A 288,358-nucleotide genomic window follows, 5' to 3' on the forward strand; every position below is an offset into this window, starting at 1 on the left:
AAGATAACTCCCCAATAACCTGGTCAGCCACCTAGATAACCTAGGACTCTGATTTTTAAAAATGGCCTTTCTGTGATATATAAATATAGTAAAAATAATAACAATGACAATAACAGCCCAAGGAACATTCCTTAATGAGACCAAGGAGACATCCCAGCTCTCTCCTCAGACTCCTCTGCCACCGAAAGTGGATGTCTGTGCCCTGGATCCAGCTCCCTAAAACAAGTTCTCCTAGTCTGGTCAGGGGGACAGAGTTACTCAAACACCTAAATATTCAGCAACACAAAACCCACCCTTCTTATCTAACATCTACAAATAGTTACTCTAAAGATCAAAACCAACACTCACATAGGCAACAAAAGGAAAAATAGATAATTTTGGACTTCATTAAAATTAAAAACTTTATGCATCAAAGGATACTATCAAGGGAGTGAAAAGGCTACATACAGAATGGGAGAAAATATTTGTAAATTATATATCTGATAAGACGTTAATATCCTGAATAAACAAAAAAAAAACTACAACTGAATTAAAAAAGGACAAACATTCCAGTTTAAAAATCGGCAAAGGACTCGAATAGACGTTTCTACAAAGGAGATATACAAGTGGCCAATAAGCATTTGAAAAGATGCTCAGCATCATTAGTCATTAGGGGAATGCAAATCCCAATCACAGTGAAATACCACTTCACACACACTAGGCGAAGTTTATAATTTTTTTAAAAAGGAAAAAGAAAATAACAAGCATTTGTGAGGGTGTGGAGAGATTGGAACCCTGTGCATTGCTGGTAGGAATGTAAGATGGTGCCACCACTCCAGAAAACAGTTTGGTGATTCATTGAAAAAAATTAAACACACAATTGCCATATTGATCCAGCAATTCCACTCACAGCTAAATACCCCAAAAGCATTGAAAACAGGGACTCAAACAGATACTTGCTTGCCAACGTCCATAGTAGCATTATTCACAATAGTTAAAAGGTAAAAACAACCCAAGTGTCTATCAACAGATAAATGGATAAACAGATGTAGTTTATACTCACAATGGAATATTTTTCAACCATAAGACAGAATGAAGTTCTGATACCTGCTACAACATGGATGAACCCTGAAAACATTATGCTAAGTGAAATTAGCCAGACACAAAAGGACAACTATTATATGATTACACTTATATGAAATATCTAGAATAGGCAAATTCATAGAGACAGAAAGTAGATTAAAGTTTACCAGAGCCTGGGGTAGTTATTGCTTAATGGATACAGTTTCTGTTTGGGGTAAATGAAAAAATTTAGGAAATAAACAGTGGTGATGGTTGCAACATTGTGAATGTAATTAATCCCACTGAGTTGTACATCTAAAGTGTTTTAAATGGTAAATTTTATGTGTTTTATATATATATTCCAAATTTTTTTTTAAAAAGCCAACATACAGTATACCAGATAGCACCATAGCATTACTGCTGCTCAAGTACCCAGCATACTTGTAAATTCTGTAGGTGACACAAAAGAAAGACAGACATCGGGCATTTGGGAAACAAGGTCATATAGTAAGGCTCCAGAAGAAAGCACTGCAGATAACTTATGCATTTGCAGTGATGAATGGTAGCTCTCAAATCTGATCCCATCCGTGTGACCTCAACGTAGGTCAGACTTGACCACCTCTCACCTGGCCACCACCATATTAGTAGCCACACAAACCATCTTTCTGTCTCTTGCCTATGTCTCTCTCAATTCATCCTCCCCAATGTGAGTCAGATCATCCAAAACACACTCAAACCCCACTCAGAAGCCTTCAGTATCAGCAACTACTGCAGGTCTGGCTCCTGGCCCTGCCCACCTCCACCTGCTCTCCCAACACTGGACTGAGGACACTGACCGCTACCTCTAGGGAAGCCTTTCTTTAAAGGCAGTGGGGAGAAACTGCAGAGCAGGGGCCAGCAAACTGCAGCCATGGGCCAAATCCAGCCCACTGCCTGTTGTTATATGGCCCAAGAGTTAAGAATGGTTTTCAGGCCGGGCGCGGTGGCTCACGCCTGTAATCCTAGCACTCTGGGAGGCCGAGGTGGGTGGATCGCTCAAGGTCAGGAGTTCGAGACCAGCCTGAGCAAGAGCAAGACCCCGTCTCTACTAAAAGTAGAAAGAAATTATCTGGCCAACTAAAATATATATAGAAAAAATTAGCTGGGCATGGTGGCACATGCCTGTAGTCCCAGCTACTCGGGAGGCTGAGGCAGTAGGATTGCTTGAGCCCAGGAGTTTGAGGTTGCTGTGAACAAGGCTGATGCCACAGCACTCATTCTAGCCTGAGCAACACAGCGAGACTCTGTCTCAAAAAAAAAAAAAAAAAAAAGAGTGGTTTTCACATTTTTTAATATTTGGGGGAAAAAATCAAAAGAATAACATTTTGTGACACATAAAAATTACATGATATTCAAAATTCAATGTCCATAAACAAATTTTTATTGAAATGCAGCCATGCTCATTTGATTACATGTTGTCTGTGGCTGCTTTTTTACTCCAGTGGCAGAGTTGAGTAATTGCGATGCAAAACCAAAAATATTTGCTGTCTAGCCCTTGAGAGAAAAAGTGTGCTGACTTTTGTGAGGAGTATCAGAATTTTGGATGGCCTGGTGTGGACCCCCAGCCTCTTCCGTAAAGACATCTTGCCTGGTGGGGGAGTATAGAACCCTTGAAGTACCCCTCAGACTCCTCCTTACCAGTGCAGCCCCTCTTCTGCTTGCACCAAAAGGCGGCCAGCCCAGTGACCCGGAAGAGGAATCCTGTTTCCTGCTTTAGGGAAGGCATTGCTTTATTTCCCCTCCAGTCTCCTGGCCTTGGCAGCTGTGTGGTTTGATGCAGTTCTGAGTCCTGAGCAGCTCTCTTGTGAAACCCTAACTTACCGTCACCCAGTCGGCGCCTTCCTTCCTAGGAAAGATCCTCGGCAGATGCTGTCCCTCTATAAAGGACTGTCAGGCTCTCATTTGTTTGATATTTATATTTCCTCTCTTTCCTTCCTGGCATGAGAGGACTCCAGTTGAAACAGCTCACACTCTTCTTCCAAGTTCTCACTCTACTTTCTTTCCTCAATAAATAAAGGTAATTATAAAAAGGCAAACAAACCTTGGAATTTCATTGTTGGGAAAAATGCAAAAATAGTTGAGAAGTGGCCTGAGGATCCCTAAGGAATGCTTAGTCTAGAGGGAAAACAAAAAACACGATTAGATGTAGTCTGGAAAATACTGTAATTGATATACGACCATGAGGCTGTGGGAGCCCAGAGAAGGGGGAGACTACCTAGGCAGGTGGCAGGGGAGCTAGGGACACCTGCACAGAGCAGGTAGTGCTTAACCTCATAACTAAATAACACCTTCAGGTGAGAAACATTTGCTTGTTTCAATGGTGCAACAAGTTCAATGGATGGTTTTATTTGCCATTGTATGAATGACTTCATATGCCAGTATTACTTTTAACATTCACTGCTTTAACGGAAAATCAAAATTTGGAATTATTAGCCACATAATTCAAGAGGTAAACTATAATTGAAAAAACAAAGTTTTTGTTGTTGTTTTGGCCCAAATTATGCTCTACTTTCTATATTTTTTCAGTCTGTTGATTTTTACCCTGGAATAAACCTCATCCAACTCCAAATAAAGATCTAACCCTACCTACATCTGTTCTTGCCTTCATGTTATCATATTTGTACACAGTAATTGTTGCCAAGTTATTTCATTTCACAACAGCTGGGGCAAAGTAGGACGATTACCTAATGCGCCCCCTCAAATGGCATGAAAATCATGTAGGCACCTGCCTTGATGTTATCGCTGCTATAATCATCTGTTTTTATCACTCTCCAGCTAATCCTCCCTAACCACTCCCTGCCCTTTCCCTTTAAATGCCCACAACAATTCTACCATACTTAGCATAAGGTTTTGCTTTGTTTTGTTTTCATAGGACATTTATGTGTTCCAAATAAGTTTTTTCTTTTTTAACTAAGACAAGCAGCAAATCTCCCAAAGGCTCATTGGTTTGGGATATTCTCTACTCAGAGATTTAGGGTGTAATAATCCAAGATCTTGGGGATTATGATCAACTGTATATTGTGCTATTAAAAACAGAGCTCAAACCAGACAGACAGACTCTAGATAGAGCCTGCCTCCTCTAACACTTCATACAAAGCTCTCTTGGGTGGCCGTGACCACCACAATACAAACAAAGCCCTCTAGAGTGTAGGGGAGGAAGAAATGACTATAGTCTAAGGTGATATGGGAAAACTGGAAGGAAAGGAGATAGCGCTGGATAGGATTTCAAAAAGTATAGAAGAAAAAGAAAGACCCTCCAAGGAGATCAACACCTCAAGCAAGATACCATGGTAGAAAAGATTGGGGCCTATTTTTTAAAATAATGAATCAATCAATGTTGCTAGAAATCAAGGTTCTGGGGTGGGGAAGAGCATAGAAGGAAACAAAGCCAGGTGGATGGGTCACAGCCAGACTGTGCATGAGGATGGCAAGCTGAGGGTGGAATTTACTCTGTAAGAAAGAGGAGCCATCAGAGACTTCAGAAAATACTCTAGAGCTATGGTTCCCAACCCCCAGGTGGTGGACCTATATGGTCTGTGGCCTGTTAGGAACTGGGGTGCACGGCAGGAGGTGAGCAACAGGAGGGTAAGCAAGCAAAGCTTCATCTGTATTTACAGCCACCCCCCTCACTTGCATCACCGCATAAGCTTCACTTCCTGTCAGATCAGCGGTAGCATTAGATTTTCATAGGAGCATGAACCCTACTATAAACTGAGCATGTGAGGGATCTAGGTTGCATGTTCCTTATGAGAATCTAATGCCTGATGATCTGAGGTGGAGCTGAGGCGGTGATGCTAGCACTGGGGAGCAGCTGCAAATACAGATTATCGTTGGCAGAGAAGTTTGACTGCACAATAAATGTAATGCCCTTGAATCATCCCAAAACCATCCCCGTCTGCCCCCACTCTAATCCTTGGAAAAATTGTTTTCCATGAAACTGGTCCCTGGTGCCAAAATGGTTGGAGACCACTGCTGTAGAGGCATAGAGGACAGGAAGATACCCCAGTGGTAAAAGGAAGACATTGAAAACTTTAATCTAGACACTGGCTGTGGAGAAGAGGGGATGGGGAGAAATTTTGTAGGAATCACACAAATCAAATTCAAGTCAGGTTGGACATGGAGAAGTGGGGGTGAAGGACTGGTATAAAGAAGAAGAAAAAGCCAAAGAGCAAAAACGTAGATCAAAATATTCTCCAAGTGCAAAGTCCAAGAGAGGCACTCAACAAATATTTATTACAGTTGATGGTTCCAGGATTTGGAGTATAGGTGATGATGATGACATTTACTGGGCTAAAGAAAATAAAATTGAGTATTCGGAGGAAAATAATGGGGTAAGCCATGGGCATATTGCATTTGAGGTGTCTGAGACATATCTAGGGAGAGATGACTAATTGGCATTGGATATACAAATCTAGGGTTCAGGTGAGAGATCTGGGGCATAGATAAAATGATCAGTGTTTAGAAAGCATAGGTGAAACCAAAAAATTTAGTAAGATCTTCCAGGAAGAATGTATAGAAGAGAACAGAGGCAAGAGGGAATCCTTGGGAAACGTCAGTGTTTGCAGCTGGACAGGAGCTTTGCAAAGGCAACTCATTGTGTCCACCATTATTGCCATTGTATCTCTAGAGTGTAGGCTTGGCAAACAGCAGATACCAAATAAACATTTGTTGAGTAATGGAATGAATAAGTGTAAGGAGAATGTAGATTACACATCATCGGAGGAATGCACAGAGGTGGGAACTTACCTTTGCTGAGCAACAGCTACCTGCCAGGTACTCCCCTCACTTGTGGTTTCTCCTTTAGGAGAATAAAATGATGTCTTCCAAAGCTTTACAAAGCTTAAAAGTCCAGATTTATAGTGACCTCAGTTTTTGCAATGTCTGCAACCCCTCTGCCTTCCCATTGACTCTTCCCTACCCCAACATTTTTGTGTTTAATCTCAACTTTAGGAGTCAGGGGGCAAAATAAAACTTCTTTGAACTGAGGACACTCTTAACATTCTCTTCCATAAAGAGAACTCTCAGATAACCAGGAACCTTGTGGTTCTTCTGGGACTGTTGCATGTGTTCATTTAATTTATTAATTTATCATTTTCTAAGAGCTAGTACTATACAACATGGGAGGAAAATATGGCTCAGCCTATAAAAAGGTGAAAATATAGTTTAAATGTGTGCACACATCCATGTGTGTCATAATCACCATGTAATCTGCAAGTAAGCACTGTGTTCTATGGACACATACAGAACGGTGAGCTAATTCTGTCTTAGAAGTAGAGGTAAGGTAGAAAATCATGGAAGTCTTCACAGAAGAAAAGATAAGAAAACAGGCTTGAAGTCTCAGTAGGTTTGTTTCTTTGTTTGTCCAGGTAGAAGGGGCCACATAAGCAGAGATGTAGAAACATAAGAGGTCCTCAATGTGCACGATTTGAAAGGTGGGAGACAAAGCTGAGCAGCATATTAGAATTTTAAATGAGTGCAACACAATTGGATTTGTGTTTTGGGAAGGCTGTCTGGCAGCTAGTGTGGACGTTGGAATACAACCTGGAAAGATGCCTAACCAGGGAGCTTTATGCCAAGGTGCCTCCTTTCCATCCTGGTCTGCCTCACAACAGCCTCAGGAGGGCTAGATCTTGAAGACTGGCGTGTATATGGATTGAACCATTAGAAAAGGCATAGACCTAAGTGTGTATGTACATGAATTCCTTTGCAACCAGAGGAATTCAGGGAGGGTATAGATGGGGTTTAAGGGGTGTTTATAAAGGCCGTGTTGCTCAAGATAGTAGCTAGAAGATTGGGCTAACTTGTACTTACAGTCTTGAGTTGTCATAAATAGAATTTCTTCCAGGCTGGGCATGGTGGCTCACACCTGTAATCCTAGCACTCTGGGAGGCCGAGGTGGGTGGATCGTTTGAGCTCAGGAGTTCGAGACCAGCCTAAGCAAGAGCGAGACCCTGTCTCTACTAAAAATAGAAAGAAATTATATGGACATCTAAAAATATATATAGAAAAAATTAGGCGGGCCTGGTGGCACATGCCTGTAGTCCCAGCTACTCGGGAGGCTGAGGCAATAGGATTGCTTGAGCCCAGGAGTTTGAGGTTGCTGTGAGCTAGACTGACGCCACGGCACTCTAGCCCAGGCAACAGAGTGAGACTCTGTCTCAAAAAAAAAAAAAAAGAATTTCTTCCAATCATGATTAGGTTTATACTTAACTTCCTAAAGCCCCTCTGTGTTCTAAGAAGTTTGCTTTATGAGTCAACATTGGCCTTGGCCCTAGCCGCAGCCCCAGCCCCAGGGAAAATGCAAAGCTCTCTTAACCTTGAGGAACCAGAAGGAAGAGTGCCTTCCCTTGGCATAGCTTCTCTCACCAGGCTTTATTCCTAGTAACTTGCTTTCTTTTTTTTTTTTTCTTTTTTTTTTTTAACAGAGTCTTTAAAATGTAAGTTAGCTCTCTCTGGACAAAGAGGTAACTTACATTTTAACGACTTTGTTAACACAGATAGACCAGCACATTATGAAATTCAAGTGGATTTTACAAAGAACTCATATGGCCTGATGCAGGCCCTAAATTGTATCTTGGAATATGGGTTAATCACCCCATGAAGATTCAAGAGTCTTAACTATCCAAAACAATTTTTTATTAAAGTAAGTACTTTGCACATACAGATCCTAAGTGAACTAGAAACTGACTGACTGAATTTCTAGAGTAATTTCTTAAGAGCCAAGTAGTAAGAATGAAAGATTTTATCCTACAGTTCAAGATGCACAGCCCGAGCATGTTGGTGACAGACAGAAGCACAGCCATGAAAAGGACTGTCATTTGCAGCCCTGGGAAAATTCTTCTACTTGTTAATTTTCTCTAAGGCTCGAAGAATAAAAACACATTGCTCGACCTGGGCCTTGGAAGGTAACTTCTAGCCCACAGTGGATGATGGTGTTGGGCCAGGCTCTGCATCAGGAATTTCCTAAGTACTGATGACAGCCAAGTGTGTGCCTTCCCATCCCATCTGTGCCTGCCTTTATTCTGAGCATCTCCTCTCCCCTGGTCTACAACTAAAGCACAGGGGGAGATTTCTGAAATTTCCCAGTAAGCAGCGTCAACATACATAACAAGCCGGGAGAGGCTGTCCGAAGACAATGAGTTTATTCAGGAATGAGAAGAGTGCAATCTGGAAAACACATACCTTGGCAATCACAGCACATTCAAGCAGGTTGAGGCAAGGAGAAGCTTTCAAAGGCAAAAGGAGGAGCACACTCAAGTTGTTTTAAGACAAAGAGAATGCTGGTTCCAAGGACATATTACAGGAGTCAGTTCATTAGTGGAGACAGCGTATATATCAGGAAAGAGTTTTGTACATTGATCTCGCTGTTCTTATGACTCAAGTGGCAAGCTGCAGTTTGGAAAGCTCTTGGCAAAGTTCTGCTTACAGACATACTGTGTAAGAACCCTTCAGAGAGTGTAACAGTTCCTACCATAGACACGTGCATGAGGGCCCTCTTTCAGAAGCTCCTGGCTTTTTTTGTTAGGAGTTGACACAGTGACTCCATTTGGATTCTGACAACTGTCACAGCACAAACCCACATTGGTTAACCAGAGGACTACCATCAGTCTAGCTGGTGCAGAAGGAGGAAGAGAGGTACCTCCCCTAGGAAAACTGCTCTCAGACTTTGAAAGGATTGTTGATTTCACCAAAGGATTGGTGATTTCACCGCATATGGGAGCATATGCTAAGTTTCTTTCTAGAAAGAGGTGCAAATCAACCTGTTAACCAGCAGAGTCAGTGTTACCATTTACTTCCACAAAGGGCTTTATTATTCCACAAAGCTTATTTTCACCTCATATCTGAACTTTTTAAAAACATCAAGCCATTTCCCCCCCAGGAAGCCTATTCTAATGTTCACTAAATTTACTACATGCTTATCATTTGTAACAATCTATGAAATTGAACTCTTTTTCCCTTTTTCTTTCTTCTTATCCTTTAAGTTTTCTTTTCTCCAGATGTCATAATGGGAAAGAGTACTCACTGAAGGGTTCAGAAGTCTATGTTTCAGTCTAAGACCTGCCAATAATGCTGGAAAACCTTAGAAGATGAATTAACCCTTCCAAGGTTCAGATTCCTCACCCCTCAAAAGGACAGGAACTTTCTGAGCTGCCCCATAAGACTATTGTGAGTTTCAGACAGAAACCACATCCGTGAATGCAATCTAAAACCCACCGTGAGCCAGAGCAAAGGAAGGGCATTTCAAATTCTCCATAGATATTTCATATCAGACATCATGTAGTTTCGATATACTTAGTTTCCTTTGATATTATCCATAGCTTTGGCCCTCAAACATTTCACATTCTTAGAATTAATTTAATAACAATCTGGCACTGCTGCCTATGCATCCTACAATATTTATAGCCAACTATGAAGACAATAACTTTTTCACCTGAGAACTAAAGATTTAAATGGTTATTGCTTCATATTAAAGTCTATTTAAATTACAGATTATATGGTATCAGACCATAGTCTAAGCCAGTGGTCCCCAACCTTTTCGGCACCAGGGACCAGTTTCGTGGAAGACAATTTTTCCACGGACAGAGGGATGGGGGAGGCAATGGTGAGCAATGGGGAGTAGCTGTAAATACAAATAAAACTTCGCTGGCTCTCCTGCCCCTCACCTTCTGCTGTGTAGCTGGTTCCTAACAGGCCGTGCATAGACTGGTACCAGTCCTCGGCCTGGGGGTTGGGGACCACAGGTCTAAACCATTTCAGATCTAAGAGATTTGCCAACACGTTCTCATATGCTGTCTGCTATAGTTTGATTAGTCTCAGTGCACAAATATTTATTAAGCAAACACTCTGCAGAGTGCCAGCTACAAAGACCCACGTAAGCAGCTAGAAACTAGGAAGTGAGTTAAAAAGGAAATTAAGGAGGAATACACTTTATAGATTGTGAATTTTAGGAGGATTTTGTGGGAAGTTTTTTTTTTTCTTTTTTCTTTTTAAGCAAAGCTATGTTTTCAGGCTTCCACACTTAATCATTAAAAATTACAATGATTTTTCAAAATGTGTCTTTGGCAGCAGAGATTGTGTTTTATCTGGTAAATGTCCTATCAGCTTTCTCATTTAATCAACAGCTCATCTAAAACCATTTACCAAATCCAGAAGATAAGAGAATTTACAGTGAAGTTTGGATAGTAAGAGACCAAAAATTACCTGATAGAAAACTAATCCCTTCTTGGACAGAGCCTGCATGAAATCTTTGCACTTATGTGTAGACCTACTCAGAGCAATGTCTGTGGAATTGACTTCAAAAGTTCCAAGTGCCAGAAATAACAACTGCACTGGATCAAATCCAGGAACATATACTGGAAGTAGAAAGATGGCTTTTCCAAATATCTGAGTTTTGTTTCCATCTATAATATTGCTGATAAATAGAAATGTTACTATGTGAAATCCTGGCACTGTTGTGGCTATAAAAGAGCCATGTGTGTGATGAGCATGGACTATGTGTACACCTGGTCAACTCTAGAAAACAGAGAAAGCATTGCGGGCACCCTTTAGTAGTGTATAACCTCCTGATAGATAAAGTAGACTTGTGCATTGGTAAGGACTATTTAAATGTTCTAATTAACTATTACGATCATTTGAATTTCATGTGTCTGTTAAACAAATATCTCTAATCCTGAATAGTATTCTGTTTGGATTTATATCTTGAGGAATATTTGAATTGTCTTAATATTTGCTAATCACATAAAGAATCCAAGTACCATACTTTCAAATTAAACCTGCTTTCTCAATTTTGCAAATTACAACTCCAGGGGGTGCAACATTCATTTAGATGACAGAACAGAGTTGAAAACTCACTTTCATGCCATACAGAAATGAGCCCAAGTGGCGGGTATCTCCATCAGAACTTCGTGAACTATGGGAGGAGGGCAAGTTATAGCCTTGATAAAAATGTGCTTTAATGATTGGATTCTAATGACCAAAGTGTTTAGAGATGAACGTTGATGGTAGGTTTGATTAGTACTTCCATTTCCCTCGGTACCTGACCTACAGAGAATGGGGAGAAGAAAACATGCAGTGCTGCTCAGTATTCTGAAAGGTAGCAAACAAGGGACGGCCATGACAAGAGCATCTCTGAATCAGATGGAGGGCGGAGGAGAGTCCTGCTTCCAAAGAGGTCTTCCCACAGCTCTCTCGCCTCCCTACTTTTATGCCCTAGGCTGGGCTCCAGACCTCTTCTTGTTTAAACAAATGACTTTCTTCTCTTTAAAGAGAAAGGAGAGCTCCTGACACTATACACCAGAAAACACCCCCAAATAGGTAAATAGTAGAGAGTGACAAAGACATTACATTATACAATATGTCTATTTTTACTAGGAAGGACCCTACTTTCAATTTGTATTAACACTAGAGAGTCAAGTTCCAGATACCTGGACACCTAATGTATAATTATTTCATCCCCATGGAACCCATATCTCACATGCAGAAGAGTATTGACCATATCCACAGATCCTTCCTCTTCTTAATCACCTTCTGTGTAGAACCCTCTCACCTCTTTCCCTAATGAGTACTTGCCCACTATCCTGAATTCCTATGATGCTTGTACATTATTTTGATAATGTATACTTCTTTGATAAACACACACACACACGCACACACACACAATGTAAGTTGGACCACCTACCTGAAGTTCAAATAAATCATTTCATCACTGGACCATCCCTGAGCTTCAGTTTTTTATTCTGTAAGAGTGACAGTTGTGAGATGACAGCTGCCATGCCTGCCTCACTGATTGTTGTGACTGCCAAATGAGACAAATTCGGAGAAATGCTTTGAAAATTAAAGAGAGAGAGAGAGAGAGAGAGAGAGAGAAATACAATATAAAAGAGTATCTTGTCAGATCTGCCTTATATTGAAAAGGCTTAGAAAACAGAAATTTCATCTGTCCTCCCTTTCAGTGACATCACCCATCCGCTGTTCCAAACTCCTAACGTTAAAACTTTTAAAGTCATCTTTAATAGCACACTCTTTTTTTTTTTTTCTTTGAGACAGAGTCTCACTCTGTCGCCCTGGGTAGAGGGCAGTGGCATCAGCCTAGCTCACAGCAACCTTAAACTCCTGGGCTCAAGTGATCCTCCCGCTTCAGCCTCCCAAGTAGCTGGGACTACAGGCGAGCACCACCACATCTGGCTAAGGGTCTCGCTCTTGCTCAGGCTGGTCTAGAACTCCTGAGCTCAAGCCATCCTCCCACCTCAGCCTCCCAGAGTGCTAAGATTACAGGTGTGAGCCACCGCGCCTGGCTGATATCACACTCATTTTCATTTTCCACTCCAAAGGTCACTAAACCTTTGAAAAATCTCCTACATCCTTTCCTTACTTTCCATTCAGAATGTTCTCAAGGCTGTCTTTAGTTTGTGCCCCTGCCCCAGCCACCCACCTCTCAATCCAATCCTTCCAGACACATCACATCATACCGCTCCTCCTAAACCATTTATGTTTGGAATGCCACTCCCCTACTCCAGGATTACCATTGTCGCCTCACTTTCCTGTAGGTACATTTCAAAGGCCCATTTGACTTATCCAGCCTTACCTTCCACTGCTCCACTTCAGAATTTTCTGCCCAAGCAGTAAAATGTTTTCTCACTTTAGATCATTTCCAATGCTCATAACCTCCAATACTTTCCTTATACTATTTTTCTATCCTGGGTAGCCCTTGCTTTATCCCATTCTAATAAAAAGTCTAATTTGGTTTATAGGGCTCAGCTCGGGCATAATCATTAGAAGAAGGAAGTGATGTTTTTGTCTGATCTCATAATAAAACTAATTCCATCAACATTTGCTAATGTCCAGTGTTTCTGTACACATGAATCTGGGCAAATTGCTTGGTGGATTTATAAGTACATCTTGTCCTACAGTACTAAGCCCAAACCAGTAAAAGCCATTTTATTGAAAAAAGTGTCCCATATTTAAAAAATTAGTACTTGCAGCAATCAGCCAAATTCTATTTTCTCTGATTCCTATTTGCAACTCCCTAACAACTTCCCAGCACAGTCATACATTGAGGGGTGCTTTGCCACAGTGTGTGCTGTGATGGAGATTCTGAGCTGATTCTGTTCAGTTCAACCTAAACCTAAGGTCTTAAGACTTTTGCTCTCACTCACCACCAGTCTTCCAGACCAGGATGCTGCCTTCCACCTCACAGGGATTATGAATGTCCTAGGACTGCGAGTGAGAGTCCCACACTGAGCAGGCAGGGCAGAAGCCAATCAAAAGCTCTGAAGAAAGTCCTCACTACTGCTGAGCTGTATGGGAGGCATGCTGAACCCTGCCCAAGAAACTTCTCATTAAGAAGCTAAACCCAAGAACAAGTAGCACAGCTCTTTAACCTAGGTAATACTTAAAAGGAGCTAGACAGCCAGGGGCACTGTCATAACTCCTTTATGACCTGTGGGTCATGACTATCTCAGCTTCTTGCTCAAGAGGGGCACTGGATGCTCTCCAATGCCATCTCTTTTCCCTTCCCCATGGTCCCTCCTGGTTCTGCCAAGCTCTCCCCTGGCCAGTCAGATTTTCTCCCATTCTCTGTCAGCCTCCCCAACCTAAGAAACTTCTCCAAGTTTTCTCTTACCATACAGTCTTCCAGATCTATAGAGTAGTCATTTGATTTCCTCCCCTTTCACTGAAGCTTAGAGTTTCAAACACAAAAGCAAGGATTGTCTTCTTTCTGTTTTCTGCTGTGTCTTTCCTATCCTGCTGTAGGGCATGGGGAATGCCCACTTCACCAGGTGGAGAAGGGCCAGGACACACCAGGAACAAAACTGGATTTGCTGTTATTTCAAAGGCATTGCACCTCAAACATTTCAAAATCCTGGGGAAGATTTGAGACATCAATGGTGCAGTCAGCATGAGTGGTACCTTAGCGGACTCCAGTTGCTGCTGCACTTGGAAAGCAAATGCTTCCCAGATTGAGACAAGATGGCGGACCAGAGATACCAGCTGCCAGATCGTCTCAGAAAGAAGGAAAATTTCAGAAGAAAAAGAGAAAACAAACAAACATAGATTGGGTGTAATTCTGAGGGAAAAGTGCCAGAAATTCCATGGGAAGAAGTCATGGAGCAGGACAAGAAGGAGCCAGATATCAGCAGAGATCAACCTTCAAGAGGCCTGGAGTGACTCTGGGAGGCCAAGGCAGGCAGATCGTTTGAGCTCAGGAGTTTGAGACCAGCCTGAGCAAGAGTGAGACCCCCTCTCTACTAAAAAAAATAGAAAGAAATTAGCTGGACAACTAAAAATGTATAGAAAAAAATTAGCCGGGCATGGTGGTGCATGCCCATAGTCCCAGCTACTCAGGAGGTTGAGGCAGTAGGATCACTTGAGCCCAGGAGTTTGAGGTTGCTGTGAGCTAGGCTGATGCCACGGCACTCTAGTCCAGGCCACAGAGGGAGACTCTGTCTCAAAAAAAAAAAAAAATGCCTGGAGTGCACCGAGAAGGGCAGGTGGAGCAGTCTATTTCTCCCTGCCCCACATCTCTGGCCATCAGTGGGCTCCCAAGCTGCTGGAGAATCCTTCTACCCCCACCAGCCCCAAAGCTGCTGCTGCCAGTGAACCGGAAGCTTCTTGAGGACAATGCGTCAGGCTGCCAGCACTGTTGGGGTCACTTCTCATCACTGCAGACCCAAGCCAAGATAGCAGGTGCCATATTGCTTCTCCACCCACTGTGCGCCTTTGTCCCCCCCCAGGGGACTTCAGCCCCTCAAGTGTTTGTCTTGCTTGTTCCCACACAAACATTTCGCAACTCTGGCCCAGAGTGTGGCAGCCACAGGGGGCTGGTGGGTCCAGGGGGATAGGCATGATCCCAGAGCCTGGATATTCTGGGCAGGCTGCCTTCTAGAGAGAAGGGCAGAGACTACCAGAGTGCTCGCTTTCTTCCATTCAGACTCTTTTCCTCTGCTTCCATTCCTCTGCCCATGGCTGCAAAGAGAGACTATTGAGCCAGGGCTCCCAGGAACTGCGCTTCCCCTCTGTTGGTACATCCACCACACTGGAGCTTCCACAGAGAGTGGGGTTCAAACCTTTCCTCTTAAAGACCTACAGTGGACTAAGCAGTGCTTGGACTGTGAGCTCCAGGCTCACTGGCCCTCCCCAGGGCTGCTGTCTTGGCTGCTGCATCAGAGAAGGGCACAAGCCAAAGAAAAGGGATATCAAACCTGCCTGAGAACCCCACAGGCACCTCGGGACCAGCAGGCTTCTCTCTGACGTAGTCAGTGATTGATCTTCAGGAACCTGGGGACAGGCCCACGGGCCAGATCCCCTACCCCCAGGACTTGATCCTGTTGCTTGAGGGAATGGAGGAGAGATTTGTGAATGACATCAGGAGGCGATGGAGCCTGCATGGGCAGAAATGAAAAGAGAGTGCAGCGTGGTCCCAGCCGCAGCACACTTATGGGGGAGCTCAGCTAGTTGGAGCTCCTGCCTGATGGCAGATGCTGGAGGGAGACTGCAGAGCAGGGAAGTGGGGAGAAGAGTGAAACCCGCTCCTGACAGCCAGACTATGACTTTCAGATGGCTCCTCCCCAACAAGCAGACTTTCTGGCTGGTGGGGCCACTTCAGCCCCTTCCTGGTGGCCTGGGAGTGGACCTTTGACCCCTGCTGAGACAGCTACCTTACCAGCTTTTGTGGAGCCTGAAGGCAGGCTCATCTGACCCAGCCCCACCCAGCCTCACTCTCCTACCCGCCTCCACTGTGGCAGCGATTAAGGACTCACCTGGAAGTTCCAGGGCCCCAGCCACCAGCTGGGGTATCCAAGTGCTTCTGCTAAGGGCTAAGAACCAGTCACAGGTCCCAAAAGCAACACAGGTGCCTGTTCCTCTGATAAGCACCACCTACTGACAGGGAGGTCAATTTGCACAGCCCCTTACAGCATTTACTGACTCAATCGTATAGGCTAGGGTTGATTCTCACCCACAAGCACCACCTACCATTTCAGATGTATTTCCCAAAAGGTCATTCTTGGTGTCGATCATCTTGAGAAAAAGCAATGTCTTCAGATGAAACCAGAACAACCATAAGATGGACTTAAGTTGATAAAACAAATAATTAGGCCTTTCCCACCCTCTCTGAGCCTGAGTTTTGAGAAGTCTAGATTTCCATAAGGAAACTTTCAGATAAGAACTGTTCAAGGATACCTTTTTGTCCCTAGAGGCAGATGGGTCCTAGACTGAGTGGGCCTCTCTAGCAAATCACAAAGTGTGAATGAGTCATAGTTTATAAGTCAATTTATTCTAGATTCATGCTGCTCTCTCCATGTATTTCCATTTTAAGTATTTCAGCTTTGTCTAAGCATTATTCAGAAGAACCAAGGCAAGGGCCTGTGTCCATCCTGGGCCTGAGGGTATGCAAAGGCCTTCTGAAGTCATCATGATGGGAGCAGCAAGAATCAACCAGGGATCATAAGAGTAAGGGAGGACTCAAGAGGGAAGGCTGGGTCAAGGGTCCAGTGACTCCCAACCTCATCAATTTAAAAGTCATGCCCTGGCAGGACACAGCATAACAGTTATATTATATTAGAACAAAACATAGTAACCCCAGCACTCCTACAAGGAAATAATACAGTGAAAAAGATGTATGAGAAAATAAACCAATATTGTACATTTTGATAATTGCTATAATTCAGATGTATTTGTCAAGATTAGAGTTGGTGAATGAGACCCAGTCTCTATAAAGAAGACAGAAATTAGCTAAGCGTGGTGGCAAGTGCCTGTAGTCCCAGCTACTCAGGAGGCTGAGGCAGGAGGATCACTTGAGACTAGGAGTTTGAGGTTGCAGTGAGCTATGATGACACCAGAGTGACAGAGTGAAACCCTATCTCAAAAAAAAAAAAAAAAAAAAAAAAAAAAAAAAGATTAGAGTTGGTGCATGTAAGAGAAAACTGGAAGTTTAGGTTAAACAAAATAAGTAAATGTCTATCCCTCAAGTAAAAAAAGTTTAGAAGTACATAGTCCAAAGCTGGTATGGCAGCTTCACAGTGTCAGTCCCAGGATTTCTCCATCATTCTGCCCCACCGTGTCTAATATATGGTGTTCATCCTCAAGGGAGCCTCATGGTCCAAGACAGATGCTGGAGCTCCAGCCAATACATCCATATTCCAGGCAGCATGAAGGAAAAAACGGGATAAAGACAAAAAGGGGCAGTGCCAGGTGTCCTGTTCTCTTTTTGAGAAGATTTCTTGGAAATCCCATTCAGCATCTGCTTGTGTTTCATGAGCCAGAGTTTGAGCACTTGGCCACAAGGTTGGGAATTGGGCAGGCTGGCACTCCAAATAAATTTAGGAATCTTTTATGGGAAAAGAAGGAGAAAGCAGATGTTTGATGTTGCCTCAGCAGGTATATACAAAATACAGTGTGAGCACTGGAAGGTGCCTGGGGCAGGCAGGAAAGACTTCACTAAAAAGGGAACATTTGAGCTAAAATAAAACAAAACAAAACATAAAGCAAAAGAAATTAATTAGTCTTTCTGATTGGCAAAGAACATCCCAGGCCACATTTACAAATAGGCTGTGTAAAAACAGAGGAGTCAGAATTTATCTTGTAGGGAAACTAGGAAGTTTAGACTCCTGGAGCAGGGAGATGAGAGCAGAATGGGAGATTAGGGCCAGATCATGCAGTCCTCATAAACTGGATGGAGGAGTGTGCCTTTCATCTTCTAGATAAGAGGAAGCCAATTAGCAATTTTAAACATGAGAGTGACCCAGCCTGATTTTCACAATTGAAAGATCTTTCGACACTTACCCTAGGATATGTCTATCAGTGAGTGGTGCAAGAGGAATTCTGTCTCATCCCTAATGGTCCACCCCAGTAGAGTCACTAACAGATGCTAAGAATATCTCTGACGATGGGAGAAGAGGACAGAGGAGCAAGACAAATAACTGGGGCTTCCTTGCAAAGACAACACACACACACACACACACACACACACACACACACAGGGTCAACTGAAGAATGACAAGTTTGTATTGGAAAGGGGAGCTTTATTTCTTATAAGGGGTTGCAGCCTGCAGGCAGCCAGCAAGAACAGGAACTTATGCTGATCAGGGTGGCTGAATATATATATTTAACAAGCTGTAGGAGGAATCATGAATTTTTATGAAAGGAGGAACATGTTCATGCACAATTAAGCTTCATGCCCCTTCGTGGGACCCATGTTCACTAAATGGCAGCGTTAGCATGATCCCAGGGTGGAGTTTTCAGCCTTCTGGTGTCAAAAGGTGAGGCAGAGTACACGAAGCCTCTCTGTGCACAGCATCCTCCATAGATTGGTCAAAACAACTCCATGGTCTCTTATCAGGAAGGAGTGCTGGTCAGTTGTTGGGCCAAAACTGCAGAAACGGAGGGGCAGTCACGAGGTTGATTGAAATCAGAGGTGGAGAAAGTCCTTCCAAAGGGGTGGTTTCTGTTTATCCCTCAGGGAAGAAAGCCTAATGGTGGAATCCTGACATCCAGGAACTCAGTTTTGAGATTTTTCTGGGATCCCCTTGGCCAAGAGGGGGTCCATTCAATCAGCTGGGGGGCTTAGGATTTTATTTTTATATCTCAACACACACACAATAAACAAACCCAGTATAGACACACTCCAGATCTGCAGAAATCTCACAGTAAATACTGGAGATCGGTGTTAAATTAAGCGTAACCTAAAGCTGCCTCCTTACATATTTTAAGTTCAGCCTAAAAGTTTGTCCACACATAGTAACCTACCTGGATGTGTAGACAGACTGTAACCTACTTGTACCAATCACTGAGTTTTGACCAAGTAAAGGCAGCTCAAACTGTGTTCAAACAAGGCGAATGTGGACCTATACCCAACCCAGCTGCTTCTGTGCCTTACTTCCATTTTGTATGTGTCACTTTCCTTTTTCTGTCCTTAAACCCTCTCTGACCACGCAGCAGTGTGCAGCCTCTCTGAACCTATTCTGGTTGGGGGCGGGGAGGGGGAGACTGCCCTATTTGTGAGTCATTCTTTGCTTAATTAAGCTCTGTTAAACACAATTTGTCTAAAGTTTTTCTTTTAACATTGGTTAAACAGAAAGGAGGGAAAAATTGAGAGATGGATAAAAAAAACACAACAAATTTAACTCTGATCTATTCTTTTGTTCTGTCTTTTTCAGATCAGTTTCCCCCCACACTTAAATCCTATTTCACCCTTAACATAATAGAGAGCCAATTTTTTAATCAAAAGCTATTTCTAGGATCAAAGAGAAACATATTTCTAGGCGGATAGTATGTTAGTTATAACTTATAACATCATATGGTAAGGAGTATTCAACTAAAATTAGAGACAATATTTGCTGAAATTCTCAAAAAATCAACTGCGTCCAAATCTGGGGGTGGGGGGGGTGTTGGAGATTGAATCTTTTTTCTTCCAGGATATTTTTCTCAAGTACTAGCGGAAGTGCTAATGAGAGACAGGCTTTCTTGCCATCCAGTGACAAATGTAATAGGTCACATGAAACCACAGAAAATGAGTCTATTTAAAAATGTCAGATATAACACTAAAGGAAAATTCAGTCTTGTATGTTTTCCTCTTGATCATGGTCTAATAGAGACAACTCAGAAATGATTTCTTCTGAACTTGGTGAAATTCATGATTGAAATAGTGTTGCTAATGATAACAATGTGTAGAATTATTACATGGAAAGTACCAATAATGCAAATCATATGGTCCATAGCTGCAGTTTCCCTACGGATTATTTCTTCCTAGGCATATCTGATTCCTCAGAGATTAACATACTAAGTCTCAAATTTGTACTAACAAATAAAGAATTGGGGTTTATAAGAACAAAATTAGACAACTCACTGAATTTTTACTTATGCCAGTTTTGCCACGTAAAATAATGACAATGTAATGCAGGGGATATTAAACCAAAAAACATTCTTCAAATATTTTTGGCATTTGATACACTTTTGCTTAAATCTACCTATGAGATATAAATGCTAAAACATTTGTAAAACTGTATGAGTAACTTGCTAAACCAAAGGTATAATGTTTTTATCTCTGGTGTCAAAATATAATGCTCACTTTGGAATCTTTAAATATTACCTGACTTCTTGACTATACTTTCAAGAAAAAGTTGGAATATTTTCTTTTCCCTATTTAGAATAATTTTTTAAGAATTATATTCATATCTCATACTGTTTGTGTATCTGATAGTTAACAGAAACTATTTTTCTCCTCTGTAAAAAACAAGATTTATAAAGATACATTATGTCACTCTGATTATAGGTTATTTCCACTGGTTTTATAGAGTAAAAAATCAGAATTTAAAAAATTGCAAACGAGACGAGGGAATGTCTTTTTTCATATTAGTGAATTCTAGAACCATGTCCCAAAGCTGATGGGCATAGAACAATGGGATTTCCTCAAAGGAATAGGGGAACTTTTTTGAGCAAAAACTTGGCATCAAACAAATCATGACTCTGTCTGCAAACGTATCATAAAAGCAAAGACACAACTATAAATTTTATTATAATAATTTAAATAGCAAAAATTATGTTTCAAGTCCCATAAAATGTACCTATACATTATTTATTCAAAAGATATTACTATCTTAGATTTAGGACATTACATATTTTATGTTATATGTTATATACAATATAGTATGTAAAGATACATAAAAAGGATCTATATATTTAATATGTGCTGTATCAGACAGTTTTGCTTACTTTTTCTACAATAAAAAACAATCCCCAAAATTTCAGCAGTTTATGACAACACAGATTTCTTTCTTGCTCCAACTACGTGTCCTTAATTGGTTTGCTATAACTCAATTCCACCTCTTCTTCATTCTGGGACCCAGGACAAAGGAACACTCCAATCTGAAACATGCTGATCCTGGGGCAGAGAGAAACGACTAATGGCAGAATCTCCCACTGAGCCATCTGTTAACATTCCATTGTCCAAAACAAGCCAGGAGGCCAAGCTTGATGTCAATGGTGCCCAAAATACAATCTCTAACTGGAAAGGGCAGGAAAATATTGGGAATAACCTCATTGTCTAAGAGACTTCCTGAAAACATATTTATCCAAAGGATAGGCCACTCGGTGATCTTCACAGAACAATTGCTCAACTGAGCAAATCTGCTAGCTTATCAAATGACTAAAAGAAAAACTTGTAGAACTAATAAGTTAATACAAGAACTGCTTCTACCAAAAAAAAAAAACCTTAAAAATATGTAAATATAAACCATTAGCTTATCTGATCCAGTGGGAAACAGGGAATAGCACAAAAACAAAAAAAAAAAATTGTAAATGATAATGAAATAAACACAAATATAGAGAAAATTTAAGGAGTCATAAGTGACTACTTTGTTCAGCTCTAAACAAATAAATCTGATAACCTGAATTAAAAGAGTGATTTTTACCATAATATAAATTACCAATAGTTCCAATATAATTTAAATTTTTCCAAAGCACAGAAAATTTTAAAAAGGGAAAACTTCTGAATTCTTTTTATGAAGCTAGTATAATATTGGTAACAAAAACTCTAAAAGAAAGACAAAAATTAATCTCACTGAAGAATATCAGTACAAAATCCTATGTGAAATATTAACAAATAGAATATAACAGCATATTAAAATAACATTTTATGATTTTTTAAAATATTTTTGAGAGGACTCCCAAAGTAGTACACTTCATCTCCATTTGGGTTCTGAAAAAAACAGAGAAATGAGACTAGGAATAAAGCATCTGGAGACCAAAATGTCATCTTTATTCTGATGAAGTCAATATTAGAGCCCATAACCAGAATCAGAGCCAAAAGGGCTTGCAAAGTGAACCCCAAAATTGATAGACTTAAACACCCAGTGGCAGGAAATGTTCTATGGGATGGAGACTTTCCCAGGTTATTCTTACATCACGGAAGAGCAAAGACTTCTACTTTCCACGGGAAGCTAACTCCAAGAAGAAAACAGATGATTTAAGCATTCATAATTTATTCTTTCAAACTTTACAAGTCACTCCACTTTCCCTGGGGCACAGTGAGGAAGGGATTGGGAGAGGCCAGGAATGTTACACTAATTGAGATCCTTAGCCATGGAAAGAAACATTGGGAGTGGAAAATATATTCCAGGTTGTTGATTTTGTTTTTCATTTTTATTAGCCTATGGTCTATATCCCTCAAGAGATAGACCCTTTAGGAGAGTCCTGCAGGCTACTACACCAATAACTGTCCTTTGGATGTCCTTCAAGAACCTCTGATGGGCAAGGGGGGCATCGCCCCAGAGGCTATTTACTGGCTCAGAAGAATACTTTTATTTGATAAAACCAAGGCCATGCTGTGCTCAAGGCTAAAATTTTATTACCCATTCTGTCTTCTACTTTCAATTTTTGTCTTTGCTATGCTATCTAAAACAGCCCATCAGAGATTCTACAATGAAATTAAATGATAATATTAAGGTACTCCAATAGTAAAATGTAAAGACTTACTGTTGCCTTAGAAGCCCAGATTAGAGTCATGAGAATGCAGTTAGCCAAATCCATTTTTGATGAATTGAATATGTATTTAATATTAGAAGATATTAAGGAGTTATTGTTACTTTTGTAAGGTGTGATAATGGTATTATTATTCTTTTCTAAAAAGTCCTTATCTTTTTAGAGATTCATGCTGAAGTATTTAAGGTTAAAATAATATGATTATTAGGGAGGGGGGCTCATAGCTCAGGATGAGAATGAATTCTCAGCACAATGATTAGGACAGGTTTTGAAGCAAGGAATTTATTTTACTTTCCAAGGGAAGAAAGAGCACAACATGAAAGAAGGAAGGAATACCAGCCCTAAGGATGAGGGGTTTGGGCTTTTTTCGGGATAAAGGATACAGCGGTCATTGTTGCAAAATAATAACAGGAGGCGGTTTGTGCTTTTTTTTGTTTTTTCCTTCTCTGCGAGGCTGGCTGTATTGGACTTCTCAGAATGTGGTCTGGTAGATGTGGAGGAGGACTACCCACTCTTTTCCGTCTGCTCAGTACTATTCATTTCTGTATAACAAACTCTTAAAGAAAACAAGTTAAGCCACAGGTGGTTAAGCAAACAAAGGGCAGTTGTGTGCAGTGATACAGAAAGTTGGGTTATTATTAGGGTTCCCAGCATAGGCCAAAAGGGGCAGGCCTGATATGTAAGCTGGGTTGTGGCAACATTCATGGAAGTATAAGGAGGACAAGGACAACAAGAAGCCATATATACCACAGCTTATTGTTAAAGCTCATGGTTTGGGGGCTTCTATCAAGTGAATCGAAGCCTGGTCTTGTTGATGGACTGGCAGGTGTAGGCCGGTGGATTCTCAGGGATTTTGAAGTGGGGGTAGTAGGTTCCTCTGGAGGATCAGTGGGCCTGAGTTGGGAAAGACGAATCTGGAAGGGAATTCCCAGAAGTTTAGTAGCAGTGAGTGTAGTGAGAATTATTTCAAAAGGACCTTTCCACAAAGGTTGGAGGGGCCCAGTTTGTCCTGGGAGATCCTAAGTAAAACCCAATCTCCAAGGTGTGAATGTTGAGGTCCCTTTAAATTAAGGGGTTGAGGAAGGTGGGTATCAGCATATTCCTGAAGGAGTTGGTCCCACGGAGTCTTGTTTGCTGGGGCATTCCTTACTCCAGTAACTCAGTTGATTACAGTTAAAACAGGGCTTAGTTCTCAGAGAAGAGCGTGGTCCTGGTGACTTCTTGCCTGAGACCCTTGGGTAACTGTAGTCTCTGAAAACCTCCTCCTATAGTGGTAGCCACCATTTGGAAAACCTCCTTCTGCTCTTAGGCCTGTTGCTGGTCCCGTTCTCACTTTTCCTCTCTCAGTTATTAAAGACCTTGAAGGTCAGGTCTAAAAGTTATGCTTGTGGAGTTTGAGGCCGCTTTTCAAGTTTTTGGAGTTTAAGCCAAATATCAGGGGTCGACTGGAAGATGAAGTGGATTGCTAAGATGGATTGTCCCTCCCTTGTGTCAGAATCTAAGTTAATAAAGGGGTGAATGGCCTCAGTCATGAAAGGTAAAGGGCTGGATTTTCATACTGGATCTGAGTAATTTATAATGTCTTCTAACCCAGCAACCTCCCAAAGGTAGAACTGGTATACAGGCGGGGAGGAATTTTGGAACAGCTGGCCGGAACAAGTACAGCCGGAACAAGAGTAGTGGAGAAGGAGATTAAGAAGAAGAAGAGGGGAAAGTAGGGGAAAGTGAAGACTGTAAGGTTAAAGGATTAGACAATAGCACCAAAAGATGGAGGCAATATGGAGGAGGAACAGGGGGAGCTGGAAGGGATACATCGTCCAGACCAGAGGAAGACGGTGGGAGAGATGTAGTGGTAAAAAGTAACATGCAGCAAGCAGAGAGAAGGTCTGGATGTCAAGCAAGCTCAAAGAAAGCCTGAACATAGGGAACTTCAGACCACTTGCCAAGCTGGCAGCAATGAAGGTCTAGATGAAGAATGGTATTATGATTAAGAGATCCATTCTTGGGCCAAACCTCCTGGCCATCTAATTTATATTGTGGCCAGGCTGTATTGCAATAGAAGACTAAACGTTTGGGTGGGAGGTTGGTAAGTCCCAAAATTTTCAAATTCTTAAGGAGACATCCCAGTGGGGAGTCTTTAGGTGGGGCCAATTGGACGTTGTCCATGACAATAACCAGGAGAAAGAAAAGGAAAGGACTTTTCAGGGATGGTCACATATCAAAAGAAGAGATTCCAAGAGGGGCATCCTGACTCAGACTACTAGATCTGACTAGACTGAGTCAGACTAAGATCTGGTCAGACATTGGGCATCCCCATGATCTGAGTCAGATCAAAACCTAGAAACCTAATGATCTGGCCAGAAAGTGGGCATCCCCAGGTTGTGACCCGGACCACACTCCAGAGATCTTCCCCAAAGCCATGTGTCCCTGGGTCTGGGTGAAGACCGAAAGAGGTGGTTAGAAAGTGTCCTTCCAAGGCCCCTCCTGAGAGTGGTAGGCCTGGTAATGGGTTTTTCCATCCTAGGCCAAACACAAGCTCCCCTTGCACTGTCATTATGTATTAATTACTTTAATTTCTTTATTGTGTATCCGTGAGAGCAAGGGCATTTCCCTTTGGATTGCCTTTGTGTCCTCAGCTTAGAAGAATGTTTGGAATGTAATAGGTAGTCACTATAAAATGAATGAGTAATAAAGTCTAGAATTTTTATGTAAAAGGTAAAAATGTTTTATTTGCTGTCTTAAAACAGTCTATAAAAGGTCTAATTTTATTGTTTGTACTTATGGTAGACATCTTTGTGGAATGTCTGCCCGTTCACTACCATCCCCTTACTCATGGCAGAGTGTCAATGTGACCACAATCATTTGCCATTGATGACTGGACAATTGCTGGACACCAGACCCGAGCTGAGCCTATCAGAAATTCTCCCCTGGGTATCCGGAATTAAAATCAAAGGGTCTCTGTGTGGCTGTCTCTCTGTATCAATATAGAACGGCTACATTGTACTGCAGTACCAATAGCAAGAATCTCAGAAGCTTTAAAAAACAAAGATTTATTTCTTTTTCATTATATGTGTTACTGTGGTTTATATATGGTTTGTTCCCACAAAAATTCACATTGAAATTTGATACTCAATGTGGTGGTATTGGGAGGTGTTTGGGTCATAGGCAGATCCCGAATGAGTAAGTTGGTGCCATTTTGTGATAATGAGTGAATTCTTGCTCTCAGAGCCTGGACTAGTTCCCAAAAGAGCAGATTATTATACAGAGACATTCTTCCTTCTGTTTGGTCCCTCTCTGCATGTGTCTGCTTCTCATTTGACCTTCTCCACCATACTATGATGCAGCACAAAAGCCCTCACCAGAAGCTGAGCAGATGCCCGCACCATGCCGCTTGATTTTCCCAGCCTGCAGATGATGTAAATAAACTTCTTTTCTTTACAAGTTACCCAGTCTCAGGTATTCTGTAATAGCAACACAAACATACCAAGACGTGTTTACCACAGGGTAGAGATTAGACTCTGCAGTGACAGCTACTCAAGGATATCTATAGCCTGTTGGGACTGATACTACCTTAAATGTTGACATCATCTTGCTAAAAGAAAAAAGTGAAGCTTTGGAGGATCTCACACAAGTAATCATCTGCTCATCCTGGAAGTGACATACCATTTTTCCTCACAATTTTTTGGCCAGAACTGCTCACATCCCCTCCTCCTCAACCCCTTCACCTAACTGTAGGGAAAGTCCCTCCTACCATGTGACTAGGAGGTTGAAAGTGGAAACTATTTAAACAGCACTAATGACTCCTCAATCTACAGAATAACTTGCATGAGCCATAAACAGTCATATTCTGTTGTGTAGCCTATGGATAAATGAATGATGAAACAGACGCCAAGACAGAAGTGAAGTCAAGGGATGGAGAGAGAATTCTGCCTGGGTTCCCAACTGTTTTACAGATCCCATTTCTACTTTGTACTGAGGTCAGGATGAATTCCTGCCATTGGAGTGGGAAATCAATAGTTCTGTGTGGGCTATGTGAACTTTGTGATGCCTATTTGACTTTCAAGTGGAGATGTTGGGTAGGTTGTTTGATCTACAAGTCTGGAACTCATGGGAGAGGTCTGGGCCAAACATGTGGATTTGAGAGTAGTCTGTCTACAAACAGTATTTAAAGCTGTGTGACTGGATGCAAACACCTAGGGAGAAAGTTTAGGTAGAAAAGAGTGTCTTCTGTGCCAGTTATGAGTCTGAAAAAAAGAAAAAAAAAGAAAAGATAGAAAAGAGTGTCAAGGATAGTGCTCTAGAATACCAGGCAGCTAGGGTTAGAGGAGACAACGAATGAGAAGGAATGACACAATTCTCTTTTACTAGATCTTCTGGCTGACTCCTTGTCATTCAAGACTCAGCTCGGTTGCCTCCCTGTCAACCCAACTTGATTGAGCCACTTTCTTTCACATTGACATTTAATTTTATTATTTACTCTTTTTATTTCTTACTTACTCCTTTTATTTCTTATTTACTGTATATATTCATTATCTGCTTGCCTTCCAAGAAAGCAAAGATCTTTCCTTCTGTTTTGTCCTTAGCACTCAAAACAATACCCAGCACATAGTAAGCATTTGATATGCGTTTTTTGGAATAAAAGAATGAATGAATGCTCTGGTGAATACATGAAAGGATTTTAACAGTCCTTATTTAAAGATTGGTATTGAACACAATTTTTAGGGCAATTCCTGTCTTATTGGGAACTGGAAACCAATGTAGAAAGGAAGATACACAAGGTCCACAAGGCAATTTTACCTGGAACATGTGCCAAATGGATTCTGTGGGCTGCACAGGGTACTCCACTCCACTACTTCAGTGGAGTCATTGATACATAGATTTACAGCATGTTTACCATGTATTAGACCGTACGTATTCTAGATCTAGGGAATACAAAGATGAGAGAAGGAAGTGGTATTTGTCCTCCAGGATTTCAGAGTCTGGTACTGGAAAAAGACAAATGAGCCTCCTAATAGAAGTATGCAAATGATGATACAGGAGTATAAAGGAGATCACCTCACTGCACCTGAGGCATCAGAAAAAGCCATTTGAAAATAAATCTTGCATTATGTGTTAGAGTTAGTCCATGGAGGAAGGGGGAAGTGGGGTAGAGCCTGACTCTGCCAAGTGACCCTGGGCAAGTTACTTAATTTCTCTGTGCCTCATTTTACACTATGCATAAAATGAAGATAATAATACTGAGTGATCGTAAGGTCTGGAAAGATAGATTTATTAAAAAAAAAAAATTGAACTCCCTTGGCTAATTTTTCTGGTACAGGCTCAATAAAATCTGACATATAAATCACTTGAAGCAATGCACCACAGATGATATATGCAAGGATTGAAAGAAATGCTGCATAGTGAACCACACTCATTGGAATTTTGCACACATAAATTGAACTGTACATTAGTAATGAGGGACAACACCAAGGATGTATCTTGTAACATCACTGTAATGTAATCAATCATTTACTTCATTGGATTTCTGTGGGGATTAAAAACAAACGCACTCATGAAAGCTGTTAGCACAGCCAGTGGCTTTTTTAAAACTCATTAAACATTACCTGTTATATTTAGGAAGTAGAACTAACCAAAGAGAGGAGGTGAAGAGGTACCAGTCTACTTCCAACAACTGGTCAGATAGTGGTGCCTATCACTGAGATGTTGCATACAAAAGGACCAAGGCTTCTTTTCTACCTGAAATGAGTCATTGATGACTTGCCGGTCTTCTTGTCTGTTTTCCCTGACAATAAGACTGTCATATTCACTACAGTGCATCAGTGCATCTTTGGACAGATATATACCACTTTTATATTATATATAGATACAAACACACCAGTTTGGGTGTGTTAAGTTCAAAATATACCTCTGTAATAGACACTTTTAGCATTTTCCTAAAGTATCAGAGGTTGGTCATATTAATGCTAATAAACAAGGTGAACTGAGAATCCACTTCCTGCGTACGTGGGGAAGGAAAGAGGCACAACCAATAATGGAGGAAGAGGAAAAGTCTGCAGAGGAAAAAAAGAGGGAGAAACAGAGAATAAATGAAAGATGCGCATATCAAGAATGACAGTAAGAGGCAAATAAAATTCAAATGAACGAGAAGGGAGAACCCCTCTATCCTCTGGACGGTCCCACTGGATCCACACCACAGGTCTCAAGCCTGGGTCAGAAATCTCCTAGTCTCTAGAGCGCCGCGCACCCTAAACGCGTCAGCTTCCCAGAGCAGCGTGCGACTCAGTGTGGTGACATCACCAGGAGGCGGAACTTCCGGTCCCCGCGGCGCCTTCCCAGGATCCACAAGGAAGGCCGGCCGCTAAGTAAGCGGACAGGTGAGGCGCTGATTAACCCGCCCTGGGTGACTGCCGGAGAAGGACAGGCGGGCAGGCACGCGGCATCTGGAGCCCGTTCCTTTCTATGGCTCTCCGTAGAGCCCCCGCTGCCCTTGGCTAGATGGCCCTTAGCCGTAGAAACAACCGTGCTGCGACAGCTCGGGAGTTCAGAGCCTCTGGGCACTCGCTCCCCTGAGCGCGGAGTCGCACCGTTTGTCCCGCTAATGCTGCTCTCACCTTTGGGGAGTCTTATGGCGGTCCCCTTGGGGAAGAGGGTCCAGAACGTTGGGCAAACGTCTGGGAGGAAATGACTAAGATGGGTCAAAGTCCGGGTTTGGAATGTACTTTACAGCAAGCGTCTAGTGCACTCCACTTTTCATTCACCTTTAAGGTGGGACTCTTATTTATAAATGTCTTACCTCGCAAGTTGTTACTAGACACCTGCTTCGTGTTCTGTGTGCCAAACACTGGGAGACTTTATGGTTCACCATCTGAACCCATATTTGTTAGTCATTTTAATTCTAAGAGCAAATCCCTGTAGAGAAAGAGATATATGACTAAAAGAAACCCAGAAAAATCTCCAACATGTTTATTCACAAATTTTTCTCTTTTAAAACTTCTTTCTGTAAGTAGGAGTGAGGTCTCCATTGGGTGTTTCCCCATTTTTCCACCTAAACGTGAAAAGCCTGCACACCTAAAGCTTCTCTTGACAGCATGTAGGATTTTAGAGGACAATCAAAATGCCCCCCTAAAATTTTATATTTTAAATTTTGCATTTTGATAACTTAAAGTCGTCAGACTGGGTGACTGACTTTGATAAAAGATTGGTCCCCTTTCAGCATTTTCTCACTTGCAGTATTACCATAAAATATTTAGAATTAAGCACTTAATTCCAAGGTCTACTTTAAGTATACTTTAATCAAAGGGAAGTTAGTATGTTATTTTTAATGATGTTTAACATATGTAAGTAGGGTAGTCTGTGCAAATTTGTGAAATTCCTGGCTTTAATTGATGTCCAGAAGCAGAAAGCTGCATTTTGGCACATTTAAAACTCTATGTGTGTGTGTGTGGGTGTGTGGGTGTGTGTAATTACAGTAAAGTTTTATGTAACAGTTGGTAACTTAGAGGCAGCAAAGAAGTGGTCAAAAAAAATTTTGCCTTTTTCAAGTAAACATAAGTCAGGAAGTTCATCATGGATGTAGTGTGTGCTTTAGTTTTTATATTTTCTCTGCAGTAGTGATGGATTTTCTGTTCATCATATAAGCTCTATTTTCTAGCCCAGTTGCACAGGTTTGAGAAGAATCTCACTGGGATTAGTAATGTAGTCATTCAAGTAGCAAATACCCAAATAGCAAAACTAGAGGAATTGCAAAAATTGCAAAAAATTTGTGAAATTGCTGGTCTTGTGACCACTTAACAAACTGAAACAAAGATAACTGCAGAGAGTCTTCATGTAACACATCATACTCATTTCTGTGTGAACTTGCTCCTACACTATTTTGCAATTCGTTCTTTGGATTTTTTAGTATTCCATGCGATTTCAAAGTAATATGTGACTGGAAGAATAATGGAACAGGAGTCAGAAGACTATAGAGCTGATTTTGTGATTTAAATTCTTTTTACCTTGAACAAAGAATGTAAAAATCTTTGACCTTCAATTTCTCATTCTATTAATTGCACTGCCTACTTTGAAGAACTTGTCATAGTCAGAGGAGAAAGGATGAGAATGTACTTTGCAAATGAAAAGAACTACAGAAAAGGGTGGTTTTGTTGTGAGTGGCAATAGGATCATCAAGTCAAGATACAGAAAACAATTGCTTGTTCCGACATGTTATTCTGGAGAAAGATAGGATGGATATAAATTTAATAGTTACAGCAGACTAAAAGAGATTTTGTTTATGAATCTGTATTATATATTGACTGTAAAACATGAAGTGTGTGATTTTTAATTCTTTTAAATTTGAGTTTGTTTTATAACTGAGAATATGGCGTAATGTTGACAAATGTTCCATGGATGCTTGAAAAGAATGTGTCTTCTGCTGTTGTTGGGTACAGTATTCTATACTTGTTGATTATGTCCTATTAGTTGATGGTGGTGTTCTGTTCTTCTGTATCTTGTTGATTGTCTGTTTAGTAGTTCTTTTTGTTGCTGAGAGTCCCAACTATAATTAGGGATTTTTCCGTTTCTCCTTTTAGCTTTCTTGGTTTTGACTTCTTGTATTTTGAATATCTATTTGGTGCATATATGTTTAGGATGTTTTCTTAATGAATTGATCCTTTTATCTTTGTCCAGTAATTTTCTTTGCTCTGCAGTCTACTTTATCTGATGGTATTATAGCCATCTCTACTTTTAAAAAAAAGTTTGCATGATATATCATTTCTATCCTTTTATTTTCAACCTACCAATGTCATGTTTGAGGTGAATTTCCTGTATACAGTATGTATATTTGAATCTTAACAAACACTATTCTGCCAATCTCCGTATTTTAACTGGTATATTTAGATCATTTACATTTAAAGTAATTACTGATATGTTAGGGCTTAAGTCAGCCATTTTATTATTGGTTTTCTTTTTATTTCCTCTGTTTTTCATTTCTATTTCTCTTTTCTTGCCTTCCTGTAAGTTACTTGAATATTTTTAGAATTCTGTTTGACTTAATTATAGTGTTTTTGAGTATATAATGCTTAGTATATTTTTTTAGTAGTTGCTCTAGATATAACAGTATGTATAATAACGTATCCCACAGCTTACTTGTATTGACTTTTACCACTTCAGGTGAAGTGTAGAAACCTTACTTCCATGTAGGTCCTTTTACCCTTTCTGCCTCTTCCATATAATTGTCTTATTTCCTCTATATACATTGAACACCGTATCAGATGTTGTTATAACTTTCATTTCAGTCAATGAATGTCATTTTAAAAACTTATGAGATAAAGAATAGTTCCTTATATTTACCACTACTTTTATCCATTACGTTGTTCCTTTACTGAAGTTAAACCTCATTCGATCATCATTTCTTTTCTGTTTGGAGAACTTCCTTTAGGATAACTTCCTAAAGATGTGTCTGTTAGCGACAAATTATTTTAGTTTTCCTTTATCTGAGGATGTCTTTTTTTCCCCTTCATTCCTGAAGAATGTTTTTGTCTGATATGAAATTTAGCCTTGACAGTTCTTTTCTTCAACCTTTGAAAAATGATGTGCCATTTCTGTCTGGCCTCAATGATTTCCGATTAGAAATACACTGACATTTAAATTACTGTTCTCCTTATAGATAATATGATTTCTCTCTGGCTGCTTTTAAGAATTTTTTCTTTGTTTTTAGTTTTCTGAAGTTTGATTATGTTTCTTGTATTTCTTTGGATTTCCTACTTGAGGTTTTCTCAGCTTCTTGACTATGTAGATTTGTGTCTTTTGAAAATTTCAGAAGTTTTCAGCTATTATTTCTTTAAATATTTTTTTCTGCTCCACACTTTCTCTTCTTCCTCTGGAACTCTGACTGTATAATTGCTAGATCATTTGTTATTGTCCTATAAGTCCCTGAGGCCTTGTTCATTTTTTTCACCTGTTTTCCTCTGTTGTTCAGATTGAGTAATTTCTGTTGATCTATTCTTCAAGTTCGTTGATCCTGTTCTCTGTCAATTCTATTCTACTGTTAAGCCCACATGGCAAGTTTTTGGTTCAATTATCATTTTTTCACCTTTATAACTATATTTGGTTCTTTTTAAAGCATTTTATTCTTCAAGGAGAGCTACTATAAATATCTATGCAATTTGGGGGGTAAAATTAATGACAGTTTTAGATGATTTATATATGTAAACTAATCATGTTACTCAAGATTTTAAACCTCTGCAAAGTTATCTTTGTAATTAGCAGATACAGAATAAACAGATGGAAATTTTCTCTCCTTTCTTGTTCCAGGTAATTCCTTGTTAGAGACCCTAATAAAAGGGAAATGGGCAAGGAAATTAAGAAGAGTATTTAGACCTTGGTAAATTAAAAATTGTCTGCAGTGTCTCACTAGTAGGTACAGTGAGAATTTTGAGACTCTAGGAAAAAAGGAACCAGGAATCAAAAATGAAATTACAAATTTATATTTGTTCATTAAAACTTTTAAAGGAGTTTTGTGAAATAGTTTCAGATTTAAAAAGCTCCTTTCCATTCCCCTTTTTTCCCTTGAATCATTCTGATGATTTTAAATAGGACAGGTAACTTTCAGTGACCATACTTGAGATTTAGGTAATATTGACTTCTAGAGTTTATCCATTTCATTCCTCCTCTTCCATATAATTAAAAATGAACCATAGACCCAATTGCCAGGTTCATTGACAGTGTAGCATTGTGATTAATAAGCTTTTTCCCAGTAAATTTGAAAAGTTAATATGAGAAAAAGAATGTATTTTAATTCAGTGGGAGAAAAGATGGTTTCTAGCACAAGTAGCTCTCCTTTATACTGTTAATGTCATAAGTTAAATTGATTAAATTTTGAATATTTAAACAACCTTTCATTTCTGGTATACACATAGTTTCGTTGTCATGTATTACCATTTTCTATATCACTTGGTCTGCTAATATTTTGAATAGATTTTTGCATCTATGTTCATGAGAGAGATTGGCCTGCAATTTTCCTTTCTTATGATATCTTTGTCAGTTATTGATATCAAGGTTTGCTGGCTACATAAAGTTGGGAAGTGGTCCCCTATTTTTCTATTCTCTGGACAACTCTCTTATAAAATTGGTATTGTTTCTTCTTTAAATGTTGACTCCTTCATCTGGACAGAAATTATGACTTCAGTGTCTTTAACAGGTATAGTTCTGTTACGATTCTTCTACTCTTTTTGTATCTGTTTTTCTTAGAATTTGCCCATGTCAAATTTCTTCACATAAATTACTTTATATTATTCTTTTATCATTTTTTGATGTCTGTAGAATGTGGAGTGATGTCCTTTTTTGACTTCTGATATTAGTTATTTGTGCCCTCTCTTTCCTTCATGAGTCTTTTCAGGGGGTTAATTATTTATAGGTCTTTTCAAAGAGCAAACTTTTGGCAGTCTTCTCTAATATAAATTTTTCATCCTATACCATTAATTTCTACTCTTTGTTATTATCTTTTTTCTATTTTCTTTATATATCTTCATGTTTTTCTAATTTCTTAAGCTAAATGATTAAATCCTTTATTCCCAGTCTTTTTTCCTAATATATACATTTCAGAACTTTAAATTTTGCTGCATTTATGTCTATCTATATTCCATACATTTTGATATGTCATATTTTCTATTCTCTATTCTTTCTATGCTTTCTGCTCATTTTTATATTAATTATGTTTTTATTTCCTCTTTTATTAACTTCTTGTTAACCATTCTTGTACAATTATTTTAGTAGTTACTGACTTTTTAAACAGATTTTTTAAAAAAATTTCTCTGGCTTTTCTAGTTGTTCTTTATGGAAGGTTATTTGGAAACCAGCTAATCTGACGTTGCTAAAGCAAATTGAAACTTCATTCTAGTGTACATTTCAAACCACCCATTTAATGTATACAGATCACCATCATGTTAATGTTTGTTGCTAGAACAATGTAATAAAAAAAGACTTGAAATAAATCTAATGTTGACATTTTTGTTTATGTTTATTTTTCTTATGTTTTGATATCAATTACTCATTGTGTACTCTTCCCTAGGCCTTTAAAAATTAAATCTGCACTTGGCCAGTCACCAGATATTTTAGAAGTGGTGTAATACCAGGAATAGCACTAATTAATTGCCAGTCAAGGATCAGACACATGCAAAGTATATGCTCTGCTATGTCATAGGGACACAGTGCACAAAGTTGTCCACATTTGATAATATTATGTATAAAGTTTTTGGCATGTGGGGAAGTTTTAGACTCTTCTTATTCACCTTATGTGTGTGATAAATAATACAAGTTATTATTAGATAGTGTTAGTGCTTTAATTTTGAAAGAATAGTGCTTTAACTTTGAAAGAAACTGTCTTACTACCTTTTTTCAAGTTTAATGTAGTTTAATTGAAGACTCTCCAGACATTGCGATATAAGCTTTTAAAAAACTTTTATTATTTGCAGTTCTTACATGAATAAAGCAAAATTCTAAGTAGACAAAATAAAATGCAGACATTATTTGGATGCCGAAGCTGAATAAGATGCATTTATAACTCCATTTATAAACACATAAGATGTATTTATAAAAATATATCCAAAAACATATTTTTACTCATCAGTATAGCCTCATTGTTCTTATTGGCTGACTTTATAATAAATAGATATTATAAATATTTAAATATATATATATAATTATTTAATATAAAGTATATGAATTTAAATATGTAAATATATAGTAAATAAATCAGCCAATGTCTAGCATATAAATATTTATATTATAAATACTATAATAAATAATTTATAATAAATAAATATTATAAATTTGAACCTCCAAAATGGTCAAATGCTCCTTTCTGTTTTAAATATGGTCTAGGTTTAGATTTAAATGGAAAAAATCTCTTACTTAGTAAAATTTACCCATTAATGTAAGCAATGAACACCTATATTTAGGAAAACAGATTTGCCTAAGTTGTACAAATTATATCCACACTTGGTTTCTATCCAGTCTAAGTCTTGCTGCTTGTCAAAAATGATTTCACTGAAGATTGCTCATAGGCTGGGGCTGAAGTTGTGTCATCACCTTTTCATAATATATAGTTACAGCACATTGTCTTTTATTAATCTGGCACTTGTTTGCAGAACTTGAATTACCTTGGATTCTTAGGTAAGAAAGAGTTTGAATTCTTGTACCCCAAGTTTTCTTTTGCTTCTTTTACATGGCTATGTGAGATTCAGAAATACAAGAATGAAGTAAAATAAAAGATGCTTTTTAAATACGTGTGTTAACTCCATGTTTCTCAGTTGTATTTTGTCTGAGGTGTTAGAGTTGCAGTTACTTTTTGTTTGTTTTCCAGTTTTTATAGACCATGCTTGAGTTTCGTATCTATTTGAGTTCTCATTAATTTTGTTGCTAATCAAACTCCCGAAATGTCATTTACTTGAAGTTAAGTATTTATGAGTTGAAAGTATTTAATAATTTTATAGTTAATAGCTTTGAATTCTCTTCTGGTGAAAGTATTAAGTTTAACCAATGTCTTCTCGGTCAGTGCTCTAATATTGTGTTTAACAGCTAAATCTAATATTGTTTCTAACACGTTATAAATGTCAGAACCTTTATAAATATATTGTGTTTTGTGATAGTTTTGGAGACTGTGCTACAGTGACATTTATTAGTGAACTAAAAATACATAAGAAGTGATACTTTATTTAGTCAATATGTTTTGAAAGGAGAGGGGTCCCCACTTTTTAAGTGAGGATTTTTCATTTTTCTAAGTTTTCTTATTTAAGAAAATCAGTTTTGGACTTTGGTTAAACATGGAGGTTACAATATATATGTTTATTTCTCCTTCCTCCCTAAATTCACTAAGTTGACAGTATAAGTAATAAAGGCATAAATGAATGGAAGAGGCAGCATAACATCAGACTAGTGAAGTGAAATGTTAGAAATGTTAGAAAGCAAATGGATCAATTATAACCAGCTTAGCAGAGCAGAGCAGTTTTATTGGAACATAATATTTGATCATTATACTGAACTACAATTTATTTAATCATTCCCTACTGTTGAGTCATATATAAAATCTTTAGTGTCTGTATAATGGTTTGGTATAAATAACCATTCATCCATTAATAACCATTTAAGTTCCTCAGCTTTTCACTGTTGTAAATAGCATTCTATGTATCAGCCTTAAAAGAAGAATTTTGGATTTTTTCTTAGAATTGATTCCCTAAAATGTCTAAATCAAAGTTTATGCCTTTTGTGGATAGTTGACCCATGCTGCCAGATTGCTTTCCAAAGACCATTTTCATTATCACCGTCAATGTGTGGAATTTGTCATTTTAGTACATCCTAGCGAGCATTGCATTTGCCTTGAGATGTTCAATCTGGGGAGGAACAGGTTGTGCTTGCAGTGAATTTCTTGGCTGTGGTGCTGTGGGAGAATGTGGTATGACACGAATATTGAGTTTCACCTGGTAAAGCTTAGCTGGCTACCTTTACCACTGCCACCTTATGATAAAGACAGGTACGATGAGTTTAGAAGAAGAGATAATTTCCTTTATTTACTTGGGGTGCTGAAGGAAGGCTTCATGAAGGAAGTACAATTTGAGCTGAGTTCTAAAGGTGGGAAAGATTTATAGACAAAAACTTGCATAGATAAGATACATGAGAGCTATATCAGTTTGCATCAAATTAGGAGACAGAAACGACACTGTAACTTAAATGATTATTTTAACATAAAGAATTATCAGGGCCGGGCGCGGTGGCTCACGCCTGTAATCCTAGCACTCTGGGAGGCCGAGGCGGGTGGATCGCTCAAGGTCAGGAGTTCGAGACCAGCCTGAGCAAGAGTGAGACCCCGTCTCTACTAAAAATAGAAAGAAATTATCTGGCCAACTAAAATATATATAGAAAAAATTAGCCGGGCATGGTGGTGCATGCCTGTAGTCCCAGCTACTCGGGAGGCTGAGGCAGTAGGATCGCTTAAGCCCAGGAGTTTGAGGTTGCTGTGAGCTAGGCTGAAGCCACGGCACTCACTGTAGCCCGGGCAACAAAGCGAGACTCTGTCTCAAAAAAAAAAAAAAAAAAAAAAAAAAATTATCAGGTTATGATAGGAGAGAAACTATAAAGTTATTATATAAAGAGAACTCTAAAAGGTACCCTAGAGCTGAGGTAAAGTATCCAGGGAAGGATAAAATCAATATGAGAGTCCAGACCTCATTGAAGGTGTGGTTGCAGCCCATTGAATGGTAGAGAAATTTGCCAAGTTGTCTGGGCCAAAGCTGGTACACTCAGTGTGTCAGCAGGTGAACCAAGACTGGTGGGAGAGCTTGCAGAGGGAATCAGGGCACTGCTACAGGTACAGGGGAGTCCTGGATGGAGCACATAGTGTCTGTGTTGGGAGGGCCCCAGTAACAACCCTTGGGGTGCAGGTGAGTTGAGGCTGGTAGGTGAGTACAGAGGGAGTTGGAGCACCACTTTAGGTACTTGCTGGAATTGGAAGTTGGAGAGGCCTCAGTCTGCAGCGATCTAGAGCACTGCTGTGAACAGCCTGGGGCAAGGGAGTTCCAGGCTGCTGCGTGGGACAAAGGCCAGTTGGCTGGCTAGCCTGGCATGTGCGTGTAGGCTGAGGAGAGGGTACAGGGTGTAGCCATTTGGTCTGGGGCTCCTGGCTGCAATGTTGCTGCCGCCTGAACAGAAAACTGGAGAAAGAAAGCATGCAGCAGCTAGCCAAATGCTGGAGACAGCTATACCCTGTAGGCACTTAGCACTAGAGAAGTGTTTCTCTGTCTTGGCATTATTGACCTTTGGGGATGGATAATTATTTGTTATGGGGGCCTGTCCTGGGCATTGTAGGATGTTTAGCTGCATCCTCGGCCTCTAGTCACTCTATGCCAGTGGTTCTCTCAAGTTGTGACAATGAAAAATAGCTCCAGATATTACTATATGTCCTTTTGCAGGGAAATCATTGCCAGTTGTAAATCACTACAATAAAGAAATCTCACAGCAGCAGAGCAGTGGGCAGGGGACTGGTGGGGGGCGGGTGGAATATAAGCTCCAGAAACCTGCTGAGAAAACTCTCTCCTGCAAAGTCTCTTCAGTGTGCTCTACTGACAGAGCTTAACATTACATCTGCTGGTAAAGGCAAAGTATTTTATAGGCCCAGATCCATTTTCCCAGAGAAGCAAATGGAGGATGAGTTTGGAATGGAGAGGCAATAAATTGATAACTGCACAAAGGGGGAAAGCATTCTGAAAGTCATTGGGGGATAAAATATGAGCAAAATTGTAGGAGCAAAAAAGCATAGGGACACTAAGGAAATGCGAGGGCAAGACAGACTAGAGTGCAAGGTCAGTGTAAAGTGATAAGAGGAGAAAAACTAGAAGGGCACTTCGAGTCTTCACCCTAGGCTTTGAGTGAGTGGAGGATAATAAAAGAGGAAGATAGAAAGACCAGTGAAGGTTTGAGATTTGGTGCTGTCCATAGACAGGAAGACTGAGGCAAAGAGGGAGGAGTGATAGAAATAGTTTGAGCCAACATTTTTGCACATACTTAGATTATTCTGAAAATTGTTCATGATGTTATCTCATATCCTGGTTTTTTTCCATCTATCCCTTTCATAATTTAATAATGTAGTACTTTAATAATATTAGGTTAAGTATGAAATGTCCGATTTCCTTAAGTATTGTTCGACCCTTGATATCTCTGACATTTCATTTTAACACTACTTCTTTTATTTTTATTGTGAAGGTACATCCTCAGTCTTTCAGACACAGTTTGGCTTGTGATTATCTTTGAAATTTTTTTTTAGAGTAATTTTTGTGAAACCATGGTTAAGTCAAAAATTCATGTTATTTTCGAATATGAATTCTGTCGTGGAATGAATACAGCAGAGACAGCTCCAAGTATTAACAAAGTGTTTGGGAAGAATGTGGCTGATGAATGCATAGTACATCAATGGTTTGAGAAGTTCCATTCTGGTGATTTTAATCTTGCAAATGAGCCACTTGAGTGACCTGAGACCAACGTGGATAATGATGAGCTGAAAGCGTAGTGGAAGTGAATCCATCTCAACCAATGTGTGAATTAGCAGCAAGGTTTGACATTACTAGTCCAACAATATTGGACCATTTGAAACAAATCGACAAGGTAAAGAAGCTGGATAGATGGGTTCCGCGTGAATTAAATGAGCATCAGAAGAGAAATTGTCTGGAAGCTTGCCTTTTTTTGCTGTCACAACAGAAAAAAATGAACCATTTCTATACCATATTGTTACATGTGATGAAAATGGATTCTTTTTGACAGTCGCAAGCACTGGGCACAATGATTGGATAAAGATGAAGTGCTGAAACACCATCCGAAACCAAATATTCATCACAAAAATCTATTGGTATCTGTTTGGTAATCTAGTGCTGGTATTATCCACTACAGCTTCATGAAACCTGATCAATCAATTACAGTGGAGGTCTTCTGCAACCAATTGGACAAAATGATGAGGATGCTTGCAATTAAGTAGCCGAGATTGATCAACAGAGACAGGCCAATCCTCTTGCAAAACGATGCTCAACCACATGTCGCACAAACAGCACTGCTCAAAACTACAGAGGCTGGACTTGGAAACTCTCTGTCATCCACCAATTTCACCAGACCTTGCACCAAGTCTCTACCACTTCTTCGAGGCTTTGGACCACTTACTGCAAGGAAAAATATTAAATTCTCAACAAACTGTGGAAAACGCCTTTCATGATTTCATTGACACTTGCTCTCCAGGCTTCTTTGCTGCTGGCATAAACAGGCTACCATTAAAAATGACAAAACTGTATTGATAGTTCAGGCACATACTTTGATCAGTCGTACTGCTTCTTCTTTGAGATATTGATAACTTATATAAATTAAACCTTTGATTCAAAATCAGACATTTCATATTTAATGACCTAATACATGAAAATACGCTTATAGAATTTAGGACAGGAGAGGAGTAATAAAAGAAGGACATAAAAGACCATATGGAGCTCACTGTCCCCCTTACTGTTCTGCTGGGGAGAATGCAGGGGCAGACCATAACCTCTGTACTTTTCCACCAGTCTTCACCAGGTGAAGGTAGGGAGAACTGTCTCAGTAACACACAGAGCTGAAAGAGAATTTCAGCAGAAGAAAAGTAAAAGTTATCCATGGCCATTGTTGATTTAAACAGGAGAGGAGAACTATAGAGAAGGCTAATCTGATTTGATTCAAACCCCTCTATAGTCTTTTATTTTGCCAAAGATGTGTCTCCCTGTTTCTAACTACTATTACAGTTTGTTTTAATTTGTCTTTCAATCTTTTAGTCCAGAATAGCCAAATAGTATCATATCTCCCGTATGTCTTTGTGGCATTTCCTTCAAGGTATATTGAAATTTGCCCTTTTTTATTGTCTTTGGCTCAAGTTTTACATTTTACTGACTCTTCATACTGCTTTTCTCCCCTTATTTAGAAATGGACTCACAACTCAAGGAAGACATTCCGGTGCATGAGGAATTCATTTTGTGTGGTGGAAGCGAAACCCAGGTGCTAAAATGTGGGCCTTGGACTAACCTCTTTGATGATCAAAGTGCCAACAGGCCTAAATTGCTTATTTTTATTCTTCCTGGTAAGTATGAAAGTCTGGATGAGGAGACTTTACACAGATTCTTATAACTATGTCTGATTTTAAAAATACTATTATGGGTTAATTATAGAGAATTTGGTAAATATAGAAAACCTTATAAAAGGGGGGGAAAATCACGTGACCCATTGGTAACAACCACCTTTGATATTTTGATGGCTGGGCTTTTTTTTCCTTCTATGCATTTATATTATGTTTATTTTGTTGGCTATTATATATATGTATATGTTACAATTGGAAGTATACCATATATACAGTTTTGTAATGTGCTTTTTATAAAATTTCTTAATATTTAGAACTTTAGCAAGGTTTTTGACAGTTTCCTAAACTTTTTTCTGCCTCATTTCAAGATGACTATATGTTTATTTTAGAACATTTATTTATTCTGAGATTTGGCAACTGGGTCACTTGTGACTTTTGCTAGATCACTGTCAGTAGAATGTTGGGGTAGATGCTTGTTTGCAGATTCGAAGTTACTTTTTAAGTTGTGAGGTTGGACGTATATGTTTATAATCCATTTGGGGTTCTTCTGTGAACTCCCAGTTTGAAACTCTTGCCCATTTTTCAATTGTTATCCATGTTTTTCTTAACGATTTGTAAAAGCTTTTTATTTTAAAGTAAAATTGTTTTGTCTCTCGTACATAGCAAGAATTGTTCCTGGTTTGTCTTTTAACATCATTTACAATGTTCACTTGGTTATACATTTCACTGTATTTCTACTCTACAGATGTATTAGATTGAATCTTTTTGAAAAGATAATCTATTTTTTGTTTCTCTGAAGCAAACCCATGTCAAAAATACCTTCTGTATACACACAAGATAAATCTGCCTGTATTTTTTGGTGGTCTTCTCCTCCAAAGGATCAAACTGTACATCTGTTTACTACATAAGTACTTGTGATAAGTGACAAGAAAACAGTAGACTCCTTAAAGTTCTCTTTGTGTGTACCTCTTACTCTGTTTTGGCTGCCTGTTTTAGTTTTCATGCAGTGTGATAACTGAGCATGATCAAATCTTGAGGTCCCTTCTAGGCAGTGTTAATGATTTTAGGCTTTATCTGGATAACAATGGGAAGCCACTGAAGAGTATTTAAATGGGGTACTTCAGTGACTTTATTTGAAGTTTGAAGCTGTCTCTCTCTGGATACTCTGAAGAATTCAGAGGAGAGTGTGAGGAGAAATAGACCCTTCTTTTCCAATCTGCACATCATCTTATGTGGGTTTATTGCTTTGATTAAGGCCTGTGTTTCTTTTCTTAGGTAACCCAGGTTTTCCCACCTTCTATGTGCCATTTGCAAAGGCTTTATATTCTTTGACAAACAGACGCTTTCCAGTTTGGATTATCAGTCATGCTGGGCATGCCATGGCCCCCAAAGACAAGAAGATTCTTACAACATTGGAGGGTATGTCCTTGTTAACATCTGCTTTCTTTTACAGTGAGTGGATGTTCATTGTTCTAGAAAGCCTGCTAAGGTTAACAGTTACATCAGTGGAAACCTCTGCTTGTGGCATTAGGTACATGGTGCCATATTTTGGTAATTTTAAGGTTTTTAGAAATATTTTAACTCTTCTGCAGGTGATTGTCTATAGAATTTGGGTAGATCAAACAATCTATGACTTACCTTCTTAGTTTACCAATTAGTGATCAACTTTTTGTTTTTTGATCACATGTTATTTTTCCAGAGTTGTAATAGGAGGAATGGTGGAGAAAAAGTGTTGTAAGACATGCTCTTTACTCTAAAGAAGTTTTCTTTTTCATGTTTAGGGAATAATTAAGTGACAGACTCTGGCCTGCTGATCATGTAGATACCTAAGAAATAAACAAAGGAGAAAACACAGTGTGGGTTAGAAAAGACTGTGTGGAGTAGGGTTTCTTAGTTTGGGCCACTATAGCAGAATACCATAGACTAGTAGCTCATAAACAATAGAAATGTCTTTCTCATGGTTTCTTGAGACTGGGAAGTCCAATATCAAGGGACTGGCAAATTTAGTGTCTGATAAGGACCTAATTCATACATGGCATTCTTCTTTCTGTGTCCTGTCATGGTGGAGAGACGAAGTAAGCTCTCTTGGGACTCTTATAAGGGCATTAGTACCATTCATGAGGGCTGCACCCTCATGACCCCATCCAATTCTAATTACCTCCCAAAGACCCTGCCTCTTAATACCATCACATTTGGAGGTGGGATTTCAGCATAAGAATTTTAGGGGGTTACAGACATTTAGACCATAACAGGGAGATTTGACAGTTGAGTAGGATTTGGATTTGTAGGGTGGAGGAGAGTACAGAGGTATAACAGGCAGAAGAAGTAGCATAGAAGGGTGTGAGATTTGGTGGGCATGTTACTGCTATGCAGGGCCAGTTTGAGAGGACTTTGAAAGCCGGGAAGAAAGCCAGGACTCCATGTGGTACACTGCTGCATAGCTTTTAAATGGCAGATATAATACATATTTTAACTTATGGGAATTCTAGCATGTTCACATTTCTAAAATATAAAAAATGAGAGAGAAAAAGAAAAACATAATTTAAATTCTATTCAAGGGCATTCTGTCCTAAGAGGTCCCCCTTAGTTAATCTGAGGTGAGAGAGGGTGGCTGTGGCTTCATTGCGTAGTTTGCTCCTGGTTCTTGAATGTTTCTCCTGTGGCATAAGCATCTTTTTATACTTACCGAGCTTCTAAGTTTTAAAGATATAGTATTATAAAGTTACATTTGTATGCTTTGTTATTATATATTCATGATTCTTTTAGACATTGATGTACAAGTTTGAATATACAAAAGCCTGTACTCTATGAATGATCTAAGTAAATGATATTCAAGGCTAGTTTTGATTATGTTTATTTTTAACTGTGTATTCTGACTTCAGCCTCTGGCCACCATATCAGATATAATGTTTTTGTTTCTATTTTAAAATTTGAATATAGTGACAATAAATATGATTTCATATGTGAACTCTTCTGAACACCCTCTAAAGAAGATTAATTTATTAATCTATTATTAATGTGGATAAATGTTCCATGTCAGATAAACAATATCAATTTATCTAGTTTTATATACTTTTTAACCTTATATTTTAGCACCAGGGAGTAATGTACAATTAGCACCCTTTTAGCACCAGGGAGTAATGTACAATTTATTTATTTTCAAAATGGATTAGCTTTCTTTATTGTATTTTTATATTAAAAAGTTATATGTGCTTAGTATTTAAAAATTAAGACAATATGGAAAACTGTGAATAAAAAAGTAAAAAAATTCATTGTTCTATAATTTAAAAGTTGAAAAGGAATGCTAAAACTTCATAATGTTTTGTTTTAATTATGCTTAAACATTTTCAACCCCAAGTCAAACAAACATTAACACCTTGGCACTGACAGATGAGAGTTTCCAATGCCTTTAACACTTTGTGCAATAGCTCAGGGGTTTTCTCCAGGCTGAAGTAAGCATCTGGGAACTAGAGCATGAAGGAGTATATTTTTGTGCTTTTTTTCCCCCCTATGACAATGTAATGATGAAGTGTGTACCTTAAACCATAGTAAAACAGTTACATTTGAATGTTTAGGTTTTTTTCCCCACAACATTTATTTTCTTCTTATTACCTATTCAGAAATTTTAGTTGGCATATGTTATGCACCAAGAAAATATTTAGTATAGAATGATTTTAAAAACAAATGTGGACTTCCAGTTTTAGCTCTGACGTGTAAAGTTTGGAATTCATCCCTTCTGTCCACACAACATGAAAAAACTGAACAAACTGAAAATCATGGTTTTTCTTAGACCTATCAGAGAATTGAGGTCACAGGACAAACTGCCACCTAACATCTGGAGAGAAAGGGGAATACAGTGAGGATCAGCTAACCTGAAGCAGAAGATACTAGAGCCATAGCCGGTAGCATACGTAAATGGTCATTTTGATGAACTGCTGGAGGTACAGTGCAGACTATTTTGAGAGTGAGAAACTTCTGTAAGCTTTGTTTTCGGGACTATCCCATTTTCATCGGTATTACCTCCAGGAACCCCATCAGGTTCTTTTGTGAAAATCTGTGAAAAATCCCCTAGAGTTTTTGTCAGGGGTGGAAGAAAAGTAACTATTTTGTAGTATGCCCAAAGCATTCTTAATAACAAAGGTCTACTTTTCAAGGGAAAAAGACCACCAGAGCCTTATCTAACCTGGGGGAAGGGCAGTTAGCCAACTCCAGCCTCCTTCTAACCTTCCTGTCTCACATACTTGAGGAAGAAAAAAAGGTGACAAACATTTTAGAACAGCGGTCTCCAACCTTTTTGGCACCAGGGACTGGTTTCATGTAAGATAATTTTTCCATGGGACAGGTGTGGGGGTGAGATGGGGGGAAGGGATGCGAGTGGTGGGAGTGGCTGTAAATACAGATGAAGCTTAGCTAGCTCACCTGCTGCTCACTTCCTGCTGTGTGGCCTGGTTCCTAACAGGCCACAGACCAGTGCTGGTCTGCGGCCCAGGGGTTGGGGACCGCAGCTTTAGAAGATCACAGCACAGAGACTCAGGCCCACTGAAAGACTGAGATTTAATCAAAAAGTTATAAGAAGCTTTCCTCCCCCATAATTTACTACCATATCAACAGGTCTCCAGTATAGTAAAAGTGGATCACAACTGTAAGAGCCGCAAGACACAAACTCTGCTTAAATACTTTGTAGGGAAAACCAAAGATAATAGGGAAGAAAAACACAAGGACACTACAGGAAACTGAAGCATCTGGCACCTATAGGTACAGCAAACATTAAACACAGCCCAGCTTCTAGCCACATTAACATAAAGCCTCACACTAAGGGTCTGTTTACCTCAGTTCCTATTACCCAATAACATCACATCCAGCTTTAAACAAAAAAATCATAAGACATTGTTAAAGGCAAGAAAAACCAGTCTGAAGAGACAAAGCAAGCATTAGAGCCAGATTCAGATATATACTTATTGCTGATTTTGGAATCATTAGATAGCAATTTAAAATAACTGTAATTATTATGTGGAGGACTCTAATGGAAAAAGTAGCATGCAAGAACAGATGGGTAATGCAAGCAGAGAACTGGAAACTCTTAAGAAACAAGCAAAAGGAAATAGTAGAAAATACTGTAACAAAAATGAAAAATGCCTTCAAGAGGCTCACCAGTAGTCTGGACACAGCTGAGAAAAGAATCATTGAGTTTAAAAATAGGTCAATAGACATTTTCCAAACTGAAATGCAAAGAGGAAAAAATAATAATAGTAGAAAAGAGTAGAATATCCAAGAACTGGGACAATTTAAAAAGATGTAACATATGCATAATTAGAATACCAGATGGAGAAGAAAGAGAGAATGGAGGAGAAATAGTTGAAGTACTTACTGAATTACTTAATGCCAGACACAAAACACAGCTCCTGGAAGCTCAGAGAACACTAGGGTAAGAAAATACTAAAAGTCTATACCTAGGTGTGTCATACTTACATTGCAGGAAACCAAAGACAGAGAAAATCTTGAAAGAGGGCAGGAAAAAGAACACCTTATCTAGAGAAGAACAAAGATGAAAATTACAGGGAACTTTTTGTCAGAAACCATTCAAGCAAGAAGAGAATGGAGTGAAATATTTAGTGTTGAAAGAAAAATACCACCAACCTAAATTTCTGTATCTAGTAAAATTATCATTCGAAAGTAGTGGCAAAATAAGTTTAGTTTTCTTATTCTAAATTAATCTGATAGCTGTTCAAAGTAATAAAAGTAACAATGTACTGGGTGATTATAATATTTGGATAAGTGAAATGAATGCCAGCAATGTTACAAGAAATGAAAGAGGAGAATTGTGAATATTCAGTATAATGTACCTGGACTAAGGTGAAGTGATGTAACATTACTTAAAATGGATTTAATTAAGTATATGTGGCAAATTTTAGGAAAATACTAAAAAAAAAAAAAAAAAATTTAAGAACTATAATTAAGAAGAGAGAAAATAGGATCATATAAAATATTTAATTAAAGCTAAAGAAAGTAGAAGAGAGGAAGATAAAAAAGAAACAAAGAATAAGTGTAACAAATAGAAAACATTTATAAACATGATAGATATTAATTCAACTGTATCAGTAATCCCTTTAAATGTGAATAGTGTAAATACACCAATTAAGAGACATAGACTATTAGAGTGGATTAAAAGAAGATCTAACTGTACATTGTCTACAAGAAACCCACTTTAAATGTAAAGATGTGGATAGATTACAAGTACAGGTTTGTCCAAAGATATATCACAGTAGCACTAATCAAAAGAAAGCTAGAATAGCTATTTTAATTTTAGACCAAGTGGACTTCAAAACCAGGAAAATGTCAGGGATAAAGAGGGACGTTACATAATGTTAACAGGATCAGTTCTACAAGGAAATACAAGAGTCCCACGTACCTAACAACAGAGGTCAAAATGCCTGAGGTAAAACTGATGGACTGTAAGGTGAAATAGACAAATGTATTATAACTGGAAATTTCAGCACTCATTTTTTTGTAATTGATAGATCCAGCAAACAGAAAGCCAATAATGATATAGTTGAACTGAACAGTACCATCAATCAGCTTGATCAAATTGACATTTATAGAGGACTTAATCCAACAACAGCAGAATACATATTCTTCTCAAGCTTACATGGAACATTCACCAAGACAGACCACATTCTGGGCCATAAAACACACCTGAACAAACTTAAAAGAGTATAAATCATACAAAGTATGCTCTTAGACCACAATGGAATTAAACTAGAAATCAACAACAAAAACATACCTAAGAAATCTTAGATATTTAGAAATTAAACAACACACTTCTAAATAACACATGGGTCAATGAAGGTTCAAGAGTAATTTAAAAATATTTTGAACTAAAGAGTGTAAAAACAACTTATAAAAATTTATGAGATATAGCAAAAGTAGTGCTTAGAAGGAAATTGATAGCATTGACTGCATATATTATAAAAGAAGGAAGATCCAAAATCAGTAATCTAATCTTCCACTTTAGGAAGCTAAAGAAGGACCGTTTAGGCCTAAATCAAACAGAAGAAAAGAAATGATAAAAATGAAAACACAAATCTATGAAATTGAGAACAAGGAATCAGTAGAAACACAAATCTATGAAGTTGAGAACAAGGAATCAGTAGAAAAAAATCAACAAAACCAAAAGCTATTTCTTTGAAAAGACAAATAAAGTTAATAAACTTATAGCCAGGGTAACACAGGGGGATAAAAGAAAAGACACAAATTACCAATATCAGAAATGAAAGAAGAGTCAGCACTACTGATTTTATAGATATTAAAAGGACAATAAACTTAGATGAAATCGACCAATTTCTTGAAAGACACAAACTCCCAAAAGTCATACAGGAAAAATAATCTGTATAGGCCTATATATATATGAAAGAAATTGAACCACAAAAGCTGGATAAGGATCATTCAAGAAAAGAAATTACAGGCTAATATTCCTAATGAACACAGATGCAGAAGTTCTCAATAGATTGCTAGCAGACTGAGTTCAACATCATGTTAAAAAGATCATAATCAAGTGGGATTTATCCCTGTGATGCAAGAATGATCAGCGTATGCAAATCACTAAATGTCATACCACATTAAACAGAATAAATGAAAAAAAATCATGTAATCTTTTCAATAGATGCAAAAAAACAGTTGACAAGATTTAACATTTTTTCATTATTAAAAACTTTCAACGAGTTTGGCATGGAAGAAATGTATTTCAACATAAGAAAGGCCATATATGACAAGCTCACAACTAACATCATATTCAACAGTGACAATTTGAAAGCTTTTCCTCTAAGATCAGGGTGCCCATGCTCACGACTTTTATTCAACATAGTACTGGAAGTCCTAGCCAGAGTAATTAGGCAAGAGAAAGAAATCAAAGGCATCTAAACTAGAAAGGAACAAGTTAAAATGTCTGTGTTTGCAGATGATATGATCTTGTATTAAATGTGTAGAAAAGACTTAATGACTCCACCAAAAATCTGTGAGAACTAATAAATGAATTCAGTAAACTTGCAGGATACAAAATCAACATATAAAAATCAGTTGCATTTCTATACACTAACAATAAAGCACATTTACAGCAGCATCAAAAATTTAAAAAGACAAATACCATGTCCTATCAATTATATGTAGAGTCTTATAAAGTTGAACTCATAGAAACAGAGTAGAATGATGATTGCCAGAGGCTGGGGAATAGGGGAAAGAGAGAAAAACTATAGAACAAAACCTCTTCTGAATATAGATGTAAAAATCCTCACAAAATATTGGCAAATTGAATCCAACAATGTATAAAATGAAATAAAAGCCACAACCAAGTGGAATGTATTCCAGGTATATGAAGTTGGTTTAGCATTTGAAAATCGTTTAATATAATCCATCACATCAACAGGCCAAAGAAGAAAACCATGTTGCATCAATTGAGGCAGAAAATACATTTGACAAAATATAATTCAGAGGGGAACTTCCTCAATTTGATATAGAATGTCTGCAAAAAACCTACAACTGACACAGTACTTAATAGTGACAAATTGGATGCTTTCCTCCTAAGATAGGGAACAGGCAAGAATGCCCCCTCTCACCACTCCTTTTCAACATCATACTGGAATTCATAGCTAGTGCAATAAGACAAGAAAAGGAATTGAAAGGCATACAGATTGGGAAGGAAGAAATAAAACTATCTTTGTTCACAGATGACAGTATTGTCTATGTAGGAAATCCCAAAGAATCAACAAATAAAACCTTTTGGAATTAATAAGCAATTACAGCAATATCACAGGATACAAGGTTAATATACAAAAGTCAATTGCTTTCCTATTTAGCAGCAATGAAAATTGGAATTTAAAATTAAGAACACTTTACATTAGAGCGAGGGTGTATTTTGAAAGGTACGCGAATATTGATTACTTAACAATGAAAGATTTTAAGAGCATTAATGAAATGAAACTGAACATACAAATTGTGTTGCCTTGATTAAAAACATCTATTTCTTGGTTGGATTTTACTCAAAACAACCACCACCACCAAAAAAAAATCTATTTCAACAACCGTCATATTGAATGAAATGTGACTGAAAGTGAATAAAATGTATAACAGATACTTGCTGTGCTGTGAAATATTATTAAAGAGACCTTTTTATTGTGTTATTTCTTTATATATGCCACAAATTAGCAGTTTAATACAATAGAGTTTCCTTCATCAGGAAGTTTATATGTCTGTTTAGAATGTGCTTTTGCTATCTTATGTTTGGAAAACGGAGCTGCTGAAAGAATTCTTCCTAGAAAACAAGCTCGTTTAATATGCTCAACTTCCAAAAGTTGCTGGCTGTCCTGGCCTGTTAATCTGAACTCTGGCAAGAGAAGAGGCAGCCAAAGACAAGGAGCTAGGAAGTGGTGCAAACACCGTCAAATACTAGTGAAGGATGATCCCTCTTCTTCTGTTGTGTTCAAACTTCTTAATAATGAGTAGCTAGTATGTCTTATTCTTATATTCCTACCTTGATGAGAAAAGCCATCCACAGTAGACAGAAGCTATACATTGAATTACTTAATCAGAACAAGATTGAGCAATCACAGTGAGCTATCTGAAGTCATGCTAAAGATGGAAACAGAACATGCTTAGTGAACAGAACATGAATAGCAACTTTGAAGGTTGAAAATGGTCTCGAAGGATCACCCTAGGTCAGGGGTTCTCAAACTTTGGCATGTATCAGAATCACCTGGAGGATTTATTAAAACATAGATGTCCTGGGACCACATTTTTGGAACCACTGCCCTAGATCTTCATCCATAAATGCTGATGAGGAAAACCAGTAGAAAGTATCTATTATGTGTCTGACTTTCTAGGAAATGTCTTTAATTCTTGTTTTACATTAACACCTTATTATGTATAACTTTACTTTGAGTATGCTTATTGCTGTTTGGGCTGCCTGTATACTATTGAGTTAATAACTTAGTAATTAGAGCCTGGGTTCTTTGCTATCTAATGAAAACAGTGCCATCTAGAGGCACTGGCCCAAAGGGTCACCACAAGGCCAAAGCAAGCTGTGGTTTCTGGAGGGGGTGTAAGGGCAACTTGTCATCATCAAGAATTTATTGACATCTTAGTAGGTTATTATGTGTGGTGCTTCAGGGGTATCAAAGAGACATGCCAGTCTTCACCTTGTAAGTTAGTGACTTTCTATCTGTGTTCTGAGTAGCCCAAAAGTTCTATGAAGGCTAAGTGGGGCTCTGGGCTTTACTAGCCCCTCATTCAACCAGAACAGTTCTACTTTCATCTGTTTTACATATTGGAGGTTATGTTTGCAAATGTATGCTATAATAGATTGCTTTGGATAGACAGGACAGATCTATTATTTGCCAACCAAGATTATTATCCTAAGGTACTGGTTTTCTGACATGCAAAATATGGTGTGAAAAAATATGTAATCATTGAGAAAAAAAGCATAAGCTATAACCACACATCAAATGTTGAAAGTATGTTTTGCTTTGTATTAGCACATTAAAATTATGAACAGTTGGAAATAATATTGTAATTGTACATTATCACAATTATAAATTGAATATAATTGGGAGAACAGATGTTCAACAATATCAGAGGGGATGATTCAAGAAAAAAAAACATGCGAAAAGAAAATTTAAGGAATTAGAAGTGTAAACTGGCTTTGATTTACTATAGAGTCAGCTTACTTGATGAGAAATACTATTTCAAGTCATTTATACAAAAAGTATAAAATAAAAGCTACAAATCATGCTGGTTTAGTTTTAGCAGATAAAAACATTACCTAAAAAAGTTATACAATCTTTCAACTAAATTATGAGTTTGAATGATGCTTGTTAAAAGAAATAATAAACTACTTGCACTGCAGTCCCCCAAAGAGAAAGAAACCAATGGAACTTTCTCTTTTGTCAGGACTGGGAATGGCAGAGGAACATGGGGGTAAGATGGGATGACTAGATGAGCTCAAGTCAGGGATAATCAGGCAATCAAATCTTAGGGCTCACAGTCCCTAGAAATGAGAGCAGCTAAGTCTCTAGGTTGGAAGAAGCAGAAAACCAAAGGACAGAGCAAGAGAGAAGTTAGGAATTAAGCAAGTCCCAGGGCAGACAGAGGCCTTAGCATTGAAGTTCTTGGGCTATAACAGACCAGATTGTGCTGCCCCTCTCTTTGCAATCAGTAGGTATCTTCTCACTGATCACAGAACAGAGTCCAGTGTGTCGTTCAGTGTCCTACTTCATCTAGACTCAACCTTTCTTTCTAACCTTATTGCTACTTCTTCCTATAACCACAAGTAGCCATAGAACTTAAGGCTGTTTCCAAAATAATGCCTTACACTTTTTATGCCTTTTGCTTTTATTGTTTGCTAAATGTATAACATATTCTCCATGCTGAATCTCTCTCCTGTTCCCATATTCTCCTGTTGAAGTCCTTAGCATATCATTGGTTTTAGTCAAGTGGAAAGCATAATTTGATGACCCTGGTTTTCACCATCTGTTTGGAGAATAATAATTAAAAATTATTTTATAATACATATGCTTAGGGTTTACAAAGGTTTTTTTTTTCCAAAGTCTTGCTCTGTTGTCCTAGGTAGAGTGCAGTGGCGTCATCATAGCTCACTGCAACCTGAAATTTCTGGGCTCAAGAGATCCTTCTGCCTCAGCTTCCCAAGTAGGTAGGACTGACTACAGGTGCCCTCCACCATGCCTGCCTAAGTTTTTGGTTTTGGTTTTTTTGAATCTTTAACAAAGCAGACAACAATATACACTGGGGAAAAGAATCCCTATTCAATAAATGGTGCTGTGAAAATTGGATAGCCACATGTAATTTTTCTAGTTTTGGTAGAGACAGGGTCTCGCTCTTGCTCAGGCTGCTCTCGAACTCCTGACCTCAAGCGATCCTCCTGCCTCAGCCTCCCAGAGTGCTAGGATTACAGATGTGAGCCACCATGCATGGCCAAATTTTTTTTAAGTATAGTAAGATAGCAATATTAAATAGAATGCTTATCAACCATCCCCTCAGCATGATGCCTACTTTGAGAGCTAACAGAGTTGCACCAGTTGTTAGGTACAGGGAACTTACAGAATTCTTAGGAAGCTGGGGCTGGATGAAGCCTAAACCATGAAAATGTACTTTCACATCAGCTTAGTAAACTAAGGGGACAGTTGCGAAAGGAAGGCCTTTTGGATCAGTGAGTTAAGCATAAAGAATTAGGGACCACAGTTCTCATCCAACTGCTTCACTGATGTTTAGCATGAACCTAGAAAGTCCTTTGAGGCTTCTCTATTCCATGGAGTAATAAAGAAATGAATGCTGGCTTTCCCAATAAAAATAGATGTAAGATATCTAGGAACAGCATATAAAAGCATTCCTATGTTTTTTAATCTATTTTGAGAAATTTTTAAAAACTTAGAAAAGTACAGTTATGTAATAGTCCAAGATTCTATTACTCACAATTGACTGTTAACACTGCCATAATTATTTCGATATTTTTTGTTAAAAGAATAAATGAAATGAGACAGTACAGGAAAGTTTTTGTCTTCTTTGTATCCCATTTCCAGTGCTACTATCATGAATTTACTTCATGTCTCTTTTTATGGTTTTTGTTATGTGTATGTATGATGAACAACATATGATTCTGTTTTGTGTGTTTTAAATTTAAGGAGTGAACTATATTTTCATCTTGCTCAAAGCATTCTTTATGAAATATTGTTTCTAGCCTTTTAATTTTCACATGCAAGTTGTTTAGTTAAAATTATTATTAAGATACAGCTTTGGAGTAATGATGAAGCCCAGGATGAAAGAGTTTAGTAGTTGAGCAGTTCTGGTGTGAGATGTCAAGAGTTACTGTCTGCAGACTCAGAGGCTCATATAGTGCCAATCTCCAATCTTGTCCATTCTGTAGACTGACTTGTGATTATAGTTTGGTGAAAATAGTTAAACTTATGCATTTATATTCAATGTGTAGCTAGATACACATATATGGGAATAATAGTTAAATATATGGTTAAATTTAGACTGGTATGCATGGATTCAAATACGTAGTTAAATGTATACATTTATAGTAATGTGCATGTAGTAAAGAATATCTTCTAGTTATTTATCTTGGGTAGTTTGGAGAAAAGTAAAGTACTTTTTATAAATCCAAAGGGGCATTATCTTTCTGTTGTGATCCAATAAAACTTTGTTCTTTTCTCAAGCAAAATGCTTGAGATACTTTAGCATTTTATAATTGTGTTTTTATCCATGTCTATTTCCTCTTACTAGACTGTGGCCTTCTTGAAAGCAAGAGTTATATATAATATAATATAATATAAAATATAATATATATTATATTTTTATCTGTATTTTCAGTATTACCAAGGCCCAGTTAGTTACTATTTTCTGTCAGAGTAGTCAATTTAGTTCATATAAAATGAAAGAAAATAATAGTTATCAGATTTACCCATGTCGTGAGGCTATAAGGGATGCATAATATCTTGATTTAAAATTGACAACAATTTTAATAAGTGGAGCATTGAATTTGAACAATTAGATGAAAAGTAAATGTGAAGTACTAGTATTATTTAATTTCTCTATGAACTACTTCAGAACAGGTTCTATATACCTTTTGCAATAAACTCTAGAATTGAGAGATGAGCTGTGAAGTGAATCCAATAGAGATGAATCTAAGAAATAGGCTCAGGTTCTCAGAGGGAATTGTCAGTATCATATTTAGGACCATTTATTGGTAATGATATGGTGAATTGGATTATCTGTCAATTCAGACAGTTCTCAGTTTCAAAACAGATTGCCTTCCAAATGTGCTTAGTTGATTGTAACTTGGAGTACATTTTCCCTATAAGAAGAATGGTATAAATGATTTCCATATTATCATTCTCCTGATTTTGATACAATTGAATGTAATTTTTACTACATTTTATGGAGAGTAAGTTGATAATTACTAGCCTTTTTTCAGAGTATATTAAAATAATAGGAGTGAAAATACATAGTCAAGCATATAGTCTCTTAACCTTTCGTTTTTGCTAGCAAAATAATGTCTAGTATTTTATGTGCTAGTAAAATTAAAAAATGATAAAGCACATTTAAAATTTCTATCATTGTTTATTTATAGAAAGTACTTTTTCCATTAATCTCATTACTTTAGTAAATACTAACACATAATGTGTGTATCTTGGAAATCTACTAGGCAGTTCCCAGAGGTAAAGTCAGATCTACTTCTGAAATATTCTGAATTATAATGCTCATTAAAGTTTATCTGAAACATAATGTTTTAGGACCTTATTAATGGTGTCAGTGAAATTTTAAAATGTTTACTGCATTTAGCTCATTTTCCTTATCTTTGGTCTAACCATGTAAATGTTCTTGGTGTATTTTGAGGAGAGGACTTAAATGACAAGAATTGAAATGACAGCAATCATAGCTTTTATTTATCAGTTTATACCGGACACTTAAGAGCTCTAAGAGGCTAGCATTATTATTTCTATTTTATTTTTTTTTATTTTATTATTTTTTTTATGAGCCTATTTCTATTTTATATATGAGTAAACTAAAGCCCAGGTTAAAGGATTTGCCCAAGTCACACAGTTAGAGGAGTGCTGAGCTGGGGTTTAGACCCAGACTTATCTTATCTCCAATGCCCTTGATTTTTGTTCTACACCTACTATACCAGTGAAAGGAAGACTTGGACATTTTGAAACACTATGTATTTTGAAAAAGAACTCAGTAATCAAATATTATTGGTATCATGGAATGATTTGATCACTTTTGGATAGAGTGATTTGAGAAGCAGGGTAGAAACTATTCAAACCTGTGTGTAATATTTAATGAATAAAAATGTGAATTTCGAGTCAGGTTTCAGATTCTATCTCTTCCCCATTCTGTTTTATGCGGAACTTCCTTCTTAAGTAGAGAATGAATTCTGGGCTGACCAGGGAAGAAGGGTTAGGGCAGAACATGTCTTACCTGGGAGATACTAGTACCTCGGAAATGAGAAGTAAGCCTCATTGACTCAATTAAAAGCTTTACAATAACTGTGTCTGACTTTGGGGAACAGAGATAAGCAAGACATGAAGTGTAAACTAGGAGCAAATAGGAGTAGTAGTGTGAGATAAACAGATGTGTGGAAACTGAGAGGAAGGCTACTTTACTCCCCACATAATGAATCACAAAAAGGCTTCTCAGAGGAGATAACACTTGCTGCAAGTATGAAGAATGATTAGGATTTAGACTAGCCAGGGGAGATTAGCACTGAAGGAAAAAATGTACAGACAAAACTGAAGAGCAGTCCTTCATAATGAATTTGGGGTGCCTTTTTAATGAGCCACACAGATTATAATTTATATCAATACCTTTCAGGAGTCATGAGAGCAAGAAATTTAGTGTTCCGGTGATTCAAATTTTAGAAAGCAGTTGACTACCTTGTGATGTTTTGAAATATTTCACCCTGTTATTAGGTTGTGTGTATGTTCACGGGGAAAACCTGTTGAAGTTTTCTATGCTTATACAGTATTAGAGCTGGCAGCATCCTTAGAAATCATCTAGTCAGTTCATGTTTTCACTCAATAATATTTACTGTGTACTAGTCACAGAGGACACAGATGAAAAGATGGACCTTGCCTTCAAGGAACTAACAGCCTAAGAGAGGTAATAAACATATAAATAGACAATTTACAAGTTTGATGAAAGTGCTATGATGAAAGAGTCAAGTATTGTTTAAGTACAGAGGAGGGCTCATTCATTTTTCTTGAGTATTCACCCGGTAAAGTTTTAATTACATCTTAAAAAATCTAGAAAACAATTTATTTGTAACAATAAGAGAGGATATTTCAAGTCAGGGCTGTGCTGGTTAAAAGGAACAGTTTATAACATTTCTACTTAAATTTTTCAGTCCAAGTTCTTAAGCAAACAAAGATTATCTAAAATAATGAAGGAGTCATTGACTTGGAAAGTCATGGACTTTCTTAGTTGTCTATTAATGATATAAGTTAGCCTGAACCAGTGGTTCTCAGTGTGTGGTCCTGGGATCAGCACATCAACATCTCCTGGAAACTTAGAAATGCAAATTGTCAGCCCTCAACCCAGACCAACTGAATCAGAAACTCTGGTGGCGGGACCCAACAATCTGTTTCAATAAGCCTTCCAGGGAATTCTGGTGCATGCTCAAGTTTGAGAACCACTGGCCTAAGCTAACATTACTTCATTGAATAGTCGAAAGCTCTTGGGCTTTGAGGACAAAAAGACCTGGATTTGAATGTCACCTCTCCCACTTAATAGGTCTGTGACTGTTAGTCTGTAACCATGTCTATGAGCATTGGGATTTTCACCTATAAAATGAAGGTATTGATGATAATACTTTCTTTCCAAGGTTGTTGTGTGAGGATTGATTAATATAAATTGAGTGCCTAATACTATAGCTGGCACACTGTAGACTTTTGAAGAATGGTAACTACTACATCATTTTTGTGTTCATTTTTAAAGATATTTTTACAGTGTGATTACTTTCACTTACTGAATGAAAATATGCTCATATCTTTGCTTTTAGATCCAAATGCTCAAGAAATTACGGATATCTATGGACTGAGTGGTCAAGTAGAACACAAACTAGCTTTCCTGAGAACTCATGTGCCAAAGGAAATGAAGCTTGTGCTCATTGGCCATTCAGTAGGCTGCTATCTTTCTCTCAAGATGTTGAAGCGTGACCCTGAGCTCCCAGTAAGTACGCCGTAGGGGGTGACTGTGGGTGCTTGATTATGTACCTGCACAGATCCTCCTCAGCTTGCCTTTGCCTTTTTGTCTCTCGTTTACTTGATAAATAGAACTGAGAAGGAGATATTTGGAAACTGCCTTTGTCCTTATGTCCATATTACCATGGGCTTGCGTGAGTGCACGTTCATGCAGTTCCCGTAATGTTCCAAAGAGTAATGCTGAAGGAGATAGGAATTTTCTAAATGAATGCCTTTGGATCTTAGGTTATCCTGAGTTCTTATGTTACATATCACTTGCTGTCTTTTTTAAAAAGGAATATTGAAGACCTAGACAAGAATCTTTCTTTTTTGGGAGAGTATTTTACAAATATTCATGCCTACTTTCAAAAGGAAGGAAATGTATTATATCATCATCACCATTGTTCGTAGGCAAATAGCTATCTTTATGGAATACTAAATCTTTAATTCATAAGTCTGGATCCTTACCTGTTCTATAGCCTGGCTACCTTTTTGAGACACACATTTATTCATTTATTCACAAATACTTATTGGGTGCCACTGTGTGCCAGATATTAAATGAAGCACTAGAGACACAAAGACCTATTAAAAGTGCCCAGGAAAGCGAGTGAACTACAAGGGATTTAAAACAAAGCAAAAACTTAGGCTTTCACTAACATGTCCCATTGAAATGACCCATTGAATGATTGCGATTCACAGGATAATTTATTTCTTCATTCAACAAACATATATTAAGCCCTTGCCATGTGTTAGGCACTGTGCTGTGTTTTCAGGATATCCCAGTGAATAAGACAGTCTTTGAGGTAAGAGAGCCTGGAGTCTAGTGGAGGAGACAGACTAACCAGTAGGTGTGATACCAGCTGTCTTGTGTAAGTACAGGGTGTGTGGGAGCGTGGAGTGCTGTTTAATCGAGTAATCAAGTCAAGATAGGAAGTATGGCCTCTCTGTCCTAGGATTTTGACTTCTCTCACTCCATGTGATAAAAAATCTCTAATGGGGTATTAGAGCTCACTAGGTGTTTGCCGCTTTTCCCGCCAGCTTTACATGCTTACTTCTTACAATTGCCCTTGGAAAAAATACAACTGTAGCCTCCTTGGCTATGATTTATAATACCAAGTGTAGGCTTTTAATTTTCTCTTATTGAGTATAAGAAAATGTATTTTTCATTTTAAATGTGAATTCAATAAATTGAAGATTGTACTCTATTCACTGTATTATTGCTTCTATTAATACTCTGTTGGGTTTTTTTCCTTAGATAAAGCATCTTAATCAGAAAGCAAGCTTTATTTTTGCTTTTAGCATTTTGCATGGCTTCTGATCTCTTTTGTGCCTTTGAAATCTCTTCTGATACTAGGTTATGTGGTTACATCCTTACAGTGTTAAGCCCTTTCTCTTAGTGGTTCTGCTGTGAACTCAGTTGCTGTGAGCTCTGGCTCTAGAGCCAGGATGCCTGGGTTCCAGTACTTGCTGTAATTGTTTTGTCTGTGTGACCTTGGACAAGTTATTGAGTCTCTACTCAGTTTCCTCATCTGAAAAATGGGTATAAATAGTGTGTTCTTCAAAGCATTTTTGTGAGGAATTATATAAAGTATTAAGAATGGCACCTGGAACTTAAAAGTTCCATGTAAGTATTAGCTATTATTATTATTATGGAAATGACACTAGAATCATTGGCTCGGTCATTAGGTTAACTACTGTATTAGTTATCTACTGCTGTGTATCAAATTATCCCAAAACTTAGCAATGTAAAATGATATACCTTATTTATTCACAGTTTCTGATCAGAAATCTGGCCACAGCTTAGGTGGATTCTTTGCTTAAGGATCTCTCACAAGATTGTTGTCTAGGTGTCTTCTAGGGCTGTAGTCTCATCTGAAGACTTGAATTTGAGATGGATCTGCTTCCAAGCTCACTCATATGGTTGTTGGCAGATTTAGTTCCTTGAGAGTTGTTGGACTGAGGGACTTAGTTCATTAATGGCAGGAGGCTACCCTCCTCAGCGTGTCCTTTCTAGCTCCCTTCGTCAGAGCAAGCCTGGGAGAAGAGCTAGAGAGAGAATCTGCTGGCAAGATGAAAATCACAGGCTGTAACCTAATTACAGAAGTGACATCCCATCACTTTTCCCATATTCTTTTTGTTAGAATCAAGTCACTAGATCCAGCCTACACTCAAGGAGAGGGAATTACACAAGGGCATGAATACTAGGAGGTCACTGGGAGCCATATAAGAAGCTCCCTACCCCCCCACTCCAGAGTTAAGAATTCATTTGTGTGGTGTGGAGATAAATAAAAATTCAGATGCTGAATATACTTTCTGGTATAGGCAACGACTTGGTCCTGTCAAATAAAATGTAGGAAACTGATATGAAATATATTAGTTGTTCTAGGTACCTGAAAAGCTTTCAAAACATTAAAAAGGATACTTGCACATTTGAAATAATAATAGCATTACTAGTCTATAAACATAGGGAAGAAAATACTCATTTCTGAATTCTTCACAGTCTATTAACTTAATCACAAATGATCGGTTCTTTTGGTTTTTGTTTGTTTGCTGCAGACCTATTTGGCATGTGATGCATGGTTTATCTTTTGTGTATTTGAAAATAGTTGTTCAACACATTTATTTTGAGTCCTTCTTTTTTGAGCTTGCATTCACAATGTTGGGAAGGAAATACAATGCATCTTAAGGTTATTATATCTTATAGCTTCTTCAGCTTCATAACTTTCTAATTATTGTTCTGCTTTCAGGTGTCTTTGCTTTTGCAGGAATAGTGGTGAAAAGGGGAAAAAAGATTAAACGTGAGCTTAACCTAATTTATTTGCAGAGACATAACTCAAACTGTGATTATAGGGTTTTCAAGAGAGCCATATGAAACTGTGTTTTATCTTCTTAAAAAGGGTGTGTTCTAGAAAATAAGCTGTGCAATAAATTGTCCAAAAGGTTGCCTCTTTTTTGGGAGGAGGGGAGCAATGAACATCTGTATGATTTTTTTTATTATTATTCAGAAGCTTTATCTGGTTTCAATTAAGTACATTGCTGAAATTCCCTCCCCCCGACCCCTTTAAACACCTGGGCCAGTTAATATTGGTGGTGTGATCCCTGCCAAAGTGTTGAAATATCAGTGTCTCTGGGCTACTCTAAGACAACACAGTGCTTGCATGCCTGAAGTTAGCATGACATGCTTCATTTAAGATGCATTTGACAATCAAGTAAGTTTGCGTATGCCAGAGTGTTACAATCCTTAATCGTTTTGCCAAAAATAAGTTAGCTGTTATGTTTTATAACATATGAAGTGTGATAATAAGAAACTTATGTTTCCATCTCTTGTCTTATTTTTACCAGAATATTTCACTCCCATAACATTTTGAGGTCTTACATGTAGTTTAGTAGCTGGTTTATTTGGTTTTATTTTGGTTTGGTTCTTTGTAATATTTTTGTAACTAATTATTCCTTTGGTCTCAAATCATTTTAAGAGACTTATTGTATATGTCAGATATGTTCTCTGACATATATTTTAATATAATGAAAAAAATAATTGCTTCTTTTTAAAGCTGGTATTTAAACCTTTTTATTTCTTTAAACAAGTTTGATCCATAAAATCATAGAAATTCTTCAGATATTTTGACAGTAATGTCCAGTATAGGGAATTTAAAAAGAAGCTTGAGAAAATATGTAATTGGAAGACTGTTAAATAGTAGCTGTCATGGACTTACAATAATAAACATAATTGTTTTTAGACTCATGGATCTTACAACTGAGATAGGCTTTAAAGACAATCTAGCCCCATCTTTCATTTTGTAGGTGGAAAGTGAGACAAAGTTACTTTGCGAGCATTCAGCCTTGGCTCTGTCTGAATCCTGGGGTGGGATACGCTTATATTAGCTGTGGATATAAGGAGAATCTAAGAAGATGTCTGGTGGCTGTTTCAATCTTTGGATAATAGCAAAGCCTACAGATACTACCATGTTCCCCTGCAGTGTACCCAACTACTAAATGCGTGGGACTCGCAGCTCCAGAAGTAGGAGACCCATGAATGCTCTAGCAACCTGAGGTGGGGGGCAAATGACATGGAAACAAAAAAGCTGTAGTCTCTACTACTAGAATCTTGTTTCTCTCATCATTCATCCTCTCTGTGTTAAAAACGTACTGTCTGATTTTGCCAATAAATTGTTTGCATGAAGTTCAAGATTGGCAGTTGAAAGCCCTTGATTCTAACCGGGGGTCTGCACTGAGTTGTGGGGTGACCTTTCCAGTATTTTAACTTTTATTTTCCTCTAAGGATTTATATAACATTCAATGATAACACATCCTTTCCTTCCAAGGATATCAGATCTTCATAACTTTTTTTTTATATTATTTGGCCTTTCTTGGGGAAAATGCACAACAACATAGAGCTTCCTTTGTCTGTCTGGTTGGTAATAATATCTTCTCTCTAAATGAAATTTCCAGATTACTTAAACTCACTCCTTCAAGCGCCAGAGTATTTTGTCCAATTGGATAAAAATCTGTCTAAAATATTATTATCTCACTTTTTCAGCAATGCATACTGACTAATAGAGGAATCTGTTCTTAGTGATTCAAGGGCAATGATAATAGCACTATCGTTTTGATATGTGCTAGAATAAAATGTAATAGTCAGAGGGATTTTGCATATGTCCTGAAATTTCTTAGGTGATAGTGCTTGTTCTTTTTTTAAAAAATTTCTCTTATGTGTCTATTTTATAGTTTTTCTATCTCTTCTCTCAGTGTTTAGGTACCATTTCTCTTCTCTTCTTGTAGTTTATTGCTACTAGTTTGCTATGGGTAGAGAAAACAGATAACCATGGTGTAATTTTTCTTAGTAAGAATGAAGAGGTCCTAAATAAAGATACAAGAGTAAAATTGACAAAATTAAATGCGTGGGTATCATTATCACTGACAGCTTTTTTTTTTTCTTTTGTTTCTTTGGTATCCTCAAAAAGGATGTTTTGGGTGTTTTAAATACTCAAAATTTGAGAGACTTAAAATAATTTATAACTATAGCTGAGAAGCTTAAAAAACTTTACTAGAAGACTTAGAATAGCATAGTAGATCTTGTATGTGTTGATTCAGGAGTACACCTCATCTATACTAGGGAAAAAATATATTCAAATATTCTGCCAACAGTGAGATTGTTGAGACTGTTTGTGGTTCACTTACACTATTCTGCTGAACCTTCATGTCTACAGTCAAAGTTGCACATGCTTGTAAGAAACGTTCATGTGATATCACTAAGAGATAATCTAGAGGGAGGGAGAAGAATAGGAGATAATTCATTTGTCATAGTAAATGTCAGAGTCCTGTCCCTAGATTAAGTGATAAGAAATGGAAGACAAAATGAAGTATTACTGTAAGTAAGACTCTGAATGTTTTGAGAGAGGTGTCTACCAGCTAGGAAGCTCAGGAAAAGCTTCATGGAGGAGCTTTTTTGAACAAAACATTTCTTCAAAAACAGCGTATTACTGAAGGATGAGTAGTAACTAGAAGTAGGGGATTTGATGTGGTGGTGGTGGGGGGGTTGCTATGCATTCTAAGCAGTGGGGACAGTACTAAGAAAGAGAACTGGGTTTTGTCACTGGGCACTGGAGAGAGCAGTGGGTGGTCTGGTTGGATTGCAGCATAGTGTGCCTGAAGGGTGCAGTCAGCTATGAGAACCCAGGCTGATAGAGGTGGAGGAACAAAAAAGCTGGGCTAGGGGGTTTGGACTTATTTTATGGACAGCAGGAAGCCATCGAAGGATCTCTGATGATAACAGTCATGCATCAGGTAAATTAATTTCTCAGAGAAAAGGAGAGAGTGTGTAGTGCAAAAAATGAGCAACCAGGTGATAGGCAAGTAGAAATAATGAAGACAATGTCCAGGATAAAATTATCCAGGGGGATTGTTGAGAAAAGAAAGAGGTCATAGATGTATATTGGGGGAATGACTTCATTTGGCATAAAGGAGGATGAAAAGGAGGAAGCAGAGAAAGGCAGAAGGTTTAGTGATTTTCCGAACAATTGGCTGTAGGCCATTAATGTATCCCAAAATCATTTCAGTAGATTGTAACCAGTGCATCAGTCCAGATAGAGTCAACTATGCTACAGTAACACAATGGCAGTGGCTTTTAACAACAAAGATTTGTTTCTTGCTGATGATACCAATCCTTTGAGGGTAAGGCTGCCCCTGTGTAGTTTTCTCCATGCAGTCTTATTCCAGAATCCAGATTGATGGAGTAGCCTCTATCTGGAATATTCTAGTCTCGTGGCAGAATATAAAAAGGAAATAGTGAACTACACACTGCATTTTAAAACCTCTTCCTGAATGTGACGTTGTTCGCTCCTCACATTTCATTGGACAGAGCAAGTCACATGACCAAGTCTGCCTTGAATGAGGCTGTAAGGTATAATCCTCCCCAGAGAAGGGAGGCATATATTTGTGAACAATAAAATAGCCTTTAAAAAAATATCTGTAATAAAATAGGGTAAAATAGAAAATATTTATGCTGTAATAAATATATGTATTATAAAGCTTTTGTTTTACTTTTTATGAGTGTGTTGATATTTCAGATTACAATATAATGTATATCTTACTATGAGTCAAAGTAAAAAAGTTTGAAACCATTAATCTAGACTAGAGTATACCACAGAAGCTAAGAGTAGAGAAATGAGAATGTTAAAAAAAAGGTGAAGTTATATGGGGGATTAAAGATGGCCATTCCATTCCTCTCTCATGAGGTGAAGTCTATTTTCCTTCCCCTTTGAGTTTAGGCTGGGCATGTGACTTGCTTTCACCAATAAGATACAGTGGAAGTGATGTTCTGGTACTTCCAAGCCCAGACCTTAAGAGGACTGGGAGCTTCTATTTCTTCCTTCTCAGAAGCCAGCTGCCATGTAAGAAGTCCAACTACCCCACCATCCTATAAAGAAGCCCAAGCTGGCCACATAAGAGGATCATGAGGCAGCATACATGTGAGTGAAACCTTCTGGTACCTTCCAGTCTAGCCCAGCCCATCCCATCCACCACTGAATGCAGCCAGAGGATTGAACCCAGCCAACACCTTATGGAGCAGAAGAACCATCCAGCTGAGCCTTGTTTGAATTCCTGACCCACAGAATCATGAGAAAGAATAATCATTGTGGTTTTAAACCATAAGCCTGGGGTTTGTATGTTATTTAGCAGTAAACTTAACCCAGGTAACAGAGTTGAGTATAACAAAGGTTGAAGACTTCAGGCTTTTGGTATAAGTAATTGGAGGGTTATTGATGACCTTGAAGAGAAAATTTTTAGTGAATTAATGGGAGAAGGAGGCTTTAGGAAGTTAGGTGATAAATGGAGTGAGCCAGGAATTGGTCACTGAAGGAGAGAAGACTAGAAGATAATTTAAGGAAGAAGATGGTCAAGGGAACATTTTTTTTCCTGTATGTGGAAGAGAATTTAACATATTCTGAAAGAAATAGCCCATGCAGACAGAGATGATGAAAATGAAAGAGAAATAGGCACGTTTGTTGGAACAATCTCCTTCTATTTGTCTTTTAAGCCTGCACACTTGAAAACTTGGAAAATTGAATTTTCCTTAATCTTTGCATCCTTGCAAAAATGTTTTTTTCTCTCCTTATAGGGTTGGGGGTGAGTGGTTGGGATATATGTGACTTATACTTTCAGTCTGGAAACTTGAATCAATTTTTTAAATTGATGTTATTGTCATTACTAACAATAGTTATACCTAATATTCATTTGAAATTTATAAAACATGTTCACATGTAACAAAGTCATTTAACAACGTAATTTTTCCCATCTTACAGATGAGACTGAACTGTCAAGGAGCCATGTGTCTAATGCATATGTCAATTAATAGTAAGTGGCAGAGAACTAGGCCTCTGTATTCTGTTTTCCAACTTTCTCATTATCTGTTTTCTAGGTGACTTAATTAGAAAGGTTATGATTAAAGATGGTTAAATTATTTTCACGAACCATCAAAACCTATTTAGCCTAAACTATAGATTTCTATTATTGTTTTTTTAATATTTGAGTTCTTCAAATACACAAGGAGGGTTTTGGTGGCAAGCAGGTGGATGCTTTGTGGAGAGTCGGGAGAAATGAGAGCATGTGCAAGTGTTCTGGAGCACAGGAGATAAAGGGAGTTGGTGTTGAGGCATGGGCCAAGGGCATGTATTGAATTGAAAAGATAGTGAATCAGAATCCTTGGCTTGAGCTGGGGCAGAAGGGGACATTAGAGCGTGAAGGATATTGGAGGATTCTGCAAACAGGGCATAGTAGTTTCACAGTTGTCTCCTTGTGACCCATTAATAAACCCTGGTGTGTGAAAACCACTGAGATCAGGCAATCAACAACTATGATTTGTGAAAGACTCTCCATTTCAGAAAACAATAAATCTACTTTGAGAAAAGTTTGTACTGAATGTGATAAAATGATGTTTTTACAATCACTTATGCATTTATTTAAATATGTATATTTATCTGTTTATGTATATGTACACCCAAGTTATGTTTTGAAATACCCAGGAGAATACCTTGCTGAAAACTAGACACATGGAAAGTTTCAACTTTTCAACTTCAGTCATTTTTAGTTATATGCATATTTTTTTAAATCCTAAAATTGCTTTCAAAGTGGAAAAATTGTGTGGGCTTTTTTTCATCTTTTCATAACTCAAAAACTACTTAATATGTTTTTCTCAAACTTTTCAGAAAAAATCACCTTTGGGCTGAAACCAAGCATGGAAAATTTCACCACAAAGGGCTAATTTTTTGGAAAACTGTAAGAGGGTGAAAACGGGTTTATATTAGAACATTTTTTGTGCATGTTAATACTTAGTATTTTATATAATGCATTTCATCTGAGAATTTCTGAACACTTTTTAGATTTAAATATTGAGCCATTTTAATATTTGTGTATCATGATATGTTGTCAAATACAGAAAATTTCCCCCATCCTCTAAAAGGTCCCATATCTTGAGAATAGTGAGGTGTGTTTAGAGTGACAGGTAGCAAGTGAAGTGAAGTGGCTAGTGGGCGGAGAAAGCCTTCCACTTACTGCCTAATACATTTTATCACCACATCTTCCTGGCCCAAAAGTACTATAGTTAGAAGAAGAATATATTATAAATAGGTCATTAAATATGAAATGTTGAGTTTTGAATCAAAAGTGTAGTTTATTATATCTCATACAAGAAACGGTGCAATTAATCAAAGTATCAACACAGTTTTGTCATCTTAACGGTAGCTTGTTTATGCCAGCAGTGAAGAAGCCTGGAGAGGGAGTGGTGATGAAATCGCCAAAGGCATTTTCCACAGCTTATTGAGAATTGAATATTTTTCCTTGCAAGAAGTGGTCCAAAGCCAGGAAGAAGTGGTAATCACTTGGTGCAAGGTCTGGGGAATAGAGTGGATAACAGAGAGTTTCCAAGTCCAGCCCCTGTAGTTTGAACAGCGTTGTTTATGCAACATGTGCTCGAGCATTATCTTGCAAGAGGATTGACCTGTCTCTATTGACCAATCTTGGCCGCTTAATCATACGCATCCTCATCATTTCATCCAATTGGTTGCAGTAGACATCTGCTGTAATAGATTGACCAGGTTTCATGAGCCTGTAGTGGATAATACCAGCACTGGATTACCAAACAGATGCCATCAGGTTTTTTTGATAAATATTTGGTTTTGGACTATGTTTTGGCACTTCATCTTTATCCAATCATTGCACCAGACACTTGTGATTGTCAAAAAGAATCCATTTTCATCACATGTAACAATACAGTGTGGAAATGGTTTGCCTTTATGTCGTGACAGCAAAGAAAGTCAAGCTTCGAGATGATTTCTCTTCTGACTCTCGTTTAATTCATGTGGAACTCATCTATCCAGCTTCTTTACTTTGCCAATTTGTTTCAAATGGTCCAATATTGTTGGAATAGTAATGTCAAACCTTTCTGCTACTTCTCACACAGGTTGAGATGGATTCGATTGTGCTACAGTTTTCAGCACATCATTATCCACCTTGGTCTCAGGTTGCCCGCATGGCTCATTTTCAGGATAAGATTAAAATCACCAGAACGGAACTTCTCAAACCATGGACGTACTGTGTGTTCATTAGCCATGTCCTTCCCAAACATTTCGAGCTGTCTGCACTACACTGAGTTCCACGACAGAACTCATATTAGAAAATAACACAAATTTTTGACTTATCCATGGTTTCACAGAAATTGCTCTTTAAAAAAAAAATTTGAAAGATAATCACAAGCCAAACCATGTGTTTGAAAGACTGAGGATGTACCTTCACAATCAAAATAAAACAGGAAGTGTCAAAGTGAAATGTCAGAGATATCAACCATCAAACTTAATACTTAAGGAACTTGGACATTTTGTACTTAATAACCTAGTAGATGACACTAAGCACTGACTCAAATATCTAAGCCAGTACTTCTCTAAGCAGTGTCAACATCACCTGGGTTCTTGTAAGAAAAGTGAATTCTTGGACCCTACCCAAACCTGCTGAATGGGAAGCTCTACGGGGTCCCACCAATCAGTGTTTTAACTAATGCTGCAGGTGGTCTGACACATGCTCAAGTTTGAGAATCACCTACCTAATCTTTCCAAAAACTTGGAGCGTAGAACACATTGAAATGCTGTGGACAATTAAATCTGTCCTTGGTTCTTCTATGATATGTCAGCTCTATCTTCTCAGCTCCTCTCATCCTTTGGAAGCTGGAGGAATACTAAGGAACGGTCTTTATTAAAGCACTCTAGCTGTTTCCAACTACAACCTTGTCCACAAGCATGGAGACCTCTTTGAGTAAAGGTGCTAATATCCAGCTTGTTCAGGGTAAGAGTACTACCAAGATGTATATTCTCATTTCTTTGAGTTACCAGTGTCAAAACTGGGGTGGGACTATATATTGCAGGCTCATTTCTTTGAAGTCTTAACTTCTGAGATATAAGTGGCAAGGTATCAAGTCTGTCAGTGGAAGCTAATTTAAACTCTGCTCTTTTGTGTTCAAGCCCTCAATCTCATGCATTGCAGTGGCCCTCTGCATTCCAGCAAACTTCAATGTCTGTATTTTTGTGTCTCCAGGCACTGAAGCAGTTGTGCATGTGGCATTGTAATAGATTTTGAGAATATTAACCTGGTGACAGAAGTTACAAGTCTGTTGCATTAGGGTCTTTAGCTAATCGCTGGTGCCCTAGTTTATTGTAAGGATGGAAAATTTAGGCATAGCCTAAGGGGATTTAAGGAGTTTAAAGGTATATTCAGCTTTAGTCCATCTTAGTGAAACATATAGCTATATAAGCTAATATAGAGGGGAAAAGAAAAATAAAAAGAGACATCTTTTTTAAATTACAAATTTTATTATGAAAAATTTCAAGCAGAAACAAAAATAATTGTATAATAAATCTCCAAATGCCCATTATCCAGTTTAATATAGCCACTAATATTTTGTTATCTTTACTTCATTTCTTACATACTTTCAGGTAAATTATGGCCTTCTTTTCTTTTCTTTTTTCTCTTTTCCTTTCTTTTTTGTTTTTTTTAGAGACAGGGTCTTGGTCTGATGCCCAGGCTGGAATGCAGTGGCTGATTGTAGTAGCCTTGAACTCTTGGGTTCAAGTGATCCTTGTGCCTCAGCCTCCCAAGTAGCTAGGACCACAGGTGCACACCACCATGCCCTGGCTAATTTAAAAAAAAATTTTGTAGAGACAGGGTCTCGCTATGTTGCCCTGGCTGGTCTCAAACTCTTGGCCTCAAGTAATCCTCCCACCTCAGTCTCCCAAAGTAATGGGATTGCCAGTGTGAGGCACTGCACCTGGCCGGATATTTCATCCTTAAATACTCATTGTGCATCTTGAGCAAAGCATATTTTCTTATATAACTACCATATCATTATCACACCTACCAAAATTACTGATACTTTATTGGTATCTAATACAGTCCATATTCAGATTTTCTTTGTCCTCAAAATGTTTTTTTACAATTGGCTTGCAAGATCCTTCTTTAAAGGTTTTTTTTTTTTCTAATTATAAAAATATATTTGCAAATGTCAGAAAGGTAGAGAAAAAAGCTTAAAAAGTAATTGTACTTTTGAAGATTGGTAAGAAGTAGTATCCAGAGACACTTATACTAAGTGTGCCATAGATTGCTTTTATACTGCAACAAGTCATTTTTAAAACAGAATGTGAAATTGGCTTAAAGAAAGGGATAGATATAGACTCACTATAGTTTGTTTTAGAGAGATTTGGTGTAAGAGTTCATGATTATGTACAGGTCACATTGTAGCTAACTAGCTTGTCCCTTGAGTTTTCCATGTTTAGACCAGAGAAAATACTGCAGCACCCTCTCTTGATTTTTTTTATTTAATAAGAAAAAAATGAAATTTTGAGCTGTTTTGCATTGTTATTTACTAGGATATAAAAATTTATTTAAGGTACATAATTCTCTCACAGATATTTATAGTAATTAAAGAATAATTTTTTAAGTACCTTTGCTATAATTATTTATTATATTGCTATAAATATAATTTATGAATGTTATTTAATCCTTTCAATAACGCTTTAAGGAGGCTATTTTATACGTGAGGAAACTGAGATTTAAAAAAGACTTAAATAGGCCAGGCATGGTACCTCACACCTGTAATCTTAGCACTTGGGAGGCCGAGGCGGGTGGATCGTTTGAGCTCAGGAGTTCAAGACCAGCCTGAGCAAGAGCGAGACCCCGTCTCTACTAAAAATAGAAAGAAATTATCTGGTCAACTAAAAATATATAGAAAAAATTAGCCAGTCCTGGTGGCGCATGCGTGTAGTCCCAGCTACTCGGGAGGCTGAGGCAGGAGGATTGCTTAAGTCCAGGAGTTTGAGGTTGCTGTGAGCTAGGCTGATGCCACGGCACTCTAGCCTGGGCAACAGAGTGAGACTCTGTCTTAAAAAAAAAAAAAAAATACGTGAATAACTTGCTCAGGGTTAGACAGCTAGTAAGTCCCAGTGCTAGGATTTGAACCCACATGTGTTTGACTTCAAAATCCATGTTTTTAGCCACTAGGCTAAAAGGTTAACTTCTTAATATGAAGAATTTGTAGAAATTTGTAAAAAGAACAGCAAGTTCTCAGATAAAGATACAAAAGACATGAACAGGTAATTCACTAAACTAGCTAATAAAATAAATTTAAAAATATGTTCTAGCACAAAGTGTGACACATGCTTATTTAGTGTACAGTAGTACTTAATAATATCTGTTTATTCAGTATAGTTGTACTTACTAGTGTTTGATGAATGTACCTCAACAGTTATCAAAATTAACTGCTACTATTGCAGAATTTAAAAGAAAAGTTTTGTGTGTGTATATGCTTCTGTATACATTTTTAGAAAGTCTGAACAGGTAAACACCAGGTGGCGTATTGTAGTTATCTCTAGTTGTTAGGAGGAAAGGTTGTATTGGACCGTAAACTCTACATTGTTTCCCTTTTATTTTGCAATGGTTATGTCTTATCAGAAAAAAACAATTCCCATAAAAAGTGTTCATATCCTTTGAACCTACTAATTCTTTGGAATCTATATTAAGAAAATAATCTTGAAGATGAGAAAATCATGTGCAAAAATATTATTTATAATAAGAAAAATTTGGAAACATCTTAATGTCTAATTCTAAAGGAAAGGTAGAGTATGGGATGTGTAACAATTAAATTTTCAACAGACATGGTAATGTATGAGTTAATTATAGAATATTAAGGATGTAAGAATATATAGAGAATATGTGAGTACAACTATATAAAAATACATGGAAAAGCTTGAAAATAAACTTTTCAGAATGAATATAGTTAGTTGTATTTGAGTGGTGAATTTGGGGGTGATTTTTTTCTATTTATATTTAGTTTTTTTAATTTCCTGTAATAGGATATATTTTTTCACTATTACAGTCATTTAATGGTCATGCATTTTCTTTTTTGATTATATTACTTTATTAGAGAAAGTTGATCCAGGAGAAATTACTATAAATTCGTGTTCACTTTATATATTGTCAAGTCCAATGCAGTCCCTCTTACATCTCAGCCAAATTAACCTACAAGGCCCATATCAAATGCCAACCTTCTTAAATCCTTTTGGGCACAAGATAGCTTATAAATAGACAAAACAATAACTAAGTAATAAGCCAAATGCCACTTCCTGCATGAAAACTTTGCTGATTGCTCTGATTTAATATAACCTCTGCTGCCTTTGAGCTAATCATATTGTCTCTGATTAGCTTTTCTGTTGTGGCTTGTAGTGTAAGTTTAATTTTTCTTATAGCCACAGGACAAGAGCAGGCTCGTTTTCTTCTTTGTACCCCTGCAAGTTCTAGCATAGGGTCTCACACATGTGTTATACATCCCAAAAGGAAAACATCTATTCCTTTTCTTACTGAATGAAATTAAACTATATGGCAGTTACAACTTCAGCAGCTGCTGCTGGGTAAAATTCTCACTTGGTTTATAAATGCCATTGACTTCTGTTCATGTAGTTTACCCTGACCACCCACATTGACCTAAAGGAAACGAGTATCCTGTTTGACAGTGAAAGAGGGTAAAAATCAGCAGCAGGAGACAGCAGCTATGGGCATGCAAGGGAGCAATACTAATTCAGCTTCTAGAAGATAGAATTGAAGAATATTATCATGACTTCAGAGTAGCTAATAATTTCTTAAATTGAGTAGCACAGAGTTTTATACGAAATAGTGCTATATGTAAGGGGAAAGATACCAGGAGACTCTAGGGGGGCCTGCCATGATCCCTACCTCCTAATGTTCATGCTTACAGGTAGTCTCCTCCATAGGTGTGGCTATGACCTGTGACTTGTGTTTAACCAACAAAATATGGTAAAGGTGACAAGAGACAAATGATTATTTGTATGTGATTTACATACATAAGATTGTAAGGCCTGTCTTGCTGAAGTCTCTCTCCTTGCTGTCTTTAAAAGCAAGCTGCCATGTTATGGGTTGTCTATGTTGGGAGGCCCATATGGCAAGGAATTGCAACTGGCTACTAGAAGCTGAAAGCAGCATGCAGCCAATATTCAACAAAAAACTGAAGCCCCTGGTCCTATTCCACAAGAAACCAAATCCTGTCAACAGCTTTAGTGATCTTGGATCCTGCCCAATCAAACCTCAGATGAGACCACAGCCCCAGCTGACACCTTGATTGAATCCTTGTGAGACCCCAAGCAGAGGACCCAGCTAAGCCAGGCCTGGACCCACAGAAACTGTGGGATAATAAACGTGTATTGTTAAAAGCTATAGAATGTTTAGTAATTTGTTACATAGCAATAGATAACAAATCAAGAAGAAAGTAAAAAGATAATGTCACCTACATGGTTTCTCTGCAGGAAAACCTACCCCTAAGACCAGTAGCAGCACTCAGTATCAGCATCGTTGGTTGTAGCAGCTAGCCCAGCCTCTCGTCCTGCCACTCTTCCTTGCTCTTACCCTACGCAACCTACTTTCCCACTCTACTCAAGGCTTTTGGCCTCCTTTGCAATTTTTTATTAACACTGCCTTCCCCACCCTACCTACCTCCCCAAATAATTTGGATTGTTTGATAAATATGCCTTTTGATGGCTTGCCTGATGATTATTTGAGGTAAGAATAAAATCACAGGTTGGGATTAGCATCATCCATCCTACTCTAGGTTGAAGCAGGCTTTATTTGAAAGTACAGATTCAAATTTCATCCTACTGGGAGGCTTATGGAAGTAGGGCAGTTAGATGCTCTGGGGTATGAGTGGCCCAGGCTAAGGCAGAGGTGCTGTCTTTCCGAATACCCTTGCAACTGGATGGATACAGGTCTGAAAGCTATAGCTTGTACCTTGTCACATTAAGCCTGTTTCATGGAAGAGCAAATTCATAAAGTCTCAGTAGATGGAGCTTAACTGTCAGAGATGAGGTAACAAGGAGGAGAGTGGAAACAAATGAACAAAATTCTGTGAAATTGCCTCTTTTTGACTTTTGTTTAGTCCAGACAGAAGCTTCTTTCTAGGTCTGTTTGTGGACATGGACATGGAAAGGAAAAGGCTCTCTAATATGGCTAGCCATTATGTGTGAGGTTATGTTACACTCACTTCTTGCTTGTATGGAAAAATCTGTGAACAATATGCAATGCAGGCCACAAAGAATTCTCTGAAGTGGAAAAAGCCTAGCAGGCACTAAATGAAAAATGCTTCACAAGAATAAAATGTGGTTGCTTTGAGATCTCACATTCCAGGCCATTTCAGACCAATTGTATGTGGTTGGACAGCAGCAAGATTGTCAGGTATCAGGAGGGTGTATTGATGAGTGGATAAAAGACTGAAACCAGCATTATATCTGACAACTTGTCCCTAGGAAACCAGGTAGTCAATCATTTTCCAGTATCAGTCATACAGAGACCCGAGGGAACATGCATGTATGAAGGCCAGGGATAGTCCAGAAACTCCATTTCAACAAATAATTTTAATTTCGCTCCTCACCAGTATAGTTGTGGGAGCATCTGCAGTAAAGCCAAAGCAAGCGTTAGAGATTCAGCCTTTTCCCCTTTCATAAACTGCTATCCACAAGAAAATGCTGAGGAGCTTCCTGTGAGGAGCTTCCTTCTTATTACAGAGGAGAAAGTTTCTGAGAGCTTCGGTAATATTACATTAATGTTGACTGGTACCAATTCAGAAGAGATTTCATAAAACCTTAGGGACAGATTCTGCTTATCTGGGTGCCAGGGGAGTTCTCCTTAAGGTCCTCTGAGGACAGATGGTCTCAGTTTGTTTCCGTTCAGTCATAGCCCCTGTGCCTAGGGCTCCTTCCTGACGATTGTCATTTCTTGTCCAGGTATACTTTACCCTTTCCTGTCTGCGTGGCTTTGCTGAACCACTCCCTTTCTGCCTTGTCTTACACCACCTAACTGATGCCTTTGGTCCGTCTTTTAAAATCATCTCAAACACAAGCTCCTACGTGAATGCTTTCCTGATTTTTCCCAGTCTTTTTTATTCTGTCCTACCTTTGTAACATGTTTTCCTCATTATTCTTGTATATTCCACCTTGTATTATAGGCATTGCATATTTATTTGATTTTTCCTGTTAGAGTTTTTCAGTTTTTCTTTTTTTTTAAACTGAGGTACAATTTACATATAAGAACTCTTTTTTTCTTCCTTGCAGGTTGTATTAAAAAAAAATCAACTTTGTTTTTTCCTGTCCCTGCTTCAGTCTATACATATATATATATTTTTTACCTGTATTCCAGGTTACTAATCCTCACTTGAGCTATATATAAATAAATGCCTTTAAACCCATCTGTTGCATGCTCAATTTTTATTCTATTTTTTGCTTATAGAATTTCCATTTTCTTATAGTCACAAATTTCTGAAATTCTCCCTCTTATCATTTAATATCTTGATCATATTATCATATTAATAAGTTATTTTAAACTGTCTGACTTTATTCACCTTTGTACCATTAGCAGTTTTTAAAAATACAATTACTGTTATTCTTGAAAGTTCAGAGATGACATATTTGAAATGAAAATACATAAAGATTGTATCTGATCATTCCAACATCTTAGTCTCATGTGGTTGTGTCTCTACTTCTGCTTTTTCCTTCTTTGTTTGGTTATATTGTCTTGTCCATCTCTATGCTTAAATATTAGTCAAGGTTCACCAGAGAATTAGAACCAATAGGATGTATGTACATAGAGATTTATTATAAGGAATTGGCTCACATGATTATGGAGGTTGACAGATTCCAAGATTTGCAGTTGGCAATCTGTAGACCCAGAGAGCTGATGGTGTAATTCCAGTCTGAAGTCCTATATGCTCAAGACTCAGGAAGAGCCAGTGTTTCAGTTTGAGTCCAAAGGCAGAAAAAAACCGATGTCCCAGCTTGAAGGCAGTCAGGCAGAAGGAATTCTCTCATATTACACCTTTTGAATCTATTCAGACGTTCAACTCATTTGATGGAGCCCACTCACATTAGGGAGGGCAATATGCTTTACTCATTGTACCAGTTCAGATGTTTGTCTTATCATCCAGAAACACTCTCACAGACACACCCAAAAATGTTTGACCAAATATCTGGGCACCCTATGGCTCAGTCAAGTTGACACATAAAATTAACCATCATAGCTTGGTAAGTTTTTTCAGTTGAATATCTAACATTATTTATGAAAAGTTATTCACAATATTAGGCTTTTATTTTCCTCCAGGCTGGGTTTACTTTTGCTTTTGACTAGGGTAGATAGGGTAGATCACTTTGATGCCATCAGGAATTGGGCTGAATCAAAGTATCTTTGTGGGGGCTAGTCTGTTTGCAGTTCATCACTACTTCTAGGCTATACCCCCGTAATAGTTTCCACTGAAAGCCTACAGCACCTACGGTTTAATGGGCACAAAACTCCCAAGTTTTGTCCATCAGGCCCCATAAGATTTTCAGAAACTCTCTTTAGGTTCTTAGCCTCTTAGGTGCTGCTTGCTAAGATATACTATCTGTATGTATTTTTTTTCCAGAGCTGTTAAGTTTCCCCAGAAAAACATCTTCAAACCTTTTGTCTGTGGGTAACATCCTTGAAATGAACGGCCCAAGAGGCCAGTGTAGGTTAGTAAGAGTGTCGCAGAAGTTAGTATTGGGGCTTTCCACTTACTCCCCTTTTTATGATGTCCCTTTTCCCCTGCCTTTTTCTATGCCCAGTGTGCCCAGATCAGGAAGGAAGGAATTCCTCCAATTTCTATACAGAATAAATCTCCAGGCCATGCTGGGATGGTGGAGTTGCTTGAGGATATTAGATGAGACAGCTGTCCTGGGGGACTGGCTGCTTCTCAGCCAAACTTTAATTCGTTCCATCTATGTGATTGAATGTGCTGAGCATCTGTGAACAAAACAGAAACAAACAAAGAAACAAGAAACACCTCTGCCTTTGCAGAATTTATGGTCTACCTAGGGGAGATGATAATAAGCATAAAAATGAGTTAAATAATATGTTCAGAAGTGATACTGCCCTGATGTAGAGTAGAGCAAGATAAAGGGGATGGGAAGTGCCGTTGCTGGGGGATAGAGGGCAGTGGTGGACTGCAAGTGAATTGTTTAAACATTTTATTTGGAAATAATTTCAAACTTACAGAAGAGTTGCAATAATAAGAATAGTACAAAAACACAGTATACACTTTGCCCAGATTTACCTCTTGTTAATATTTTACCTCATTTGCTTTATTTGTATTTGCGCGTGCTCGCTCTCTCTCTCCCCCCCCTCCCCCCGCCAGACACACACACACACACACACACACACACACGTGCGATATTTCTTTCTGAGCCATTTGAGGGTAAGTTGAATATACCATGGCCCTTTATCCCTAAGTACATCCTTAAGTGTGTAGTTCTTAAGAATAGGATATTCTTACTTAACCACAGTATAGTTATCAACTTCAGTAAATGTAATATTGATATAATACTTTAATCTACCTTCTATAATCCAATTTTGTCATTTGACCCACTAATGTCTTTAGTAGCATTTTCTCTCCCCTCCAGTATAGGATCTAGTCTGGAATAAGGTATTGCATTTAATTTTCGTGTCTCTTTGTTATCCTTTAGTCTGAAATATCTCAACAACATTCCTTTATTTTTTCATAAAACTGACATGTTGAAGAATACAGTTCCTTTAAAAAAAAAAAAAGAATATCCTTAATCTTGGGTTTGTCTCTTGTTTTATTATGACTAGGTTGAAGTTATGCATGCTTGGCTACAATATTTCATAGGTGGTGCTGTGTCCTTCTCAGGGGAGCTCATCTGTAGGCACACCTCTTTGGTGATGTTGACTTTATCACGTAATCAGGATGTTATCCAGAATTTCTGCACATTTTTCCTAGCAATTAATAAACAGTCTTTGGGGAGACACTTTTAACATCATGCCATGATTGCTCTTTACCAAAATTTTCCCCTAGATTAAACATCCAATATTTGTCTTTACTTGATCTTGTCTTTACTATGATGGTTGCAAAATGATTTTCCAACTCTAGCATTCCCTGTATAGATACTTAGGATTCAGCATTCTACTGCAGCATGAACCCTCTTTCTCTCTCATTTATGTATTTATATATATGTGTCTGTATGTATTTATCATCATAGACTTATGAATTTCTGATTTACTAAAAGTATATGATTCATTACTGTATATAATTATTTTGGTGATCAAACTGTTCCATATTTGGCTGATAAGAACCCCTTCAGTCTGGCTTCTTTTGCAGACTGCAGTTTTAAGCAAGGTATTCATTAGGCCTCATTGAGAAGTGACCTGTGGGATATGCAGTTAGCTACATGGCTATCTAGGAGACAGGATTCAGCAGAAATAGTTATTACAAGGGCTTTAAGGCCAGGAGTATGCCTGTGTTTGAGGAACAGCAAGAAGGCCACTGCAGCTGGAGCAAAGTGAATGAAGTATGGAGTAACAAGCAAGTTGTCTGAAAGACTTTACCTTTATTCTGAATAAGCAGAGGAATGACATCTGACTTGGGTTTTAAAGGGAACATTCTGGCTGTGTTTGGAATAGACTGTAAAAGAACCAGAATGGAAGCAGGGAGCCGAGTTATAAGGGTATTATAATAATTCAGTTGAGAGATGATGGTGTACATGCGGATTAGACCGCAGAGGTAGCAGCTGAGATGATGAAAAGGGATCTGATTCTGCAAATATATTGAAGGGGAAGCCAGAGAATTTCCTAATTGATTAGATGTGGAATGTAAGAGAAAGGGAGGACTTCAGGATGTCTATAAATTTTGGGGCCAAGCAACAGGAAAGATGACTTGCCATCAGCTGGATTAAGGAAGGCTAGATGGATTAGGTTTGGGGAAGATCAGAAGTTTAGTTTTGGAATACTAGGTTTGGGATGTTGTTTAGACATCTCAAGTGTAAATGTAGAGTAAGAAGTTAGATGTTAAAAGTCTAGGGTGTCAGATGTCAAAGGAGATTGAAAAAGAGAAACCAGAGAAGTGAGAGGAAAAATCAGTGAATGTAGTACCCTTGGAGCCAACTAAAATAAGCGAATCAAGGAGACTGGAGTGACCAACCCTGTGAAATGCATCATACAGTTCACATTAGATGTGGACTGAGAATTGACCATTGGATTTAGCAATGTCGAGGTCATTGGTGACTTTGAGCACTTTCAGTAGCATGGGAGGAATGAAATATTATCAGTCAATTCCTCTATTTTTGCCCCAGGGTATATCTTCCACCTTCAGGGTTCTGTGAATGAATTGATTTTTTTTATTTGTATTCACCTCTAGAGGCATTAGTTGCTCAACTATCATTGTGTTTGTTCCTCTGTCTGCTTCCCAGCTTCTAAAAATCTGTTGACATCTCTCATCTACTGTCGATATTCTCTTGTTTTCTTTGTGCTAATGGATTTATATCTTCTTTATTTCTTTATTTTCTTTTATTATACTTGGATTTTGAGAGGGAGCAGATAAATGAATAGGTTCAGTCTGCCTTGTTAACCACAAGTGTGAATAATTCTTTAAAAAGTAACAATTATGTTCTGTAATTAGAATTTATTAAAAAGGTCATAGATAGGTAAGACCAGAAAACTTTCATTATGTTATGTAATATTTCTTCTTGCCACCTCTTTGCCTTCTCCACACTCTCCCTCTATATCCTGTGGTCCAGAAGAAACATTTAAATACACCCTTCAACCCTGCTGACAAATGAAGGGGTGAAACCTACCATTAAGCCAACTTCTTGAATCTATTTTGTATATTGTAAAATCCATATAGCTACATACAAATGTGTGCTTTTAGAAAATATATTATCCCTTTGGTCACTGATATTTTTATTTCCATGGCGATTATTCCAGTCACCTTTATTTGGACAATAATACAGGATCTGACTGTACTAAGAAAAGGGAGAAAGTGGCTAAGTCAACCTAGTACAAGTCTGAATTTCACAATTTAGACAGTTGGTTGATAAAGAATTTCTTTGTGTTTTCACAGTGAAGATGAAAATGTTTCTTTTAAAAATAGATAAGAAAATATAAAATTGGAGCTTTCATTAATTTATACATGTCTCAGAAGTAATAGTCACAGAGAAGTAGTAGACAGTGGCATGTGCTTGTTAGCTTATCATGTTTTTACATTACCCTAGAAACACAGGTGATTATTACTGTACAGGGAAGGTGTTCGAGGTGGAGAACCAGACTGAGCTGATGAATTTGGGTGTTTATGAGAGTTTCACATTGAAGATACCTGTTTCTTTGCTATCCAAAGAACACAGCTTAGAATGAGTAAGACAAACTTAACTCATGTAACTGAAACTATCAACTTGGTGAAATTCTGAATTATCTGAAAGTAAGACTCTTTAGGCATGATTAGGCCATAAGTCAAGGAATATCAACAGCCATCAGAAGCTGGAAGAAGCAAGGAACAGATCTCCCCTAGAGCTTCCTGGCAGAGTGCAGCCCTTCTGACATCTTAATTTGAGCCCAGTGATACTGATTTGGCTTCCACAACGGTGAGAAAGTAAATTTCTCTTATCTGAAGCCACTGAACTTGTGATGATTTGTTACAATGGCCATTATAAACTAATGCATTGTCTTTGGGACTTGATGACTATTTTGATATGAAGACCTTTGTATCTGTCTTCTTCAGTTTGGGGGAAACTTTCATGCATTATTTCTGTTAGGTTCCATTCCCACCTTTTCCTGCATCTTTTCTTTCTGGAAGTCATTTAGTAGAATATTAGTTTTCCTGGATTTGGTCTTTGATTTTCTTTCTACCTGCTCATCTCTATGCTGTCAGTGGGATTTCTTATACTCTTAATCTTTCAACCTTTTCTATAATTTTTAAATTGAGGTTATTGATTTAATTTTTAAGAATACTATCATATTTATCGAGTGTTCTTTTTATATCCCACCCTTCATTGTTGTAATATTTTCTCTTATCTATAAGCAAATTATAATTTTTGATCCTTCATCGTCTTTTCCTTTGAGTTTCTTTTATATTTTTTGTGCTCTCTGTCTTCCATGTTAGAGGCTTTACTCTCAACATCTGTCAACCTGTTGTTTCTTATTCATATTAAAGTTATATATTATATTTGTTATTGGGAGGCTCTCTTTGTGTTGGCTGGACTTGTCAATATAAGGACTTCTGGCCTTCACTCTAGGGTGATTAGATACAAATCAGGTTTTTTGTCAAGGACTCCAAATGTTAGTATGGTAGGCCACAGTCAGGCTTGTTTTAGGAAGGTGATTATGGACATATTTAACTCTGGCAGAGCCAGGAATTCCATTTATAGCAACAGGGTGAATTCTTACATGCTGAGGTGTTGCCCATGACTCCCCAAGCCACTCACAGAAAGGCTGCAATCCAGCTATGAGGATTGTTAATCACTGAAGTCATTGTGTCTGGTTTAGTGGGATTTGTTATTTTGGCAAACATTTATATTAATTTGGGGCCCAAGAAAACATGTAAGTTTCCCCCCTGAAATCAGTGAATGAATAGTAATTACATGGTTTTTTTCTTATTAGAATATGCTCTATGAGGAGCCTTTCAGGGGTATTTACCATCAGAAGACTGAGGGGGACCGGAGTGTGGCCTGTTGTTATAGATGTCTCCTAGATTTATTGAAGGTCGAGGTTATGGTTGTTTTGTGGTCTCATTGGCTTGGAGTAATTTTGCAAAGGAGAAATGGAGACATCATTACTTCACAATAAAAGTCTGAAACCATACATTCTATAGTGATCTACAGAAACGCTAACTAGAAGCACTCACAGGGTTCTTTCCCTAACGGAATGTACCTCTTTAATGCAGTAATTATATTCTACCAGTGGAAGCTATTTTCCAGGGAAGCTTTTCATAAAGGTCACGCAGTGTTGAAAATAAGGGAAATGCTTTTTACCTTTAAAAAGCAAGATGGAACTTAATTGAGAATATTATAGAATTATTTCAATATCAGTTTGATTTGATGGTGGCAAATGTGCTTAGTAACTCAATGCTAACTTTTGCTACATACATTTGAAAAACATCAGTTGGAAATATTAGCTTTATTTACTGAACAACTTTCTAGGCCCATTGAGCTAAATGAATTTTTTAGTTGCTGACTAAAATTTGAGCTGGTAACAGAGTATATGATTCCCAATTCTATTATATAGCATTTTCAGATGCCAGGGTGCATTCTTGATTGATAAAGGCTCTCAGGAATGTTCTCTAATCCTATTAGGGAAAGTAAGAGTCTTCCCAGAGGCAGTTGTCCTTTCTCTGAACTCTGTAGAAGCTGAGAGGTTTCATGAGGCAGAGGTGGAAATCAAGAACTAACTCGGGTCCCTAGGAGATACCATGGCATCACCAGGAGGGATGCTGCCCTCATGAAGCTGGTGTGTCTGGGAGTCAGTGGGAGGCAGAACACCCCATTCAGTGACATGTGAAGAAGAAATAAGCATAAAATACATCTTTGACACATCTATCTTTTTTCCTGAACTGAACGAGACAAATCCTTACCTGTTTCATTATCAAAGCTGGTTTGGGGATGACTTACTTCCCTCAGTCATTTGAGCCTAACCTTTGAGTTAATTGCTTATAATCCCAAGGTTTAGTCTCTATCTCATGAGGTTAGCTGCCCTGACTGATGGATCTGCTTTTTTTCCACATAAAATGGAACAAGAAAGCCACACTTTATGACTCCCAGTTGACTTCTGGTAAACTGGGAGTATACTAGAGCAGCTTCTATGGCAGAAATCCTATGTGCCCAGTACATGCCTCTGGCTATGAGCCTTTCCATTGTGTCACTCTCCCTTAGTCTGAAACCCTTTGCCTCATCTTAGTGCTGGTGTAAAAGTGGTATATGGAACTGAAGTGTACATCTTTTACAGTGTTAAAAGGGGAAGAATTTTTTTTACTGATTTCACTGAAAAACTCTGTGCTCTATCATCAGCACTGGATCGGGTAGGGACTCAGTGAGTGAGTGTCAGAAAATTTTCTTTCTGGGGTTCTTTTCAAAGGTTCCTAGGCCCTGATAGACAAGAGATTTCTAGTGCCCATTTTATGTTTCTGTTGTACACTTTATTTCATTTCCCATACCCTGGTACCTATTGTGCATTATTATAAATATCTCTCCCACTAGACTTTGTGTTCTCTGAAGGCAGAAACTTTGTCTTGTTCACCACTCTGCATCTGCACAGCATCTGGCATACTGTGAGTACGCGACATATCTTCAGTGAATGAATGAATGAATGAATGAACGAACCAATGAGCAACCAACAGACCTAATGAATGACGTCTGTCATCCTAGGCCTACCTAAGCTTTTAAAGACTGAGCTTTCCAACTTAGCACAGTCCTGGTGCCATTGCCAAACAATTTTGGCAATGAGTTTTCCTGACCCATACATGGTACCCCTGCTCCAAGTTTATGGAATTGCCAAATAGCAGTTTCTTGGTCAGCAAAGCCATTCCTTCACATTCTATGTAGCTTTGCCTTTAGGAACCATGAGAAAGTCTTGATGTTGGCAAAGGCCATAGTAGTCGTATAAGAATGTTGTAGCCGTAGACATGAAAGTAGTTTGTCATTATCACTATTCACTGAATTCTGAGGCTACCTGGAAATCACTGTTCAATTCAAAATAACAGGTGCGCCATAAGAGATAACTGCGCTATAGAGCAGCTTGTAAAGAATAATCTGCAGTGAGCATCATTATTTTCTGAATGAGTTCTTAGTGATTCTGAATTTGAACAACTCGAAAGGAAGTAGATTCCAAGAGATTTCAAGCTGATAAGAGCATTTTTCATTCAAAATAAAATAAATGCAGAGTATACAAAATAAAAGCCTGAGAAGAATGGGCTATCGAAAGATATTTAAACAAAGTTTCAGATGTTTTTGTAATGTTAAATTATATAAAGCTCTCTGCAAATATGCAAGCATTACTTATAATTAGCAACCCTGACATGTAGATTAAATGCATGAAATGGCCTTTTTAAAATTTATGTTAAGGTAATTAAAGTGTAGAAAAATCTCTGCCCCAAAAGGTATAATTCACATGAATAGGGAAATGGTAAAAGTGGTCAGTTTCTTGAGTACCATCTTAACCAAAACATATTAAAATGACATGAATTTGTTTCAGTAATCAGTAGTTGAAGTATCTCATACTTCTTAGGATGTGGGGCTAGTTATTTCTGAAGCTAAATGATTTGAGACACTTGTAAAGATTGGCCATATCTAACAATAATGGTAGTGATTGGTTCAACTATAAGGGAATTATATCTCCAAATAATACTTATTACAAAGAAATTGTATATAACAATATAGCATATATAATGGTTAATAGCATGAGCTCTGAAATCATCCTGCTTGGGTTCATATCCCATCTTTGTCACATTGTAGCTGAACCTCAGTTTTCTCATCAATGGAATGAAGAAACTTACTCCTAGACTTGTTATGTGTATTAAATGAGATAATGTATATAAAGTGCATTAGTGTAGTCCCTAGAAAATAGTAAACTATCACTACTACTATTATTCTAAGTACTTCTTTACTGTGGGGTATAATTTGTGTCTTACTGATATATGAAATTTTTAAGACAGAATAGAAGTTCTCAAAAAGCAAGCTCTCAATGATTAAAATGTAATGGCATTTGCAGTTTCTAAACTGCTTACTTGTAAGCTGGCATGTGTTTCCAGTCTGATCCTAAGGAGAGGAAAACATGGCCTTATGGGGAGAAAAGATAGACTAAATTGGGATTATTTCTAGATCTACATTTTGACTGCTAGTGACTTTATCTTTGAAGGCTGTCTGGTTTATATTATATGTTCGCTAAGACGTGCCTTGACAATGCTGGCAGTCATAGAAAAATAGAAACCGTGTGCTGTGTTTTCTTGTTTTCCACTTATACAGTGGGGAAGCATCCTACCATTACTGCAGCAGGTGGGCTAAACTGATAAACGAATAGGGATGGGAGTGGTGATGCTGTTCTTTTGAAGATGTCAAAGTGCTATTTGTCATGGCTTTGCTTAATCATAACACACAGGCATCATCACTGCTCTCCCAAAAAAACAGATGTATCTGTTATTTAATAAGCCATCTAAATGGTAAAGTTTTTGAAATTTTGAAGTTTTGATTAGATTTACACCTTGTTAAAAGAAAAGGCTTATTTAATGAAACAGATTACACACAAACCACACATGAGCATCATACACCTTACATTATGTTTAGATCGTTTCTTAACTTCCTTTCTGAAAAATGATTAATAGTAATAAATTCAAGAAAAATAAAACCCAAAATATTGTCTCTAACTCCCACAAATATATCCAGTATAAAAAGGCTCAATATATATATTTACTTTCCTGTATAGTTCAAAAAAACATGGTTGTGCTTCATTATCAAAAGTTGATTCTGATAGATTTCAAATGAAAATGTGAAATATGTCAAAATGTTTTCTTAGGGTAGAATGAATTGGCCAACCTTGGAGTTCTTTCTTTAATGATATAGTAACATAAGAAAATGTTTTGTCTTGTACATAGATTTGGAAACCATCTCTGCACTGCTGTTATAAAATTAGGTATACTTTGTTGAACTGCGTGATTTTTTTTTTTTTTTTGCCAATAGGTTTCTATATGCAGAATAAAAGAAATTTTTATTACTGTGACTTATCCTATCAAATTTGGTTTACAGATTTCATTGAAATTATCATTATATTGTCTAGGAAAAGTTTCATCCAACAAATAATAATTGTTGTTCTCCAAAGGCAAGAGAGGAAAAACCAGTCTCCTCAACTAAATATTAGTTATGATAAACAATCTTTGGTCGTATATTTTTGCAAGGCAACGATGCATTCAGAGTACATACTAGAACTTCCTCCTTGTTTTGGTCCATTCCTGTGATTTCAGAGTGCATTTTAATTCTCAATTTGTTACTGATGTAGATCAAGCAAATATAACCTTGTGGTTGCTTGTGTATTTTTAGAGTTTCCCTTGCATGCAGTTTTATTTAACGTGGGTCACTTTAAAGGATCATTTATAAAAGTAATGGATTGCTTCCTGTTTCTGCCAGCTGATTTGATCAGTCTGAAGTTCCTTATGTACTATGGGTTACGTAACTAGTATGGAATCTGTATGGTATATTTTTTTTTAGTTTGACACTAACTGAATTAACTGTTTATGTTCTCTAAATCTTTGAGGACAATTTAACACATTGACTCCCACACTAGAAAAAAAAAAAACTTTTTCCTTGGAGCCACGGTGTTTTATTACAAAAATAGAATAAAAACTTCAAAAACAAAACGATCCTGTCTAAGTTAATGAAAAATTTGTTATTTTTTAGTTTTCTGTGTATGAGTTACGTGCAACTTGAAATATAGTTCACATAGCTTCCAAAGTGAAGAGACATGTGAGTTACATATGCTTCACTAGGCCCCAGGCTCAAAACTAGCGTGAGTTAAATACAACTCACCTGGCAGTTAATGTGTTAATAAACACACTTGAACTGCTCTTTGCTTAACACATTCTGCTCTGGCAATACTGTTTGCCTGGCTCTTAACTCAAACACACCAAATTAGCTTTCTATGTTATGGCCTTTGCACTTGCTCTTCCCTCTCCCAGAAAAACTCTTTATCCAAGTATCTTGGCCAGCTCACTCCCTAACTGCCTTTGCATAAATGTCACCTTCATTGAAGCCTAAACACCCTATTTAAAACTATACCATCACCTTCAGCAATCCCTATTTCTCTTTCATTATCTTATCTGTCCCCCCACCCGCCATGGGACTGTGACTTACTAACATTATCCATATTTGACTCAATTATTATTTATTGCTTAAATTGCTATATAATCAACATTTATTATAACTCATTTATTATGGCTAAATAACACACATTTTACTTAATCGCTTACATATTTATTGCCAATTATGTTTTATTTTTTAATATATATTTTAAATTGACAAAAATTGTGTAGATTTATTGTATACAACATGATGTTTTGAAATATATATACATTGTGGAATGGCTAAATCAAGCTAACTAACATATGCATTAGCTTACATACTAATCTTTTTTTGTGGTAAGAACACTTGAAATCTCTACTTAGCAATTTCAGGAACACAATACAGTCTTATTAACTGTGGTCACCATGTTATGCAATAAATCTCTTGAATTTATTCCTCCTAGCTAATTGAAATTTTATATTCTTTGGCTAAAATCTCTCCAACCTCATTCCCAACCCCTATCCCCTGGTAAATACAATTCTACTCTCTACTTTTGAGTTCCTCTTTTTTAAATTCCACATGTAAATGAGATGATGTGGTATTTGTCTTTCTGTGCCTCACTTATTTCATCTAACATGTCCTCCAGGTTCACCCATGTTGTTGAAAATGATAGGATTTCCTTCTTTTTTAAGGCTGAGTAGTATTTCACTGCACACACACACACACACACACACACACTCATAGGCAGACAAACCACATTTTATTTATCCAATCATTCATCTATTCATAGACATCTAGATTGTTTCTGTGTCTTGGCTATTGTAGATAATGCTGCAGTGAACATGGGAATGCAGATATCTCTTCAACATACTAATGTTGTTTCCTTTGGATATGTACCCAGTACTGGGATTGCTGGATCATATGGTAGTTCTATTTTAAATTTTTTGAGGAACCTGCATACTGTTGTCCATAATGGCTATGCTAATTTACATTCACAAAAACAACGTGCAGGAGTTCTGGTTTCTCCACAATCTCACCAGCACTTGTTATCTTTTGTCTTTTTAATACTAGCCATTCTAACAGGTGTCAGGTAATATCTCACTGTGGTCTTGACTTGCATTTCCCTGATGATTAGTGATGCTGAACATTCTATCTTATGCCTCCTAGCCATTTGCATGTCTTCTTTTTTTTTTTTTTTTTTTGAGACAGAGTCTCACTCTGTTGCCCAGGCTAGAGTGAGTGCCGTGGCGTTAGCCTAGCTCACAGCAACCTCAAACTCCTGAGCTCAAGCGATCCTCCTGTCTCAGCCTCCCGAGTAGCTGGGACTACAGGCATGCACCACCATGCCCGGCTAATTTTTTCTATATATATTTTTAGCTGTCCATATAATTTCTTTCTATTTTTAGTAGAAATGGGGTCTCACCCTTGCTCAGGCTGGTCTCGAACTCCTGAGCTCAAACGATCCGCCCACCTCGGCCTCCCAGAGTGCTAGGATTACAGGCGTGAGCCACCTCACCCGGCCTTCTTTTGAGAAATATGTACTCAAGTCCTTTGCCCATTTTTTTAAATCAAGTTATTTGTTTTCTTGCTGTTGTGTTTTAAGTTCCTTGTATACTTTAACTATTAATCCCTTATCAGATATATGGTTTGCACATGTTTTCTCCCATTCCGTAGGTTGTCTCTTCACTCAGTTGATTGTTTCCTGGGCTGTGCAGAAGCTTTTTAGCTTGATGTAATCCCATTTGTCTATTTTCACTTTTGTTGCCTGTGCTTTCGGGGTCATATCTGAAAAATCATTGCCCAGACCAATGTCATGGAAATTATCCCCTGTTTTTTCTTCTAGCAGTTTTACAGTTTTAGAGCTTACATTTAAATATTTAATCTACTTTTAGTTGATTTGTATATGTGCTGTGAGACAAGGGTCTAATTTTATGCTTCTGCATACGGATATCCAGTTATTCCAACTCTATTTATTACAGAGACTGTCCTTTCCCCTTCCCTATTGTGTGTTCTTGACACCTTTGTTGAAAATCCATTGACTATAAATGCACAAATTTATTTTTGGACTTTCTCTTCTGTTCCATTAGTTAATGTGTCTGATTTTATGCCAGTACCATACTGTTTTGATTACCATAGCTTTGTAACATAATTTGAAGTCAGGTAGTGCAGTGCCTCCAGTTTGGTTCTTTTTGCTGAGGATTGCATTGGCCATTTGTGGTCTTTTGTGATTCCATAGACATTTTAGGATTTTTTTTTTCTTTCTTTCTGTGAAAAATGTTATGAGAATTTTTACAGAGATAGCATTGAATCTGTAGATCACTTTGGGTGATATGGACATTTTAACAATATTAATTCTTTCAGTCCATGAATGTGGGTTATCTTTCCATTTATTTGTGTCTTCTTGAATTTCTTTCATCAATGTTTTACAGTTTAAGTATATGGGTTTTTGACCTCCTTGTTCAAATTTATTCTTATGTATGTTTTTTTTTGGCCGGGCGCGGTGGCTCACGCCTGTAATCCTAGCACTCTGGGAGGCCGAGGTGGGCGGATTGTTTGAGCTCAGGAGTTCGAGACCAGCCTGAGCAAGAGCGAGACCCCATCTCTACTAAAAATAGAAAGAAATTATATGGACAGCTAAAAATATATATAGAAAAAATTAGCCGGGCACGGTGGCGCATGCCTGTAGTCCCAGCTACTCGGGAGGCTGAGACAGGAGGATCCTTTGACCTCAGGAGTTTGAGGTTGCTGTGAGCTAGGCTGACGCCACGGCACTCACTCTAGCCTGGGCAACAGAGTGAGACTCTGTCTCAAAAAAAAAAAAAAAAAAAAAAGTATGTTTTTCTCTAGTTACTGTAAATGGGATTGTTTTCTTGATTTCTTTTTTGGGTAGTTCATTGTTAGTTTATAGAAATACTAATGATTTTTGTGTGTTGATTTTGTATCCTGCAACTTTACTGAATTTATTAGTTCTCATAGTTTTCGTGGTGCGTTTAGGGTTTTCTTCTATACATATGATCATGTTGTCAGCAAACGGGGACAATTTTACTTCTTCCTGTCCAGTTTGGATGCCTTTTTTTGCTTTCTCTTACCTAATTGCTCTGGCTAGGACTTCCAGTGCTGTGTTGAATAGAAGTGGTGAGAATAGGTACTCTTGCCTTGTTCCTGATCTCAATGGAAAAGTTTTCAACTTTTTACTATTTTTTCTTACAGAATATTACAAGGGTACAAATGTTTTGGCTACATGAATTGCTTTTGTAAAGTCTGAGTCAAAGTTATAAGGGTATCCATCACCAGATAGTGTGCATTGTACCTGTTAGATGTGATTTTACCTATCCTCCCACCCAACCTCCCACCTGCTTGATTTCCATTGAGTTTTACTTCCATATGTGCACATGAGTATTGATCGATTAGTTCCAATTTAATAGTGAGTACACCTGGGTGGAGATCATGGGATTGTCATCAGCGGAGGAGATGGGACGATCAGAATCATCAACTGTAGTTGAACATCAATTGCCTGAAGCTGAGAACCCACCCTTTAAAAGTTCTGTATTTCTGCTTATTATTAGGATGATGGCATTTTTCAGACAAAAGTCTCCATCCTCTTCCTTTGCTGGCAAAGTAATAAACTTCTCTTCCCTTCTCCTCAAAAAAAAAAAAAATAGTATATGTGGTCTTTGTTTTTCCAATCTTGCAATACTTCACTTAGGAGAATGGTATCCAGCTCCATCCATATTGTTGCAAAAGGCATTAAGTCATCCTTCAGATCTGAGTATTTCCTGCAGAGCAGTTCTGGTCTTGACAAATGCCCTCAGTGTTTGCTTGTCTGAGAAAGTCTTTATTTCTCCCTCACATAAGAAACTTAGTTTTGCAGGGTACAAAATTCTAGGCTAGCCATTACTTTGTTTGAGAAGACAGAATGAGGCCCCAGTTCCTTCTAGCTTGTAAGGTCTCAGTTGAGAAGTCTGCCATTAGTCTGATGGGTGTTCCTTTGTAAGTTGCCTGATGTTTTCGCCTCACGGCTTGTAGGAGTTCCTCTTTCATGTTAACATTGGCCAGTCTGATGATTATGTGTGGTGGTGTTTGCTTCTTTGGGATGAATCTCCCAGGAGTCCGTTGGGCTTCTTGTACCTGGGTATCTAAATTTCTAGCAAGACCAGGGAAGTTTTACTCAATTACTCCCTCAAATAGGTTTTCCAACCCGTGTGTATTTTCTTCTTCACCCTCAGGGGTGCCTATGATTCTTATGTTAGTCCTCTTTACATAATCCCATATGTCCTTTAGGCTTTGTTCGTTCCTCTCATTTCTCTGTTCTTTGTCTTTGACTTGTTTAATCCAAAGGTGGTATCTTCAAGCCCTGAGATTCTTCTGCCTGATCTAGCCTATTCCTAAGGCTTTCCACTGTGTTTTGTATTTCCTTGAATGAGTTTTTCATTTCTAAAAGTTCTGTTTGATTTTTTTAGTAATTCAATTTCTTTAGTGAATTTTTCCTTCATTTCTTGTATTGTTTTTGTGGTTCCTTTGTGTTGGGTTTCTACTTTCTCTTATATTTCATTGAGCTTCCTTATAATCCATATTTAAAATGTTTTATCAATCATTTTTCATTCAACATTCAATCAATTTCATTCAATATTTTCATTTTGGTTCATATCCCTTGGTAAGGAGTTATTGTTTTGGGGGTGTCCATTAGCTCTGATTTTTCATATTTCCAAGTTCTTTCACTGATTCCTTGTCATCTGGCCTCTCAATTGAGACCTGGAGATGCTAGGCCTGGCTTGCAGGCCTATCTCTGGGTCCCTAAAGATCAATCTCTGACTGTGCCAGCGAGAGGAGCGCTGGTCCTGAGTTGCATATTGGGTGTTCTAGCAGGTTTGATGAACCTCTTGGGTTACCTCTGACTTGCTGTCTTTTCCTCTTCCCAACAGTGTGAAATGAGTTAGGTCCCCCAGTTTAATCTCCAAGATGGCGGATGGTACTTGTGAGCATGATTCAGCCACTCCCTATTTGCTTGAGTTGGAAGGTGCTATGCTTAGCTATAGAGTTTTTCCCCGTCATTGGTGGATTCTTGTGTGGAAAAGCCAGCTGCTGAGATGTTCTTTTGTGCCGTGGTATGCTCTGGTCCCCCAGGTGGGGCACACAAATGCTCTAAGCTTTAGGAGGGACCCTGTAGCTCCTAGGGGGTTACTTGATCTCTACTCCCACTGAAGGGGGTGGGGAGCAAGACAGGTCCAGGTTGCAGCTGGATGGCAAAAGCCTGAAAGGCTTTGCAAAGCCTCAGCAAGGCTCGGAGATTGCTTTCCCGGCCTCTAGGGGGAGCCGTTGGTATGAGGTTCAGGGCAGGCTCTCCAAACTTGGAAGGCTATTCCCGAGGAAGGGGTCTGGACACTTGAGTGCTAAGGTCCAGGGCCAGGCTCTTTCCCGCCCTAGTCCACTAGTGCAGTTTCTCTGTGGCGGGGAGGGGGGGAGCCGCTTCCTGGAACCCCACAACACACTCCATCAGATCAGTCCACTTGAGTTCCCTTACTGCCGGGACCAGCCCTTGAACTTGACTAGTGTGCATCTCCATGAAACACTGGTAGGTAGGAGGTTCCCCAGTTGAGTACCCCTGTTCCACAAGACCCCAAGGGGAGAGTAGTAGGCCTCTCTATCCACTGGGGCTTCATCCAGGGGTGTTCTCCCACTGGAGAGAAGTGGCTGCTTGCTAATTTCTTGGCTGGAGCTGCACTCCCTATTGTCATGAGTAGCAGGAGGGGCCACTGTTGCTGTTTAGTTGGCACCTGAGGCATTTGGTTGCCATGGGAATCAGGGGCTAGTCTATTTCTGAGTGCCACACCCCTAACCAATATGGTGGTTCTCCAGCATTGGGGTTGGGGGGCTGCGGCTACCTGTCAGCCCAAGCTCAAATTACTTTCTGTGATGCCATGAATGGAGGGGTGCAGAGGAGGAAGTGTCTGGGTGTAAGAAAGCAGCCACTCTGGTCTCTTGTGGCACTCTCCTGTGGGGTGTCCCTTATGGACACTGAAACACCCAGGTTTGCTAATTCATCCCACAGAGGGTGGAAGCACCTTCAGTATACTTTGTGCCCCGCTGTTCACCGAAGGCATCTAGGTCGGGGAGGGGAAATCCCCCCCTTACTCTTTGACTGGGCGCCAAGCCTCTCTGGGTCTGATCCACATCGCTATCTTCTTCTTTTTCAGCTTTGCAGTTTTTCTTTGTGGGGTCCCCAGACGTCTCTGTTGTCTCTCTCTGTGATCCACACCTGAGCTCCAATTCTTCTTCACTCTCCTCAGTCCAATATTTTGCCTTCCAGAAAGGATAGTTCAACTATTGATGTCTGTAGTTGGCCATCTTGGCTCTCTCCAACTTTTTACTGTTGAGTATAATGTTAGCTGTGGGATCATCATATATAGCCTTTATTGTGTTGAGATACATTCTTGCTATACCTAATTTTTTGTTCGTAGATTGGAAAACTCAATATTATAAAGATATTACTAAATTTAGTACAGACCCAATCGGAATCTCAACAATATGTTTATGAAACTTGAATTAGCCAGTTCAAAAATGTTTACGCAAATGCAGAGAGCCAAAAATATGCAAGGCATTCTTGAAGAACAAGAAGATGGGGTTTAACTTACTCTACCAAATATCAAAATATATTATAAAGCTTTTTAAAATAAGACATTATGCTCTTGGTGCAGAGTTTGAAAAGTATGCCAGTGTGACAGATTAGAAAGCCATGAAATAGATCTATTCACATATATATGTGATTTACAACAGAAATGTCATTTCTGAAAAGCAGGGGAAGGGCAGCATTTGTACTTAATAGTGCTGTGACAGTTGGGTTTCCGCATAGGAAAAAAATTAAATGAGAGCCATATTTCACAGCATACATGGAAATCAGTTTTAAGTACATTATGGACCTAAATGTGAAAGACAAAACCATCGAACTTTTCAAGATATTATTGAAGAATGATGGCTGCCAAGGAGCCTGCTGTGACTATGAATTGTGGTTGACCTGCCTGCCTTACCAGATCGTGTTCCTGCAGCTCCAGGTGGGACTGATGAGCCAGAACCCAGGCAAAGCTGAGAAGTCAGATTCTTCATCATTGTCTTTGCCTCCACCTCAGCTGCTACCAAGAAACCTGCTCTTCTGCTTGGAAGGAGAACTTTTCCTGTGGAATGGGGAAGGTAGCACCTTAGGCCTTCACCTAAGAGGCTTCAGTAGGACAGCAAGAAACCCTTTCTCTCTCAATACCAGATATTGCTGCGCATAATTCCACCCTTGTCTGAAATCTATCAAGTCTTGTTAAGTCCAACAGAACACCTATAACACTTTGAAGAATAAAAGGACTCATAATATTAGAATTACCTAGAAGGCAAAATTACAGGTGATACCAGATCAATTTTTATATATGGATGATGCTAACAAACAGGCCCATTATAAAAAATGACTGTCCATAGGAGAAGATGAAAAAGAGACTGAGTCTACAAAAACCCACGTTTATTCTCAGGGCCTACCAGAAAAGGTATATTCAGTTCATTCAAAACGAGGAGTGTAAATACATAAAGGAAGTGGTAAAGCAAATCACTGATAATCTGAAATTAAAGGAACTGATTCACAACTGAAGTTACGTACAACCAAGGGCTTGAACCTACATTGTAGAACAGATAAGAGCTATTATTTATCTAATTTATAAAAAATCATTTTGATTGAAAAAATATTTTTCTGATTTTGGGACTAGAAAAGAATATCATAAACAAGACACAAAGAGCAATAACTATAAAAGAAAAGACTGAACCCAAATTTAAAATGGGCTAAGGACTTAAACAGACATTTCTTCAAAGAAGACATACAAATGGCCAATAGTATGTGAAAAAGTACTCAACATCACTAATAATCATCAGAGAAATCCAAATCAAAACCACAGTGTTATATCAACTAATACCTGTTAGGATGGCTATTAAAAAAACAAAAGGTAAGGCCGGGCGCGGTGGCTCACGCCTGTAATCCTAGCACTCTGGGAGGCCGAGGTGGGCGGATCGTTTGAGCTCAGGAGTTCGAGACCAGCCTGAGCAAGAGCGAGACCCCATCTCTACTAAAAATAGAAAGAAACTATATGGACAGCTAAAAATATATATAGAAAAAATTAGCCGGGCATGGTGGTGCATGCCTGTAGTCCCAGCTACTCGGGAGGCTGAGACAGGAGGATCGCTCGAGCTCAGGAGTTTGAGGTTGCTGTGAGCTAGGCTGATGCCACGGCACTCACTCTAGCCTGGGCAACAGAGTGAAACTCTGTCTCAAAAAAAAAAAAAAAAAAAAAAACAAAAGGTAAGTGTTGGCAAGGATGTGAAGAAATTGAAATCCTTGTACCTTGTACACTGTTGGTGGGCACATAATGCTGATAGCGGGGTAAATTGATACAGCTAATTTGGAAAACTCTTTGGAACTGTCTACTAAAGCTGAACATATGTGTATGACCTAGTATTTCTACTTTGAGGTAATATAGCCAACAGAAATACATGCACACATGTACCAAGAGACATGTACAAAAATGTTAATAGGACTTCTGGTTTCCAGTTCCGTATGTAAGGAGCTTGGAAGTTGCTACTCCATCCTACAGGTAAAAACGTGAACAGACTGAAAAATCAACTCTTCTGGGATCCACAGGAGAGGGGAGGACACAGGAAAAACCACTATCCCCAAAGGTTGGAGAGATAGACTAGAAATACAGGGAGTCCTGGCTTATCAGAGCATAGACTCATTCATGAATGGAAACCCCCACAGGAACCGGTGCCAGGGTAAGAAAATCTGAACTGTAATTGATGAATTTCTGGAAGCTGAGTGTGGACAACTCTGAAAGTTAAAAATTCCAGAGCTCATTCATGGGGGATCCGCACAATTTTGTTAGATTTACCTCAACAGCTCAATTAGATTCTCACAGTAAATCCCCCTGTGCTTCTGGCAGAAAGAAGGGGAAAGGAACCATTTGGAATTATGTCAGAGCACTGTGCTTGTCTTAACCAGGCCTGCCCTCAGGAGAAACTTGTTAACCAGGTGTTTACTTGATAAGGTATTATCAGAGCCTGACTGAGCTGAGGGAAGGGAAATACCCAATTCTAATCAGCTCTAGCCTTCTATGTCAGAGAAGAGAAATACCCAATTCTAGCCCACTCCAACCATCCTGTCCCACCTAAGTGGGTAGAAAAATACTGAGAAACACTTGTTCACAGACCAGAGGCATAGGCTAACCCAGGAGATTGAGACCTAATCATAGGGTGATAGAATGTTTCCCCTCTTTGCCCCACACTGTACCCCCATGTTACTAAAAGCCTACTGACAGCAGTTCCATTTACCTGGTACATCATGTCCACCTATCAAGAAAAGATTATTAGGCATGCCAAAAGGCAAGAAAACACAATTTGAGGAGATAGAGCAAGCATCGGACCCAGACATGCAGGGATGTTAGAATTATCAGATGGAGAATTTAAATCGACTATGATTAAAGATGCTAAAGACTCTAATAAATTAAATAGACAACATGCAAGAACAGATGGGCAGTATAAGCATAGAAATGGAAATCCTGAGGAAAAAACAAAGAGAAATGCTAGAGACCAAAAAACACTGGAACAGAAATGAAGAATGCTTAGGATGGGCTTATTAGTAGACTGGACATGGCTAAGAAAAGAATCTCTGAGATTGAGGATATCTCAATAGAAACCTCCAAAACTGAAAAGCAAAGAACAAAGACTTATTAAAAAAAGAAACAGAATATACAGTGAACATGGGACAACTACAAAAGGTGTGACGTGTATATAAGGGGAATATCAGACAGAGAAGAAATAGAGAAAGAAACAAGAAATATTTCTTACAACGACTGAGAAGTTCCCCAAATTAATGTCAGACACTAAACCACAGATGCAGGAAATTCAGAGAGAAAGAGAATAATATACTGAAATTCAGATCTACATAAAGAAAAGAAGAACATCAAAGAAGGACTATTTCTGATTCTTAATCTAACAGATTCATTCAAGATAATGGCACCAATATTTTTATTGCATACGTTTATATATATGTATGCTTATATATAAGTGAAATGAATGACAATAATGATACAAGAAATAAGAGGGAAGAATTAGGATTATTTTGTTTTTATAAGATACACTAGTAAAGTTGTATAATGTTATCTGAAAGTGGACTTGTACTATTTGTAAATGTATATTGCAAACTCTATGGCAGCCACTAAAAGAAGCTTTTTTTAAAAAAAAAAGTGTAACTGATATGCTAAGAAAGGAGAGAGAATGGAATCATATAAAATGTTCAGTTAAAACCACAAAAGGCAGAAAAATTGTGGAAGACAAAAATAAGAAGGGCAACAAAGAGAAAATAATAAATACAGTTGATATTAATCTATATCAATAATCACTTTGAATATCAGTGGTCCAAATGCACTGACTAAAAGACAGAGATTGTCAGAGTGGATCAAAAAAGAATACCCAACTATATGTTGTCTGTAAGAAGCCCACTTTAAATATAAAGACACATGTAGATTAAAAATAAGTGGTTGGAGAATAATATACTAGACTAACCAAAAGAAAACAGAAAAAGATATATTAATTTCAGGCAAAGCAGACTTCAAAGCAAAGGTTACCAGGGATAAACAGGGGCATTACATAATGATAAAGAGATCAGTCTTCCAACAAGACATAAAAATCCTTCCCATGTATACACTTAACAACAGAGCATCAAACTATGTGAGGCAAAACCAATAGAACCACAGGAGAAATAGGTAAAACTACTATCATTGTTGGAGATTTCAACACCCCTTTGTCAGGTATGGACAGATCTAGCAGTCAGTAAATGAGTTAGGATGCAGTTGAACTCAACAACACCATCAATCAACTAGATGTAATTGACATGTATAAACTACATTCAACAAGAGTAGAATACACATTCTTCTCAAGTTCACATGGCACATTCATGAAGATAGACCACATAATGGGCCATAAAAAACACCTAAACAAATTTAGAAGAATAGAAATCATACAATGTCTGTTTTCAGACCACAGTGGAATTACACTAGAAATCAATAACAGAAAGATAACTGTAAAGTCCCCAAATACATGGGGATGTAAAGAACAAACTTCTAAATAACATATGGGTGTTTTTTTAAAGAAAAAATAAATATGAACTAAATGAAAATGGAAACATAACTTTATAATTTGTGGGATACAGCAAAAGGAGTGCTTACAGGGAAATTTATAACATTTATGTATTAGAAAAGAAGGAAGAACTAAAATCAGTAATCTATTAATAAGTTTCCACCTTAGGAAACTAGAAAAAAGAGCAAATTAAATCCAAAATAAGCAGAAGAAAATAAATAATAAAAATTAGAGCAGAAATCAATGAAATTGAAAATAGGAATTCAATAGAAAAAAATCAGTGAAACCAACAGCTGCTTCTTTGAAAAGTTGAATAGAATTGATACTTGCCAGCTAACTAAGAAAAATAGGTCACAGATTACTAAAAGAAACAGGAGACATCATTACAGATCCTATGGACATTAAAAGGATGATAAAGGAATACTATAAACAACTCTATGCCAACAAATTGGATAACCTAGATGAAATGGACCAATTCCTTGAAAGACACAATTTGCCAAAACTCACACAGGAAGAAATAGACAATCTGAATAGGCCTATGTCTATTACAGAAATTGAATCAGTGATTAATAATCTTTCAAAACAGAAAGCACCAGCCCCAAATGGGTTCCCTGGTGAATTCTATACCAATTCTCTACTATCTATTTCAGAGGATAGAGCAGAAGTAATAACTTCTAACTCATTTTATGAGGCTAGCATTACCTTTATATTAAACCAGACAAATACATTACAAGAAAACTACAGACCAATACCTCTGATGAACATAGATGCAAACATCCTCAACAAAATATTAGTAAATTGAATCTACAATGTATAAGAATTATACACCATAACCAAGTGGAATTTATCTCAGGTGTACAAAGGAGGATAAATTCAACATTTGAAAATCAATTAAGATCCAGCAATCCCACTTCTGGGTGTTTACCCAAAAGATTTAATTAAAGGTTACTGTGAGGCTTGCAAGAAAGCAGGGGACTGAACTCCTATCAGGAGTTTTATGAGGAACCCACTCCTATGATAACTAGCACACTCTTAAGATAACAGCATTAATCCATTCTTGAACACAGAGCCCTCGTGACTTAATCACCTCTTAAAAGTCCCACCTCTCAACACTGTTGCATGGGGATTATGTTTCCAACACATGAACCTTGAGAGTCACATTAATCTCAATATGGTTACAGTATATGGAAATGAACCACTTTACAAAACATCCTGTCTAATATACTATTGTTCTTGGTCAGTTGAGGAATTATATCTGTGGAACCAATGAACAAAAATCCATGTTTAACCCTGAAAAATAAAAATTAAAAAATGTTAGTAACAGCATGTTAGTAATATCCCTGGATTGAAAACAACTCAAATGTCTATGAGTAAAATAAATAAATTGTGGTATATTCATACAATGGAAGACTATGTAGCAAAGATAATGAATAAGCTATTGCAACATATATCAACATGGATGAATCTTATAATGTTGAGTGAAACAAGTAAAACCATAAAAGCATACTGTATGATTACATTTATATGACGTTCATTAACAGGCAAAAATAAGCTATGGTATTAAGAGATGGTAAGTATTAATGTAAAACGAAATAAGGAAGTGATTATAGTATTGAGAGATGGTAAGGATTGATCCTAACGGAAAGCTTGCCTAAGGTGTGAGCAGATGGAATTGCGATTAGAAGATGAGAAGCAGGGCTTCTGGCAATGTTTTGTTTCTTGGCCCATCTAGCTGTTCATTTTATACTCATTTGTTATATTGTATGTTTCTGTTTTATATACTCTCTGCATGTGTGTTATGCTTAACAATTTACATATGGTTTAAAAAGAAAAAAGTAAAACCATTGTCTCCATTCTCATTTCCTGTTCTACAATCTTTAACATTGTTGATCTATTCCATTTATATTACTCTATTAATAGGGATTCAGCTTAACTATTTTGACCTTTCTGATCCACCATAAATTGTTTTTATATGTTAATTTCAAAAATATATATGCAATAATAATATGATAAACAGTGGTAAGTTTAACATTAAAATGGTTTTAGTGATGCTTTTTTTCTTATTACAGTATTATTAAAATATATTTCCTGATATTCTGATGAAATGAGATAATATTTTTGTCCTTAAACATTTTCCTATGTAAGAATAGATTCCCAGCTTCCCTTGTACCTGGCCCACACTTTAAGATTGAATCAGTTGTTAGAAATATATTTGGTCCTGCTAAAGATTATCTTTGGCTGGTAAGGTTAAGAAATAGAAGAGCTTTTCAAAAGTGAACTATCTCCATATATAATTAATAAAAGGTGCTGAATAGAAATGGAGTCACTTACATGGCTCCACTTTCTTCTGGTATCATTAGTCAATGAAGTTGGTATAACTACTAAAATAGTTTTTTGGTTCCTACTTTCATCAAGCCTTCAAAGGAATTGTGAATTGCTATCACAATCTATGAGTTATTTAGGAATCTGATTCCTTCTGACCCTTAAAATTAACTCTAACACCTCAAGCGGCATCCTTATATCCTACCCAGACCGGTTATGGGCTGAGAGGGCAGTGGGTGATGGTTCTTTACAGTCTGAACAGATCTCTAGTCATTGTAAAACCTAGTGATTTGTCAGTACTATATAAAAGAAACAATAAAGCAATGGGCTACACCTTAAGAAAACCTCTCATCAAATTATGTTTCTTTATTTTAGGTAATTCGCGCCTTTCTGCTCTTTCCAACAATTGAGCGAATATCTGAGTCACCCAAAGGCAGAATTGCCACTCCAATTTTGTGCTGGTTTCGATATGTTCTCTATGCTGCTGGGTACTTATTATTTAAACCGTGTCCTCAGAAAATCAAGTCCTTGCTGATCAGAGTGGGCCTCCAAGCAATGAATGTGGAGAATGAATTTTCACTGATGAATGTACTAGAACCATTCTGCCTTGGTAAGCACATTTTAATACTTATATGTTTATTCTTCTATCAGAAAGTGTTTATAGAATAACCTCAAGTGAACAAATATCAAGCAAGCAATTATTTGTTGGGTTTATTTCCTCCCAAAAGTTTAAAACTAGAAATAAATAAAATTGAAAATAGACCGAGGGGTGTTCTGTGTGACAAACAGAAAAGGCTCATCAAGCTTTAATTTTACCTTGTGTTTCTGATTCTCCACTCTAGCTGTAGTATGGTGAGAAATAATTCTCCTGTACATAGTACATAGTACATAGTATACATGGGGTCCTTACAGGAATCCAGGATGTGCCCTGGTAGCTCAGTAGGAATACTTTGCAAAAAAAAAAGTAAAGAAAACAAGGCCCAGTATTCTTGTAGAGTTAAAAGGCTATGTTTTTATTTTCCTTCTTTAAATGTTTTTGGGAAGGTTAAATTATAAGAGTAATATTAATAAATAATCATCATGGTAATACATTTTAATACTGGGTGCTTTGCTGATTGTATTTTCTGAATGTGCCAGAGAATGTTTTTGCTACTTTACTTTTTGGCTTCTAAAATTGTTTTAAATGTAATCTGTCATTTTATACTGTATTTATAAATGACTTTCATAATAAAATAATCATAGTTTCTTAATCTATGAAATGGGGATAATAATACCCCATATTTCAATGGGTTATTCTTGGGTTACATGTGATAATATAGGCAAAGTTTCTATCTAGCATTTTATTTATAACAGGCTTCCAATAAATGATTTAACAACAATAGTTGCAGCAGCAGCTAATGGCACTGTGGTACTCAGAAGAAATAATGAGGTTTAGGTATTGTTACTGTCCCCATTTTACAAATGAAGAAACCGAGGTACAAAGGAGTTACATGGTTTGCCCAAAGTCACACAAGTAGTGAGTGGTGTTCAAACCTAGGCAGTCTGCCACCATGATAAGCTTCCTTTTTCCATAGCTGCTGCTGTTGTCTTTTTGCCCTCATTAATGCTAAAGGCAGGACTCCTGAATAGAGTTTTCCATGCTCACCTGTATTAAGAATGTCATAAGACCACATGCATAATGAATCTAGAAACAAGTCACAGCCCTGTCTGTTCAGTTGTATAAGCTGCAGCTTGTATGGGAGGTGTTTTGCCAAATATGTAGCAAGAAGTAGTCATCACAAATATAAGTTCAATGTAATTTTTGTATTTGTGGATTTTTTTACCTCCATTCTCTCCCCAACTCCCACTCTTTCTTATAGTCTTAGCATAGTGGTAAAAAAAAAAAAAAAAAAAAAAAAAGTGAGATAGGGAGAGGGGGAAGCAGTCCTAGAAATTGCCAGAGGTTGAAGTTGGAAATGTCCCTTAAAGACCATCTGGTCCGGCCGGGCACGGTGGTTCATACCTGTAATCCTAGCACTCTGGGAGGCCGAGACGGGCGGATTGTTTGAGCTCAGGAGTTCGAGACCAGCCTGAGCAAGAGTGAGACCCCCGTCTCTACTAAAAATAGAAAGAAATTATTTGGACAGCTAAAAATATATATAGAAAAAATTAACCAGGCATGGTGGTGCATGCCTGTAGTCCCAGCTACTCGGGAGGCTGAGGCAGAAGGATTGCTTTGGGCCCAGGAGTTTGAGGTTGCTGTGAGCTAGGCTGATGCCACGGCACTCTACTCAGGGCAATGGAGTGAAACTCTGCCTCAAAAAAAAAAAAAAAAAAAAAAAAAAGACCATCTGGTCCAACTCCCATCCTTACCTCATAATACAGAAAAGGAAAAGGTGACCTAGTAAGTGAAAACGGCACTGACTGGAAGTCAGAAACCGTCAAGCCTCATTTTGGTTTTGCCCTAGACTCACTCTGTGGTGTCAATTAAGTCACTTCTTCTCTTTGGTTCTCAGTGGTTGATCAGATCAACAATTACACTAGATGACATCTAAGGGTGAATCTACCTTTGGAAATTACTTGAGACCAAATGGAAGTCAACGTTTGAAATTTTGACAGATACATGTAAAATTCGCTACATATATCTCAATATATGGATTGAAGAAAAAAGCATTCTCAGTTAGGGACTCCATTTTCCTTCTAGGACTTCTGCTTCTGGGAAGATAGAGTAAACATACTTTCCCCTATGTTTCCTGCTAAGTACTAAAAACCCTGGATATTATATGTGAAAAAAAATAAGAAGACTGTACAAGATGGAGAATAGAAGGCACTAAAAACCCTGGATATTATATGTGAAACAAACATAAGAAGACTGTACAAGATGGAGAATAGAAGGCAGATTATGTAGGGACCTTGGGACCCAAGGAGCAACACAGTAGTGAGTTCCATGGGTTTTCTTTTTACAACATATACCCTGGATGTGGAGCTAGCAACCCGGAAACACCAAAGAGTAGAGACAAAAAAAGCCCCAAGAAAGGCCTACTCTCTCTAGCCAAAAGATCAGGAAAGGAGCAGCTTTTTACAGGGGAGGAAAAAAATCATTTTCTCTCTACCTTTCATAGTTCTTAGTTGGGACAGACCCTTGTCACAAAAGATAGATTAACAAGAGAAAGTCCGGGCGCAGTGGCTCACACCTGTAATCCTGGCACTCTGGGAGACTGAGGCGGAAGGATCGTTTGAGCTCAGGAGTTCAAGACCAGCCTGAGCAAAAGCGAGACCCTGTCTCTACTAAAAAAAGAAAGAAAGAAAGAAATTAGCTGGACATCTAAAAATACATAGAGAAAAAATTAGCTGAGCATGGTGGTGCATGTCTGTAGTCCCAGCTACTCGAGAGGCTGAGTCAGAAGGATTGCTTGAGCCCAGGAGTTTGAGGTTGCTGTGAGCTACGCTGATGTCAATGGCACTCTAGCCCAGGCAACAGAGTTGAGACTCTGTCTCAAAAAAAAAAAAAAAACCCAAGAGAAAAAATGAATTTATTAATATGTATACCTTGGCTGGGCATGATGGTTCACACCTGTAATCTTAGCACTCTGGGAGGCCAAGATGGGAGGACCATTTGAGGTCAGGAGTTCAAGACCAGCCTGAGCAAGAGCGAGACCCTGTCTCTACTAAAAATAGAAAAATTAGCCAGTTGTGGTAGCGCACGTCTCTGTTTTCAGCTACTCAGGTGGCTGAGGCTAGTATTAATATCAAAACCTGACAAAAACAATACCAAAAAACCCCTGTAAATGGATATCCCCTATGAATATAGATTAGACACAAACATCCTCAATAAAATATTAGCAAATAGAATATATAAAAAGAATTATATGCCACAACGAAATGGGGTCTATTTCAGGGATGCAAGGTTAGCTCAATATTTAAAAATTCATTAATATAATCTATCATATTAATAAGCTAAAGAAGAAAAATCACATGATCGTATCAACTGATGCAGAAAAAAACATTTTAAATGTTTTCTTCTGAGATCAGAAACAAGGCAAAGATGTCTGCTCTCACCTCTCTTACTCAACATTCCACTGGCTGTCCAATAAGGCAAGGAAAGGAAATAAAAGATATATATGCCAGAAAAGAAGAGATTAAACTATGCTACTTGTCAAAGGAATGATTATCTATATAGAAAATCCCAAGGAATCTACAAAAAAAAAAAAAAAACTTGTAGAATTAAATGAGTTCATCAAGGTCACAGGATATAAGATAAACATACAAAAATCAATCTTATTTGTATATATTAGCAACGGAAACCAAAATTTTTAAATAATGCCATTTAAAACATTAAATACTTAGACATAAATCTAGCAAAACATATATAGAATTTATATGCTGAAAACTATAAATACTGATGAATGAAACAAAAGACCTAAATAAATGGAGAGGCATACCATGTTCATGGATTGGAAGATTCAACATAGTGAAGATGTCAATTTTTCCCAAATTGATATGCATGTTTAACATAACTGCTATCAAAATCCAAGCAAGATTTTTGTATGTACAGACAAGATTATTCTAAAATTTATTAATACATGGAAAGGAAAAGGAACTAGAATAGCTAAAAAATTTTTGTAAAACAAAAATAAAGTTGAAGGAGTCAACTATCTGGTTGCAAGACTTGTTATATAGCTACAGTAATCAAGACTGTGTGATATTGGTAGAGAAACTGACACATACATCAATGGAACAGAGAAGAGAACCTAAAAATAGACCCACACAAGTATGTCCAAATGATTTTTAACAGAATGTAAAAGCAATTTGATGAAAGAGAGAGTGCCTTTTCAACAAATGTTACTGGAGCATTTGGCTCTCTCTAGGCCAAGAAGAAAAGAAAGAAAGGAAATGAACCTTGACCTAAACCTAACACCTAATAAAAAAATTAACTTAAAATGGATTATGGATTTAAATATAAAACTTAAAACTATAACCCTTTTAGAAAAAATAGGAGAAAATCTTCAAAATCTAAGACTAGGCAAAGAGTTCTTAGACTTAGCAATAAAAGCATGATTCATAAAAGGAAAAATTGATAAATTGGACTTCATCAAAAGTAAAAGTGTTGCTGTATTAAAGAGTTTTCAAAAACAAGCTACAGACTAGGTGAAAATACTTACAAACAACCTATCTAACAAAGAACTAGTATCTAGAATATGTAAAACCTCTCAAACCTCAATAGTAAAAATCTAAGCAGTCAAATTAGACAATGGGCTAAGTCATGAACAGACATTTCACCAAGAGGACATACAGATGCCAAAAAAGCACATGAAAAGATGTACAACATCATTAGCCATTATGAAAATGCAAATTAAGATCACAGGGAGATATCCTTACACAGCTGTCAGAATGGCTAAAATAAAAAATAGCTATAGTGAAGGCTGGTATGGATGCAGAGAGGCTGGTTCACTCATACATTGCTGCTGGTAATGTAAAATGGTACACCTACTCTGGAAAACAGTTTGGCAGTTTCTTAAAAAACTAAACGTGCAGCTACCATATGACCCAGCAATTACTCTTCTAGGCATTCATTCCTGATAAAGGAAAACTTATGTTTACACAAAAACCTGTATATGAATGTGCATAGCAATTTTACTCATAATAGCCAAAAACTGGAAACAACCCAGATGTCTTTCAATTGATAAATGGTTAAACAAATGGTGGTACAGTCATACCATGAAATCCTACTCAACAATAAAAAGAAACAAACTATTAACATAAACAATAACTTATATGGCTCTCCAGAGAACTATGCTCAGTGAAAAAAAATCAATCCCCAAATGTTATATACTGTATGATTCTACTTATATGGCATTCTTGAAATGATAAAATTACAGAAATGGAGAATAGATTAGTGATTGCCAGGGGGTAAAAATGAAGGAGGAAAGTGGGTGTTAATGCAATTATAAAAGGAAAGAAGAGAGATCCTTATGCTGAAGAAATTCTCTTGTATCTTGACTGTATCAATGTCAATATCCTGGTTGTAATATTGTACTATAGTTTTATAAGATGTTATCTTTGGGAGAAACTGGATAAAGTGTATGCAGATTTCTCTTTATTCTTTTTTTTTTTTTTTTTTTTGAGACAGAGCCTGGCCCTGTTGCCCAGGCTAAAGTGCCCTGGCATCAGCCTAGCTCACAGCAACCTCAAACTCCTGGGCTCAAGCGATCCTCCTGCCCCAGCCTCCCGAGTAGCTGGGATTCCAGGCACACACCACCACGCCTAGCTAATTTTTTCTGTTTTTAGTAGAGATGGGGTCTCGCTTTTGCTCAGGATGGCCATTCTCTTTATTGTTTCTTACACCTGTGTGTAAATCTATAATTATCTTAATATAATAATTGAATTAAAAACAAAAGCATTTTCCAGCTTGGGACACCACTTTCCTCCCTAGAAAATGTGCTCCCTTCATTCTGATTGCCTGAATTTGGTGCTCCTTGTCCTTGAGACATTGAGAAGGTTGAAGACCCAGAGCCTCAGGACTAAGGGCACCGTTAGATTATGCAGATACCTGTCCTTTCTTTATGCCTCTTTAGAAATATTTTCTAAACCCAAATCAGGACATGAGATATAAGTTTTATTTGCTTTTCTATTTCTAGGAAAATTCTGGGTATAACAAATTATACTTAATTATATATTTAGTGAATATATAACACCTTACTTACGAGGGTTGTCCAGAAAGTATCCAGCCATTGTTAATATGACAAGAGCGGTTACATGGCTGGATACTTCCCAGCAGTTCTCATAGAACATACAATCAAGTGTTTAATGTTTTTATTTAGAACGGTAGTTATATAAAGATATTTTCTAATTTTTTCTGTACCAGAGTTATAAGCACTCTTTTGGAAAAGTAGGCTCCAAAATCTGCACTTTAAAGAAAGAAATCTTCCTTTTAGTTGTAGTAATCCACCTCCTACCATATCTGCCACCAGCCGTGTAAGTACAGGTGGCAAGGAATAAGTCAGTTTGGGCATAAGACATATTTTTCTCCCTGACTTAAGGCAAACCAACCAGAGCCTTCCAGCCACATTGTTGCTTGAGGAACACTGGGCTTCCACTCTCATACGAACATAGTAGTGTTATAATACTGTGCAAAACACTCTGTAAACCAGACTGAGCATTCAGCCACACCGCTTCATCTCTATTCGAATCAACCAACTTACAAACTTTTATAGCACAGCTCTCTTATTTCTGACATCCTTTCCTTCTCTCATTTTCTAATCCCTTGGCTCTAATCCAGACTTCTGATGTCCAAGTAACCAGTGCTTCAGTGGTCTCTGTTTTCTTCACATTGCCCACCCAGTCTGTATAACCTTAGGTAAAGGAAAGGAGGCAAAAATTACCTGTCTTCTTTCTTTGGGTTCTTGGTTCATTCCCTACTTGGGTACTTAGTTCACTGTAGTAGTGACCCTGGGCTCATCCTTTACTAAGCAGCTCAGACATCCTAGTCATCCACTTCCACCTGCTCTCTCTAGATCCCCAGTGCCACTCTTGCCTCCTCTTGCAATAACCATCAAAGAAGATACCTTTGCCCACGCTTGTCCTAGACGTCCTTTGGTGAATCCTAGTACTTAAGTACAAATGGAAGAAGGTCCCAGCTAAGAGGGAGTAACACTCATGAGCAGAAGACCCATATGCTTGCAGATAATTAGTGGGCTTCACTAGAGTTTATGCCCATGAATGGCGAAGGTAACCAACATTCATAACAACCACTTGGGTTGGTGGTGTGATTTTCAAGTTACATGAAGAAAAGGGTTATCAAGGGAAAAGAAGATCAGGTCAGAGATCATTCCCAGCCAGGAATCTGGCCCAGCCAGATATTCCCCCTACAGATTTGCTTCTCTGTGGCTTGACTGTCATCCAGACAATGACCTTTAACTTGCCAGCTTGACTTTTAGGAGGCCTTGCAATGTTTGCACATTATGTAATGTCTGTGCTTCAGTAGAAATCTTGCGGAAACAAATGGAGGAAGTTTGCTAGTCCAACTAGTGGATAATAAATCCTGCACTATCTAGATAGAAACTGGTTTTCTGTATCCTTTAGTTTATACATACATTTTTTTGTGTTGTTGTTGTAAGCTCTGAAAAATTCAGGGAACCAAAATAGTCAATTATTTTGGCAAAGGTGGCACATCCCTTCTGTAGGTTAGAGTTCTGTGGCATTAGCATTTTTCTCCAGTATGTTAGTGGAACATCATTTCCTATCCAGCCTTCAGAGAAGACTAGCATACTAATTCAATTAGCATACATTGTAAACTTTACAAGTATTCATCAGTATAATTTGTGTAACTCGATTATTTTAAATACTATTTTAAAAGAACATATGTGGATTTTTTTCTTTATTTTAATTCTGGAATGTTTAGTACTACATATTTCTCATGAAAAATAGACTTCACTGAGACAGCTAAATTGGATTTTCTGATCAAAGCTAAAAGAAAATACGTTTTAGCTCAGCAGTATAATAGGTCAAAATAATTAACTTTTTAAAATATTTCAAGATTTTTTCGTTAGGCCAAATTGATGTGTTAATTCCTTTCAGTTACCTAACTAGAAAAACATAGCGCAGAGATACAGGGAATTCCTGGTGGATTACATTACTTTGTTGAATACATTCTTGCAAAAGAAACTTTCATAATCTTTCCTTTCCTTAATCAATATGAAAATAACTTTTTAGAACATTTACAATGCTATAAAATAAATGACATAAAATGAAAGGACTATTTAATTAGCTGACATCATAAGCTTCACTAAAGAATCACAAATTTCTTCTCAAAATATTTTTAACTCAATCCCAGAATTTTTTTTTTTTTTTTGGTGAGACGGGGGTCTTGCTCTGTTGCCCAAGCTAGAGTTCCATGACGTCATCATAGCTCATTGCAACCTCAAACTCGTGGGCTCAAGCGATCCTCCTGCCTCAGCCTCCCAAGTAGCTGGGACTACAGGCATATGCTGCCACGCCTGGCTCATTTTTCTATTTTTTGTAGAGACTGGTTCTTACTCTTGCTCAGGCTGGTCTTGAACTCCTGGCCTCAAGCGATTCTCCTGCCTTGGCCTCCCAAAGTGCTAGGATTATAAGCATGAGCCACTGCACCTGACCCCAGAATAATTTTTTTGAATAAGATGAAAACGAATTCCCATGTTACCTATGCTGTCACTTTTGTGAGCAGCTTGTGAAAATCTGTTTATAAAACCCAACTGTAGCTTTTCATGATTCATGGAAGTTTAACCTAAAATTCAGGAATGAAGGAAAAGATTTTTTTTTTTTTTTTTTTTTTTGGTCAATATTAGGATTTAGGGCAAAAGGTGATTAGATATGGTACTAGGATATCATATCCAGTTTAAAGTTAAATGGCCCAATTAATATCTTACTACTTTTTCTAAAGGAATTTTTACTTATATTTTAAAATTATCTACCAGTCTGAAAAATTGTATTTGTTTTTTAAATCATAGAACACCTTCAGTTGTTTTTCACTTTGGTGAATTCAGTGTCACTTTAGGTAAGATTGTCTGTTTGCAGACTAAATTAATGATCATAATAACCAAAATCCTGGCTTATAGAAAAACACATAATAAATTGTGTTGAATAATTAACATTTCTCCAAATTATGTAAAAATTTTATAATGAGAGAATTACTTTTTTAGGTCTACTTTTCACATTGTTAAAAGCTACACTTGGCACCATTAGGAAAGATGGAAAAAAACCTAGAAAAAAAATGAACTGCTGAAGAATTTCCCCTTGTAAGAAGGCTTCGTCTTAATCTTTTGACAAACTCTGCTGGTATATGCCTTTCTGAGTATCCAGCCTTACTCTGCCTGCAGCTTTGTCTGCATAAAGTTCTGTTGGAATGTGGGCTGCTCATGTCTCCAGAATTTTCTAGTCTCACAATCTCTCTTCAGCCATGCAGCCCTGCTTGGCCTGAACCTGCCTAACTCCCTTATAATCAGCAAATCTTGCCAGTCTCAGGGGTAGTTGGAAGATGTGCTAGGAGGGGCTATCCTAGGAAAGGCTCTCTTTCAATCAGCTCCTGCCTCTGCCTCCTCTCAGGCAGCGCCAGATATATGTAGATAGATATGGCATGACGCCACCCTCCTCCCACGCTAAAGTACCAGAATCTGATAGGAGGTTAAGCACAATGCCAGCCCCTGGGCTATCACCAGAAACACCCAGAAAATTTAAAGGCCCTATCTTTATTCACTTTTATCAGCTGGGATTGATTTTGACTATAGATTACAGAAAACTAAATTTCAGTGACCTAAACAGATAAGGATCTACTTTTCTCATGCACCAAGAAATCTGGGTATGGGCAGTTGAGAGGTAAATAACATCTCAACAATGTCATCAGGTACATGGGTTCTTTCTGTATTCCTACTCTGTTGTCCTTAATGCATAGATCTTTAGCCTTATGATTGTCACCTTATGGTCACATGATGGCACCTGCAACTCTAGGCCTTATGTCTGACATTCAGACAGAAAGGAAGGGAAAGGGGAGAAAAGCAAAAGGCTTATTTCTTATTAGGCTTTGACTTACACAGAAAGAAAGTCTTCCCCCAGGAACTTCTTCCTTTAGCAGCCAGAACTGTGCCACATCCCTCAGCGTAAGGGATATAGAGAAGCCATATGTTTTGACTTTCCCATGTCTCAATAGAGGAAATCAAGGGAAATGAATTTTTTAACTGGCTTTTGGGTAGTTACATTTTATCTACTACATCCCCACTATAAGGTGATCTTGGAACTCATCTTTCTACCCTACCTACCAAACACCTGGCTATGATAGTTAACTCCATCCCCTGTCCACTGTAATTAAGAGCCACCATAGCCATATTCTTCCAGAATGTCTTTGGACTTTGTAAGCCCTTGACAAAATAATCTCAGACTGGGGTTTATTTCTTAATTGTTGCAGATCTTCCTCAAATCTTACCTAAATGTACCTATCCACAGTAGAGCCCATCTCAGTTCCTATGATTATTATTTAATGTTGACTAAAGTAGTACTTCAACCAGAGCAGACCAGGAATAAAAAATCACATTTTATACTGCAGTGTACGCACCCATATATGGTAGATTTCCTACCTCCAAAATTCACCTGTCCTAATTAAACCATGCCCACCTCTAATAATTCCCTTTGCTTCAGCACCAACAATCCCCTCTCCCCAGTATAATGACAAAACCAAGCAAACTAGGAAATTCTACCGTGGAATCTTACTAGTAGTACTAAGCCACATACTCCCAAAACAGCAGGACAACTTTGCTTCCCACCCCCTAGTTCTACTCAGAAAGCTATTCATCCATCACCTCAGAAACTTCCATTTTATCATTAATTGTGATTTTACTTGCTTCTCCATTGTCACTGGCTGCTATGACTGCTGCTTATGTGGCCTGTTTTCTGGCCAGTCCCCAACAGAAGCTTTTAAACTTGTCCTCTTGTCTGTAACTATTTGTCCTACATTTATGCCATTATCTGCCAGCATGGCTTACCATTGTCAGTGTACTTCAGCCTCCATGGTGTTGTCAGCTCCTGGGCCACTTCAAATAAGGCAGCAGGCTTTCCCTCTCCACTCCTTCCCCAAAACACTAGCTGAGCAACCTTCTTCTTTAGTCTCTTCCTATTTACTTCATTTGACAAGCCTTCCTTACTGATACCTGGCATGAATGGAGTGCTCAGATAAACGCTAGAAAGAATAATGAATGAAATATAGCTCTTGCCTTTAAATTACTTACAATGTGGTAGGGCACACAAATATGAAGAATTTTAATATATCATTGTAAGGGCTATCATAAAAACAGATATGGGGTATCAGTGGTACTAGGAAAGGAGAGATCCATTCTACCTAGGTAAGTAATGGAGGAAAAGATAGATGAGTTGGGATTTTTCTAGGCAGACAAAATGGCATCAAGATAGTCAATAAGAGTTGAACAGAAGGCAGCCTTCTGTTGTAGAGTATGTGTACTTGGAGAATTCAGTGATAACATTTGACCTGTGAGATGAATGCCCTATTGGTCTTCCGACTTTAGTCCTAACTTAGCTATATCAGCCCTTGAAGTCACTCTAAGTTGAAGCCCTGTAGTAATATTTGGACATTAAGCAGATTTCAGAAGATGATGGTAGCAAATAAAATAGAATATTAGACTCCTCTGTGAGTCTTTTTTTAATATACTTCTATTTGCATTTGTAATGAAGCAAAAGTAAACAATCAACATTCTTCTAAATCATTCTCTTTCCTTCATGTTTTTGTTTCCATTACTCCTGCAACTAGACATTTCCTTCACCATGGTGCTTAAAACTCTGAATTTTGCTGGATTTCCAGGAATGCTGTTGACAGTCATTGCCAAGAGAAATGTGTTTTCCACTTAGGAAATTACACTTCTGTTTGGTATTATTATTTCTGACCACTGTGTTGTGTTATGAGCATTTCTGAGGAATGACAAAGATGGCTTCCTCAGAGCAATTACTGGAAAAGAAACTGGTATTCTATTTAAAAAAAAAAAAAAAGTGTACTTAGATGGGAAATTGCCAGGAGAAAAGTAAGAGCGGGAATAAAGGTGGGTTGGGGTATATTCTCTAAGGAAGAATTTACTTTCAAAAGTACAAAACTCACAAATTATTTGAATTTTTAAGTTTTTTTTCTAATTTAAGAATGACAGAGAAGTGCTTAAGACATAAACATATACCTGCATGAATTATCACAAAACAAACTTCCATAAACTACCATCCACTCAAGAATCACCATTGCCCAGATCTCCCTCATGCTGGTCTCTCTTATTCCATTCTCGCCAATTAACTACTATCTTGACTTCTACCAAACTTATTAAAATTTCCTGGTTTTGAACTTTACACACCTGGAATTATGTAGTGTGTAATCATTTGTGTCTGGCTTCTTTCACTCAGCATTGTGTTTGTGATGTTCATTGTGTTGTTGCATGCAGCTTTAATTCTTTCATTATGATATGTGTTTCCACTGGACGAATGTACTACAATGTATTTATTCATTTTACTATTATTGGATATTTGGGTTGTTTCCAGTTTGGTACTATTAAAAATAATACTGTCAAGAACATTTTTTTTTTTTTTTTTTTTTTTTTTTTGAGACAGAGTCTCGCTCTGTTGCCTGGGCTAGAGTACTGTGGCGTCAGCCCAGCTCACAGCAACCTCAAACTCCTGGGCTCAAGTGATCCTCCTGCCTCAGCCTCCCGAGTAGCTGGGACTACAGGCATGTGCCACCATGCCCGGCTAATTTTTCTATATATATATTTTTAGCTGTCCATATAATTTCTTTCTATTTTTAGTAGAGACGGAGTCTTGCTCTTGCTCAGGCTGGTCTCAAACTCCTGACCTCGAGCGATCCTCCCGCCTTGGCCTCCCAGAGTGCTAGAATTACAGGTGTGAGCCACCGCGCCCAGCCAAGAACATTTTTATGCTTGTCTCTCAGTGTACTTGTGCGCGTGTTTCTGTTGGGTCATTATTTAGAAGAGGAAATGCAGAGTCTGTGTGATATGCATGTGTGTAGCTTCAGGAGATAATACCAATGATTTCCAAAGTGTAATGATCAAGTCACGGTAATTGGGATATTCATCACCTCAAACATTTATCTTTTCTTTGTATTGAGAACATTACAGTTCTCTTCTAGCTATTTTGAAATACACAGCCAAAATTTCCCTACTGTATTATTGAATACAAGAATTTACTCCATGTATCTAACTCTATTTTTGTACCCCTCACCCAACTTCCTTTTATCCATCCCTCCCACTTTCCTTCCTAGGCTCTAGTAACCACCATTCTACTCTCTACCATCATGAGATCTACTTTTTTAGCTCTAACATATGAGTGAGAACATGTGATATATTTGTCTTCTGTGCCTAGCTTATTTCACTTACCATAAGGACCTCCAGTCCCATCCATATTGCTGCAAATGATAGGACTGCATTCTTTTTTATGGTTGAATAATATTCCATTATGTATATACCACATTTTTTTTATTCATCCATTGATGGACACTTAGGTTGATTCCATACCTTGGCTGTTATGAATAGTGCTGCAATAAACATGGGTGTGTCAATATCTCTTTGATATACTAATTTCCTTTCCTTTGGATATATACCTGGTAGTAGAATTCTTGGATCATATGGTAGTTCTATTTTAGTTTTTTAAGGAACTTCTATACTATTTTCCATAATAGCTATACTACTTTACATTCCCACCAGTAGTGCACAAACATTTCTCTTTCTCTGCATCCTTGCCAACATTTGTTACCTTTTATCTTTTTGATAATAGCCATTCTAACTGGAGTAAGATCATAGCTCATTGTGGTTTTGATTTGCATTTCCCTGATGATTAGTAATGTTGAGTTTTTTTAATATAACTCTTGGCCATTTGTATGTCTTCTTTTGAGAAATGACTATTCAGGCCTTTTCCCCCTTTTTTAATCAGATTACTTGGTTTTTTTGCTATTGAGTTATTATTTGAGTTCCTTATATATTCTGGTTATTAATCCCTTATTAGATAGATAGTTTGCAAATATTTTCCCACATTCTAAGGTTGTTTCTTCTCTTTGTTGACTGTTTCCTTTGCTGTGCAGAAGCATTTTAGCTTGATGTAATCTCATTTGTCTATTTTTGCTTTTGTTGCCTAGCTTTTGAGGTCTTACCAAAAAAATCTTTGCCCAGACCAATGTCCTGTAGTGGTTCCCCAATGTTTTCTTTTAGTGTTTTCATAGTTTCAGGTCTTACACTTAAGTTTTTAATCCATCTTGAATTGATTTTTGTATATGGTAGAAAATGGGGATCTAGTTTCATTCTTCTGCATGTGGATATCCAGTTTACCTACCACCATTTATTAAAGAGACTACCCTTTATCCAATGTATGTTCTTGGCACTTTTGTCAAAAATGAATTGACTGTTTGGGTTACTGTAGCTTTGTAGGATAATTTGAAGTCTGGTGGTGTGATGCCTCCAGCTCTATTCTTTTTGCTCATTATTGCTTTAGCTACTCGGGGTCTTTATTGGTTCCACAGGAAGTTTAGGATTATTTTTTTCTATTTCTGTGAAGAATATCATGGATATTTTGATAGGAATTGCATTGAGTTAGTAGATTGTGTTGGGTATAGTATGGACATTTTAACAATATTATTATAGTTATTCTAATCCACGAGTATGGGTCATATTTCCATTTTTGTGTGTGTGTCCTCTTCAATTTCAGTGCTCTATAGTTTTTCTTGTAGAGATCTTTCACTTGTTTGGTTAAATTTATTCCTAGGTTTTTTTTGGTTTTTTTTTTTTGGTAGCTATTGTAAGTAATATTTGCCTTAAGTTTGTTTTTGTTTTTGTTTTTGTTTTTGTTTTTCAGATTGACCACTGGTTAACATATATAAACTGAGTTTTATATGTTGATTTTGTATCCTGCAACTTAACTGAATTTATTTATTAGTTTTAAGAGGTTTTTTGTAGAGTCTTCAGGTTTTTCTAAATATAAAATCATATAATATGCAAATAAGGGTAATTTGACTTCTTCTTTTACAACCTAGACGACCTTTATTTCTCTCTCTTGCCTAATTGCTCTGGCTAGGACTTCCAGTACTATGTTGAATACAAGTGATCAGAATGGGCATCTTTGTCTTGTTCCAGATCTTAGTGGAAGGCTTTCAGATTTTTTCCATTCAGTATGAATTAGCTGTGGGTTTGTCATATATAGCCTTTATCATTGTGAGGTATGTTCCTTCTATACTCAATTTGTTGAGAGTTTTTATCATGAAGGGATTTTGAGTTTTATTGAATGTTTTTTCATCATCTAATGAAATGATCATATGGTTTTTGTCCCCGGTTCTATTGCTGTGATATATTACATTTATTAATTTGCATATATTGAACCATCCTTGGGATGAATCCCACTTGATCATGGTGAATGATCTTTTTAATGTGTTATTGAATTCAGTTTGCTAGTATTTTGTGAAGGATTTTTCCATGTATGTTCATCAGGGATATGGGCATATAGTTTCGTTTGTTTGTTCATTTGTTTGTTTTTTTATGTCCTGATCTGGTTTTCTTATCAGGATAATGCTGGCCACATAGAATGAGTTTGGAAGTATTTCCTCCTCTGCAATTTTTTAAAAATGGTCTGAGTAAAACTGGTATTAGTTCTTCTTAAAATGTTTGGTAGGATTCGGCAGTGAATCCATCAGGTCCTGGACTTTTCTTTCATAAGAGACTTTTTGTTACTGCTTAGATCTTATTACTCATTCTTTTCAGGTTTTCTGTTTCTTCATGTTTGTGTCCAGGAATTTATCCATTCATTCTAGGTTTTCCAATTCATTAGCGTACAGTTCTTCATAATAGTAACTAATGGTCATTTGTATTTCTGTGGTATCCTTTGTGATGTTTCTTGTTTTGTCTCTGATTTTATTTATTTGGGTTTTGTGATGTGTCAATTTTATTTGTCTTTCCAAAAAACCAACTTTGTTTCATTAATCTTTTGTAATTTTTGTCTCAATTTCACTTATTTTTGCTCTGATCTTTCTTTCTTTCCTTCCACTAATTTGAGGTTTGGTTTGTTCTTGCTTTTCTGGTTCCTTGAGGTGCATTGTTAGATTGTTTATTTGAAGTCTTTCTCTTTTTCTGATGTAGGTGTTTATTGCTATAAACTTCCCTCTTAGTACCGTTTTTGCTGTATCCCACAGATATATTGTGTTTATATTTTCATTTGTTTCAAAAAATTTTTGGTGTTTACAATTACAGAGTAATGCTTTATTGATGGTCATAGTGTTCTGCTGAATTTCAAGTGCCCTGAATTAGATTGAGAAAGATCCCACCTAAGAGGAAATAATGACTACATACCTCACCTTGTACCTAACAAGAGCTGCCACTTGGGATTCTTATGTCATGTATGAGAAGGTACTATGCTTTCACTCTTCGGAGTATAACACTCAGCCTCAAGGCAACAGATAATTCAGACCTACTGTGTCTACAGGGAAGGTGGGGAAACAAATCTGGTTACCCGTCTCAGCTAAACTGGGCCTACACTGCAGATAAAGTGGCCTTTGGAACACTATGCCAAGAAATTAGAATCTTAGCTGGAGGTAACCTGTCCATGTTACACTCAGTGTAGCCACATTACACGAGAGAGCTGGTAAGTGGATGGTTGTCCATCAAGTCCTGCAGGGCCTGCTCCAAGAGGAAAGAAGCTGATCATTCCGACTGCATGGAAAAGGAAAAGGATGTTTCTACATGGTATCCCTGAAATACAGGGTATTTCATGTCCGGGAACAAAGGATCTGAACTCTCAAAAAGTCAAAGCTAGAGGAAGAGACATGAAGAAATGCTTTTCCTAAACTTTATAGCTCTTATGTTTATGGGGGAAATATTAGAATATAGAAGCACAGTTTGTCAAAAAGAAAATGTAAAACAACTATCCCAGTAGGAAAACATGGCCTTTCCCCTGACAGTTGTCTTAACTGAAACCTTTTCAAATCAGCAAGACAATCTTTCTTCATGAGTCCACAGCTAACAAATACAGATGAGGGCATGAGATATAACTAAGAGCACATTGCTTTATAGAATGTAAGTACATCAGACATTTCTTCAACATAAGAGAGAAACCAAAACAGAAATACAGACAAAGGAAGGGGGAAGACTCAAGAAAATTAAGAAAAAAATAAAGGAAAAAAAACCCTTTATTTAAAAATGGCCCTTTAATCTCAGAAAGATGATGAATAAAACATCCATAAAATAAAGAACAGAATGCTGTGAAAAAGGAAAGAAAACAAGAAAATGTTCTTGGAAATTGAAATTTTCACAGCCAAAATAAAAATTTAATATGCAGAGTTAGAAGAGAAAGTCGAAGAAAGCTCCTAGAAAGTAATATAAATAGGTGAAGAGAAGGGCTATAGAAGAAAAATATGACTTAGAGGCTTAGTCCAAGAGGTCCAACAACTAGTAGGAGTTCCAGAAAGAGAGGACAGAGAAAATAGGGGAAGAAATTATCAAAGAAATAATAAAAGAAAAATTTCCAGAACTAAAGTTGGTAAGTCCAAGCAATGAATGGGCCTACTGGATGTCCTGCCCAATTAATGAAAGAAAGACTTATAGTAAGGCATATTCCTATGAAACTTTGGAATACCAGAGATAAAGTGAAGATACTAAGAACTCCTGGGTTTGATGGGGATAGGGATAAGGTGGAAGGAAGTAGTCACATTGCCAAGAAACTGGAATCAGAATCGTTAACCTTGGGTGCTGGAAGAAAATAAATTTGGAGGATATCCCATTTTCCAGCTTAGAATTCTATACACAGCCAAACTATGAATCAATGTGTAAGCAGAAAAAAAAATAGATATGTAAACATTTATAAAATCTAATTCCAATGTAACTTTTTATTAGTTACTGGAAAATGTGCTTCAGTGATGTAAGGAAATAAACCAAGAAAGAGAAAGTCATGGATAGAATCCAAAAAAAAAAAAAAAGGAATCCAGGCCAGAGGAGTGGCAAAGGGAAGTCCAAGGATGACAGCTATGCAGCAGGCCTGGAGAGCAGCCAGGCCAGAACTGAATCAGAAGAATGGAAGGCTCCACAGGAGGAGGGAGGAAACCGGTGAATTATTGGATGTGCTTGGACATTCAGGAATAAAATACTGCTGGAAATAGAGAAAATCTGATGGATTTTTGAAGGAAGTAGAATTAAAAATTTAGTTCCTCAGTCACACCAGCCACATTTCAAGCCATTTCAAGCGATCAATAGCCACATGAGGCTAGTGGCCACTGTACCGGACAGCACAGACATAGAACATCTCTTTTATTATGTAAGGTTCAGTTGTATAACACTGGCTTAGAAGATGGCTTATATAGCCAAAGAATGAGCCTGTTTCCCCTGAAGAATCCTCTAAGAACTTGAAGCTCAAAATTCCAAATATGCATAAGGAAAGGTGAGATTGAGACATACTTCTGCAAGCAAGGATTAATTACAATCAGTCTTCCCCACCCCTGCCATTTTGCATAGCACACACAGCAGCCAGGCATCATCCAACCTCCAGATAAAAAAAATTAAAATCAAGGTGTTCTTCAAAAACTTTTAAGAGCCCAGAGGAAAAAGACCTTCATATATTCTGGCATGCAGGGATCTTTTGATGTAACATTATAGTAATTCTAAATTGGAGCCCATCAATCAGAAAGCTGGTCCACCTATGCAGCTTTTTACCATGTTTCTCTTAAAAATGAATAACCGAGGACCACCAGACATTCAAGGAATGCCACCAGCGAGAAAGAATATGAGCAAAGTAAAGAAACGAGTAAATGACCTTAGAGGAGATAAAGATAATCGGAGAAGCAGAAGAAAACTTTAAAGCTACATGTCCTCCAAGATTAGGGAAAATATGTTGATTAAGAACAAAATGCTTTGAAGGAAAAATAATCAGAGACCCAAGCAGATCCCATGCAAATTGAAAATCTGATTGTCAGAATTAAAACTTTTCTAGAAGGGCTAGAAGATAAAATTGAGGTTAAGAACCAAAAAGTTGAACAATTTAAAAAGACCCACATCAAGGCACATCATCATTAAATATCAATTGCACACGCACAAATGCCTTCAAAGGCATGAGAAGCAAAGTGGTCTAAGCTTCCCGTCAAAAATAGCAGATATTTAAAGATAGTAGAGCAGTGTCTTCTAGGTTCTGAGGAAAATTATTTTCAACGTACAGTTCTCTAACTAGCCAACTATCAGTCAAGTGTGAAGGTAAAAAAAATAGGCTTTTTCAGATGGGCAGAAGCTCCAGAAATTTCTCCTCTAGTATTCTTTCCCTTAAGAAGTTATCTAAAGATACACTCCCCCAAATCAGCCTCGTCAATAACAGACGAGAAGGGGAATAGGACCTTGGCCCCTCGCTGCTCTCCCACCCATTATCCCTCAGCCCTTCCCCACCCACTCCACCCTAGGCAGCCCCAGAGCTCTTCTTGTTGTCCTGAGACACAGCGAGCGTTTCCCAGCCTGTTCTGTCTGGAGTCTGCATGGCCCACTTCCTTAGTTCATTCAGGTCTCTGTTCACACATCCTTTTATCAGAGAGGCCTTTTCAGTGCACTTAAAATAGGCCACGATTGTCACTGCAGTCTATCTCCTGAGCTTATTTTATTTTTCTCCATAACACTTTCTCACTATCTATCATGTATTTTGTCTGTATTCACCTGCTGCCAACACTGAATTATAAGCTCAATAATGGCAGACGCTTTTTCTTTCTTGTTTATTGCTTTATCTCCAGTGCCAACGTCTGTCTATAGTAGGTGCTCAGTTATCTTTGAATGAATAAACAAATGAATGAGTTAATTAACTGGGACTTAGAAAACAATGGGAACAACCCAAGAAGGCAGCTAAGGGAAATTCTAAGTTGATCGCAGTCCAGGTTAGAGCAGGTCTGAGGGTCCTGGAAAGGAGGTCTCTGACAAAAACTGACTCTAAAGGATATTGATGGGGTGGAGAGCTGGGGAAAAAAGGTAGCTATAACAAAAACAAATATTGAGGAGCGGGCTATTGTAAGAATGGAAATGTGGTTTCATACACTACTTGGCCCAATGGTGAACAATATTTAGAAATAAAAATGTAAATGTATTATTTAAGTAATAATAGAGGAAGTAAAAATAAGATGTAAACATGTTGAAAAGACCACAAGGAGGAATGTGAGGGCCATAGTGAGCTAAATCCTCATCTATCATAGCAGCTTGGCAAAGGTAATGAATAAGTTACTGAGAAATAACAAGATGATCATACATGTTTAGCAGTGTGGAGATACCTAGTGGGCAAACAGCTAAAAGAGTTAAAGAGAAGTTTCCCCTGGGGAATGGGTCTAGAGGTGGGAAACAATGGAACAAGAAACTATGATTTTTCACTGTAAGCATTTCTGTGATATTTGATGTATAAACTGTGTGTGTGCATGTGTGTGTGTGCGTGTGTGTGTGTTACCTTGATAAAACCTTAAGCAAGGAAAGTAGAGGCAAAATGTAAAACAATAATCAGGAACTAAAATTCCCTCTAATTTAAACCATGGGGTGGGGACAGGGTGGGAGGAAGGCATGGGGAAAGTGCAAGTATGCTCAGGGCCTGCTGTGTTTGGATGAGCAATTCCAGATAGCAAAAGAAAAAAATACATAAGTTTTCCAGTGTTTAGAGGTAAGGCTTAACCACTATTTGAATAAAAATGGAATTTATGCTTTGAGACTATTAATAAAAAGAAGTTTTTTTAAAGCCAGCATGGGGAGGAAAACTCATCATTCATACTAAAGAAGAGTAGGAAATAGCAAAGTATAGGATATACAAACAGATGACTGGAATCAGACCAAACATCTTTGATTTCAATATACATGAATATCTTTTAGTCCCTTTACGTAAGAGACAGACTTTCAAACTGCGCTTTTAAAGAAGTCCACTTATGTGATTTAAAGTGACAGGATTGAAAATGAAGGGAAGGACGTATACTAGGCTAATGCTAACAAAAAAGAAAGCAAATTAATAATATCAGCCAAAATGGAACTCAAGGCCCAGAACATTGAATGACAATTTTCTTACCAGAAAGCCACATAAATTCATGTTATCTCTGGCTTTCTTCTTCTTTTACAAGTATTTGACATCTTGAATGTGAGCATCACTTCGCTCATTTTGCAGCCAGTATAATGGGACTAACTTTCATTGAAAACTCTTAGAGATCCTTTAAACCTATTTTTTAAAATAAACATTCTTTTTAGTTGTTTCCTTTAAAAAAAAAAAAAAGCCAGTATAGTTTCATGTTAATAACTGTGTGCATTTCCTTGGTATACATGATTTATCCATAATAATTTGTGCTTCTAATCTTTAAATCATAATAATACTTTTAGTCAGGTACAGTTACACATGTCATCTGCTGTGGTATCTGATGTTAGGCCATTGAACTGCTAAACTTTGCTATCAAGAGGCCAAGTGAGGTTGAGAGAAGGTTCTTTCATAGGATATGCTCTTGCTTCCAGACACTATATATGTTACCTGACTCGCATGCCTCTCTTGGCCTCGCCAATGCTTCAAATCAGATAGCACTTGCCAAAAGGAAAGGAAGGAACATGAGTTTACTAAAGTTAATTTGACATGTGTGTTTATTCTGTATATTCTAAGTGTTTTACTTTTCATTTTTTAAACGTAGCTAATGCTGCCTACCTCGGAGGCCAAGAAATGATGAAGATGGTAGAGAGAGACAACGAAACCATAAAGGAACATTTATCTAAGGTAATCACTTTGGTGCTGCAAGGGGATAAGTAACAAGTAGATGGGCAGAAATATTTACTGAGGCTGAAGGACTAGAATTGGTCAGAATCTGTAAGAGTTCAAAGGTTTATAGGTTGAGACACAGTTCTGCTAGTTAAAATTAATGTTATCCTTGAAAGTTGCATAGAGAGTAGTAAAGCTGATTGCATAGTTACTTAAATATATTTTGCCACCTGGTTTTGTTGAATTTATTTTTAGAATCAATACTTTTCCTATTTTGTTAGTGCATTTCAGCCTCTCTGGGCCTTGTACTGAGAAGGCTCGCTATTTATAGAATAAATGAGTTATGCTGAAATATAAATAAAACAGTGGAAAAGAACTAACATCATATATGACCTGAGAACTAGTGAGCCTGTCTTTCTCATTCTCCAATGCATTAGAGTAGGAATGTCCTACTTTGACACCAAGATCAGTTTTCTGAAATACTTATCATTTGTAAGTTATCCTGAAAATACTAGAATCATGCACAAACACGTTTAAAGGGCCAATCTCTGAACTATCAGGGGACTGTGGTTTAGAATATGTCTAAGCACCCTAGAATTTGGGTGGCTGTGATACTCCCATGGCATCATTTTTCTGTCCATCCTGAGTAGGAAGGAGCTGCATTGTCTTATACTGTAGCCACCAGTCACATGTGGTTATTTGTGGCTGTCTGAATTGAGATGTGCTATAAGTGTAAAATATACATTGGATTTCAAAAACTCAGTACTCCCCCAAATAGTAAAATATTTCATTAATTTTTATATTGATTATACATTGAAATAATAGTATTTTAGATATAGTGGGTTAAATAAAATATATTGAAAGTAATTTTACCCATTCCTTTATACTTTTTAAAACATTATTATTAGAAAATTTTTAAATTACATATGTGCCTTGCTTTATGTTTCTATTGGACAGTACTACTCTTGATCTTTCCAGCTGGTGCTAAACTATGGTATCTGCTGGGTGCAGTGAAAAGTCCCTGCTGAGTGGCAGACTCTTACAGGGCCCGTGAACCTAAAATCTGCAAGTAAAACCTTAGATACCCTGTTGGGCTTAGAATCCCCTTATAAACTTTGATACATTTGACTTAAACTTGCCTACAGTGTTAATTCATATTTCCATATTTCTATAACCTCCCAATACAGTTATCTTAAAGCAAGAAGTGTGTATGTTCTTAAAAAATATTTTCAGAATATTGTAAATATTCACCCAGAAAGGACTTTTGAAAATGCCAATCTGTTTTTGTCTTATGGATGTAGTGGTCATCATATTTCTGAAATAGCAATTGGCTAGAGATTGAACTACTGAAACCAGGAGGAAGCCCTTACTAGCTGAATGGAGGATATTGGGGCCTTAGGAAACGCTCTCTCCAGGGCTTTCAGCTGCTTCTAGTCATTGAGGGATATGAAAATACAAGAAAAATGCTATTTTATTTTGCACTTAAATTATAAGTGAATCTGTTTCAAAAATGCATTTAGGTTTTCCAGATTTGGAAGTTCATAAAAACAACTCAGCTCTCAGTTAATAATAAGACTGGCAGATGCTCACTTCCAAAATTCACACTTGCTGAATGACTAGACCCATCATATGTCAAAGCCCGTCTTACCACCTGTGGAAGCCAGCTGCTGTAAAATACTCATCATCTCTGGATTCTGCTTGTGTGTTGTGCTCAGGAAAAGGTCAAAGAAAGGTGCTAACTTATTCCTGTCCTAAGTTAAATCCATATGCACGTGTAATCATTCCCAGATAGGGGTCTGTTCATGGTAACTGTGTCAGGGCTGTAAGTTTACTGAAACTTTTATGGGAGAAATATGGGGGCATAATGGTAGATGGCAGACATTTCAAGGTCAGTATTAACACACAGTCATACGAATAAATGTCCAACTCCAGGGAATAGTTTTATTTTTAAGGTGATGCTAAATGTGCCTGTAGGATTGGGGCAACAAGGAATTGTTTACTTTCATGATATAAAGCTACCTTGCAGTTAATTGATTATCTGTTCTACCAGCTAAATTTGAGCTCTCTGCTAGAATAATACAATTCTAATTCCTAAGTGAAACTAGGTACAAAGAGACAGGAAGTTTATTGCAACTTTTTGTTTCTGTAATGAAAAAGAGGAAACATGCTGTAATTTAATATTGGTAAAAGTTGAATCAACATAATATGTCTCAGTCTCCTTGGGAAAAGGAAACTTAAAAGTGCACATAGTTCTAGGAAGATAGTGGGCATTGCCTCCTGCCTTCCAAACACCCCCGATAACTAGTCTAACTAGAAAACCAGTTCCTAGGATTAGAAATCTCCCTCTTTTAGATATTCTGATCGAGGATATTCTGTGCCATTTCCACCCAAAGTCATTCAGAAACTTCATACCTATCCAGGGCTGTCCCATGTGAAAAGTTTTCGAGCTGCACATTTTCTTGCAAAAATCATTCCATATATCTCAGTTATTCAACTTAAAACAGTTTTGAAAAATGTATCTTTGTGCTGTCCAGCCAGGATGCCACAGAAAAGCTAGTCTGAAAATACTCTCTTTACTGTGTCACGCAGATGGCTTTCTGCTTCTTTCTCCTCCCCTAGAAAACGGTCATGCTGTTATCAGCAGGCTTTGGTTCCAAATTCAAAGTTTCTACTTATTGATTTCCATTGCCCACATGAAGAGGGCTTTTTATATTCCTGAGGAAAATAGGCTTTTTTTTTTTTTTTTTTTTTGAGACAGGGTCTTGCTCTGTTGCCAAGGCTGTAGTGCAATGGCCCAATCATAACCACCATACCCACTAGTTTTTTTATTTCATGTAGAGACAGGATCTTGCTATGTTGCCCAGGTTGGTCTCAAACTCCTAGCCTCACACAATCCTCGCGCCTCAGCCTCCCAAAGTTCAGGATTACAGGTATGAGGCACCGCACCTGGCCAGGCCTTTTTTTTTTTTTTTTTTTTTAACTCTGAAAAGTCTACTAGGCTGATTGTCTTCCTTCCAAGGTCTAGAGACTTTATATACAGCATTGGACAGTTGTGGTTTTTTGTGGTGCTTCAACATAGGATCAATTTATTTCCCTTTCCTGGAGCAAATATATCAAACTCACAGTTGTTTCCAAAAGCGTACACCATGGTTTATGACACCATAGGTTATGTTATTTCTTCACCTGACTAAATCCTACTTGTCCTTTAAAACTTGGCTCAAGTGGCATCTCTAAGAGGCCTCAGCTTCTGGTTTGGCCAGATGTGCCCCCATTGGCCTCCATGGCTCCCTATGTAAAGTTACAATACCTCATTTACCACAGAGTATTTAAATGATCCGGCTTCCCCTCTTCCCCACCTTGAGGTAAGGAACTGTGTTTTCCTCATCTTGGTATCCTGTGGACTTAGCACAATTCATGATACCTGGTAAACAATCAATGAATCTATGCTAGATAGATGAGCAGAGAGAGAGAGAGATGGAGAAGCCATTAATTAGAGCATGGATTCTGAACCTTTTCTGTGCCATGGATCTTTCTGGCTTTCTCATTAAAGTATCTGAACCCATACTCAGAATAATGTTAAATGCATAAAATAAGTACATGAGATTACAAAAGAAACCAATTATATTGAAATATAGTTATCAAAATATTTTTTTAAAAAATTTGTGATATAGTAATATATGCATCTTTATTTATACATTGAATATTGAGATATAATCTCAGTCAGAATTGCTATTGTAAATTTGTAATGATGAGTATAAATAATTTTTTAGTTATCTACAGCAAGTTTACTATGATTTGAAAATATCCATAATTTTTATAGATGACAAAATATAGGCATTACAAAAAGTATGGTTTGTTACCTGTATTTACAATTGAAGGAAATACTAAATTATAGTTAGGAGCTAAATAAATAATTCTTTTCCAAGTGTACATAACACCTCCTCCCTACCCATGGACCTGCCTGGGCCTGTCGACCGCGACTGAAGAAGCCCTGCATTAGAGAAACTGGAAAAAGCTGGGTAGCGTGATATTGTAGCTTAGGCAGTGGCTTAAGAACAAGAAGCCATGATATGCTGCACCAAAGAGATGATTTTAAGTTGTTGGGGACCCACTGAAGGGTTTAAGCAAGGGAGTAACAATCAGGGTGATAAAACATTTGACAACCACGTGACATAGCCACTGACCAATCAGGACGTGTGCCAGTTCAGAGGTACCAATTCATATCAGTTGGCCCTAAGAATGTACTAAGGTTAACAAATGAGAGGGATTATTTTTGTGGAAATGTTGAATATTGGAAAAGGATGTAATTTGAGTCGGGGAGACTATTTACAAGGCTTTTATAAGAACTAACGTGGTAGGATTGGGAATGGAAAGATTTAAGAGGTAGAATCAAAGGCACTTTGTACTAACAGGATATGAGAGAAGGGAGATGGAGGAACCTAAGGTTACTTCTCTGTATCTGGATTTGGTGACAAGATAGTGCATACAGGAGGAGAAGCAGCAGCAAGTTGTGGGAGGTGGTTGAGCAAGTCATTCATTTTGGCACTAGTGTTTGAGACACCTGTGGGACATCAGAGTGGACACGTGTCTGGCAGTTTCTGGACATGTGGGTGTGAAGCTTAGAAGGGTAGTCTGGGCTGAATTTGAATGAAAAGTGATGAGGCTGGAGTCGAAGCGACGAGCACGGATAATGGCAGCCTAGGGAAGTATGCAGAATAGGAGAGAAGACATCTAACAATTGATCCTTAGGGAAGCCCGCGTGAGGGTTTGGAGGAGGACAGGGAGCCAGTGATTAAGATGGGAGTGGAGGGCAGAGGATGGGAATGAGAACCACGGTGGAATAAACCAAGGGAAGAGAATCAACTGTACATTTTCGCCATCCCAATCCCAGTTTGTCTAGAAGCCTCTAGGGTATGCTCTGCTTTATGAGGCACCTGGTGTGTTGGAGGCAAATAAGAGGTCAGTGTTCCCTTGTTCTGTCATTGTTCTGAGCCATAAGGGGATGTGTGTCTCATTCATTGAAAAGTGAATTAGTGTTTGGTTTATAAACTTGAAGTTTTCATTTCAAACTCACTTAGGAGGGAAATTCTAAACTGCCGTGACCATCTTTGGCCCAGACATATGGAAACAGCTGGTGTGTGCTACTGCCAGACTGAATCTGAGCATCACTATCAGTCAATAGGAGTCTGAAATTTTTCCAGAGAGAACACATGGGGTGCAGCTTTCAGATGAAGGCAGGCAGCAATGGAAGAGCTGCCTGCAAGGTGGGGCTGCCCTTGGCCTCAGAAGGCCGGGCCAGGCTACAGTGTGGCTTGGGAAAGGGGCAAAGTGTCCTCAGGGACAGGAACCCCTCTGTTGGTGCTCTCTATTGTTCTTTCTTAGCCTGCCTTAGCCCAGAGGTGCATGTTACCTTTAGGAACAAACCTTGTACAGTTGTTTGCAGATTTGGGCATGCAAATCCTTCTGACATGCACACGTCCTGCTTGGTGGAGCATAGGAAGTGCTCCCTGGACCAGCTCACCCGGACTGCCTTTCCGCCAAGCCTCCGTCTGAAACGGATTGTGTTAGTTCTGCCTGTTTAGTTTGAAGCCTGTCCCAGGATGTCATAATCATCCTGGAAACAGATAGGTTTGTTTTTATCTCAATCATTTTGACCTTGAGAGCTTCATTTGAGGCAATTGCGTTAACATATCCTGAGTTCTCCAGTGGAGCGTGATGATGGAGAAGTGAGTGAGTTGGAGAGCAGAGTTCTCAGAGTCTCAGCCTACCCTCAAACTCCAGCTCCACCTCTTGCTTTAGTTACGTGACCTTCCTTACGTTGCTGGATCATACTGTTCCTCCTTCGTTTATCAATAAAATGCTTTAATAATAGTATTTATTCTCATACAGTTGTTCCAAAAATATAATGCTATAATTCATACCTTGTAATTCAGACCTTATAAGAGTGTCTGGCATGCACTAAGCATTCAATAAATGTTTACTGTTACTATTAAAGGCTAGTTATAGCCTAGATATGCTTTTGAGTACTTTAAAAAGACTATTTGCCTAACTTATCCTCCCCACACTTCTCCCTTCCCAGATACTTTCATGTTGTTAATGAAGGGTGTTAGTAATATGAAGTGAGTGGCCAAGAGATCCTGGAATGCCCCAATCCCATTTTAGATCATAGCCACCACTCCCCGTAAGATGCCTAAGGGGACTGCAGTATAGGAGCCATGATGAAGGAAAACACAGTAGTACTTAATTTTTACAGGGCTTGGGCCCAGTACCTTAGTGCAGAGAATTCTGAGGAGCTGGACTTGGCCTTTCTCTCAGTTAACTAAGTAAGACCATCCGAGCACATCTGCACCTTCCTGAGGCATTTAACCAGAGACAAACAGAAACACAAGAGGATAAATTGGCTCCCAGCGCCTCATACTCAGCTGCCTCACAAGAGGAAAGTAGGTGCCTTGGGTCAGCTTCCCACTGCAGTCCCAAGTAAGAGACGAGGCTAGTCCCTAGATGCCTTGTGACTTGCACGTGGGAGGGAGCGAATTCTAGCCGCACAGAAAGGAGGGAGCCCCAGTGTGCTCACCTTTGGATGTTCCAGCCACTGGAGAGTGGGCCGGGCAGTGCCCCGTTGGGACCCACTCCTGCTGCTTTGGTGCTTCCATTCCTGCTGCTCTCCTGGGCGCCTGCAGAGGGAAGCAGGGTTCCGTGGCCCCAAGTACTGTGTTTTCACCTCTCCTCAGCCACTTTTTTTAATCTTTGGAGATTTTAATTCACTTTTTCTCAAGATTGATAATTGAGCCAGTTAGGGATAAAGGGAAGAAAGGAAACAAGATAAATTGGAAATTAAAGGTCCTAAATCCAAAGGAGATCCTTTTCTTTAGCAGTTCCACAAGTTCCTAAACAGTTGTTCAGAAGGGCTGCGGTGAGATTTTAAAGCTTTATAGCTGCTTTATATCCCCGAGAAGGATAGGATTTTTAAATAACTGGAGGGAGATGCTTGTATTACAGAATAGGTTTCCTTTAACATTGCAAGGTGGAGGCTTAAGTGTCTGATTCTGGGGAAAGGGGAGAAGTAGAAGCCTGTTGCTGTCATCCAGGCTGTTCCGGATTCTCCCCCAGAGATGGAGATGCCTTGGAGGGGCTAACAGTTTGTACCCTGAGCCTGGGAAAGATGGGAGGGGATGAAAACAGGGAGGTGAAGGCAGGACATGGAGATCTGGCTGGAAGGTAGGGGGCCTACGTATGTGAGGGCTAATTTGATCCCTTGGTAAGCAACTGACTGCTTTACATATAACCTTTTACTTCTTTCACAAGCAAACACACAAAAAAACCTGGTCTGGTGGGAATTATTTCAGAGGAGGAAAGAAAAAATGGAGAAAGTAGAAATGACATCATTTTCTTAGACCTCTCAGAGTAGGGCAAAGAGGACCTCACTGAGCATCTGCAACATTCCTCTTGGTTGCTCTCTCTGGTGCTGGCTGGCTGTGTGCCTGCCACACAGCATGACAGCTCAGGACACGCTTTCTAAAGAAATGAACACACAAACCTAGCTGGGAAGCCTATTCATTTAGCACCCAGGGAGCTACAGCTCTTTATGAAATGCTAGCAAAGAGAGTCTCGCACAGCTCGGGAAGGCAGTGGACATTATGTTAGCTGCTGCAAGAACCCAGGGGCTCACCCTAGGAGCCCACCAGGAAGAGACGTAGCAGTCCCAGAATGCTGGTGCCTTCCTTCATTTTGGAAGATGCTTGATCAAGGATACCCAAATGGTACTGCAGATAAGGCTTCAGGTCTCACTTATGAGGAAAAGTAGGTTTTATTATAAAAATGGATTTAGAGAATCCACTCCGTGAGCTGACTGTTAGTGGCAGCTTGAGGATAGGAGATGTGCTTCACTGATATGATTTGTCTTCCACCCCATCTATCTTTCTCCACAATCATTTATGAGGAATATGCTGTACATATATATTACATTATGAGCAAGGTACATAATAAAGCACATTTGCTTTAGGTTTAAGCAAATGTTTGATACTTACGTATGTTCTGAGCCTGACTTATGCCAAAAGCAACTTATCAGAAGAATATGTCTTTTCTCAAAGGCTAACTTAAGGTCATGTGGCTGCTTTTTCCTCTGACCTGGGCATAATTCTCACTGTGGGGAAGAATCTAGACGGATTCCCCCAGCTCACCATTGCACAGTCTGTCTAGGAGATCCCCTTGTCCTCGTCTGTAATGCAGCTACCCTTTAGGAGTGCCTACTATGTGCAAAGTACTTGATGTGCTTTGTTTTCTGATCCTCACCTCTAGCCCACAAGGCAGCTATTTCTGTCCTCACTTTACAGATGAGTAAGCAGGCATAGAAAGGCTAAGTGACTGATCCAAGCTCACCATACTAATAAATGGCAGAACCAAGATTCCAGTCCAGATGAATGTGGCTCAGGGCCCCAGCTCTTCACACTGCACTGGCTGCACAATGCTCTCCCCATATTGCCAATGAGCTTAAGTAGTTCACAAATTACTTTACCGTACTGTGATATAAAGGCATTATGAGAAGCCCTTTTACTCTGAGCATGATACCCCCAGAAATGTCACTTACCATTCTGCCCAGGTCTACACCGTCGTATCATGAAACAGTCTACCCAAAGACTGATACCTGAAGGAATAAAGTTCAACTTGGCTAAGTACTAATAAGATCTACAATAGTTTGTCCCAAACTCGACTACATGGTGAATTAGGATCTCAGGAGCTTCTAAAAATTCAGTTTATCCATAAGGTTAACAAAAGAAAAAATATATATATATATAATTCTTAAAACTACACAAAACTTTCATTTTATTAGACCTTCTTCTCCTGTAATGCCTACAGTCCTACTGGCCTGTTGAATAGAGAAATAATTCAGAGAATTGTGTGTGTGGCTTTTTTCATTTTTAATATTTTGAGATATTGATATGTTATTGAAAGTGATTTTTGTTATTAGCAAAATCATAAAAGAAAGCTAATAGTTCTTTGTTCTTACAATAACTGCTCTATTAGTACTGCAGAAAATCAGCAACTCAAAATGCACAGTAAGCACAGCTTGGGTGCCTCCCTCGGTGCAGAGTTCGGGCTTTCCTGCTTTGGGCGCCCACAGTGCTTTGCCCCCAGCTCTGTCCACCTGTGGTGTCTGAAGGCCGGTTTGTACAGGCCTGTTCTCTGCCCTAGACTGGGAGCCTCTCCAGGGCAGAGAGCATCTTACTCACTTCTGAATTTCAGCCACTTAGCCCAGCTCCAAATGTGGGATCAGTTCAGAGTCGTTTTAGGTGGAACTCCTTTGAATCTGTTAACCTCAGCAATTTACTGTCAAAAAGTGCATGTTTACAGACCAAAAAAAAAAAAGTGCAAAAATACATGAGAAAAGACAAGTGTGGCTTCTGTATCGGGACAAGCTGTAGCAACTTCTAGAGACATTTCAGGAGGGAAGTGTCTCCTCAGGAGGATACCAAAGAGTTGAAGGAAAGCACATCTGCGAGCACAGAGACTGTAGTAAGCATGATTACACCTTCCTGCAGAAAACACAGGAGGAAAAGCAAAAGCTCAATCTTAGGGAATCACAATCTAGACCTGAGAAAGTTAAATTTTGTGTTTAATAGAAAAAAATGGATTACTTAACCTGACAACAACTTGGAAACAGAAAAATTTTCATCTTAGTAATGTGTACTTTTTATCAACTCTCATGAGTATCAATACAAGTGCTAAGGAGAAATAAACTACAGGAAATAATTTTCTTCTAAACCTTGAAATGTAAATATCCTGCTAATGGCATGGGATTCTTAGTTACCAATTCCAGTATTTTCACAGAAGTCATCACGCCCCTGACACAGCACCTGAGAAGAACTACAGACTTTGAGAAGGCTTTAAATAAAGATAGTTGGGTTTGCTGCTGTCGAAAATTATCACACACTGTTAATTTTCATATCCAGTTTAAGACCTCCCAACCTTCAGGTTTAGTGTTTTTATAACACGGGTCCATTCTCTGCGAATCGCAAATGGTAGTAAAAGGTACTGGTTAGAAATGTTGTCTCTGGATTTATAACCACTCACTTTCAACTCACTAATTGCTTGAATTTAAGCAAGTTAATCTCCCTAAGCCTGTGTTGGGTTGTTTGGTTTTTTTTTTTCCTTTTCTCCCTGTTAAATAAGGATAAAATCCTTTCTTCAGGGTACTGTTGTAAGGACACAACGAGATAATATATGGAAAGTGCTTAGCACAGAGCCTGGCACATTATTCTCAGTTCCCATCAAGTCATTATTATTCATTGCGCCTCATTTTTATGTACCAATGTAATGACAGTAGGCACTCTTAACACTGTGTCCTGGTGTCTTGCTGTTTGTCTTTCTTTCTACTTCACCTGTCCTCCCCTTCCCCCAGCACTGCCACCACACACCCCATACTTTCTCATTTTCCTGTTCAGGGTTACAGGTGCAGGGTCCTGGTCAGATCTATGGCCTGTGATTTATAATGTATAGGCAACAGGAAGTATCTCAAGCCAGCATATGTGAAGGCATTAGATAACCACGTGTTTTATTTGTTAGCCGGGATTTTCATAGAGAGCCCTTCAGTATAGCCTGATAGAATAACTTTTAAAACAAAACAAAATTATAAAAAAACCTGATCTCACCATCAATTAGGGGTTTAACCAAATGGAGCGCACTCTAAATGGTGATTGGTTGTGGACAATCGAGAAACAAAATCACATGAGCATATGGGAAGTCTGGAGTCCTCACTGCTGCACTGTCTTGAACACTGACAACACTTTTTCTTGAGGTTCCTAGTACATGCCTTGGACAGTGTGTGCCCCGCAATTACTCGGACGTGATTTGTCTCTTGATACCCAAAGGGAGATGTAGGGTCCCTGACACCTGACAAGCAGTGCTCCGTGTTGATCACCCCTGCTCACCTAACTGCCTGTCACCTTCATGGCATTTGCCTGCTGTCAAGGGCTCATCAAGCTGGGCTTCTCTTGGAAATATTACAAGTTGTAATTGCCTCAATGAAAAGGAAATGGTAAGTTCTTCATGGAAATAGTCTTTGAAATGTCAGGCAGAAAGCAACAGCAGGTGCGTACAGTGATGCTCTTCTTGTCAAGGAGACTGTTAGAGGAGGTCTTTTCTGCCCTGCTTTCCTTCTAGCTGAGTCCCTGTATTGTAGTTTTCGCAAGACTTCACACTATAGCTTGTGCTAGTGTGAGGGTCCCAGAGTGGCTCTCACAGTGTCCAAGTGTCTTGGCAAGAGCAGGCACTGGAGCAGAGGAGCAGACCTGATGGGCACGAACCCAGGGCTGACTTCCCAGACTTCTCCACGGCCTTTCGTGCTGTGAGGCAGTGCTGAACAATTGTGCGCAGTGACTGTTCCATGCACTATTTACTGAATATAATTTAAAGGATTCCCGAGGTAAGCATAGGGAGTGGTTTAGAGAGAGCCTAAACTCATCAGCCCTATTAGTAGATAATTAATACGTACAAATAGCTTGTACTCTCAACGGTATTTCAAGGGGAAGCTGTAGCAGGGTAGTTGCTGAGAGATCCTGAGAAATGTATTTTTCCATAACTGGCCAGAATATTCAGCCGCTGGTTGTGAGGTCGCAGAGTTTTAGAGCTGTAGAAAGAGCTGAGACCAGGAAGAAGAACCAGGCAACTGCTGGGCACTCTCATTCTCCAGGAAGCAAAAATGGTTCTTACTCTGCTAAGATCCATGACAAAAAGAATTTTGGTTTTAGGGGCTTTGGAGTGCCCAGAAATGGTTATAGTGAGCAAAAATAGGAGAAAGGAAAGAATGTATTAAGTGATAAATCTATAAGCTGCAGAGCTTCTGCAGCATTCAAAACTGGAACCCCAGGTAACAACCAGGAAAATCTCTGAAGTGATTCAGAATACGTCTGCCACCCAAGGTTTAGTTGTTGATAATTTATTCTCTGGAATATAACATTAAATATTTTCCTCTTTAAAGAGTTTGTTTTTTTTTTTTAACTAACCATCTCTTCAGATATTAGTTAAGTCATAATGTTATTATAATAAAGGCCAGTGTTTTTATAAGTACAATCTCACCTGTCCTATATTCAGATCATGGATTTAATGATTGATGCAGTAAAACTATCTGGTGCAATAACGCCTATTTCCTGCACCGTCCTCCCCACGCCACTTGATCCCCTCCAGTCTCTCTTCCCGTTGCAGCCAGAGTATTTTCCTAACCTAGGGACCTGATCACGTCACTGCATTGTGTAAAGTGTCCTGTTAGCTCCTGTGGACTTCAGCATGAAGTGCAACCTCCTTAGCAGGCACAGAAGACAGCTGTCTGTGACCTGGCCCCTGTCTGCCTCTCCCATCTTCTCTCCCACCACCCATTATTCCCATGATTTTTCGTGCCAGTTCCCCAAGCAAAGTCAAAAGCTTCACAAGGCCCCAGGCTGAAAACTAGTGTGAGTTAAGCACAACTCACGTGGCAGTTGATGTGTTAAAATTTAGTTCTTATTTTTTGTAGAAATTACCACTGTGTACCCTTCTGAATATAAGATGCCACTTTGATGCTCTTTTCTTTAGAAATACAGAAGAACTAACCAATTGCAGTTTTTCAGTGAAGCACAGCAGCCTAGAGCTAGATGATATATACATTCATTCCATGCAGGTGGAGGTGGATGTCCAGTGAGGGTCTCAGTGCTGCCTCAGAGGAGGCTGTGTCTCCATTCAGTCTGTTTGCTGTCACCTGAAGTCTACTTATAACACCTCCCACTGAATCAACATACTTTCCTGCTGCGTGGAGCCTTTCTGTAGCAATGTCATAAACTCTCTTGGGATACTGATCACATTTTATCAGCTACATTGAAAAGCCTGAGTCTGTCTGATCCGCCTTTGTATTCATTCAACAAACATGTCCCCTATGTTTACCATATGTCTGTTTGGAAACTATTACGTTTCTTAAATGGTCACTAGTCACTCAGTGACCATGTCTCAATAACTCTCTTCCTCATCCTCACTCACCTGCCTTCTGTCCAGTGTCCATCCCCACCTCAGTGCACACACCTTTGCTAGTGAGTCCTTTGAGGGAATTATAGGTGAGCTATCACAGGAGGGACACCATGAAGGCTTGCTGCCTCGGGAGAGTCATACTCTGGAGACAGCCTTGGGACCAGCTTACAGGGTGGGCACAGGTGCTGTCCTCAAAGCACTGCTGGCTGCTGGTGTCATAGCCGTGTTGGGAGGGGAAGGTGTGTTCTAAGAAAATGTTTCTGTATTGTCTTTCAGCTTACATTTTACTACGGTGCTACAGATGCGTGGTGTCCAAAAGAGTACTATGAAGACATCAAGAAAGATTTTCCAGAAGGAGATATTCGACTCTGTGAGAAAAATATACCTCATGATTTTATCCTCTATTTTTACCAGGAAATGGCAGACATGGTTGCTGACTGGCTAAAGGATGATCTGTCCAAAATATAAATCCTGACACAAGGGAACAGGTACCTACTGCCAGTACATGGAGGCAGTAGTGTACTGTATTTAGTACATAAATGCTAAAGTTTGATATTTCATATTAGAAAAGGAAAAACTGAGAACCTCTTGGCTTAAAAACTACAAGCTCCCAGCCCCATATTAAAGTCTGATGTAAACACACTCAATGAATCATTCCAGAGGTTGAACAACACATTTTTCCAAGACTCAGGGAACACAGTGGTCTGCACAGGGTCTCGTGTTTGCACAGGCTACCCAGTAATGCCATATGGTTTATTTTGGTAGGCAGGATCCCTGCAGATAAAAGAAAATCTAAATTTAATTGATTTTAATTGAGTTCCACTGTTGAAGAGGCTCAACTAGGGGAAATGATGAAATACCTACTAGAAAATGTGAAAGAGATGGGTGAGTGTGAAGGGTTTAGTTAGGTATGTGGCGCGTGTGAGATCACGGCAAGCACGCACTCATGTTCCAGTAGCAGGAAGTGGTGAGCAGTGGGTATTGGCAGTGGACTTGGGTCTCCTCTGGTACAGAAGATGAAGGTTAGCCCAGACTGACTTTGCACAGGTCTTGGTTAAGATCATCAGTGTCGCTTCTGATCTACCTACATTAGACAGAACAAAGTTCACCAGACGTTACTCTGGTCAACTAACCAGATAGTTGTTGAAGGATCCCAACTGTGCCTCCTGCCACAGGACAGCCAGCAAGGTCTGTGCTAAGCCTTAGCCTGCTGGGCTATGAGCTCTCTGCAGGCTCCTCTTCTCCAGAGCCAGGATGGGGAGCACTGGGCTGTCCTGAATTCGGCTTGTATGTGCCAGCAGGCTGTTGCTCCTGTGACTCTTGCAATAAAACTCCACTGAAGACCAGCAATGAGCCAAGTACTGTGCTAGCCATTGAGAATAGAGTTCTCAGCTACTTCATGATTCTTCTCTTCGGAAAATCTTCTCATAAATAATTTTTGAAATGGCATTTTAAATTGCTGAGAGCATTACCATAAATCAGTTCTCCATTTCTGCATTAACTTTATTTGTTGGAAAGAAATTATTGTGCTAATGAACCAAAGTAAGCTATTAAGTTAGGTGAATTTACCTTCTATGGACACATTGGGGTCTGGTGAGGAAAAACCATGTTCTCTGGCCTAGAGTGGGCTGACAAGATTGCTGCCTTACTTACACTGACTCAATCCTGAGATCTCAGGAATCAGTAAATCCCACTGACTGCAGTGACAATTGATAATCGATCAGAAACATTCCATTTTCTCCTAGAGAAAATCCCTCATGGCATTATCATTCCTTAAGGACAATGAGATGTTACCTAAAACCTAAAGCCACTTGATGGAAGATTTAGCTCTGATATGCCACCAGCCCAGTGATGAGAGTTGAATGAGTATTGTCCTTTGGCATGGCTTCTACATCAGAGCAAATGACTTCTTGGAGGAGAGAAGCTAAGCTCCAGACAAGAGTGCTCTTAGCCCCCGGGGAAGGGCCGACAGATACGCAGGCCATGGGCACAGGGCTGCACACAGTCCTGTTGGCATCTGCACGGGAGGCCTTCTAGAGATGTAACGCGAGAAGCTAGGACTCGTGGCCCTGAGTGCCTTGCATACACGAGATGCTCAGTAGTACTAAAAGCACATGAACAAGTACGGGGGAAATCATACCTACTGGAATAGAGTAACATTCATAGCTTTTCTTTTAGCTGCTATTTTATAACATTACTCTGTATTGCCACATTATGTGTATTTCAGAAGTCTGCACGTATGAAATTGTATCTCACTTTTGTCTTTTAAAGCTTAAAAAAGATATTGGCTCTTAATTCATGTTTATCACCTGAACACCAAATGAATTTTTGAAATAAATGTTTTACCAGCACTTACGACCGTAACTGGCCTGATTTCTGTGTTGAGCGGAGAAAGGGTACAATTTAAGCAGTTTTCCTGAGTTAGACTCAGCCCAAAGTCTCTCTATTTAGGTGACAAGCTACTTTCTCATTGCTTCTTTTAGAGAGAAAAGAATCAGATTTCAGAGACGAAAGTTCATTTTGTTTCAACAGGAATAAACAGAAGACTAAAATTGATAAACAGTGGGTGAAATTCATTTTCCAGAAGCAGTTCTGCCTGTGTGTCCCAGTCAACCACATGGATGGTCTTTGTCAGAGATTTAACTTCTTCCAGAGTTACCTAGTGCTGAGGGGAAGGCATAAGCAGGGACCTCGAACCATGCCCACCTTGTTCTCTGCTCTGGACCATTCTGAATCTCCAGAGGCGGCCCTCTCTGGTCATGTGACCTGGTGCCCACGGCCACCAGGGCCCTCCCTCCATCTGCTTCTCCACGCAGCCCTTGAAGAGCCAGTGACCTCCAAAGCCTTGATTTTTCTTCACCCTCTATAGTAAGACAAAAGCAATTCCAGATTAAAGGAGACCAAAGAGACATGACAACACAAAACCTGATTCTGGATTGGATGTTTTTGTTATAAAAGACATTGTTGGGACAATTTGCACAACTCAGATGTGGTCTGAAGATTAGCCAGGAGTAAGATACCGATGTTAATTTTCTGATTTCTGTGGTTGTGCTGTGGAGAAGCAGGAGAATGTCCCTATTTGTACTGAAGACACACTGAACTGTCTGGGGGTGATGGGGCATCATGTCAGTTTACTCCCAAATGGTTCAAAGGAAAATAATGTTCTTCATACTTGCAAATTTTTTAGAAGTTTGAGATGATTTTAGAATTTGTAAAATTAATTGTTTTTTATAAACCCCATCATCCTCTCTCCTTCTGCATCAGTCTCTCATTGTTTCTTTTCCAGAAAGTAAATTTCTTCTTTTAGGCTGTAAATGGAGCCCTGGGTTCAAATCCCAGATCTGTCCTTTATTGGGTTTGTGATGTTAAACTTCACCTCCGTGGGCCCCAGCTCCTCATCTGTGTAACTTGGATGTTCTCGGCACTTGCCTCAGTTTTTTGAATTTGAGGAGGGTTTTTTTTTGTTTGTTTTTAATGGGGATAAAATGAAGTCATGCATGTAGCATTTAGCATCTTGCCAGGCATCTGGCAAATGCTCTATAAAATAGTACCTAAAGGAGAAGGATAGCAAACTGTTTTTCCTTTAATTTCTCTTTGTGGTGCAGTGGAGGAGCCCTTGATACTCAGTGTCCGCGTTGTTTCACCCAGCCTGTAACTGGACTCTTGCAGACTTAGCATTTCTGGCTCACGTGCAGGGACAATGTGTGCTCACCTGGCTCAGCTTCCTGACCTTAGGCCATGCGGGCTTCCCCACACACAGCCCAGGATGCTCCAACAGTCGATTTAGAAAAGACACAGCGAGCAAAGCATTTCTTAGATGGCATGAGACATCTTCTTTGTCCCTGGCCTTCTCTTGCCGGAGAGAACAGGTGAGGATATGCTGGGGCTGCTCCCTCCCTGGGGGTGGGGCTTAAGGAGAGGTCGGAGGCTGGGACTGAGTGTGCTCTGTGAAGACAGGTTTATCTCTGAGGCGGTGAATGAAGCTCTCCTGCAGCAGTGCGGAGGACAGAGCTTGTATGAGCATCCTTCTAATCACTTTACAAGGGGACTAAGATTCCTGCCTGTGCCCCATGCGGATGTAGATAAGTGATCACATTGGTCCAGGAGGAGAGTGGCTGTGGGACATGGGTCTGGCCCCTCCCACCAGACTGGAGGCATCTCCAGAGCAAGACTGGTGTCACCAAGTGTAAACCGGGCGAGCACGGGCAAGGGCCAGAGAAAGCTCTAGGTTGCCACAGTTCTATAAAGAAAGCTCCTGGGGAAGAGGGAGAGGGAGGAAGAGGCTACCCCTAGTCCTAGAAGGACAGGTAGAACTTGGGTGGGTTTGGAATAGAGGAGAGCAAGTCCACATACGGAATCTGCTGCTCACCCCTGCACTTGCACAGCGCTTCATTTAGGCCTCCCAATCTCATAAGGTTCTGACTGTGCCCATTTTACAGATTACCACTGAGGTACAAAGGTAAGTGCTTTGCTCAGGATCTCACAGCTAGTGGATGATAGAGCTGGGATTCTGCTGTGGTTTGAATGTGTCCCCCAAAGTTCCTGTGTTGGAAACTTTAATCTCCAATGCAACAGTGTTGGGAGGTGGGTCATGTTGGGAGGTGTTTAAGTCATGAGGCGCCACCCTCGTGACTGGATTAATTCTGATTATAGAAGGGCTTGAAGCTGTGAGTTCGATCTCCTGCTCTCTCGTGCTCTCTTGCCCTTCCACCTTTTGCCGTGGGATGATAGCACAAAGGCCCTCACCAGATGCCGGCCCTTTGCTCTCGGACTTCCCAGCCTCCAGAACTGTAAGAAATAAATCTATTCTTTATAAATCACCCAGTCTCAGATACTTTGTTACAGCAACAGAAAATGGGCTAAGACAGAGTACAATTCAGGCCTCGAGTCTAGAGCCACCACTTCATCCCCTTCTGTCCGCTGCATCATGCTGCCTTCCGGGGGACAATTGTGGGCACACCCAGCCAAAGAGCAGAGTGGGGAAAGGGGGTCACAGGGAGGGCAAATGAGGGCCCGATTGGCAGGAGAGGTGAAGAATAGATAGTTGGAACAACTGAGTAGTTCTGAAAGAATGAAAGCTGTAACAGAGACTGGTTTTCAGGAGTAAAAAATGCATCAGACTGAGAGAAAGCAATACCACATGCTGGGCATCACTGTGTGGCGCCTCACATGCCCTGACCTCTGCAACTCCTCCGTAGCCACCTGGTGCTCCATGCCAGACGTGGGAACTCCTCGCGGGCTCTTCTGTATGGGAATCACTGCCCCAGCTTTGGTGACACCCATCCTCTACCCCACCCCGAGATGCGGTCCAAAATGCCAACTGCTCCGACCTCCCAGAGCGGCCCCTCCCTCCCTCCCGGCCTTCACGACCCCCGACTTGTCTCCACTGAAGCACTTACCGTTACTGCAGGAACCGTATCTGTGCCAGTCTGCCCTCCCTGCCCTGCCACCCACGCCCTTCCTGTCCTCCGGAGAGTCCTGGAAGATGGACTTCTGTCTTAGTCATCTCTATATTCTCAGGGCTTATGGAATAGGGCCTGCCACATAGAATATTCTATAAATTTTGTAACCTAAATAAAAGTTTCTACCATACCTAATGGGTAAGCTCTCAAGAAATGCAATTCTCGCAGTTGGTCAGACTACCAGGAAATCACATCTCAGTGCCTCTTCACCCTCAAAACCGAGCTGTCAGTGGAAGCGTGGACACGGACACTTGCTCTTTTATCCCTCAAGCCTGCAGTCCCCACCCCCCAGGCTGTAGACCACTACCAGCTTGTGGCCTGTTATGAACTGGGCCTCACAGCAGGAGGTGAGCGGTGGGAGCAGTGGGCGGGTGCCCCCCATCACTCACATCACCGCCTCCTGTCAGATCAGCGGGGGCATCAGATTCTCATAGGAGCTCGAAACCTGCTGTAAACTGCACATGCGAGGGATCTAGGTTGCGGCTCCTTATGAGAATCTAATGCCTGATGATCTGAGGTGGAGCTGAGGAAGTGATGCTAGTGCTGGGAAGCAGCTGCAAATACAGATTATCATTAGCAGAGAGGTTTGACTGCACAATAAATGTAATGTGCTTGAATCATCCCGAAACCATCCTCCTTCCCTCCCCCCAGTCCATGGAAAAATTGTCTTCCATGAAGCCGGTCCCTGGTGCCAAAAAGGTTGGGGACCACTTCCTTAAACATTTCCCCAGGCAGAGCTGTGCAGGAGTGGGTCAGGCAGATTCAAAGACATTGACTGTTCGAGTCTGGCACTGGGGACTACAAGAAAGCAAAGTCACTATAGCTCCTGTCCCGTTCCTCTTGCCTAGTATGGCTGCAACTGTTACTTCCATTCTTCCACGATTAGAAAACCTCTGGAGCTTGGGTATTAGCAGCTACCAAATACGTGGTTTATTATTTGCTGAGCGCTAACCCCGTGCAGCACCCCAAGTGGGAATTACAGCAACAATACACAAGACTGTGCTCTAGGGTAGTGGAGATTTTCATTTTGTGCTGCATTCCTCAAACATTCTGGCAAAGGGGCCTGTGCTGACCTCCCCACGTTGGGACAGATTTCCTTACTGGGTAAGTCTCTGGGAAAATTCCTCTTCCCTGGGCTGGAAACGTGACCCTGTGACTGGGCGTCCATTACAGCCAGGGGGTGCCGTGCACCTGCAGGGTCTCCCTCCCTCACAGAGGGACTAGCATGCCGCCTCTGCAAATCCACCCTGCTCAGGCTCTGCAGAACATCTGGGCCTCCTCCTACTGGCCACTGCGAAGGGCTGCGCACCTGCATGTGATTAGGACTCGGCAGACACCCGCAGCCTACGGTCGGCCGCTGCACACTGGTGACATGTCACAGTGGACAAGTTTCTCCCAGATCCCTGTTCTGAGCAGCTGTGTGGAGGGCTCCTCGGGCACAGGAGCACACTGCGTTGGTAACCACACCAGCACCACCCTCCGCGGAGCAGCACTTAGAGGCATCTTTGCCTCGACTGCTTGAGAGTGAGCAGCCAGCAGGGGCAGACCCAGGACATCCCAGGGCCAGGGAGGGAGCAGAGCAGTCAGTCTCAGCCTCCCTGCTCTCATCAATGTTCGGCAAATTGGGTAAGATTTTAAATGCCAGCCCTGACTTCCCTTTCTCCCTGTAACCATCCCTTCTCTGCTGAATGTGTGATATTCTAACCACAGAATGCCAGGGTAGATCAAGTGGAGACTGAAAAATAAGACAATGGAAAAATGGGCCAAGGACTGTCAGAAACAAAGCATGACAAGACATGACACTTTTCAGTGGCCGAGCTGTAGAGCTTACACATTTATTGTACCTGCCAAATGAGTTAGTTGAAAGGGGAACACAAGTTTTCTTCCAGTGAAAGAGAGTCCTTTATTTAATCATATGAAATAAACGAGTGAAAGAGCAGGCTTTCTTGACCTGTCTTTCAGCAGAGAGTCGCATGACTGCAGGTACTCGCGTTAACATGTGCTGCCATCTCTGTGACTAAAAGGTGGGTCACACTGGCAAGCCCCATATCCCAAAAGAGGTAATCCTGCTAACAAGTCATTAATGAGGGCAAGTCCCTGTCACCTACCCACAACTGCTGCTTGCTGTCACTAGTCCTCTGTTAGAAATATTTAAGGAACAGATGAAATAGCTTTCTCCCTCATCTGTAGGAAAAAGTAGGTGTGAGGGCCGGATAGCCACAGAACCCTGTGTGGCTGGTCCCATCCTGCCACGCCCAACGCGGTGTCACTAAGTACAGGATCTTTGCATTTGTCTCAAAGAGTAGTAAGCAAAAGTGTCCCATCAGATTTGCTGTAGGACTTTACTGGTTTCCCTGAAATATGTAATTGGCCGTGCAGAGGCCATTTATGCCTTGGGACTTCAGAGACATAACTGTGCAGCCTCCAGGGTGGGAGGGTTCCTGCTTTCTGGAGTGAGACAGGTCCTACAGCAGCCTGAAATGTATGAAAACAGAAAACCTTTCCACTCAGACTGTGCTTGGAATGACAGCGCTCACTCTTTGCAAGTTACAATGCTCATTTCCCAAGGCAAAAACGCTTTCCGCTGCATCGTGGCCCCTTCTCCCCTGAACCCAGGTGGGCCGTTTACCTCCCTGTGCAGCGACTTCACACAGGGTGAGGCTATGCGCGGCGCCCTGTGCAGCCTCACACCCAGGGTGCGGGGGCCCCGCGCCCAAGGTCCCCAGCCCCACAGCGCCACATTCGAGACCGTGCTATTTCAGGGGGACCGACCAGCTCTAAGACGAGTGGGACCAGACCTATCGCGCAGTCACCCCTAATGCCTACCTGGTTGACTGCTGTTAGTTGTTGAAGAGCAGGATAAGAGCAGTGTGAAAAGCCTAAATAACCACTCATGAGCAGTTTTATGAATAAAATATTTAATCAACTTATCTGTACAAAATATTAAAATGGTTAATGAAGAGTATACAAGCATGTTTAACAAATATATACTGCTATATAATAGTCAAGAAAAATAGAGATTGCTGTTTTACAGGTCATTTACATTTCACTATGTACAATCTATTTAAATTTGAGAATACATATACACATGGGTTTATACTTGCCCTTGCAGGGTTCCCTGCTGGCTGGCCTGGACACAGGCGACATCTCAGACGTCAGCTCACGCTCCCCAAATGGCCAGGCCAGGCAGCGGGAGACGGCCCCACCTGCAGCCTGCAAGCCTCGGAGTTCTGCTCTGGCCAGACCAGAGCTGGAAGACTGCCGACAAAGATTTCAGTTTGCGTTAAATCAGTTTTTAAAACCTCCTCTCTTCCTCCATCTCCTTACTCCCAAGCCAAGCTGGGAAACAGTGGGTGTCATTGCAAAATGAAAGGGACTTCTAACCCCCGCCCCCAAATAATTAATTTTGTCTTTAGCTGCTGAGGGAATGGGGTATTACTGAGCCTTGATGGCATTACCATCACTGCGACTTTGGCCATTTCCTTAAAATCACAGTATTAGAATCAGATTAAGTTTGCTTTTGAAGCTGCAGGCCATGCAGCATGTGCAGAATTCTGCTGCCCGCCCAGGGCCTGCTTACGCAGCATCGCTTTGGAAGCTGGTACAGGACCGCTGCAGTGAAAACATCTGCTTCTTTATTTATATATTTAAAAAAAAATTTTAAGAAAAACTTTTTTCAAACTTTTCAGGTCCCCTCTTGTCATCTGCTGAAAGGGCGAGTTACAGTTAGCATGTTAATCCTTGTAAGAAATGCATTAACTTTTCATGTGGGGTGAAATACTTCCAGCTAAAAGACCTAAAGTGACTCAATTATGATTCTTTGTCAAAGAAAACATAAAAGCTGTTTGTATTACAGTATAAAATGAAATACAAAAATAAAATGACTCTAAGGATGCTCATGTTTAATCCATACTCCGCTCCATCCAAGACAGAGAATGCCAGAGAAATCCCCTCTCGAGAGACTCTCTTCCTGGCTTGGAACACTTGAGTACTTCCCAGCCAGAAAACACGTTTCATCCACACTTTCCTTCTCACTGAGCTGCACCAGCGTTTTCTAAACGGAATGCTGCAGGCCCTGCCCCAGGACACAAGCCCTGCTGTGGGCGGCCCCTTGCTCAAGCCAGCCTGCTCACCCCAGCCAAGCTGCTGCTGCCCCAGGCCGTGGGGGATCCAGGACACGTGCGCACTGCGTGGCCTTGGCAGCCCTCAGTCACCCAGAGAGGGAAAGATGCAGACAAGGAAAGGCCCTCGACACACCTGGTCACTGGTCTTTAGACTCGCCCCACCGCAAAGTCCAAGTGAGGGCTGCCCACACCTGTGTGAGAGGTCTGAGGCTCTTCAGGACGACCTTGTGTATATAAAGCAGGGACAAGTTGTGCCAGCTGCACCAACTCACTGGCCTGCGTGCTGTCCCTTCCCATTTGCAGCCCAGGGAGCATCCTCGAGAGGTTAGCCCATGCGCTTCTGATTGGTTCCCGTTTGCTTCCAATTCATCAGGACACCTATGAGCAAGCCCTACCCAGAAGTCTCGTTTGGGTCAGCTCAGCGATGGTTCTAGATTCTGGCAGCCACGTGTCTGGGCGGGGCCTAGGTGCAGAGCAGGCATCTCTGTCTGTGTCTAGATGCAGTGACTGGGTGTGGTTGTTGCCACGGCTGGTCAGATGGAGCACTGTGGATGTGACCACAAAGACAGCCACTCGCTCACCTCCGGCCCGGCCGAGTCTCCGGCCACCACTGCACCGCACTCCTGTTTGCCAACAGCTCAAAAGGGGGTGACAGCAGTGCCAAAGCAAAGCAGCGGCCACGTCCTGGCCGGTCTGCCCCGCCATGCCTAAAGCCACCTGGGATTGACTGTCAGAGGCTTTTTTCCTTGTTTTTCCTGCCAATTTATTCCAGGATCCTGTTACTGACTTAGAAAAATCATCAAAAGTTTCTGCACTTCAGCTTCTACCAGGCAGCCCTCTCGGAAGTGAGGAGTTTCCAGACCAGCAGAAGGAAGTTCATCTGACAAAAACAGTGAAACTGTTCCCCTTACACCACCACACCGAGCTGTCCTGCCAGGAAACTCACCTGGCTGTGCAGAAACGCCTCTCTCAGGACGTCTCTGTGAACACCGCAGCCCTCTCGCCACCGCAGGGGATGCGTGTGAGAGAAATCGGTCCTTTCTGTTGTCACGCGCACACACCACGCACAGATGCTGGAAGGCTCCTGCAGCGTCTGCGCCGGCAGGAGGAAGTAGGCCAGCACCCTCCGCCTGTGCTGCTCTGAGGATGTATTCGTACTTTCTTGGCAGCTGCAAGCATTACGCGAAACACAGACTGATTTTCAGTGACCTCACACTTACTTCTCAATGACTCCACCTGTCCTGGCCTGCTCTGCTGGAACTGCTGCTGCCGCCACGAAGCCCCAACCCAAACTTTGCCCAGGCAGAGGCCTGTCACCAAGTCGCAGGCTGCAAGCCGAGCCCTGGTCAAGCATCCCTGAGTGATGGGCAGAGCCCACGCAGCAGCTTTTGAGCCCTCGATCACCCACTAATGCACTAGGCCAACTTGCCACCCTTCCCCTGGCAGCCTGTGTGCGCACAGGGGTCTCCTCAGGCTGGGATGGTGGCCCTCTCACCTATGCCCTCCTCGGGGTTACCTATTTGTGACATTCAAAGCTCCAGGCACAGATTAAAGTCCAGAATGGCACAAACGGAGGAAGAACTTGGCTCCTGCCTAAATGGTCGGGAGGTCCCAGATACAAATGCCCAAGCGTCTGAAAAATTAGAAATAAACATCTTTTCTGACTCCTCCCTCCTTGTACTTCTTTATGTTAAACCCCACCACCACGTTCCAGACCATAAAAAGGAAGACAGAGAGAAGCCCTTCTGACGCCTGCCCCAGGGCCACTCCCCTGGCAAGCTGGAACAGGACCTCAAACCCAGACGTGGGCAGGGCAGTGAGGTGGGTGAGGAGGGTAGGGGCCTGGGGGAGCAGTCCACCCTGGGACAGGCCTGCTTGCCTCGTCCACGGCCTCTGAGACAGTCCAGGTCCCTGTCTGAGCTGCCCACAAGGCACCGTCCTTCCTTTCCTCTGCTGCCCCACAGGGGCACCAGCAGCAGGTGGGAGCCTTTTCCAAGTGCTTGGTCACAGACAATCTCAGCCCAAGTGTGGCTCTACCCACCCCTTGTGAGCCCAGGCGGAACTCGAGCTGTGTTAGCGAAGCCCCTCAACCAGGGGGCACAACACAGCTCTTGGCTCTGGTAAGCTGAGCCCCACGCCCAAGGTGCTGGCCTCCCCTGCACCGGCCAGGCCCCAGGTGGAAATCGAAGCAACATCCATGAAGCACCAACAGAGCTGGAAGTAAAATGGACGGACACACACACACACACACACACACACACAGGCAAGAGCTGCGAAACCCATGAGATGTGGCACTGGGATTGGGAGGGACCTTTTCCAGAAGCAGTCACAATTGCTCAGCCTTGGAAGTGGCTCAGTGGGCCTCTGGGCAGAGCAGAATTCTAGAACCTTGGGACGGGAGAGGCCCACATTGTACAGGGGCAGAAGCGGACACTCCAGAGGGAGGTGAGTGTCCAGACTCGCCTCAGACCTCTCAGGACACGCACAGTGGAGCCCTGATGCCCAGGTGGCCTCCCTCCAGGTGGACACAGGCCGTGCTGGGGGACAGTTCCCTCTGGACAAGCTGAGCCCACAGTGGGCTCTGACTCTAGGGTGGCTCTGACACAGCAGCCCGAAGAGGGATATGGCTACTTCCCACTCACTCCCAAAGTGTGACAGCTGTCGTCTGCCATCCACTTCTCTTCCCTTCCCAGCCCAGGCACTTTCTGGGGGACAAAGGCAGCCCCTGGCTCCCCCTGGCAGGCTGCGGCTGCTGCTTTCGAGAGCCTCTGGCCTTACAGCCCACTGACCCACAGCCCACCTAGTGGGCCCTACTTTCCAGGCTAGGGAGAGGGCTGCTGCCCCGAGCTGCCATGCTCTCATGAGAACCAGCAAGGCCCGTGGACGACATCTGGGCCCAGAAACAGCTGTGGCACTTTCTCTTCCTTTCACTGGATTTTTTGGAGACCAGATTCAAACAAGGGAAGAGTTTGACCTTATATGTGTACAAGCTACTCTTGCAAAGAATTCAGTTTTTCTACCTGAAAGTTCAGTCTACAGACCCTAGTTGTTTTCTGCTGTGAGTTGGAATGAAATTGCTGACAGGATACGTGGCATGCAGGATTTGAATTACTCTCCAGCCCATCCGTAGGATTATCACTACCCTCTTCAGTGCCACGGCAGGGCTCCGGCTGCTGCCAACAGCGTGAGAGCTGCCAGGGAGCAGTGACTGACCTGGACTGGGTGGATTTCGGACTCTACTACCACACAGTGCCTACCTCTTCCCAAGAAAAATGCCAGGAGAGCGCAGTGAAGAGGACCGTGGATATAAGGAATGAGCACAGCTCAAGCCTGGCTGCCCCAAACTGAGATGACAAAGCCTGCCACCCTCTCCGGAAGCCTAGCTGCTCGGAAAGCCAGAATCCAACAAGGCAAGCGCTCGGGCATCAGTGACAATGCCTGCCCGCCAGTGTAGGGGTCTCCCTTAATATGAAAGCGCTGGCTTCAGGCGGCAGTGACCAGGCTGTCTTGGTGTTTGGCAGATCCAGCACCAGCCCGCTGGGGCCCCAACGGGCCTGTGCCAAGCTCCCTAGGCAGGAATGCCAGGCCTCACGACCCCACTCACTAGAAGGAAAGAGTGGCTCAAATGATCTCAACTAGGAGTGCACAATTCTCCCCAAAAACAGAAAACTCTATTTACTTTAGGTGGGAGAATTTGCTGACCTCAGGTCCAGGGTAGGGCGGGGGAGGGGAGGGGACAGTCTTCACTCACAGTCCCTGCTTGTCAGCTGTCCCACCCACAGTGACTAGGGATTCCAGCTGAGGGTCCTAGCAGAGCTGCCAGGCTTGCTGCTCCCCGCTGCCTGCAAGACAGAGAACGCAGGTGCCACCAGCTGTGCTGGCAGAAGCTAGTTTAACCAGGTCTCAGCAGCAAAAACCTGTCTGCCCCGCATGTGGTGGCCTTTTTGCTGTCATTTTCAGGCAGTGAACTACATCCCCTGCATTCACCTAGGGAACGGACGCTGAGATGCTGAGGGCTGGGCAGAGCTGGCAGGTGCACCCGTGGCCCCTGGGGGCTCCAGAGGAAACCCGAAAGACAGTCCTTTCATTCCACGGCGGGAACTGTCACTGTCGGAGGACGGTACCCCTCCTCTCCCCTCCCCAGGGTGCAGCCTAGACTCTAGATACAAGGAGACACCTACTTCCTGCATCACTTCCAACATATGTTAGAAGGAAGTCATCAGAAGGAAACAGGGAAAATGGGCATTTTTTCCCCTACCATAAAAATTTCAGGCTAAATCGAGACATTTCTTCCAAAAAATTGTTTTTCCTAGTCACTAAAAAATTATCAAAATGTTTGCATTTGTCCAAAGATATTAAATACACCAGAATTTCTTCAAAATAATGTTTAACTGTAGCTTTTCATTAACTTCCCTTCTAAACCTTCTAATACTACAACTTTTACTGCTTTAGTGCCATTTTTTAAATTCTTCATTATTACAAGTTTCATTCAGAAAACAAGAGTGAGACTTCTTTGGCAAAATCCACAAATTTGGGAACCATCTTTGCTCAGTCACTAATATCAGATGGGATTATATCAGAACGGCCTCTTGCGGATACTTTTTAAAATTTTAACTTGAAGAGACTGTTCTGTTTTCTGGTTATTTACAGCTTGCTCGCATAGCCAAAGAATATAAAGTCACGTTGTGAGAGGGTAAATCTTAATTTTAAGAATAATTTATATATATTTTTTCCTTCTGGGGGAATTTTACAGGATGAAAACGACTCAGGTGAGACTCTTAAATAAACTGGCTGTATCTAAATCTTTAGTCTCTCTCTCTCTCTCTCCCCTCTCTCTGTCTCAAGAGTGTCATCACTAAGAATTAAAATGTGTAGGAACTGTTCCGGACCTTAGCATCTAAGACAAAGGAAGAGTTAACGCCTCTCCAGGACCCCAAGGAGGAAGCCCAGCACATCACACAGAAGCACCCAGGAAGGCTGCAGGTGGGTGCAAAGCAGCCCTCAGGCCCCCAGATGAGCCTGTTTCTCTTCCCTCTGCCAACCATTTACAGCAGGCCACGAAGGAGTCAAATAAAACAACAGAGGCTGCATGCTCAAGCTCACTTTCACATGGATAGAAAATCTGACCATCAATAAGGCTCTTTGGGGCAAAATACAGAAACTGGGGGATAGGCTTCCACGTCCGCTCCCCCACACTAGGGCCCTGCCCTTCTGAAGGCCAAGGCCAAGCTGAGGAGGGGAGGGGGCAGGCCTCCCTCCTGCTCTCAGGGTCTGGGTTGTGAGTTTAAGTCTGACAAAAGCACTTTTGTGGGGCTTCACTTCCCATTGCTATCATACTGCCAAAAACTACAGCAACAACACAGTGAGAGCATGTAAAAGCCCAAGCTAACTTGATAGCTGAGCCCAAGCACGTGCCAGCCATTCAGAGTATGCCATTTGGAGGGGGCTGCGTCTACCTGGCAGACCAACCTGCGTCCTCTGCTGGAGCTGGCCTGAGGACACTCAAGCCCTGAGACTTCCACCAGCCTCTTAGGAAAACCTCCCAGCAAGTCTCTAGGAAAAGCAGTAACTTCCCCCCTTCCCCGTTCCCAGCCATTGCACTAACTTCAGCGACCCCAAGGCACTGCTACCACCTCCCTCTGCCCAGCCCGGGAGCTTCTGACCAGGCAGATCCCACCCCACCCCCGATGTCAAGTCAGATCAGACTCAGCAGTTTTCACTTCCCCCAAGAAAGGAAAATATTCTTTCCACTTTCTAGATCATTTCCAATTGGAATTTATTAAAAGGGGCGGGGCTGACCCTTGCAGAGATCTGGGAAGCTCCACAACACATTCTTTCAGGCAAAACTTCCCTTGCAAAACTGAGGCAGGGGGCGCGTCAAATTATTAAAGTTAAAGAAAAAAGATGCCTTTTGCAGCGGTTTCTTCCCAGAGGAAATGGCCCCGATGCAATGCAAACCCTCCAGAAAGGGCTTTACAGCTTTTCAGTCGGTCACAGGGGGCACCACCACCGGGAACTCAGCCACCCGCGCCCCACACCAGGCGCAAACGAATAGGGGTTAGAGAAAATGTATTTGACTGCCCCTTTGCTTCACCCATTCTGGAGCCCCCAATTTCCTAACCCTTTTCTACCCTTTTTTCGTGCCTGTTACTGTAACATCAACACAAACACCTTTCTCTCCCCAAGTGGGGGCAGTGGGCGCAATGGTGATCTCTTTGCAAGCACAAGGCTGTGACAGTAAGTAGCGGCAGGTCACGTCGCCTCTTCCTAAGGCTTTCAGAGCTGTCCACGGTAAATGTGCGCATGAGTGAACGAATGTGTGTGAGTGTGAACGTGTGCTCTCCCTCCTCCGTGAGGGCCGGGCCAGGGTCGGACTCGCACGCATGCTTGGTGACAGGCTGGCCCACTGGGGCTCCTTAGCTGGGGTCCTCGGCGGCAAGGCTGCCCCCTCCCCAGCCCGCACGCTACCTGCAGCCGCACGCCTCCACCACCATGTCCTCGTACTGCTTGTAAACCACGTTGTTGGCGGCGTCGATGTAGAGGATGCTGATGGGGCTGAGGCGCGCGGGCACGCAGCAGGAGGCCGGCGCCGCGTCGGGCGCCATGGAGTTGAGCAGAGTCTGGATGATGGCGTGGTTGGTGGGCTCCAGGTGGGAGCGCAGCGGGAAGTCGCAAACACCCTCGCAGTGGTACGCCTCATAGTCCAGCGGCGCGATAATCCAGTCGTCCCAGCCCAGCTCCTTGAAATCCACGTGCAGCGGCTTGCGGCTACAGCGGCTCCGGCCCCTGCGCCCGTGGCCCCGGCCCGCGCCCCCGCCGCTGCCCTGAGCCGCCGCCCGTGTCCCGGCCAGCGCCGTCCTCCGCCGCCTGCGGCCACCGATGACTACCCTCGGCGACCCGGTGCCAGGTCCCGCGTCGGGCGGCGGCTCCGCGGCCAGAGCGGCCCCGAGCGCGCGGGCCTGAGCGCGGATCTCTCGGAACAGGCTCTCCTTCCTCTTCGAGCGGGAGGAGACCACGAGCAGCGCGCGCTCCTCCGCCACCGCCGCGCCGCCTCCGCCCCTCCAGCCGAAGCCCAGCCGCCGCAGTGCCAGCGGACTCCGCGCCGGGCGGGCCACCGCGCGCAGCAAGAGGCAGAAGGCGCGGGGGGCGCGCGGCTCCCGGCGGTGGCTCCGCACGGCGTCCGCCACGTCGAACACCTCCCAGCGTGCGCCGTCCAGGGGCTCGGCGGCCCGCGAGTGCAGCAGGCGCGGCGCGCGGGCAGCGCCCGGGCACGTGGACAGCAACAGCAGCGGCGAGGCAGTCGCGCTGCCAGGGCCCTGCTCCGGAGACCCGCGGCGGCGCAACACACGCAGCTCAGCACCCACCACCTCGTCGGCGTCGGGAAGGCTGGACACATCGAACAGGAAGCTCTGGCCCGTCTCGGCTGCCGATTCGTCTGCAGGGGACCGGCAGGGACAGACAAAGAGCAAAGAGCTGAGTCAGAGCGAAGCCTGCACTCTCGGCCGCGGGGCCTCCTACCTGCAAACGTCCCTGCCGCCTTCGATGCCGGAGCAAGGCCCCTTAGAGCCGGCGCCTGGCCCGCGTCTTGGCCACCGCCAGAAGGCTGCCGGTATGGCCTAGAGCAAAGGGAGCGCTGGCCCCGACTATTGGGACCCGGCTTTGGCTCAATGAACCAAAAGTCCCGCCACCCGACAACCCGCGGACCAGGAGGGCACCCCCGCACCCATGACCAAGACTTAAGGCCATTACAATTCTGCCGCCTGCCCCAGAGCCATGGGTTTGTGGGCACAGGGTCCGAGGTGCACAGAAGGCCTAGTGAGGGCGTGGGAAGTCGTGCAGCCCTTCCTGACGTCCGGAACTGTGTGGGGAGTGCTCGTTATTGCCCTGCTGAGCCCACTGGAGAGCCGAGTCTCGGCTGTGCGAAAACGGAAGATTCTTGGTCCCTGAAAACTCTTGGCTCTTCTTCTACCTCTGTTCCCCTAGCCCAGCCTGGACGTCCCTTCTGGCCGCGATCTCCCTTACAGGCTGGAGCCTGCGAGCCGTCCAGAAGGGGAGCACGGCTGCAGTGTCCCTCTAGTCCAACCTGTCGCTTTGCCAAGGGGAACTGAGGCCCAGGTAGGGGCCAGGCTCCCCCAGGGTCTCACAGCAATGAGCTGTGCTGCTGGCGATCAGGAACCCCAGGCTCGCTCGGCTCCTCCCGGTGCTCCGGCGGCCTCCGAAGGAGGGGAAAGGCGGCAAAGGAACGGAACTCAGACGGGCCGGGGGCAGCCTGAATATGGCCTTGCTGCAGTGAGGGCAGCAGCGGGCTGAGTGAGGTCTTGCTTCCAGGACCCGCGGATCCCTCCGCGGGCGGGCGCATTCTTCCCTCTGTTGTGACTTATCTCAAGCTTGGGGGTTTTATTTCTGATTGTGGACACTTTTCCCCCGCTTTTTGGGCTTAAGCAAAAAAAAAGTTAAAATTCCACCAAGCAGCAGATAAGAGCTCCCTTTGAAGGGGGTCATATGGTTTCGTTTTGCCCCAAAGTCGGAGAGACTGTGCAGGCTCTCCCCATCATTGGGGATTTGCCCACCAACCACCGACGCCAGGCCCTGATGCCTGAAGTTTGAGGTCTGGCCCTGTCGTGGCCTCTGGGGACCTCAAGCAGTCTGCTCCAAGTTGAGGTTCAAGGTGAAGATGGGGGGCAGGAGAGGCGCTGGGCAGTCGCCCCTCTCCCACTTTCTCCCCCGGGCTTTCGCCAGCACTCTCTCTGAGCTTCCCCTGCAGCCCCTCGGCCCTTCCAGGCTCCTCCGGCCCTGCCACTGCATTGCCTCCACAAGGGCAAAAGGAGAGGTGGCCTCTCAGGCCTTGCCAGCCCAGGGGAGCTCCCCAGGAAAGGATTTATCTCCATCTGAGACCATGGTAGACTTAGCTCAAGCTAAGAAAAAGCGTCTAGTGCTTCTGTCAGCTTAGGGTGCTGCACAGCCCCTTCCTGCAGCCAGCATCCCGTCCGAGGGCCATGTCAGGCCCTCAGAGAATGCTTGAGTGTTCTAATGAACCATAGGGCCATTTGGGCCCAGGATTTCCACTACCCAAAATAAAGCACTCTGTGCATGGAGGAAGGATCTGGTGCCCAGCCTCTGCCTGCTCTCCCAGGCCAGGACCTGAGGTGCACAGGCTGCCAGTGGCTCCCAAGCAGGGTCCCCTCAGACCAGCAGCACTTATTTCCAGCCCTATTTGCCTTTCTTTCCCTCCTGCCCTCCATGCTGGGTCTCTGGCTGGATAGAATTAGGGCCGAAATGACTTGCATTTCCTCCTGAAATTAGTTAAATTTTCTCTATCTGTCTGCTTTAATGATTTCAGTGGAGATTAATAAAATCCAGATGACACACAGCAACCACCACACAGCCTCACCCACATCCTACCTTTGGAGGGCCCAGGCCAGAGCAAGGTGGGGCGCTTGGTCTGAGAGAGACCTGCATTCCTGAACGGTCTCCTGGCCTCTCCTCCCCACCAAACCACAGTCTGGGACCTCTGGCTCTCCCAGGGGCCCAGCACCAGACAGAGGCACCCAGCTACACACTTGGCACATACGCAAGCCACCACCACCCAGACCAGCCTGCTGAGTAGGACGTTCCTCATACCTGATGATGCCACCATCTTCTCCAGGGCCTTTACTTGAGCCTGATGCTTGCCTCTGCCCCAGATTCCCCTGGGCTTCCCCCAATTTGTGCAGCCCCCAGGAGACTGGGAGCTGAGGAAACTGCTGCAACGAAGCAGCCGCCGCCATCACTGCAGTCTCTCTCGGCCAGACCCAACTCCTGCCCTTTTTTCTCCGAGGGCTCTGAGCCTGGGCCCACTCCAGACCCTTCCCCAAGAAGTGAATCTTGGACTCAGCCTGCCTCCTCGAAAGGACCCGCCACCCGACAAGGCCAGGGCAACCCCGCAGAGGGGACCGGCTCAGCCCTCTGGGGCCCGGCCCCGCGAACTGCCGCCACTCGCACCACAGTCCAGGCTCAGCCGGTTCGGGTGCGTTGGCCTCGGCAAAGTTCCTTTCTAACACCTGAGGCTGAGATGTGCAGGGTCGCGGCCCCGAATGGAATGGAGCAGTGGCACGGCTCCGGGGGTGGTCTCAGCCCAGGACCGGACGGGATGGGCGGGCACAGAAGAGGCGTAAGTACCTTGGGTCGCCTGGTCTGCGAAGCCGGTGATTGTGTCCGCGCGGCCGTGGCCTGAGACAGAGACGGCGGCTGCCCCGGGCGAAGCCCGCCCGGCCAGACTCCGGTAAAGCGACATCATGAAGTGGTGCGGCACCACCGAGCCGTTCCTGAAGCCTGAGCCGGCGGCCCGGCGCGCAGCGCGGGCCCCGGGAACCACGGCGGCCGGGACAGCCGAGGCGCCTGCAGCCGGGGCGAGGGTCCGCCCGCCGCCGCCGCCCCCCGGGCTCCGGGCCGGCCCAGCCCCCGCCGCTCGCAGCACTGCGGCCGCTTCCAGCCCGTCGCGGGGGCGGCAGGCGCTCAGCAGCCAGAGGCACAGCGCAGCGGCGGCGCTCAGGTCCATGGGCTCCGTGGGCCGGGAGGGCGGGCGGCGAGGGCTCCGTGGCTCCGGGAAGTCCCCCGGCGCCTTTTGAACATAGTGTTTAATAATGGGGGAAGTGTGCGCAGCCAGCCGCGGCCCCCCCTTCTCTCCCACCCCACCCCGCCCAGCGCCCGGAGCAGCGCCCCCTGCTGAACACTCTAGCAGCAGCGCTGCGCCCCCAACTCGGGCCCAGAGTGGAGTCCGGGACAGGAGCCTCCTCCTCCCACCGCAGCACTTCACCCCCACTTTCACCCAGCGATTGCTACCGGCCCGAGGCTCCCGCCTCAACCGAGTGTCCTGCCTCCATTCCCCGCGGCAATGCGAACCCCGCTCCGCCCGCGCTGCGCCCGAGACCAATGCGCCCTCCTTGATTCGAGGCTCCGGGGCATCGCGCGTACCCGCTCAGCTGCCTCCCCACTCCTCTGCGGAGAAACACCCGCCCCCTCCCCGCTCCTATTCCGCTAGTGCCAGGGACGCCAGAGGTGGGGCCGCGGAAGGGATCGCCCCTCCCGTGCGGCTCTCGCTGCGACCCCGTGGCTATCGAGCACCGAGAGGCCACAAAGCGCGCGGGGCAGCCAGAAAGGCGCGTTGTCGATCACCAGGTCGGCGGTTCCCCACCTTGCCACGGCCCCCAAAGGATCTGAGCGGTCAGCCAGAGCAGGTGAGGAGGCCCACCGGGAAGGAAGAGAAGATGAGCGGCTGGAAGGGAAGGCCGAAAAGAGACCCATGGACACGGGCCGCCTGTCGGAAAAGAAAGGTTTGGGCGCGGAATTTGCGCTTAAGTGGGAGCCAAGCTCTTCACGGAGCTCAGGAATTACTAAGGCAGCCCCGGGGTAAGGAGGGGACTCCCGCGCTTGGGTGCCCTGCCAGTTTGTGCGTCGAACTGGTGACCTTCCGCCCGCCTTCGGGGGTGGGGACGGTTAGCTGAAACCTGCTACCGGGTAAGTGCGGGCGCGGCCAGAACCCGGGAGGGCGGGCGGCTAGGAGCCCTGGGGTGGCGCCTCCGTACTTCTTTCCGTCGCTGCGGTTATGGCACGGGCCTGGGTGAGTGGCCGGGACGCCTGGCGGAGGTGGCGGTGCCCGCGAGCGCACTTGCGCGGGCGTCAGGGCACTTGTCTCCGCAGCTGGCAGGGGGAGGTCCCGGAGGCCACGTCTTTGGGGGACGCGCAGGAAAGGGAGGTAGTCGGTGAGTGTCGGCTCAGCTCGAGGGGCAGCCCGAAGATTCCCTGAGTACGAAAAACTTGCAGCCGACCCACGAGCCGGACGAACCCCCGAAGAAGGGCAGGCGCGTCCTTTTCATTTAAACTCGATCTCTAGACCGGGTCTGTGCGTTGTGATCACTTTGAGCGGGGTATCAGTTTCAGCGCGATGCTGCCAGATCCACAGCCGCTCGCCAGGCTGCGCTGCACTCTGACCCACAGAAGAGGCCGGGCGGGGAGCTCCCCTGAACCGCCGCTTCGTCCCAAGCGAACTCGCAGGGCCACCGCGCAGACGCGGCGCCGGCTCAGCTTGGGGCTTTGAGCCACTTAACGCTCGAGGACCTTTGGGGGCTGGAAGGAGAGGCTTGGCGAGGGTCAGTCCTCGCGGATCGATCAAGTGGGCCGAAGAGAAAGGCCTGAAATAAGCGAGAAGGGCGGACCCCGGGCCAGGGTCAGCGCTGCCGGCGCCGAGGGTCTTCCCAGGATCTTCCCTTGACCTGGATACGGGCCCCTGGGGCGTCTGGGTAACCAAGCTGCAGCAGCCCACTCTGCCTTTGGGACCAAGGTTGGAGAGTTGGCAACAAACCCATAGTCACGGATTTCCCTCTTTTGGTGCGGGACAAAGTGGCCCTGCAGGAACCACGCAGGCTGGCTGTCAGATTCCCACCACCGCCACACACAATGGCTGGCAGCAGGTCTCTGTGCTGGCCTCCACTGTGCTACTCGGCCTGCCTTCCTTCCCCCTGCAGCCGGGAACACACGGCCTTTTGGTGTTTTGCAGATCAACTCGTCTATGATCTGTGCCAACACCCTGGGAACCCCGTGCTGGAGTCAATAGTGCTAGTCCTAGATCTGGCTTTGATCACTAACAGCAAGTCTCCCTTGCCTGGGCTTGGCTTGTTTCCTCAACTTTTTAAAGGCGAGAATAGAGGGGTCCTGGCACAGTCTTGCCACAGCCAGTGACAAATAAATGTTTGCTGATTCCATGACAGCCCTGCCCTTAGGCCACCTCAGGGCTTAATGAGGGATGAGTTGGAATCCCTGCACCTTTGCCATCCCCATGGGAGCAGGCCACTTCGCTTGTTTGAGACTGAATTTCCTCATCTGTAAAATGGGAAAATTCTCAGCTCAGGAAGTTTGTGTGTGGCTGGGATAACAGGCTGGCACAGAGGAGGCTCAGTAGCCTTGTCCCCAACCCTCAATGTATTCTGAGTGCCAAAGGTGATAATGGCAGAGAGAGAAGCAGCTTCTACGCACTGGAAGGCTTTGCAGGAGGCATTCGGGGTAGGCTGATGCTGCCAGAGCCACTGCCTGCCAGTTGTGTGTGCTGAGTTCAACTCAGCTTCGCCCCCGTGTCTGGTCTGTACAGTGAGACACTCATTCATTCATTCATTTATCATCCCTCCACATTTGTTCCTTCTTTCAAGTAAATACTTGTCCCCAGTTACTCTTCCCTGTACTGTGGATTCAGCAACGCACAGGACGAACACATGGAGCTTTAGGATGGGCACAAGAGGCAAGAAACAGTAAGCACCTAAATGTACGATCTCTCTGCCAGGAGATGCAGAGCAAAGTGCTGGGAAACCAGGGCTGGGACACTTTGTGATCAGCAGAGGACACGCTGGCCCGTAAATAATGATGGTGCCGCTTTTGTTATCTCCTGAATCCAGGCATCGTACTTGCTGCTTTACGCACCTCATGTCATTTCATTCGCATAACTATCCTATCCTGGGAGCTAGGTACTATTCCCATTTTATAGATGAGGAAAGTTGAGTCAAAGAAATTCAACACCTTGCTCAGGGTCACCTGGTGAGTGGCAGAGTTGGTGACAGAGTGGAGTCACCAACCGTCTTTGCCCCCACTGCCTGTGGGGGACGGGGGTGTGAGGGGCTTTGGTTGGCTGACCCCCTCCCTCAACCCCAGAGGAGACGAAGAGTCTTTCTGCCTTTCCCCTCTGGCTCTCTGGAAAATTCTTGGCAGAGAAAGAACCTCTCAGGTCCAGGCAAAGACTATGAAGGGCCCGCCCGGGGACTCCTTCCTGCCACTGCTGTCAACAGGGAGTTCGCAACACCTGCCATTGAACATGCAGCCTGCATACCAGCTGCAGGGCCTCCCCGTGACCCAGGCCTCCAGATGCTCTGCCCAGGGCTTCCTGACCCCACAACTGAGCATCCGCCCACAGGGGAGACAGTGTCCTTGCTGGGGAAAAGCAAATGTGAGACGAAGAGCTTGCATCGTCCATGACTCCGTGAAGCTTGAGCACTCTTGGTGAGCAGGTGGCCCTTTTTGGGCCCACAATCCCCACCCAGCCCAGCCCCACTGGGGGTTCTTCTTGGGGGATGCAGGAAGCCTTTGGTTGGTGGGCTGGGCGGGAGAGAGCTACCGCCCATAGCCTGGAACCACACAGCTTCATGCTACGTGTACTAAGAGCATTGTCAATAGAAGTTCCTCCATCCTCTGTGCTGCCCCAGGCGTTGCTGGAAAGCTGTAGATGAGGCCCAGAGGCAGAGAGCGGGAGCAGGGTTCAGAGAAGGCAGGAGAAACCTGGGGACTGCAAGTTCTAACTTCAGTTCTTCCCCTGTCTGATGGCTGCCCGCCAGCCCTTAGACCTCCAGACTCCAGCTGTCTCCTCCTCAGAGAGAGGAGGTGAGGTTGGTTCCAGCAAAGGAAGGCAGGGAAAGGGGGGAAGCAGTTGGCTGAGGGGAGGGTGGTGTTTCTTAACATGGAGTGAGGAGGGCGGTTCCCACATTCTTACCCGCAGATCCTGCCCTTAAAGAGCACTTTTTTGCTCACCCATCCTTGAAGAAGCTATTTGCTTTCTCTGAACACCAAGCCCCTGATTCGGGCATAGAATTCCAGGATCCGGAAGGACCTTTGGGGTTATTTAGGCCAACTTTCCATGCCATGCCCGAATCATAACAAATTGCTCCTCGGGCTTTGCTTGCATACCTGCAGAGACGGGGAGCTCCCTATCCCAGGCAGGATCTGATAGCTCTGAATGTGAGGGAGCTCTTTATACTGCCCCGTGAGGGCCACATCTCTCAGAGTCACCTTTGCTGTGGGGAGTTTACATGTCATCTGGGAACCTGGAACACTAGATTGATGCCACTTAGGAAGTTAGTCTTGGATCCCCCCAGCTGGAGCCACGTTGAGGTGGCCTTTAGCACAGGACAGCACAAGCCCCAGCCACAGCCTGCTCAGCCTTGCTCAAGGTCTCCTGCCACCATACCCAGACACCTGGTCCCCACATCTGATGACAAGAGAACCAGGAGGACCTTAGAGGTGAGCTGCTCTGCAGCCCACATTGTTCACTTGAGGAAGCCAAGTCCCCAGCAAGGCTGTCATTTGGCGTCACAGCCACCTGTGATCCTGGGTCCCCTCTGTGAACCTGGGCCTCTGCTGTCTATCACAGCCCAGAGGGGCTCACCTCAGCTCTGCCCAGGGCACCCTGTGGGTGAGGCATGACACAGGCCAGCCTCCGCCTGCCCACTGTTGGGGGAACCGGGTCCCTACAGCCATGCGCTAATTTGGAATGTAAAACTGATGCTCCTGAGAGTCAAGAGACCCGAAATCAAATTGTGCCTCCAACCTTGGGCTGCAAGTCCCTCACCCTTCCTGGCTTTAGGCCCCCAAATGTGCAGTGAGGCTGACAGTCAAACGTCCACCACCATTTGGTCTGGGTCTGCCAGTGAAAGGTGGGGAGAGCGTAAGAGTCGCTCCACTTCCCGGGACCCAGGCAGAAGTGTGTTCTCTGTCTGGACCCACCGCAGCCTCTGGCCTCCTGACTCAGAGCTGGAGAGAGGGTAAGCGGTGAGGAGCCAGGGCCCTGGGTTGGGTCTCCCTGGGAGGGAGGGAGGAGGAAGACAGTGACAACAGCCTGCAGAGTGTCTGCCGCCATCTCCGCATCTGGTGATGCTGGTCTCCGCTCAGTCCAGAGATGTGCTGCAAACATCTCCGGAAGACAGACCTGGGGCAGGGGGGGTGGGGAGATTCCAGCGGGCTCTGGCTCAGCCCTCGTATGGTGCCCAGGGCTGGGCTTCCGTGAGCTTGAGGTATTTACCGCGCTCCACCCAGGGCTGCCCGGCCCCAGGTTACCCCGAGCAACAGCTCTGGCATCCACAGTGGGGTCAGCCGCAGCTCCGGCCCCAGGCCACTGGGCGTGGTTGGCCCCTGTGCCCCAGGCCACCGGGCAGGGGAGGGGAAGAACAGACAAGAAGGGAGAAGGGTAGCTTCTTTCCCAGAAGCCTTCCCAAGGGGACATCTCAGAGCCCTTGCGTGTGGGACAAAAGGGGGAGGGCTGGCAGACACTGCCATCTTCTGGTCACTGGTTGTAACAGCATCACTGTGTGGCTGAAGTCCCTGCCTGCTGGAATGACCAAGACCCAGTTAGTCAGGGAGAAGACTCAGAAACTAGTGCTCCGAGCCTCTTCGGTGAACAAGCTCACCTGGGGCTGTAAGGTGTCCTGGGAGATGGGGGTGCAAGGACCACGTGCCCCCACTGAGGTCAGGAAAAAGACTAAAGTGTGGGGTCGTGGTAACGAGCTGGCTTCCAAAGCACTTTTGCCATGCACTAGCTTTGTGACCTTTATCAGGTTAATTAACCTCTGTCATCCTCTGTCTCCTTGGCTTTAAAGGGGGACAGGGCTCCTTACCTATCAGGATGTGCCAGAGAGTAAATGAAATCAAGTAGGGAATGTCCTTACCACAGGGCCTCTATAAATGGTGGTGTTTACTGTTATCTGGGGAAGTCCTGGCTTCAGTATGGCCACTGTCTTTGAGGCGTTGCCCCTCCGTGGCCTTGCCCGTCACGAATTTCAGTATTCTGAATGTTCTGGAGTTGTGTCTCCATCACATTTTCTTGGAGACTTCTGTGGACACATAAGATTTCAAACAACAACAACAACTTTTGAAATAACAGCTGCTGACACTTTATGCAATAATTTGGAAGGCCCAGTCCTCCAGTGTCGCTCAAATGGAGCCCAGGGTTTCTGTTCTAAACACACAGTTATTAGGGGACCAAACTGTCTTCAGCCTGGGAAGGTAGGGGCTGACAGGAGCAGGGGCAGGGCTGGAGGAACCAGAAGATGTGTCCCCAGGCTGGATGTGAGACCTTGCACCCACCCCTGAGGATGAGGACAGTGGCAGCGGAGTGTTGATTGGGAACATCCCGGGGCTGACCGGGATCCTGGTGGCTTCAGGTTGGGTGGGCTGTCTCAGGTCTTCCAGCCCACGTGGCAAAGGCTTCTTGACTGAGGGTGGGATACGGGGGTGGGCAGGGAGGGAAACCCGTGTCAATAAAAGACATCATTGGGACAACTGGGAAAATTGGTACATGGATTGGATATTAGACAACAGTGTTGTATCAATGTCAGATTTCCTGAGTATGATCATTATGTTGTGTGATGTAGGAGAATGCTTTTCTCTAAAGAGGTACATGCTGAAGTGTTCAGAATGAAGTGTTATGATGTCTACAACTAACTCTTAAATGTTTCAGGAAAAAACCCATAAAGAACCATAGGGAGAGAGAGAGGACAGAGCAAATGTGGCGGAGTGTTGACAGCTGAGCAGGGCATGTGTGGTGCACAGCCCAGACCGGCTCTCAGGGGCAGAGGTGCTCCAGGACTAAAGTGCTTACTCGGTGGCTGCTGGAAGTGCTGGCAGCCTACACCCCTGGGCAGCCCTCCCCGAAGAGAGGGTAGCTGAAGGGAGCTACATCACCCAAGCTCAGGTCACATCCAGTGACTGGTCGACGACGTGGAGTGTAAAGGCCCACCCCTTTGTGCCAACTCAGGACGACCTGGAAGGGCCACCCCGGCTCGGGAGCACCCCCCATGATGGGCTGGGGCCTCTGCTGGGAGTGCAGATTGCATCCCCGGCATCCCAGGTAGGGAGCCCCGCCCAGCCCTGCTGCCCCCAACCCCCAGGCGATGCCTTCCTGCAGGCCAGTCTCCATCTGAGCAGCGCCCCCAGCTGTGAGAATAGGGGAAGCGTCCACAGACGTGGTTAGTAGTGCTTCAACTTTTCTGTGCATTTGAAACTTTTTCAAAATAAAACTTAGGGGAAAAATAATTAAAAGATCAATTGGATAATATTTAACATAGTTAGTAACTTTAATATACAAAGCATTCTTACAAATCAACAAGAAAAAGACAAACAGGGTGATTTTTTAAAAATGTGCCAAAGACATAAACAAACACGAAGAGACATTATAAGACCAACAAACAGGTAAGAATATGTTCAACCTTTCTTGTAATCATATAAATGTACTTCTAAAACAAGAAATAGCACTTTTCACTTACATTTGAGAGGATTTAAGAAAACAAATGGGGCTGGCGAGGTTTGGGAAAGGTGTGTTCCATGCAGCTTTCCTGAGCTCAGTTTAGTAGGACGTAGATATCAAACACATTAAATGTGTCGCGGCCCTGTGCTCCCGAGTTCTGCCACCTTCGACAGTTTCCACAGTGGCTGCATTTGCGGTGCCACCAGCAATGCCTCCAGGGTCCATCCCAGCCCCTTGCCGACTCCTGCTGCCTTGTCACTTCCTGGACGTGGTGTTCTGTGTCCTGGGTGCCATCATCTGTATTTCAAAGGCCATTTCCCCAAGAGCAATGTGCATGGCAGGCCATGAGGGTTTGAGGTGGGGCCCCGTGGAGGATCATGATGGAGCAGAACAGGACTCAGGCCTGATGTTTCCTCTCAGTGATGCTCCGGCCCCCTCCCCGCGCCTCGCTGGCAATTCCCACTCACCCACACTGCACTAGGGTTGAGCCCAGCTCTGTACTGAGGTCTCTAACCCCCTGTTGCAGCCATTCTCAGTAAAATCTTCTTTCGCCTCGTTAACTACTGTCCAACTCTGGTTTTTCCTTGATATCTCCTTATCTTCCTTGACCTTTCAGCAATGTTTGGCATTGCTGATCACACCCCAGTCCCCTTCCTGAAATTCTCTTTTCCCTTTGTTTGTTCTGTGAGTCCACTCCCTCCTTCTTGTTTAGAATACAGTGTAAGCTCTTCTGCGTGGCATACCAGCCCCTGCTGGCCCCTGCCGCCTCCTCTCCCAGGGACCCCTCCCTGCGCCCTGCTCTCCAGCTCCCAGGCACGCTCTGATTCTCTCAAGACACCTGGCTTTGCACTGCTGCCTAGAACACCCTTTATCCCTTCTCTTCCTCATCCTCAATAATCCCTATTCCATATGGAACAGTTTTTACACCAAGCATCATGTGAGGACTTTACAACTGTACCAACAAGGGATCCATTGCAGAAAACCCCACTTAGAGCAGCTTAGACATTCATGAAAGGAGAAGTTCAGAGAAAGTGTCCAGGGCTGATATGGAAGTTCATATTCCATCAGGTCCCCAAGTTCTTCCATCCTTAATGTGTAGGCTCCAAACTTATGCTTGTGCCTCATGCTCACAATATGGGGGCTCTGTCTCCAGCATTCTAGCCTCTTTTCAGGTAGAAGACAAGGAAGGGGCAAAGAGTTTTCTCCTAGCAAAAGTAAACCCTCCACAGGGACTTCTGTATGTGTGGCTGGAATTATGCCACATGGCCTCTTCTCACCACAAGGAGACATGAGTGTTTTACCTTTCCAGCCTCCATGGTAGTAAAAAGCAGGAAGAAGGGGGTTGTGAATGGCTTTGGGTTAGCTAATCTACAATGCCTGCCATGCATTTCATCTCGGTTCAACCACAGTTTATCTCATTTAATTCACAGCAATGATAAGAATTAAAGGTTTCTGTTAAGCCCATTTCACCAATGAGAAACCCAAGCTTCAAAGAGATAATATCCACTTTTTCATGACCCGGGTCTGGAACCACCTCCTCCTGGAAGAATTCTTTGTATGTGCCAACCCGAGGCTGAGTTAGTTATGTGTCCTCCACTGTGCACCCATACCACCCTGGGCCTGCATCCTTGCTGAAACCTCCAGCTGTCACACAGTGGTCTGTGAACCCCTGGAGTGAGCTATAAGCCCCACTGGACAAGCCTGTGTCTCCTGTGGCTCCCAAGCCTGGTGAGCTAACAGGCCCAGAGCTATGCCCATGAGCATTTGCTGAATGACAAGCAAGGTGGTGGCCCTGCTCCATGTGGAGGTGCCCAGACTCCTGGAGCTCTATAGGATCGCATTATGGGACAGAAGCAAACCAGCAGGTCCCCAGAAGACCCATCGCACCAGAAACAAGGAAAATGTTGGTGCATGGTGCAGCCAGAGCTCCGAGCACGTCCTGCGGGCTGCAGGTGTCTCTAACTGACTGCACCGCCCCTGAGGCCCAGCGGCTTCCCTGGGTGGAGACTGAGCCCTGCAGTGTTTCTCCCAGGGCATTGGGGAAGGGAGGAATAGAAAATCCTTTGCAATGTGGTTTGTGTTAGCGCAGCTTCAGCCATGGAAGGGGCTCCTCCAGTCAAGCAGGAAGCAGAAAATATCAGATTTAGATCCCACATTCCATGCATTGTATACAATTATGTGCTAGAGCCACATGGGACACGTGGGACCCACAGAGGCAGAAAATGGGATTGCTATCTAGGATGGGGTCACTCTTTCACAGGAAATCAGCTGTATTCTTGACAGGTATGCTAAGTCCCCCTGATGTGTACCCTTGGCAATCCTGGGGCCAGGGATGAGTGAGGCTGTCTCAATAGCTTACAAGGCATTGGTGACAGACATGCTACCAGCTCTCAATGATGGGGAGTCCCCTTCTTTAGAGCTCCCCACCTCTGCTTACCCCTGGAATGTAAGTACTTCGCTAGACCTTCCTGGCTCACCCCAAGTCAGATTCAACAGCTTCCTTTCTACCCATAACTCGCACATCAGTCTCCAGCCCAGGTTCATCTCCCGAGGTCCAGGGCCATAGATCCAATCACCTCAATGTCCCCAGGCCCTCAAACACCACCTGTCAAAAACATAACTCATCCTCCCACCAAAAATGTGCTGCTTCTCCAGCTGCCCTGCCACAAAGAATACTCCCACTGTCCAGCCACTCCCAGGAGCCAAACCATAGTGGTTAACTCCTTTCACCGATACTCATTCGATTCCTGAGTCTTGACTAATTCTACCTCCTACGACTCTCTCTCACCTGTCCCCTCTTCTCCACCTGGGCAGCCATCACCCCTAGTCCATGCCGCCATCATCTCCAGTCTGGAGTGTTCTGCTCATCTTCTTGCCCTCAGCACCACGTGCTCCAAACCCCTGTCCGCAGCTTAGCTGGCTGGCCCACCCCTATGTCCACAACCCTCTGATGGCGTCATGTTGGCAAAGCCCTAGGCTTGGTGCACAAGGCTCTCCATGCCCTGGCTCCTGCTTGCTGCTTCCCCATACTCCCTCATGTCCTTTTCTTGTCTCCAGGTCTTCATGTACAATATTCCCTCTACTCTACCCTTCAGGTTTTACCTTGTTCTTTGGCACCTTTAGGAAGCCTTTTCTGACCACTCCCCACTCCCCAATTATAAGGGCAGAGAAGCCCATTGAAAGCAGCAAAAGTGGTTTATTCACTGTGTATTCTTAGCAGCCAGCACATTGTGTCTGCTAGACAAATGTTTGTGCAATAGTGACTGCTCAACTGGCTGGCACTACACCCAGACTCCTGGAATGCTGAACCCCATACTGTCTTCTGCCCAGACACTGAACTCCCTTCCTCTAAAGTGGGGCGTGTCAATTTCAACGAGCCCTGGAGGACTATTTGCAACCACCAACCCTGCCCCCCAGACAGGCTGGCAAGCAGGCAGAGCAGACGGCAGCTCTGACCACATATCTGAGCCCTTCCCTGCAGCCTCCACTGTCTTCCCTCAGAACTTTCATTCATTCAGCCATCCTTCCACTCATTATTGCTCATCTTGTCTATAAACAAATTTGAAACAAACCCAATAAGGCATATGAATGCATTTGTTCAAGGGATATATTGAGGAAAGTCATGTTTCACAATTTTTACTCTAGGATTTCTTCACTAAAATCAAATGCAGGCAATGATGTCGGTGGTGATGATGATGGTGGTGGCTGGGAAGTTTAGGAAACGTGGCCAACATCACACTGTCATGAATTCTGGTGTGGGTAAGCCCAGCTTCTGCAGCTCTTTGTTCCTGGGGCCCTCCATGGAGAGAGCAGCAGAACAGGAGCAGCACTTTCTCCTGGCCCTGTTTCCAGATTCAGCGTTTCTTTTCCTGGGCTACTTTGGCAGGTGACACGATCTCTCTGTTCTTCACTCCGTGGAGAGGTGAATCTATTATGAGAGGGTCTATTACATCTGCAGGGCTCTACACCTAAGGCCCCTTCCGAGAGGAACTAGACCCTGGGCCCCATTGCCCGGCCCAGCTGGGGACCCACAGGTGGCCAGGAGGCCTCCACCCAGAGCTCTGACCACCACCAGGGAGTGGCTCTCTGAAGATCCTCTGTGGGGAGAGTGCCTGCCAAGTACAGGATGAACAGACAGTAGGAAGGACGGGAACCCTGGAGAGAAGGCAGGGGAGGAAGCTGCAGGCAGCCAGACCATGGGCGCACCCTGAAGGCACAGGCTGGGGCTGCAGCGTGTCGCGGTGTTCGTAGCTCCAAAACTCCACGGGGCCTGGACAGAGTCCCGGCTTAGTAGATACTTGTTGCCTCGCTGGATGAATGAAAAGGCCATGAGAGAAGTGGGGAGTAGCTCTGTACTGGGACTAGCAGCAGAAACAGAGCCGAGTCCCCTCTGGTCAGCGGGTAAACATTACGGCACCACGAACGCACTGACCGCAAGCCCCGCGTGCCAAGCCCCAGGCTAGGCGCTCTACAGGTGGTTGCGAGGGGCGCGGCTCAGCTCGGGGACTGAGCTCCGGGACGCCAGGAGCGCAGAGCTGGACAGGCCGACCGCCACCCGGCAGGGACAGCCCCCCGCGCCGCCCGCCCGGGGCCACCCAAGGCGCCGCATTGCGCGGTCGCGGCCGCCAGGGGGCGCGCCAGGGCGGCGGGAGGGGCGCGGCCGCCGGGAGCCGGGGGCGGGGCCGCGGCGACGCCGGCGCTGCCCGGTCCCGTGACTGCACGCCCTGCCCGGAGCCGCGGCCGCCGCTATGCAGTCCCCGGCGGTACTCGTCACTTCCAGGTGAGCCAGACCCCCGCCCCTGGCGCCGGCCTCGGGCAGCTCGGGGTCCCAGGGGCCGGCGGAGGCGGCCGCCCCCCCGGGGGCCAGTGGCCCGCGCCGGTCTTCCCAGCGATCTCGGTAGTTTGTCCGGGCTGGGCCCCTGCAGGAGAGGTGGTGCGGCCCACTTCGGTGTCCCCGTGTTCCAGATGGGGAAACTGAGGCCCCCTGGAGGATAAAGGGCTCACCCGAGATCCAATGGGTTGTCTGGGACTGGCCGGTTCCATGCAGCCGGGCAGAGAGGAGACTCTGTTCCCTTTCCCTGCCCACCTGGGCTCTTTTCTTTGGGCCCCAAAGTTTACTTCTCCATCCTTTCAGCGCTCAGGTGTGCCAGCCCGGTGCTGGCACTGGGACCGGGGTGAGTCAGAAGAGCCTGGCCCTGCGGCGGCTGTGGGGGACCAGATGCTAGGAGGGGGTCGTAAGTTCAGGTTGCTATGGGAACACAGAGCAGGCGGGGACCCCCCGGCTTCTGGGAGGAGGTGAATGAGGCCTGGTCCTGCAGGATGAGTGGACGGTGACCAGGTGGAGGGGAGAGGCCAGGAAGAGGTGGCAGCTGCTCAAGGAGGCAGCTCAGGACACGTGCAGGTTAAAGCACAGGCCGCGGAGGGACCGCCCTGGTCCAGGCCTGGAGGACCCAGCACAGGTTGCCTCCTGGGAAGACTGGGAGGTTCATGGTTTTACACTTTAACTCTGTTTTAAAAAGCTGTAAAGTGACTCACTTCAACTCTTTTCATATACTCCACCCTTGTCCCCCCTACACAAAATCTTGGGCTAAGGGGCCAGTTTATTCCATCAGTGAATGTGTTACCCAGCCCAACTGTTAATCTTCCAGTTGTTATCCGGAATTCAAGTCTAGAAAAACATTCTCTTCGTAAACCTTGATATCAGAACCTGCTCGGTCTCTGCGTGATAGACCTCGGTTACAGGTTGCATCTTCATGGGCAGAAGAGGTTTCCCTGCTGCACGAAAGTCACCTGCTCTCACTGGGCCTCAGTTTCCTTTTCTGCAAATTGGAGGATTGACACTGTCAGGCAGCAGCAGCAGCAGGTGCCCCTCAGCCACATGGAGACGGTTGGAGTGTGACATTGGTGCTGGGTGCTTGGGGGGTGGTGAGTGGCTTTCCTCCGTGCCCGACTTAGACACAGCTTGTTAACAGACACAGGGGTCTAGTCTGGTGGTGGCGGCCGGCAAGTCATGGTCATTCCCAAGAGGCTTGCCTGCAGGGTGAGTGCAAATACCACGGCCTAGCCCCGGCCCTTCCCCGCGGCCCCCAGCTCCTGTTCAGCCCAGCCTCCTCCCACGTGATGTCACCACATGCACTGGTGTGTGCCTTCAGCCAGCAGGTGTTTATTAAGGGCCTTCTCTGTGCCAGGTACTGGTCCAGGTCCTAGGAGACAGCAGTGAGCCAAACCTGGAACTCCGGTGGGGACAGACGGACAGTAGGCAATATAGAACACGTCAGGGATGGTAAATGCTGTGAAGGAAAATGAAATGGTAGGGACTGTAGAGTGCTAGGAGGAGCACATGTGTCTTACGTGGTGTGGTTAGGGACATCTTTCTCGCAAAGTGGCCCCTGGGAAGATCCCCGACAAGTTCCCTGGAGGAGAGTGCCAGGAAGAAGAAATCTTGAACAATGTGTACCCAGCCATGAGGGCAGCAGGAGCGGAGGTCCTGGGGCTGGTGTGGCTGCAGTGGAGTGAGTGGGGTTGGGGGGTGTTAGGTGACACCGTGGGACCAGGGGACAATCAGGAAAGGCCTTGTAGGCCATCGGATTTCATTCTGAGTGTGATGGGACCTGACTTCTGTTTTACAGAGATCCTTTGGCTGCTGTGTTGAGCATGGGCTCTGGCTGTGGCTGGGGTTGGGGGGCTGCAGACCAGAGGTGGCCAGGGGGTCTCGCTACGCCCTCGGTGGTTAACTCCTTGCAGGAATCCACATAGAGCCCCTGGTGGGTTGACCCAGGGTGACGGTGGCCACGGAGGTGGGAAGTGCCTGTTCTGGATCTATTTCGAGGATTGAGCTTCCAGGTTTGCTGCTGTTCGGGTGTGGGATGTGAGGAGAAGGAAGAGGAGTCAGGAGTAACTGCAAGGCCCCTGTCCTAGGATGTGAAAATCAAAGTTGCTGTTTCCCAGGATGGGGAGACCAGAGCAGATATGGGGGAAGGTGGGCGCTAGTGTTTGTCTAGACATGTGGGTTTAAGAAGCTTGTTGACAGCCCAGTGGAGACGTCAGGCAGGCAGCGTGAAGGTGACCAGCTTTGAGGAGAGGAGAATCTGGGCTGGGGAGAGGAATTTGGGAGCCACTGGCCCGTAAATGGCATTTAACGCCTGGAACCTGGATGAGCTCACCTGGGGAGGAGCGCTGCGAGAGGGCGTGCTGGGTGCCATCAGGGAACCTTCCAGAGAAGCTGAGCAGCTGTGGCCAGGAGTGGGGGAAGAGCCACAAGGAGCGGGGTGTCCTGAGGAGTGGGGTGTCCTGCAGCCCGTGAAGGCAGAGCTTCAGGCAGGGAGCGGCAGACTGTGCCAGGTGCCGCTGACAATCCAGGCAAGAGGGGAAGTGAGAACTCACCTTTGGATTTGACAACACAGAGGTCACAGGTGACCTGGGTGCTGGCAGTTTGTTGCACAATGAGGACAAAAGTCTGGTTGGTGGAGAGGAACCAGAGCCCGTGAATATGGGCCACTTGCTTGAGGAGTTCTGCCGGAAAGGGGAGGAGGGAAACTGAGCGAGGGGAGTGTGGGGTCAGAGCATGGCTTCTGTCCCCGGCAGGTCGGAGTGTGACTGCCTGCTCATGACAGTGATCCGGTAAGGCAGGGAAATTGATGGTGAGGAAGAGAAAGGAGAAGTCAGAAGCCACGTCCCTGAGTAGCCGAGAGGGGCTAAGGAGGGGTGGCCTTCAGAGCAGCCAGTCTGTCCACAGTCCCAGGAGGCGACAGCGCATACAAGGCAGGTGCAGGCTGAGTGGTGAATGTGATGATGAAGCCCGGGATGTTTTCTCACGGTGCCCGGAGCAGCACAGAGACGCATCAGCATCACCTGGGAGCTTATTGGAAATGCAGACTCTCGGGCCCACCTGCGGGACCAGACTCTGAACCCCAGGGGCTTGTACCCATGGTGCAATTTGAGAAGCTTGATCTAGGCTACAGGTGTGGGTCAAATCCTGCCCAACACACCCCCATTTGTTTATGTATTGTCCGGAGAAGCTGCAACCGAGACCACATAGCCTGCAAAGTCTACAATATTTACTCTCCAGCCCTGTACAGAAAGTTTCCTCAGCGGCTTAGGGCAGTGGGAGAGTGACTGGATCAGGCCCAGGCGCATCGGGAGCGCTGGAGGGCGATTCTTTGCTAGAACAAGGCTGCGGCCACCCCAGGCCTTTTGATGCAGTGTCCCGCGTGTGCCTTCCTCACGAGTTCCCAGGCAAAGCGATGCTGATCCAGGGGCCACACTTGAGAACCCCACGTCCAGGGCAACTAGGGTTGCCAGGCCTGGTGTGGTGAGAGCCTTGAAGTCTGTGGCCTTGAATTTCTGGTGGGAGCAGGTGGCATGCTTGTGCCGTGTCTGTCCCCAGCCACAAGCTGCCTGGCACAGAGCAGAGGAAGCAGAGGACTGGAGAAGCCGGCTTTTCCCGGGCCAGGTCAGCCCTGGGCGAGAGGTCGGGGAGCTGGGGCCTCAGCAGAGGGTTCCAGCTGGGGACTCTGGGACAGGGCGGGATCGTGGATTGGGGGTTCTGGTGCGGTCAGAGAACCGTCAGACGTGGGCCCTGCCAGGGAGCTGGACCTTGGGGGGTGCTGGCCGGGGGAGGCGCCCCCGACCCCTTTTCACCCTGAGAGGCCCTCCTCTCCAGCTCAGGTGCCCCCTTCCTCGTCACTTCACCCACCTGTGCTTCGCTTCCATGACGATTTGTAAAGAAACGATGCCCGGTGCTTTCTCATGCCCTGTGAGAGGCCCCGGGCTCTGGAGGGGCTGTGGAGCGGCGCCGGGGATTGCACCCTGGTTCCACCCCACACCCGCTGAGACCTTGGGTGAGCGACTCCCTTCTGGGCCCATTTCCTTGTCTTTTAAGTGGGTCCGAGTAGCCGAGCTCCTCTGCTGGGCCGTGGGCGGCAGCAGCCCCAGGCACAGGTGAGGTGCTCAGGCTGCGTCAGCTGCGGTTCCGTCCTCAGCACTCAGTCTCGCCTTTTTCTCCCACACCTGTGATGGCAACACTGTGTGCAGCACCGAGCCACGGGCACGCACCGTCTGAGCGCGTTGTCATCTGGCTGCTAACAAGGAGTGCTGATTGGAGGTGCCTTCACCTCACAGCCTGCGTCTGGCCCTCCTGCGCCCTTTGCCCCCCTGGTGCAGGCCAGCCCGGGTCTGCATGAATGATCTGCTCATCACAGCCTGCATGTGCCGCGGGAGCATGTTCCTCGGGAGGACCACGTGCACAGCCGCTGGGTGCGCACACACACGGCACAGGGAGGCATGTTGTGTAGGCCTCCCCAGTCGGTGACAGCAGCGCCTTGGTGACAGTGTCACATGCTTAGCAGGGGATGTGAGGCGGCTGCAGAAGGGGTGCTGGGGGAGGGCTCCGGTAATTCCAGAGAGGGAAGGGCCTCGCCCCAGGCACAAGTTGGAGCTCCAGAAGCTCCTCCCTGCCCAGGGCCTCAGCCCCTGTGTTCCCAAAGCGCCGCCCGGCACACAGCTGGTCTCACCGCCATGATCAGAGCGCGCTCGGCACGTCCTGCCCGAGGTGTTGGTGTGAGGGACGGGAGTCTGCGCAGGTCTGTGTCACACCCTTCTGTGTGATGAGGGATACGTCGGACATATTTTCTCACTTCACAGAAAATGCCCCATCACTCTTTTGCTCTCTGTACAGTTCAGTATGTTTGAATTGCATTTAAAAATTTCCCAAGAGCCGTGGTGTTTGCCCAACATCCTCCCAGTGCTCAGAGGGAGGTATCGACTGCCCCATGAGGCTGGGGCGGGCCCCACCGCTAGCGCCCAGCCCGTTTCCCCGTGGGAGCGCCCTGCAGCGGCTCCCTGCCTCCCTCCAGGTGCCCGGTGGAGTTTTCTTCCTGTGTTGTCCACACCGACCCAGGTACTTCCCTTGGTCTGAGTAGATCACTGAGGATGCCGTCCCCACCGTTTTGCCAAGCTCACTTCTGAGTTTGTGTGAAACACTCAGCTGTTGGTGATTTTCGGCAAGCCCCATCCTTCCCTGTTTTGCTGCTGGGAACAGACCATTTGCCCTGAGCAGCCCAAAGGCAGGACCAAGCCTGGAGCCTGGGAAGCCAGGCTTCATGAGGGGCTGGAGTGTGGCAGGACAGGTGGCCTGGAGCTGTGACCACCCAGGACCCTGAGGACGGCCAGCAGAGCAGCCTGGCACCCAGGCCTGCCAGGCCACCCCAGGATCCTGCCCGCGTTTCCCTTGAGAACTCTGCTGACTTGAACCTCAGCTTCACTTGCTCTCTTTTCCTCTGGCAGGCGAGTTCAGAATGTCCACACAGGCCTCGACCTGACTGTGCCCCAGCACCAGGAGGTGCGGGGCAGGATGATGTCTGGCCACGTGGAGTACCAGATCCTGGTGGTGACCCAGCTGGCCGCGTTCAAGTCGGCCAAGCACAAGCCCGAGGACGTCGTCCAGTTCTTGGTGAGCTGGGGCTCTGGCCAGGGTGCTCTGAGGGTGCCTGGGGTCCAGGTGGCACTCATACCTGCCCACCAGGTGTGAGAAGCATCAGGGTGGGCACTTCTTTATCCACCACTCGCTCAGGGGCTGGAGTGCCAGACCATGTCGGATGATAGGGACACGAGCGAATCAGACACTGTTAGTCCATGGGTGGCAGGCTTGTAAAGACACGGATACAGACGGTGACAGAAGTACATAGGGGGTCTGGGGGTATAGACAAGGGGCATCTAACCCACCCTGGGTAACAGATTCCAGAAACTTCACAGATGAGGTGAGGGCTGAGCTGTGTTTTAAAGAGCAGGTGGAGCTCAGCGGGACAGAGGGGAGAAGGGTGTCCCAGGCAGAGGGCCCAGCCTAAGCAAAGGCACAGGCTGGAGATGGGTGTCGCGTGCGGAACTCTGAGCAGTCCAGCATGGTGCTGGCGTGGAGGGGGAGAGGAGGAGGGTGGGTGACAGGCAGGAGCTGGGTCAGGGAGAGCGTACGGGGCCTGGACCTGTCCTGCGGCCAAGGAGGAATTTCAAGCAGGGGAGTGACATGGTCACATGTCCCATTTGCCTTTAACCAACCTGTCTGTTGGGAGCTTGGAGTTGGATTGGAAGGAACAGTCCCCAAGGGAGGGCTTGGAGCAGGCCAGTGGTAGTTGGTATGGAAGGAAGGGAGAGAGTCAGAAATATTTACACCCACTGAGATAAAGAGAACCTATGCCTGGGCAGATCTGAGGGGGCGTGTTGAGTGTGACGCGTCCACCCAATGGACCAATACACAAGGCTGGTCCTCTGGCTGGGGTCAGGCCTAAGATGCGGGTTTGGGAGACGTCAGCTTGGAGGTGATGCTAAAAGCCACTCCCAAGCCTGGGAGTGGATGCAGTTGCCCAGAGAACAGATGTGGAGGGTGGGGAGAAGGGCCGAGGAGGGAATCCTGAGGACACCAGCAGGCCCGTCAAGAAGGCGAGTCTACAGGTGAGGGAGAGCGGGGAGAACTGGGCAACTGTGGAGTCGCAGGAGCTGAGGGAGGAGAGAGTGTCAAGAAGGGCCGAGATCGTGACTCATTATGTACTGTTTGCCTTTTAGAAAAAGGCCTTGGTGCAGGGAACAGGAGAGACAGGCTATAGAATTACCAGGACAAGGTGGAATGAACTAGAGTCGCTTGGTACAAAGGGGAGCGACCTGCTGCAGGCTTGCACACAGGCTAGCTCTGAATCTCCTGGCAGCCAGGATGAAAAGGGAAACAATGAATTGCATCGCTCTGGTGACCTGTTGAAAGAGACACTGAAGTTTAAGAAAAATTTATGGCACAGATCTTCAAGGGACATCCAGCAACATCGTGGGAAGTATCTAAAATAGCAGTGCTGTTTTTCATTTCATTGCTAGGGTGTGGTTCTGGCTCTGCATTGCTCCTGTTGACTCAAGTAAATGACAGAAGCAAAAATCTCAACCACTGGAGGTTTATTAAGCCAAAGTTGAGGACACACATGGAAGAAAGGTGAACTACAGTCTAGCCGTGGCTGTTTCTTCTGAAGGGGAAGGTGGAACCTTCAGCATTTTAAAGACTATAGAGAAGGAAAAAGACAGTGGGGGATGGGGGTGGATAAGGCAAAGTAGTTACATTCTTGTGAGGCCCAGAAAATCTACATTTTACATAAAATAAGGGGGATGTTAGAAGACAAAAAGGGAGTAAAGGAAACATCAATTATGTAGATGTTCCTGGATAGGTGGAAGAATGTTTGATTCTGTGTCTTCAGTTTTGTTACCTGTAAAGATAAACTTGTAATTCATTATTAACGTTATTAGTGTGGAATGGAGCAGACCTTAGTTTTAGGTGCCTGACATAGGTACAATTTGCACGTCCTTGCTTATGGGGGGTCAGCAAGGAATTTGCTTAATGAATGATCTGTGGGGCCAGCTCTTCACAGGTGCCTGAGCCCCTTACCTGCTGTTGTGCATAAGGAGTTGGGGGGCAGGCCCTGAGATTTTGATTTTCCGTTTGCCCCCTGAGAGTGGCTCTGCTCTGCAGGGCAGTTTGCAGCTCCTGGTGATCTGACCTGACCGAGGCTGGAGCTGCGTATTTGCCCTTGAGGTTGCAGGGCAGACGGACAGGCAGCATCCTGGGAGCCTTGCGGAGCTCCAGGCCAGCCTGCTCCGTCCTGAGCTAAGGGCTGGTCTTACCTGGGGCGTTGGTGAAGCTGTCATTAACACCTCCATGTGTCGTACCAGTGCCACTTTTTCCTAGTCTGTGACGCCCACGCCCAGTGAAGTCTGTGTGTGTGTGTGTGTGCAGAGGCTTCTCATTTTGAAGTACCCGCGAGGGCAAAGGAGAGCTGCTTTGTTCTCTGTGGGATCTGATAGCGTAGCCCAAGGTTGTGTGCCCCAAGCCTGAAATCTCTTTGAAGTTTCATGATTTAGCTAAAAGAATTAGTGAGCATTTTGCATCTACTCCTTAAAGGGGCATGTATGTTTCAATATACATATGTATTTAATTGCTAACCATGGAGTAAAAGCGGCCCCCAGGCAGGGCGCTGTAGCGGAGGTTTTGCAGGCACACACAGGCTTATGTTAGAGGCTGTCTGCCCCTTGCCCGGCACACGGGGCACCAGATGAGTGTGAGTTCCCAGCCTCAGCTCCTTCTGCCGTTAGTGTCTCTCACTTGGCCTCCTCTGGTTGCTGGTGCAGGTGGCTCGTGGAGAAGCCCTGGCTGCAACACTGTTGGATGTGGCCCTGCGTGGGGTGAGAGCCCAGCCTGTCAGCTCCCAGCCCTCACACTGCCAGAGCCCTGGGGATCTCGGCTCCCAGCACCCGGGACTGGCTGGTCTGTGGGAGGAGCCTGTGTGCAACAGTCGGGCCAGCAGGGGGCGCTCGTCCCCCACCGTGGCTGCCCTGCCTGCCTGGCTGGAGTCACCAGCTCCTGGGGACAGCCCGGATTGGACCCTGTGTTACCAACCACTTTGGGAAAGGATCCTCCTGCCTCTCCTGGAGAGCTGTTCCCAGGAAAGCTCAGAGCCAGGCTCTGTGCTCACAGCTGCAGGCAGCAGCCCCCTGTCCCAGACGACTCCCCACTGAGGGGGTTCTGGAGTCCCCCAGTCACCTTCTGGCGTCTAGAACCTTCACAGGCGGAGGGTTCTGGGTCCTGTTGCTGGTGAGCCCCACGCGGCACTCCAGTGGTGTGTGGGGGTGCAGCCTGGGCCTGGCAGTGACCCAACTTCACCCTCTACGCTCCCGCAGAGTCGGGGAGACACGCACTGCTATGGCGAAAGCACAGAGGAGCCCAGCGCTGAGGGGGGACGCCAGGCTGGTGTGTGCACAGCGCAGGGGGCTCTTCTCTGAGCGCCCCCACGTGGTGGTGGCGCTGAACTGCCGTGCTGTCTCACGAGGCCCAGAGCCTGTTGGCATGTCCCCGTACGTGCAGCAGGAGCTTGATGAGTGAGTGAGTGGAGACTTAGCTGCCTAGGAGTTGTGGGGGTAGATTGAGCAGCAGGCGCGGTCACCTCCTTCTGACCGCAGTGGGAGCCCCAGCCCGTTTCACCCCGGTTCTGGCACGCAGAGGGGTCCCGGCTGACGGCAGGCAGGCAGGCAGCCAGCTTCCGCGGTATCTGCCTCCACTGCTTGCACGGACTGGCCCTGCCCAAGGCTGCCGCTGGCTCACGGGAGAGTGATCAAGAGGTCTGTGCTGAGAAAAGGTGACTCACAGTGTTGCAGGAAGATGACTGGGCCACCGGCCAGATGGTGAGATCACCCTGCTGATGCACTGGAAGCCTGGCATGCAGGCAGCTGTGGTCACCTATAGGCCAGGCAGGGGTCCCTGTGTCAGAAGTGTCTACTTGGGACATGACAGTGCCCGGAGCAGCAGCATTATTGCATCTTCGGGCCATTAAGACATTTGTAACTGAGCCTGCCATTGACTAGGAGGGTTAAGGACCAGAGCCCGAGGCAGGGAGACGGCACACTTCCTGTGGCCGGACGCCACCTCCCACCTCTGTCTGGGGGGAGAGGAACGCCGCCTCTCCCTCTTCACTGAGAAAAATGCATGCTCCTCTCATTCCAGGTCTCCAAAAAGTACAGCGAGATTGAGGAGTTTTACCAGAAACTGAGCAGTCGTTATGCAACAGCCAGCCTCCCCCCGCTCCCCAGGAAGGTCCTGTTTGTTGGGGAGTCTGACATCCGGGAAAGGAGAGCCGTGTTCAATGACATTCTGCGCTGTGTCTCCAAGGATGCCGAGTTGGCAGGCAGCCCAGAGCTGCTAGAATTCTTAGGTACCCGAGCTCTGTCCCGAGTCCCTGAGGTCTCCCCAGCCCAGAACCGGGCCTCGCCGCCCGGCGGGGGCGGGTCCACAGCTGCCCACTGCAGCCGGGAAGTTTCAGCCAGGCCGTTGAGGCAGGTGGGCCTTACCGACATCCCTGGGCCGATGGTGGGCAGGGGGCTGACCCTCGAGGGACTGACCGTCCAGGGTGAGACGGGGTTCACAGGGGGCATCTCCACAGTGTGACCCCACCCCTGGCCTTCCTGGTCAGCCCCATCCCTAGAGCCTCCCTGACCCATAATCACACATGCAAATACCTGTCTACACCTCCTGCCACCCGGCCCTGGGGAGAGTCGAGGGCACACCTCCAGGCCGAGGCGCAGCCCGAGGGATCCAGCCCCTCAGTGACAGGGCTGGGCCCTTCCCGTCGGTGTCCCACCCACTCTTGTCTTTGCAGTTTTCTCATCTGTAAGGTGGGGACAGCCTGGCTGACGGGTGCTGGGGAGATTAAGTGAGCTCATACCTGTGAAATGCTCAGAACAGAGCCCACCACACATAAATGGTGGCTGAAGTCACACCCCGACCCCTCAGTACACCCAGAACCCTCGGGCAGGCCCCAGTCTGGCCCAGGTGCTGCCAGGGCAGGCCGGGTTCTCCTGTGCCCTCGGGAGGGAGAGAGGCCCCACTGGTGGTGCTGGACTCTCACCCCTGACCTCGCCCCTCCTTGGATCAGATCAGTCTGTTTAGCTTTAACTCTTTTCCTGACTACTGTGAATCTCCTAGTTTCACAAAACAGAAAGGAATTTTGCAAAACAAAGTTGACGGCAAATAAATTAATTGGAAAAAAAAAATGAGGGGTGGGGAATAAAGAGCAAAGCCAGGGAATGTGCAGAAGGCCTGGGACTCTTGTGTCCCCCCACGAGCCTGGGATCTCTGAGGTGTCAAATGTCTTGGCGCCCCTGTCGTGGAGAGGAAGTGCAGGGGGGTCAACTTCCCCAGCCACGCTGGGCCTCAGTTTTCTCATCTCTAAAATGAAGGGACAGTCAGGGTCTCATTCATAGGGTTTTGTGATATTTAAATGTAAAATGCGTATTCCATGAGGCTCACTACATGAAATTGAAGGTTCTTGTTATTTTGACTGGTATTTCACATTTGTCCAAATATTATAACAGCATAATATACAGCATGATCATCATCACGCAGTATATCCTGTATGCCGGACACTCTAAGTTCTTTACCTACAATGTGATTTTTTAAAAAGTTGATGCTTTCAAATAAACTACCCAGTAACTGTTTGGATAGAGATGAACAAGCAGTCAACGCATGCTTCTCAAACGACCCATAGGGGAGGACTGGCTTTCTCACTCCCAGCCTGTCACAGACGGATGCCGTCACGAATACAGAATTGCATGCTGGGATGTGATGATGATGCCAAGCGGCTATGGAAGTTTCTGGATGCCTTTCTGTACTTACCTTATCGTGGACACCTGTCTGCGACCACACTTTGAAAAGCACAGGTCTAAGCCAGTTTGTAATGGAGTGATCATAATTTATTCTGGAATCTTCCACGTGCTCACTCTGTGCACACATTGAGTTCACCGTCTCTGTCTGTGGTTGGACTGGCAGAGCTCCTTGCCGTGCCTCACGGCTGTGAAGTGGTCCTAGAGGTGCTGGTTCTTTTTGAATCTCTCTGTGCGCTGTCTGTCCCACCGTAGCCCAGCGGAGGCGGGCTCGGCCATCCTGCCAGACGGGCTCTGGGCTGCGGAGGTTCAGGAACCGCTGCCTCTGTCTTGCACTGAGGCTCTGTTTTGTGACCACTCCATCAGCCCTTGGAGGGCTGCAGCAGACACTGGGCTGCCCCCCCGGAATGGTGGTCGCCTCCCATCCACGCAGACTCGCCATCCTGGCTCAGGGCAGAGTTTGGTCCCAGGAAACTGCAGGAAGCCCTCGGCCTCACATTCTGGGTGCAGTGTGGCAAGGCCTCCTCTGCCTCTGGGGCTGGGTGTGAAGTCCCTTCTTTTCTGTCTTCCTCCACAGGCACCAGATCCCCAGGGGCTGCAGGTCTCACCAGCAGAGATTCCTCTGTCCTGGGTGACACGCACAGCCAGGCAGGGGACGATGAGGAGGCTTTTGACTTCTTTGAGCAGCAAGACCAAGTGGCGGGTGAGGGTCCGCCCACCCTGGGCTTGAAGGACGAAGATGCAAAGAAGTCCTTGGAGGAGGAGGAGGAGGAGGAAGAGGTGCTGGATCCTCTGGGCATCATGCGGTAGGTCTCCCATTGTCCAGAGGGCCCCTGCTGCCCATCCCAGGCTTTCTGGAGATAATCTCTTCCTCCCGCTTGCAGGGGTCTGGGCCACAGGTCCTTGGCCTGGCACGCTCGGAGACTGGCTCTCTGCATGCCCTCGACGTCGCCCATGTCTTGGGGCCTGGGCTCAGGTATCGCCTGGGCTCAGGTATCACCTGTCCCTCTTGATCATAAGGTGTCCCTTGCCACTGGCTCTGCACTGAGGCCGGGCAGAGGCCCTCGTGACAGCTCAGTAGCCCAGGTTGCTGAACCCCGCAACCCAGGAGACCTGGGTTCTCCTGCCAGCCGTGTGACTGCAGCTCTCTGGGCCCACTTCACCTCATGCAGAGCAGGATCGCTCACCTTGGCCCTGCCTCCCCACAGGGTGGCTGTAGGGTCCTCGTGAGTCACATGGGCGAAAGGGACTTGTGACCCGCAAGTGCCAACTTCATGTGATGCGAGGAGGAGTGAGCCCTGGGGTCCCGGCCAATGGACCGTGTCCCCTTCACATGCACGTGCATGCGTGTGCGCACACACGCTACCCTGACAGGGACAGAAGAGGCAGGCCAGCTGTGGTCTCAGGGCTCCCTCCTGGATGGTGTCCCGCTTCTCTTGCCTTCGTGTCCCTCCTCCTTTCCTGGCCCTCTGACTACCCTCAGCCAATCAGTGAGCCGCTCCTGAGCCCCCACTGCACGGACCCTACTCTGGAGTGGGGGCAGGTCAGATAGGAGGCCAGGGGGGCAGACGTTGCTCCCAAGGCCCCTCTGACAGACACAGCCTGGGATGTGAGAGGTTTGCTGACGTCCTCAGGGAACAGGTGAGGGAGCCCTATCCTGCATGTCCTGCTCCAGAAGGAATTAGAGCCGGTTAGAAGTCAGGCAGAGGCCGGGCGCGGTGGCTCACGCCTGTGGTCCTAGCACTCTGGGAGGCCGAGGTGGGAGGATCACTTGAGCCCAGGAGTTTGAGACCAGCCTGAGCAAGAGCGAGACCCAGTCTCTACAAAAAAATAGAAAAAATCAGCCAGGCGAAGTGGTGTGCATCTGTAGTCCCAGCTACCCCAGAGGCTGAGGCAGGAGGATTGCTTGAGCCCAGGAGTTTGAGGTTTAGTGTGAGCTATGATGACACCACTGCACTCTAGCCCAGGTGACAAAGTGAGCCTCTGTCTCAAAAAAAAAAAGAAATCAGGCAGAGGCGAGTTCAGCTGAAACAACATGCAGAATGTGGTACTAAAACACAGCCCACCCTTTGCAGACCTTCCTCTCGGGGTGGCCGTGAGACCAGCATGGAGGGCTGAGGATTCACATTGGGGAAAGGTGCCCGGTGCTCAGGAGGCCACAGCAGAAACAGGGCTGGGGGCCAGGGGCCTGCAGCACCTTGGTGCATGGAGTGCCCCCCAGCCAGGCCCCTCCCGTTCCTCCGTGGCTTGTGGCCGGCCTTGTCCTGGAACAGCGGGGTCAGCGGCCCTGAGGGAGAGGCAGCAAGGGTGGCGGTGATGTCAGGAGAAGCCTGGAATAGCCACTCCTTATCAGCCTTGTCCAAGCCCGAAGGCCCTTCTTGGGCTTTATTTTGGTAAGGACAAGGCTTTGTTTGAACTCACGCTCTCCATTCTGAGAAACCACACATAGTGCCAAACTGAGATGGACTTTGGTGGTTCGTGCCAGCCTTTGGCTGAAGGACGTGCTTAGCAAAGTGGCTCCTTTTTTGGGTAGGAAAATGCTCGTTGGGGTTGGCAAATGCTGCCTTGAATTTCCTACTTCATTAGCAGATTGTCAGGGATGATGTGTCAGCCAGCCTGGGACCACCTGCCCGCAGCCCCTGGCCCTGTCCTCCGAGGGGCCTGGCCCTGAGACCTAGGAAAGCTTAGCACCTAAGAGAAATCCCAGAGGCTTAAGAGCATCTTCTCTCGGGTTTTCTTTTAAGGACCCATGTTACAACAATTGGTATTACCACCTCCAGCAGACATAACAAGTAACATTTTTCAAGAGCTCATTAAATGCCAGGAACTAAGTTAGCATTTGCTTGCATTATCTGATTTTACCTTTAAGACAGCATTTCTGAAATGACTTGCTATGACCCACAGTAAAAATGATATTGTATGTCGTGACCCAGGGTACACATGTATATATATGTCACGTAAAACTGAAGCAAAAGTTCCAAGAACTCACACAGAATCTTACTAAGTGTATTGTACTCTGACATTTTCTCTTCTGTTTCATATTTTGGAAAAGGTCATGACTCAGACCGCTTCCAGGATCCACCGTGGGCACAGTTCAGGAAACAGCTCTAGGAGGCCTGTGCTGGCAGCAGCCTCGTTTGCGTGTTAGGAAACCGCAGCTGGGGGGCCAGTAGCCGTGCACATTCGTGCAGCCTGCAAATGGCAGAGCCCGGGCTGGCCGCCGTCTTCAGTGCAGTCTTTGGGCAGTCTGGCAGGTGGGCAGGGCCTTCCGATCACCCCCTTTCACAGATGGCAAAATCAAGGACAGCTGAACGAGAACTTGGCCAGAGCCTGGTGTGTGGCAGAGCTGTGCCTTGAAGCTGGGTTGCACGGACACCCAGGTGGGCCTGTTGACAATTTTGTACGGTGCTACCACCCGCCCTTTAACGGGGGGTGTTCTGTTCTTCGCAGGCAGCTCGTGTCCTGCGTGCGTCTCTCTCCCTCCCCTGCCTTCTGCTCCTCTGCAGACACGGCAGCCTTGGTTTCCCAGCCGTGCCCGCACCCTGGCCCAGGCTCCTGTCTGGGCCCGACTCTGGGTTTCCCTAGAGCAAGGCACCGTTTCTGTGCGACGGGCCTCAGTCCTTCCCTGCTGTGGCCGCGGCGGGGCGCTGTTGCTCCACCGCAGGGCGGCCTGGGCGGGTGGGAGTCGCCAGCACAAAGCCCAGCCCAGGCTAGCCCGGCTCTTCTTTGTCTTTTCAACCTGGTTTTGATTAGGGCGGAGACGGGCTGTTACTCCATTAGAGCGCACCTAAGGGTGGAAAAGCCCTCACCCCGCCCCGCCCCCACCTGCTGGGGTTTGCCCACCCGGCCCCGCCCCCCCTCACCTGCTAGGGTTTGCCCACCCGGCCCCGCCCCCCCTCACCTGCTGGGGTTTGCCCACCCGGCCCCGCCCCGCCCCCACCTGCTGGGGTTTGCCCACCCGGCCCCGCCCCCCTCACCTGCTAGGGTTTGCCCACCCGGCCCCGCCCCCCCTCACCTGCTAGGGTTTGCCCACCCGGCCCCGCCCCCCCTCACCTGCTGGGGTTTGCCCACCCGGCCCCGCCCCCCCTCACCTGCTGGGGTTTGCTCACCCCGCCCCGCCCCCCTCCCCCACCTGCTGGGGTTTGCCCACCCGGCCCCGCCCCGCCCCCACCTGCTGGGGTTTGGCCACCCGGCCCCGCCCCTCCCCCACCTGCTGGGGTTTGCCCACCCTGCCCAGCAGACACAGTACGGCGCCGCCTCGTACTCTGCGTTTTCCCGGCGTGTTCTGTCGCGGTCACCACCCCGTGTCGTACATCGTTTTAGTATTTAACTTTCTATTTTAGAGAAAATTGAAGTTCTACCCTAATGGTTCTGCCTTCTGCTGGAAATACTCTCCTAGAAACATTTTTCATTGGGACTCAAATAATACACAATTAGTATAGAAAAATTGAAAACACGGGTAAAAACTCCTTTCCCCATGAATTTTTAAATTCACTTTTGAATATTCACATCCTATTACCAAAATGGGAGTGTGTTATATGTGCCATTCAGTAATTTGCTTTTTTCCAGCTTGTGTATACCATCTAATAGATCTTTCCAGATCAGTAAATACCCCTGCTGGTCCCTTAGCTCGACGTGCTGTAAGTGGCATTGCCAGGCCCCTGCGTGTGGACATTGTGTTTTCCGTAGGCTTTGGCTAGTACAGGCAATAACTGGAGCAACTTCTACACATACAGAGCTTTAATTCTGTTTTGCTTTTCCCCCAGATACATGCAAGGCCCCCACAGCTGCCTCTGGGGACTTTGGAGTACCAGCCCAGCGAAGGGTCCTCTAAAGGCCGAAACCCCTCTGTTAGGAGGGCCCCCCTACTTTCCCAGACCCTGCCCCCCCACATTGCCTGCCTGCTCCCACCCGTTCCCTGCCCTCTTTCCCTGTGCACAGGGCGTCCCCCTCCAGGCCCCAGGTCCCTGAGGACTCTCAGCTTCCCTCCAGGCGGGCTGGTTCCTCTATGAACGCACCTGCCTGCAGGGCTGGGTTCCCACAAAGCGGGAGCCGACGCCCAGGGCCCCATGCCACAGCCTCAAATGGTGAAGCTGGATGTTTCTTTGGAATGCTGTGCTTTATTGTAGTGTTTTTGTATGGATTCTGCATCATCTCCCATAAAATCACCATGTATATTTAGTGTAAAAATAATATCTTACTCTCTATATTTAGATGAAATCGATGAAATCGCTGCTCTGGGATGATTCTGTGATTTGGAATGTCCCTGGTACACCGCCAGGTGTCCCCAGGTTTGCTAACCCGAGATGTAGAAGTTAGTCCCAGGGTGAGCCGTGGAGGGAGCTGGTGGTGCCCGGGGCTGCCCCCCTTGGGTGCCTCGTGCTGAGTGTCGGCATGTCGCCCACGGGCTTGTGCCTCGTTGTTCCTTCTAAGCCAAGCCTGGGCACCCAGGGCTCCCCTTGAGGCTACCAGCACGGCAGAGACCAGCTGGGGACTCTGTCCTGCCAGGAGCTTGGGAGAGATGTGGATTCCAGGCTCCCTCAACGTGGGTGGGACCCCAGAATCTGTGTTTTAACAAGCTCCTGAGGTGACTCCTTTGCAAACTCCTGTTTGAGAAGCCCCAGAAACCAAACTTCGTTAAAGTCCCGGAGGTGCCAGAAGGGAACTAGGCCCCCAGCGTAGCAGGTCAGCCGTCATCACAGCCTGCCGCCCACCGGGGCCAGGCAGAGGACCTGGGCAGGAAGGCCCTTCTGAGCTCCCTGCTCCAGGCCTGGGGTTTCCCTCTTCCGCCAGCTGCCTGCGAGGGGAGCTGCCTGGTGTGGCGTCCTGGGGGCAGCTATTTGCTGTGTGGGGGCCGTGAGCCAGGGCGGCTGGGCCTTACCTCACCTTGCACCTTCGTGGCACTTAGTCCTGGCCTGGCCAGGGACCCAAAGCCGTGAGAAACGCAGGAGGTGGGCAGCGCAGCCACCCTACAACATCACACAGGTGACACTCCACCTGAGCTGTCCCAGTGATCACAGCAGCACAGTGTGTCAGACTGGCTGCGTTCCCCATCTGGATCACTGCACAAAACCCAGCCTGGATGGACAGACTATAGAGACAGCAGATAGAACAGCGATTTCTGCTTTTTAAGCTCACTAGCAACATCTTTGTCTCCAGAGACATCTACGGAACCCCTGTACATAAAACAGAATGAAACAGAATCGGCCCAGCTGGGACAGGAGTGGGGACTGGATCTTTGTCCCCAGCCTCAGCTCCACCTCCTGAGCAGCTTTGCAGAAGGTCGGGGCCCCTTAGAACAAGGCTTGACAGCGAGTGGGAAGGCAGGACACCCCAGGACGTGTGGCCACCCCCAGAGTGGGGTTAGAGGTGGGCAGTCCCAGATTCACATCTCCACTCTGTCCCTTACCAGCCGTGGCACTGGGTGGGCTGCTGAACTTCTCAGGGCCTCAGTTTCCTCCTTTGTAGAGTAGGGATCAAGTCCAGGCCCAGTGGTTAAAAGGATAAACCCAGAAGAAGCGCTACCAGAAAGTTCCTTTATAAATGCTATCACTATTTCAGATTTACTTTGCTCTAAAAAGGTCTTTGTGTTTTAAACAACAGCTGAGATGTAAAAGGCAGCTTGTCTACTTCCTGTGGTGGTTACACAGACAGCAGTGCCACCTGATGTGCTCACGGTGGCTTCGCCTCCTGCCAGGAGACCAGCACACCTGCCATGCTCTCCTGCACAGCCCTCCTGGGGGCGGGGCAGCCTCGGTCCCTGGAGGGAAGTGACTTGCCTGTCTGGGTCCTCGTCCTCCTTGGGAGGTCGTATTTGCCATTGTCCCGCCTCGGGCTGCGCCAGGACCCTTTGTGGCAAGTTCTGGCAGGTCACTCTTAGCACCGCAGAGCTTTAAGCTGTGAGAACTAGAGGTTCAATCCAGTCTCTCTGTTGTTACAATTGAGGAACCCGCCCAAGGTCACACAGGAGCTGCGTGGGAACGGGCGCCTGGGGGCTCCTCCTGCCTCAGGACTTTCCTCTTATCCCCAGACTGCGCCCCCACCTGTGCCCGGGGATGGCCTTCTCAGCCTCGTCCATTCGCTCTCTGGTTTGATGACTCGGGTGATGCACATGCTCCTCAGCAGGGCCGGCCTCCCACCGGTCACGTCAGCATTTGGGGTGCTGTCGGGTGTGGGCGTCAGCCAAGAGCACCCACGGGAGAGCAGGCCGGGGCTGTTTGCTCAGAACCTGCTGCAGCCGGGGAGGATCAGCCCCAGCACCTGTGCTCGGCAGAGACGCCACAGCGCGGGGAGTGGGGCGCTTTGCAGAGGACGAAAGGGAAGGCTCGGGGTGCTGGCTGGCGGTTGTTGGCCTGGGGGAGCTGGAGGCGGCCAGCGAGAGGTGGGGTGTCCTAAGTCCTGTGATCGGGTAGGGGAGCGTGTTCGGCTTTCTCTGGCTGGTCTTACTGGCAAATGGGAGTAAAATTGGGGCAGCTGGCGGTTATTGATCAAGTCTCGACTGCTTCGGGCCGACGCTGCAGGAGTTGTGGTTTGCTTCCTGGGCTGGTTGCCGCAGGTTGTGGGTCAAAGTGCTGCTTTTATACGTGGTCTGGCCGTTGTCCCTTCGTCTGTCAGGCTCTCAGGGCGGCGGGCGAGCGGGGCTGGGTGCCCGCCGTGGAGCTGCAGAGCCCCGCACCCTGGTCCCGTCGTGGTGCTGGTGCCACGAGGGGTGAGGCGCAGCCTCTGGCCCCTGCGTGGACGAGAAACAGCCTCACCCACAAGCCGAAGTGGGGGTTGTCACTGAGGCCCTGGTCCCTCAGGGTGGGGCTCAGTGGCCTGAAAGACCCTTGGAGAATGACCCTGGCGGCCACAGCAAATGGTAGGTGTCCACAGCGGCTCCCACCCAGACTGGCCCCATTTACTTTCTAAGGCCCACAACGAAGTCTGCTGGGCAGAAACAGGAATGAGCCTGGACACCATCAAGCAGTTCCGGGGACCCTGCGCCCCTGTCATCGTCCTGCACCCACCTGCATACGGGCTCCACTGTGCAGCTTCCAAAGCACTTCGTGCTCTGGCCTCCTTCCCATCTACCAGATAAGGAAACACCCGGAGAAGTTAGAGGACTGGCCGAGATTCTATTCAAGTTCTCCCACATCCCTCTGTGGCTCCTCCCTCAGCAAAGGACAGAACCTCCCCAGACCCCGTGGGAGGTGCCCGACCCCCCCCCCAGTGCCATGTGCCCGCTGCCTAGCGGTTGGACACTGTCAGTGTGCCAAGCTGCACCCACCGGGCACTTCCCAGGGCTCTCATCTCCGCCTTGGAGCTCGGCTGTCGAGACCCTGCTCATCTTTCCGTCCAGCCCTTCTCTGAAGCCGCCACCCCGCGAGGCTGGCCTGGACCGGGGTGACTGCCTGTCCTCTGGCGATTCGCCCTTGTGATCGCTTCTCCAGGGAAGCCCCGCTGCAGATAACACTGTCCTGGAATGCATTTCAGAAGTTCATTTATTGGCACTCTGAGAATTTTCTCTTTAAAAAACCCAAACAGCTGGATTTAAGATTAAAATATGAAAAGTGCTTTATTTTAAAGCAGGCAAGTTGCATCATTGGGAAAGAGGTCGAATTCCACATTTGGTTAAGCGTCACCCCGGCTTTGATGGTGACAGTCATGTTGTCCTTGTGTCTTGGCTGTGGAAGGATCTGCTGGCTTCTGTTCAGACCGAGTGGAGCTGGCTGTGTCTGGGAGATGCCTCCGCAACGCACGTGCCCTCGGGTCCTGGGCAGTTGGTGCCCATTGGTGGTCCGCTACGTGGGTGGGCACGTCTGGGAATGGTGCCACAGGCCCCCTGGGTGGCCAGAGGGGTGGATGCTCTCATGTGTCGATCACTGTCACCAGAACTGCCTGAGCCACAGGGAGCAGGGCCGCATCTCAGCCTGTCAGAGCCTTGGAGCTGTCAGCCGTGGCAGCTGCCGCCTCTCACCCCATGTGCTGACGCCCGCCTGCAGAACGTGGCCTGGTCTGTGCGTCTGTCTTGTCAGGCACACACAGCAGGAAAGCTGGCGTCTGCTCGTGCACACATGTGCATACACCACGCACATGCCTGCACACGCATGCACCCATCCTGGAACTCCCCACCAGACCCCCACCCGCCTCATGCAACCTGTGCTGGTCCTCAGGGCCCGCACAAGTTCAGACGACCCCCTGCTCAGCGGGAAGCAGGGAGCCTCCGTTCCTCTCTGCTGACCTCTCTGTTCAATGCCCCTGTTGCCCCATCCCTGGTGACAAGAGTCTAGTCATTACTGGCCTTGCTTTGGATGAAGGGAGAAGAGGGCATTCTCATCACGTGGGTGAGGGGCGTCGTCTCCTGTCAGTGCAAAGGGTGGGCTGGCGGGCGGGTACCGCAGACAACCAGGTGGGCGCTGACTGGGCAGGAGAGGAGGAGGAGGAGGGGAGAAGAGGGGATAGCCAAGGGGGCCCAGGGGTAGCCCTGAGGTGTTGGCCCCAGAAGTGACTGAGTGACTCACCTCCGTGGAACTGCTGACCCTGTCGCTGAGGTCAAAGGCCCCAGCCATCCTAGACAGTTCCCTTCCACAAGCTGATCCCTTTCCATAAGCAGGTTTGCGTCAGCAGCTGTCCCTGGCCCAGCTTCCCCCTCACGCCGCCGCTGCTCCCTGGTCCAGGCCCTGGTCTTTCTTCCGTGGCCCTTGAGCAAAACTTCCACGGAGCACCTGGCTCTCGCCCGTCCCCTCGGGGTGCTGCCCATGCTGCAAACCTGATGGGTCCCTCAGAGGCTTACGGGTTCCAGCTGTGCCCGAGTTACCGCCCCCTGCCCCCGACCCGAGCCTCACGGAGTGACATGCAGGTCCTTTGCCTGAGACGCCCTTCCGCCCTGAGTCCAGCAAGGCCACCGCCCACCTTCACAGCACCTACAGGAAGCCCTCCCTGAGCCCTGGGCTGGGATGGCTCCTAAATCTGTGCTCCACTATGACAGAGTAGAAGGCGCGTGCCCTCGGGTCCTGGGCAGCTGGTGCCCATTGGTGGCAAAGATCTCCATGTCTTTACCCGGCTTAGCCGTGGGCCTCTGAGGACAGTGGCGGGTCTTCCTCTTCTCGGTGCCCTCGACCTCAGCGCAGACTCTTGCAGGTGGGAGGTGCCCAGTGCGCACTGGGCACAGAAGGGTCTCAGGAGGGAATGGGCGTGTGGGTTGCTCAGGAGGCTGAGGCGCTGGCAGACAGACCAGTGCAGTCGACTGGGAGATCTTTGGAGGAGGAGTGGTGGCATGGAGGCGCTTTCCAAGTGCAGGGCCCTGTCTGTGACTGGGGCTGGAACCCATCTGTCTTTGCTGCCTTTTCCTCCTCCCCGGGGGGTTAGGTATACGTAAGTCCGAATTAGACATGTGCTGTCATCCTGCCTGCCTGTCTACCGTTCATCCATCTGTCCGTCCTTCCCTCTCTCCACCGTCCATCCATCCACCCACCCACCCATCTGTCCATCCATCCATCCATCCACCCACCCACCCATCCATCCGTCCATCCATCCATCTACCCACCCACCCATCTGTCCTTTCATCCAGTATTTATTGAGCGTCTGCTTGGGACCAGGCACACGACTAAGTCCCCAGAGCCTAAACTTTTAGGGCCAACCAGGACAGGACTCTGGGGCTCTTAGATGCCAAAGCTCCATGTTTCCCCTTGTTCCTTGTCTCCCCTTGAGATGGGTCTGGAGAGTTGGGGAGACGGAGAGGATGGCCCGGCAGGGTGGGGCAGAGTGCAGACCCCACCTCACTGAGCGGCCCGCAGGTACTGCAGACCCACTTTACTTCAGGTCAGGACGACAAAAGAGCAAAACTGTCTCTAGGGAGAAAAACAAGGGCATTAATGCAGCTGGGGAGGAAAACTCACATGGGAAGGAAGTCAGGGCTGATCTGTGCCATCAGGACCAGATGTGGGTGGACGATGGGCATCACTGGAATCCTGTATGGCTTCTCCAGGGACTTCACCACATTTGTGCTCTCACTTCCTTTGTTCTGCAGACAAGTCTCTTTCTGTGCTTCCTCTGGTTTATGGTCAGTGGGAAGCCTCTCGCCGCCCAGCTCCATCCCATGGGGCCCGGAGGCTGAGTGGACTTCGAGTTTGGTCCCAGGAGCTTGTTTCTGCGCAGGGCGGTGGGGGTGTGGTGTGATGCTGCTGGCAGAGGCGGCAGAGTGGCCTCAGCCTGCCCTCGCTGGGAACTGCAGCTGGGTAGGGGACGGTTCTCTGCCCTCACTGCTGCGCGGTCCCTGCCGGATCCGGGAACAAGGGCCAAGGGAAGGGAGGCACCGGGGCAAAACAGTGGCTCCCAGCCCTGACTGATCCTGAATTCCACAGGGGAGCAAACACAGCTTCCCGGGGGTTTCTGACTCAGCAGTCTTGGCTGGGGCCATCTCTGTGGGGCTGCCCCAAGGGGCCATGGCCTGTTTGGTACCCACTTGCAGGGGGTCGTGAGAGCCAGGCTGGCTCTGCTTGTTCAGTGAGAGTGAGGGGAAGGCGTCCAAGGAAGAGCAGGAGAGCCTGACTCCTCCGGGTGTGGGGGGAGGCCGAGGGAGCAGAGGCTGAAGGTTTCTGGAAAGTACTTGCTGTTAGGATGGGGAGCCCGGGCTCCCTCCGCCTCGCCCCAGCGCCACAGGCAGGGCCTGCAGGTCGTACAGAGCAGAGGCGTGTCCCTGGTGGCCTGTGCTAGGGTGGGGAGAGTCCAGGGGCCAAGCAGATGGGCCTTCCTGGCATAGTCCCTACGGCTGTGTCTCTGCTGAACATCACACCTTTGTCACGTGCCACACTCTCCCCAGAGAACAACAGGATCGTCCTGGTATCCCCGCCCCGTCCCATATCACCTTCTTGCCTGTGGGACTCTTGTAGGGGGCAAGAAGATAGGATCACGAGTGTGACCACCCTCATTCCAGTCCCCGCCTGCCTGCCCGCCCTGTGTGGCCTTGGGCAGACACTGAGCTTTTCTGAGCCACTGTTTCCTCATCCTGCAAACGGGCCCGACAGAGATCTCCCACCAGGACCGGGCCCTGAACTCGGAGGGGTGCTCCGGCCTGCGGCCTCCCCACCTGGCATAGCTCCTCCCCATCGCAGCTGCTCCGCGGTCACCGTGGAGGGCCCTGCGCCAGGGCCACCCTGCTATTTTCATCTGCCACTGGTTAATCTGTAGCCTTGCGTGGCCCAGACCAGCCTCTCGGAGCAGTTTGCCATGTGGTGCTGCCAGCGTGAACTCACATGGTGACCTCAGTCCAGTGGAACTGGCCGCCAGGCAGACGGGCTCATGCAATTCCAGCTTCCAGTAAAGAGCGTATTCTTGTAATTCGCAGGAACTTTAAAATGGCTAATGCAGGCATCAGCAGTAGGGATTGGGTCAACTTGTTAACATAAAACGCAGTTTGTTTATTTACCGGTGGTGTCGCTTACACTGACGTGCAGAGATCATGAGCATTCAGCATCATGACTATTTACACGCAGGCTTTGTAGCCACCTCCTGGACCAGAAACTAAAGCGCTTCTGTACCCCAGAAGCTTCCCTCGTGCCCCCTCCTGGTTCCCCACAGCAGGGTCTGGCCCAGAGCAGGACAAGACCTCCTCGGCCAGTCGGCAAGCGAGGGGTGGCAGGATCCAGGGTGGCAGAGCCCAGTGGGGCTCTGAGTCCCAGAGGAGCTTCCTGCGGGGGGTGCTGCTCCATGGAATTTAAGTATTTGCTAGATCTGTGATGGTTACACCCGTCAAGGTAAACAAAAGGACACTCACCAAGGCCCCAGCCCTGAGGTGTGTGGCCTCAGACTGCATCCCCCATTCCCGAGTGGCTGTGGAGCATGCTTCTCCGGGCCTGGCCCCCAAGTGCCGAGCCCAGGCGGCCGCCTCCCCCTGGGGAGAAGAACACGTTCTCCGGCCTGTGCTACACAGCAGGCCCGAGGCTGAGTGGGCTTCAGGGGCTGGGGTTGTCCGGCAGCCGGTGTCTAGGCCAGGTGACCACATGCTCCTCCCATCAGTGGTCAGCACAGAGCGCGGCCACCTGCAGTGGCAGGGGTCTCACTCTCCATGGTGGGGTCACCGGAAAAGCTGCCTCCTGTCAACTCCCTTCGCTGGCCTGGTTTCCTCCCCTGGGGAGGGAGACCTGTTCTTCCCTTTGCCTGGTGTCAGGCTGTTAGAGCTTTTGGAACAACTTTGGGTGGTCCACCTGCGTGGACTGCCGTGGTGGGCCACTCCACGGCTTCCCCAGATCCCTGCTGGCCTGGTCTTCTGTCACGCTTGGTGTCCAGCAGGCCTCCAGCAGGGCCAGCCTGTGTGGGTCGCCCAGGCCACCTGGACCCTTGAGAAGTCTTGACCTTGTATTTTGTCTGTGATTCCTCAGCTCCAAGAAGCCCAAGCAACAGCCTAAAGTGGCCGTGAAGCCCAGGCCCTCGCCGCGGCTCACCATCTTTGACGAGGAGGTGGACCCTGACGAGAGGCTCTTTGGCCCAGGCAGGAAGCTCTCCCCGCAGGGTGCCGCACAGGACGGGCCTGCCACAGACCGTAAGTAGAGCCGCAGGGTGTGAGCCGTCTGTTCTTGGTGTCCTCTTGGCGGCCAACCTCTGTCACCGCGTGGGCTTTGGACCCACCGTGTGTGAATAAGATGCACGTTTTCCCCTTGTCATGCTTAGGCGTGATATGGACTCAGGTTAGGAGGTTTTCTGCAGGAGAAATCCAGCCTCATGCTTGGTCCCCACAGCCTGGAACATTCCCTGGCTGTATGTTTATTCTAAACATCCCACAGAAGAGGAGGACAGCTTTCTTTGTCGTTTTGAGAAGTGCCTTCATTATATCTGTGGCCAGATGTGGGCCTGGGTCCTCCAGGCACTGTTGGGTGGGAAGTGGGTGCTGGCCTGCCCTGGGCTGCGTACGGCTCTGTAGCTTAGATTCTAACAAGACAGTCTGTGTCGCCCACATAGACTGCCCTGGAGGGCCCTGTGCAGAGCAGGCAAAGGGACACCTAGGAGCCTTGGGACTTTTCCTCCATCCTGGGTCTGATCCTCCCTCATGCCTGCCCAGGTCCTCCTGGGGGGAGTTGCTGCTACCCACTAACTCAGCCAACACTTGCTGAGCAGCTGTCCAGGGCCAGGCCCGAGGACACGGTGAGGAGTCCCCGTCTGCAGGGCCTCAGAGCAGCATAAGGCTGTGGCGGGGCTGAGCAGAAGCGTCGGCTCCTGTGGACTCCTGGGAAGACCCTGAGTGGGGTTGTGGGCTCCACTTGATTTGGATCCTGGTAGGTTAGCTGGAGTTTGCCAGGCCGGCTCCAGAAATGTATCCATCCCAAGAACACAGGCCACCATCTGTGTCCTCAAAGGGCAGCCTTACACAATTCGGCCGGAAGAACCTGTGGGGAGGAGACCCAGGCTCTCTGAGGGCAGTGGCTGTGGCCAGAACAGTGTCTGCTCGCCACTGTGTCCCAGCACAGTGTGGCCCTGTCCGGTGGGCAGCACTCAGTAAGTGCTTGTTGAAGGACGGGGCAGCCATGGAGGGCGAGCTAGGAGATCCAGCTGGCCTGGACCTCAGGAACCTGGTGCAGCGAGCCCAAGAAGCTGAGACCTCCTAAAGGCAGAAGGAAGCCTTCGAGGACTTGAAACTGGGGTGAGGCCGTCAGCCGACTGGCCCAGGTGCTGGGAGGGCAAGTCTGTGACAGACCCCTAACCCGGCCGTCAGTGAGCTCCTGTCCTCTTGCCTTCCTCCTGCCCCTACTGCTCTGGTTCCCTGCTTGTCCCTTACACGCTCTCTGACCACCCGCTGCCTCCTTTCCCACAGCCCTGAAGCTGTTTGACGATCCTGATCTTGGCGGCGCCGTCCCCCTGGGTGACTCCTTACTGCTGCTGCCAGGCCCCCGCGAGAGTGGAGGGCCCACATCCAGCCCAGGCCACAGGGACACCTCCAAGGAGCTGTTCAGGTAGCAGTGCTTCACTTCCCCAGCTCTGAGAGTGGCCTGGACAGAGCCAGGGGCCCACCCCGTGTGGCGGCGATGCCTCGGCCTGGAGGGGAGGAACTGGGCCTGTCAGAGGCAGGGACCCGCGGGCGCGAGCTGGCCAGGAGGCGGTGAGAGGGTTCGGGGGAGACCGGCAGCCCAGGGCAGCTCAGCCGTTCCAGAAAGAGAGCGCTTCATGTGCATACTCACAGCTTAACAGTTTCGTTTTCACACTCACATCTTAACAGTTTACGTAAGGAATGATTAAATTATATAATCACAAAGGCAGGTATAACTGGCACAGTTGGGTTTGGGAGCAAGTAAAACTGCCTCTTGGTAGCACGCAGCCTGCCGGGGAGCAGGGGGCAGGTGTCCTGGGCGCCAGCCAGTCTCCAGCAGGGTCCAGTCGTCAGGCTTTACAGAAGGGAGGGCCCAAGGCTGCATCCGTCACATGGAACGTGTGCAAGTGGCAGCTCCTATTTCCTGAGCTCTTGCTGGGTGCCAGTTAGCCAGCCTGTGTACACGCCGTCTTATTTAATCCTCACGACAGCCCCCTAAGGTAGGTGCCATTTTCTCCATTTTGCAGAAAATGGAGCGTGGGAGAGGTCACCACTCCATCGGGGACTCTGAGCACTTGGCTATGTGATCTGCCTCCCCACCCCGGCCCCTGGTTCTCCCTGGGCCTCTGCCCTGCCAGCCGCGGTCTCTCGAGCTTGGCGTTGTGCCTTTCTCCATCTCCTCCTCACCCCCGGGACACAGGGCTGTGCTTGGTGATTCACGGGAAACCAAGCTGCCTCTTTCCAGGAACCGTTTGTGTGGCACTGAGGCGTGCGGTCCCTGGTGGCTGTCATCTGCACCCCTCGTTAGCGGCCTCGGGCTATCAGCCCTCAGAGTGCCCGCCAAGCCTGAGTCACCGTGACGGCTGCTTGTGTTTACATGTCCCCAAGGCCCCTGGCATCTGCTCACTCGCATCCTGTGGCCTCTCTCCTGACAGCCCAGCAGGCTGGGAGGAAACAACCAGGGTTATTGTTACTTCATTAGTGGGGAAACCAAGGCACAGGGTCACAGAGCGCTACAGTCAGCCCAGGGAGTGGCAGGCCCAGGCGAAGCACATACAGGAGCCCGTGTGTCCCGTGGGGCACCTCTCCTGGGGCCTTTCTGGCCTAGTTTGTCCTAAATCCATTACTTCCCACCGTGTTCTGCAGAACATGGTGCGGTGGGTGTTACAGGCTTCCTTCAAAGGGACGCTGTGGCCAGAGGAGCCAGGGAACCCCGTGGCAGGCAGGCCTTCTGCGGGCCTGCGGTGCGGGCGGACACCACGCAGCACTTCTCGTTCTTACTGGCCCCTGCTTTCCTCTGTGGTGCCGCCCAGCGTCCCACAGAGCTCTTTGCGAGTCACTGCTCAGAGTGTGAGTGCTGCGCCGTCCCCTCCCAGGTGGGGACACGGGGCCTTCCCTTTGGCAGACACCTGCTGTGAAAGGACTGGAATCGTGAGAGCAGAAACCACATTTTGTGCTTTGTGTCTGCCCTGTGACTAGGCGGTCATCGGGCTTCCTCAGGGTATGATGGTCATTCATTCATTCATGCTTCCGCCCTCCATTCGGCCCGTCTCTGGCCTCAGCTGTCCCGAGGCAGCATGAGGTGGTACACCAAGCAGGGGTCGGAGTCTAGACGCCTCCATTCCCTCCACTATGGAGCCACCCCAAGGCCGGGTCTCCGATTTCGGTCTTCAGCTGAGTTCTGTGCTCTGCAGGGGCCAGGCAGTGGGGCGAGGTCCGCAGAGCTCCTGTACCCCTTACTGGCTCCCCTCGCACCAGCTGGGGCTGGGCGAGAGGGGAGCTGGACCTTGTGCTGGTGAGACCCTTCCTAGCCTCGACTTAGGGAGCCCAAATGGGGGAGGGTGCTTGGAAAGGGGGTGCCTGTGCGGCCACCTGCATCCTGAGAGCTGCTGCACTGCCTTCCCCGTGGCTGGCCACCCACACACGCCTCCCACCTCGGAGCAAATCCAGCTGCTGATTAGTTCCAAAGAGTCACTGCTTTGCCAAGCAGGATAATCCTGAAATCTGACATGAGCTTTTAGCTGCTGCTTTATGTCCCTAAGGGTCCCTTTGAGGATAATTCAGTCCCTTTGAGCTTTCCCTGGGCACCCTCACCCTCCAGTGGGGGACGCAGCGGGAGCCAGCACCTGCCCCAGGGCAGCTGAGGAAGGTCCAGCACTGGAAGGCACCGGGGCACATCTGGGCTGAGGTTGCCAGGAGCAGCCTGTCCATGGGTGAGGCCTCCCAAAATTGCCCCGACCCCAAGGCAGCTGCTCTCTCCAGGAAGGCCTGGCTTGGTGTGGTCCCTCTGGGTCTGGAAGGGAAAGACACCTTTCTTTCACTTTTGTGCCCAGCAGACTCTGAACTCTCCCCCTTTGGGATCAGTGCCGTATTGCAGGTAGACCCAGGAAGCAGGGAGGGCCACCCCGAGCCCCTTCTGCAGCGGGTGCCTGGCAGGCAGCCCCTCTGGGGGGCTGTGCCGAGCATGTCCACACTCACGCAGGCCTCTTCCTGGCATTGTGGTCCCAGGGGTTTTTCTGACCACTGGTACCTGCCCCTCCCCAGCTCTGCTGATGTCTGAGCTGGAGCGACCCTCTTGTTCACACCGTCGGGATACACTGCCCAGGGCAGCTCCTGAGCCTGCCTGGTTCCTGCTGTCTGTTCTCATTCCCACCCCCGCCTGTGCTCTCTGCTGCTCCTGTCTCCAGAATTCCCTCCATCCTTCCCCCAGTTATGCCAGGCTCACTTTTCTTAAAATCCCCTGTTTCCCACCCTGCTCTGGCCCATGGGGTCACTCCCTGCTCTGGCCCTCAGTAAGCTCTTTGCAGACCTTTGCAATTATGTGGCTCCGGTGCGACCGGCTGGGCTGGGGGTACCCTGCTTTGAGCATCGGGGTGGCTGCTCTCTGTGTTCTGTTGTGCTCAGCGCCCGCGGCTGTCAGCAGAGATCAATGCAGGCAGTGTTCCCTTAACGTTTGGAAAGGACTTTCCATTTGATCCTTATAAGAGTCCCTGTGAGGTTGGTAGAGCAGGAATAGCCTACTTTACAGATGAGGAAACTGAGGACCGGGGGTGGAGTGGCCTGAGGAGCCTGATGAAGGAGCTCTGGGCTGAGGAGTGGAAGCTACTTCTGCCCGCAGTGCCTTGCTGCCGTGCACAGCTCTGTGCAGCCCGGCCGGGTGATGCTGTCACTCTTCATTTTGTAGATGAGGACACCGAAGCTTGGAGAGGCCAGGTGCCACCCAGTCTTCTGCCTTGAGTGCCGCTGCCCTGCCCTAGCCTGGCCCGGCACAGCTGAATGATCCTGTGGCGTTACCATTAGACACAAGGAGAGACCCCACCCTTAGGCGGGAACCTGGGCACCCCAGGAAGGCGAGTCCACCCTGGAGGTCCAGCCGCACGGGGGCCGAGTCCTGTTCATCTCTCGCTGGCTGCGGGGCCCCGGGCAAGGCCCTTTGCCATTCCCTCAGTTTTCACATCTGTGAAACGGAGCTAATCTCTGCCACTAGACCGTGCCTTGAGATTACTAGACGAGTCAATGACCATGGGAATGCCTGGCCGTGACGGGCAGTCAGCCCGGCGCCAAGCGTGGGCGGGTGCGTGGGGTGGATCGAGCGACTGCTGCCGTGCTCTGGTCTCCAGGAATCGAGTTCCTCCATGGGAGCTGGCGGCAGGTGCCCCTGCCCCACCGTGGCTCAGAGCCCGTTTGTCCTTCCCTCGTTGAACATGATCCAGATGAGGGCTCAGCTTCTGTGGGCCGGCATCCTGGTTCCTCCCGACTGAGTCATGGCCATGTACTGTCCCCTCGGGGCCACTTGGCCTCCTGGGACTCCGGCTTCCACATGGGCTAGGTAGAAACACAGTTGTACCTCTCAGAGGGTGTTCTGAGGGTGAAATAAGATAGCGTGTCTAAGAGGGAGGGCGGGAGGAAAAAACATAACGTGTCTGAAGTGCTCGGGCCCGAGGGGGAGGTCTGGACATAGTGGCTGGTAGTTCTTTCTAGAGGGGTTGGAGGGAAAGTCCCCTGAAGAAGGCAGCGTGTTTAGAGTGGGGTCACCTGAAGAGCGACTCCCAGGAGGCTGCGAGGGGCCGGCTGTGCTGCGGCGTTGGAAGGAAGGAGACTCTTGGCCTTTGGGGTCTCCGGGGCAGGATGGGTGGACAGGCCGGGGTGGGCGGGGGGTCTTGCTCCTTCTGTGGGGAAGGGCTGCGCTCAGGGCTCCTCTCTTTGGTTCCCTAGAGTTGAAGAGGACTTGGACCAGATTCTGAACCTGGGGGCTGAGCCCAAACCCAAGCCCCAGCCTAAGCCCAAGCCGCCAGTGGCAGCTAAGCCAGCGCTACCCAGAAAACCGGCTGTTCCCCTCAAAGCAGGCCCGTCTGAAGCGGTGGCTGGGCAGCAGAAACCGCAGCAGCAGATCCAAGCCATGGATGAGATGGACATCTTGCAGTACATCCGGGACCACGACACACCCGCCCAGGCCGCCCCCAGCCTCTTCTGACAGCCCCTGAGTGCTGGCCCTGGCCCAGCAGGCCCCCCTGTGGAGGCGTGGGTGGGCAGGAGGGGTACAGTGCCCTGCAGGGCCAGGACCTCCATTGCCAAGGGAGGCAGGGTGGAACCCTGGGTCATGGGACCCAAAACTATGTTTTTTCCTTTTCTCCTGGGCTGTGGGTCCAAAGTGGAACCCCCGCAGGCTGCAAAGAGTGGAGGTCGTCTTAGGAATTAGAGCCCCAGTTGCCTCAGTCCCCGTGGATGTGGAGGGGAGAGAGTGTGGGGTACCTTGCCAACCAGGAGCCCAGCCCCAAAGATGGGTGGGGGCCCCAGGGAGGTGTCACATGGGCAGGGAATCCTCCTGCCCTCTGACGCTGCCAGCCCCGGCACAGGAGGGAGGACCTGGCTGGCCTGGGGTGAGGGGTGCCCATGCCAGACCACCCCAGAGTCTCTGCAGGTGCTGGGTGGGTCTCCCCCGAGAGGGGTATTGAGCAGGAGAGCCCGTCCCTCTGGGGTGTTCTGACATGAGCCTACCCTGAGCCTCCTCTATCTAGTTACCAGCTCTAAGAGAAGTCAGGCCCAGCTCTGCCTCTCGGGGGTATGGAAGGCCCTGCCTTTTCCTTTCCCAGGAGATGCCCGGCCAGCCATTGCCTCCTCGGGCCTTGGGGCACAGAGCTGGCATCCACCATTGTAGCTCTCAGCACAAGGGTGCTGGGGCATGGGCTGGGCTTCCAGCTGGTACCGCCTCCCACCCCAAGGGGCATGATGCTCTCGGGCTTATGCTCCAAGGCCCTCCCTGTCCTCAGGGTCTGGACCTGATCTGTGGCCTTTCAGCAGCAGAGCCACCTTCCCAGGGAGCAGGAGCCAAGTGCCAGGGCAGGGCCAGTGCCTTAGACGTCTCCCGACTCCCAGAGCCCTCCTGGGACACAGGTCTGGGCACCATGAAGTGCTCAGGGAATTCTCTGCAGATGACTGATGTTTAATGGAGCAAAGAATGTCAGGATGTCTGGATATATCCTTCATGTTAGAGCTGGTTTTTAAGGAAATGCAACCACTGTTGTTCCTTGGCCCTGTCCTGCCTGGCAGAGGCATTGGAGGGGCTGGGACTGGGACCTCAGACCCTTTTCCAATGGGCATGAAGAGCCAACCCTGGGGGCCCCGGTTGACACTGTGCATTTTTGCGACTGTCAGCATCTAGTCCCCCCAGCTCCTGTGCCAGGACCTGTCTGCTCTGTCCTGCATCTTACCATGTCCCCTACCAGCTCCTAGTCCTGAACAGGCCCCTGCCCTCCCCTCCATCTGTGCCAGAGTGAGAGGGAACAGGTGGTTCTGGGGCAGAGAGCTGAGTTCCTCCTCCGCCCTGGCCGGTCTTCATAGCCGCCGCCTGCTTCCCAGCCCCCAGCCCCGGGCCCTATACCCTGTGCTGACGGCAAGGGGGGCCCTCAGGAGGCATGACGAGGTGAGGGGCCGAGTCTCCCTTGGGATCTTTCCCCTCCCTGCCGTATCCTCTGCATCCGCCAGCTTTGGGTAACAGGGCAGAGGGCACATCAGGGCGGGTGGCCGTGGGGCTGGTCCTCTGCCTGGGGTCCTGGCCTGCCACCCTGGTGTGGACTCAGCCCCTGGGGACCGGCCACTTCTGTGGCCTTGAGTTCTCTGGACACTCAGTGGAGGTTTGTGTTTCCCCAGATACTGATGCTCTGGTTGTGGCTTGTTTTATCTGCAGGTCTGTGATCTACTGGCCAATCAGTGACAGTCGTCATGCAGTAAAGCCTGTGTCCCTGCCTCATTCCCGCATCTGTTAGCGATGTTCTTTTCTGTGCCTGGGCTGATGGGAGGTGACGGGGGACAGGACGTGCAGGGCATTGTCCTTTGAAACAATGGATTCAACCCAGGCCTATGGAGGCTCTGCCCCAGCCACCGAGGCTGCTGCTTAGTGGGGTAGGGCAAGGGGAAAGGGAGGATTGTGGGAGTTCTTTCCCACTGTGTAAACTGAGGCAGAGGGGCTGGAGACTCAGGCTCAGTGGGTCATCGGGCCAATAACTACTTAGCCAAGATCGGCGTGGAAAGAGGACCCTTCCGTCTCCAGGCCTCGCCTGCTGTCTCCCCACAGTGGGGACTGATCTAGGCTTGGACTGGCCTGAAGCCAGTTCAGCTCTGACATCAAGGGCCCTGCCCATCTGTGACCAAGCCTGTCCTGCTTTCACACCTGCCAGGGGTCAGATTCCCAGATGCTGCTTCAGCCCTGGGATGCAGAGATTGCGACGCAGACGGTTCTGCAAACTGACACCCACTGGAGGACTAGAAACTGCTCCCCAGGGAGCCAGGGCAGCCTCGCAGCCCCTCCTCACCCATTACTTGGGTTTGGATCTCGTGGCCAAGGTGGAATTGGCATCTTAGCTCCCGAGGACGAGCAGTCGGGCCATTCTGAGAAAGTCTGCTCGGCCCAAGGGCCTGCAGCTGAGAGTTTGCCGTGGAGGGGAGACAGGTTTAATTTGGGACAGCGACTTCTGTTTATTTGGAAGCCTGTTGTAAGCCCAGGACAGGATGTGCCGTCTGTGGCTGGGGTCCCGCTGTTCCCTTCCTTTGGGTATTGTTCCTCTCAGGAAGCCATGAACTCTGGCTGTTTCTCCTGGAAAGTCCCAGAACTAGAGCAGTCCTGCCCAGGCCCGTGTCGTGGGCTCCACTGGAGAGCACCCACCTGTTGAGCTCTGCTATCCGGTGACCCTGTCCGTGCACCGTGTCTGCAGCTCTGCTCACCCTGCGTGCTCAGTGGGCGGCCCTGAGGCTCGGGCCCTCACACCAGACGCAGGCAAGACTGCAAAGCCCAGCTGTTCTCTGGGTCCCCATGGCCTTACTGCCCAGCGGCCACCTGGGCATTGTGTCTACATGCCCTGCGGTGGATTTGACGCCCACTGGCAGGTTGACGTGGAGAGTCATGCTCAGTTCTCTGGCTTACCAGCCATGCAGCTGGGCAATCCTGGGGAAGAGAGGAGGGCAGCCTGGCTGGTGGCCCTGGCTGGGTGGCAGACATCCGCTGCTGGCAGCTTCCTGTGGCTTAACGGCTGCCCGGGGCAGGCACAGTTGACTCTCAGCGCCTTGTTGAGTGTCCGAGCTTTTGGTGTCAGGCTCAGGATGGTTCTGCGTCCCACAAACCCCGATGGCTTCAAAGCATTCCCTGCACAGGGCCCCAGGGACTTGCAGCTGGGGAAGCTGACCAAGGGGCCAGTGGGGAGAGGTGGGGACCGACCCTTGGGTTCTCACATAGCCCACAGCAGCCTGGGAGGCAGCGTCCAGGCTCTGTCCAGCTCACCTAGGTGACATGCCCTCGTCCTGCAGTGCCAAACGAAGAGACTTGCCTGGGGTCGTGATGAGAGGCCAGGTGGACTGTAAAGTCCGATTTGTGCTTGAAGGAGTTTCAGTGGACTGGTCGCGCTGGCTCCTTACAAAGGGACCCCTGCCAGGACTGGCTAACAGGAGGTGGCGGGCTGCTGGGCGGGCCGTCGGAAGGCCTTTGGACTTGAGCTCAGCCGAGCCTCCAGGCCCGGCACTGACCGCTGCCTGCCACGCCAGGCGTGGTGCTGCCCTGCGGCTGGCCTCCAGCGCCTGTGTTCCAGGGCTCTGGCCACCGGGGAAAGCCAAGGGATTTCACTTCTCGGGCCAGGCTCAGGATAAAGCCGCAGCTTCTGGAGTGGGATTATGGGCTCAGCACACGGCCTCGGTAAGCAGGATCGCTATTGACGACTTTCGGGGGCCTGATGCTTCTCTGCCAACTCAGCAAATAGCAGCTGCTGCTGAATGGCTCTGAAATGAAGCTGGGTTAGCTTTCTCTAGCCCGGCTGGCCAATCACGCTGTCTCTCCATGCAGAGCTCATCCAGAAACACTAAGCACTTACGGGCACCTACTGTGTGCAGTACCTGTTCCAGGCAAGTTGGAGGAAGCACAGATGAAATTGAGCCATTGAAGCCAGTTCTAGCAGGAGCCATGCGGAGCTGCTAGTTTCGGTTCTGTTCGCTGGGCCTCCTGCCCAAACATCAGAAACAGCTAAAAGAGGCACCTCCTGCTCCACGAGGCCCCTCTGCTTGTCATCCTTCCCTCTGCCACCTGCCAGCATTTGTTGCCTGCAGCCTGGTCAGTTTCCCAGGGCGGCCATAACAAAGCAGCACAAACTGGGTGGCTTCAAACAACAGAAATTTGTTCTCTCACAGTTCTGGGGGTCAGAAACCTAAAATCGGGGTGTTGGCAGGGCAGTGTCTCCGGAGGCTCTCGGGGGGGCCCCTGCTGCTTCCTGGCTTCTGGTGGTCCCTGCACTGCCCGGGGCTCCTTGGCTTAGAGCTGCATCGCTCTGACCTCTGCCTTTATCTTTCTGGGAACTTTTCTCCTGTGTGTCTCTGTCACACAGTGGTCTCCCCTCAGCTTCTCGTGTCTGTGTTCAAATTTTTCCCTCTTTTAAGAAAGAACATCAGGCACTGGCTTGGTGCCCACTGTACTCTAGTATGAACTCACTTTCCCTTAATTATATCTGCAAAGTCCCTGTTTCCAAATAAGACCATCTTCACAGGCTCCAGGTAGACATGAATTTGAGGGGACACTTTTCAACCCAGTACCGTTACCTCCTGTCCTGAGCATTTGGTGTTCAGGAGTAAGCAGAGGCAGGCAGGGTCCCCTTCTGTCCTGCAAAGCATGGCCTCTGTGCTGTCCCTGGCAGCTCTGTGAGTACTTCAGCAGTGAGCTGTCATTTTCACAGCCTGTCTAAGGAGAGGACAAGTCAGACAGGGAGCTGGGTAGGGAATGGCATTTGCTGGACACCTACCACGTGCCTCCATCACAGGGTCCTCTCATTTGTAGCTGCTGCCAGGAATGTCAGAACCTCTCAATCACAAGTTGCATGTCTCTAATAAACAGTGAAGTCACTCTAGAGCAGCATGGGGCACACACTCTAGAGTCAGTGCCACTCAGAGCTGTCCTGGCCGGCAGCAGCGTCCCTATGGGCAGCGCAGCTCTGAGAGGGCCAGCACCTGCTGCTCAGCGCCCTGTCCTCATGGCTTTCCAGGCGGCCGGCTCCCGGGGCTCCCCTCCTGCCGTCACCTCATCACCCTCTCACGGGCCCTGCGAGGATGGAAAGGCTCTGGGGAGCGGGCAGCGGAAGGGCCCCAGGGCGTGAGAGCTGCGTGCAGACCCCCCTTCCTCCGCCTTCTCAGGCTGGTTTTCTTTGGAGAGATGGCTTGCTGTCTCCACGTGTGTGTTTCTGTTTTGCCTTTTGGTTTAGTAGCCACTTTGCTGATTTCCCCTAACAAGTGCTCTCGGTCCCAGGGGGCATTTTTTTTTTTTTTTTAAGATTACAAAGTAGAACAAAGCTGATGTTTTGTCACCTGTTTCTCAGACCATCAGAAGCAGCAGAAAGGCTGAGCTTGATTCACTGTCCGCCCTTGAGGGCTGCAGTTGACTACCCAGGCTGGCCCTCGGACTCTAATTCGGCTCCGTCTGCCTGTATGGGTGGCTGCAGGATTCGAACCTGGGTCTTGCAGACTATAAAATCCATGGGCTTGGGAATGGAAAGTAGTACAGCACTTTGGGAAATAGATTTAGCAGTTTTAAAAACAACTGGACATAAATTTATCACACGACTCAGCAATTTCACTCCTAGGCATATACCCAAAGAGAAAGGGAACTATTAATATATGCCCACACGAGCGCTTGTATGCAAATGTTCGTAGCAGCTTAACTCAGCATAGCCCCAAAGTGGAAACAACAAAACGTCCATCCTCTGATGTATGGATAAATGTGGTATGTCCATACGGTGGAATATTACTCGGCTACATAAAGCAATGAGGGAGTGATATGTGCTACAATACCGATCAAGCTCAAAAAACATCCTTACATGAAAGAAGCTACACTCAAAAGGTAGAGCTTGGTGGATCACACCTGTAATCCCAGCACTTTGGGAGGCTGAGACGGGAGGATCACTTGAGTCCTGGAGTTCAAGGCCAGCCTGGGCAACATAGTGAGACCCCCGTCTCTACAAAAAAAATTAAAAAAAAAAAATAAAAATAGACTGAAAAGACCACATACTGTATGGTTCTATTTATATGAAATTTCCAGGGCAGATCTATAGAGATGAAAGTAGATGAGCATTTGCCTCAGGAGGGGGTTGGAACCAATAGTAACTGCAAATGGGCACAAAGTATCTTTCCTGGGGTGAGAGAAATGCTCTAAAATTGGATTGTTGTGCTCGTTGTACAAGGCTGTAACTTTACTAAAATCATTTAATTGCATACTTAATGGGTGATTTTTATGGTATATAAAACATACTTCAACAAAACTTTGGGAAAATTTAATGACTGGATAAAGAAAGAAACAAATCCATGGACAGCAGGGTGCAGTGGCTAAAAATGTGGGCCAGCTCCTGGCTCTCCTGTCTCGTGGCTGTGTGACGCTGGTCCAGTTGCTTAACCTCTCTGTGCTTGGCTTTCCTCACCTGTAAAATGGGGTTAACAGTTGTACCTGCCTCACCAGGTAGTCATAAGGTTAAATGAGTTAATATTTGTAAAGGTCTTTGATCAGTACGTGGTAGATAGTGCACATTATATGTGGGTAGTAAAATTCTGTTGAGTTGTTGACTGCCTATTGTGCTCTAAGCAATCTCAGGGTTAAGCACTCCCTCTCTTTGCCCGAGTGAGGCCCAGGCATCAGGAGGGGAGGGAAGCCCGTGAGGCTTGCACTCCATGGAGGGCAGGTGTAGGTGCCAGGGGGCTATCGTCCTCTGCCAGTCTCAGCTTCTCTGAGCCCCAGTCTGCTCGCTGCCAGGTGGGGGGACAGGGCCGCTTCCGCTGCCGCACTGTGGGATGGGGGTCATTTGAGACCCACAGGTAGGCCCTGGTGTCGGGAGGGCTCCAGGTTGTGGCTACATCCAGGTGGGCCATGGGGGGCCACGAGAGTAAGGGTGGATGGAACGTGCTGGAAATGAGCCATTCTGGCAAAGATTACTAATGACGTCAGCAGGGCTGTGACAACCGGGAGCACATCCCAAATCACCCCACAATCAGACCAGCTACAGCTTTCCCAGCACCATGGAGATGAGGAAATAAACACATCGGCTTTCCTCTCCTGGCCTCTGACCTTTTGTTCAGAGCAGCTGGCTGGGCGGGGGCGGGGAGGGGAAGGTCAAGTGGAGAGCGGTTTCTGGAGGTTCTGCAACCTTGTGGCTGGGCTGAGCCGAGCCCCTTCCTCTTTGCCCCTCGGGCCTCCCAGCTTCTCATTAACTCCCTGTTCACTCCGGGCAGGGTTGAGCCAGCCTTCCCCCTTCCTTCAAAAAGCAGCCTCACGCAGACTCACACACAAGCCAGCGTGCACAGCAGCTGCGTTCCTAACAGTTCCTCCCCCAAAGGAAACAAGCCAGATACCCGTCGCTGGCCAATGGGTAAACAAACTGGCGCATCCATGCAGCGTGACGCCCATCCAGCAACGAGAGGGAAGGACCTTCTAATAGATGTAACATGGATGATTCTTGAAAACACGGCCAGTGAAAGAAGCCAGGCTCAATGTCATGGAGTATGATCCACGTATATGAAATTCTAGAAAAGGCACATCTATAATGACAGAAAACAGAACCGTGGTTGCCAGGGCCCGGGGGTGGGCAGGGTGGTTGACTGCAAGGGGCCACGAGGAAGCTTCTGGGGGAATGGAAATCTAAAACGTGAGCGTGACTCTTCACGTTCACCAGAACTCATCAAATTCTGCACTTAAAATAGGGAATTTATTGAATGTAAATTATACCTCAATAAATCTGCTAAAAAGGAAGCAACTCTACAAAACTGAACATACTCTTACCATATGATCCAGAAATTGTGCTTCTGGGTACTTACCCCAAGGAACTGAAAACACGTCCACACAGAAACCTGCACACAAATGTTTATAGCAGCTATATTCGTAATTACCAAACCTTGGAAGCAACCAAGATGTCCTTTGGTACATGAGTAGATAAACAACTGTGGTACATCCAGATGATGGAATGTTACCCAGTGCTGGAAAGAAATGAGCTATCAAGCCATGAAAATACATGGAGGGGCTGGGCGTGGTGGCTCACGCTTGTAATCCTACCATTCCGGAAGGCTGAGGCAGGAGGATCGCTTGAGGTCAGGAGTTCAAGACCAGCCTGAGTAAGAATGAGACCCCATCTCTACTAAACATAGAAAAAATCAGCCAGGTGTTGTGGCGCATACATGTAGTCCCAGCTACTCGGGAGCCTCAAGCAGGAAGATCACTTGAGCCCAGGAGTTTGAGGTTGCTGTGAACTAGGCTGATGCCACGGCACTCTAGCCTGGGCCACAGAGCCAGACTCTGTTCCCCCCGCTCCCCCCAAAAAAAAGACATGGAGGAACCTTAAATGTATATTACCAAGTGAAGGAAGCCAATCTGAAAAGGCTCCACACTATGTGATTCCAACTATGTGACATTCTTGAGAAGGCAAAGCTATGGAGACAGGAGATTAGGGGTTGCCAGGGGTTAGAGAGATGAACAGGGGGAGCACAGAGGGTATTTAGGGCAGTGACACCATTCTGTACAATGCTGTAATGGTGGATGCATGGCATTATGCATTGTCCAAACCCATAGAATGTACGGCACCCAGAGCAAGCCCCAGTGTAAACTATGGGCTCTGGGTGACGATGAGGTGTCAATGCAGGTTCATTGACAGATGTGCCACTCTGGTGCAGGATGTTGGTAGCGGGGGAGGCTGTGCATGGGGACTCTATACTTTCTATTCAGTTTTGCTGTAATCTTCAAACTACTCTAAAAAAAAAAAAAAAAAATCTATTAAAAGAAAAAAAAAGGAACCACAGTGAGAGGGCTCCTTAACCCAGAAGATACTGTGGCTCCAGGGTGTCAGCCCTGCCTCCCAGACCACGCCCTGCCACCGCTGACAGCCCCCACAGCCTCCAGGGCGCCCCAGGCCCCCAGTGAGGCTGGGCGAATGTTTGGCTGTTGGTGGTGGGGGTTTCTGGGTCAGTAGATGGGAAAATGGAGGGAAGGAACTGGGGGCACCCTCTGAAGGGAAGGATACCCCAGGTTCTCTGGAGAAATGAGAGTCCAACCTTCGGTTGGCCTGGAAGCCCTGGGCACCAATGGCTCTTGGTTCCTCGAAAACCTCTCTCTCCTCTGTGATTTCCAGCTCTCTCTTTCTGCCAGTGGTTGCCCTGTGTTGTTCTGGACAGGCAAATAGAATCTGTTGCAAGGTGGCCCAGGGCCTTTCAGAGGTGGGTGAGAGAGCTGAGCAAACCCACGGAGCAGCTCGGCCCAGCCATCCCGCCTCTCCCTGGAATGAACCCGAGAAGAGCCCCAGTGTCCTCGCCGCATCCCTCAGCGGGTTCCAGGGGACCGAGCTACACGGGCCTCATGAGAACGGGCCTTCCTGAAGAGCCCCCAGCAGTCCTCCTAGGCCCCGGAGTGGCTTTGAAGTGTCAGTGGCACTGAAGTTCTCCACCACGGCCCCCTTCAGTTTGGGAAGTCAGTGGCCCTTTGCCTGCTGGGATCAAGGAGGTGCTGCTGCGTGGCTTCACGTGGCAGAGGGCGAGGCCCTGATGGAGCAGCAGGCCACGGTCCTGCTGTGGGCCCGCTGGCCTCTGCCCCCTGCTGCTGGCCGTGGGCCCAGAGGGGGAAGGTGTCTGTTCTGCTTTGTTTTGTCCCATGGTTATGTAAGAGCTGTACACGCTGCACAGCTACAAGCTAGGAACTGTACATACGTCATTTCATGTCCCTTTAACTTAATCCTAACATATTATTGCTACTGAGTGAGAGGCGGGCCTCTGCTGTTGCCCCTGCCTGTTCTCGGAGTCCTGTTTTCCTTGGCCTTGGTGCTTTGGGGCTCAGCTAGAGGAGACCTGAGGCGCAAGGGTCCTGAGTTTAAGGGGGAAGAGGAGGTCAGGGCAGGGAGCTTGGGAGCCCAATCTGAGAACTGGGTCCCCAGGCGCCTGTGGAGATCAGGACGGCAGAGCAGCCTTGAAAAAAATGCACAGCAATGATCCAGCTCCGCCTGGCTCTGCTCCTGTCCCCACCCTCACCTGTCCCTCCCTCATCCCTAAACCTTCCCAGGCCTGGTCTTTGGAGGGACTTGGTTTATCAATATTATCTCCATTTCTCCTGAGGGTATTAACCTCATATTTTTCTAATTCTTTTCAAGTTCATTTTGATCATTTCTGTCTTTCTAGAAAATTATCCACTCCATCTAGATTTCAAATATATATCCTATTTTCTTATAATGTTAAAAATTGTCTTTGTGTTTGTGGTATTAGTCCAGTTTTCATTTCTTTTTTATTGGTTATATTTGGGAGAAATATATGCTATTGATCTTTTCAAAAAGCTGGCTTTGGTTTTAAAGGTCTATTTTACTATTTTTTTTCTATCGAATCCATCGATTTTTATGTTTAATTTTATTATTCATTTCTCCTTTTAGTTTTATTTTTAGTCCTGTTTTTTGTTTATTTGTTTGTTTTTTGGAACAGGGTCTCACTTTGTCACCCAGGAATGAGGGCAGTGGCGTGATCATAGCTCAGAGCAACCTCAGACTCCTGGGCTCAAGTGATCCTCCTGCCTCAGCCTCCCGAGTAGCTAGAACTACAGGCATGCGCTACCACAACCAGCTAATTTTTCTAATGTTAGTAGAGACGGGGTCTCACTATTGCTCAGGCTGGTCTTGAACTCCTGACTTCAATCACTCTCCCACCTCAGCCTCCCAAAGTGTTGGAATTACAGCGTTGAGCCACTGAGTCTGGCCTATTTTTAATCATTTTTTTAAGTATAATGTCAAATTTTGATTTACTTTCTTTCAAAAACATTTTAGGCTATAAAATTTTCTCTAAGCACAGATTTGACCATGTTCCATATATTGTATCATGTAGCATTGTGAATTTTATTAATTTTTTAAAAGTCTAAATTTGCAGTTTTTATTTCCTGTTTAAAACTGAAAAACTATTTTAAATACTAGTGGTGTTTGCATGTTTGTGCTTTTGTTCTCAAGGTTTTCTCACTATTATTAGTATTCTCCATTTGTAATTCATTTCTGCTTTTATTGAATTACAGTCTGAGAATGGGACTCCGTACAACTTCTACTTTCTACAATTCAGAATCTTCTTTGCAACCTAGTGTATAACAAATGTTTATAAATGTTCAATGGATATTTAAAATATATACATATATCCTGTTTGGAGAATACATGGATATAATTTCAAACTTGCTATGCTTCTCAGAATTCTGTATCCTGCCTTACTCTGGCTCCACTCGACTCGTCATTTTTGAGAGTATCCCACCCTGATGATGGTTTTGTCAAATTTTCCTGAGAGTTGTCTGGTGCCAGTCCTGGCTGAGGGTCCCAGCAGCCTCTGGCCTGGTCTCGGAGAGGTGCTGACGTCTCCTGTGACGATGTGACCCCACATTAGCCGAAGGAGCTGGCTCAGCAGGGAGCAGGAAGGTGCTGCTCATGGTACTGGGCTCATTTTTCTTTTTCTTTCTTTCTTTCTTTCTTTTTTTTTTTTTTTCTTTTTGGCGGCTCAAGCCATTGCCTTCACAGAGGTGCCTGGCCTCAGGGGCGTGGGCAGCCGGGCTGGTGCTTCCAGGACTCCCCTCCAGCTGAGAGGGGAAGGAGCAGAAGGTCCTGCCCACAAACAGGGTGGCCATGGCTTGCCAGCAGGCTCCACCTGCCACAGAGCCAGGGGCGGTGGAACACCTGTGTTTCCTGGATGGCCACTGGTTCTCTCTGGGCTCCTGCCAATCAGGTCAGCAAGGGTTGGCATTTGTTTTCCCTGTGTCCAGGAAGACACAGACGTAGCTCTTCTCAGCGAGCCTGACCTCTTAGGCTTCCAAAAATCAGGTACTTTTCAAGACCTCCGCGTTTATAGGGTGCCCCCCTGGCCCCGTCATGCTCAGCCTGTGGGAGAGGGCCAGGGGGAAAGATGCTGCCTGACTAGTTCCATGTGAATGAGGCACAGGAACTCCTCAAAACACTCTTAGTTTGAAAGGTAGGGCACTTAACTGGGGAGTGGAGGGCAGAAGTGGGGACAAGAGGGTGTGGGTGTGGCCAAGGCTGCAGAAGTGGTTTCCGTGGGGCAGCAGAGTGATCGAGGGCAGGAGCCGACACCCTGGAGACAATGGGCAGATGAGCCCAGGAGAGTCAGGAGAGCACTTGGTGACAGCCTGAAAGCTTTCCCTAGGATCAGGAACAAGACAGGGTGCCTCTTCTGCTACTTCTATGCAACATCGTACTGGAAGTTCTAGTGAGAGCAATTAGGCAAGAAAAAGAAATAGAAAGCATCTAGACAATAAAAGAAATAGTGAAACTGTCCTATTTGCAGATGACATGATCTCACATGTAGAAAAATCCTAAAGAATCCACAAAAAACTATTATATCTAATACATGAGTTTGACAAAGCTGAAGAATATAATATTAACACAAAACTCTGTTATATTTCTGTACACAACATAAAAGGGAAATTAAGAAAACAATTCCATTTGCAATAACACCAAAAACAATAAAATACTGAGAAATAAATTTAACCAAGGAAGAGAAAGGCTACTATGCTGAAAACTATATAACATTGCTAAAAGAAATTAAATAAGACTTAAGGAAATGAAAAGACATCTCACGTTCATGCATTAGAAGACTTAATATTGTTAAAATGGCAATAATCTCCAAATAGATCTACAGATTCAATGCCATCCATGTCAAAATCCCAATGTTATTTTTTACAAAAATGGAAAAGTTAATCCTAAAATTCCGAGGCCGGGCGCGGTGGCTCACGCCTGTAATCCTAGCACTCTGGGAGGCCGAGGCGGGTGGATCGCTGGAGGTCAGGAGTTCGAGACCAGCCTGAGCAAGAGCGAGACCCCGTCTCTACTAAAAATAGAAAGAAATTATATGGACAACTAAAAAATATATATATATAGAAAAAAAATTAGCCGGGCATGGTGGCGCATGCCTGTAGTCCCAGCTACTTGGGAGGCTGAGGCAGTAGGATCCCTTAAGCCCAGGAGTTTGAGGTTGCTGTGAGCTAGGCTGACGCCACGGCACTCACTCTAGCCCGGGCAACAGAGCAAGACTCTGTCTGAAAAAAAATAAAAATAAAAATAAATAAAATTCCTATGGAATTGCAAGGGACCCCAAATAACCAAATCAATCTTGAAAAAGAACAAAGTTGAGGGATTCACACTTCCTAATTTCAAAACTTACTACAAAGTTATAATAATCACCACAGTGTGGTACTGGCACAAGTGTAGACATATAGATCAGTGGAGTAGAACTGAGTACAGATATAAACTCGTACACCTGTGGCACTTGATTTATGACAAGGGTGCCAAGACCTCTCAATGCCGATAGAGAACAGTCTCTTCAACAAACAGTGTTTGAGGGGATAGCCACATGTAAAAGAAAAAAGTTTGACCCTACCTCATACCATATACAAAAATTAACTCAAAATGGATCAAAGACTTAAATAGAAGAGCTAATGCTATAAAGCTCTTAGAAAAATAATATGGGGTAAATTCATGACCTTGGATTTGGTAATGGATTATGCTATATGACACCAAAAGCACCCCCCAAAAAAGATCAATTGAACTTTATTAAAATTAAAAACTTTGCGCTTCAAAAGATAACATCAAGAGAATGAAAAACAACCCAGAGAAGGGGAGAAAATATTTGCAAACCATATATCTTATAAGGATTTAGTATCCAGAATATGTAAAGAATTCTTACAACTCAACAATAAATAACTCAATTAAAAAAATGGGCAGAGGACTGAAATAGGCATTTCTTCAAAGAAGATACATGAAGGGCCAAAAAACACATGAGAATATTCTCAATGAATGTCATTAGTCAAAAAAATACAAATCAAAACCACAATGAGATACCCACTTCTATCTACTTGGATAGCTAGAATTTTTTTTAAAGAAAAATAACAAATACTGGTGAGGATGTAAAGACATTGGAACCCTCACACCCTGCTGATGGGAACATAATATGGTGTAGTCACTCTAGACAATGGTTTGGCAGTTCCTCAAAAAGTTAAACAGAATTACTACATGACCCAGCAATTCCTCTGCTAGGTATATACCCAAAAGAATTGAAGACAGGTGTTCAGACAAAACTCATACGAGAATGTTCACGGTGGTACTATTCACAATAGCTAAAAGGCAAAAATAACCCAAACATCCATCAACTGGTGAATAAACAAAATGTGGTTTGTCTGTATAATACAATATAATATTATCCAGCCATAAAGTATTAGTACACGAAGTACTGACACATGCCACAACGTGTGTCAGTGGATGACACACGGATGAACCTTAAAGGCCAGATATCATATTTATATGAAATACCCAGAATAGGTAGATTCAAAGAGATGGAAAGTAGATTAGTGGTTTCCAGGGGCTTGGGGGGGAGGGGACTAGGAAGTGACTGCTTGGTGGGGATCGTCTTTTCTTTTGGGGTGATGAAATGTTCTGGAAGTAGATAGTGGTGATGGTTGTACAACATTGTGAATGTACAAAGACCACTGAATTGTATACCTTAAAATGGTTATAACAATAAATTTCATGTTATGTGTATCTTAGCACCATAACCAAAAAAAAAAAAAAACTGTGTAGAGCATGATGAAACAGGCCCACAAAGGAAGGTGGCCTTGCCTGCCAGGCTGAGGCCACGGAGTCATCAATGATGTGGGGCAGCGGGTGACGTGGGAAACCTGGGGGACGTGGCGGACGGAGGGCGAGGAGCAAGTCGGGGCAGGGGCAGCGTGTTTCTGGGGCTGATGCTGAGATCCGGGTGAGGAGAGGGGCTGCGAGCTGCAGGCCTCCCAGGTTTAGGAAGCTTCGTGTGTGTTTGTGCATTTCCTGTGAATAATATGAGCTGGGACTTGTCTTTCTTGGCTGCGTCTAAGCTGAAGACAAGTTCTCCCCTGGTTTGGCAGGAAACATTTGAAGCTCTTGCCAAGACATCTGTTTCATCGTTCTTGGCAACAAAAGGCATCCTGAGAGAGATACTCAGGGCTTAGAACTGGGAACATCCATAATTCCTTCCCCTTTCCTCCCGTGGGACGGTAAACGGACGCTCCCAGCCTCAAGGAGCCGGGCTGCAGAGAATCCAGCGTTTAGGGAGGGACACGGGTGGGGGTGGGAGGGCAGGCAGCGCACGAGGGGAGGCCCAAGAGTACCCTGGGAGTCCAGACTCCGGAGCAGAGTCCCCCTTGCAGGGACAAGGGCAGAGGCGTGTCCTCTCCGCTGTGCCCTGCTTGGCCTCTGACCTGGGAAACTGGGGGACTGCATGTCAGGAAGACCGAGCTGAAGCCCAGCTTGCTTACTCTGGGCGACCTTGGGCAAGTCTGTGTTCTCGCCTGTAAAAAGGGAAAACGACGTCCACCTCAGGTGCGTTGCTGGAATTAAGTGAGGGGACGCCTGTGAAACATGAGCAGAGTCTAGCACGCTGGCGGGGCTCTGGAAATGCTCCCGGAATCCTCTAGAGAACTGGGCTGGAGAGGCCGCTGTAGCTGGGCCTGCAGCTCCCTGTGCCTCGGTCTCCTTGTCTCTAGCACGGGGGGCACCTGGCGCTGACTTTCTACAGTCTTCTGACTGAGAACTCCAGCCCCAGGGCTGTCCCTGGACAGCCTTTAAAAGCAGGGTGCTTATTCAGAGGCTGAGAGAAGCAGGGTGCAGGGTGTAGAATAAAAAGTACTGATTCTACAGCTGAAGCTCAAGCAGTTACGTGACCACTGAAGTGTGGACGGCCACTTCTCAGACCATCCCCGAGGCCCCCTGGGGAATGGGGCAAAGGAGGTGCCCTCAGCTATGCTGCTGCTCCTGCCTTCCAGAACCTTCTCTGTGTTTCCCAGACCCATAAAGTTTGATGAATTGCTATTTAAATATTTAAACATTAACAAGACCGATGGTAGTTAATTCCCATAAAGGGACTCTGCAGGCCCCGCTTACGTAGGAAGTTTGGCCCCTTCCGAGGGCGGGGATCTTGCGGGACCCTCTGGGAAGCAGCGTACTTGGCTCCTGCTGGGCATGGCACCCCCTGGACCCAGCACCAGTCCACCGTGCATCAGCTGTCATTGTCTCCCCTTTAGGGAGATGAGGTGCTTTGTCTGAGGAGGTGACACAGCTGGGCAGTGGCCAGACACATAGGCCTGGGTTCCCAGGAACACAGTCTGCTGAGTGGGCCAAGCGTGGAGATGTTCCAGGGTTTTTCTTAAACAGCTTTATTGAGATATAAGTCACATACCACACAATTCACCCATTTAAAGTGTTCAGTTTAATGGTCTTAATTGTATTCACGGAGTTCCACAAGCACCACCATAATCAATGTTAGAAGATTTTCATCACCTCTAAAAGAAACTCCATACTCCTTAGCTGCCACACCCTGTCCCTCTACCGCCCCAGCCCTAAGCAAATAACTAATCTACTTTCTGTCTCTATATATCTGTCCATTCTGGACATTTCATATAAATGGAATGATATGTAGCTTTGGGGTAATTCTGACTTCTTTCACCTAGCACGTTTTCAAGGTCCCTCCATGTTGTAGCATTCATTCCTTCCTATGGCCAAAGAATATTCCATTGTCTGGATCTACTACATTTTGTTTATCCATTCAGCAATTAATGGATATCTGGGTTTTTTCCCACTTTTTGGCTATCATGAATAATGTTGCTATAAACATTCATGTAGAAGTTTTTGTGTAGACCTATGTTTTTATTGCTCTTGAGTATATACCTAGGAGTAGAATTGCTGGATTACATGGTAATTCTATGTTTAGCCTTCGGAGGAACTTCCAGAGTATTTTCCAAAGTATCTGCACCATTTTACATTCCCACCAGTGGCGTATGAAGCCTCCTATTTCTCCATCTCCTCACAAACGCTTGTTAATATCTGTCTTTTTGGCTACAGCCATCATCACGACTCTGAAGATGTGTCTCATTGTGGTTTTGATTTGCATGTCCCTGATGACTAATAATGTTGAGCAGCTATTATGTACATATTAGCCATTTGTATATCTTCTTTGGAGAAATGTCTATGTCTATATTTTGCCCATTTTTATCTTGGGTTATCTTTTTATTATTGAGTTGTAATGGTTCCTTATATATTATAGATACAAGTCTCTTATCAAATATATGGCTTTGCAAATATTTTCTCCCATTCTGTGAACTACCTTTTCACTTTCTTGATAGTATCCTTTGAAGCATAAAAGTTTTAAATTCTGATGAAGTCACATTTATCTAGTTTTTCTTCAGTGGATTCAGACTTCTCAGTTTTTTAAATCAATGTTTAACATAGAGAAATTTGCCCATACCAAAATAGTCATTTGGTTAAAAAAAAAAAAAAATCTACTGAATGAGCAAATCGTAAGGACCTGAGAATCTGTTCAAGAGCTTTTGATTTTTTGTTTTTTCATGCTCAGACATTTAAAAAATTATTTCATGATACTCCACTTCATTCCAAAAGTAATTTGATGGCACTTGTGAAAATTCAAATAAGACCAAAAGATACCATAAATAAAGAATTCTGGGCAAAATGAAAGTGTGCATCTGAGATGAAACCAAGTGTAAAGTCAGTATGTAGAATTACATACACAGAGCTTCCCAGTGACCAAAGCAAAGAGGAAAATGCAGTTATCTATAAGACTTACAAGCCCGTGACATAAAAATATACCTATGGTTTAGGGGAGGCATTGCTCTTCCTGCCATGGAGACCAGAAGTAAATTTCTCCCGTGGCTCCTCTTAAAGGGAGAATGTGCTTGGATTTATCAGCGAAAAGACAGCACATATGAAATGCTGCTGATAACCTATCTTCTCACAGCCCAATCTCCTTTTCTTTGCGTTTCCAAACCCACACGTCTCTGTCTTCCTGCCAACAGTTTTGCCACACATAAAAATTGTCTCTGTCATAGTAATCTCTTAAAAAACATAATTATAAGCACCTCACTTCCCTTCTTGAAGTTCTTCGATAACTCCCAACTGCCCTCAAGATAAAATCCAAACTCTTTAACATGACTTAGTGATATTTTGTAATTTAGCTCCAGCCCACGAGAGCCATCGGTCGTGGACACCCCCTCACCCTGGGTCTCAGCTTGCTAGTGCCTGCACTCGAAGCCTCGCTGAGATCCGTGTTCGCTTAGTTTACTCACACTTCCAACAAGTATATGTGTTTTTCCAGGATGACAGAAGATTAGAAGCACCAAATCAGAAAGAATAGAAAAGAATTACTGCAGGTGGAATACTGAGAGACTGATGGCTTATCAGCAGTAGAGGAAATTGAAAAATTATAAAGAGCAAAGCTAGATACTCAGGAAGTGGAATATCTGACAGCACTTAATGCAAGTCCAAACACTTCTGTTCATCCACTAGCCCCGAAGAGCGGAATAGTATATGATAGGGTAGAATCTGGACCCTTCACGATACGAAAGCTCGTGATAAACTATTTTTATTGTACTCTATTTTAAGAAGGCAGGAGAAAATGCCGTGTTGTTTTTTCTTGTAAACTCGTTAATGTAAAACAGTTTTTAAGTATTAAGACTTGAATTAATAAAATATTAGTTATAAAGAAAGCTTGACTCTTTAAAACAGTGCTCTCACGAGTGTCCTTAACCGAAGTTTGACTCCAGAGGGAAAGAATAAGCACCCTCTAATTCTCTGCACCAATTTTTTTTTTTTTTTTTTTTTTTTTTTTTGAGACAGAGTCTCACTCTGTCGCCCAGGCTAGAGTGAGTGCCGTGGCGTCAGCCTAGCTCACAGCAACCTCAAACTCCTGAGCTCAAGCGATCCTACTGCCTCAGCCTCCCGAGTAGCTGGGACTACAGGCATGCGCCACCATGCCCGGCTAATTTTTTTCTATATATATTTTTAGCTGTCCATATAATTTCTTTCTATTTTTAGTAGAGATGGGGGTCTCGCTCTTGCTCAGGCTGGTCTCGAACTCCTGAGCTCAAACGATCCGCCCACCTCGGCCTCCCAGAGTGCTAGGATTACAGGCGTGAGCCACCGCGCCCAGCCTCTGCACCAATTTTTAAGGGAGTAAGTTTTTCAAAATACAAGAGAAATACAGGTTCATTATAAAAACTACAAGTAAACCAAAAGAAAACGTTACACATAATCTCACTTTTCAAAGACAACTACTGCTAACATTTTGAAATATTTTCTTGTATATTTTTACTGTCTATACGTATGTATATTGTTTTTTCAAAAATGCTGCTTATTGATATGGTTTCTGTGAATTTGTTTCCATGTAGTATGAGGATTTTCATGTGATGTATATAATCAACATCACCATCTGAATGAGCTCAGCCTGTGCTATCTCATGGCCGTATCGCGCTTTATGTAACTGTTTGCCGGACATGTGGGTTGTTTCTAGCTTTTCACCTCCTCCTCTGATTCTGGGGTGACTTTGCGGCTGGTGCTGGAACCATTCTCTTTGGTTTGCTGGGTTCTCTGTGACTTGAAAGCATGATGCATCTCCTGGTAGGGCCGTTGTGACTTGTAATAATGGCGCTTTGTGGCTTAATGAGAACAGGGCTCTATGAATACCTCTTTGTCTGACCTCAGCCAACCTCGCCCTCAGTGGAAGCAGGATTCTTAGGCCCTTGGGACCCCATTGAGCTGTTGTCATAGTGATCGGTGCTGGGGGCAGGGTCACTGGGCCAATGTCCCTAACCAGACTGTCTCTGTCTTAATGACAACCGTAGATCACGGCTATTCAATGCCTGGCATGGGGAGAGCAGTCACTAATGGCCTTCGAGGCCAGCGTCTGGTCCGATGCACTGGGCCTGGGGCACCCCGACGTTTTCTGAGCCCTGACGTACATCTCCCAGGGAAGGAAGCTCCTCTGGCCTGGCCAAGGAACCCCTGAAGCTGCTCTGGTTTCGCCCGAGGCCCTGAAACCCCTGAGGGCTGGCATCTCAGAGGACCCTGCATCTGAAATCAGCTCTCGCACTGTCATGAAGGCCTGCGGGGATTCCAGGCAGACAGGCTGTCACTTCCCAGAGTGAAGCTTCCTATTGCCTGATGGCAGCGCTGGAAGGACCTTGGAGAGTATGGGGCCTGTGTCCTTGTAGTACAGATGGGGAAACTGAGGCCTGAGGAGCAGGAGCTGATTTTAGACCATTCAGTAAGTCCGGAACACAGTGTGCACCAGGCAATCCTCCCTGCCTCCCACCTCTGTAGAGAAACATGTTTGGAGTCTCTTGTAAAACAACTGGCATTTTTACAGTAAGTTCTTTAAATCTGATCTTTTAAAAAAATAAAGTGGTTTTTTTTTTTTAATTGCCCAAGAAGCCCATAAACACATTTTTCTTGAAAAAAAAAAAAATAGAACATTGCAGATACGGCTCAAAGCCCCTTTGGCCTCTGCCCACAATCCCGGCACTCTCCCCAGAGACAGAATCCTGGTTTGGTGGGGATCCAAATCTGATTTTAAAGTACCTAAAGCTTATTTGCTTGGCTTGGGTGGCCTGGACAACTGGGGTGATGCAGGTCCATGTCCCCAACTGGACAGGACCCCAGGCAGCTTGCTGGGGCTGTGGGTGTCCCCTGGCTTCCCGGGGCTGGAGGATGGCCCACACAGGAGATGCTGCCCTGGCCCTGGGCAGCGGGGGAGGGAAGCCACAATGGGAGGTGCTGGCGGGGCTCTGTCCTCACTCAGCCCGGGGCCAGGACAGCTCCTCCATCTTCTTGCCCCAGTTCCTGTTCCAGATCCTAACAGCCCCTGCTGCTGGCCTGGACTGGGTGCCGGGAATCAGAACAGAAAAATAGAAACTTTTGTACCAGGTTTAGCAATCTCTCCAGCAGGCTGCAGGCCCCCAGGGGCAGCGCTAAGGCTGCAGATTCCCGTGCCTGTCTCTGGTTTCCACCCCCTCGCCCCATTTCTGCCACTCCCCGTGCCCCCACCCGACTTTCCTAGCATCTGTCCCTTCCCTTCCAGGCACCCGGGGCCCCCTGCCAAGGAGAAGCTCAGCCCACCATCTCAGTACCCTCCGGAGAAGAAAGAGGGTGGTTTACGAGAAGAGTTTAAAGAGCACAATGATAGATCTAAAGAAAGAAATTTCACATGGAAAAAATCCTGACATTGAAGCCAAGTCATAGGGAGGAAAGAGGCTTTCCTGGCATGCCAAGTGGGGGGCCTTACCCCCAAATTTTGGCTGCCTGACCCACCCAGCTGGGGCCATTTCTCCCTGCCTGGGGCTGAGCCTGGCCCCAGGCATTGAAGCGTGAGTCCCTGCTCCCCTGCTGGGTCCTCCGACCACAGCCTAGGAAGGATAATAAGAGTCACGAAAACAGCAACAGTGTTTATGGGCTGGGAAACAGGAGCCTCTCTTCTTCCTCCAAATTCTGCTAGTCCTCATCTATGAGAACCTTCCATGATTTCAGTGCACGCTGTATAAACAGAAACCATACCAGCAGTTTTCAGGTTTTTCTTTTTAATCAGTGAAAATCGTTTTTTTCTCAAGCAAAAAATCTTACCTAGAGCCTTAACACGTATGACATGTAAAATCGATAGGACGGTTTCTCCAGGTGAGGTATTTTGCTTGGCAGAAGCAAACCGATGTTCTGTGGAATGTCTAAGGTTCCTACAGCACAGTTTGATCACCTCTTGTCGAAATCAACTTCCTGTTTTACAGCTGAGAAAACCAAGGCTGGAGGTGAAGCGTGGCTGAAGTCCCCTGGCAAGACAGTGACAGAACCAGGGATGTCCAGGTGACCTAGAGATCCACCCAAGGCTCTAAAACCAGCACAAGGCCTTGGTTAGCCTGAAAAGATGAATTTCGACAAAAATCAGAGCCTTTGAGGACACTCTGCTAGTCTAAGGCTGCCAGGGGAATGGTGTTGCTGTGGTTACCCCAGCCCAGGAAGCGACCTTTGCTCCCAAGTCCTGGAACACATGCCTGTTTCCCGCTGGGCTGGGGGGAATGGCCTGGGCTGTGGCCTGAAAACCCCATGTTCTGAGGCCATGTTGTAAACACAGAGGGAGCCCGGGCCCTGGGGTGGGGGTGAGGCACCTTTGGGTGGCGGTCTCATGGCGCGTGTCTTCCCTGGTCCTCCCTCCCAAGGGGGATTAGATAAGACTCCTGCCCAGCCCCATTGTGTGGTCTCCACGGGGGAGCCATGGCTGGGTCTAAACACATTCAAGTGGCCCAAATCCCACCCACAGAGTCCAGGGCCCCAGGGCCCCCAGTGGCTGCTGGAGTCTGCAATGGGCAGTTTTGATGCAGCACCTACAGGGGGAAAGGGAACACAGGTGAAAACACCAGGCCCTGAAGGAGCCTAGACTGAGTGGGGGACAAACAGGGAAATGAGCACTTCAGATACAGTGGGAGGAAGGCTGGGTGTGGGGAGGACGGAGAACAGAGGGGAAGAAGGGAGCACTCTCCCCATGTGTGGGGGAGGGGAGGAAGCAGCAGGTGGTGCCTCAGTTCTGTCAGGCTGCTATGACAGCGCCACAGACTCGGTGGCTTATCAACAATAGAAATTTATTTCTCACAGTTCGGGAGGCTGGAAGTCCAAGATTAAGTCTCCAGTCGATTCAGTGTTTGGGGGGGGCCTGCGTTCTGGGTTGTAGATGGCGTCATCTTGCTGCGTCCTCACTTGGTGGAAGTACCAAGGCAGCTCTCGGGGGGCTCTTTTATAGGGGCATGAACCCTACTCATGACCAGTCTGCTCCGAAAGGCCCCACCTCCTAATACCACATCCTTGGAGATGAGGTTTCATCATAGAATTTTCGGGGAACACAAACATTCAGACCATAGCAGCAAGCTTCTTGGAGGAGGTGGTATTCTAGCTGGGGTCTTGAAGGATGAGGAGGAGTTTTCCAGAAGAATGGGAGCAGGGCATTCCAGGATGACAAAACAGCTGGTATCAAAATACCTGAGGGTCAGGGCAGGAGCAGGGAGAGTCTGGTACGGCCAGAGACAGGCTGGAGAGCCGTCGGGGGAGTGGAGGGAGACTGTGAAGAGCTTTAGAAGTTTGGGTCACACCCTGTGGGTCAGTGGTTTTCAAGCTACTTGTGCCACAAGGAGCCCCTGTATTTGGTGGCAGCGTTTCCGGGCCCCGGACGGGTGGGCAGGGAGGTGAGTTCTGGGCCACTCTGCTGGATATTTGGGACCCCACATAGGAAAACCTTTGGACTAAGGTCCCAGTGATTAAGAAACAACTTGGCAAAACCATTCTGGAAGCTCTTGTTGATTAGTCGAAGGCTCTGCCTCCCGGCTGTGGCCACTTAGAGCTGTCAGGGGCCCTGGGCAGCCTCCGCACCTGGCTGAGCCCTGAGAGGGAGGGAGGGCCATGATGGGTGGATGTGACCATCACCTCCGGCCACTTCCCTGCCTAGCCAGGGACTGTGAGGACAACCCCAGCCAGCGGCTTCGTTGGCTTTGAAGTTGGTTGTCTGTCGCCATTTGCATTTATGTCACAGAATAGCCAGGAGGAACCAAATGCAGATGTAGAAAGAAGAGAAAACAGTCATGCAGAGGAAGGGCCGCAGCACAGAGCGGGCCGCAGCCCCTTCTGGGGATGGCAGGCTGGCAGGCCTGGGCTATAGCCAGAATCACTGGGTGCTACAGGCCCTGCAAGGCCCTGCTCACTGCCCCCTCCTCCAGGAAGTCCTCCTGGGGCCTCAGGAACAACTCCCTCTTTCTGTGTTTACCTGCCTCTTAGAGAGGGAGTAAGCGTGAAGATGATGATGGTGGTTCTGCTCTGGGAAGTGCCTGGGAGGAGTTTTCTATGCATGACCTGGAACCCCAGGGCTGCCTCTAGCCCCCAGGGCACATTTGTGCAAATTAGAAAAAGGTGCCCCTTCCTCCAGGTAGGCACAGCTCTGTCTCAGAGCGTCGCCTTTCCGCAGGACATAGCCGCACCTACCCAGCTGAAAAGTGGACAGCTGCTATGATCGCCACTCCCAGATGAGAAACTGAGGCTCTAGTCACATTGGGGCGCCTCCTCCCAAGGGCACCGACTCTCCAGTCAGAGCCCACAAGAATGCCTCCCTGGTCAGGGAAGCGTATGCTGGGCTCTGTGTCTGTCCTGAGCAGGTGCTACGGTCTGAGTGTTTGTGTCCCCCCAACATGCCTATATTGAAATCCCGCCCCGACAAGGTGAAGGTTTCAGAAGGTGGGGCCATTCGGAAGGGAGAGGTCATGCGGGCAGAGCACTCATGATCTGGATTAGTGCCCTTATAACAGAGGCCCGAGAGAAGCCCCCTCCCATCACGTGAAGATGCAGCAACAAGGCACCCGCTAGGAATAGAGTGCGACGACCTGGCCTCCAGAATGAAGAGAGAATACATTTCTGTAGTTAAAGCCCCCTAGTTTGTGGTCACTTGTCATGGCCGCCTGGGAAACTAATACCAATGCGAGTGCCTGGAGGGTCTGGCGGGTCTGTGCCAGGGACGTGCTCTCCCGTGTTTAAGGGTAGGGACCCTCCTGCTGCTGTTGGGGGCGTCTCAGCTGGGCCGAGGACAGAGCGGTCAGGCAGTTACTTTGGGACGCCAGCAGCGAGCAGCTGTGACCTGGGAGGAGTAAGGAATGGAGGCGGTCAGAGGGGGGCTCAGTCTCAGCTGGTGAAAGCAGAGGTAGGACTGGGCCAGCCAAGCCGAGGGAGGTGGGCAGATGATGCGACAGGAAAACCCACGAAGGCCAGGCCTAGGGGCCCTGAGAGAGGGCAGGGGCTCTGGGGCTCTGGGCGGCGGGGAGCAGGGGGTGTGCGCGAGAGAGGGGCCCTGGAGAGCCGGTGACCAAGGAAGGGTACTCCCGAAAACCTCCACACCAGCCTGGGAGCAGAGGACAGGGAGCAACTTCCTCCAGGGTGAGCTTTTTGGCCTCAGTGCCAGGGCTGTGCTGTCCTTGGACCGTCTAGGGGACATGATGTTGAAATGTCCCCCCAGGACCCACTAGCTGCTGTCAGATCTTACAGCCTCCCCCACACAGCTGCCTGTGGCTGTGTTCACTGCTCAGAAAGTCTCAGCTCCCTCAGGACTCCGAGGGCAGAGGGCGTCAGCAGCACGTAGGCCGTGCACAGCGTCGACAAGCACCCAGCCTGAGTGCTGCGGAGGCTTCCAAGTCTCAGAGCTCTCTGGGGCCAGTGGCCACGCTCCTGTCTGAGGCTTTTTGCGGTCTGAGGGGGCACAGCTTCAAGCAAGACTTAACCCTGTTTCTGTGAAGCAGGAGAGAGGCCTTGGAGTGCGCGGGGAGTGAGTGCCGTGGGACGGCTGCTGCCCATCTTGCCTGGGAAGACAACAGAAGGGTTCTCTTTCCTTGGCAGCTCCCACACAGGAAAGGGCCGGTGGCACCACAGGGACATGGGCACAGATGGAGGCGTCCCCCTTCAGTGGCCAGGGCAGGCTTTGATTCGTTCTGCATCGTGTGAGCAGCTGTGAGCTATCAGAGCCTGGCTGGCTGCTCCTGCTGCCCAGCGGGACCAGCCTGCCCTGTGTCCTGGCCTGAGGCTGGCGTCCCTCCCACGGGCTCTGCAGTGCTCAGAGCTGGGGATCCTGTCGCCGAGTGAGCAGGGAGAGGAGTTTCCTGGGTCCCCCCACCACCTTATCAGATAGGAATCTTTGCAGCTAAGCAAGTCGGTACAGAGTCCAGCGTGTGCTCTTTGTCCCCAGTCCAGTAGGTTCATCTCTCTGAGCCTCAGTTTCCACTAATGCAAAGTGGAGACAACAAACTGCAGTTCACAGGGCTCCAGCAGAGATTGCCAAAGTCGGCGTGGTGGGGTGTCTAGCCCAATACCTGCACTCAGGAGGCGTCTAATAAGTTCTCACTGCACTCAAGCCTGAGTTGGCTCTGGAAATACGGATCAGCATGGTTACCCAGCGGGGCCCAGCACATGTGTCCAGTTCTAAGTAGGCGAGGATATGGCAGGTGGGCCAGGCTGGGCACTGAGGAAGGGGTGGAGTTTGGGGCAGCGAGCTCATGAGACTGAGAGAGCAGCGACTGGGACACGAAGAGATCAAGAGGAAGGAGGCCGAGGGGCCACTCCAGGATGAGGGGCGAGGCAGCACCCCACGGGCTCTCCACCGTGTCCTGAGCCCATTGTCCTTCTACAGAGAGCCTTAAGGGGCTGTCAACGTTCTTCAATAGAAGGTGGCTCCAGCCCCAGCAAAGAGCAAAAAGTGTTGCTACTCACACACCACTGCTCTCTCTGAAGCCCCTGGCGAGCCGGGGAGCCCACAGCCGAGCCGGAAGGGAGGAAGACAGGGGAGTGAGGATTAGGCCACAGCACATGCAGAGCACAGAGCCTGTGGTCCAAGCCACCTGGACAGGGAAGCCAGTGCTGACGGCCCCCGGGCATCTGCCTCGCAGCCCCACTGTCTGCCCGGTGGGCAGGGGTGACTCCAGCATGGCAGCCTGAGAACTGCCGAGACTGGATGGTCTCTGATGCCTCAGCCTCATTCATCCATTCATTCACTCGCCAGATGTTGCTGAGTGCTAACTCTCTACCAGGCACCTGGACACAGCAGTGTCCCGAGGGCCGCTGGGACCCGCTGATCTGGTGGGAGCCTCAGTTATCTCTGTCTCCACACCCAGGGTGGGAACCCTCCGCTGCCCCGCCCCCCACCGTTCTCCGCCCAGCTGTGAGGGGAGTGTGTCCTACGGGGGGCAGGGCTCCCGTCCAGGGCCTTGGGGGGAGCTGTGGACCGGGTAGGTGAGTGATCTGGTGGGCAGACTCTAGGTGACGGCAGGTCAAGCCCTCATGCGGTGGCCACATGGCTGGAGGGAGGGTCTTGAGGCTCAGGCGAGTCCACGCTTCCCCTGTGGGGACAGCCAGCCTGCTGCGGCCGTGGTTGCTACTCAGCTGGCTCCCTGATGCTAGGGCACAAGAACGACACCCCTCCCAGCAGTGGAGGGCTGATGTAAAGGGAGTGTACATATAGTGTACACACACGCACACACACACACATACACACGCGTGTTTTGGTGGCGAAGTCCAAGGAGGGGTGGTGACTGGGTATGTGTGAGTGTACCCTGCCTCTCCACGCTGGGCTCCTGCTCAGAGGAAAGCAGCCAACCCCCGCCCACCCCCAGCCCCCCAGCTCTCGGGCCCCATCCAGTACCCCCGACATTCCTCCTGCCTGCGGTGGGATTTGGAGCCTCCAGGGCCCCTGCCTGACAGCCGGCATCTGTTCTGGTGGGGAAGAGTCTGCCTGAGCCCCAGCTCGGTGCTGAGCAGAACTGGGGAGATCAAGTGGAAGCACCTGGGCTTGGGTGGGGTGCTTTGAGGGCTCAGGCCAGTGGCAGATCAATTTGGAGGAGGCAGCTGAGTCAGGCTCGGGTCCTTGAATGCTGAGCTTAGGGAGGTTCACGCCCATTCTTGCCCTCGCGGTTAAGGCAATGGCCCCATCGGCTCCCCACCCCTCCGTGCCCCACAGGCAGAGCCTGCTCTTGACAGCTAGCTCAGGGCTGCTGTACCAGGCAGCGGTGGGGACGGGGCGGGCCTGAGGGATATGTGGCTATGCTACACGTCACGTGCACCTGGCACCTGGACACAGCAGTGACCTGAGAGTCTAAGGGCTGTGCTGCACGTCAGCCAGACGGGCCGATGAGTCCAACAGGGCAGGCAGGGCGAGGAGCTGTGGTCAGGCTGTGTGCCTGTCCTCTGGGCAGCCACACCCTCCCAGGGAGGGCATGCAGGGCGAGTTCAGCTTGGTCTCCTCCCAAGGTCCTTCCCGCCCTGGGAGCCTGATCCTCCCTGCAGAGGCTGCTGCGCTTGCAGCCAACTCAGCTTCAGAGACTTGAGGACACGCCTGGTGACCCTCCCAACTCTCCTCACCATGGTGACGGGCCAAGTCCTTTAGAGAAAACTCCAGGACCCACAGAAGCGTCTCCGGCTTGCAGCCTTCCTGGCGACCTGGCCCGGGAACAGCAAATGTCCCAGCAGTCCTGTTCCGGCAGGGCATGGCCCAGACAAAACGTGCTGAGGTTACTGAGTTCCCATGTTTAGTTTGGGGTGACTAACTGGCTCTGGCCCTTTGGAGAACTCAGCCCTGGTTCCCTGGTGACAGGGTTGCTTGGCTCTGCACTGGCCGGTGGGGGGTGGCCCACCTCACGTCAAGGGGAGGAGCTTGACGGGACTGCGCCCTTACTGAGGACAGCCAGGGGACGCTGCTCCCGAGAACAGATGTCTCAGCACCTTTGAATTGGAGCCACTTAGAATTCTCCACCCCCTGAATCTCAAGGTCGGGGGTGCTCACGATCCCAGAACTTGATATGCTTAGATCTGCAAGAGACCTTGGAGAGACATAGCCCACCCTAGCACTGGGAAGGTCCCTCCTCAGCCACCAGCTGCTGGCCATGGGAGACCTTGGCCCTCACTCGGCTTCCAGGGCCAACTGGTGCCAGGTCTGGTCTGTCCTCCATCAGCAGCCTGTGGCAGTGCCCACCTCCCCTGCAGGCAGGCAAAGCTCAATGAGGAGGAGTGTGGGATGAGCCTCCGGGAAATGCTTAATAGCTGTTCAGTGTCCAGACTGGAGGTGACGCCCCCATCAGCACAGTTTCAGAGACATTGGCACCCGGCGGTATGCTGAGATGAGAGCGTATATAGCAGTGACCATGAGGAATGGCTGAAGTGAGTCAGGATGGGTTGTCCGGAGAAAGGAGGGCTCAGATTCCTCAAATCTATGAATCCATCCATGTGGGGTAGGGGTAGCAGTCCATTCTGTGGCCCCCAGGGCAGGGTTAGGGCAAAAGGGATACAGTAAGGAGAGAGCTTGGTACCCAGGTGCAGGGCTGTGGAATGACCAGCACTGGGTGGTGGTCGGTATCTGGTCCCCAGGGGAGGTCTCAAAACAAGTGTGGACACCCTGGCCTCTCTCCAGCTGGCAGCCCTCCCCCTGGGGATGTCAGGCTCTGGGAATGCAGAGCCTGCCTCAGCCTGGGACCTCGGGGACAGGCCTCAGGGACCCTCAGGCCTTGTGGGCTCCCAGCAGAAAAGTCGACTTGGAATGATTCAGAAGACATTTTTTCTTGGTAAGAGATAAAAGCATGTATATAATTTTTAAAGTAGTCTTTATTATTCGTTCCAATTATAGGATGTTTACTTGATACAGAAAATTGTGAAAATATAGAACAACGTATAGAAATTTAACATTACTTTTAATCCTACCCACCTATTGTAAACTATATTCATTCATTTTAGTCATTTTTTTTTAACATCTTGGAGAGACATGTTCACTTCCCTTGGTAACTAGCTTGGGGTGCCCCCAGGTGCTGGCACGAGAGTGCCTCCCACACCCACCCTGAGGTGTCTCATGTCCTGGGCACTGTGTGGGGGAGATCATGGGGTGGCAGGATGGTTGGTGGGGGAGGTCTGGACACTCGGGCAGGGAGAAGCTTCCTTTCCCAGGACAGAACTGCCCGTGCACGATGTCCCCCCTGCCAAGGTACTGGCTCACTGACCAGGCTCCTCACAGCTCTTGGCCATCTGGACCGTGCCCCTCACAGTGGTCTGATTCTTGGTCCACTGGACCTAACACTGTCTAGGCCACTGACCTACCACGGGACCAGGGCCACTGTCATTGGTGGGACCCGGACATCCTGCTCTACACCCTCTGAGCCTCAACCTTTCTCCAGGCTCCTCCTTAATTCCCAGCCCCACCCCCACCCTTTGGAACATTAAATGGTCTCCTGACACTCCTACCATCCTCGAGAAAGCAGGCGATGGCACCAGCTTCTGTGCCTTAGAGACAGTGTCCGAGGGGAAGACACCGTGACTTACTCTTTCGGCCACGGATGGACACAGTTGATGGTTGTCATGCTTCTATACGGCCATGTCACTCATTCAGATGCAGACGCTTTTTAAAATTGGGACCCTATGCGAAAGCCTGCGTCTTTCACTTAATGTTTTATATTTCCTTTTCCTTTTCATAGACATTCTTCAAAACTACCATTTTAAATGGCAGTGTAATCATACAGATGTATCATAATGTATTTAATTATTCACCTATTTTGGAATTTTGGAACATCTGAGCTTCCATTTTTTGCCATTCCACATTCTCTTTTTTTTTTTTTTTTGAGACAGAGTCTCACTCTGTTGCCCAGGCTAGCGTGAGTGCCGTGGCGTCAGCTTAGCTCACAGCAACCTCAAACTCCTGGGCTCAAGCGATCCTCCTGCCTCAGCCTCCCGAGTAGCTGGGACTACAGGCATGCGCCACCATGCCCGGCTAATTTTTTCTATATATATATTTAGCTGTCTGTATAATTTCTTTCTACTTTTTTTTTAGTAGAGATGGGGTCTCGCTCTTGCTCAGGCTGGTCTCGAACTCCTGAGCTCAAACGATCCGCCCACCTCGGCCTCCCAGAGTGCTAGGATTACAGGCGTGAGCCACCGCGCCCGGCCCCACATTCTCTTTATTGGTCATCTTTGTGCATAATTTTTGTCTGAATTTCTAGTTATTTCCTCAGAGAGAATTTCAAGAAATTTATATTTTTTGGTTAAATATCTTTGCTACATTTTGGCAAAATGTTTCCAGAAGGGTTGCCCCTGGCTTATCAGCCAACACCAGCCCAGGTTCGAGAGGGCCAGTGTCATGGGCAAATAATGCAATTTCAAAATTATAATTTATATGATTACCAGTGACACAAAAATGTTCATAATTATTAAGCCATTTTAAATTTTGGGGGTCGACTATCTGTTTTCTTCATCTGGTTTTCTATCAAGGTTTTGGTGGATTTATTTTAAAATCAGTAGATGAGCTCCTCCCTATAAGTCATTTTGGTATTTGTTGCGTATGTGTTGCGTAGTGTGTTGTTTAATTTTATTTTCACTTTTGGAGGTTTTTAATGTCCCAAAGCTTTATATTCTTATATTGTCAAAGCTATTGGCTTTTCCTTTTGCAACGCTGTTACTTAGAAAGTCCTTCCCAGGAAATGGCTTTTTAAATGGGTCAAGAGGTTGCCTTTTCCTCTTCTTGAGTTCTCTATTTTTGGTAAATTTTGAACAAACATCCTTTTCCCAAATACCATTTTCCCGGGAACATCTGGAATGTGCCTGCTTTTATCCCTTCCTCCCTAGAGGCCAGCGTGCTGGGCTGGGAAGAGGCTCTCACACACTGAGATGCTCTCTGGGTGCAGAAATGGAGGGGTGAGCTTTGAGCGTCAGAAATGGCTCTTTCCCTGGCTTTCAGGTGGCCGTGCTCTGTTCTGAAAGGTGTCTGATTGATCTTTGCTGCCAAACAAATGAAAACATGGTCCAAAAGCCTGTTACATGTGATATAATCTGCATCGTGAACACTATCTGTGTACACGCCTCGGACTGGCTCAAAGGACAAGATGGTCGTGGCTTCTTGAAGGTCTGTGGATTCAGCCATTGACATCTCTGCCTGGGGCCACATGAACCCCATCCCTTGGAGCTCAAACAGCAGCCCATTGCTGGGCTTTGGTGGTACCTTTGCCATATGAAGGGCTGTGGAGCATTTGCTGGGCTCAAAGCTGAGATCTGGAGGTCTCGCCCCAGCCCTGCCTCTTCCCTGCTGAATGAACTTGAGGAGATTCCTTTCTGTGGAGGGAGGACTGTAACACCCATCTTGCAGGGTTTGTGTGAGGGTCAGATGAGAGTGCCTGGTGCGATGCCTGGCACACAGTGGGCACGACAGTGCTTACTCATCTCACGACAATCCCCCTGCTGACGAGCAAACCGTATCTGTACACACTGTCGCTCAGGAGAGCAGCCGGGCAAAGATGGCCAAGGGTGGGCTGGGAAGAGAGCTGAGATCACACAGGACTTGGTTATATTTCCAGTATTTGGCGATACCAGCTTCTCAGTCCTTCAAAGCATCAAAGGATGTTAGGGCAGGAAGTTTGGTGTTGTGACTAAGCAAAGGGGCTTTGAAGTCAAGAGCAGAGTTCCTAACAGTTTTCGGATCCCCCACTTGCTAGACCCTGGGCGAGTTACTTATCCTCTCTCAGCCTCGGTTTCTCTGTTGTAAAAATGGGGCTATGAGCAGTGCCCTTCTTGTAGTGCGTTGTGGGGATTAAATAAAACAGTGTCCGTAGCGATAAGGCAAATACATGTTATCCTTTGCTCTGGGACGCTCTTGAGAGTGGAAGGAGGCACCATAAATAATTGTACCAGTGACCCAGGGTTGTCGCGGGCGAGTGGAGCAGATGGCCACACGGTGGGAACGCCTAGTGCAGTGACGTGAGCCGTGCTCTGGGCTCCCTCCACAGCTGCAGAGGCCCATCCTGGGCTGAGCTAAGACCCAGCGAATTGTCAACAGAGAGCCCTGGCTGGGGTCGGGGTCGAGAGCCAGGAGCAGCCAGGGCCTCAGCAAGCTGGGTCCTCTGTTGTGCAGGGGGAGGGGTCATCGTTGGGGGAAGGAGGTGACAAGGAAGCACGTCCCTCTCCCAGGGCCACTGCAGGGAAGACCCTGCTTAGACTGGCCCCTCTCCATTTTCTGTCCCCTGGAAGCGAGTTAAAACCAGCTCTAGGCAAGCGGAAGGCAGTGTTTCCAGCCTGACTCTGCCCTGCCCTCATCTGCTCCTCTGTGGCCCCGTACAACAGCATCTCGGTGGCTCCGGAGGTCACAGCCTCGTCCCTCTCACTGTGGACAAGAGCCCTCATCCCTCAGGAATACAAAGTGAACAGACATGTGGTGTTGTGTTTGTCCTTCCAGCCCGGTTAGCATAAACACATTCCTGAGCCTGAGCAGGAACCAGAAGTGACTCAGGCCTCAGGAATGCGCAATCAGATCCCCTCTCCTGGGGGCAAATTCCTCATCCTAAGGTGAGCAGCTAGCGGGCCAGAGAGGGCCTCGGCTTCTCCCCGGGGCAGCCAAGGTCTGGACAGGCTCCAAGGGGGACCATCTCATGCCATTGTCCCTCTTGGCTCTGCTGCTCCCCTGCAGACCCCCAGAGCCTTATGGTGTTGGGGGGGTGAGTGGTGCGGGACAAAAAAAGTGTGAAAAGACCCCATTCCACATTCCGGTTCGGTGCCCAGAGAGCCAGAGCAGGCAGGCTGAGTCAGCACGGGCGGGAGGCGGGGCAGAACGGTGGCAGGGACCACGCACCCAGTCCTTTCCCCGCCTGGCCCTGAGCGGTGGGAGAGAAGAGATGTCTCTGGATCCGGGGCTGAGAGAGCATCTCTCTCCTGCCAGCAAGGCTGGGCAGAGGAATCTCGGCCCGTGGCCTCCCAGCATAGCCTCTGGGCTGCTGGCTGCCTTCCCCTGGGGGGCTGCAGCTCCTGTTACCCACGCCCTGCCCAGCCCAGCCTAGGCCAGGACTCTCTAGGGACACAGCTGTGTCCTTGTTCAGTGCCACCAGGCAATTTAATAGGCAATCTCTTACAATCACAGGAGAAATCCCACCATGCTGCCGGAGGGTCAAAGCACTAATTAAGCCTGAGTCTGCGAGCCCAGCACCAAATATGGGCTACTCGGAAACCGAGCAATGATCACAGAGATAGTAAACACCAGACTTTGCCCTGAAGCGAAGACCTTGCTCAGTGTGGTGGGGGGCCCAGTTCTGGAGCTAGACAAGGCACAGTCACTCACTATCGCCTCATGTGAGACAGTGGGCAGGCACATGCTGGCTGGGTCCCAAGAGTGACCTGCCTTCCAGGTGCCCTCAGACGCCAGTACCCCAACAGTGTGGTCAGCCGAGCACTGGCATTGCTGAGTCCCCAGAGTCATGATGGGGGCCCACCTGAGGGCGTGCGGGCCACACTCTGGGGCCCAGCACCCGAACAGCCTTCCTGCACTGGAGGCCTTGGGGGAAGCAGAGCCCGAGGTCCCCACCGCAGGAGGTGGCGTGGGCTGGTGCCTCCTCGCTCCTCAGCCGCAGCCAGGCCGTGACTTGGGCCTGACCAGTGCACCCTTCTCCCTGGACTTGGACTCTGGAAGGAGAGACGCAAGGCTCGGGGGAGGCGCCGAGACTGGCGGAGGCTGAAAGGACTTGGGAATCCCCCAATGTCCATCCAGAGATAGCGGGTCCCAGTGTGCTGTCCCCTCCCTGGCTCCTGCCTTTCCCTGCCTGGTTTCCAGGTGGGCCCAGGACCAGGCCTGGTAAGTGCAGAGGGCTGGGGCAGAGCAGAAGGGCTCACAGGCACTGGACACTCTGACCCTGCGGAGAGGGTGCCTCCCCGGGTCTAAACCCCGCGGGCAGGGGGAGACCCAGCACAGTGGGTGCTTGTTCCCGTTTGACAGTGTTCCTCCCTGGAGCAGCATGAGCTGAGCCCAGCGAGCTGAGGTCACGTCTGCCCCTCGACAATCCTCCCACTGTCCTTGGGAGGGACATACAGCGCCATCCCAGCTGCCCCTTAACTGACCTCCTAGGTGCCTGCGAAACCCGAGTGGAGGGGGTAGATGGGGTCCTCTGAAGCCAAGGATGAAGGTGCAGAGGAAGGACTGGCCACAAGGTAAGGTGCTGACCTATGAGGGAGAGAGGTGCCTGTCTCTGGGGCCCTCTTAGCTGGAAGTGGAGGAAGGAATTCAGGGACTACCCCAGGCGTCCACCAGGTACTCCCAGGGCCTGCCACCCACGTGCCATCCTCATTTATCTATGTGGCCTGAGAGGCCAGCCCTTTCTCCTTTCCCCTGCACCCCTCAGGTTGGCCAGCATCCAGCTCCCTCCCTGCCAGCCCTCCTTCCAGAGGCTCTGAGCCCTGCCCGGGGAGCCTGTGTCCCTCAAGGCTGTTCTGTGCTGCCTGAGGCTTCACTTTCCCTTGGGCAGAATGGGAGCCTTTACCTTGCAGAACGCACTCAGCAGTGTGGGGCCCCGTGGTCCCCCACCCTGGCATTCACACCCTGTATAGATCCTCCCCTTGAGTGTGGGGGAACCTGTGACTTATTTCTAGCCAATAGGATATGGCAAAGGTGAAGGGCTTTTGCAGGTGCAATTCAATTAAGGCACCAAATCGGTTGATTGGGAGTTAATCAAAACAGAGATGATTCTGTGTGAGCCTGGCTCAGTCAGGGCAAAACCCCTGCGGGAGGGACTGGGCCCTTCCTGAGCTGAGAGCCTGTCCTTGCAGGCCTGGCGGAGCCGGCAGCTGTCTTGAGGAAGCCCACCTGGCAAGGGTTAAGGGTGCGCAGGACCTGACAGCCTACAGCTGGCAGCAGAAAAGCTAGGGCCCCATCACACCGCTGCAAGGAAGCTCGTGAGCTGGGAAGCAGATTCCTCCCTACTGGAGCCTTCTGGTGAGATCACAGCCCAGCGGACACCTCGACTACAGTCTTGGGAGAGCCTGAGCCAAGGATCAGGTAGGCTGTGCCCAGCCTCCCCACCCACGGAAACCGGGAGATAATAAAGATGTGTTGTTTTAAGCTTCGAGCTTGTGGTAATTTGTTATGCAACAGTACAACAGTGAGGTGAAGGCTTTAGACTGTCAGGCTGGAGCTGGGAGAGGGAGTGGATGTCCTGCCTTCTCCGGGGTCAGAAGCCCGGTCCAAAGCCCCCACGGGCCAGAGTCGGCAGCTGGGTAGTGGGTGGGCTCTGGGCTCGGGGGCCGGAGCTGGAACAGGGGTGAGGGCCTCCGTTGGGGCCTGTTTTCCAGGTTTTGCCGAAACAGCCTGCTAGCTGGGAAGGGCGTTGCCTGGACTGCGCGCCTGACTTGGGTTGGCATCTGCGTGGGACCCTGACCTGGGGCTCCGACCTCAGCAGCGGTATCCTGGGGCCTGGGCCAATATCCCTGCGTGAGCTCAGCAGGGCCGGGACTCCTGTTCACAGGTCCCCGCACCTGAACTGACATACTGATTTTCAGTAAAAGCTGCCAGGTTGCTCCACGCTCGCCCGCCTGGAGTTCACTCCCACCAGCAGCTCCAAGGGTTCCTTCCGCCCCACTTCCTCGTCAGCACTTGATATTATCTGACTTGGTAGTTTTTGCCAGTCTCATAGGTGTAAAATAGCATCTCACTGTTTTAATTTGCATTTCTCTGATGACTACTGAGGTTGACAACCTCTTCTTGAACTTGTTAGTCATTTGGGTTTCCCTCTCCGTGAAGCCTCTTTTCATAATGTTTGATTCCTTTTAAAAAAATGACTTTTGCCTTTTTTTCTCCCTGGAGGTTTCTAAGGGCCTCCAGCCTGTTGGAAACCTAGGGAAGCCCCCAGCCTCCCCCCATTATTGCTGTGGCTCTGGGCCTCCTGCTCCAGCTCCCGCCCCCTGGGGCTGTGCCCCCACGTAGGGGCTGAATTCCAGGTGGACTGGGTGTGAGCTCAGGGTGTTCCTGCCCCAGACTGTCTGTATGATAGAAACAGACCCCTAGCCATCTCTTCTGTTGAACTAAGACCTTTTGACTTATTTTTTAAAGCCAGGAGGGAGAGAGAAGAGGTGGTAAGGATAGAACATGTGCAGAGCCCCTGTAGGTGCGAGGCCTGTGCTAGGGACTTTGTGTGCCTTATCGGAGGTTGTGCTCACAATAGCCTTGTCTTTTTTTTTTTTTTTTTTTTTTGAGACAGAGTCTCACTTTGTTGCCCGGGCTAGAGTGAGTGCCATGGCGTCAGCCTAGCTCACAGCAACCTCAAACTCCTGGGCTCAAGCGATCCTACTGCCTCAGCCTCCCGAGTAGCTGGGGCTACAGGCACGCGCCACCATGCCCGGCTAATTTTTTCTATGTATATTTTAGTTGTCCATATCATTTCTTTCTATTTTTAGTAGAGACGGGGTCTCGCTCTTGCTCAGGCTGGTCTCGAACTCCTGACCTTGAGCGATCCACTCGCCTCGGCCTCCCAGAGTGCTAGGATTACAGGCGTGAGCCACCGCGCCTGGCCGCCTTGTCTTTTTTGAATGATTTTCTCTATTTGATTTTGGGGGTTTTTTGTTAGTTTTTGTTTTTTGTTTTGTTTTGGATATGAGGTCTCGCTCTGTTACCCAGGCTGGAGTGCAGTGGCGTCATTACAAGCTCCAACTCCTGGGCTCAAGCAATCCTCCTGCCTCAGTTTCCCAAGTAGTTGGGACTACAGGCGTGCTCCACCACACCCAGCTAATTTTATTATCATTATTATTTGTTGTAGAGATAGGATCTCACTATGTTGCCCAGGCTGGTATCGAGCTCTGGCCTCAAGCAATCCTCCCACCTTGGCCTCCCATAGTGCTGGGATTACAGGTATGAGCCACGGTTCCTGGCCAATGTTCTCTATCCAAAATGAGAATTAATGAGTCTTGGAGATTTAAACCATGGCTCAGAACCCAGGTCTTCTATATCAAGGCTGTGCTCGTGGGACTTGCGTGTAGACGACTGCAGGGACCCCGGCAGCCAGGATGGGGGAGACCGCCACCTCCCAGAAGGAGTACAGTTACAGAGAACTAAGGAGAAAACACAAATGACCCCATTGAGCCTCCCCAGCCAGTGGGGGCATCCGGGCAAACAATGGCCTCTGTGTCTGGTTTCTCCTGAGGGCCGGAAGCCCCCGTGCGTGGCCCACCGATGAGTCATGCAGGATATCTCCTGGGCCCGGCTTTGTTGTGCCGGAGGATCTTTGAGCCCAGCCTGAAATGGCAGATGATCTCATCGGGCTGGATCTGGGGAAGCCCTGTCACTCGCAGCCAGGGAAGCTCGCCGCCCACGAACAGCTCAGACGCTGGATCCTCCGGCCTTGAGAAAGTTCCTGGAGGCACTGGGTGGGTGCTGGCAGCTGCCCCCAGCCTCGGCCCCCCGCCGGCACTCAGGGAGCCGGCCAGGAGGAAAAGACCCTTGTGCGCCTGGAGCCCAGGGAAAGCCCCGCTTTGTTTTCTGTGGACACAGCGCGTGTCTGGTGGCCGCCCAGGCTCAGCTGTGTCCTGTGGAGTTTCCTGGACTCAAGAGAAGCCCCCAGATGAGTGCATCAGGAGTGTCCCAGGGAGGGCTGACCTGAGACTGGCAGGAGGCCAAGGGCTGGGGTGGCCGCCAAACCTGGCTAGAGCTATGCAGCTTGGGAGAGAGCACAGGCTGGACTTTCCACTTGACTGGCCACCGCAGAAACGTAGAAACAGAAAGCTTGGTAGTACGGAGGCTACTTTAATTCTCTGGACTTGGACATTGCTGTTACTTGTTGTTGATGTTTAATGTATATATGCCACATCAGTTGGTGCAGAGTACGGCTCCGGAGTCACAGCCACACACCCAGTAACTCTGGCCTTGAGCAAGTCACGTTACCTTTCTGAGCCTCAGTTTCCTCCTCTGTTGAAGGGGGCAGCGGTACTGCTCCTAGGGCTGTCGGGAGCACGTAGATCACACACGCCAGGTGCCTCACTCGTGGCCGGGCCTCAGTAAATGGTGGTCCCCTCTCTTCCCTTCATTCTCCGGGAGCTTTGAAGAGGCTCTTGGTCGGCGTCTCTTCTTGTTCACCTCCCAGAGGCTCATGGCTCCTTGGGAACACCCACCATTCCTCGGGACGCAGGTGATGTGTGGGCCACCTGCCAGAGCCTCCAGGGAAGAACTGCCCCGGTTGTCCAAGGGCCAAGGATGGTGTCATTGCCGCCCTACATCCAGCTGGTTGCCATGGTGAGTGATAGCTCTGAGGACAGCCCAGGGAAAAACACTAGGGCCTAGGTGGTAGGTGGGAGGCTCTGCCTGGAAACCACAGAGACCAAGGCCCCTCCTGTGCAGATGCAACCCGCCCTGCCTGGGAGGACAGCCCTGGAGCCACTGGGGAGCCGCAGGTAGGACACCAGGTGTGGGTCAAGAGAAGCCATTCCCACCTCTGCCCCGCGCCACTCCCCTGAGCCCCGATTCAGGAGCACTGCGGCGTGAGCCTTCTGTCTGCACCCCTTGCCAGGGATCAGCAAGTTACCTGAGGGGAAATGATGCAGCTCTGAGTGTCCCGTGTGAGGGCTTTCCCAGCCTGCTGGATCATCATGAGACACTGGGAACATGCTGTAGCTTTTGCAGGTCTGTGGTCACCCCTGGCCACAACACTACCCAGCTGCGAAGGGAGCTGAAGAGTCACTCTGGACAGGTTTAAAGAAGGGGCCACCTTGGGACAGGCCTGGAAATGTCTTTGCAGGTGGCACTGACGTGCCAGCACATGGATTGCTGATCTGTGCAACACGTCCCGGAAGCCCAGTCCCCACCCAGCCCAGTGCTGGAGTGTTGTTTGCACAATACCCCTTCATACAGCAGCCTGCTGTCGCTCCAAGGATGTGATCCAGCTGCAGTTCGAAAGCCTCACACCTCCAGCTCAGGCACCAAGGCTTGGTGGGTCTGGCCGGTTTGCCTCCATGTCTTGCCGGCCTCTCCCTCCCAGGCTCCAGCCCCAGAGAGGTGCTGTCACCCTCCCCAGAGGGGCCGTGCTGTAGGTGCCCCCCTCACCTCGCTGGGCCCACCGGGAGGCTCTCTCTTCTCAGGCCCGTGGTGAAGCTAATCAAAGGCATCTCCAAGCTGCTAACATATCGCAGGAAATGCAAGGAGATGGGAAGATTGCATGGACTAGGACTTCTTTTTGGGAGAACACTGCACCTGGTTCAAGGGAAGTCTTGGACAAAACCTTTGGGGTAGAAGTGAGGCCCCCAAGAATCATGCTCAGCCCCAGCCCACAGCTGGGGAGCTTTCTAAGGGGCTGGGCCTGTGGGCCTTTGGTCTTCTGAGGAGCTGGGTTTGGGCTGGAGCTGAACTGCCCGGTCCATCATGGGTTCCTCCTTCCCACCCTCCTCCCACCCAGCGCTCAGGTCCTCCCCACTCAGAAGTATTGACTCAATGGTACAAGAACATCACTTTGTTGTGTCCCCAGTTCTTAATCTCCCTAGATCCTCATGTCCCCAGCCTGCCCTGGGCCACCATGTATCTGCATCCAGGCCCAAAGCCAACCCCTTACTCACCCTGCAAACCCAACTGAAGTGGCTGGTCCTTTGGGAAGCTCAGTGCAAGGTAAACACTAAACAAATGCCACATTTCCTTCTTCTCCACACTTGGAACGGTGCTTGGCCCACTGGAGGTGCTCCAGGGTGCTGGCTGGATGATGGCAGGTCCCCTACCCACAGTCGGCGGCGACACTGCATCACGCCCTCTCAAGGCTGAACACGCATGAGCTCAGGTCTTAGCCGTGCACACAGAGAGAAACGTGCTTGACACTAGGCTCCTCCCCACTCCTGCACAGACGCGCTCCCTGCTCACGTCCCTGAGCCTGGCCTGGCCCTGGCGGCCTCTCGGCCCCATCTCGGCCCATCCACAGCCACTGCGGGTCCAGCAGCAAGCCCACTCCTGCCGCTGCCCGCTTCTGAGGGCCCCTGCACCATGGCCCCATGTAGCCTCCTTGTCACACAGCCCTGCTCTGAGCCTGCTGGCCTCTCCCTGGCCCACACAGTCCCTGCTCTTGCCCCCATCTCACCCTACCCCTGACTTTTCCCTACCTGCCACATCCTCCTGCTCCCCTTCTTGCTGGGTCCCCCAAACCTCTGCTGTCTCCAAGGCCCATCTCAGCTCTGAGCCACCCCCTGACCCACCCCCGTCACCCTCTCTGGCCGATAACCCCCCATCCTGCCCTCTTCTACACCCCTGTGAGCTTTATTATTCCACAAAATTAGGGTCTTTAGCACCTCAGGCCAATTCACATAATTGTGAGCACCTACTGTATGCAGTCACTAACCTAACCAGGCCCCCAGAGTCAGACTGGTCATGGCCTGGTGGGATGGGGACTCTGGGTATAAGGGTCTCTGGGACTGGTATTGCCACAGGGCTGGGGACCTTTCGGGACACTGGCATGATGTGTGATTCCAGGCCTGGCCTTCCCTCTGGAATGGTCAGATCTGGAGCCAGAGCCTCAGGCAAAGCGGTTGTTCGGAGACTGTAGACCCCAAGCAATGTCCCAGGGAATTCCTGAGAACCGCCAATCCTGGACCTCCCAGCGGGAAAAGGTTCCTTAGTGGGAATTCTGTTCCCTTTCATTGTTTTCCACTGAAAAGGATGTGACTAGGTGTCCTTTGATTCTTACAAAGCACCCGCCCTACACATAACAGAAACAGAAACTTCAGCTGGCATTCTCCCTCCAGGGGTGAGTTCTGTTTCCCAGAAGGCACGTGAGACCCCAAAACAGTGTAGACTCCGTGACAGGCCTGCTTCCATCTCTATTGTGGAGTAAAATGTCCCCAGATTATGGTGTGTGTCCCTGCTCACCCGAGGGCACCATGCAAGGCCTCCCTCTCCTGCAGAACCTCTGGGGGCAGCAATACCTGTTGGCACCTGCCACGCGCCCGGCACAGGACAGCATCATGAGGGAGGTGATACCGTCCCCACTTTCGAGAGAAGGTCTCAGAGCTAGAATGTGGCAGAGCCGGGACACCAGCCCAGACCCACCCTCAGGGCGGTGTCGGGCCAGTGGGGAGAGGAGACTGCCACACACGGAAAACAGGATGCCAGTGCCAGAACGGCAGCAGCAGGAGGGGCTGTGCCAGGCAGGCTTCTCCGAGGAGGCGATGTTTTGGTTGATTCTCTGAGCACAGGGAAAGACGAGGAGTGAGAGGGGAGAAGCCTCACCTGGAGGGAGGCGGGAATGGCCGATTTCAGGTCCTCCTGCCCAGCCTCCTTCCCCCACAGCCTGTCGGGGACATTTTGATAGTCCCTTTTCATAACCAGTTACCTTAAAAAGCAGCTCCCTCTTGTGGGTGGGTGTCAGGTCTAATAGTCATTCACACCTTAAATTAACTTCTCAGCTACCTGTGTCCTCCCTGGCTGGGGTGGCCTGGCGTGGAGGATACAGAGGGGTTGCTGCCTGGGGACCCATGTGGAGGAGCCCGGGCCTGGGGCCAGGCTGTGGGTGAGTCGTGCCAGGCGTCAGGGCTCGAACCTGGACAGCAGAGGGGGAGGAATCACACTTTGGCTCCCTCCCCAGCACCCAGCCCTCCCCTGGTCCTGCGGTGGGGCCTCCAGGGAAGCTGGACAAGGGCTTACTGCCCTAGGGCAGCCTACATGTGGGGCAGAGTGTGGCTGGGAGGCCAGGGAACCGGACCACGTGTTGAGGCCAAACAGCACTTTGGAGTGTCAGAGCTGGAGGAAGAGGGGGTCGGCCTTTCTTGGCATGTTCTGACATTAAGGGTCAGCTGACGGGTTAAAGTAAGCCCAGAAGACTTTGGACTAGGGCTTCCAGGCTCAGGCTTGACACTGATGTGTCTCTGGGCTTCCTGCCCCTAGCCCTGCCTCTCTGGGCTGCTGCACGGATTCAAGTAAACATCCCGCCAGGCCCCTCACCCTTGGAACATGGCCCTGAGCTCAGCAAATGCCTCCCGAGGGGGTGAGAATAGCTGCAGAACCAACCCCGAGAACCCATTGTACTAAAAGTTCCAGAGAAACCAAAACAAACTCCCAACAACAATGTAGGGGTGAGTGCGGAGTGCAGAAAGGGCCAGGCTTTGTCCTTAGGCATCCAGACCTCAACATTTTCCACATTAGTGAGGGAGGAAATGGCTCTTTCTATGCCAATAATAACAACTACCACCCCCTCCTTGTTCTCATTTAATCCATAAAACCCAAGCAAGGCCAACATTATCATCTCAGTTATAAAGATAAGGGGATTGAGATTCAAAGAGGACCCATGATTTCCCCCAGAGTCCCAGGGTTAGTACATGCCTGAGCTGGGACTTGAACATAGGGTCCTGACTTCTGCCCCCGCCCCGCCCCCCCTTCAGTACAGCAGAGCCTGCTGCACCCACCCAGGGCCAGGCTTGGGCTGAAGGCTCTTGCCTAGTTCCCCACATAGACACAGCTGGAAAAGGAACCAGACTCTTTTGCAAGGTGTCCGGAAGGCCAGCCTTGCCCAGCACTGCCTGCTCAAGTGCTGCTGAGTGCAGCCAGGTGCCAGCTGAGCAGGGCTGGCCAGGTCACTGTCATCCCATCGGCCCAGGCTGACCGAGCTCCCCGCTATTCAGTCACTCATTTTCCTGGCCATGTGGCATTCATTCCTTCTCAATGATCCCCTGGCCCCTTGGGGCCCTGAAATGAGGCCTCCCCTGCTTCATCCCCAAGGCCAGCTCAACTCTGCTCGCCAAGCCTAGGCCCCTTTGCAGTGGTGGGAGGAAGGGAGGTAGCCACGGATAAGACACTTGTAGAAAATGAGCAATTGACTGAGTCTCAACCACTGGAAGATTTTCATGAGCTAATAACTTTAGCAGAAAAAGAAAAATTGCTGAACTCATAAATTGTGATTTTGCGTGCTCATCTATTTCCAAAGCGCGTTGCTAGATAACTAAGAGCTTGTTCTTTGATTATGGCCATTTAGTGAATGGAATTCTAACAGGCTTGTTTGAGTCTCACGAGCCTTGCAGTTTGCACCAAGAAGCTGTGCGTTCCAGCACTTCCATCTGGCAGATGGCCTCCCTGCAATGCGCTCAGAAGTCAGGAGAACCTCAGCATCCACAAAAGCACGATTCATCAGGGCAATTGTTTTCCCCGCTGTGAACGTGACAGTTCCCTGGGTTTCTGAGGGCAACCCACACAGGAAGGACCTGGTTTTGCATTCTCTGTGGCATTCAAAACCACATGGAGTATCCAACATGCTTTTGTTTCTGACATTGGTCTTCCTGCTCACTTTTTGTGTCCCTGAAAACTCTGCTGCAGCCACGAGCCAGGCCAATGCACAATGTGGCAAAGCCCTGGGCTATTGGGGACTGCGGTGTTGTGTCCCATGAGAAGCCTGACGTTCCCTCGAAGTCTGAACACTGAACACCAATCAATGGTTCTGACCGGAGGCTGTCTGGAATCGGGCTTTGCTAATTGTTATTTTTATGAGAAAATTACTTGTTTTTGTTCCTTGCAGACGAGAAGAAGGAAAACAACTTGAGCCAGTAGTTGAACTGGAAGAGGAAGCCCATTAGCTCCCTAATGAGTTACAAGCAGAGAGCTGCAACTTGGTGCCGCCTCCGGAAGCAAAGGCACAGGAGGCAGCGGCTCCGTGAGAACTGCTGGCCCAGCCCCAGCCAGTCCTTTTCTGGGAACCTCTGCATCTTGGGTTCTCAGTCCACAAAATGGGGACGCGAAACCTGCTGAATTATGAGTCTCAGGATTAAGTGATTGCGTCAGGGGCTTGGGGGTCTCCCTGGGAAAACAAGATACAAAGAGACGGAAGGCCCCGTGCTTTGGGGTGGGAATGGGGAGCCCCAGAGTTAAGGAAGAAAGAGTGTTAAACAACAGAGATTTATTGTCTCACAGTTCTGGAGGCCCGAAGTCCAAAATCAAGGTGTCGGCAGGGCTGGGCTTCCTCCAAAGGCTCCCAGGGGGATCCTCTGCCTATTCCAGTGTCTGGAGGCTCCAGGCATCCCTTGGTTAGTGGCAGCGTCACTCCAGTCTCTGCTTTTGTCTTCACGTGGCCTTCCTCTCTGCGTGTCAGCTCTCCTCCTTTCTCTTATAACGACACCAGGCCTCAGATGTAGGGCCCACCCTAAACCCAGGATGGTCTATTTCGAAGATTATTAACTTTATTATGTCGGCAAAGACCATATTTCCAGATAAGATCGCATTCCCAGGTACCAGGGGTTAGAACCTGGACATATCTTTTCGGGGATGCAATTCAACCCAATACGGTACCATTTGCAGACTCCAGGGTTTGGGACCTGCTATCTTTGAGAGCCAATATTCTGCCTCCCACATCTTCTGAGTTTTGGTGGCCACCAGTGTGCTCTGGCCGTGGGGACTACAGAGCCGTGGGCTGTGCTAGGAGACAAGCAAGCTGCCCAGGCACTTCTGTTCCCTTGGCAGGTGGCAGGGAGAAGTTAGAAGTGCAAGGAGCAGGGCGGCAGCCCAAGAGCTGTGGCTCCCTGTGCCTGTCAGCTTCCTAGGCAGGACCCGTGACCCCTGGCGGGTAGGACGGGCTGGGAGCTGATCCCGGGGCTCTGGTAGCTGCTGGAAACAGGAGGAAGGAGCCCGTGGTGGTTATAATAATCACCGCTGTTTATCGAAGACCTTCCATGTTCTAGGTGCTTTTCTTCATTACATCATTTAATCCTCATAATACTAATAATTCTGATCACTCTACAGATGAGGATACTGAGGCTCAAAGAGCTTCCATAACCTGAGATCTCACAGCTACAGAATGATGAAACCAAAATAAGAACTCAGGTTGGTTAGAGGACAAGGTTTTTGGTTTTTCATGACATCACGCTGTCTCTCTGTGTCCAACTTCGAGTTCTGATCACAGCATAGGCAGGAGTAGAGTGCGGGGAGATAACGCCAGAGTTTTGGGGTGATACCGAGACCTGAGACAGGGGTCTTCGTAGCCCCATGGCCTGTGTCATGGATGGTGGCAGTGGGTTCTGATGGGAACAGAGAAGTGGCCCCAACCTGGGAATCATGGTGTCCTGGGCTGGAAGGAGGCAGCCGAGCCTGGGAAGATCTCGACAGGAGCCACGCAAGGAGGTGGCAGTAGAGGGGGGCCTGGACCCCACCTGGCAGGCTCTCCCAGGGCCTGCCCTGCCCCTTCAAGGAAGAGCTTCAGGACCGAGCCAGCTCTTGACCGAGGGAGGAAGAGCACAGGGCATGACACCTGGCTCTTACCAGCTCTGTGATTTTAGAAAATGACTTAACTTCTCTGAGCCTGAAGCCCTTGGAAGCAAGATAAGGTGAGAGGGAGTAGGCAGGTGGCATCTGTGACGTGGTAGGGAACCTCCAGCCCTGTCATCCTCAGTGGCCCTGGCCTACAAGACAACAGCAGGTCGGGCCATGTGACTTAAGTGACCTCCTGGGAGCCGCACTGGGGAGGGGGCAGCCTCCATTTCAAGCTCATGAATTTTCACCTAATGTCAGCATGGGGACCCAGGGACATCCAGCATTTGCCGCCCCAGGGCACTTAGCTGGCTCCAGGGACAGACTCCCTCGGGGAAGCTCCAGTGAACATGGCCCAGGGCAGGAGCACGGAAGTCCCGTGGTCAGGGAGGGGGTCCAGCCTGGCCCGGGAGGTCCGAGGGGAGGAAGCAGCTGGGAAGGTCTGTCCTGTCTGCTGTCTCTTCTCTGGAGGAGCAGGTCCCAGGGATCCAAGGGACTCTGTTTTTCCAATCTGTGGCGCCAGTCTTAGTTTGGCAAATGACCTTTGGAGGGAACCAGGGCAATAAAGCTGGAATAGCTGAGGCACAGGAAAAAGGACACAAAGGCGAACAATGTGGGGAGTGTTCGGCAGGAAGAGATGGGGACTGGGGCCCCGGCCACCGGGCAGGCCTCGGGCTCCGGGAGTCTGGAGGTGTGTGGGGACCCGGGACCCAGGCCACGCCACAGGGGAGGGGCCGTCAGGGCAGATCCAGCCTGGACGTGGGTGGAGAAATGCAGGGGGAGTGGGGGAGGGGGGAGGCCTGCCAGAAGGGGGTGCAGCCTAAGGAAGGGGTGCTGGGATACCTGGCCTCAGGTGTGAAGGGTTGAGAAACAGCCGTCTCCAGTCAGGCCTTAGTTTTTGCCTTTATCTTCAAGGGCAAACTCAGCAAACGTTAAGTCTCAAGGCCTGGACTATGTCCCAGAGCAGGAGAGGGAGTTGAGGCCTCTGCGCAAAGAAGCTGGACCCTCCCCTGTGTCCTCACTGCCTCATCTGAGGTCTCTCCATGAGTGCTGCCATCCTTCCTAGCCCGCTGTGGCTCCCCAGTGCCTTTAGGGTAAAAGCCAAGCTCCTAGCTGGCATCCAGAGACTGCCTTCCTGGATTTAACACCCCCCAACTCCTCTAGCTCACAGAGCTACTCACTTCCCAGCCTCCAGGCCTTGCCTGACTTGCTGCCCATTCCGGAACACTGTTTCCTCTCCTCCGCCCCAGCAGAGTCTTCCTAACCCCTGGGAACCATCCCCCTCACTCTCTCGGCCTGAGTAGCGCCCGAACATCCTCCGTGGCGATCCTGGAAACACTGTAAGGTGATGAGACACTTGCCCGTCTCTCTCCCACCATCCCGAGCTCCTGGAGCCGGAGTGGGGACTCCTGCGTGTCTTGACTAGCCCAGGACAAGTTCAGCCACGTGAGAGCAGGAGCCAGAGAGTGAGGTCAGGTGTATGAGTGAGCCCAAGACCTCCAGTTCAGCAACCTGGGGTCGATCTTTTGAAGGTGGCAGAATAGAAGAGAAGTGTTTTCCCTGTTCTAGGGTTCTATAAAGTTGACCCAGGGGTCATGATAAAATGTTTTTAAATGAAAGTAGAATTCCATATTCTGGTGTTTCTGCCCAAAAAAGAGGCAGAAAACTCCCTTCTCAAACAGTACCATGAGAAGTGGGTGCTGGGGTGAGAGGGGCTGCTGTGGGGTGTCGAGAGCCCTGCAGAGTGCGTGGCCAGGGAGCAGGGGTGTGGGACTGACTCGGGTGGGGCCTGGGGCAGTCCCTTGTGCAAAGGGTCAGCTTGTGGCTGAGGCCCTTGGGCTGAGGCCAGAAAGCCCTGGGCAGGGCTGGGGGACGGGGCAGAGCGACTCCTACCGAGGACCAGGTGCAGGATGCGGGTCCCAGGGAGGGAGACTGTGGGGCTGGGGACAGCACACCCAGTCCGCCTCCTGACAGTGCTGCAATGCAGGGGTGCAAACGGGGAGCTGGGCGAGGTCTAGGGATGTGGGGGGCTGTGGGTTCCTGGACGACTTGAGGTCCGCAGTGCCCGACTCCAAGAGCACAGACCATGGGTGGGAGCTTCACTGGCGTTGGTGGAGTCGGACGGTGACATCAGGAGCCCGTGGGGCCGGTGGCCAGGAGAGGCAAGGCCAGTGGGGTTGTCGGTGGACTTAGGGGCAGGGTTGCCGAGTAAAATGCAGGTTGAATTTGAATTTCAGATAAATGAATATTGTTTTGCTCTAAGTATGTCCCAGATATTGCATGGGAAATAGACAAAAATAAGTATTTGTTGTTCACCTGAAATTCAAATTGAGCTGGGTGTCCTATATTTTTATTTGCCAGATCCTGCCACCCTACTCAGGGTCAGCCTGTTCTGAGAGGCAGCCTGTCACAGACCAATTACAGGAATGTTTCTAAAGCAAACAAAAGCTCAGCGACTTGCACAGAAAAACAAAACACGTAACTTCCTGAAGATACGTTATTGTCTGAAGGTGGAAATCTGTGATTTTGAAGGAAAAAACAAAGTTTTCTTCTAAGGAAGAGTGAGTCACAGGCAAGCTGAACGTGTTCTCTGGCTTTGGGGGTGGGTGGCACACGGGCCTCCCTTTCCCCCCCTCTCATGTCCATTCATTCAGCCGTCCTTGGGCAAGGCCCAGGCTGGGCGGTCCGGGCTGAGCCCTGTGGCCACTGCCAGTCCTTCTGATCCTGCCATTCCCGCCCACCAGCGCCACTGGCACCTGATGTCACCCCGGACTCCACTGACCCCAGAGAGTCTCCAAACCACTTGGGGCTCAAGTCATAGGCCAGGCTGTGGGCTAAGCTCTAGAGTGACCACGACGGCCCCTTGGGCACAGGGGCAGGCTCTGGGCCAGAGGTAAACAAGGAGCTGGAGCGTCCCCAGGGAGGTCCCAACCCTGAGCTAGAGGGGCAGAGGCCACCTTGGCCTGCCTGTCCCGTCCTGAGGTGGGAGCTCTTCGAGAGAAGCACCGTGTCTCACGGCTCTCTGTCCTGCCCCTACACAGGGCCTGGCCTGGCCTGGCCTGTCATGGGGAGTGTCATGGGGACGTGGGCCCCAGGCCGTGGATGGACAGAGTGTGCAGGGTGGCTGGGCCATGGCGGGGCCTGGGAGCTCCTCACTAGACCCGTCTGGTGACCACATGGCAGCAAAGGGCCCAGTGAAAACCCATAATTCTGGTCCTGTTGATGCTCTGCTCAAAGCCCCGCACACTGAGCCCTGTCACTGCCCACACGGCCCTACCCTGGACCCCTTCCCCAATACCTGCCTGACCTCAGCTCCTTGGACCCCTCCCCTTGCGGACTCTGCTCTTCCCGCTGTTCCCTCAACAAGCAGGGTTTTTGCACTTGCTGTTCCTTTGTTCCGGAATGTTCTTCCCCAGATAGCCACAAGGCTCCCTGCCTCACCTCCTTCAAGCCTCCACTAAACGCCTCCTTTCCTGACCACAGTTGTAGGGTGGCAATCCCCCCACTACGAGCGCCTGGCACCTGTCTCTCTCTCCCTGCCTCTCCACCTGCTGAGATTTACTTAGGTTTGTGTGCTGCTGTCTGGCTCCCGCTAGAACCCCCTGGGAGCCAGGGTGCGTATCTCCTCAATTTTAGGCCCCCAGCTCTTAGGGCATCTGTGGCACCCGGCAGCTGGAGGGGCCCTGAGGCACCGAGAGAGCCCAGTCCTGGAGGAGCAGGTGAGGAGGGGACTGGATCTGCCCCAGCCTAGGGGACTGAGGGTCCAGATGGCCTCCAGGGAGCCTCTTGTAGCCTCCAGGCTGGGCCTGGTCCCATCTCAGGGTAGAGGTCACCTCTTGGAGGGTCGTGAGTGTGAGCACACGTCAGCTAGAGCTCCTCTCTTCTCTCTCCTGAAGCAGCTGCAAACTTGGGGTCAGGTCCCACCGGCATGGAAAGGACATGGGGGTCCCTAGAAGGGAAGCCCAGCTACCCGCAGGGACTTGGGTGAGAGGGCAGGGTCACAGGTCAGGGAGTGACCTTTCTAGCCTGGGGTCAGTCATCCAGGCACAAAGGCAGCCTCTCCTCTGTCTGCATGAGCCCGGAGACAGTCTGGCCCTGCGACATTCCAGGCATACTTTGGGGTCCTTGGTGGGGGGGCTGTGTCTGAGGGGAAGCAGGGCTTTGTGCAGTGAGGAAGTGTCTGACTGACCGCAGACCCCTTTGTTTGGCTGCCAGCACCACGAGCACCAGCGCCTTCCCTAGGCCTCCCTGTCTGGCCAGACAGGCCAGGGTGGGGGTGGGGACAGGGGTCCCTGGGGCTGGGCCCTCCCGCTGCCCTGCAAGCTAGTGGGAATCAGAGGGGGAGGGCCAGGCCCAGATGCCACGAGCTCTGTTCCTTGTTCCAGAAGCAGTGCCCTAAATGGGATGTGGCTTGGCCTGCGGAAGGAACTTGAACCCAGGGGTCACCCACATTGGTATGAACCCCAGTGCTGCTGCCACTTACTGAGGATGTGACCTCTTCTCAGTGACCTCAACTCCCCAAGTCTTGGTTTTGTCATCTATACAATGGACTAATAATCCTCCCCAGACCATGTTGTCGTGAGATTAAATGAGTCTTTGTGACGGCACCCAGGGTGGTTCCTGCGCATGCGGGCACCCATCACTGTCAGGAGGCGCTGAGAGGGCACAGAGTGGGGAAACCCAGTCCCTGTTCTCAGGGGCTCATGGGGTAGAGGGGCAGTGAAGAGACCCCCAGGAAAGGAAAAGGGGCTCTGGGACAGCCCCCCACAGCCTCACAGCTGCGTGTGGCTGCTGCCCAGGAGAGGGGCCCACAGCCAGGGTGAGCAAGTGGCCGCTGTTCCTCCTCGTCTTCCTGGACCAGCGAGCCAGGGGGCCGTGGGGCAGGAGGCCCAGCGTGACTCCGAAGGGTCCAGACACACAGGCACTCAGGCCACTGCGGCAGGCATGCAGAGAGCGGGGGCGGGGGGGAGGCACCCACTCTGGTCCATGTGCCGCAGATCCCTGGGCAGTTCAGGGCTGGGCCAGGCACGGTCTGTGACTCCCTTAGAGATGTACCCAGGCACGGTGGGGGCCCCAGAGGGGTGACTGGGGCAGTTGCAGGGAAGCAGCCTCAACTCCACTGCAGGGAGAAGTCTGGCTGCCAAAGGAAGGGCTCCCTGAGGAGTGAGCTCCCCGTCAGCCAGCAGCGGCACGAGGCAGAGCTGGTGAGCGTGGCCAGGAGCTGCCGAGGTCCCCTTGCTGCCTGGGAAGAGTTCCTAGGGGGCAACAGGAGCTATTTGCTAACTGTGACCTTGGGCAAGTTCTTTAAGCTCTTTCTTCATGGTCACATAGGACGGTCATGACCACTGTGCCAAGCACAGTGCTGTCATCAACAGGTGACGGCTGCTCTTTCCATAGGAGCCTTGGCTGTGAGCAGAGCACTCCAGTTCCAGCCCTGCTCTGCCTCCAAGGCGCCGTTTGGCTCCCGCAGGTCTCTGGCTCTCTGAGCGGCCTTTCTCCCTCTGTATTCTGAGAAGAGAGACAAACCCTTCCTGCTCTGACCTGCTTGGTGGCTTTGGCTTGTCCCTGGAGAGTCTTGCTCCCTGCCAGGGAAGCAGGGTCGGAGGGTATGCATTCATCTTCCAATGGACAAGTGCAGCTGTTAGTAGAGGTACCCCAGCTGCAGGACGTGCTGCCTGTCCCCAGGGCATGGCTGGGGCATGGCTCTGCCCACTGTTTCCCATCGTGGGCCTGCCCCAGGCCACGGATGCCTGCCAGGGTCAAGCCCTGGAGACCTCCTGGGTGCCCTCAGGTCAGGGTGTGGCATGTGGCAGGCAGACCCACTCCATCAGGATCAATAATGGTGGGAAGGGGCTGGCAGGGGCCAGAGGACGGTGCTCAGAGTGGTCCCTACACAGTGGGGTCAGTGGACAGGAGCATCAGGAGGCAGGGGCCTTGGAAGTGCCTGGTCCACTGATGTCCACGCCAGGTCCCATTTTCATCCCTACACAGCTGGGCACCGAGCCGGGAGCCAGCCCTGCTCCGGGCCACACAGGCTGTCGGCTCCCTGCGCTGGGTGGGAAAGGCCCGTCCTTCCCCTGGCGTGAAGGCTTGGCAGTGAGCACCTGTCCTTGGCTGTCCCCGCAGCTCTGTGTCTCCCCACAGAGTAAGTGGCTAAGCTGCTCTCTGGAGCTTCAGCGCTGGGCAGGTTAGGCCATGGCAGGGGCTGGGCTGCCGCTAGTGTCCCTCTCCTCCCCCTGCAACCCCAAAGAGCAGGGTGGCATCTGCATGTGCCTGCTTGTCTGAGAGGCAGAGGAGGGGGTCAGGGAGGCGACGCTCCCCTGAATCCTGCCATGGGAGTGTGGCCTCCATAGGGGCCTCTTGAACCCAGTGTGGCAGCAGCTCCACACTCAGTGAAGAGAGACCATAAAATGACTCTCCAAACACAGAGAGACTATTTTTGGAACTAGAAAAAGAGTAGAGTGACAAGGAGTAAAGATGAGATCAGAAAAGGACCCATGGTCACCAGCAGCCCTGAGGGAGCTCAGGGATGGAGGGTGGTCCAGCGGTGGCCACAGAGGTGGCTTCTGCTCCACATCAGAGTCACAGCCGTCCACCCTGCAGTGGGCTGCCCAATAGGTGGTGAGCTCCCCGTCACGATGGGAGCCCAAGCTGGGACTGGAAAGCAGCTGTTAGGGAGATTGGAGGAGTTTGCAGCCTGAGGAAGGGGAAGGACTGGACAAACACTCACACCCTTTGTTTCCCCAGATCCAAACATTCTCTGAACCTCCAAGGAGGCTGAGCAGCAGTTTCCACGTTCACTCTGCATTTGCCACCCAGGGACGCCTCCTTTCCTGTTCCAGTCCTCCTTGCTCCCCTCCCAACTAATGAATTGCATGACTGTGTGCACCTAGTCGCACGTGTCGCTGCCGGGAGACCGATGCTCCGTGGCTCCGGGCCAGAGCTTCTCAGACTTCACTGGGCGGAAGAGCCCCTTGAGGTTCTGGTTCAGCAGGCCGGGGCGAGGCCTGGGGTTCTGCATTTCCAACAAGCTCCCAGATGATGTCAGTGCCGCTGGGCCCAGGACCACACTTTGGAAAACAAAGCGATAGGTGCCCGTGAGATCCCTGAGGATTCTGGGGTGATGGAGCGGGCAAGTGCCAAGACGTTCCCTGTACAGGAATGTTACAGGAATGGACTCCGTCGTGGTGGGCTTTGTGAAGGAGAACTTAGTCCAAACCCACCACTCTCCATCTCACGGGCCACTCCTCTCTCCCCTGCTTGAGAAGCACAAGCCTGCCACAGGAGGGCAGCTCCACCGTGGCCTGGGGACGCTTGTGTGGCCACCTCCAGCCCCCTACCTCCCACTCGGCCACAGTGAACTGTTTTTGCTTCCAGGAGCTTCTTACTGAATCAGACCCAGGCTCACTGCAGGGACCAGGCTGGCCCAGCCCGACCTGGGGCTCCGGATTGAGGAGCCTCCTCCCTCCCCTGCCCTCTGGCTGCTGACCACAGAGGCAGCAATCTGCAGAGCCCTTCCCTCTCTGGGCCTCAGTTTCCCCATCTGTAATGTGTGGGTGAGCTGGAGGCATTTTCAGAGGCATCTGGCTCTGCACCCGCCAATTCAGGCTTCCAGGGCTCAGAGCAGGTGAGGACGGGGACACAGAGGAGAGGTGGGTGTGAGGGGCGGCCTGGGCAGCCCCGGCTCCATCAGGATGCACACGCCTTCGCAGCCTCTCGCTGCACGGAGCTTCTCAGATATTTTAGGAAGTTGGTGCCTCTGGGCTGTGATTCATTAATGCAGCTGAGAAAGATCAGCATCTTTTGAAATCGCAGTGGGAAGGTGAGAAGGTTCCATGATGCTGCTATCGGGTTTTGGGGAGGCGGAGGCGAGCGGGGTATGCGTGTGGGAGTGGGCAGGTATCAAGGACAGGAAGAAAGCAAAGTGCTTTTCCTGCTCTCACGCAACTCAACACTTCTGACACCAGATGTGTCGGGGATGTTTCCCCACAACCAAGCAATTCTCCCGCAGACATCGGCTGGGTGTCCGTCCTCTGATTCCACTCCATTCTGACACTACCTGGAGACACTGTCCAATCCCACAGGCTGAGGGCTCAGCCCCACAAGCCTGCCCCACTGCCGATGCCAGTCGCACAAGGCCCAGATGCCAGCCTGTGCTTCTGATTGACCCACTGGCTCTAAGCCAGGGGTTCCCATGACCATTAATTTGCTAGAACGGCTCAGAGAACTCAGGGAAACACTACTTATGCTTACCCATTTACTATAAGGATATTGCACAGAATTCAGATGAACAGCCGGGCGGCATAGCATGTGGGAGGGGCTTCCATGCCCTCCCTGGTGCACCACCCTCCCAGCACCTCCCAGCACCTCCCAGCTGGTGGGTGAGCATTCCGGAAGCTAGTCCAAACACAGTCCTTTTGCATTTTAATGGAGGCTTCATTACGCAGGCATGATTGTCTACATTATTGGCCATTGGTGATCAACTTGACTTTCAGCTCCTGTTCCCTCGCTGGAAGTTGGAAGTGGAGCTAAAAGTCCCGACCTTCTAATCATGTCTTGGTCTTTCTGGTGACCTGCCCTCACCTCGAGTTAACTAGGGGTCCACAAGTCAGGAGTCACAGTCATCTCATTAGCATAAAAAAGACATTTATTTCTCTGGGATCCCAAGGGTTTTGGGAGTTGTGTGCCAGGAACCAAGGAGGAAGACCAAATATATATTTCTTATTACGTCACAATATTTGAGCAGGAGCCTGAGTGTGCATTTTGAGAGTGAGGGGCTTGGTGCTCAGGGCAGGACTATTTGGCCCTGACAAAACAGGACCTTCTCAAAGTGTTCCAGGTGTTCTGGGAGGATCCCGTGTGTGTGTGTGTGTGTGTGTGTGTGTGTGTGACGGAGAGGAGCCACTAGGGACATTGTGACATCATGGACCAGCTTTCAGGGCTTCTTTTGCTCTATTCCAATAAGGACTTGTTGAGGCCCATTTATTTGCCACTCTTCTGTCCATTCACCCATTTATTCTGCAAAGGTATATGGGGTGCCCGCCCTGCCCGGGCCCTGACCAGGCACTGGGGACGTAGAGGAATCAGCACGGTGCCTGCCTTCAGGGCTCTTCCTGCAGTGGGAGGAAGGGACCCCGTGTAGCCAGCTCTGAGCCGCAGGACGGCGAGGACATCCCCAGGGAGCAGGCACTCAGCAGGACCTGCAGGTGTGACGGAGAATGAGGGCATCGCTGGGCAAAACCCAGAGGCTTGCTGGGGCAGGCATGTAGGGAGATGGCACAGAGGAGTCAGTGCGGGCCCAGAGCGGGAAAGACCTGGGGTGCCAGGCGGGGCTGGGTGTTTTGGCTGCTCTCTGAGTTCACCGCCACCCTCCCCCACTTGTGGGGCCCCGAAGAGGCTCCTGTTGTCAACGTCATTCCCAGACGGCAGGGCACTGGGCCCCGGCCCCAGGGCTCCGGCCTCCACCTCATCTTCCTCGTCTGTCACCATCTCGCGCTTCTCTTCATTGCTGCTCTAGTCCACAGTCCCCAAGGAAGTGTCAGTGCTGAGGGGACAGAACCGCACCTGTGCCGCTCTCCACGGGGCCCCGCCACGGTGGGACCTGCAGTACGAGGCAGTGGGGTTGGGGCAGGAGCCTGGCCTGGGAGCTGGGAGGCCTGGCTCTGGCGGTGACTCCAGCATTTCCTGCTCTTTGACCTCGGGTGAGCCCCTTCCCCTCTGGACCTCAGTTTCCTCTTCTGTCAAATGAATAAGTGTGTGTATATAGTCGTTTCTTTCCTGCCTGCCTCACTATTGACATGATGGAGGTCAAAACATTTGATAAACTCCAAAACACACGTCTATTCTTGTTATTCCTGCAGGACACTGCCACGCCGGGGGGGTCAGCATGCTCGGGGCAACTGCCCCCCACCTCCCCAGGGATTCCATCATTGGCCGTCTGGGAGGACCACGGCAGCTTCGTCCGGCCTGCCCCTTCCCACCGGGCCTGGGCTGGGGCGGAGGAGGCAGGTGCCACAGCAGACCCAGCCCCGGGGCAGGGCAGGAAGGCTCTTCCCCAGGCCTGGGTGCTGCCAGATGCTGCCACCTGCCCGCCCACACATGCGACAGTGGGCCTGGCCACGTCCTGGCCCTAAGCCCTGGGACATGTACCTCCCCTTAGCCCTGGAACTACCGCCCCATTGCCTTTTCCTGGCCTGTGTGCAGAGTCTAAAAAACTATCCCCGAGAGCCAGCCTGGCTGTGCCACGGTACGAAAGCTGCCCAGCATCCGTGGGGCCTGTGGCTTCCCCTAGCCCTGACTGTGCCTGCCGGGCTGCCAGGTGAGTGCAGGGACAGCATCACAGGACACTTCCGCAGGGTGCGTGCTGACTTAGAAACAGGTCACCCACATCCCCACTGCTGAGGATTGAGAGACTGAGTCTGACATTTCTTTCTCTAGAACAACCTCCTAGCTGCCTTGCAACCTTTCCTGAGCTTATTCACAGTTTAAAAATAGCAAGCGGCGCACAGCTGAGGTGTGAAGGAGGCCCGGAGCCGGCCTCCCTGGGCACAGGGAGGAAGGCTGCTGGCTGGTGAGGACGAGCACAGGGCCTGGGCAGGGCCTGGACGCAGAGAGCAATGCCATTCATGCATTCTCCCGTTCATTCCTGCACCCCACAAGCGCTCCCTGACCTCTTCTCCAGGCACTGGGGGACCCTGTAGACGGGACCTGACCCCAGCGGGGGTGGTCAGTGGGTTGCAACTCCGGCCTGCCTGGAGGATTACATTGGGACCCAAAGGAGAAGCCTTTTGCTGGCCCTGAGGGGAGTCAGGGCTTTTCCAGGCGCCATGAGGTGAGCTGTGGGGGGAGGACAGCAGCCACCCCGCTCTCTGGCCCCCGTTCCTGCATCAACAAAGTTGGACTAGAGGCGCTCCAGGGCCTGCCGCGATCCGCACGTTCACAGTAATGAGTTTCCGCCCTGCACGCCTGCTCCTCGTGACCCGAGCCACGGGTGTGCGGGCTGAGCGAGCTCTGCTCTGAGGCCAGCCTGCTTGTGATGCAGCACACGCGGGTGACGCGGCAGCTCCAGGCGTTTCTGCAGACCCTCGAATCTCAACCCGGCCTCACACTCCACAAGGCCCAGGCTGCCTGCAGACCTGCCCCCAGATGCCGGCCCAGCAGCCGCCCCACCCCGGGCCCCGCCCCCGGGGTGGACAGCAGGCCCCCAGCAGAGCCACCCTCCCCTCCCCCACGCCCAGAGGCTGAGCCTGTCTCTGGGAACCCGGTGGCCTCCTTGGTCCAGCATATCCCCCACTCCAGGAAAATCTGCTTCCCCTGCTGCAAGTCAACAAAGTCCCTTGCGCACCGCTGGGCCTGTGTCTTCTCAGTCCCTGTGGGTTTGCTTCCTCCTTGGAGTCAGGATTCAGAGTTCTTTCCCCCACCTCTTAGTGCCAGCCCAGTGCCTGACACGTCCCCTCACTCAGTGTTTCTAAAGAGGGAAACCAAGTGGCAGAGGCACCTCTGGGCCCCTTGCCCATGGCTGTGGGCTCCTCGCACCCCAGAGCTGAGACTGATGCATCATGCCCCCCCTGACGTCAAAGACTCACACTAAGGGAGGGTACACGTGGATGGGAAGTGAGGAAACTGAGGCACAGAGGTGCCTCACCTCCCCTCTAGCCAACCTTTCCATTTCTCTCCCCACCTCCCCGCAGCACTAGCTGCCCAGAACCCTTCACTGCTGTCCCCTCTCCCACCTCTTCTCCTCCAAAAGTGTCCCACACTTCAAAGTGCTGTCATCCCCCCTCCACACCCCCAGGCCCGCTCCCGGTGTTGGGAGGGAAGCAACCAGCTCAACTAAATCATGTGGACACAGACACAGTGACGATGTCCAAGGAGTCCTCACAAAGTAGCCTCATCCAGGGGACGCAAAGTCTGGAGGGAGAGGGAGGCACTCTGCAGGGCAGCTAGCCGCCTGGTGGCCTCTGCTTCGTGGAGCTTGGGGCAAGGCAGAAACGGAACCAAGCCAGCTGAGGCTCCCCCGCCGGCCTGGCCCCCAGCTTGCCCGCCTTAAGGCTTTGCTGGCCGCCTTGGGCAGCTGCCGCTCCTCTTGTTACCCTAAACCCTGCCCATCCCTCACCCATTTCTGTGGACACCTTCCTTCCTAAACGCCACCTTGGCATCTGGCCCCTGCAGCGGACTGCGTCCCTGAGCAGGCTGACTTCTCAGAAGCTCTGCGTGCATCACAGATGCTCCCCTTAGGCGTCTACAAACCTGCTCGGCACCCCCTGCCTCCACAGCCTTTCTTTGCTACTTTCCAGCTTTTCTCAGAAGGACCCAAAAAGCCTTCCAGAGGGGGGCATTCCATTTCAGATGGCAGATGAAGTATAGCTTCCCCACCCACCAAAAGGCCCACTTGGATAACATTTACGTTGTCATGGTATTATAAAAGCTATGTTGAAACCAGCCTACAGGCAAAGCCCAGGAGTCATAGCCTGTAAATGCTGTAATCTTGATCATGTAAAAGAAGTAGATAAGGTAAAAGAGCTAGATAATGTACTTCATAAAGGTGTTTTTTTTTGTTTTGTTTTGTTTTTTGTTTTGAGATAGAATCTTGCTCTATTGCCCCGGCTAGAGTGCAGTAGCGTCGTCACAGCTCACAGCAACCTCAAACCCCTGGGCTCAAGAGATCTTCCTGCCTCAGCCTCCTGAGTAGCTGGGACTATGGGTGTGTGCCACCACGCAGGGCTAATTTTTCTATTTTTAGTAGAGACAGTGTCTGTCTCTTGCTTAGGATGGTCTTGAACTCCTGAGCTCAAGAGATCCTCCCGCCTCAGTCTCCCAGAGTGCTAGGATTATGGCGTGAGCCACCATGCCTGGCCATCAAAAACAATAGAACAAAATTAGGAGAAGAGCTGAAAGCAGAATGGGGGAGAATTACACTAGATTTATCACTTCTCATAGCAGAAAGTCAATAGACAATGTCCAAAGTTAACAAACCGAGAAATAAAGGTCTAAGAGTATTTAGAACCACGGCACTAACAACCAGCAACTGTAAACAGAAATAGTTGAATTGGCTTCCCCTGGGTAGTGAGATGGGGCATAGTCAAAAGACTTACTTTTGACTTAATAACATTCTTTACTCCTTGCATCTTTATTTTGCATTTGTCTACAGTACTTTTATCATTAGCACGTAATCATAATATATTTTAAAGCCTGAACTGGGGGATGGGGAAGGGTCTGGGTGGGTGGTCAGGTATGTATGCAGAGGTGGGCTGGGGAACCGGTGGGAGAATTGGGGGTGTGTAGGGAAGCTCCTAAGGACCAGGGCACCCATCACACTATACCCAGGTCAGTACCCACAGTAGGTGCCCACAGAATTTTCACAAGTGGATAGAAGAAAGAACTAGATAATGTCAATGCTAAGCTCCTCCCACACGTGAAGGAAGGAAGGAAGGAAGGAAGGGCGGGCGGGCAGAAGGAAGGATGGGCACCATATATAAACCCAAGGCTCCCCAGATGCTCTGTTGAGCTGGTTGCTCCTCTCTCTGGAGCTTTTGCCTTTGTAGGGTTCTCAGGGCACGTGAAGGTGCCTGATGCTGCCGTGTCTCCGTGTGGCTGCTCCTATAGTCAGGGCTGGCTTCATGGGTGTATGACCTATGTGGGTCCCTGGGGCTTTACAATTAGAAGGGCCACATGCTGGGTTTAATGCTTGGCTGTCACCCTCTTGTGAGTCTTAATGATTTCTGAACAAAGGACCCCACATTTTCATGTTGCACTGAGCCCCATGAGTTAGGCAGCCAGTCCTGCCTGCAGTCCCCTAACTGGTCGGATAGCCATCAGCTCACATCTTAAGCCTTGGCCCCTGCCCCAACCCAGGCTTATTCAACAGAGATGCGTAAACAAGTCAAGCCAAGGCCTTGTTTTGGAGCCGTTCCCAGTCTAGCATGCAAGAAAGTCAAGAAAACATTAAATGAGGAGCTGTACTCTAGTGAGCTCAGCAGGATGGGACGGTGGGTGCGTGGAGGGAGCAGTGGGTGGAGAATAGTTAGCTCTGCAGGCCCACGATGGGTGCCCCACGCGGCTCAGGCTGAGGCTGGGGTGCGTGTTGGGGTAGGGTGTGTGGAGGCACCAGAGAGCACAGGGCGAGGTTTCCGTATGGCAGAAGCACAGGGCACTGGGCTAAGAGGAGCTGGAAGTTGGCCACAGCAGGACCAGGGCCAGGCTAGCGAGCTGGAGCTTTGCCCTGAAGGCAGTGGGTTTTACATAGAGAGTGTGCGTGTTTTTGTACTTGAAGTCACCGTAAGGTAAATGCGGAGAATCGGTCCAGGTGGAAACGCAAGCTGAGCATTCTCTGCTCATACAGGGAAGACAAGGCACTGTCCCAAACCCCGTCCGAGCACTTCCTAAGCCTTGTGTGTGTTTGTAGGACAGAGTGTGTGTTTCTGTACACACTGAGGTGTGTTCATGTGCTGTGTAAATGTGCACTGGGGCTGTGTGTTGGACTGTTCGCAGACCATTCTGCACGGACCTCTCACAAAGCCAGGCGCCGACTGCCCTTTGTTCCGGATTATTGATATTTTTTTCAAGGATGTTGTATGATGAGCAGCCTTGGTAGATAGAATTAGTGCCTCTCTCCTAAGAGAAGGGCAGGCATATTTCCTGCTTATTATAAGACTCAGGAGTCCTAAGCTCAGAGTTCCTCCCCTATGATGTAACACAGGTGTCATCTAATCGTCTGACATCACCCTGTGGGAATTAGGGACCAGGGACCTGGCACCAAAATGCTGACGCTCTGGCTCCTGTTATTGCTGTGAATACTAAACTGTCCTTCATCCCTGACCCAGGAATCTCGCTCACGTCTTCTACCAGCATCCTTGAAACCGCAGCTTGCTAACTTGCTAGCTTGCACGTAGGATAAGATCTGAGACCATTCACAGTTCTTGACATGTTTGTAAATATGTGCATTTCAGGGAATCTGGCTTTGACCACATTTGTATATACATGCAAGGATTAGAGAAGATTGTGGTGTCTGTGGGAAAGATTGTTTCAAAGCTTGTACGTATTGGGAAACCAGCCCTTGGACGTTTGAATCTAGGCAAGAAAACAATGAGCACATATTTAATACAGGACTGTACCAGCTCCGCTCGTTAAAAGATAGGAAGGAGACTGGGACTGCTATGGTTTGAATGTGCCCTTCTACGCTCATGTGTTAGAATCTCAATCTTCAGTGCAACAGTGTTGGGAGGTGGGACCCTTAAGAAGTGATCAGGTCGTGCGGGCTCTGCTCTCGGGAATGGATTAATGCTGTTATCGGACGGGTGGGTTAGTTACCCATGGAATGGGTCGGTTACTGTGGGAGTGGGCTCCGGGTGGAAGGGTAAGTTTGGCTTCCTTCCTCTCTCTATCCACATGCTCCCTTGCCCTCCCACCTTCTGCCATGGGATGATGCAGCAAGAAGACCCTCAAAGGATTCAGCAGACTCTGAGGCCCTGCCCTTGGATTTTCCAGCGTCTAGAACTGTAAGTCAAATAAATTTATTTTCTTCATAAATTACCCAGTCTATGGTATTCTGTGATAGCAGCTGAAAGCAGACTAAGACAGGGACTAAGAAACCTGGAGAGACAGAAGCCCACCCCTCCCCACACCCACCTGCTGCCTGGGCTTGTGGGGACCACCGGGTGCTCTGTCGGGTTCAGGAGCACTGGATTTGCCCGTGGGGGACCATCAGAGGTTAATAGGTAGCTGGACTCTTATAAAGGGCCCCTGCTTTGTGCAGTAAGATCCTCCCAACCCTATCTTCAACCTCTATCAACTCCTGGCCCGTTCTAGACCTTGAATTAGACTCTGGGACATAAGCGCCAGCTCTGGTTTTTTTAAACAAAACACTCTGGGTGTTTCTTCTCTAGGAGCTAAGTTTGCAAACCACTCCTCTAAGGTACTTATTATCCCATTCCAGCCAGGAACATGGGATAGGGCATTCATAAATTAACTGTCCTATCAAGCGGCTAGAACAGGAACCTGAGCCATCCCCAAGGGATAGCATCTCGGCCTCCTCCAGTTTCCAATGACGGGTTTTGCTGGCATCTCCATCCAGCCGGCTTGGTGGAGGGAGGGGCTGGGCGGCCAAGAAACTCCACCCGAGCATTTCCTGCCCTGAGCGTGGCGCTGGGTGCTTCACCTGTGTCACCTTCTCTGCTTTTCAAAACAGTGCCCTGTGGTCAATGCTATCGTCCCAGTTTGAGAGGAGAAAGCTAAAGGCCCGAGGAATTTTGCCAGTGGTCCAAGTTCACACAGAGGCAGAGCCCAGAGGAGGTGAGGAGGGACGCGACAGGAAGTGAGAAGGTGCTGACAATGCAAAGGCGCCAGAAAGCTCGGGTGCAGGGGGATGGGCAGGAGGGACATGGACGTGCTGAGAGGCAGGCCGCTGGGGTCCGGAACCTTGCAATGGATTGAGCCGGAAGCGGCTTCAGGCTTCAATTGCAGCTCCACGTTGACAGCCTCTGCGTCAGCCCCCTACGCTAGAAGTCAGGCTACCCCTATTCCCATTTGCACGCTACCCCTGAAATCCGCAGATAGGTCCCCCGAGGCAGGTCAGCCCCCCAAGGCCGCTGGGGAAGTCTCCCAGGCAGACAATGGCCTCACCCCCTCCTCTCGGCTTCTCCCAGCCCCTCTTATTAGCATTCAGACAGCTCCTTACACCATTCATTGAAGGCCACAGAGGAGCTGAGATCTGATCTAGCCTGGCTGGGCTGCATTAAAATCAATTAAAAACGAGAGATAAGCCTCTTCTTTCCGATTGAAAAATCCACAGGCGCAAGAGAAAGAGACACACGGTCCCATCAATCATCCAGGCTCTGCTTTCCTTGGGACTGTCTTCCCCCTAAACAGCTGCAGGATGAACAGAAAGGTCTTCTTGCCACGGGGCTGTGGCCAGCGGCTCCCAGGCTGGGTCTCAGCTGCCAACAGGACGTGCCTGCTGTCCTGTGGCCGGCAGACAGCCCGGCAGTCTGACCGCAGCCCGGTGAGCAGCCCGGGGAGAAGTCCAGAGACTGTTCCTTGGGTCGTCTCCAGAGGCTCGACACCGGCTCCCAGAATTTAGACCTCAGGGAAACCTCGGATTCCAGGCTTATTTTATTAGCTGTCTCTCGAGAGCCGAGTAGAATTAAATTTCTGTCTTGTTCTTCTTTGGAGAATTTTCACTGCTGTGATGATTCCTGCGAAACTGTAATTCCTGATTTTTCAAAGGAAAAATGGGGTGTCTGTGTGTGCTTTATGCGCCGGGGCCTGCACCCACACAGGGCCTAGCGCATTAGCAGACGCTGAGTAAACATTTGTCAAATGAATGAGAAAAACAAGACTAAGATGCATCTGCCATCCACCAGCCGTAACCAATCAAGCAGACAGCATTTGGTGCCAGTTTAGTTATTTTCAATCGCAACCTTATCCATTTAAGTTCTTTGTTAGTTTATCTATTTAACTGGTGGCTAAGGCTTTGGTAGTGCTCTCGACACACTGAGAAAGTGTTCACTCACATAGGCACACCCAACCCCAGCAGTGTCATGCCCAGGATGGCAGGCTTCCTGGAGGAGGTGGGCTTGACATCTGCCTTTAAGGGTAAGTGGACTTGGCTAGGCAAGGCTAGAGGAGAGAGCTTAAAAGATCATAATTGCCAGGGAAAGGAATCTGAACTTGCTCTGTGTGGCCCACTCCTGTTCATACTACAGATGGCCCACCCACACCTAAATGACTGTTTTATGCTCTCCCCTGGATGATCCTAGAGAGTTGGCTTAATGGACAGTGTGAAAGAGTGTCTTGATCTAGAGCCACTGGGGTTTTACTGGGTATCCCAACATGGAAGCAATGATTGGATTGGTTTTGGAACACAGTTCTTCCTGGTAATTTATGGAAGGATATTGACTCACATGCACACTTGTTTCAAGTAATTGGAGCATTTTGCAATTCATTCATTTAGGAGCTTAACCTGTAATGCAAGTTGTTAAGTCACATTTGCAGACACTGAGGGTTCAATAATGCTGCCTCTGGACTAAGGATGACCCCAACAGACCCAAGTACTGTAGGATGCATTTCCTTGTAGGGCAAGGGTGTTTTCTCCTTCTCACGGTGCGGGTGTGTGAAGAGCCAGCTGGTTGAAAAGAGATCGTCAGTTGAAGGAGTTCAAACCCCGATTATTTGCAACTGTGTAGTTTGGAAAAAACTATCAGTTGGCTGAGATGCTTGAACCTCGGCGGTGCAGACTCTTTACAATGAAAGGCTGGTGATGAAGACGGGCCTTAATCACCAGCTCTGAGATCAGGGGTTCCTAAAGCAACTCCGTTGTTCCACAGTGTTCCAGTGACTTCACAAGTCGACCCTATTCAGTGTAGGAGGGGCTCTGTAAGACATGAACACAGGAGGGGCCATGCGGTCCAGCTTAAAGGCTGGGAGACACATCTGTCCTCACAGTTATACCTTCAGTGCCTCACTTGGTGCTTGGCATGTTGTAGCTACTCATATAACACAATTTTTGAATGAATGACAAGGGTTTGATTAGGTTATCCAGTTCAAACAGTGAGGGTGTGCACAGGAAGCCTGCCCACCCCCCTTAGCATTTCCAGCAAATTCTCAGGGATAATTAAGTCCCAGCTCTTGCTTTGCTACAAAGACTGGGTATCAGCATCCTACTCAGAGGGTTAAGGGAGCATTGTCAGGCCACAGCCTGGGCGGCAGGTGGCTGAGGGTGCGTTTCCTGAGGATGCCCCCTGGGCAGCTGCTCATTCCTCAGGCATTTGGATCAGAGGAGCAGCGGTTGAGAGAACTGGAACGTGGTGGGTTCACCTTGTTAGCTTGTTCCGTGTCAGCTGCCCTCCCAGTGAGGGTGTGGCCAGAGCTCTGTCAGGGGCCTATTTTTAGTGGCCCTGCTGGGTTACAAGGCTCTAAGTCCCCAGGAGCAAGGGAAGCAGGTGACACTCCAGGCTGCACTCCCGGATGTCTCCCAGAATGTGTCTGCCGCTGAAAACCGGCTCTTCAATAATGCATGGGGCTATTAGCGCCGAGCTGAGGATCACTCGCCCCCTCCCAGCGATCAAAGCTGCCGCCTGGGAGCCGGCCGGTGATCAGATTTCATGGGCTCCTTATAACCGCTGCCCCTTCGTATGAGATTAGAATGGGCTGTTTCATGTCCAAGGATGAAAGCAGCAAGGATTTGGAAGAAAATCCGGCTTCCCAGAGAAATCAAAACGCTTCCATTTCATTACAAATGGATGCATGACACAGCTAATAGCTCCTGAGAGAGGAAACGCCGCGGGACCAGCTGTCTCCACCGGCAGCTCCTCTCGGAGGCTGTGTAAAATGCTGGGACGCAGGACCGCGGACACCACTCAACTTCCTCACGTCCACGGCGTCTCCCAGACCATAGAGACCTGTTGCAAATCCCTCGGAGATTCACCCCCATCCTGCAGCATTAGCAAAGGTCAGAGCAATCCGCTCCAACGTGACTGAGTAACAGCAGCCAGGACCGCCGAGGGGGTGGCTGCACCTGGCAGCTGACACAATATTAATAGCTCCCTGTCACCCTGCATGCACATGTCCAGCGCTCGGCATGCAGTACCCCTAATCCCCGCAGCAACTGGCAACGTATTATTAGCTCTTGCTAAAATGCAGACACCGAGGATCAGAGAGCCTTAGTGATCTTCTCGAGCCACCCAGCTAAGAGTGCCGGAGCCCAGAGCGAACCCCCAGGGCTGTGCTCATGCCCTGGTACTGGTTGCTCCTTCAAGACCCTCCAAAAGCAAAGACAAAGCCAGTAGCAAAGGGAGAGTCCCTAGAGGAGTGGCCTTTTCAGTCACATGAGAAAGGTGAAGCATTCAGCCAGCACCATGGCACCACGGTGGGGACCCCTGATCTGACCTCAGTGGCGCCCACAGCCAGGCCCAGGCCCAGCCTTCCTCCCAGCTGCCTTCGAATCCTCCCCAGGGAGCGTGCTCCTTTCCAGGCCATGGGAGCTGCCCTGGGGATAGCACAGGATGACAGCAGATCGCTTCCGGCTGCTGGCTCTGAGCCCCTGGGTGGGTCATCTATCCTCTCTGGCCTCGCTTCCACCACCTGTGCATTGGAGGTAATGATGCCTCCTTGGTGGCGATGAGAGATGCTGGCGGGAGATGCTCAGTCAACGTAATTACACGGGGCTCTCCTGGCTTGTGCAGCACTCCCTGCACCCTGCAGTTCATCTCCCTGCGCCCTTCCCTCCTCCCCATCTGTAGCTGCGGTCTCTGGGAAGCTTGGATCACATCTCCTTCCGCTTCAAGAACTTCTTTGTCGGGGTTCCTGCCAGCCCCCGTGTCTCCTCTCTCTGGCTTTGTGCGACGAGGTCACATTTCCCCAGCTTGGCCCAGAGCCACGTGGGGCAGGGTGTGGGTGTCTCCACCTCCACTGCCCACCTGTGCCCCTGCCCCCCACCTGCCTGGGCAGCCAGCACGAGGTGGGCCCAGCGAGGCTGATGGCGACTGTGTAGACCTGGCTTCAGAGTGTCAAGCGGGCTCCAGGTAAAAGGGCAATCAACCGTGTTCATCTCCCTTCCCAGGACACAGAAGTGCTCCACTTGCAGAACCAGAACAGGCCAAGGAGTCAGAGCAGGCACCCCCAGCACCCTTGGGGAGCAGTCCTCTGTGTGGCCAGTCCCAGCCAGGCTCAAGTACATGTGTCCCTGAGAGACCCAGAGGTAATACAGAAGCCATCTGGGAGCTTGCCCACCGGACCCTCCCACCCGCCTGGAGCCCCTCCAGGGGTGGCCATGGCTGACCCACGTCTGTGTGCCCAGGGTCAGCTCAGTGTCTGCACAGGGAGATGCCCAGGGTGTTGGGGCTTTTGGACCAGTGGGGGCCGGCGAGAGGCTCGGAATGAGGCCTAGTGGTGTGGGAGGGTGTCCCAGCCACACAGGGACACAAAGACCTGGGTTGGCCAGGCGGGGGGCTCAGCAATAGGGCTCTGTCCAGGACACTTATACACATGTGTTTGCAAATCACGGACCTTCACACAGCCTGGTGTGTGCTGTGTGGCTGGGGACACAGCGCCATCGCTAACTCCCTGGGGAACTCAGCAAGCAGGTCTCCCGCTGGGACTCAGTTTCCTCACTCATCCGGGGGGAGTCAGAGCAGAGGCTCCCTGTGGAGCCCTCACTGGCCCAGAGAGGCCCCTATGAAATTCCCTGCACTGCACCCCAACTCCTAACCCACAGGAGGTGAGCCCAGCCGGGACCTCAGCACCCTGTCAGAACGGAAGCTGTGTGGCAGGAAGGAGGGCCATGGGTCGCTGAAATGTTCCATGCCGGCCACAGACCCCGGGACTGCCCGTCCAGCCTGGGAGAAGGCCCGGCATGCTTCCTCAGCTGCCCGCAAACTGCTCTTGGCCCAGGGACCTCAGGGGTTGTCTCTGGTGGACACTCCTGTGTCCCACTGGAGCCTGTTTCCAAGGGTGAGCAAGCTGACAGCTTTCCGAGATTTCTAAGAAGGTTGGGGGTAGGGGTGGTCATTGCTTGCTGGATTACTCAGTGTGTTACTGGAAACACGCTAGTCACTTTTGCACAATCACAGCCCGCACTCTCAGCCTGTAGTCACAGAATGTTCTGGACTCACCCTCCTATCTGGCCTGGGGGAGTGAGGCTCAGAGCAGAGTCTGTACCCAGAGGCGCACGGAGGCCTGGGCCTGGGCCAGGTCCTGGGCTGCGAGACCAGGCTCAGCGATCGGCAGGCGCAGCGGGGCCTGCAGGACTGCAGCTCGTTTGTCCACGCAGTATCCCCTGCTGCGTGCTGAGCCCTGGGCTCACACGTGCCTCTCGTGGTGGCACCAGAGGACGGGGAGCCCCCCTGGGCTCTGTGGGGGCTCGTGGTGCTGGGGAGAGCACCAAGGAGACCAGCGCCGGGGGCTGCAGGTGTGGTGCCGGCCGAGGCTGAGGCAGCTCATCGCAGGGGAAGCACCTGCCAAGTGGGTGGAGGTGTGGGAGGGCAAGGCAAGGCCGGGAAGGATGCCAGGTGTGCAGAGGGCCAGGCAGAGTGTCCACATCCAGGCCTCTTCTGGACAAGTACAAAACAGTGACGGAGGGAACCACATCACAGAGTGTGGGGGCTGGAGGGGGAGGGGGTGCCGAGGCTCGGCCAGTAGCCTGGGGGCCTCTGTGTCCCGTTCCAAGCTGACTCACCGGCTCCTCTGCCCCCACCCAGCCCCGCCCCTCTGTCCATAAGAACTCTGACCTCAGAAACACATACGCTGCCCTCTTCCTGACAATGACATCACCGAATGTGCCCTCTGTCCTGTCACCTGGCACTCCGGAGAGCTCAGAATGTCCCTCGACCCGGACACTGTCCCCTGGACACCACCCTCTCTCCTGCCTAGGCACAAGGAAAGAAGACAGAAACTGGAACAGACATAGGAGTCTGATCCCTGGTTCTGACACACAAGGGCGGGCATTTCCTTAGCCACTCAGCCTTCACCTCCCGATCTGTAAACTGGGAAGAACCCCACTAATCTTGCAGCTTATGGTGCAAGGAGACCCACCTGAGAAGGGTCTGGCACTGTGCCTGGCATGTAGTAGGTGCTCACTAAATATTCATTTCCAGTTTTCCTCCTCTAATAAGTGCCTGGGGACAGGAGTCCTGCTCTAAGGACCTCTGCCTGCAGCCTGCCCTCAAAACTCCATGGTCAGTGTTGGGTGCCTGACCGCCTTGTGCTGGGAAAGCCATATCTCAGGACACTGACCTCCCTGTGCCCAGGCCCAGGTGTTGGCAGAGAAGCTGTGGGTGGCACCATTGAAGAAATGGAAACCAAGGTGTTCAGAAAGGGAAGGGGGCCAAGGACAAGGGAGACCCAACAGGTCCTGACTGTTTCTTGTTCCACCTGTTTATTTTCTCCTGAGCCCCAGCCCACAGGGAGTGGCCACGCGACCCTGCCTCCCGCAGAGGGCCCGGCTCAGGGACGGAGGCAGAACCACACAGGCAGATTGGGCCATGCAGGCTGGTCTGTGTGCCTGGGGGTCCCTGCAGCCACCACCACGGAAGCTGCCACCTTGGGGACAGTCTCTCTTACTTCCTGTTCTCCCTGGGGACAGAGACTTGCTGCTGCTCCAGAGTGAGCAGGTGCATGGGTGGTGTCACCCGCCCAGAGTAGCGGCTTTCTGCTCCCCTGGGGGGCCTGGGAGGCATTTCAGGGCTCTGCCCTCGGCTGGGTGGAGCACTCTTGTTGCCTTCAGGTTTGGCTGAGCCCGGGGCCGAGAGGGTTTTCCGACAGATCCCCTCAAACACCTTAATCACTCCTTAACGGGACCTTCCTTGTGCCAGGCCCTGAGCCGGGCTCTAGGGGGTGCCAGAAAGGGGACGTGACAGCTGGTGGGCGGTGGGCATGAAGACAAATCAGCAACTCCAGCGAGGCCCGTCATAAACCCAGGAGAGACCACCGAGGACGGAGTTTCACCTGGACCTTGAGAAACCGAATTGGAATATTCTGGAGATAACCTCGTTGTCTCCAGCGGCCTTGAAGCAGCGGCCGGACAAGCCAACCGCAGGAGCAAAGGCCCTGCGTGAGGCGGGCCCTGTGGGGCTGGCGTGTCTGGTTGGAGCAGGAGGGGAAGCAGGCTGGGGGCAGGCAGGAAAAGATCCAGTCGCCAGGTGACGAGTTTGAACTGGTTTTCAGCACCAGGGAGCATCTCTGGTCAGGGAATGGTGTGCGCAGAGCTGCCTTCAGGAAGAGGCCTGGGTGCAGGGTCTGGGCGGGCAGTGCCAGGGCAGGGCCTACCACCCTCTGTTGTGATGTGTGGCCCGGTGAGGGGACCAGCCAGACCCACGGCCTTGACTGCCTGCTGGGCCCACTCCGACCCCATGGGAGCGGGCCGAGACCTCGCTTTGGGGAGCAGAGACCCTGCTGAACAGAGGAAAGTGCTGGAACTCCAGGAGGGAGCTCACAGAGCGGCAGCGGCCAGGGCTCCGGCACTCCCTCGGCCCCCACTCTCACCCGCCTGGGCCCCCCAGGACTGGCCCGTCCCCGCGGAGTGGGTGCCAGATCCTCCTGACAGCCCACGGCCCGCTCCAGGCTTCCCGCCTTTCCCAGGCAGAGCCCGAGGCCCAGGTGCCAAGCCTGGTCCCAGCTCTCCTCGGCGGGACAGACCCCTCTTTGTCATTAGGAGTGTTTTTACTTTTCATTTTGGAATCATTTTAGATTCACAGACAAGTTGCAAAGACAGTACAGAGAGTTCCCATGTACCCTTCCCCCAGCCTGCCCTAATGCTAACATCTTACATAACCACGGCACGCTTGTCAAAGCACGGAAATGAACATCGGAACAATACTATTAACTCAATACAGACTTTATTGGGATTTTACCTGTTTATCCTTAATGGACATTAAATTGTCCTTTTTCGGTCCAGGCTCCAATCCCGGGTACCACACGCTGTGTTTAGTTGTCATGTCTCCTCGGTCTCCCTTCATCTGGGACAGCTGCTCAGTGCTTCCTTGCTTCTCATGACCTTGACAATTGGTTTTTCTTTTTTATTGTGGTAAAATAAATATGTAACATAAAATTTGCCATTTTACCCATCTTTAAGTGCACAGTTCAGTGGTGGTCATTGTATTCATGATGTGCGACCATCACCATTTTCTATTTCCAAAACTTTTCCATCATACCAGACAGAACTTTGTGCCCATTAAGCAATAACTCCCATCCCCCTTCTCCCAGATACCTCTTAGAAGTCTCAGAGGACCCCCCCCAACCCAGGAAAGAGGTCTTGCTGTTCCTGGGCAGAAGGGGTCATTCTAGGCCCCAGAGCTGCACAGAGAGGCCTGTGGGAGTTGCTCTCGTGCGGTGCCCGTGGTGGGCACCAAGCCCGGATCCTTAGCAACACGCGTCCTTACTAAGGGTGGAGAGAAGTAGAAACCCTGCCCCCTTCTCTGGGAAGAGTCCTGTCGCGGCTTTTTTTCTTTTTTTTTTTTTTTTTTTTTTTGAGACAGAGTCTCACTCTGTTGCCTGGGCTAGAGTGCCGTAGCGACAGCCCAGCTCACAGCAACCTCAAACTCCTGGGCTCAAGTGATCCTCCTGCCTCAGCCTCCCCAGTAGCTGGGACTACAGGCGTGCACCACCACACCTGCTAATTTTTCTATTTTTAGTAGAGACGGGGTCTCACTCTTGGTCAGGCTGGTCACAAACTTCTGACCTCAAGTGATCCTCCCACCTTGACCTCCCAGAGTGCTAGGATTACAGGTGTGAGCCACCGTGTCTGGCCCTGTGTTGGCTTTTTAACAAAGGCTAAGACACCTCCTTGAGCATAGCCACGACAGCCTCCTGGCTGAGGCCAGAACACTTAGCACCGACATTTCTCTTCTTGGGGCCGATGGGGGGCTGCCAGGGAGTCTCTCCAGGCAAAGCTCCCCAGCGAGAGGCTCCCACTGCCCACCTGCTCCAGCCCTCGTCCCCCTCGCTGCAGCCCTGCAGATGAGATACCGCTACTGCAGTCCCGACTCTAGGATGCCCTCCCTCAGCAGCCGGGCATGTGTGCCAGGTCTATCACCCTCTGCCACCTTGTAACACACGGAACATCAGTGTGCCTGGCTTTCCCACCCCCACCTGCAGGCTCTGCCTTGCCGCAGATTTGGGCACTCAGGACCCGGCTGCCCGTTGCCAGACTCCTGTCATCAGGCCCCAGCCACCTGTGCAGACACTCATGCACTCCGACTGGACATGCTTGCTGCCCGCCACACCTGCTGCCAGGCCATCAACCCGGCTCCACCTGCCCGGCTGGCCTTCCTCCCACTGCCTGCTCCTCCCCGACCACCTGTGTCTGTTCTAGGTCAGGCTTCCTCGAGTAGGCCCACTACGCTTCTGTGCCTGTCTCTGTCGGGGAGGTGTGGCTGGTGTGGCTTCCTCGTTCCCAAGCAGCTTGGGCTTTGTCAGGAGAGGTGAACTGGACCTGGGCCTACGCTTACTGAGCCTTGGAGCAGAGGGGGTGCTACCTGCTCTGCAAGGGGAGAGCCTCCCCTGCCCCGGGGGCTCCTTCCACCCTGTGACCTGCCTGAGATGCTGGTTCTGTCCGCTGGGAATGGCTACCCCTGCAGGGCCCCTGTCAGTGACTGTGGGGCCGGGCCAAGTCCCCACTCAACACTGCTCACTGAGGCCTGCCCTGGGATGGAGGCTGGGGACGCAGAGGCAGGACGCTGAGCTGGCCCCGGGCTGCTTGCTGGCTTCTACTGCCACAGACAGGAACCCAAGAGTCACAGTGCCGCCTGTCTTCCCGGAGCCTCTGAGGCCCCATCGTCAGAGCAATCCCAGGCAGCCTCAGCTTTGGGGCCACAGTAGCCACTTCCTGTCCTTCCAGAGCCTCAACCTGAGGCAAGTGACTCAGTGGCTCAGAGCACAAGCTTTGGAACCAAACTCCCCTGCCTTTGAAACCCAGATCTGCCACTTATTGCTGTGTGAGCTGGAGCAAGTGTCTTACCTTCTCTGACACTCAGTTTCCTCATTTGCAAAATGGACATAATTATTCCCATCAGTGTGGGGATAAAGCGGGCTTGGTTTACAGATGCTTCCTCCCCTTGCCCTTACAGAAATCCTTCTGTTACTCTTCCTGGCTCCAAATTTCCTTCCAGTGCACTCAAAGCCTGTTTCTCTCTGAACCAAGTTTAGCTTTCCCAGTATAGTGACCAACTTATCCCAGGACTTTCCTGGTTTCACACTGGAAGTCCTGTGTCCTGGGAAACCAGGATGGTTGGTCCCCCTATTTCCCAGCTTCTGCGCCTACAGATCCCCACCGTGAAAGCCCAGATTACTCACACCCGCTGCATGGCCGTCACTCCTGACCTCCAGCCCTCTCCAACGCTGTTCCCTCCCCCTGGAATGCCCTTCCTCATCTTCAACGGTCAAAAGCCAACACAGCCTTTAAGTCCAGCTCCTCTGTGAGGGCTTTCTGATCCCCACCCTGGAGTCAGAGCTCCCTCCTCCAGCCTCCAGGGCTCCCTCTCCTCACCCCACAGTAAGGGCAGACACAGCTGGACTTACACCCTGTACATAGTGGGCGCTAATAAATGCTGGGTTCCCATCACAACCTCCTCCAGGCAGGCTCACTGGCCCTGCCCACCTTGTGCCTTTGCTCTGGCAGGTGGGCTCAGCAGGAGAACCATCCCGGGGTGGGGTCAGAGGTGGAGGCCCACGTGGAGGTGCAGCCAGGACAGGCCTCCCCTTGTCAAGGGGATGCAGCTCCCAGGGGCACTCCTGCCTGTCCTGACACTGCCCCCAAGGGTAAGAGCCCTGGACAGGGGCCATCCCTACCTCTCCTTATCCACAGGAGCCTTTGATAAGCTCTTGTTTTACAAATGCCACACAGTGCACCAGCTGTCTCCTGACAGCAATTAATGGTCTCCTATGTGGGCGGGAAATGGGAGGCCGGGTGAGGGGTTTGTGCGCAAGCAAGGGGCCCTCTAGTTCCCCGGACACGGGAACAGGGTACAGACAATTGGCGGGACATGGCAGCAGGAGAAGAAGTCCCCAGGCGAGTATTTGGGCCTGCTCAAGTCGGCAGGCCCCTGGCCCCTGGGAGGGAGCTCTCCTCTCAGCCCCGGGGGCCGCTGGGAGCACAGGTTGAGAACTGTTTCTCAGGCAGTCGGTTTGGAGCAGGTGGCAGGAATCAGACCATTCTACTCACATTGCAGAGTGGCCAGTCAGAGGCCAAGGACGGCCCGGCACATAACTAAATCAGCAGTTGGGCTTTAGGGGAGACAGTGTGGTGTGAAAGGTGGGTGGGAGAAACAGACGCTTGAGGGGAACTCCTGTCCCAGGCCAGGAGGGGCAGCTGCAACCCACATCCTGCAGGATAGGGTTGGGGGGACGAGGCTGGGCCGTGCTGTTGCTGCAGGGAGCCGGCAGGATTGACATGGCCCCAGCCCGGGACAGGAGGACAATACCAGGCAGGGCAGGGCAGAGGGGTGACCCCAGCCGAGATCCAGAGACCCTGCTTCCTTTGGGGAGACTCAGCTTTCACAGCACGTCTCAGAGTCTGGAGGGACGAACAATGGAAGCTTCTGGCAGCTGCAGAGAACAGGGTGTGGTACCTTGAGCACAGACAGCCGTCTTTGGTGAAGCTGAATTGGAAGCTGGGCTGAATGAGGCTGGCTCCCCTGGCGTGTGCAAAACGTCGGAGCCAGTGGCTGCCCGGAGGGTGGTGGACGTGGGAGCGGGGGCAGGGCCGTGGGCACTGAGGGTGGCGGCTCCCGCTTCGTTTTGATTCTATGCCCGCCACGGAGCTATGTACTTCACTTGCATTATTCACTCAACAAACACTTATTGGAGGCCAGCTGGGCACCAGGGAGAGAGCAATGGACAATGTAAACGTGACACCTGTATCTCCTCATTTGTTCCCCCTGCCCGTCACACGGTGCCAGCATTATTATCCATCTTACAGACAGAGGAATGGGAGCGCAGAGGGATGGGGCACCCAGGACACTCAGCCCTGTGGCAGAGAGATCCCCACCCTGACCCCAGGCCACCTGAGTCCTCCCTGAGGGGGCTGTCGACTCCCAGCTCCCAAGGCTCCAGGGATCCTCCTCTGAAATTCTGAGGCCATCAAGCCCATAGGTGGCCTTTTCCCTGCAGTTTCTGCAATGTGAATTGCAGCAAGACCCTGACACAGTGATCCGCGCCCCATCAAGTACGCCAGCCCCCCAGCATCTCACCGAGGCACCCAGCCCAGGTGCTCTTTGAGAATATTGTCATGTATTTTCTCTGGGTGCCTGGGAGTTGGAGGAACTGTATCACGCTTTTTTCCTGGGGCATTTGTTGAAGGAGGAAGACCCATTTTACAGATGAAGACAGTGAAGCCAAGAAGACAAAGTAATTAGCTCAGCCTCACACAGGCAGGATGAGCTTGGGCCAGAGCCTGGGTCCCCTGCTCCCAGCTCAGGGTTCTCTCCAAGACACCAGGCAAGCAGCCAAGTGTGCTGTGCCCCCTGCCCTTCTGCTCCAGCCCCTGCAGGACCCCCGAGGCCTGACCTGCTTCAGGCCCCATCCCCAGGGACTCACTCTCACTTCTCCCCACAAATGGCTGGCCATGTCACCTTTGCAGGGCTGGTCCCTTGTTCTGGAGAGATGAGGCAGAGGAAGGCCTTCTTCCCCCAAATAGGGCTGTCCAGGGTTGACGTCAAGGGAGGGCAGGTTCACGGGGCTCTGACTTCTTTGGGGTCTCAGATCCCCCTCGGTAGGTGCAGGTGGTCACTGCCCAAGTTGTGCCTCACCAGAGCGCCCCTCTAGGGGTGCCTGCTCCCACCCGACACCCAACAGAAGGGACCACATCACCCCACCCTCCCTGTTCCCACCCATCAGAAATAAAAGGAAAAGGCCCTCCAGCTGGCATCCGTCCTAAAAGTTCTATTTTCTGCTCTTATCCTTTTCAGAATAAACAGCAACATAAAATTTGAACAGAAGGATGGGAGTGATTTCCACATGAGCCCCTCACCCAGCGAGATAAGAAATAATTAATTGCTCAGATACCGTGAGGGGATCGTCCTGGAGCCTCTCAGAGATGCCCTGACAGCTTTTGCTCCTGTTCTTGGCACTGTGTCACGGGAATCGTGTCCTCCCTGTCCTTGTTGCTGGCATATTTCTGGGGAGAGTGCAGTCCCTACCAGGCAGTAGGGACTCCCAGGATTTCCATGGCACAGCTGGTTCCTGGCCCACCTCAGAGGTCTCCCCAGAACCCAGGGTCTGGCCTGCCCCTAGGGAGCATGGTGGTCTCCAGCTGCAGGTAGGAACATCCACGTGTTCTGGCAACCACTGCCTTGCTGTCTCCTACGCTCCACCACAGCCAGGGAGAGCTTCCTAAGAACACACGTTTTATCAAGTGCCGTCTCTGCTAAAAGCCCTTGAGATAAAGTTCAGACTACGGGGTCTGCTGAAGAGGCACTTCATGACCTGGGCCCTGTTTCGCTTCCGACCTCACTCCTAGCTCTCCACATTCCTGCCCCGGATAGTCGCAGATGTGGCTGTTTCTGCCCCAGTGCCTTTGCACGGGCTGTTCTCCTGCCGGACTGCCTTTCACTTTTCATCTCGTATTTTCATCTTCTCCCCAAGAGCTGTCCCTGGGCCTAGGCTGCTCTGGAGACCTCTGCCAGGAGCTCCCAGGGTGCTCTGTCACTTTGCAGCCACAATATATTACAAACATACTATTTCACACCACGACACACTAGTTTCTCACAGATATTCCATTCATGACACCCGGAAGCTTCCCTGATCTATTGCAAGAGTAATAACTTTCTGAGACCCACAAGTCTGGGCTTCTCTGAGGGAAAGGACATGTTTGATGCCACTCTGGGTCCCTAGCACCTAGCACAGCACCTGGAACACAGTAGGCACTCAGTAAATGTTTGTTGATTGATAGAAAAATGAATGAACAACAGAGTAGGTGTTCAGTAAATGTTTATTGATTGAAAAAATAAAGGAATGCATGAACAAAAGTCCTGTGCTCCTGAAACATTGATCCCTTATCTTCTTCCCGTGTCAGACCTAAATTCAGGAGTGGGGCGGGTTCCATTTTTTAAGAAGCACTAAAATATTACTGGAATGTAAGGGGACAGAGAAAATTATATTCAACAGGACCCTCTTTAAGAGGAATACTTCAGTGAGCTACGTGAGGTGGATCAAGTCACAAAAGATGGCTGTTCCCTTATCTTCTAAGGAGGCTGTGCATTGAACTGGAAGGCTTTTGCTTTTCTGAGTGGAGTTTGTAGGTTCAGGTTGGAGTTGGGGTGCTCAAGATCACAGAGGAGACATTGGGCCCCCTTCACCATTCCCCTACACTGCCCTCAGACTGCCAGACCAAAACACCCCATGTCCAGCCCTGCCCTCAGCCAATTCCACCAGGTCATTAAGGCCCAACTCCCAGGCCACCTCCTCCAGGAAGCCTTCCCTGATGTCTGGATGAATATGCCCAAGTCTCCCTCCTCACACTCCCTTCTGGCTCTTATGCTAGGTTGTGGGTGCCTCAGGCCTCACACTGCTGGAGGGTAGGGCTGTCTCCTTCACCTCTCTGTCCACAAAGGAATGACACAGGGTCTGGCAGAGATACCAGAGGGAGTGGGATTAACGGAGGGAACTGCTTTCCATTTGGACGGACCACAGTGTGGGATGTGGGGGCTGGCAGGAAGAGAAGGTGCCCCCAGGGGGACACAGTGGCTTGGTTCTGGGCCGGGCTCCAGGTAAGGAGGACATGGAACAGAAGGGACCAGCATTTCTGTAATACCGTCTGCAGAAGTTTTAATAGATATTTTAATAGATTTTTGAAAAAAGTGTAAATACGGGAGATACCGGATTAAGTCAGGCTAAATAGGCGCCTTTAGAGTGGTCTTCTCAGAGCATACACTGACGTCATTGTGAATCTCTATGACTGCACCAAGGTATGTGGTATTTCTCGAACATATTTGACTATGGAACCCCTGGTTCAAGCAATGCCTTATTCCATGGAACACACTTTGAGAAATAGTGGAGAACACTGTCAAATCTAGATCTCTCTTAACAGTCTTCACATTCTGTGGTGGAGGAGACAAGATCCAGAGGTGGACTAGCAGAATCAGGGCAGGACCCAGGCTGCCTCCCATCCCACCTTGGCCTCAGAAGCTTTACCTGGAATAAGAATGGGTCCTGAGACTTCATGCCAAGGGGATTAAGGCAGCAATGTGACCTTTAAAAAGTCTCAGCTCAACCTGCCCAGCCCACGGTGTCCCCAGGCAAGGTTAGGGTCACAATCTGAGTCCTAGATCCAGTTGGGTGCCCATTTAGGGGCTGCAGGGGTTGGCGTGGAGCCCTCAAGGACTCGAGGTCTATGGTCTTGTTGTATAGCGTGGTGGCAGGAAGCACGACAATCCTCCCGCCATTGTCTTGGCCATCCCAGTAGGCTAGGAGGGGACTTGGCCTTCCTGAAGGTCTCCTCCTCTCCAGGGAACTCAAGAAGCCGGGCAGGGATAGGCTGTTCTTTAATAATAGGCCAGGCATTTGTCTTCACAGTGTCATGACACCTAGTGGTACCTTCTGCACCCAGGACCTGGGAGAAGGGAGAGGGAAGAGATTGCACCCACCCTGAAAATCTCTGGGGCCCATCCTAGAAAGTCACATGAAGGCAGGGTGTGACGATCTCCTGTGGGCAGTGCGGGCAGCCCAGAGCAGAGGGCGGTAGAGCCAACCGTGACACTGAGGTAGTAGAATCCTCGGTAACCAGAGATAGGGGTGACAAGGAAAAGGCAGCCCCTACCAGGCAGCACAGCAGCATGGGTAAGCACACAGGTTCTCGCTGACACCTATCAGCCGTGTGACTACGGGCAAATAGTAAACCCTCTTTGCCTCAGTTTCCCCATGGGGACAAGGCAGATGACAATGATAGCACCTATGCACACAGTTGTGAGGACTGACTCTGATAGCTCCTCAGAACAGCGTGTGACATGTGGTAAGCACCCTGGAAGGCAGCCTCCCGCAAAGTCACCGGCCCTGAGCTAGCTTCAGGGCAGGCTTGGACCCCAGGCCTGCTGCTTTCCAGCTGAGTCTAGCCACTGTCTTGCGCAAGATACTTATCTCCCCAGCTCAGTTTCCTTAGCTAGAAAACGGGGATGATAAGGCGCCTGCAGAGTAATTGTAAGGTGTAAATCAGTTAATTCATGTAAAGTGCTTGGACCTGGTCCTGCTCCATAATAAGCACTCCAGCGTGTTAAATATTATTATATTATCAGTGACACAGGGAAATGGGGATGCAGAATAATACGAGGTGAAAAGAACACCAGATTACAAAATGGGAACCAATTTCAGAAACCTCTGAGGTTGAGCCAAGGCTGGGCAGGGGGCAGGGTGTGCAAAGCCACCCACAGAGGCCTCTGTCCTAGGAAAAGGCACCCAGCCCAGGTGCTGGCCCAACTGGGGGTGAGTTCCCTACCAAAGCGCCAATCCACCCCTCCCCAGGCCTTCGGGAAGGCTCCGCTCTGAAAATCCCCTTCTGTGTGTTCCCCAGGAGTGCCGGGGGCTAGAAACGGGGCTCTCAGTTTTCTGCCCCAAATGTCTCAGCGTCCGGGGAGGATCCGAGGAGCCCCCAGCCCAGGTAGTGCTGACCTCTGGTATGCACTTTGGTGAGGTTCAGAAGTCAGGGGAGAGTGATGTGGTCAGAGTCTCATATTTATTGGTTCTTCCTTTTCTTGGTTGCCAAACCCCCTTTAAGATCTCTTCTTTTTTCTGTCCCCAGCTGGATATGCAATCTTGAAGGAATCCTACGCTTCTTGAATGAGGATTTGACATTTAGCAGAGGTTTTTATGAGCACATTTATTATCATCCTTCAAAGCAACCACATGAAATGGGTCAGGGGCTTGTTCTCTTTCAGCAGACAGATGGGTTGAGTCACCCACAAGATGCTGATATGGCTTAAATGTGTGGGGATATATATATATATATACACACACACACATACACACACACACACGCATATACACACACGTACACGTCACTCAAACTATTCTTATCCCCAATAATAGAAGAGAAAAAGAGATATTATTAGAATAAGAACTAAATTTTTGGAATACTTACCATGTGCCAGAGACTCCCAATTGTTTTATAAACATATTTTTTATGATTCTCAAGGCAACTATGGGAGGTAGATATTATTATTTATTTTTAACCAATGAGGAGACCAAACCTCAGGAAGGATAAGGGACAGGTCCAAGGTCATTCAACAAGCGGTGACAGAGCTGGGTGTTTTGCTCTGACGACCGTGCATTATCAATGGCATCATCCTGCCTTACTATGAAATGGAATCCACGGAAAACCTCTAAGCTTTGTTCTAGCAATCATGACCGTCCAGACTGTGGGCTTCGGGAACAGTGGGGAGTCCTCGGTGACAAGCGTCACCCTCTAAGCACGTCCCATAATATTTCTCCCAGGGAGAGAGCATGGACTCCAGAGGCAGGCAGATCTGGATCCCAACTCCAGCTCTGCTACTTCCTGGCCACTCACCGGCTGCCCTCGGCAATCCACTCCGCGATTTGCATCCCGGTTCAAACCCCCAAGCTCTGTCTGTTTCCCGCCTGGCCGAGGCAACCGCAGGACTCACATAAACTACCGACCCTCGCCTGCTCTTCTCGGAGGACGCGTGAGAGCCAGAGGGGGGAAGCCTCCGCAGGTCCTCTTGTCGGCTCCCAGAGGCTTTCCGTGGGCTCTGGCCGAGTATCTGGATAGCCACATGGGCCTTGCGTCCTATCTGCTGGGTGACGCAGGGCCTGTCTGTACCCTGAATTTGAACTGAGATGTAAATCATGGAGTGGGATTACTGAAGGCAGCCAAGGCCTACTAGGCCAGAACGCCTTTATTTAAACAAACCAATGCCCAGGGGCAGTGCCCCTGTGAACAGGTGCCTGCCGAATAACCTGCTATGAGCCCTCCCTTCCTGCTGAGTCCTCAGCTCTGGAGGGGACACCCCCACACCCCCAGGAGAGTGACATCCAAGGGCTTCAGACCCATCCAAGGGCACACAGCAAGGCTGGCAGGGCGGCGGGAGAACAGAACACTCTCCACGCCCTGAGGCCCCCTGACCCCATCTTCTGTAGAAGGAGCATCTGCTTTGTCCTGTGGAAAGTCCCCAGGTGGTGGGCTAACAATGGTCTCCAGCTGGACCCACGCAGCCAGCCCTGGTGTGCTTCCAGCACTTCCATCCCCGTGATCCATCCCTGGCCGCTTCCAGATCAGAAAGTGACCTCCCCGGCCTCCTGGGGATGCAGTTGCCCTCTCTGCTCCCATCTGGGGCTGCTCCTTCCTGGTGGAGGAGTCAGCCTGCCAGGCCATTGTCAGCCCCTGAGCCCTCCCGCCTCTGCTGGCTTTCCTGTCCTGGCCGAGAGCCTCCCTGGGGGCTCGTTTAAACTGAAGACAATCGCCCCAGATACAGAACCACTGGCTTCCTCCCTGTGTGGCTAAAATTATCAGAAACTGAACGGGGCATTGCTGACCACAGCCCTCCCCTGCCTCTCTCCTGCCCTGGTCCATTTGAATGTCCCTTTGGGAGCCTGTGACAGCCCCCTACGCAGAGCCTGACACGGAACCGGAACCGGAGCTGAAGAAAGCAGCCCAGCCTCGCAAAGGCTGCAACCAAACCCAGGACAAGGCCAGGCTGCTGCAGCCTCCTGGCCCCAGAGCTCTCCGAGCTCACACGTAAGCCCAGGACGAGGCAGGCTCCTTCCAGGCAGCAACACTGGCCTCACGTCATGGACACATAGAGCTAGGAGGCCTGGGCAGCTCAGGGGTGGAACCTGGACCACCTAATTCTTCCTTAGGACCACCACCGCCATTGCCTCGGCCACATCCCCGGAGACTCCTGCCAGAGACACACAGCAGGTGTCCTCTGCCTCACTCCCCTCCCCCACTGCTGGCCCCGCAGCCACCTCCACACCTGCTGCTTCCTCCGCTTCAGGTCTCTCACATTCCTTCATTCTCGCTGTTGGATGCGTCCCAGCTCCCGTACTACTCCATTGCATCCAGAATGCTGTGAGGAAGGAATGTCATGGTCCCTTTTTATTCACCCCCTCTTCCCAGAGAGACGTGCTCGGGAGTAGGTGCCACAGGAAACATGGGATGATCGAGAGCCTAGAAGTGCCCCTTCATCTGTTTGTCCCTGCAGCAGGTATTCAAGGACAGCACCTACACAGACACCAAGCGGGAACAGCAACCCTGTCTTGCAGGGCACGAAGCCCGTCAGCCACATCGTCCCGTGGAGGGCAGGGATTATGCACAGTTTGCAAAAGGGTTGACCCAAGGCCCAGGTCAGCGCAGTGGCTGGCTGCACTTATGTGGTCCCAGGACCCATCCCCAGCCCCCTTAGCTCCAGCCGAGGCTCTTCGCACCTGCTCTCCTGGCCCCGGCCACCCCAGCTGGCCCAGCTCACCAGAAGTTAGGCCTGGGATAGGAATGAGAGGGAGAGGAAAGACACAGGAGGCAAAAGCAGTGGTCCCCTCACATGGGGGCCTTGCCTTTCCCTTCTGCCTGCCCAGTCATTTCTGGTCTCTGTTCCCTCTCAGATGAACAGCAGAAATAGCACAGGTTTTGGTGTCAGGCAGTCCTGGGTTGGAATCTCAGCTTTCCAGGGACAGTCACAGTTTGCACCCGTTGTTCTTGTATAATAATACATCAAAGCTCCTTGTCACTCTCAAAGGTACCCCAGTTAGGACCATACATTATGTGTCCCCTTATGAAGGCAGTGGCCAGCGGGTGGGTGACCTAGCTAGCAAGCCTCTAAGCATTCATCTAGTTCTGTGGTTATAAGGGAGAGCAGAGAATGATGTGTTTCCTTGACCACAGTGCTATAGGGGCTCTGCCTGCATCTCCTGGGGGATTCTGCGGCCCCAGAAGGAAGTCCTGGCCTGTGTCTCAAGTTGTTTTGCAAAGCAAAAGCACCAGGAAAGGAAACCGGTGTCTAAACTTTCCTGAGCCAGGCCAGCATCTGGAAGCAGAAAGCACCTGGGGACGAGGACACCACATCACATACTCCAGGGGGTGCCAGTCACATCATGGTCTATGTGAATGGCACCCCCTGAACTTGTACAGTACCCAGCCTGCCCAGCTGTACAGGGCAGCCTGCCTAAAGTGCCCACTACAAAACAAGAGTTGGTGAGCTGGGGCTAGACCACTCAGAGAGCACGAATAAGCAGGGAGCAGAAAAGCTACTGACACAGGAGGAGTGTGAACCTTTAAGGAGAGGAGTTGGTCACTGTCTGGGGAGGAGTTTCTTTAAATCAGTTCAACTCAATTTATGTCAACGAATATTGCTGGAGCATTTACTGTGTGCTGGGCCATTACCACGGGGGTCGGGCACTGCCTTTGAGGAGCTCATGGGCCAGGAGGACAGTGGGCAGGCCCCCTGCCCCTCCCCAGGACACAGTGGGACCAAGGCAGGTGGAGGTGCAGGTGGAATGGAGCTGAGGAGGAGTGTCGGGGAGGGTCTGCCAGCTCAGCTCCTCCAGGTCCCACAGAATGGATCTGGGGCACACACACCCAGGCCCCTGGGTGATGGGGGCAGGAAAGATGCAGATGTACAGGATGGTCATCTCAGCCACAAAGCCAGGCCTAGCAAGAGCTGGGTCCGCAGCCCAGATGCCCAGCGTTCAGGACTCTGGCAGCTGCCTGGGGCCAGATCGTGAACAGTCTTGAATTCCAGGCAGAGGAGCTTGGACTTGATTCTGGAGGCAGTGAGGTTTCTGAGCAAAGGAGTGTTTCACCCGGATTCCTGAATAGCCCAGGAGGACTGGGGCCCTAGGAGGTTGTCCCTATACCCTCCCTGCTGATGGCTGTCCCATGCTCTAGCCTCTGTCAATGAGATGGGGGCTCGTCCAGCCTCTCGTTGTCCTGGGAGCCATCTGCACACGACCTTCTCTCTGTGTCTTCTCTTCCTCTGTCTCTTGTGAGGACACTTGCCTTTGATCCCCTATCTTTGCTATTGTGAATTGTGCTGCAATAAACATACAAGTGCATACAGTACACACGCGGTGAATGGCATTGATGACAATGGTGACAATGAAGATGATGATGAAGAATTGACTCAGAGATGTGAAGGGATTCACCCAAGGTCACACAGCCACTTAGGTGACAGAGCCAGAACTGGAGCTCAGATCTATCTCACGCCGAAGGCCATCCCCCTCCAATAAGCCCCGTCCTGCTGCCACCTCTAGAGTAGTTCCAGCCTTGCTATGGCGGCTTGTTCCTCAACAGCATCTCATGCTGGTCTGGTCTGTCCCCGGACTGTGGGTCTTTGCCAGGAGGGTGAACAGCATCCTCAGACGGAGTGAACAGCTGACTTTTCCCCCCTAGACAGTGATATTAGGATCAGAACTTGGCCTTGAGTTATTCCACAGGCAACAGGGGAAATCAGGCTCTGGCCTCACCTTGGACAGGAAGCAGCTGTCACAGTGTCACTATCAGGGGATCACTGTGAGGGGGTCACCATGTGGCAGGCATAGGGTGGGCTCTTTCCCAGTGCTGCCCCATCAAGCCTTGCCTCATCCTGTGGGGAGAAACACTATCCCATCGGGGGGTTAACTTAAGGAAACAGGCTTTCCCTGCATTGGGGAGCAGCAGCCTCGTCTAGGAGGATAGGATGCCACGGGCCAAGAACGAAAGAACTGGTGCCAGCAGGATAAGGGCAGGATTAATTCCTCCATCTCTGAATCCTTCTGAAACCTGATCCACCCCTCCCCCCAAAAAGACAGGACTGACTTTGATCTTGAAAGCTGCTGCCACTCCGATTTCCTGTGCTGTCTGCCCGGCTTTAACGTGAGGGCATCCTTGTTACTGCAGTTGCGACTTAGGTGGCGCTGGGCTTGCTCTGGACCCCGGGGGGAGAGAAGACGCAGGCCTGGGGTTTTGTCTTGCAGGGATGATGACCTGGTGAAGCCCGGTGCTGCTGAGCCCCGGGGAGCCGTCCGGTCCTGGCTCCCCCAGGACAGGCCTTGACTGGGTCCCGCCTGGGTCCTCAGGAGAATCATCGCACAACAAATTTATCATCTAAAAAGGAAATTGGCGGAAGGGGCAGGGAGAACAGGAATGTCTCCTTTCTAGTGAAACAAGGAACAGTTCTGCCAGCAAGATAAAGGGAAGAAAACAAAGGAGAGTAGGTGGACATTGTGGCAGGAGGGGGACAAAGAGGGGAGCAGAGTGGCTCTGGCCAAGGTGATGCCCAGGTGCGTGGCCCTCCAGCAATGGGGGTGCAGAGCTGTGTCCTCTCGTCCAAGGGAGTCTCAGAACACGGGCTCAGGCTGAGGATGAGGGAGCCTGTCCTGCCAGTGGGTCAGCAAACTGTCCCCAGATGCCCTGTCTGTGGCCAGCACTGTGCTACCCCAGGAGACAGGAAGTGGCACCAGCCCCAGCCTCTGGACTGACAGATGGTGGCAGTCATATGGGCGAAGGGCGAGTACGGGCGAATAGCTCTGGAAATGGAAGGCTTTCTTCTGGGCGCTGGCAGCCCCCCAGGGAAGGCTCCCAGGGTCTTGGAGCACACACAGGTGAGGCTAAGAGAAGGTGGGAGACGCTAACTCTGATCTGCACCGCCCTGATCCCCGCAAACATTCCCCCCAGTGTCAGAGCCACTCTCCTCCTCCCACTCTCCTCCCCTTCGCTCTCTATCCTGGCCGAGTTCACACTGGACCCAACTCAGTGGCTCAAGAACAGGGACAGCTCCTTCTCCCTGGACCCCACAGCCGAGGCCCTCTGTGCCACGATGCTGTACTGGCTGCAGCAGTCAGCAAAGGGGGTTCAGGCAGAGCCCCTTCTCTGTGGCGTCTGCTTAGATGGCCCATCACACCAGGCGTGGCCAGTGGCACAGGCCAGGGCAGGGGCTGTCCCCCCTAGGAGACCGGTAAGGCATCTGTCTTAGTCTGTCTGTGCTGCTGTAGGTAATTTACAAATAGACTAGGTAATTTATAAATAACAGAAATTTATTTCTTATAGTTCTGGAGGCTTAGAAGTCCGAGATCAAGGCACCCCCGTGGGTGTCTGGTGAAGTCTGCTCTCTGCTTTCAAGGTGGCGCCTTACTGCTGTGTCCTCGCGTGGTGGAAGGTGGAAGAGCAAGAGCCCCTGTACCCTCGAGCCCTTTCACAAAGGTCCCGACCCCATTCATGAGGGCAGAGCCCTGTGACTTAATCACCTCCCGAGGGCCACAGCCCTTAATCCTGCTGCACGGGGGACTGAGTTTCAGCACGAGCTTTGGAGGCCACACCATCATTCCAACCACAGCAGCGTCCTTCCCCGCTGCGCGGTCACAGTTCAGCTTATTATCTGAGAACGATTTCAAGTCCTTGGAGAAAGGGGACCATTGCAGATGTGCTGTAAGGTAGAAGACTTAAGGTTCCCTGTAAAATGTCGATCTCAGAAACTCACCTCCCCCTTAAATCGTCGGAAAAGCTCCACTCACACCAGGAGGAAGCCTGGCCTTCTCAGTGCAGCTGGCAGGCCCCAGACCTGTCTACCCGTTACCACTCCAGCCAGCCCCTGCCACCCTCGCGCACCCTGTTCCCCAGCAGGCTTGCATTGAGTGCTGGCTCCCGAGTAGACCAAGCTAATTGGTTCCAAAGCATCTTTGCACGTGCTGTTCCCTTGCCCGGGTCCCTCACCTACTTGTCTGTCTGGAAAACATCTTTTCGTCTTCAAACACTCAGCTTAAACTTTAGCTCTTCAACAATACAGTAGAGCATGCTCACGGATGGATGGAGAGAATGGAGTGCTCCTTTGGAGCTATGTATCTCTCATTCTATGAAATCATTTAAAGGGAATTAGAGAAATAAAGGGACCTAAGTATGTTTAATTTTCCAAGTCCAAGGTTAAGTGCCCCAAATGGACACATATTTTAAGTGTACTCCAAAGCATCGGACGGTTGAAGGGATGGCTTGCAGAGCACAGACATTTGAGTTTCTTCATCCCAAAACCAAAAGAACAAAAAGTAAAAATCATGGGGCGCTTGAAGAAACTATCTCCTAAGCCCTTACCTAAGCTGTCTAGATGGGGGTCTGGAGGAGGGGACCCCATGTCTTTTCAGGTTACTGGGATCATTCTAGAATCCAATGACCAGGGTGCTCCAAGAAGATGAGTGACTTCCAGAGTCCCCTGCTTGGTGTGTGGTTGTATTGGGTAGGGTGAGGGCCTAGAAGCTGGCGGGGATGGGGTGATTAATGGTGACGGTCCCTCCTGAAGAAGGCAGAGAGTCCCTGTGGCTTCTTTCCCTCCCAACAGCCGCCCCCACCCTCCTGCCCCGCCCTGCCCCCCCAGCCAAGCCTCTCGCGAGAGCTGCCCAACAGCTTCTTTCCTGGTTCTCTGCAGAGCCAAGAAGGATGGGTCAGGTCCGCAGCTGGAAGGAAAACAAAGGCTGTTTTCATGAAGGTTGATTTCATTTTTAAAAAGGACAGAACTCCACTTCTGAAATGGGTCACTGTGGGAAGGATTTGAAATATGACATTTTTCTTTTTATCTCTCCTTTTCCTCTTGGAATTTTAGAGTTCAGTCTGGCAATGGGAGCAGGTAAAGATTCGACAAAGTAAGTCTGTAGAACATTCCTTCCCACCCCCTGCCGCTTCGTTTATTCATTCCCAAGAAGTCTGAGGTGTAAAGACAGGTGCATGGGATCTGAGAGCCAGAAGACTCGGATCAAGGTCCCAGGTCAACGTGACCTGGAGGCTTTAGTCCTCCTGGGGGCACCTGCAGTATTTCTGGGGAGTCCAGCCCTTCCTGGGGTCTCCAGCAGGCACCCTGGTTCGGACCCAGCCAGGGGCAGGCAGTGAGCAGGAGGGCAGGCGTGTCCGGCCCAGGAGGCTGGCACCTGGCACCGGCTCACGCCAGCTTGTACCTCTGAGCAGCCGGTGCGGCTCCACCGCCCATCCCAACCAGCTGGGCGTGCGGGGGAGAACAGAGTAGCCGCCTCCTCCACGCTGTGTTTGCGGGGCTGTTTGATGTTTCCTTAAATAAGTATCAGATTGAACATTTTGAAAGATCCCACCTTATGTAAGTGTTGCCCTCTAAAATAGAAACTCTACTTCATATTATTCTCAGCTTTCTATGAAATGAGCCCCAGATCCCTCCAGGAGCCCTTTGTCCAAGAAAGACGGGGGGAAGGTCGGGAAGGCAAAGGCCCAGAGACACTGAGCTTGTTTGTCTGTTTTTAGAATCACAGACTCCCCAGGCTGGAAGGACCCCACAGTCGCTTCCGACTGTCCTCTGCCTCCAGGCAGGACCTTTCTTAACAACTGAGCAGGAGAAGGGCCTGTCCCCTCTCCAGGAAGTCCAGAGTCAGGTTTCCATGACCAGGGGCTGCACTGGCCTCTCAGCGCACAAAGACCAGCAGGTCTCTCCGGCTGCCGCGGATGGAGGGCGGACAGACTGTCCACTCTGTCCGTTTTTGCCTGCCCTGGGTTCATGTTCTCCCACCTCACCACAGCCTCCTCCTCGTTCGTCTGCAAGGACATGCCGGCACTTTCCCCTGCCCTGTCCCCGCCAACCCCCAAACCCACGATGCCAGGCAGATAGTAGGGCAGGTGCTTAATCAATCCTTGCTGAGCTAATTGAATTAGCCCCTGCTGTGACCAGCCTGGCCAGCTGCAAATCTCCCTGGCACTTGCCGGCGTCCCCGCCTCCTCTGAACCCCCCATGCCCGGGGAGCTCATCTTGCTGCTTCAAAGCCTTGGAACACCATCGCGTTTCCAGGACCTTTGCCACCAGCAGGGCACAGAAGAAACTCCAAGGGCACCTCAAACCCATGCAATTTCAAGCAGGGGAGGCTTTCCATCGAGTCTGCTAGAAGGTGTGTGGCTTCTCACCTCTCTTCTCTGGCTCCAGGGAGGAACCTGGGGACGCCTTCCACACTACCCCTTCCACCCCATCCAGCCCACGTCCACTCCCAGGAGGTGGCCAGGTGTGTCTGCATCTAAGACACCTGCCTGTTCTTGTCCTCTCTGACTGCCCTCTCTTGACCTTGCCAGCCGAGGGTGTCCAGCCGAGGGAGTCTGGCTGCAGCGCCTTCATGCTGCTGTTGGGACTCACAGCAGGGCCATGTGAGCCACATGACTGGGGAGGGGCTAGCGAACATGTAAGGAAGCCCCTGCCCCACACTGGCTCAGGGCAAGGCCCCCACACTCGCCTTCCCCACCTGAGAGTCATGCAGGGAAACCCGCACCCCCAGGGCCCCTCGCAGGACAGGAAGCGGAGGGATGCGGGGAAAGAGCAGTCGGAGCTTCAGATTTGACTCCCAGTCCCAGCCCTGCCCTGCCGAGATGCCCTGAGTGAGGGTCTCAGAGCTTCCCTGTTTCAGTGTCTCTGTCTGCAGCAGGGAGCACGGGGAAGTTTCCGGGCTGGGTCATGTCGTCCTCTGTCCCCAGGTTGAGGCCACTAGCCCATCTAGGGGAAGGTCTGTGTATTGGGGTTTTTCCCTCCTAATGGGGATTACACCCTCAACAGGACTCTCTGTGCCCTGGAACTTCTCTTGCTGAGCATTTTTGCCAGCACCGTATGACAGATTAGACCCTATTTCCTCACCAGACCGTGTGCTCCGTGAGGCCCCAGGTGTGTTCCTGGCTCTGTTCACAGGACCGAGAAGACTGCCTCGCGCATGCCAGGTGCTCGGTATGTATTTCCTGAATGAGTCGATGGGGCTCCCGGATGCAACAGCCCCACCCTTAGGTTAGTGGGCGGCTGCCCCGCTCGCCCACCACAAGCTTAGCTATAGAGAAACCAAAACAGCCCAACAAACTTGGTCCTCAAGGGGTTTCCCGTGTGTGGGTGGGGGTCAGATGGCCAATGGAGAGCTGGAAAACAGACGTCAGTGAGAAGTACGGCAACAACAACACACAGCACTCGGGAAACACGGGGAAGGTGTCACGGACAAGGCGGAAACGGACAGGACCCAGAGGAAGGGCAGGTGTGTTCAGGCACAGTGGCAGTGCCAGGCTGCATTCCTGTCCTGGGGCTGCCACAACACATTATCACAAACTTGGTGGCTTAAAACAATAGAAAGGTCTTGTCTCACAGTTCTGGAGGTCAGAAAACCAAAATCAAGGTGCCATCAAGGTTGGCCCCTTCCGGAGGTTCTGAGCCGGGATCTGTCCCGTGCCCGTCTCCTGGCCTCTGGTGGCTGATGGCAACCCTGGCACTCCTTGGCTTGCAGCTGCATTGTCACTCCCCTCTGCCTCCCTCGTCACAGGGCATCCTCCCTGTGTGTCTCCGTGTCCCTGTGTCTTCACACGGCCCTCTCATAGGACATCAGTCATTGGGTTTAGGGCCCACCCCAATCTGGTATGACCTCATTTTAATTTGATTGTGTCTGCAAAAACTGTATTTCCAAATAAAGTCACATTCACAGGTACCAGGGGTTAGGATATCAACGTGTCTTTTGAGGGAACACAATTCAATCCACAACACAGCCATAGCAGGTAGAAGGAACAGCATGGGCAAGAGACTCTGAGGCTGGAAAGTTCCAGAAGCATTGGAGAGCAGAAGTCTTGTGTGGCTGGGGCATAGGGAGCTGGGGAGACAAATGAGGATGCTTAGATAGATGGGAAATTGTAGAGAACCTTGAAGTCTCAGCTAAAGAGTTTGAACTTCTTTCAGCAGGCAGTGGGGAGCCACAGAAGGCCTCCGAGTGAGAGGCGATGAGGTGTGTGAGGGAGAAAGGTCACCGGGACGGCGTGCAGGTAGCGTGAGGGGCCGCGTGAGGCTGGGAAGCCCCCGGACAGTGCAGACTGCAGGGCGGGGCTGTGGGGTGGGAAGGAGGGCCCAGGACAGGAGGAACCAAAACAAACATAACTTTGTTTGGAGAAAGGGGGAGGAAATTGTGAAGAAAAAGACACACATTAGGATTGGCTAATGCTCAAACTGATAGAACAGTGGTGTTTACATTTCAGATACCTTGTTTGTTCGGCCCTGAAGCTTTACACCTTTGAG

The 288,358-nt window shown here is 47.2% G+C and overlaps 3 protein-coding genes across 5 annotated transcripts; 2 read left to right on the forward strand and 1 right to left on the reverse strand.

Annotated features, from left to right (window-relative positions):
- The first annotated feature begins 28,885 nt into the window (after positions 1-28,885).
- Positions 28,886-136,481, forward strand: LDAH (lipid droplet associated hydrolase). Of its 2 annotated transcripts, none has more exons than XM_069494343.1 (7): positions 28,886-28,931; positions 41,015-41,170; positions 42,443-42,586; positions 57,735-57,904; positions 100,428-100,662; positions 122,206-122,288; positions 135,540-136,481. In XM_069494343.1, exons 2-7 carry the CDS (start codon positions 41,017-41,019, stop codon positions 135,729-135,731), a joined length of 978 nt encoding a protein of 325 aa, XP_069350444.1. In that variant the 5' UTR covers positions 28,886-28,931; positions 41,015-41,016; the 3' UTR covers positions 135,732-136,481. The 2 variants fall into 2 exon arrangements, with proteins under 2 accessions (XP_069350444.1, XP_069350445.1); XM_069494344.1 differs by lacking the exon at positions 28,886-28,931 and adding an exon at positions 29,260-29,322.
- A 14,832-nt stretch (positions 136,482-151,313) lies between these two features.
- GDF7 (growth differentiation factor 7) lies at positions 151,314-155,386 on the reverse strand. The gene is made up of 2 exons (XM_069495026.1): positions 155,008-155,386; positions 151,314-152,284 (listed from the first exon to the last, which is right to left on the reverse strand). Exons 1-2 carry the CDS (start codon positions 155,384-155,386, stop codon positions 151,314-151,316), a joined length of 1,350 nt encoding a protein of 449 aa, XP_069351127.1.
- A 12,210-nt stretch (positions 155,387-167,596) lies between these two features.
- On the forward strand, positions 167,597-200,304 carry HS1BP3 (HCLS1 binding protein 3). 2 transcript variants are annotated; one of them, XM_069494139.1, is made up of 7 exons: positions 167,597-167,663; positions 173,168-173,333; positions 177,408-177,615; positions 179,640-179,868; positions 192,421-192,581; positions 193,848-193,986; positions 198,276-200,304. In XM_069494139.1, exons 1-7 carry the CDS (start codon positions 167,632-167,634, stop codon positions 198,532-198,534), a joined length of 1,194 nt encoding a protein of 397 aa, XP_069350240.1. In that variant the 5' UTR covers positions 167,597-167,631; the 3' UTR covers positions 198,535-200,304. The 2 variants fall into 2 exon arrangements, with proteins under 2 accessions (XP_069350240.1, XP_069350239.1); XM_069494138.1 differs by lacking the exon at positions 167,597-167,663 and adding an exon at positions 170,082-170,503.
- Positions 200,305-288,358: the final 88,054 nt, after the last annotated feature.

Source organism: Eulemur rufifrons, chromosome 19 (genome assembly GCF_041146395.1).
Source record: "Eulemur rufifrons isolate Redbay chromosome 19, OSU_ERuf_1, whole genome shotgun sequence".
In the NCBI taxonomy this organism is placed as follows: domain Eukaryota; kingdom Metazoa; phylum Chordata; class Mammalia; order Primates; family Lemuridae; genus Eulemur; species Eulemur rufifrons.

Coding starts and splice junctions, on each gene's coding strand:
- LDAH (XM_069494343.1), top strand. CDS start 41,017: ATGGACTCACAACTCAAGGAAGACATTCCGGTGCATGAGGAATTCATT. Junction 42,587..57,734: donor GATTCTTACAACATTGGAGG/GTATGTCCTTGT, acceptor CTTTGCTTTTAG/ATCCAAATGCTCAAGAAATT. Junction 57,905..100,427: donor AGCGTGACCCTGAGCTCCCA/GTAAGTACGCCG, acceptor TCTTTATTTTAG/GTAATTCGCGCCTTTCTGCT.
- GDF7 (XM_069495026.1), bottom strand. CDS start 155,386: ATGGACCTGAGCGCCGCCGCTGCGCTGTGCCTCTGGCTGCTGAGCGCC. Junction 152,285..155,007: donor CGCAGACCAGGCGACCCAAG/GTACTTACGCCT, acceptor GGTCCCCTGCAG/ACGAATCGGCAGCCGAGACG.
- HS1BP3 (XM_069494138.1), top strand. CDS start 170,448: ATGGCTTCTGTCCCCGGCAGGTCGGAGTGTGACTGCCTGCTCATGACA. Junction 179,869..192,420: donor GATCCTCTGGGCATCATGCG/GTAGGTCTCCCA, acceptor GTGATTCCTCAG/CTCCAAGAAGCCCAAGCAAC. Junction 193,987..198,275: donor ACCTCCAAGGAGCTGTTCAG/GTAGCAGTGCTT, acceptor TTGGTTCCCTAG/AGTTGAAGAGGACTTGGACC.